The following is a 257,806-nucleotide window of genomic DNA, read 5'->3' on the forward strand; positions in this document are numbered from 1 at the left end:
TGGGAGGCTCCTTCCCATTGCATGCAGCAACACCATGCCGAGGTTGAGCACAGCCCTTGCCTGCCGCGCAAAGGAGGATGACTGACCACTATGGTCCTTTGTTTGCTTTTTTTGTGTTTGTCTGTCGCGTCTGTCAGGAATTATAAACATCAGCACTACAGTTTTTGGTGTTGCTGCCAAAAAGCAGAGGGCTCAGAAGCCGTAACTCCTCCTCTCTGATTTAAAATGCTGCATCCAAAAACTGAAAAAAAGTTTTTCTCAGTGCCACACAAACCTTGATGAAAAAAGAAAAATCATGGACTTACATGCTCTGGGTCTTGAAAGGACATCTAAACGGGCACTGGATGGGTATAAAATGTCCCCTCCCCCAGAGCTGTGGTAGGGAAGATCTCCAGTTAATTCCTCGCTAGTGCCTGCAGGCTTTTCCCTCCCTCTCTTTCTTTTTTTCTTGTTTCTTTCACCCGCCTCCATTCACGGCACTTCTTTGGACATCGGCATCCCCTTTCCCGGTCCCACGTAAAAATCCCTCCCTTAAAAAAAAAAAAGGAGCTTTTCACAAGCTGCCCTCTCTCCGAGAAACACGCAGGGCATTCACCGAAAGGGTCTGGGAAGGTCAAGTTTGTCTCTTCACCTCCAGGCTTGGGATGCCGCCGACACCCCGCACGACTGCTCGTCTTGAGACTAGTTGAAAGGGAAAATGCCAGTAGGTGGTGTCCAAGAATAGCTTCTGGATTTGGCGGTGACAGTGAAACCTGTGCTGCACTCAGGGCTTCTCTTACAGCCCTCGGCGCCTGCACGGTGGAAGGGGATGCAAGGGGGGCTGTGGTGGCACCTCCACTTGCAGCACCTTCAGATGACAGTTGCTGCCTTCCTCCGGTCTTCAGACTGTTTTTCACATATAAGCACCTTTACTGGCCTCCTAAAGCTCCTCTCGTTTGAGATTTCTCCTCTGAAGAAGGCATCCGGGTGACAAACCAGGCTACCGCCAGAACAGGCAGCCAGAGTCTCCATTTCTCTCTTTAAGCACTTGAGGCAAAAAACCAGCGCGTGTGTATCTTTAAGTGCCATCTGAGCTGAAAGCCGTGAATATAAAGTCACACTGGAGAATCTTAAATAGGAGATACATGTATGTACACACATGTACATGTGTATGTAGCATCCAAAAATGTCCATGACCACTGCAACTCAAGCTGGTTAAGACAGCAAGTTTTCAAAGGTACATTTAAACCAGGAAAAGAAGAAGCGTCCACCACACGCATTTCTGTCCTGGAGAACATGTGAGGGTGGCATAACCAGCCACAGCTCACGGCTTGTCGGCAGAACTGACTGTTGCTGCCTTTGGGACCTGGCCAGGAGCAGGAGGGGCTGGAATGGAGAACATCCATCTTGGCTTACTGCTTTGGCTGGCGAAATGGGCAGAGGGGGGTGCCTGTTCCTGCAGCAAAGGGCTACTTTCCCTCGCTGTCAACACCACCAGCACCAGCCAGTATGGCTTCCAGGGATCTTATGATCCCTCTCCATCAGTGTGCTGTGACAGGCAGCCTACACCCACTGCTGCGTGCACGTGTGCCCCCAGCCCACACCTCTCTATAGACAGCCGTCCCCGTGGTGCCTCTTCCCATGCCTGCGGCTCGGAGGGGCTGGCAGCTGCCTGCAGAAGCAGTTAGTCGAATCCAGGCAAGAGAAGCCACAGCAAAGGCCAAGCAAAGACTTTGGCTGCGTAAGCGTAGACCAATGCTGGACCCGGGCACCCGATTTTAGTTGTCAGGGTTGTCCCTGGCAGGATTCTGGCTTGTGCAAATTGACGCTCACCCGGAAGGTTTCTGGGCATGGCTTGGGATTAGCAAAAGCCAGGGAGAGCTCCCAGGAGTCCGTGTGGAGTCAGCCATCATCTTCTGACAGCAGAGAGAGTTTAATGGAATGGACACCAGCTCTTCCCTGCCAGTTGGGCTCAGCACCAGAGAAAGGCCCTGTGTGTGATTAATTTACTAGAATTAGATGTGGCCTCAGAGAACTTCCTTCGTAGCCTGGGTCTCAGCTCCAGCCCTCCTCTGACTTACTAACTACTACTAACTTCCTATAGACATCCAGTCCCCTTCTTTTCTATTATTTTGTGATTCCCTGTGCAGCAGCACTTGCGTATTCTGCCCTTGTGTTGTTGTACTCCCACCGGTCCCTTTGCCCCATCCCATGTTTCTCCTGTGGAAGCCTTTGGTGCAGGGGCTGCGTTCCTCCTGCAGGATGGTGCCTGCCTGGAGCCCCATCCTCGCTTGCCATTAAGCTTTAGTGGGAGAAAAATGACAACTACGTTGCCCTGTAGTAAGCTGAGCAGATGCTAAATAGGTCTTCTGCTTGTGGCTGGAAGCAAAAATTATGATTCCTGTTTACAGGTTTCTCTCTGCCATCAGAGCCAGCCCTTGCCATGGTTGTACGTACTTCCACTCCCAGCACAAGCCCAGGGTGTGAGCAGCAAGCTACCTGCCGGCTGTCCTAAAGGATGTCCTTTCAGCCTGGAGTAGAAATACCTTCCTGTTTTGAAAGCCTCACTGCTGCAATGTAATAAGTCATCAGTAAACGCTAGAAAAATCGCATTCTGGGCATTTTAACTTGATTTGCTTCCCGGAGTTAGATAAATGGCTGCAGACACTGTGCTGAGGGAGCCGCAGGGAGAGGAGTCTGATCTATTGCGAAAGCTCAAGGTTACATTTTGACCCAAAACATGGAAGGGATATTGCTTATGTAGTGATGAATTCTCCTCATTTGCTGAGACAACATCTATCACAACTGTAACTGTAGGAAAAAAAAAAAAAAGGTAAGTCAGATGGGCGAAGAGACCTCCAGAGAGCCTGTAGAGATGCTGCGAGCACCTTGACTTTCAGAGCTGGTGGTGCACAAGGAGGACACAGCTCAGCGTAGCTCTGTGCCCAGGTTGTGTAGGCACTGAGGAAACAGAGAGTTTGAATATACCTGGCCCAGAGTCGGCGAGAGGGGTGAGAGATCCTTCCCTCTGCTTTGGCATACTTTATTCAGAACAGGACATTTTTGTAGAATCATAGAATCACAGAATGGTTTAGGTTGGAAGGGACCTTAGAGAACATCAAGTTCCACCCCCCTGCCATGGGCAGGGACAACTCCCGCCAGACCAGGCTGCTCAAAGCCCCATCCAACCTGGCCTTGAACACCTCCAGGGATGGGGCAGCCACAGCTTCTCTGGGCAACCTGGGCCAGGGGCTCACCACCCTCACAGGAAAGAATTTCTTCCTGATATCTCATCTAAATCTCCCCTCTTTCAGTTTAAAACCTTTTCCCCTCATCCTATCGCTCCACTCCCTGGGGAGTCCCTCTCCATCTTTCCTGTAGCCCCTTTAGGGACTGGAAGGGGCTCTAAGGTCTCCCCGGAGCCTTCTCTTCTCCAGGCTGAACAGCCCCAACTCTCTCAGCCTGTCCTCACAGCAGAGGTGCTCCAGCCCTTGGCTCATCTTCATCATCATTTTAAGGCTTTTCCATTGTCAGACTTTTAGGTGAACAATTGCTAAATGCTGCCTTTGAGGAATCAGTGCATGGCTTATCTCATCTCTGCACCTCTTAGAACAGTCTCTTCTTCCAGGCTCGTGGCTCTGCTTTTGGGAACAAGGAGTCTCCCAGCACAGGTCTTGGTGGCTGCAGGTCCCAGCTGAGCTTGCATGGATGGTGAGGGGCAGGTCAGAACCAAAATGACACAGGTTGGAAAGCAAGAAGCCTCAGTGGATGGCGTAGGGCGTATATTGCTGTGACTTTAACCTAGACCACTGACTTTCCTGACCGGGATAAAACCAGGAGTCCCAGGTTAGCACAGCTGCAGTGGTGGAGAGAGACAGAGAGCAGCTGGGTGGGCGATGCCGCAGCAGGAGCTCTTTCCCGCAAGCAAACTTTAAGATTATTACAAGGACAAAGCTATGAGGAGCAAACTGGTTTCTCACACGTAGAACGTTCAGGTTCCTGGTGCTGGTCTGGGTTCACTAAATGCCAGACCACAGGCAATAGCTGTATCCCAGAGCAGCTTCAGCAGGCCACAGGGCTGTCTGGGTACTCTTTGGGCCACCCTCAGCTTTGTCCCGTTGGGACATTTTGTCATGTTTATCCTGCTGCGGTCGCTACCTGACGGAGATGGCACCAGGATCCAGTGACTAGGGCACAAATGGGAGTCAGAAAACTGGTTTCTGTTCCCATCTCTGCTACTGACTTGCTGTATATCCATGGGCAGTTAATTAAGCCTCAGCTTTCTTCACTTTAGAACTGTGATAATTACATTTATCTCTCTTTGTGAAGAGCAAGGGCTTGGAAACATTTGGATAAAAGCCCTCAAAGAGCCAAGTGTTGTTATAGTTAGTTATAATAATTTTGACCCTCCCTGAATTTATAAAAGTTGTCCTGTTCCAGTGACTCTGTTTCATAGACAAGGCAGAAAAACCAGGAGTGTAATTACGGAGCGACTCCATATTCTGCTGCAGGCTCCTTACATTGCATTTATTTGGCTAAACCCAGCTCACCTACAGCCTGCTACTTACCCTGCTCAGGTCCTAAGGGAGTGTCAGTATCGCGATGTTATGACCATCGCTGCAAAGCAACTCGGTTTTTTGTCACGCTGTGCTGGTCATTAAAATAGCTTTTAACTTCTGAAATAACAGTGCAAAGCACCAAGCTAGAGGGATTTTGGCATTGCATAAATGACCTTTTTCAGAACAAAGAGAAAAAAAATAAGATATTGCTCTTCAAAGGTGTTCAACACCCTGATTTCTCTTTAGGTGCCTACATTTCAAGTGACACTGTGAGCTCTACAAAGCAAATAGTTCAAGAATTACTGATGTTTACAGTGATGAGCCACTCCAAGTTTCATGAGAGACTTCACGTCCAGTGGGGAAATCTTACCCCTAGCGCTCTGCGTAAGCTTGTTTCACAGACTGCAAAGTCCAGGCTTCGTTTTCTGAGGCAGAACTCACTGCTTTTGCTGCTAATAGACATTAAAATGTGAACAAGCTGTAACCTCTCTATCAACAACAATATTTAGAATTAGAGAATCATAGAATCACAGAATGGTTTGAGTTGGAAGGGACCTTAAAGATCACCCAGTTCCAACCCCCTGCCCTGGGCAGGGACACCTCCCACCAGACCAGGTTGCTCAAAGCCCCATCCAGCCTGGCCTTGAACACCTCCAGGGATGGGGCAGCCACAGCTTCCCTGGGCAACCTGGGCCAGTGTCTCACCACCCTCACAGTGAAAAATTTCTTCCTAATATCTAATCTAAATCTCCCCTCTTTCAGTTTAAAACCATTAATGCTTGTCCTATTGCTCCACCCCCTGATCAAGAGTCCCTCCCCATCTTTCCTGTAGCCCTTGTAGGTACTGGAAGGTGACTCTAAGGTCTCCTTGGAGCCTTCTCTTCTTTTTATTATTCTTTAATAATATTCTTTTTTATTCTTTAATAAATTAAACAATGCCAGGGAACAATCCTGGGCCCTGGAAGCAGATCTGTTCTGTTTAATGCCTTAGAAAAATGCCTGGTTTGACCCAGGCCAGCCAGCAGTCTCCCAGATGGGGCCTGAAGAACTGGTGGAGCTACCATGGGGCACAGACCTTTCTTCAAGTGTGGTTCGCCTGTGCCTGCTCTGTGCTGGAAGCTTAGTGGGGGTTATGGTATGGACAAAAACCTATAGGATGGGTCCCACAAACCCCTGTTGTGCTTTTGGACACAAATAAAGGCGGTACAGAGCAGAAAAAAAAAAAGGTCAGATGTGTTGCTCCAGAACTTAAAATCTCCAAAAGAAGAAGAGGGAAGTGTCTGCATTTGCAAATGTGTGTGAGTCTGTGTGGGTGTGAGTGTAAACATGCACATTCAGGGGGAAAAACCTTCCAAGAAAATCACAGAATATCCACCACCAGATTACAAGGAAAAGAGATGCCAAGATCTTTGAATTAATTATTCTTGGTGAATCATTCTTACAGTTAAAAGCCATACCAGCATTTCCAGAAAAACTTTCAGTTTGGTATATGTAAACAAATGTAAAGAAAACAAACAAACAGCCAAGAAAATTTGAAGATAAAAGGTTCGAGATAATAAGATTAAAGATGTTAATCGGAGACTGCGCTTCTATAGACTTTGACATTTGTAGCTGAGTTTCTACAAAATACTCCAGTTCTGACCTGCTGGCCTCAGTCAGCGTAAGCCCAGAAATCCTCTTACCACAGCCCACCTTAGACTCAGCAAAGCACAGAGACGCACGTCTCGGTGACACGAGTTTTACGTTTGTACCCGTATTTAGCTGCTTCAGGTCTGGGTTTAATACATAATTCCAGGCAAGGATCTGCATACGCGCTTTGAACTTGGGCAGCGATCCCCAAACCACGCCTGCCTCCCCCCAGCTTACTGCTCTCTAGCTCGCTTCATTCCGCACCAAGGACACCATCGTCTTGCCTTTCCCACCCCTGCTTCCCATCAAGACCTCCTTCTCCTCCGTGTGCACGTCATACCCGCTCCTCATATGTAGCCTGTGGTTTTAAAGTCTCGAACAAGCTTTCCAAAAGAGATGAATACTCTAAAGAACGGGTGGGAAGAAACAGGGCAGAAGTTTTACAATGAGTTTATTTTACACCCTAGATTTACAGCCGATGAACTCACAGGTAGTCATCTATTGTCCTTACTCTGGTTTAATGAATAGTTTTACCTGAAAAGGGAACCAATGGATTAAAGCACTTATCCAACTGTTTTAAGTGTTATTCAGGTGGTGATAGAACATGCCTATCAGTTTTAAGCCTCTGTTTTCCAGGAAAACCCGCGGTGAGTGTGTCTACAAGAAAAGCCCTCATAGGACAGGCAATGAACACATCGGGCATGTCGGTGTCAGTCTTCCCACTAAAAACAATGGCAGGTTGCATGTGCCGTGCTATTATAAATGTATTGCTGCGCTATTGCTGTTGTAATGCTGCATCTGCAAGAGGTCGTGTCAGCCAGGATAATACACCAAGTAACATGCCCGGTCTTTCCCGTAGAAGTTTTTCCCTAACAAGCGTTTATTCAGGCCCTCTCCAAATGGTGAAAAAGATGAAAGATTGTTTGCAAAGAGAATACAATATTCTGATACATTTAATATATCAGATATCTATATTATATATATATAGGTATACAACATATATATACCCTATATATGTAATATATAAAACATATTACATATTTTACTTATATGATATATATATAATATATTCTGATAATAATGTATCAGAATATCCTCTGATATGGCCAAAACAGACAAGGAGAAAAGGAAAACCTTGTGCGATAATGGAGATGGGCTAACGTGTCGCCGCCAAAACATTTCAGCCTGAGAAGTTGCTACCGCGATCGTCGGCCGCCAGCAGGGCAACGTGCCAAATCGCTTCTGAAATGCGGCTGCGGTTGTAGAGGAGCAATAAAAAAAACGTCTTGCACGCCAGCGCCAACCTCTGCTACCCCAACAAGAAACAAAGAGGGAACGCAAATGAAAGCCTTGCGTAGTGAGACGGAAGACAAATCCTCGTTGCCTGACATGTGTGCCACCTAAGGAAGTGCGAGATAGAAGGGGACAGAAGTACGTTCATTCTCCAGCTTATAAATAGTGAAAAATCCTGAGTGTGTAGTTCTGAAAATGTTGCCCCGAAAATGAAAAAAATCTGGCGTGGTTGTGTAAAGCTCCTGCTGTGTCAGACCAGCTCTGCTTCAGAGGAAGCAGGACGCGACCGTGCCTCTGGCGGGAATGCCAGGGGTTTAATTACCACCTCGGCCACCAGCATCCCCGCCAACCTTCTGCAAGTCGTGACATCAGCTGGCGAAATCTGTTTCAAGTCTGTAAAATTAAGCCGAGTACGTGCGGTCCCCCACCCCTTCTCCCGCCTGTGTGGGTGCTACACCTCCCTGGGCAGAGCTCCTCTCCTACACCCCGTACACCGACGCTGCTAAGCACGGAGCAAGAGGGATGGGTGGAAATAAAATCCCTACTGGTCAATACTAATCGGTTGGATCTTTTTCCCTCCCTTGGTTTCATGTTTTGCCCTTGCAGGCTTTCCATCCTGCCTTAGCCTTGAAGAGCTCTTCTGTAACTGGAGCCTGCATCAGCCAGCAATGATGCTACGTCCGAAGGGGAAAGGAATCACAAACATTCCAAGGCAGAGCTTTTCTGGCATATTTTCTGCTTGCCATCTGTTTACAGGGAAATGTCCTCAGGGCAGGAGCCTTCTGTGTCGTGGATTATATTCTGCCGGTACCTATCAGATAATAAAACTGGTTTTAATTAAGACAGGCTGAGCAGGGACTGGTGTCGTATACCTGCAGTGGGCACTGTGCCCGGGTGAGTGGGAGGTGAGACTGGCAGTCTGGAGACCTACTGAGGATCTCAGGGGTCAAACACAGGATTTATCGAGCCCATACTGGATATCCACACTGTAAGCGGCAGATCTGTGCTCCTTTATAACCCAGTGGATAGAAACAGATTATTCTAGACCAGGGTTCATCTCATCCTAACATCCTTTATACAGAGAGTCTCCAGCGTCACGTTGTTGGTGCTGGCGTTGGGCAGCTGAAGGTGGTGAGATGAGTCTGACTCCAACTCAGTTGACCCCTCAGAGTTGCCCTTGGCGATATGGTGATGGTGAGGATATATTTCAATTGGGTGGCCTGTGAATGAAAAATAGCGCCAGGCTTATTTTGTTTAGAGTCATATTCAATTACAGTACCGACTTTCCCAACATATAAACAAAAAACATGTTCTTGCTAGCATAATTTATACTCATTCCCAGAACCATGCAAACACAGGCATTTTTATGCTAGAATAACCACAGGTACCTCTGCTATGCAAAGACTTTAACATTTGAACGGCATAAAACTGTCATTAAAAGTAACTCCTTCCCCAAGTAAAGCTCTTCCACAAAGAGCATTTCTAAAGGAGCTGCACCCTCGGCAAAGATGACCAGATACATATCCCTGTCAGAACACGTGGAAGAAACAAGCACCAGTATCTCCCTGACACTTTTGTGCCGTAAAGCCTGTCAGGTTTGGAAGGGGATTTACACGTAAAAAAGCTACCCAGCTATTCTCTGGCACAAATCAATGTGATAGAGCCGCTCTTATGGAATAAAAGCTTCATACAGCACTGCTGTTACTGCATACTGACCCAGAGTTTCCGCAGGGTCTGTCCATTTAACTGCTGTGCTACTAGCAAAATGGGTTTCGGTGTGTCCCCATCGTGCCGCGTTTCTGCTTTTGGAAAGACTCAATGGATTTTTTGAATTGTTTTTCCTAGGGATGCTGAAATCATTGAGGTTACTGAAACAAGAGGCAGGAAACATGGGCACCTCGGGACCAGCCGCCCTAGCAGGACACTAACGTGCTATTCAGGTCACAGGTTCTGGGAAAATTGGCTTTGAAAGGCAAATGGAAAGGTCAACTCTTCTGCAGATGGTTTGGTCAGTAAATGCCCTTGCCCTCCAGCACTGCTTGTTTAAAAGGCATAGCGCTTCTTTAGGAATAGGAGTGGCCAGTGACCTCGATATTTAACTAACAATTAAATATGAGCATTGTAATGCAAGGCAAAAACTTTTTGTCACTTTTTGACACTGATGATTTTGGGAAGAGGGTTGTACAAGTGAACATTTGGGACATTCAGGTTGCCCTTGGAAAGCCCTCTTTAGTTGGGAAGACCATACCAACCTGGGAGTTGCCCACCAGAGCAGGTGGAAGCCATAGAGAAAACACGGGGACATTAGGAAAAGGGAGTGATGTGGGGAAGCTGGAAGGTGCTGGAAGAGACTTGGAGGAGGGAACAGCTGGAAAAACTGTTTTATTTATTCAGTGGACAAACAAGGCAGCTCCTCCATTAATAACAATTATTCAACTTGGGCGCCCTGGCCCCAGGTTGACAAAGGATTTAGGTTTGGTGACAGCAACTCCCACACCTCCCTTCCAGGTGCTTAGCTCCAGCAGCGAAATGCCCAAACCCTGGCTACTCACACCTCCGATGTGAGGTACCATAATTGCCAGGTAATTGCAATTAACACCTAAAATGGCTGATAAGGAAAGCTAAGGAAATACCTCCCCTGCCTCCTTGAGGTGGATTTTGAATCCCACCAGTACGTGGGCACAACAGAGGATTGCTCCTTGCTTTACTTCTCACATTGCCATGCCAAGGTTCCATGCATCAACCAAGGGGACCAGGGCACTCACCAAAGGCAGACACAGAATTGCCATCTTCTCCTAGCAGAGATCAAGCCAGCACCTCCTTTCAAAGCACCCACGCTGGCTGGCGGGAGGGAAATATTTCTTGGTTCATCTTGACATCAGACCACTGGGCAGCAAGGAATGTTAAATTAATGAAACAGAAAAGATGGAGGACCACAACCACCTAGCCCGGTAATAAGGATATTCTCCTGGTGAGGTGTGAAGAGGAGGGATCTTCAGGTATCCCTTCTCCACCACCATTTGTGCATGTTCTCCAAATAACTCTTTTTGAACAATGATCTCTACAGCTTTGCTATATTGATAACTCACGAAAAGGCTCGGTATTAAGAGAAGAAAACTAATGAAGCACCTGGGGATGCGAAACAGTCAATATCCAACCACTAGAATAGGATCCACTGCTAATGGGTGAGGGCTTTCCCTTCCTGATAAATCATCTCGCCGCGAGTAACCAGACACACAGGGATCCCACCCGCTGCAGCTCCCAGTGGAATTGTCACCCACAGCTTGTGGAGGGAGAAAAAATTCAGTTTAGCAAACTTACTTTCACTTGCAAACTCCGCGTTGATGTCCTGTAATTTATGGTCTTCAGCACTTTTGAAAGCACAGTTTCTCAGTGCTTGGAGAGAAAGCATGTGAAAGGTAGGAGACCCAGTTTCTACACCACTGGCTCAGAGTTTTTGCTTGGAAAATGGGCTTCAGTTTTCCTATCTGGAAAACAGAAGTACTACTAGGTCTTTGAGGTCTGCCCATAAACAATGCCTCTGGGGCCTGTAACAACAAACGTATGAAGAGATGTTCTAATAACAGAGATGCTAAACAGTATTATCATAGGTTACATGATACAATGCACTATAATATTTAAAACATAAAGGACAAAGGTCTGTTCTGTTGATATATTACATCTGAGATTAGTAATCTGAGCAGCAAATGTATTCAGGTCTGCTGGCAGACACCACAGAAGAGACACACAAGGCAAAGAACCTGCAGGCTTTCTAGTAACATTAATCTGCATTTATATAGCACATTTCACTTGATGATCTAGAAGAGCTTATTATTAAAACTCTCACTACCCTCCTGTGGGCTAAGAACCACGCTGTGTCTTTTTAATTGATGGGTAACATGGACTTCATCACGAAAAAAAGAGTTGAAGGTCAAAGACGGTGAATGTCAAAGCTAGACAACTTACCCTTACTACCCGTCTTTTGTAGCTCCTGCCTGAAGAAGCAGAAAGCAGACAGGGATGCGCTGTTAATCAGAAGGTTACACTGCAAGCCATTTTGCAGTTATCATCAATAATAACTACCAGCTGTGCAACACAGCTTGCAAGAAAGGTGGACAGTCTGTTCCCTGAGCCAAGAGCTGACCTCCCCAGGACAGCATGTCCAACAGCACCCTGCACACATGCACATGCATGTGCACAACCAGAACATGGATGCTCTCCTACAGACAGAGTCAGGATCTTGGGTCCTGGCTCCCACTGATTTTGCTGCTTCCAACAATCTAAGTAGAGAGGGAGAATCCCCCAAATCGTGTCTACCTTTCAGAGGCAAATCCCTTTATGAGAAACACTCTAAGATCTTCAATTAACTTATGGCCACGTCATGCCATGAAACTCTATACACTCATGGAGTGTCTGTCTTCTGGTCCTGAGAGGGAAAGATGGTTTGTCCTGAGCCATAAGAAGTACTCCTGAAATATCAGGGGTGTTATTTAGAGCAATTGTTTTCAACTTTTGGCCAACAGACCTGTGGCATCCATGGCCTACCTTTAATGGTCCATTAAAGCTAAGAAAACTGACCTCTTATCAGTAGGCTTCAATTCACCATCAAGGAGGCTGAACAGCCCCTCCAGAGGATTTTCAGAGTTGAAGAAAGCTTGAAAAACACTACTTCAGAACTTCACACCAAAATTCTCATTCAACCTCTCCCTCTCTGAGTAAGGAGATATGACAAGACCATGACCCAAGGCAGCATGGCTGCAGGCATAAAAAAGTCTTCTCACTCAAGTTATTCATCAAATGAATAACCTGCATGAGTCTCACTTCGCAGTGAGTTTCTCCGGGCTGAAAGAAGATGCAGCTACAGAGCTGGAACTCCAATTTTGTGTCTCCCCTTGGGAGGCATTTTCCTGTAAGATGAAACAACCGTGGCTACTGAACCAACAGTGTGAACATCCTTGCTGTACCACCCTTTATCCACTTTCAGAACTCTGTTACAGAGAAAAAAAAAAGTTCAAAACCGCAGATCTACAGTATTAAAATGTTAACTGATTGCGTAGTTCCATAGGATAAGGTACCCCCTATATTGCAATGCCAAGACATACATGTCTGTGTGCACGCAAGGACACATTCTTTGTGTCTCCACTGGCTCACAGTGATCACACCTGACAGAAAGGCTGAACAATTCTTTAAGCACCCAGAAGTTCTGGGAAAACAGACAACAAAGCTGAGGAGCCAGACTCCACCAGTGCCCATGGTGAGGGAAAGGCCACAGTGGCACCCTGTGATTGCACCATCGAAGGCCAACATCAGACAATCCCCGGATTACCCTTTAGACACAAAACTGGAGGAAACCAGGCTTCGCTGACTCCATGGCTTGTGACATGATTTGCTGCTCTCCCTGCAGTGTCGCTGTGCCTTCATTGCATGTGGGACCTGGGCTGTCCTGGTTAGGTGAGGACAGGTTTCTTCTCCTCCGCTCCCTCACCTCCGCCTGCAGTACACGCTCAGGATACTCTTGCCTTGCTTTGCCACTGACCTGCTAAGCCACTTTCCCTCTCAGCACCTCTGTTTCCTCATCTTTGAAATGAGGATTATGACCTCCGCAAGACACTTTGATGTCCACAGATGAAGTGTGCTGTGGCACATATGCGCGTTCTCTCTATTTTAAATGTTAGGTAATATATCACCATGTTTCTTTTTTTCATTTTGTGTATTCACCTTTATTATTAAAAATGGAAATCAATGAACCACCCTGAAAGAAAAAAAAACAACCAAAAAACAACAGCCACTTTGGATCGACCTTCTCTTTTGAAGATAATTATGAGAGAGAAAACAATTTTGAAACAATGGATGGCAAAGTGCAATGCTTAGAAACTATAAGGAAGAACATATTTGTCCACAGCTCACTGTTGCAATATCCCTGTTCTCTTCCATTTTCTAAGTCATGTACAAAACGTGCTTCCAAAATAAATTATTCAGTTCCGAACTGCTGCAATGCACAGCAGGACGCCTGTCAGAGCAAAGTGTCCCTAATGGAGGATACCTCATATGATCCTCATATGATGAAGATGAGTTCAGACTGCAACAAGTCCTGAGTGAGAATACGGCACCTGAAACCGACGTGCACAGGCGGTGAAACCCTGCCTTGATCAACCACCCAGAGCACTTGTCATCTTTCTTTTTCTTCTCAGGAATGGCCTCCTTCCCTGCCTGGGGTGTTTTGAAGGCACCGTCAGAGGATGGAGGGCAGGTCTCAGTCTTATCCTGTACCTGCAGATGTTTGGGACTCAGTCAGATGCTGACTCTGCTCCTAATTCACCAAAACCAGCACACCACTTTGGACCAACCAGTGATGTCCAGAAAACCCACAGGGACACTGCATTGTTCACATCTGATTGAGTGCAGAATTTGCTCTGCATATGATTTTAACTGCTGAAACTGGCAATTAAAATAAAGATGTGATTCCCACGTTCCAGGTTCCATGTTCCATTTGCAGAAAGCACTGTAAAAAAAAAAAAAAAAAAGAAATATTAAAGCAGATCTTTTAACATACAGATGAAGAATATTTCCTGTGGAACTTCTCAAAATAGTAAAGAGCCCCCACCCTGTCCTGCAGACCATGCAAAGCAACAGTTATGAACTGAGCAGTGTCATGGTCTAGGTGGATCTCTCACATTTACAGGACAACGTACTCTTACAAATGCAACTGTATTTGATGAGCTCATTAGGAAAACAGACAAAAATGGCAAACAAGGGCTCAATCCCCTTTGTACAGACTAGTACAACACATGAATTCACTCACTCACCCCTCAATTAATTAGGTTTTGAACTAACAAATTCTCTAATTCATAGCTGGCAATCTGAAACATGTAACTTGTAACTTGTGCACTTAAAATAGTTCCCTGCCAAGAGTGAAAGGGCTCATCCTCCCTCCTTCATCACACTGCTGGCGTCCCCTCTGTCCCACCGGGATGCAGAGAGCCTCAGCACTCCAGCTGCTCTTGGAGCCACTTCCAAACCTTTTTGGGTGAGCTGAGGCATTTATGGCGCCCAGCGTGGAAGGGAATCTCTACCATTGCCGTGAGTTATGGGGGGCTGAGGAGGAAACTTCCCCACAACCAGTGCGCAAGGAGGATGGCTGGCTGTAGGGGACAGCAAGCCGCAGGTGACAGTGGCTGCATAAGGACCTTTAGCCCTTCCTGGCCACTGTGCCCTGCCTACGTCTTGTCCTCGCTCTGACCGCATGGCGCAGCTCCTAGGAGATACCCAAACCTCAACAGGACATGCTCCCGGGCAGCCTGCTCTAGGCGAGTTTGCTGGAGCAGATCTTCGACCAGGCAACCTCTGCAGGTCCCCCAATTTATTGTCGTTTAGACAATTATGCTATCACCCAATGACCTCTCCTCGCCTGGGAAGGGGAGTCGGGAAAAAAAAAAAAGACAACCAGACAGCTGAAATAGAAACACATTTAATAGAAGAATAATAAAATAATTAACATTAATAAGACTAAAGAACCAGTATTGATCCCAATGCCAAGATGCAATATACAAGGACTATACTCAGCCCACTCCATCAGCAGGAAGCTGTGCACTCCCAGCAGGGGACAGCAAATGTGGGACACTGTGAGCGCTACGGCTTTGGGAGGAAGGGAAGGGCTCAGGGACTGGCAATGGGGCAAGAAGTTCTCAGGATCACTGCCATCAACGGAGAGAGAAACTACGCAGCAAACTTTCTAATTTATATTGAATGTGACATTCATGGTATGAAATAATCCTGTTCAATGGTCAAATCCTGGTCAAATGCCCAGGCCTTGCCCTTCCTCATCCCTGCAGCTGGCAAGGCTTGAAAACACTGAGACCTTGAATCCCACATAGGCTATCTGGCTATAAAGTAAATATTTTCACAAATTCAGTTTTCCCCAACATTAGAAGAGAAATTAGTCCTGTGTCGCTCAACCCAAGATGGAACCCCAGGAGACCACTGGCCTTCCTGGCCACAAGGGCACATTGCTGGCTCATGGGCAACTTGCTGTCTACCAAGACCCCCAGGTCCCTCTCTGCAGAGCTGCTTTCCAGCAGGTGAACCCCTAACCTGTACCGGTGCACAGGGTTATTCCTCCCAAGGTAAAGGACCCACACTTGCCCTTCTTGAACTACATTTGGTTCCTCTGCAACCAACTCTCTAGCCTGACCAGGTCTCACTAGGTTGCTTCCTTCCAGTCTACAGGCACATCTCCCTGTTGGAGTGGCCTCACCAGTCCATCTGCCAGCTCCCTCGCCTCTTCAGGCTGCACCCCAGCAGGGCCCAGCAGGGACTTGGGCATCTCCAGTTTGCTCAAGTGTTGCCTAAGCTCATCCTCTGCCACCTGAGCCCAGCAGATCCTCTCGCACAAAAGGAACCTTTTCTTTGCTCCAGCCTTTCCCCCAGGTCTCTGGGGCCTGGGATGTCTGGAGGCTGGTCTTGCTAGAACCATCATGCCCCAGGAGGACTGGCAGAACCTAGATCAGCCTCAAGTGCTGCCAGAGCTGAGTGAAGGCCAGGAGAATTTTAAGATGGAGCAAAATAAACCCCTAAAAATTTTACTGTAAGATGAGTTCTTGTGGCCATGGGGAACTGGGCATCGCAACTATTTTCACTGCCTTCTCCTGTGCTTGACCCTGCCTTACGGTCTTCAACAGCTGTGGTATTCGCTTCACTGTCAGAAGTTTGGTGGGGAAGCAGTGGCCGGGGTTTCCAATCAGCAGCAACGCATTGTTGCCACCTGGTTAGCCAGGAGGTCCCTAAGCCACCATGTCTCTGTCACAAGTGTGTGTGGATTTCCCTGGATTTCCCATGCCCGTGCCTGGGGCATTCCTAATCAGTTCCACCCTATGTCTGCAGGTCTCCCTGGGCTACTGTGATGAGGATTACTCGTGCATCTTTTCTCTTACCAAAATGGGAAGGCCACCTGTTGTTAGGGGACAGGGAGAAAGAGGACAAACAGCAGTCACTAATAATTTAAGATGTCCATAGAAAGAAACCTTTTGACATGAGGATGATGGGTAAAAGTCCTTTAGCAGTCTTCTTCCACGTCCCCTGGTAGATGTGATGCAGGCATAATGCACTATGGTCATGAATCTTCGCCTTTAAAACCATGAGGTTGGACAGAAAATCACAAAAGTTCTAAATATATATATATATAATATATATATATAAATATAAATATATAACGTTGCTTTTTATTTGCCGCTAGATTGCAGTTGTTAGGAAAGTAGCCAAATTCTCAAATTGCTAGAAAGTGCCTCTTAAAAAAAAAAAAAAAGTTTGAATAAAATAAAATAAAAGCCAGGTATTTATGAAATGACAAAGACCTCAAAGCTGAAAATAAAAGACAAAAGAACCAACATTATGAGATTCACAATAAAATTGAGGAGATATGATAATACCAAAGAAGTCCCAAATAAGACACAGCAGAAAAGACCACCCTCCGATGCATTTGGACATCGATTCTCTGTAGAAAGGACTAGAAGAGCTGAAAGATCCTGAACGTGAACAGCCTTCAACCAGCACGTAATGCCTTATCTGACATGCCTTTATGTACATGCCCTTGGTTCCTGGTGCAGACTCCAGTAAACAACCTGCAAGACAAATATTTCCGATACGCATGTGTGCTGCACCAGACATGAGGCAGTTCTGCGCACGACCAAATGACTCTCTCACCTGGACCAACTCCTTAAATGCCAGTTTACACAATTTCTGTTACCAAGAGCCCCAGAAAACTCACTTCTCCGCTGGATTCATGCACAGCCAGAGCTCGAACCCCTTGGGGCAAGATTCAGGCCAGAATAATTCAGGAGGCAAGAAGAAGCAAGGAAGCCACATGAAATAAATGTCAAGACAGGGGTGCTGCTGCTCCTGCCCCTGGATTCCCTCCTCCATCCATGAAGATGTGCCAGCACTAGCCTGTGAAAGCGCAGAGGCGTGCTAAACACCCTCCACACACTGTCCGTACTGATAACTGTCATTTGTCTTTCCCACGGGTGTGTGTGGGAGGGCAGCCTCATGAATGTTTCCGCAGGTACACAGCATCCTGCACTTTAGACTCAGGACGCAGTGCCAGGGGAATCCATCCTCAGGACACTTTGACGCCACACGGCATGGCAAGAGGGCAAGCAGAACATCTCCCACTCTGTCCTCCAGCCCCTTGCGACACATCTTCAGCTGCTATCTCTCCCTGGGCACCCGCCCAGGGCAAATTTATACAAGGTTGGGTTTGGTCTCTCAGACCTCTGCCTAAGGATTTACAGTGATGAAGCTACAAAGGTCAAAAAACCCCAATAATTGTTTATCAGCGCCTTGATTTTACTGCAGTAATTCTGAAAAGGAGGAATTCCTCCAAATTGTTATACACTAGGCTCCAACCACCAAATCAAATTTATTCTCCGACTTTCTCCTTTATCATATTGCTCAGCTTTTTCCGAGTCTTACAAAAACCAGGACTTCAGTGCCTTACCACCCAGAAACCAAAGGAAGCTTCCACGAAACCAGCAAACACCTCCCATCTTCTCATGAACGTCATTAAAAAAGCAAAACAAACCAGAGAGGTTGTACGAGTCAGCCTATAAACCCAGGTGTGAGGAGAGCAATGTCAGTGGTAATGGGGCAAGAAAGGCAGGGTAATTATACCACACCAAAATTGCCATCATGCTGCATTCCTTTCCGGTGAAGGCCAGCTAAGAATTAGATACACCTTTTTAAATCATCAAAGGGAGTGGCTGCAAGATACAAGGTGCTGGGATTAAGATGAAGTTCTGGGTTTGCCAGTTCTCAGCAATGGCTTTGGTGGCTGGGCTGGGCATGTCATTAACTGTTCCCAAACGGTGTTCACACCATGCCACTTCTTTTTAATCCTTATACAACTCTCAGTATTTCAAGAGTCCCAGGCTCCCACTGAGCGAAGGGCTGTACAAACCCAGAAATGGAAGACAATACCTATCCACGGGGTTTTTTGTACTTGGTCAACCAGTCAAGTTCAGTAACTTGTACCTCAGCATTATTACAGTGGAACACAAATACTTATTGTGTTGCTCCAGCTACTACCACGAGGTCCGCAAGCTCAAACTCTCAAGAGCTTCCCCATGGAGAAGGCTGGTACAAATACCGAACAGGGCCCGTTTTGTGCAGATGATTTAACAAGGACTGCATGGGTGAGGGAACAGATTTGGCTCAGACCTCTCCCTTTTTCAGAAGAACAAGTATAGGAGCTTAGATGGCAGCCCTTACCCTGCAGCCCTTTGCAGAAGGGAACCTGCTGGGAAGCTGGATCTCGAGAAAGCTCTTCCGTGGGATGAGGAGGCACAGCGATGGGCAGAAACGCAACCCTGCTCCATAGACCACTGGGCAGGGCAGAGGTGGGTAGTCCTCTTCTGCTGGAGAACGCCTCCCTCGGAGAAACCACGGGAGCAGCCATCACACAGGCAGGACAGCGGCACACAGAGGCAAAGCTCCTGCTGTGGCTGCCTCACCTTGTTTGTGGTGCAAACAGGATTTTCAACGTCCTCCTGGGTTGTTATGGGGCAAGAGGAGAACGTGACACAGAAACAGAAAGGCAGAGACCACCGGTGCCTTAAAGACATGGGAATGTCCTGCCCCATCATAACTTCATACTGCAGGTTGTTCCAGTCAATCTTTCCACGGCCGACAAAACAAACGTTGCATTTGTTGCTAGTTTTCAGAAAACACACCAAAAAGACAAACACAAGGCAAAGCAGCTAGCCAAATGGCCAAGTCTTGCTACTTAATTATTTCAAAATGAAAAAGTTCAATTAAAAGCAGCTACAAAACAAAGACATAACGATGACCTCTCTCCGCCAAGAATTCATGCTTTGGCACAAACAACTGGCTGGCCTAATTTTATGTCAAATAAATTTAACCTTATCGAAAAAAGCGACTCCCTGTACAGGAGAGGAAAAGACAAGGTGTTGTGGAAAGAGCTCTTTGGGTGTAACACCATACTACTAAATAAAAATAAAAAGCTTAGGGCAAATTCTGTTCTCTCTGAGGCCAACAGGAAAAAAAAAAAGCATAACGCAGCTGGCAGCAGCATTGGTGAGGTGAGCAGCACACAGGAGCTGACAAAACCATCAAGCTAACTCCAGTTCCTCTTTGTGGTGAGCCTGTGAAGGCACCCAACTCACCACTGGGAAGCCAACTGTTTCTTACATGCGATGTTTTCATGCTACTGCCCTTTTGACGAATTCAGTCTCCTGGCAGTTATTTGAGGAAGGTGCTTTTCCAGGTGGTCACGGCTGACACCCCATGTCACCCATGTCCCCATGGCTGACACCCATAACCCAGTGGTTTTCCCATGCCAGGTCATCAGGGATGCCCACTGCCTTTGTGTCCAGCTGCGCTGGTACAACTGAAGAAGCCGTGACATCAGTAGGTGACTTCCTGCACAAACAGAAGCTTCTGTGAGCCATCTCCAACTGGGCACCTAGAGATGAAAACATCCCCAAATTAGCGGCACTCCTGAAAAAGGAACCAAGCGTCCAAACACTTACACAATGCGCGCTTACTCTCAGTAGCTCTTGATTTCTCAAATGGCATCAGCTACTGATTGCAAGCATTTCCCAATGGACACGCACTGTCATATTGAAACCCTGCATATTGCAGTGACTTCGCTTCTTCCACTACGCTTTACTCAACCTGAGTAATTAATCCTCACCGGACCTCAGAGGAAGAAGGACCCAGCCCAACGCGCAGGTTGAGAGGCACAAAAAACCAAGCGACCCCTTCGAGGTCCTGCAAGAAAGCAGTCCAGTCACCATGTCACGTTGCTAAAGAGGTGTTCACGCCACCAAATCCCAGCAGTGAGGAAGCAAGGAGAGAGCCTTCCTCAATTCCCCCCTCCTTCCCCCAGGACCCTGCACTCATCAACAGGATCATTACAGCGTGCTTGCCGGGACAAGTCACTCCTGCTGTGGTAAAGGCGAGGGATTCCTGGCATTGCAGGGCCGGTGGCCTCGGCCGAGCTGTCGGCAGAGCAAGACACCCACAGACACCGCCACGTTGCATAACTACGGACACCGCATGTAAATAGGAGCTTCCCCGCTCTCTAACGAGCCTTATGCAATTACCGCCTCTCATTAGGAGGAGGTCGGCGGGGAGGATTTCAAAGGAGCTGGTGCCCGACTTGGCCGGGAGGCTGCGGGGGATCTCCCGCTGCGACGGGCGGGAGACGTGTCCCCAAATAACAGCCGCCCCCGGACTCGACCCCATGCGGGGAGCGGGGTGACAGGCCATTTTGGGGGGGAGAGGGGGGGCGGGCAACGACACTGAGACATCTCTCCCCCCGCTGGAGAAGGGGAGTGAGCCAAGACGCCCGGCTCGGCCTCTTCGCCGAGCTTAGAAATAAAGGTGCTCCCCGAAATAAGGGGCGCGGGGATCGTGTGGCTTCTCCAAGCACCCGTCACCTGCAGGCCGCGGCTGAGGGGTCCCCGGGCCCCCCGCCCGGCCGGGCGCTGCCAGGGCCTACCCCGGGCCCACCACTACCCCCACCTCCGCCGCCCCCTCAGCGGGGCCGGGCCGCGGTCCCCCCATTCAGGGTCGGGGTCTCCCCGCTCAGGGCCGGGCCCCGCCGCGGAGGAAGCGGCGGCAGCGGCGGCAACAGCCCCCGCCCTGCCCGGCTCCCCCCCGGGCCATGGGCTGGGCTCCCCGCCGGGCGAGGCAGACCCGGCCACCTCCCCCTCTCCGTTCCTCCTCCTCCTCCTCCTCGCCTTCCTACTTCTGCACCGGCTCCGCTCCGGCTCCGCCGCTGCCCCTCTGCTGCCGGGGCTGCTACACGGCCCCCCTCCTTCCCTCCCTCCCTCTCCCCCGCCCCCGCCGGTCCCCCCTCCGCCCCGTCCCCAGCGCCGCCGCTTCCACAAGATGGCGGGGACCGTGGCCGAGCGGGACGCGCTGGTGAGTGCCGCTTTGCCACCCCTTCCCCGGGGCTCCGGGACGGGCAGGGGGATGCGGCTGGGGGGGTCCGGGCAGGGCAGGACCCCCGCGGCAGGGACCGGCGGGGCGGGAGGCGGGAGGGGCCGCGCCTACCCCTGCCTCAGCGCTCTCCTTTCTACCTGCAGAAAATAGAGGACGGGCATTTAAACAACTCCCTGGGATCCCCGGTGCAAGCTGATGTGTACTTCCCTCGCTTGGTAAATCACCTTTATTCGGATTTTTCTTTTTTTATTTATTTTATTTTATTTGGTTCGGGGTTTTTTTTTTAACACCTTTACCCCCGGCTGCACCACGGCGGCCGCTGCTGATGCCGAGTGGCCCTGGCCAACCCCCCCTCCCCTGTCCTTTCCAGATCGTCCCCTTCTGTGGGCACATCAAAGGAGGAATGAGGCCGGGAAAGAAGATCTTAGTTATGGGCATAGTGGACCTCAACCCCGAGAGGTAACACCCGGGCAGGGCTGTCTCCCGCCGGGGGGGGGCGGCGGGGAGGGGGGACGGGGACACACACGGGCACACGGACACAAACACAAGGATCCCTCCTTTCTGGAGAGGGATTATTTTTATCATTTTAAATATAGCGTGCTGATTTCTCCTTTGACCCATAGAGGGGGCATTTCTTTAAGGGATCCTGTTTCCCAGCATTTCACCTGGGAGTATAGGAGCATATATACACACACACACATATATACGCGCATACATGCACACACATATATATATGTGCTATAACCATGTTCTTGTCCCCGCTGAGCTTTCGGAGCATTGCCTGAATGAGCTGAGCTGAGCTGTCACCCCGCCATGCCTTTACCGTCAATGGCTTTAATAAGCTGAGAAATGAAATGGGCGGCATTTTGGGCCGATTTACTTGTTTCTGGGTGAACGAGAGCCGTTTCGTGTGTGTTGCAGCTTTGGCATCAGCCTGACTTGTGGGGAGTCGGAAGATCCTCCTGCGGATGTGGCTATTGAGCTGAAAGCCGTGTTTACAGACAGACAGTTTGTCAGAAACTCTTGTGTGGCCGGAGAATGGGGGGAAGAGCAATCGTCTATTCCTTATTTTCCATTTATACCGGACCAGCCTTTTAGGGTGAGTACCAGGACGACAGTGGCAGGCACCGGATCTGATAAAGTGTAATGGGATGAGAGTCGCGGCAGAACCTGACTTGCCTCTCGTGAAATCACCAGTCTAGCCCGTGCTTCTCCGGCTGAGGCACACCGGTTGCGGGAATGTTTGTTGTCCATCGGGAGCTGCACGGAGATCCCGCTGCTGCCTGCAGCTGCAGGCAGTTGCAGATGGGGCTGCGGACACCTCACCGGGGTGCTATGACAAGCGTGAGGTTGTCACGCTGCGTGATGAAGCGCACTTCCTGAGCTTAGTTTTATAGCTGTAAATTAAAAAGTACCTCTATGTTATTAGTGCATTACAGGTTATTACTGGAGAACGTAAATACGCGGTGGGACTGCTGTATGTTTTGATGGTTTTTTTAATGGACATAGTGTTTGCAGTTTAGTGCGGCTAATAAGGATCTTGTTCATCCTTTGTCTCCAGGGATGTTAGGCTGAGGTTGACCATAGCCCTTCGTGTTAGCAGATTAAACAGCTAAGCAATAGTGGTATTCTTTTCTGAAGCCTGGGATTAAATCTCCTGTTAAATTTAAGTCCATAGCCGCTTGGAAATGGTGTACGTGGAATCGCTGTGGTGCAGGGGATGGACTGGGTTGACCTAGAAGCAGATTCCCATCTGTGATGTTTATGGTTATGTGAAGATGTCTTTGCAAATCAGGACTAACAAAGTATGCAGCTGCAGAGGGCTGCTTCTCTCTCAGCGGCTTCACTACATTGAGGAAAAAAGGCTGCATGCCTTCTCCACGCGGCTGACCCAGAAAAACCCTCCTCCTCCTCCCCGCCCCTCTTATGAAACCTCGCTGTCCCCTCTGCTAAATGCCAGTGCTCTGACCAGCTGCCGAACTCTCTTAATCCATCTCGCCCCCAAGATAATCTCCCCCAACCCCAAAAGCTCACTGTCTCCCCAGACGCTTGGGCTTTGAGGGGGTCTTTACGACTGGTTTTGCTTGCGAATGGGTTGCGCTCGACTTGCTTCTACAAACTCTCCCATCAGAGCTGGCAACACCCTTTTGGTGCATGTGGGAAATGCACTTGAAAGGGCTTGGAGGCTTGGTCCTGCTGTGGCAGAGAGGGTTACACTACCTGCTGCAGTGGGTGGTGGCTGGGCCAGTCAAATTGCAAATTATGTGTTTTCTGGGTGTCGCACTGACAGTTGACATGAGAGGACAGCAATATTGCACGTTTGGCAGGAGATACTGTAGAAAGGGATAGAAAGGGAGGAGTTGTTCTTTTTCTTCTTTTTTTTTTTTTTCCCCCAAACGCACAACTGGAATTTAGGCCCCCAATTGACTTTGTACCTTTGATGGTCTCTCCCTCTCAGTGAATAAATTAGACTACTAAGTGTTCTTGACAATTACTTGTGACCCAGTCCAATTATCATTCTGGCGTGGCCCAGGGTGATCTGGAAAAAAATGGATCGTAAGCAGTGTTGAGGCTAACCATATCTTTTACATAATGTGGCCTAAGGCTGGATGCACCTGCTGTAGTGACACAGGAGCTACGTGGCAACGCGGGCACATCCCTGTGTACGTGGTGTGCTACTGGGTCCCCAGGAGCTTAAGTTCTCCTGGACTGTCTGCTGCCACTTCTCCTGCTGCAATGTGCCCTCAGTCAGTCCGGCTTCGGCGCACTGAGTTTATCACTGGCCCCGTTCCCATTTTTATACGCTGTAGTAGCAGCAGAGTCAAGTGCCTGGAAGCAGCACTCAGCTCCAGACTGCCAGCCTCTTGAAATGACCCAGGATTTACATTTGGCTTCCCTGCAGATTTTCTTCTTAGCCTGTCTGGACCTGGAGGTCTCCGAGGGCCTGTGCGAGAAGCACAAGTTCTGTGCCCTCATATCCCTGCTTCCTCCCGGGACAGCTCCAGCGAAGCTTAACTACAGGGCACCCTCTCAAGCCACCCCAAACATCAGGAATCTCCCGACTTGTCTAAGCCTGTTCAGCTCCAGGCTTTGTTGCTTTTCCAGAGCGTTTCTGCCGGGCTCCAGGAGGAGGGATGAGCTTCGTCCCTCCCTGATCCTGGTTGTGTCCTCCCTGATTGTGCGAACTGTCTAGTTGAATTCAAGCCATCCTGCACCGCGTTTCCCTCACTGTAGCCCCAGTATGGAGTCTAATCCAACATGGAGTCCTGGGCTGGCTGCAGGCACAATAGCAAAGGCTTTTTAGCTTTGCAGCAGATCTGTGCGTACGTGTGGGAGGGGAGGGCAAACCTATCCGTCCTCTGGTGTTCACTCCCTGCAAGTAAATTAAAGGAAGCTTGGAAGGCATTGCAGAGGGAACTGCCCCTTCATTCTGCAGGAAAAAAAAAATCTGTAGCAAGGAATGCAAGATTTGGGTCGGAGATACAATTTCTTCTCCCTGTAATAGCAGTTTGAATCTGTTTCTGGCATTATTCCAAGAGACAAAACCTCCCTGATGCCAGTGGGACTGGGTTCCAGAGTGCTTCCCACCAGGACAGCGTGAGATTGGATTAACATCCCTGTAAAGTAAGAGCAGATCCATCATAGTCTAACTGGTTTCATGGGGGCAAACTGGTCTGGTTGTTAGGTAGCACATAAGTAGCAACATGTGTAACAGCACCAAGACTACTTAAAGGCTAATAGAGAGCTCTTTGCATTCTATGAAATAACTTCCCAGTTACCCTGCGAACAACATGCTTCATCATTTTATTTTTACAGGTCGAGATACTTTGCGAGCATCCCCGTTTTAGAATATTTGTGGATGGACATCAGCTCTTTGATTTTTACCACCGTATTGAAACACTGTCAGCAATTGACACGATAAAGATAAATGGAGATCTTCAGCTTACGAAACTTGGCTGAGCTTGTTAGGACTGCAGATTCCAAACCGGCTCAAGTGCCATCGTCCGTTTGGAGAAGTGACAGCCGGCTCTGGACACAGCTATGGTAGGAAGGCTGCCTCGTTCCTTTTCTGCATGCAGTTCTTCACTCCTGTGCCGATGAACTGGGCTGTTGTTTATCCTAATGAAGAACACTGTTGGTTAATAGACATTGAGCCGTTTTTCTTGGATCAAAATAGCTCACCTGTGCTGGATAATCAAATTGGAATGAATTCAGAAAGACTTGCAGTCTTGTTTCAAATATCACAGAAAGGCAATTTCTGAAATGCAGCGCTAAAACCTGTTACTGAACAGCAGTGACACACACATACACACAAAAAAAAGTTTTTCTTTTGCAAATATTGTTTCTGCACTGAAGTGGAGTAGTGTAGCACAACACAGGGCCACGTGCTGACGTCCTTACCTGGGGCCTGAGCGTGGTTCTGTGGAAATCAATGGCAAAACTCCCACTCACTTTAATGGAGTACAATTAAACTGTCTAGTCCTTAGTCAAGCACAATTCCCACTGATTTCTATGGGATTTTCTGCACACGCCTGGGGGCCAGCTCTTCTGCTGGTGTAAATCAGCATTACCTCCATTGGCTTGCAATGGAATTTTGCTGATAGCTCCCAGCCGCTGATTTGGCCCAAGGACTGTGCAAAAACTGAATGGGGGTGTGAGGACACAGCCTGTATATTTTAGTCAGGGTATTTGCATAGAATGTAGATCGTTACAAGTTTTTGCACAATGTATTGTTAATACAATTTTTAAAGCTTATCTGTAGTTTATTTATTTATACTCATTGTATGTATTATTAGTAAAAATGAACAATCTTACTGATGGTTAAGGACAGCAAAGTGTAAACATTTTGAATGTACAAAATGTCTTAGATTCTTTGGGTAAACTTTACATATCATTCTTGAAAAATCATGTTTCCTATCGAACATTTAGTTACATTTTAATGGAGCCCTCTAGGCCCTGGGAAAATGCGGGCACGGTAGTTGGTGGGGGTGGGAGGAACTCTGCATATTCACTAGAAACTGTTTTTCAGGGCTTACTAACTTTGCTGCACAGGATAGGTTTGAGTTAAAGTCGATCTGTTTTAAAAACTTTAACAGCAAATTTGTAGGTTTAACTGCGCTTTTATAACTTGAGAAAAAGTTACATTTGGCAGTCTCTTAGTTCAGAAAGAGAACCAGCCTCTTTCCAAGGGAGATGGGAGATTTTTTGCACTTGTTTGAGAACATATTCGGCCTTTGATATGACAATTAAAACTTGTCTAGACAGCCAAGTTATTAATGCTTGAAAATCAGCTACTGCACATGAATAATAACTTTTCAAGTAGCTTTTTAAATAGTAGGTATAGCTGTATAAACACAGTCATTGCGCTACACTATAAATGAACACAGCCACTTTTCTTGACTTCTTTAGGACTAAATACACTTTTTTTCCTTGGCTGCTCACAATAGACTATAGCAGGTCTTTCTGAGTAGTTATAATCGTGATATAAACATATATTTAGGCAATTTTGAAAACATGTAATATAGGGACTTTCTAAGACACAGAATACAAAAACATCCTTTGTAGCACAGTATTTAAAAAAAAAGAAAAAAGAGAGAGAGAAGGATCTCACAAACAGAACTATGTTAAACCTGCAATAAAGCTGTGGTTTAAAGCAACCAGAACTGGAATGTCCAAAGTTAAGGGTAGAACGCCAGTTGTAAAGCCTCATTTTGCGCTAATTTGGCCTGCAGTTAAGAAGCCTTAGACTGCAAGCTGAAATTCCAACTGTGGCCCTAGTCCAAAGCCTGTTGAGGTCAATCAGAGTCCTCTGAGCACAGAAGCCTGATTCTTATTTCATGCAAGTGCAAATCTCTTTGTAAAGCCAGGGGGGTGGTGTTGCTGCTGCAGATGAGTTAAGAATCGGGCTACCAGCTACAAAATAGAAGTTTAAAATGGAATTTTTAGCCTTAACATTGACATTCCCTGACTTTTCCTCCTTTTTCCAAATTAAGAGAGAACCTGTTGTTTTCCAGATGATCTTTTTATCTGGTGTGTGGCTTTTAAGTTGTATATCAGATTCTATTTGTACTCCAGATTGAATCTTGATAAGAAATGTTCCTATCTTGCTCTGTTTTTACTCTTTTACATGATACATAATGACTGTGTCATTTTCCGTTGTATAAAGAATGCTGACAGTGTTTCGGTACAAAATATATTCTTAAAAATTATGATGACGATAATAAAAATCCAAGGGAAAGGTGCTTCTACATGAGGTGTTTGGATTTTTCTATAGCTTGGAAATGCTCTCTGGTTCGAAAGCAGATACGGGCAGAAGGTGAATTCTGTTTAGCACCCTCCCTGCCTAGCGCTTTCTCCAACTAGATCTGTAAAGCCAGGTTTGCTGATGCAGTGCCATTGCCTGAGGCTGTCCTGCTAGTCCAGTGGGCCATAAGTAGGAGGCTGGAGACAGCAAGTAGCACCATGACCCTGCAGTAGCACAGAACCAAAAGGGATCTCCCTGACAGCACAATGCCAGTAGAGGTTTCCCCTCCGTGCCTTTACTGTAGCCCAGAAAAAGCGATTTGGCTGACTTAAATTTTCAGCTGCTTGGGATTCCTGGTAGCAGGAGTAGCTTAGCACAGCCCTTGGACTTTTTCTATCCTGCACAGGCTCAGCACAGCACAGTGCCTAGGCCAGGGATGTTGAGATGAACTCAACACGCCATCACGATGGCCTGCCTTACCTCTGTTCCCACCTGCTGTGCTGGGCACTCCCAGTTTTTTCCTGCTCCGGTAGTTCATCTCGCGAAAATGCTTTTTTGAAACCGATTCTGGTTTTGCCTTTGCATAACTCCACCAACCACGGCGCCCACCACCTGATTCTGCCCTATTGTGGTTTCTGAGCCAGGCTTGGAGGCAGGAAGGGCTGTGAACCCACTTCTGATGGGTTGTGGTTTGGCTGAGAGCTCAGGAAAGGGCAGAAAGTCACTGTTAAGGCTTCCACATCTATTTGTCTAACACTGGTTTGGAAGCCTTTTTACTTTTCTTTTGCTCTTGGGCAGTGCCTGGCTATGGCAGGCAAAAGAAGGATGATGTCTATATAATCAAGGGCTGTTCCACGCATGCTTGGCTTGCTTTGGTTGATTGTCTTCAGAAGCTACTGTTGAACACTTCTATGTGCAGTGTAAGTCAGAGAAAACCGAGGCCTTAAACTTTTCTGTTCAGTTGGACTTTGAGCCAAATCCAAACGTTCAAGATGGGAGACTGTGCTGCAAAATTTATATCTGAATTTTTTGGTCTCCACAATTTAGAGATTATTCAGATCTTCATTTTGGATATAAGCCCTACCAGACCTGAAATAAGACTGACTCCAAATTGGGCCAGGTTTTCAAAATGTTGTTCAGTAGGGACAAGTAGTCTGTGAGCTTCTTGGAAGCTGCAATTCTTCAGGACTAAGTGAGTGTGTGAACCAACTTTTGAAATCTTATGCTAGATTTTATTAGCTGAATATTTCCGTGGTTTCCTCTGAATGAGGAAATGAATTCTGAAATGAAAGAAGCCTTGAATGGGTAAAACCCATGAGGAGCGGAACCCCTCAACTTAGCATAGCTTTATTTTTTCCAAAGAGGAAAAAGCAAAAACAAAAACAAAAAAAAAAAACAACCAAAAAACCATGACCGATTTAGTTATATTTGGAATTGGCTGTGATAAAGCTGATTTAATTACAAAAAAAAAAAAAAGATGTTATTGCCTACTCAGAAAGAGCCTTGAAATACTTAAGTATCACGTGAGGTAGTCTGTGTCTAAACATATTTCACATAAACGTTTTTTTTTCACACAGCCAAGTTGTTAAAAATGTTACAAAAGACCTTCTTTTTGTGTCACAATTAGAAATCTTTGCCCCACCTTGAAAGAACATTTTGTACTAAATATTCATATGTTGTCTATGTGAACTTGCACTAACATATATTATATTCTCCCTCCCCTCCTCGACTCGCTTGAGAAGAAATAGGCGTAATATTGCTAAACCGGTTGAATGTGACATCTGCTTGAGGCATAGCATCTTTCTCAAGGGCTGTTTTGAGTAAACAGCCTGAAAACCAAAGGGAGGGCCTGATTCACCATTCTGCTGTGCCAGCTTTCCACCCCTGTCACTCTCCTGCTGTGAGGCTGAGACTGAAGCCCTGAGATTTTAACGTAAGGGAGCAGCACTGAGATTTTTGTCTTCCGCGATTTAAAACTATTCACTGTGGAGGAAATAAAAGAGTAGCCACAGCGCTCTCAAGCTTGGTAGTAGTGTTGGGGTAGCATGACATGCTGTAGTCCTAACGGAGTGTGAGTACAGAGAGAGGGAGTAGGCATTTCAGAGCCAGCCAAGAGCACAGGCTGTGGAGCTGCATGACAGTGTCCCGGGGATGGGCATTTGCCACATTGTTAGCTGCCGCCTTCTGCAACGCCACACCAGGACACACAGCAAAAAACCAGCATTGCTCACAAATTTGGAAAGCATGAATGGGTTCATGTTCCTACCTGCCTTCTTTGAAAGAGGCTCCCAAATAAATAATAGGAATAACCATGCCACTAAGGTACTTTTTTTCCCCACAGACATTCAATTGGTGTATCTAATGTGGGGCTCATCTTGCCTCCCATCCATGACAGGTGTTCCCCGCAGAAACCCACAGCTCTGCTTTCCACACTACGGCTGGTTACAGTGACCTTTTCATGCAGAAAACTGCAGAACTGCTATTCTGCTGAGCCAGTTCAACTAACTAAGCAACCCCCCAGCACCCCTGGAATTGATGGGACAGTATGAGGAACAAGAGTCAGGCTGAGGGCAGCCCTAAATGCTCACTGAGATAAGCACAGAAATTAGGAAGAAAAGCTACACAAGGCTAGGAATGGTTAGTGACCTGATGAGATTTTTTGTAATCATGGGTATTGTTCTGATTTTCACACGTGGATCAGAAAGCATACAGGTGAAAGTCACTTCGCAGTAAATAGCGTGTGGGGTTAGAACCAAGGCCAACACAAACGGGGAGAAAAAATGAGCTGCAGACGCTTTATCTGGCTTTGATACACCCTCTCAGCTCCTCCCAGCAATCACTGCTGTTATGAACATACACAATTACTACAACAAGAAGATTTAGCAGCATGTGCAAGATCAAAATAATAAACTCATACTTTGCCACAGGTCCTCCCTAGCTTCTGTTGCTAGGCCTCTCCATCTGCCTGTCAACAAATAACCATATCCTGCTGCTTTTAAAATCCATGGCAAAAATCCTTTTGACTTTCATGGAAATAGGTCCATAAGAAAAGGGGTATTTCTAGCTCTCCCTCTCCAGTTATTTTCAGCTGGGGCATACTCAAAAACTGAGTTTATTTTTAAGTATGAATAGAGGACTATTTCTGTCTACATTACCCATTTGATAGAGTCAACAGAAAGCACAGCTTTTTTCTGCTGCAGTAACACTGGTTTTGCAGTTAGCTGACGAAATGTCTTATATTCATTACCTTCTGATTTTTAAAAGTGAAGGGTGTGCACGAAATGACCGGGCAATAATAGTAATATGTATCATTCACCACAAATCTATTTTTATGTGTTGTGCCAATTTCATAATGAACTTTTAATAACAATAAAATGTGAAATCTTCACTAGGTTTTTCTGTCTTTTATCTGAATTATTAGTGCTCAGTACACACCCTCTTGACTTCTTTAATTTCTGGCTTCTTTTATGTTCTGACTGTTTTTCAGAGGTAGCTAACTCTTTCCCTCATAAAACCGTAGTGTGAAATTTTGGCATGAGATGTGCAGCTTTGGTAACAGCTTGTGTAAAACTCCTTTACAGTTTAAACACATTATACAGAACAATCAAATAACTTCATTAGAGGAAAGAATAGCTTGCTTACTCATGCACGACTGCTGCTGACATCACTGGGCAGCGTAAGCCTCAGGAGTTAACAGGCACAACTCAGACCTCACGGCCAGGACAGGAGACACCAATGCCTGGTCACTTTTGCATAGGATAAAACAGCCCATCAGCAGCGTAACTCACACATATGCTCTAGTTTACTCTGGTGGAACCAAATTCATGGGTGAGGGTTACATGGTGAGTAAAACCACCATATTGGCTCCAAACATAAGTTATTATGAAATCCAGTGTTTCACTTGTTGTCATGATCCTAACTAAAGTTCACATTGACCTAAGTGCAAGAGAAAACTTTTAAGGTCTTGGCATCTTTCAGTTAAAGCTATTGGAAAAATTCTGCATGACCCAAACGGGAAAGGATTATGCCCCACATCCAGTTGTGGCTGTAAAAAATGAGTGAGGTTTCCGAGGGAAACCTCAAAATCCAAGCGACAGATGAGCAGGATCTGAATACAGCTAGTTCTGTGGGTTTCTTCCCAATAAAATGACTATGAATCAGATGCTCCCCACACAGTTCAGCCTAGCTCTAACCCATAAGCATGGATCTGTGGCCATCCCTGCTCAAAGCCAGCCTGAAATTGGCCCTTCGTTTACTATACATGACCCTAAAAAGGGGTATGTTAAGACATCTAGAGATTTTGAGTTCAAACACAGCATTAGGTAACCTAGATGCAAACCAGAAATGGCTGGGAACAGTATAAAGGCAGCATCTAGTCCCCACCAGACAGCAGAACAACAGCAGCCACATAAGTGCTTGGGGGGATTTTCAAAAGGGGGAATATATACATAAAATTTCACCACTTGCATTGGCTAAGTCCTGTAGAGGCCCTTGAAAAGCTCTCCTTTGACCTGTAATACTGAGTAAACTACAGACATCTGTTTTAGGGGGAAGGAAAGGAAGGGGTCGCCCACTCCACTGAGAGCACCTGGTATGGCAAGTGCCATGTGTACTTCTCTCCCATTCAGATCAGTACGACTGACGCCTCACAGCTGGCCCTTATTTTGGCGGAGTGTTTCTGAACTTGAAGTCAAGCCAATTCATGTTGAGGGATTTACTCACAGGAATACCACGAATACGAGTGCTAGCACTGCACTGGATCTTATTTTTGAATTATGACTTTCATCACTCTTCTAAGAATAGAGGCTGGCTTCAAAACATCACATCGACTCCAGCATTCTCCAAAGGTTACACATTTCTCATCCTGTTCAGGTTTTGAGGCTTCAGTTTCCACACCGGTGCCTTGCTAGACCAGGGCTGTTATGCTGGGGACAGGGGGGATCATTCAGTGAAAGACCCTGAGAAGGAGGTGTCTTTCAGCAGCTCTCTTCCCAGCAGGCAGAAGGAGACCTGCAAGCCCTCTCAGCAGCCACAAATGACAGTGAAACAGAGCTACACTGACTCCTGGTTTGCAGAACAGGTCTTCCTTGGGACACTGAAACGTAGGAACAAAAGCCTGGTTAATTAGAAAAAAACTTCGTTGAAGCTGAACAGTAAATTTTAGCAGCAGAGAAAAGCCACGGATATTAGTACTAGGCAATCTGATATTAGCAGCCAAGAGCCATGCTCTCTCGGTGCCCAGAGGCCATGGGCACGTGCTGCTTCAATCGAGTAGAGAGGCAGAGCTCCGTGATGTGGAGCAGCCCATTGCCAAGCGCTGATGGAGATGCTGGAGGTTTCCGAGAGTGCTCAGTGTCTCTGCCTTTGCCTGGCTCCAAAACCCCTTGTGATGGGAGAAAAGCCAGTGCTGACAGTATTGTAATGTATGACAAGCTGCAGTAGCAGCTCCAGCACTGCGTGCTCAAAGAGGCAGAGAGGATTCTTTCCTGGCTGCTCTCTAAGAAGTTTTCTGTTCAATGGGAAAGATAATCACTGTCTAGAAGAGATCTAGCCCCAAACCGAGGACAGACTATGGCTTTATGTAGAAGAAACATTCTTGGGAAAGCAACAGATTCACTACAATCTCCAGGGGAAAATTAAATATTTTAATTTAAAAGTACAAAGGCCACAATGAGGACAGTGGGAGTCCTTTTACACCCCATTTTTGGAAGAAAGATACAATCAGCTACAGTGGCTACAAAACAGACTCTGAGGGGCAAAGCTGGGAGCAGCTCTGGATTATTGCAGGGGTGCAGAACACAATTTTCACATCCATTCCCCTCCATTTCCACTGCCTTTTCTCAGGGGTGGCAGGTCCTCTCCACAAGAGAGAACCGTTGCTGGAAACCCCACAGCCAGAAGAATTCTCCTGTGACTTCAGAGCTTTCTATGTCCTCTATAGACACCGACCAAGGCGTACTTTATTTAGCACCACTCACTGAAGAACTTCAAAGCACTGACAAACTTTACAATTCGTGTTAATTCATGAATGCTTCTCATTTACTGCTGTTATACCATGGGCAAGAAGAGGGAAGAACAGAGATGTAACAACAGTTTCTCAGCAATCAGTGCTGTAATTTGTAATATACTGACTTCCATGCACCTAATGTCTCAACACTGTGACTTTTGGCTACAACACTGGAGTTCAGACTCCCAGGCCTCCTCCTTTGCTCCCAAGGCAGACATGTTATTTTGGACCAAAATATCCAACAGTAAGATTGAGTAATGCCACACACTGTGAGTAGCTCCTCTGGGATCAGAAGGGCTATTTGCAATGCAAAATCCTTCCAAAATATGCTTTTTTAAACAGTAAAAATTAAATGGCATTCCATCAATTTTTTGCAGCCTCCACTGACTCACAGTGCTTTCACCTTTAATTTAAATAATGCAGAAGAGAAGCTGGAACATGGAAGATCAGGTTTGTTAGCAGGGAGTTGTTTGCTGCACGTTGAATTCAAAAGATGATGCGCACACATATTTTCCTAGACAAAATACAGCAATCACATCCTGAATGATGCAAACAGGTAGATCTCTCTTGACTTTGGTGGAAGTACACTGATTGATAGCAACTGAGCACCTGCTGGAGTATGAACTGGTGGAGGGTTCCCATAATAAACCTAACCTCCTTGAGCTATTCAAAAGATGCTCTCAGGCAAAATAACGGGATTCTGTTGAGCAAAGGGAAGCACATGATTGTTTTAATGCATTGTACAGCTGACGCTGTGATAATGCAGGCTAGACGATGATGATTTTAAGTGAAAGGGAAATCAGTTGAAATTATAATTGTTCTCTTTATGTATTACCAGATGTATTGATTACCTTCATCCTGCGTGTCACTGGCAGCGAGGGAACATGATACATTATCTCATGCTAGTGTTGGAGAGCAGCAGAGATTGGTGTATTTTTAGAAACAAGATTCCCACGGTGTAACTGTAGCAATTGGATGATCGTACACATGCATATTAAAATGCCAACAGATGAATTCCTGGACAGTGCCAGCAAACATTTCACTGTTTGGGGTAGGAGGAAAGGGCAGGAATGAACAGCAGCTCAGAAGTTCAACAACTGACAAGCACAGCGCTTCTACCTCCAGGACTGTGCCCTGAGAGCTGTGTGGCTCACATTGGCCAGCCTGAAAGGGAAGCTGGTAAAAAACAGAATCCCACTTTCCAGGATGAAGAGATGATGCATTTGCAGGTTAGACCTGCCTTACCTGGTCCCGTAACACATGAAATTACATCTCTGTACCAGTAAAGGGAACTGATGGCCATCTATAGACATCCTCCAGGGGCTCAGTCCTGGGTGTCAGCTGCCAGTGGGCAGTGTTAGGGTGTCTGTATTGCACAACGGTGCATGGTGCAGAGGTCCCTGGCTCACTAAATCTTATCAAGATTGCAGAAGTGCAAGGCTTATGGCTGGTCACAAAACTGTACAGATGTGGGAGCACAGTTGGTAGGGCCAAGTTGCCTATAAGCAAAGTCAATTGGGAGGTAACCGGGAGCTGCCTGTGCAGAGCAGATGTGCAGCAGCATCTGTTGGAAACTTACATGTCTCGTAAAGCATTTATATGCCTCATAAAGCAGAAGAAGCTGTTTCAGACTCTCCGGGAATAATATCAGACAGGTTAAGGGTCCTGTCATTGGGCTGGTTTAGACAGGAGTTGTACAGGACCAGTCAAGGTCTGAACCTTTCCACCGAGTGCTAACCCAAGTGGCTCTACATAGAGCACAATTTGGGTTCACTTGTAGAAGAAATAACTAACATACACTTGAAGCATTCCGCAGCCATTCAGGTAGGTGTCAGAATGTCAAGTATCTTCCAGTAGGCTGTTGCTGTATTCAGTATAAATAAACTGATGATCACAGACCATCACAGGAGCATGGTGATTATTATACTTGATAAAACTGGCTGTCCAAATAGTTCACAGTCTTTGGCTGTACTAACTGGAACGTGTTTTGGAGGACAGCACAAGAGATGCTGTGGCAGACAGCTATAGCTACAGCATAGCCTGTCCCAGACAGATTTTTCTTTCAATTCTCTTTAAGTAGAATTGGTCTGAAACCTATTCAACGGTTTTGAATTTTATGTATTTATCACTGATGTTGCAGTGATTTCAGTTGGCGTGGAGGCTATTAAATGCCTCATCTTTTTCAAAATCCTGTTACGTTTATGCATTCTGACATTGTTCATGAATGGCAATATACTCCATGCAAAGAGAATTTTTCTCTGTCTGCCTTCAATGTACTATTCTTCTGTCTCATTATATGCCCTTTTATCCTTTAATAGGTGGATGAATAAAGAGAAGACCCTAAACTACCTTCTCAGTATCATTTAGGTTTGTATACACTTTCATCCTGTTTATTATCACTTTCTTCAAAGTACACAGTCCTTTTCAAGCTAATGACCAAATACCAGACTGGAAACTTTTCTAAAACATTTTAGCACATGGCTTCAATCCACACTATAAGAACGAACAGTCACCACAGTCAAAGTAAATTGCAGGTGGTGGTATATTGCCTAACATCCTGATGTAAATGTAAGATAAAGGCTTACTCCAGGGGGTGTAGTGCAACGTGAAATCCAAGTGTACAGGCTTTGCATATCAAGTTTTATCTTAATTTCAGAAAAACCTCTAATTATGCTGAAATGTGTGCTTTCAAGCTTTCCTACATCTGGCCTCCAGGAACCCCCCCAGTCAACTGCAGGCAATGACTCCCTCCATGTCATTCTTTCCCCACAAGGGATTTTAGACACCGAATCTATACAGCCACAGCACCAGACCAAGAGGACCTCCACCTCGTCAGCCTGTTCCCACCTGCCTCTGTCCAGCCTCCAAATAATTTTTGTGTCTTCCTTTCTGTTCAAGCGATCTTTTTTCTACCTGCAGTGCTGGAAGGGAATAGCCAAATCTAGCCTCTCAGAACATACCAATCCACAGGGAACACCTTGTTCTGGAGAGAGCATGGCAGGAAGAAACCTCCTTCATGGCATTCAGGGTGATGTGAGCCAGGTTTCAAAGAGGAGGCCACAATTTTCACTGCCAGAGAGTGCCACCCATCTCAGGCATGTAGCAGCTCCACTTGCCATCTTCTGAGCTGCTTGGTTTAGACCTCAAACAGATCCAAAGGGAAATCCTGGATACCTTCACAGGTGAACTTCCATATACGGCCATGAAGCCACAGGCTGTGAGGGTTGGCATGCAGATATATATCAGCATGCCAAAACTTCCACAGCAACATGTAACTAGTATACACAAATACAATTACACATGCATTTACTGGGAGAAGGTAGTAGAGTGACTCGAACATGTGTCAACAGTTTCCCAGGGTGAGGATTTAAAAGAGCTATTTGGTGTAATAAAGAGTGATGCTTAATGTACAATTTTTTCTGCAAAGACTGCTTTTTTGCTTAGGCTAGCTGAGTGGCTACATTAATGGGAAAACTGGAAGCCTTTTAGAGGGTGAGTAGTAGCTGGAACTGCAGGGGTATTCATACACCCTTTTGCAGCATCTAATTTCAGCTCTGGTAATTCAGTCTGGTCTCTGTGGGTTCCCTATATAGACAGCGGAAAGAGAGACACTTCTCCGGAGGATGATTTAGCAGAGACAATTTTCATGCCCTGAATGGTCTTCCAAAGGCTTTGGTTCCAGTGTTTATAAAGGGATCTTGAGGACACTTGCCTTCTACCAAACACCCAAATGTAGATGCCTGATCTCCCCTTCGCACACATACACACCCTGTGCTTAAAAAAAAAAAAAAAAAAAAAGAGCAAGCTGGAAACAACAGGCCATAGATAGATGACTCCAGATGTTTCCTTAAGCAACTGCTAATAGGAAGGAAACTATCACCCTAAGAAAGTGAAGAACAGCAAAGGCTTTCAGTGCTGAAGGCAGAGGGTTATGCATCACTCACACAACAAAGACGACACTTGCAATTCTGCTTCCACAGGGATTCACCAGTCCCGTCAGGCTTGGAAAGAGATCTGAATAAAAAGCCCTGGAAGGAACCAAGGCACTTAGGGCAGCACCTGCACAACATCCCACAGGTGATGCATGCATCTTCTATATGTAGGAGTAAGAAACACAATACTCTTTATCAACTAGAAACACTAAATGATGTGGAAAGGGCTCTATAAACATGTGACCTTTATTTATTTTTAATTACTTTCCATATGGCTGAGAGCAGTTTCCTATTGGCCAGATCCAAACTAATTATTGGTTATGGGAACTTTCAGTGGCTTTCAAATAGATCCTGCATTGCCAGAAACAGGTGGCAATAGGAAAACACTACATGCTTCCCCTTCCACCAAAAGTAAAACCACATAAAGCAGAATCGCATTTCAAGAGAGCAGATTTATCATTTCGCTTAGACTGAACAGGGTAATGTTTTATCCCTGTCCATTTTGAACTGTTCAGCACTGGCATATAAAGCAAGACACAGAACAGTGCCTTCTCAGAATCCAAACTACCAAATAGCTCTTGGCTGGTGGGTTTCTTTGCAAACAGCACTGGGAATGCTCAGTGTTTCAGTATTCAGCCTTCAGTCCTTGGTGGTCTCCTACTCTTGAATGGAAATATTTCCTCTTCTAGAGGAAACAATACTGGTACTCTACTGATGTCGAGGAGGTTACAGCAGCAAACAAATCTGACCTCATCTGTTTTGGGTTGCCAGTTCTGTGCATAGCTTACATTTTATCACTCCAAAATGGCTGAATGCCAGAGGTGGGTCAATGATCACAGGCTACACAAAGTCAGCCTGTCAGGTGTTTCGGAGTGCTTTACCAAAAGGTATAAATACCAGGTATTAATTATTAAGTGAGCACCTCTGGGAGAATGGGACAGAAACAATTTGTTGAGCTCAGTCTCAGCTAGTAGCAACTCTATGATGTACGTGAACATGCTCACCCTCCCATAAGACTGCATCCCCTACAAAGGAGGTGGAATGGGCAGAGCGCCTGAAAACAGAAAGGGAACAGGCTCGTGCCTCTGCACAGAGATAACAGCCCTCCAGCTGCTTATTTAGCCACAGTCAGAATGCATCCCATCTTGTGAATCTGCTAGCACGCAGGAAAAAAACATGGGCATGAAACCCCTTGCTCAGCAGATGCAGGGCACAGGCTTTTCATTTTCTAAGACAATATTATTTTTATATGCAGTCTTAGCTAAACTCAGGCGTCCTGATGTATTCTTACTCACTTCAAATTCCTCGTCTACTTTTTCCAACTAAAGACTGAGCAAAGATTTGGGGCTAACGGCTCTGATGGACTGCAAAATAGAGAGACAATGATACCCTCATCTATTTTGTTAAACCTGAAGACTTCGGAGATACAAGACTCTGCCTTTACAGGCATTTTTTATTGTCAATGGGGTTCACGATGGTGGGGTCTTTGGAGCTTAGACATTCAGACCCTGAATCTTTTTTTTTTTTCTTTTTTTTTTTACATACACCCCAAGGAAATGAGGGGAAAACCCTCAGATTCCTAACTGGGTCAGGAATATATTAAACCTTCCATGGGCAAAGATCTAGGCAAAGGTGGTCCTACTCTGACAGAGTGACAGCACTAAGGATGTAATTTAAAGATAACAGAAGTCAAAGAGGGAGATGTCAAAGAAGGACTGGGACAGTCTTGGGTTTTAATTGCAGTTGGCTCCTCTGGAGTATCCTCTGAAGGAATTTTACACAGGAGCAGCCCACTGGCTGTAAAACACCGTGCACAAAAGCCTCAGAGAAAACAACCATCACGCAGACAAACAATCCTAATCACCAGAAGAGCAGGTATCACTTTCTTTTCTTTTTGTCTTTTGCAAGAAAAGTGTAAATACACACAGGCAGTCACACACAGGTTTAGTTCCGACCTTCAAAACATTTTTAATTCTAATGAGTCCAAAGCCTACATATGTGTGTTAGGTAGACATCACTGCAGCTTGTTGCATTCTACAGATCGAGCAACTTACAACCTATAATCCCTTGGGAGACCCCTCTCTTCTAGCAACCCTTGCCTTGGTAAAACAGTGATTCTGTTTTTTCATAGCTGAGCAATACCTGTGCAATGGGAAATGTAAACAGCACCTTTATGCACCAAAGAAGGTCCTGTGGTGGTGATATTTGCTTCTTGGGATAGGAAATGGTTGAATTCAACATCAAGGTTTTAGATTAGCCAAAAAGAATCACAGGAATAAAACCAGTACTCAAAAGCTCACACAAACGCTATGTATTTTCCACACTCTAGCACTAGCTCCCACAACTGCAGAGATTATTTCCTGTTTTTCATGGGACTCACTCATTTGCCATCATATTTACTCTAACCAAATTATGACTCCCAAGGGAAACCTGGAAACTGCTGTGGAGCCTTACCTGGGGCCAGCATTAGGCTGGGGTCCAACACAGCTCTGTCCTACTGCTATCTGCTCCCTCATAACAGTCCCAGTGCAGATAAAGAAACGGTCCTCTTTCAGGTCAGGATGTAACAGTCCAGCCTATCCCACAGAAAGCCAGGCCTGACGCTTTTCCAGTAGGAAGCTTTCCCACGGGCAAGAATGAGCCTTGAGAAGCTGCAGAGATAAGTTTATAATGCAGTGATGACTCCTTCTACACAATCAGGAGAGAAAAACCACGGACACTTACTGCACCAGGCCCTGGGGCATGCTTGTAGCTGTGCAATACTACCAGAATACACATTAACAAACAGAGCAATAACAAGGTAATAATTGTGAAGGGGGAAGAAACCTATTTGGTCCACTCTGAAACTGAATTAAAGGCACCACAGTAACTTGCATATAACAGAATCTGACTCAAGAGAAACTGGTCCAGTTCTGTAAAAGCAAACCAGCCCCAAGGCAAACCTGAGCACACAGTGACTCTTTGTCATGCTTTGTAAAGGGTTATCACCCTGGGTTTTTTTTAGGTAGCACAGAATTGTAGCTCTGTCTGTCTGCATCTCTGTCAGATTGAGAAAGGGGGACTCTCCAGAGAAGTGGCCTAGCTAGTAACGGCATATAAATCGTCAGCCAAAACCAGAGATGTGTAAGTAACACAGGACTCTCTGAAGGCACAGCCTGTAGGATAATTTAAGCATGTCTTGATGGGGTAGAACTGTAGAGTAGAAAAATCTTCTTAGTGCAACCTGCTGTCAAACTGCATCTGAAGACATTTATACAGGGGAAAAAGATCAGAAGACTCATGGCTCCGCAGCCACTAAGTGGATACACCATCCATCCCTGACTGTCTGGCTATGAGAAGAATAGGTCAATTTGCAACAGCTTCTGCAGCAAGTTCAGTCTGTATCTTCCTCATCCCTGAAGCAATTCTGCAAAGGGCCATCTGATAGCAATCAAGTTCCATCAGCACAAGCCAGATAAAATGATCCCAGAAGGTACAAAAGGACTTGCTGGAGGTGGGGGGGCAGTCACGTGCTAAAATGCCTGTTATTTTTGCATGAAAGCTGGTTCACATACCACCATCTCTTTGAATAAGCAGAACAAGCACCTGACTGGTGAGAGATCTCCACAGTGCTCCTGAAACTCCCTCCTGCTCCATGTGATGATATGCACAGGAGTCTTTGCTCCTTGAAAAATCCAGGCTATTGCCAACAGGTTTTGTGTCAAGAATAAGTTGCTGTTCAGAGAACTGTGAATGATCTCATAAGCTGCAACATTTCCTAAGTGAGACAGGCTGCCGAGGAGAGAGAGGACTGATTTTGGGAGATAGCTGCATCCCTAGCAAGGGTCATGCATCTTGGCTCCTCCACAGAGGAGAATTTGTTGGAAACTCCATCCAGTATGGGGTAAACAGTGAGTTACTGAGGATATGCTTTCTGCCCAGGGGACTTCTTGCCGAAGGAGACAAGCCCCTTTGCAGCAAAATATGGTTAAATATGGATAAAATATGGATTGTGGCCAAATTTGGAAATAATTATATCTGCTCTGCTCGTATAACATTCCACAACTGGGCAACTGGCCCAAAGCCATTTCCATGCAAACCGACTGTAAGTCGCTATCCTCTTTCATTTAAATCCAATGAACTGCTGACTTACATCTGACCAAGCAAACAGCAAATACCCTGTGGCCCACATTATAAACAACTCCATAAATGCAGGGAAATCGAGACAGAGTTACTCCTTTGAAACATCTGGCAATCAGTTTGTCTTGGGAAGACAGGTCTTGGTGCTTTGGGTGCTGTTCGGAGCTGTGTTTCCAACTCACTAGCACTGTGTACCTCAACATCTAGATTTGATCACAGATCCCCCTCTGGCCAGATGAGAGTACAGAGCCCAAGCTGGTGCTCTGAAAATAGTCGTCTCTCAACTATGGTGGGAACTGAGGCTCCTTGCAACAAGCGCTAGAGCCTATAACTTTATAGGTCTATTGTGCTTATTAAGGTTTTTTTCAGTTCAGTGGTTAAAAACTGAAAACCATGCACCAAATTCACCACTAATGCACAACTGAATTCAATAAGGTTAGAGATGGGGTGGCTGCAGCTCACTGCTAAGATGCACATTATCTCCCTTGAAATGACACAGGCTGCATTTAGACTGTACGGAGAGATGCAGGGAATGGCAAGGGGAAGCACTTCCTGCAGAGCACATCAGCGATATCACATAAGCTTGCTGGGATCATATTTGCTTACTAGAACCAAGGAGCTGGCTCAGAGAGAGCACCTTTTCCCAGTGCTGAAACCCAGCTAGCCACGATTTAGAGAGAAGATTCCTGCTTAGAGGCTGGTGAATTTAAACAGATTTCTCAGGCACCTGGATTTACCTAATCTCATCTTTCCTAGCTCTCCTTGTGGCAGCAGAGCCAGTTCGGCTGCTCTCAGGAGATCTTGCACTGATCCTGGATGTTGAAGGCGTGGGGATTGGACCTCGTCTCATCTGCCCCGCTGTCTTTGTGATTGCCTTTGTCGTCCTGCAGTTTCCCTCCCTGACCAGCTCTCCACGCTCCCTTCTGCCTGCTCCTTCCCACATTGTGCCTTGGTACATATGTCAGGGCTTCAGTCTTGCTTATTTCTGCTTGTGAAATAACAGCAGGGGACCACATGGAGACCAACAGGTGCCTCTGTCTGAGGGTCTCATTCTGACTGCTGGTGCAGCCAAAAGATGCTGTCTGCAGGACTCCAGGGCAGCTGGGCCAGACAGTACTTCTGGTAGCATTCAAAAACATTTTGGCTATTTGGGGCATGGTATTTTCTCTCTAGATTTTGTCTTGTTGTTTATAATTTACCTATGACAACAACCCTGTCAGGTAATTTACAACCAGATATGGCCAATCTCACATATTTCTCGTATAAGAGCTTTCCAGAAAGCAATCCTATTTTTCTGAGAACTACCCTTGCTATCTGCCTACATCCCAGATGCTTTGCATCTCAATGAACATAGATCAAGAAAGCAAACTCATTGCAGGAAAATATGACAGAGGATAAAATTGACATATGTGGTACCGAAAACAGGCATCAGATATGAGTCTGAAAAACAATGAGAAGGATTTTGACAAATTTCTGCAAAAGAAACCACTTTCTTTTCATGGCAGTTGCATTTGAGACAGAAGTTATCATTAACCCAGAAAAACCTCAGCCATTTCCGTTTTAAAGCCTGGAACTTAATCCTACTTTCACTTATGTTTAATGGACATTTTGCCATTCACTGTAAAAAGGGCATGATCTTTGGAAAAAAAATAATCTCAAGTTATTTTTATTGATATGCATCACTGCCAGTCACACAACACTAGTTCATGAGGAAAACTTGTCCAAAACATCTGAACCAGTCACCTGAATTTCACTGACTGTGTTGACATATATATATATATGAAATGAACTTGTGCAATTACAACAGGATATTGCAGGTCTTCTTAAATATACATCATCTGTAGAGGTGAGTTTCAGTGTTCCTAAACCTCAAAGAAACCCACCAATCCAAACTAAAAACCAAAACAAACCACAAAACCCTCTGAAATGCCTTAGAAATGAAAAAGCCTAAAAAGAGATGCTAATAGAGATTATGGGCATATATCTTCTTACCCTGAACAGCCCAGTATGCAAGAGACTGCTGTAATAGTGCCCATACACAGGACTAGTTAGTAGTTTGTACCTCAGAATTTCCTACCAGCTGATCTACAGGGGCGTTTGGTGGCTCTTGACTCCTGTCACCACAGAGAAGAGCTGAAGCACAAGGAAGGAAGATGGCTATGGAAATCAACTCACCTTTATTCAATAAATAAATTGGATCATTAAAACAGAATAATGCATTTTTAGCACTTTTCATCTTAAATGTACAAAACTCACAAGCCAGATTTCTTAAAGGAAAGGGACTGTCTTTAAATGAATAATTTTGATTTCTTTTCTTGTCAGCTTTCTGCATTTAGAGCCTTTATTGGAAAAAAAAAAAAAAAAGCATTTAGTCACACTGGAAAGCTTTGCTAGAAATCTTGCTTTCCCACTGACAGATGAGGTACTCACACAATACCATCTTCTAGAAGAAGGAAGTATTGTCAGCCCTGGGAGGAAACAGTATGTGCTGCCTGCACATCATTTTGTCTGTCCACTGCTGAGCTGCCACACTTGCCACCTTTTTTTCCCCCCTCAGCTTGTCTGAGTAACACAGTTAAATTAGGGCTGAAATCAGATTGTTTTCAGCCTGCGCTCATCTTGAAGTTTGTTATATCTCCTTCACACCTGAACATGCCAGCACTGCCAACAGCTTGCCAGTTTTTGCCAGCTACATTGGTTTGTCTATTGGCTTTTCTGACAAGCCTTGCTGTTATTAAAATGTATGTATACTAAAATATACTTTGCACATGCTGCTGATGAGTTACATATAAAAATATGTACATGTAGTATTGCCACAGAGAAGTCATCAACTTCTGCCACTTTGAGGATGTGGTCTAGACCACGGCAGGAAAATGGGGCTGTTTTGACATTCATGAGCTGGTTAATCCACCAAGTAGCCCTCGTATGGCAAGAATGTGAGCCTGCATATTCATTAGAGGCTCCAAATCAACAGCAAACATGGTTGAGACTCAGAAAGGAGTTCCTCAGAAGAAAAGCAAGCAACCAACCAACCAACAAACCCTCTCAACAAACAGTGTTGTCAGCAAGCCTATCCTTGCCCAAATAAGTCTGAGCTAAAAATCAAAGAACCTACATGCCCTTCAGATGTAGGAGATTTCTAAGACCTTCCACTAAAATAACTGTCATTTCGTCTGTTTTCTGTAACTACATTGGGTTCTTTGTAGTTAACGCATTTAGGATTGTTTAAGGACAATTCTGGGAGTTTTAATGGCTTGTGAATAACCACAGAATGGACTGCTGATGTAGTAATGTCTTCTAGCTTTCATAATTATGACTCCAGCAAAGATAGATAGGGAGATTTGTATAAAATAATAACAAACTTGCATTTCAAACGGAAGATTTTTATGTTGCATCTAAAACATGTCTTACAATGTTTTACATTTTATGCCAGTGCAAATAGAACTAGATGGAGACAGTCCCTTCCTTGAAGAGCTGGGAACAACTAAGACACCTTTGTTGGATGCCCGAAACAAGAGAAACCAGTGCCTGGTCATTCTGCATGCCCAGAGGTCAATGCTAAAGGAAGTAGCAGCAATGCAGAAGACTTGGGCATTTGAGATGTTTAGAAGAGTACCTCAGTGCCTCTGAAAAGATTTGAGAGGTGTTACAGACCTGGGAGGAAAGAAAGACCACCACATAGGGGTTATAATGGCTAACACCTAATACGGGGAGCCCAAGCTCAGCAAGTTCCTTTCACTGCCAGCAGAGAGACATGTGAAGACCACATGGAGCAGGAATTAATTCAGACACTGTTAGAATTGCAGGGAATGGGGATCCTCAGGATCTCTGCTGCACAGCCAGCCCACAGACCCAGATAGGCTCTTCACAACGGGGTCCCCAATGCGCTTTGGGAATGCTCTGGGGCCAAGAGGCACTCCTGGCTCCCTCAACTCTAATGAAGATGAGAGCTCTGCAGTGGAAGAGACAGACAGTCTGCACCAAACCTCGATGGAGGTCAGGGCATCAAGCACGGATCAAAGAAACAAGCATCAGTTGCTCTTAGATCTGTTTCACCCCCTTTCGATGCCAAAGGACAGACCAGCAGTGGAGTTTAGTAACAGGCTGCTTTAGCAACAGTTCATTCTCTGCTCAGCTGCAACTTTGTTTAACTTAGCTAACAGTAACTGCAGAATTTTTCTTTTACTAACTGTTGCCCAGTAGTTAGAAGCCAGTAGAAAGCACGTATTATTTATTCAGCTAGCTTTGATAATGCCCACCTTATGAAACCACAGCCACAAACAATTTTCATGTAAAGCTTTTGAGGCTTATTGGTGAATTCAGACAGACAAGCTCTTTCTGCTTGATAATGCTTTAGTAGGGGTTATGTCAGCTATAATGGTCTAAGATAAAATGCAGTTTTACTGAATTAAAAACATTTCAGAGAAATGTGCCAATTCAGTTTCATGTCAGGATGGGAAAAAGTCAAAACATTCTGTGAAGATAAATTGCAATGGTTTGGTTTCCTGTTTTCAATTTGCTTGATTTTTTTATATTTCATTTCCACAGAAAAATTTAAATTAGTTAGTATTGTACTGACAATAGCAGAAATGAAGGCCTTTGGTATTAGTGAAATGAAATGATCTGGTAGGTCCAAAGACCATTTAAAATTCATTTTATGGATAATTTCAAATCTTCAAATGTCCGGTTCTTTTTTTTTTTTTTTTTTTTAATTTGCAATTGAAAGAAAAATCAAGCATGATAATTTCTCAGGAAACTGACTACCTAGTTTCTGATCAGCAGCATTGCCAGACATAGCAGAAAGGGAAACAAACCACCTGAAGTTTGAAGATTTATCTAGTCTTGGATTAGAGCAAGTTTCTTCCCCATACACTGAGTGGGGAAACCAGAAAAAGCTTGCACTGCCAGGAGCCATGTTGTACTGTACATGTTTTTTAAATAAAAAAAAAAAAAAGAAAGAAAAAAGAACAAGAACTGTACTATCCACTGCTAGCAATCCAACATCTTTCAGAAGATATTCTGCATTACACTACACGATATATGGCACAGCTTATAGTATAACTAAAAGTTACCTTCAGGAATCACATTGTAAACTCCAAAAACAGAAATAAAAAGCTAAATCGTTTCCCTATAAACACTCAATTTTCATCAGAATTATGAATGACTAAGTTTTACGAAAGACACGGATGTAGACCATAACAAGTTCTCCCTGCCATCCTCAGTTCCCAACCCAGAAGGAGCCTCTGAGCCTCCAGACCATGCGGGTTTTTGGGAGACCGCCTTTGTGAATCATCTTGACACACCACGATACCTTTTCCCATTTGAGACTTCTAGGAAGGCTGCGCCCTCTCCTGGCAGTTTAGGACTCGGCAGCAGTGACTGATAAAGCCGCTTTGCTGCCCCTAACAAATCAAGGCTGGACCTTGAAGTTACCAGTTACCTGCTTGACTTAAAACCTCTATTGCCCTACGCAGAGGGGCTTCACATTAAGACGGTTATCTCAAATGACAACGTTTTTTCACCATGCTGTAAGAAAAGAAATTGCTTGGAAGTATATGCTTTTAAACAACAAATAAAAAGCCAACCCAACCCAAACCACAAAAAAAAAAACCCAAACAAAAAAAACCCCAAACCCACCAACATATGTTTGAAAATGCATAGAATACCACCACTCTAGAAAAAATGTCCATCATGTATATAAAATGTCCAATAACATACAGTGTTTACAACACATGCAATTCTGTAAAGGAAACTTTCACATGTTGAAAATATAACCTTGAAATTAGTGTTGTAACCCATGGATTCAGTTTCACAGAACTAATACATAACATGGCTAATGCTATTATAAAGAGTCAGTCTGCCTTCGTAAGCAAACGTAATCTCCTTCAACCAGCAAAGCTTACGCAGGAGTGACTGAAGAAATCCCACACATCTTGTCAATCATTCACACTATGCCAAAGTGAAGATCACCTTCATTTTTTTTATATAGAATGCTTACGTCTCATCTGATCCTGCATTCAAGTAAAATTAATTTTACAGACTCATAACTGATTATTGATTAAAGCTTGTGGTCCCAGGAACTACTGAGTATCACCAAAGAAAGAGAAGGAAATTTCTCTCTGGTCAAACTGGCAGGGACCATTTGGAGGGATTTTCTGCCTTTCTTTGTAGCTTAGGATATGAGTCACTTCCTCAAATCAGCCGGGAATTTTACTTAACAAATTTCCTTCTATTCTAGGACCTAATTACTGACACTGTCGATCTTTCTTGCTCTCTTTCTGTTGTACGTGGTTGTGCTTGTTGCTTTGGTCTTTTACAAAGAAGGGCTTTACACTTTTTTTTTTTTTTAGCACGTTGGGCTCAGATTGCTGTCTGGGGAGTTTATGGACAGTGTGTTTATTCTGTATGCTCATTCAAATCATTGATACATCAGCTGTATAAGAGAAGATAATTATTAAATTACTTCCTCTAATTATATTATTTACAATGTTGCTGTAAGGATGATTACCACTCATGGCCAATGACCATCAACGAAACACAGCTGGAACGGGAAATGATTCTTCACGGACTAACACCACACACTGAGGTATATTTTAAGCTCCTGGAACTTAATGGCTACTGACAGATATGGGAAGAAACAATCTAGTTTGTCTGCTGCTTTACAACAAAGTATTCCACTGCTTTTATAGATTCTTCTACTGCTTTTATAGATTCTTCTCTGCACCCTTACAATTTGTAAAGCATACTGTTGTACACTGGGTGAAGGTCAAAGATCTTTGACTGCTAAATTGCCCTACCTTCCAGTTCCCTCACCGCTTCGCCTTCCGTCCTGCCAGGTCAGCACAAGCTTTACACTGCGTTTTCTGACACTAAGCTGAAAAAAAGAAAACAGCCACCAGGCGGCGCAATGTAATACTCATACAGCTCATTAACAGTCACCTCTGAGTACCTTCAGCTACTGTAACAGGATTCCTAATGTACCAGAAACATCCTATTAATGATACAATTTCCCCATACTTCACAAAGGCCTTATATTGCTTATTAAATTAGCAGATTAATTATAATTACTGTCAAACGCACTTGAATCATTTTTATTCCACAAACCTATCTCAAACATGAAAAGTTCTACAAATAGCCTTGCTATAAGCCTTCCTCAGCCAAACTACCATGTGTTCAGATATATGCTTAAGCCTCTGTGGGAACAAAGCTTTAATATTACACTTTGATCACTATTTTATTATTGTAATTTGCCAGCATGTTGTAACTGCTGTACAGTGTTCAGTTCACTATTGTCAAAGGATGAACGTCAGGCTTTGCACATTATTTAAAACCATGTTATGCATTTTTAAAGATCTAACGTGCTGGTAGTTCTGACAATATTCACCAGTACAGTGTAAACAGGTATTAGAAAAGAAAAAAATAAAAATATTTGAAAAATGGAAACATGCATGTGTTGTTATTTCTCATGACTTAATTTAGCAGTTTTGCTGTAAACATTCTTTCACCTATGAGGTCAAACCATTGTCTAGTTGTGTTCCTTGGGAAAAGGGGCAAATAAGATATATAGAGAAAATACTAAAATTATTTTTAAAAATAGCACATTTCATTGAATACCTTTTTGACAGTCTTTCTACTTTTTCAGAATTTGCACAACCAACAAGCAAACAAAATGGTAAAAAGCTAAAGCATTATTTGACTGGTGTTGCACTTGCCACTGGCCTATGGACACACCTTCCCTACGAAGCGTAGGCACATACAAATCTCTTTTTCCAGGAACAAATTTGTACCAAGCTACTCTTTGAAGGTGGTAACTCCGGCAGACAAGGTTTCAGCATGATGCAGACGGGCCCGCAGGGACTCCACCTGGACTAAGCGGGTTACAGACTCTGAAGTTGAGGGAACTTACCCCCTGGTCACAACGAGACATAAAACGTGGAATAGTGGTATGGCAGCCCATTCCACAGGCGGGTTTGGAAACAGGGTTGCGGGATCATACATATGGGATCAGACTACCCCGTACGCACACTTCAAAGGGGCAAAACTTTGCAGCAAACCATTTCCTATGCAGAAATATTAGCCTAACCCTTAAGACTTGGAAATGAAACCTGCCCACAGCACAGGCACGACGACCGCGTTGGCGGTGAAGCTCCTGCCAGCAAAGCGGAGCTCTTCGGCCTGCTCTCCTCCACACCACTTCCCCAAACCACCCGTCAGCTGCAAGAGGGGATTCGCCCCAATTCCCTTCTTCTATTTGGGATGGGGGTTTTTATGTCAGCGCCTCTTCCTACCACCTCTCTGCAGGTGAACGCCCGCACGGCCCCAGCCTCCTTCACAGGATCCCTGACAGGATCCCTAGCACCGGGAAGCAAGGGTTTCACCTAGCGCAGCTCACAAGATACCTCTGGGGAGAAAGAAAAAAATATAATATTTTTAAAAATTAAACCACCTCACATCGCCTTACGCCAGGACACGGAAAACACCGCAACCCAGCGCTGCCCTCTTCCTCCCGAGCTCAACATGGCGGCCGCGGCATCATGGCACCGCCTTACCCCCTCGCCCAAGATGGCTGCCCCGCCGCGGTAGGGGGCGGCTTGCCAGCACTTAAGATGGCGGCGGCGCGGTCCAACCACCACCTGCTTCACCCGGTGAGGGGGGGGTAGGTAGCAACGCAGCGGCGTTGGTCGCTCGCTTATTTATTTATTTACGTGTCCGCCCCGCCTGGCCGCCGCTGGAAGCGTGGCGGCTCCGGGGGCGGCGGCGCGGTGCCTGCCGGGAGGCCAAGTGGGCGGTGGCGGGGCAGGAGGCGGTGGCCGCCGGGAGGGGGCCGGGCCGGCAGCGACGCGGTTCCTGTCGCCGTGACATGGGTTCCCCCTCCATGGCGGTTGCCGCGGGAGGCCTCAGATAACCGACCGCGTCCCCTCTTCCCCTTCCCTCCCTTCCCCCTTCCCTCCCCGCCCGCCGCCATGCCCGCCCGGGCCCCGCCGCCCCTCGTGCAGCCCTCAGGTAAGAGACGGCGCCGCCGCTACCGCCGGAGCGGCTGGTTTCCACCCCTCGGGTGGAAAGGGAGGGGAAGGGAACCGGGGAAAGCGGGCGGGCACCCCTCTCCGTCCTCCGGGGGCCTGCAGCGGCCGGGGCCCTGTCAGGGCATCGCGATCTCCGTCCATCCCCAGGGGAGGGCGGCGGGGCCGGGCCGCCGAGCCGGGCGGGGTGAAGCCCCTCAGCGTTCCCCCCCTCTCGCTGAGGCGCTTCTCCCTCAGCTCGTCCCACCGGAGCGAGGGGGTAGGGTCGGAAGGCTTTGTCCTTCGGCGGGGTGGCAGCCGGCCTGAGGCGAGTGTCGTCCCCCCCCGGTTTTGCGGGGTTCAGCGGGGCCGCGGCTGGGAGAGAAGGCTCCGTGGTGGCGGACAAGAAGTTCTGCCGTGCTGCGTGTTTGGTTGTTTGTTGTTTTTTTTTTCCTCCCTGATAAGCTTTCTTTTTTTTAAGGGGTGTAAAGTGTGTCCGTTGCTAAAGATGACATGCTAAGGCAGGGTTGTAAAATGGAACAAATAGCTGAAATGCTGATTAGGTGCCGACGCTTCAGTTTGCTATTATAAGTGGCTACCTGATGAACCAAAAATATTCTTTTTTTCCTTTGAGAAGACAGTTCCTTAAACCCAGGGTTAAACCTTGGGACCCCTTCCAGGCATCAGTAAGTTGGATTCTTGATGGCGACAGCTCCTTCCTTCCAGCTTCAGCACAGAAATTGAAACCTTCAGAAGTTTGATGCTCCTTTTAACGCAAACGTCTCGTTCATAAATGAAGGGAGTGAGGAGAAGAAGCTTCGTTGACACGAGCTGTGCTTACATTGGTCGTATAAGTTTAGTTTTCACGCACAGTGTGCAGCATGATGGGCTTCATTAGAACTGATTTCTTCAGCTGTTGAGTCCATGGTATAGTGAGTTTGATGAATGCTGCTTTTTAACTGGGCTGGTCCTTGGAGGTTGAACAAAATTAAAAGTATTTCCTCCTCCTTTTATTCTCTGGGCATACGAGCTAGACTTGGAAAACCAATTAGCCTACTTTAAGCGTAAAAATGTTAGGTTGTATTGTCGGTGCACACAGAAGTTCGTATGCGTGCTCACACAGCTAATGTGTGGGTAGCGGTTCCTCATCCTGAAGTTGGAGCCGTACCTGGAGGAATATAACATTAATTGGGAGAGCCGGTGGAAGAGGTGAAGTACCTGTGGCTACCGAGGGGTTGTGGTTTGAGGGTTTTTTTTATGGTGTTTTTTTATTTTAAACATTCCTTTCCTATCGGTGAAAATAAATAGGAGAAATTTGACGATATGAGAATTTAACCTTAAAAATACCAGTTAATTGTATAGTAAAGGGACTTCAGAAAAGCTAATGTGGCTATGGTGTTTCCATTCCACGTGATGTTTGCATAAAGTACACATTGTGTGACCTTCTAAGGTCACGTGAAAGTATGACCTCTTCTTTTTACTTCCTTAATTTGTTTACAAGTAAGCAGTTGAAGGATCTCTGTGTCAATAGATCAGTTCATGCTGTCCAGTTATTTTATTATTATTTTATTTTTTGTTTTGTTTAGCAAAGGATTTAATAGTCTATAAAATTCAGTTATACATGCTGAATCACATTCGTTACATGTTTCTGTTGATGAAGACAGCGTGTGATCTTCCGTTTATATTTAAAAATTGCTTTAGTAACTTACTAAGTTAATGCATGCATTTTAGTGCCCTAATTACATAAAATAATATTCTGAAACTCTAAGGGCTTTGAAAAGACTTGTCTTTCACAGGGGAAATAATAGAGCAGCTTAGATGGACTTCTGTCAACTCTTTGCCCTTTCCTCTTGAAATATTCATAGAGCTTTCTTTGCGGCTATGTAGTGGTATCAGTTGGAAACTCAGCCGTGAAGAAACTGATGCTGGATCTGGTTGTTTTCACTATACTCAGCAGCATACTCTTCTTTTAGATGCTCGTTATCTTTTTTGACAAAATGTTCATTCCTTTTTGTGCTCTTGTACTGTTTGGCAAGTTAAACTATGTCTTTGTGAACGTTTCAGTGCAATGACATGCTAACATTTTCACGGGGATTCAAAATACTCATAACTCTTCTGGATAGCCCTCTTAAGGAAAGTGCCTTAGACCCTACTTACTGCTAGGTTTCAGAAATCTTGTCTGTTAATTTTATTTTCCCTTTGTGCAGAAAACACACTGTGTAAGCTGCTTCTCTGCACACAAAAAAATGTGCCTTGTTTGAAAACTGACAGTCTCATTTCCAGTAGACTTTATTCCATGCTAATGTCTTTAGCAATTAAAGTTTTGGATTGGTACTGCAAGAAATGTTTCTGTACTGGTACCAGTGGCAAGTTGATGTAATGAGTCTGCTTCTGTAAGGCAAATAATTTGGATTTTTCAAATCCAAGAGTCCTGTTTTGGAAGAACCCCAAGGAAGGGCAAATCTTGTCTTCGCTTTAGTAGGTTCTAAAGTAGGTTTCCAGGGGAAGGAAATGTGAAACTTCAAGTTTGTATGTTTCTTGAAAAGTGATGGAAAATAGATTTTATTCTTTGAAGTATTAGGTGTACCTCCTGTATTGTGTCTTTTAATACGAGATAATGTCTGTAGGTGGGATAAATGATGAATAATGTAAGCCTGTTCTTGCTACGTGTGTTTAACTTGTTTCAGTCAGGGTTTGTTTTTTTCTTTTCTTTTTTTCCCCCTCACCTGCTTGCTCTCTGCATGTTGAAGAAAATATTTGTTCACTTAAAAACAAGCACAAGTGTGCAGTAATGGAGGGAAGACCTATGGTTGTTCACCCTAAGTGACTCTATTTCCTCTGCCAAGCTGTGGGAGAACCATTCATATGGTGCTCTGTTAGTGCACCCCTGGGCAGTTGTAATCTGCTCTTTACTGTAGTCTGTGTGAAGTTTGAAGGGTTTATATGTTTTGGAAAACATACTGCTCTGTAAATAAATCTTTGTGAACAGTTGACCTTAAATAATCTAGTTCTAATACTTTCTAATCCAGCATCTTTTCATCTTAATTTAGAACAGGTTCCCAGCTAGCATGTTTCACGGTAACATCCAGAAACAAATTTTCTCACTGAGTTGAACATTGTTTTAAAAGGAATTTAAGAAATGGTAAGAATGAAAACATCCCAGCTATGTGTTACTTACGACATCTGTCTTTACACATTGTATGGATGTGTGCTCTACGTGGGACACACATATTGTGTTCCCACAGAGACGGATTTTAAACCTGATTGACTTTCCCAGCCAGATGTGTTTGCCTATATGAATTAAAAACATACTTGTTACAGCATTTTCCCCACCGTTTATGGATTTAGGTACAGACAGTGTCTTTATCTGCAGCTGTTAAGGCAAGTCAGTAGATTTTGAGTTGAAACGTTACAATTTTTTACTTATATTAACTTTATAAAAATAACCTTTTCCTTTGGTTTTGGGGAAGTGATGCTGTTCTTGGTTAAAAAAGAGTTTCATAAACTAACAGAACATTTAGATTTGTATATTTTCAAATGTTCTTCCGATTCTACAGCTAAGCCTAAATGAAATGGGGGAAAAACAACTAGTGGAAATAGGTTTAGTTGCTTCTTTATATAATCTAACAAGATTTAAAGACAGGCATATGTATCCCAAAACTGTTTTAATTTCACATTTGTGCCACCTAATTTAGTCTTCCTCTACTCTCAGTGATGGGAGGAAGAGGAGCACTGTCAAAGAGGTTTGAAACTTGTATGAGCTGGATTGTCTGAGGAAGAATGAGCTGCCTGAGATATGTGCCTGAATCCTGATGGCAGTCTCCTGAGTTCTGTTACTTTAATGTTCATTTTACGTACAACGCTTTCTAATAGAAGGTGTCCAGCATATTTCGTGTTTGTTGAAACCACAGTAATGTACAGTGGTATCGATTAATTCCAAATGTCGGCTAGTGAGAAATAAGGCTCAGATATATTGGCCTTATTGGAACTGGAGAACATTGTTTTCCTCAACTCGTAGATGTCCAAGTGGGGGAAAAAAAGTGCTCTGAAACTCCTGCTTTGGGTAATGGACCTTCTGGCTGTAACAGCATTAGATTCAAAATCGAAAACATTGATTTCTCAGAGGCTTTATGAAGTAAACATTTTCTTGCTGTATTTTGTTTGCTGGTAACTTATTCCAAAAGTAAAAGTAAGCTTATTAAAGCAATATAAGAACATATTGACTTCAGCCTGGGCAATGACTCTCTTTCTAGAGTGGATTTGGGTTGTAAGAGTGCTGTTCTAATAGATAAGCGCTCCTCATTTACAATGGCCCATCTAGAAATAAGTTCTCGGATGCAGAAAGACTGTAAGTCCATTTTCCATTGTTCATAAACCAGTGAAAAGGTGAAGTTATAACAGAAGAGGACAGCTTTTCCTATCAGAAGCCAACATTTTGCTGTAATGAGAAGTCTAAATCTGGTCCTTACTGCATTATTTTTGGTATCTGCTTGCGGAATTCCCTTGCAGTAGAAGAGTTAAATGTTCTTGGAAAGATCAGATGCTAGCAGCTAATGACTTGAATCCATCTCCTTGTCAATACAAGGTTTTTACTGTAGGGCATTTCAGTAACATTGTTGTTTCTGTCACAGAGATCTTGATCATGCCATTTCTGATTATTTTGTTTTCTTTATGCTTTAAGCGGTGGGTTGCTTAACTCAGCTTTGCTTTCAGAATAATCCGCAGTTGAGAGGTTATCCATTGCTTTGCTAATGTCCATCTTAAGTTAAAGGCAACATTCTGCTCTATGAGCAGTTTCTTTTAAATCTAGATGTCTCAAATATTTCTTTAGAGATATTCTTTGTTTGTGTCCTCCCTGGTTTTCTTTAGGTCTTATGTAAGAGCCAAACATGCTATTTCAAGTTTTGCCTTAGAAGATACACAGAGGAACTATTTATACCTGCTTTTGTGTATTATAATTGCATTGTTCTCTTTGCTGCCATGTCTTTGTTAGACTGTTACTATTATTCTACAAAAAGGTAATGAACAAGGGTGTGATCAGTGTATAAGGAAAGCAGACATTATTCCCTATTTAGTGCAGGCAAATAATAAGATACCTGGTCTGATAGTAAACGTTTTAGAAACCTAGTTAGTCATTTGAGATAAAAGAAGGGTATACATTTTGCCTTTCTGAATTCTTGCCCTCTAAAAACTTACATCAACTACTACTCTCGTCTTTTCCAGTATTACTGATTTCTGTTTTCTCTGTTCTTTTGAGTGTTTTAAATCAACCTGAGGTACATTCTTAAATGCTTGTGACCTTGGAAAAAAAGTTTAAAAAAGAGCTGCAGTAACAGAATTGAATCTGACCAAATTAACCAGCAATGTTTGTGGGGTTTTCTTTCTTTAAAGTAAAATGTCAATATGTACTTTTGTACATATTGGTGAATTACACTTATAACGTGACTTTATCAGTGGTCTTATATTTATGATACTGAAACTTGTTTGTGAAATTTCTTCATAATGAATATCAAAGTGTGAATATAAAGAAACACATGGAAGCAAGAAAGTTAACTAGTGTTTTCAGCTGGATATTTTTGTTTTGAAAACAGTGTGTTTGCAGGAAAAAAATAGTATCTGGAAGAGAACACAACTTTTTAGTAGTTTTTTTTCTCGAAAACGTTGGGCAACTGCGTGTCATGAGGAATTGATGGAAATCCATCATCAGTCTAATATTATAAACCATTGTGATTCAGAAAAGCTTGCTGACACTTGACAACGTAAATCTGGTTGTGGCTAAAATAATCTGGTCTAAACATGACACTTGAATGCTTAAACTCTTTCAGATTCTTCACTTCAAGGTGTAAGGTCTGCTGCCAGAAGCCTGGGTTTTTGCGTGTTCCAAGTCATGGAAACAGCTGATCTATTATGTGCAAGTAAAAACTGTTATAATTTCCCTCAAAGCAACATCCTCACTATATAGTGTGCTGAAAAATCAGTGTTTTGCATTTGTGTAAAACTTGCGTGTTTCAATGAACAGATAGGTATAAAAGTGCATGTTAACTTCATAGCTGACTCTTAAATTTGGGAGCCAATTCCCTCAAAAATATGGGGATGTTAAATAATCTGCATATCAGTCATAAATTTGTTCAAATTCTACTTAGTGAGTTAAATCACATTTTGGGTTGATCACTTGAAATACCAGCTTTACAAAATTATATAGCCTAATGTCATGACCAAGAATATGTCTGAGTTGGGTATAAAGTACTACAAAAGATGAAGCCACAGTTCCAGCTCTTAGGCCCTATTTGAGATGCCAGACAAAGCAGGGATTAACTAAATGGATTAATGAACAAAGTTGTTGTTCTGTCAGACCTGTGGGTTTTCCCCATGTTAATATTCCAGTGGACAGCAACGAATTTGGTTCAATAGTTTGTGGTTGGCAGGTGGAACACTCTTGAATGTTGAGAAGGGGGATCATAATGAAATTCTTTCTGAAGAAAACTACATTAAGGCTAAAAATTCCCATGCTGTTTTTTATATTACAAGGAGAATTGGGATTATGCCCCATTTAAAAAAAATTTTAAAAATCACTCATTAGTCAGTAAAGGGGATGGGGAATACTGATATGATTCTCTTCCTTCTGTTTCACTTTGAGTATGATGTTCTTTTGAGTTCTGTAAACAACAACTAAGTTGTATTAACAAGCTTACACTCATATATAATATAGATTCATACATTTTGGAGCTCTTTAACTTTGGCTTTTAAAATGCAGCTGTAACATAATTGGAAATAGTTGACACATTTTTAAAAAAATATATACGCAAGTCCTGCCGTTGATTATGCAGTTTGTTCTTACAGGTTAAACTGATTAAACATGTAGTAGACTATCAAACCTATGATCAGGTTTTTAAATGCACAGTTAATGTTCCTTGCAGATCCTGTTTTGGCAACCATTATTGAAACATATCTGGAGCAGAGTATTGTGCTACTGGACTGCTGCTGTGTAAATGATCCCTGTGATGTTTTAAAAGTGCTTTGAAATGAAAAATTGAAGGAAGTTTCTTCTTCTCTATGGCAGAAATTGCAGGAGAGAAAATATTAAGATGTTGGAGATCTTCCTACATGTTTGATTGGGCTTTGGCAGTCTGCTTCATCCCCTGTGCAGCCTCTTCACGTTATCTTTGTCCTGTGCTTGTCCCTACTATTCTTCTTGCTTGCCTCCCTTTTTTCATATTACCTGGAAAGAAAAAGAGTCTTGTACGTCAGTTCCCTTTGACTGTGATGCTTGCTGCTCTCATGTTATTCAGTTTGTGTTCTGCATGCTGCATCTTGGGGTTTTTTTAGATCGTCTTTGCCCCTAAGGATTTTCTCAACTCTATTATGATTTATTTTTAGCTGAGGTTAAGAGAATAATATAGTAAATGGCCAACAAAAAAGATGGGCAGAGTTGTTACGATGGATAATATATGGAAGTATGTCCAGTGCAGGTTCAGAATTCATTTTTGTCGGCATTTCTTGCATGAGATCTTTTGATGTCAAGTGACAGAGCAGTTACTGATATAGAGCTGAATGTGATATTTCAAATAACTCAAGGGAAAACCAACTTATACAAGCTTATAAATCTGAGAAGGTTTAAAAGTAAAACGTGCATGGTTTTGGTGAAAGATACAGACAAATTTTCTTTTTATTGGGGAAGTCCAGAGGTTTTTTCCAAGGCCTCTGATTCATAGTGTTAGGATATGTCTTTGAGATACAGGGTAAAAAAAAAAAAAAAAAAAAAAAGAACCAAACTTTTTTGTTAGGCTATTTTTCAGTCTGAATCATGATGACTGCAATTTTGTTATTTAGTTTAAGCAATATTGGCCTATATAATGCATAAATTAGGGGGCTCATCAGCATCCTTCTGTATCTATTTCCTCTCCATAAATGTAATCTATGGTAATCTAGGTAGGCCACTGAGGTGGTGGTGCTTTGTAGCCAAGGAGAAGAGTTGTAGGTAATCAAAGTACTTTCCAAGATTTTAGAAAACTTTAGGCTGTAGGAGTACAATGTAGATTTGTTTCATTACCAAACCAGCAAAACCATAGTTTACTGCCATTCTTTATGTATAGTGCTGTAAGTTTATGTATTTAACAGTTGGAAACAAATTGGAGGTTGCTTCTGTTTTCAGCTTTTTCCTCCCCTTCTCGTGACTTTTCATCAATAAAACAAAGTTTCTGGGTGAGGGGAAGCTGGTCTACCTAGATTTAGTCTCTTTTTTTACTTGAATATAATTGCTTGTGTGACTTGATTGTTCTATAACTGTTTCAAAAGAAGAAAAATCTGATCTGTATCCATTTGGAGTTATTTTATATATAGTATGATACTTTTGTGTTAAACTTGATCTTTATTACTCATACTGCATGGAAAGCTTCAAGGTTGGATCTTACAGACTTCAGAAATCTTGGTTTCAAAAATCAAATGCATTAACTTCCTAGCTTTAGCTTGTGTCAGCACACAAGCATTTGACTTTATAAAACATTACATGCTTTACAGACTACCTGTTTGAGAGTAATTGAAATATTTAGGGATTTTATTTGGGTTTCTGCTTCAAATTTCTATGGGTTTAGTTATATGGCTTTTTCTTTCCAATGTAAATCAACATGCTGTAGAACTGTTACTTCCTATTTTAGAAACTTTTTTTTCTAAATGGCTTTAGAGATGTGCTTTAGAGGGCTTGTACATCTCTGCCTAATAAAGAATAAAACATCTAATCATGACATAAAACTACTGTTGAGGTTGCAGTGGCTTCAATCATAGTACTTGGTCTTGCGCAAGGAGCTGCATATCCCACCCTCCAGTATTATTCCTCAGAAGCTGATCAAGGGTGGGTTTTTTTTTTTAGGATTCTTGTTTTCACCTTCCTTCTTTCCAGCCATTTCATTGTTTCTGTTTAAGCTTCTTTTTCTTCTGGGATGATAATGGCTTATATCCAGTCAGTGCTGTCCTTGAAATATTGTTGAGGGGTTTTTTGTTTGTTTCAAGGAATGGTTTCTTGCCCTTACAGTCTCTTCAACATTTGTCACATGGGGTAGGATGATAAATATAGTGTCAACTAAATTTTCCAAATAGGTTTAACAACTATTGTTAAACTTCAGGAAGTTTAATAATAAATTTATGCTACTCTCTACTGAGATTCGTTGGGAAACTTGTGAACTCAAATTTAATTACAAGATAGGATTTGTTATAACCAAATAAACCCACTCTTTTCTGGTTTTTTGGTGGGGTTTTTTGTTGTTTGTTTTTTTTTTTTTTTTTAATTTAAAAATAGAAACAAAGAAATCCTTTCCCTTTTCCAGGAATTAGAGGGGGGGCAGTGAGGCCAATCCTGATTGATGTCATTTTCTCTGTCCTTTCTCTTAAATGTCCTGTGTTCCTAAAAAGCTACTGATTCATGACCCTAGGAGTCACGAATTGCAGACACGATACCATTTGCTGTTTAACCACCTCCCCTATAGCTTTAAATAGTGCTGTCCTCCAGATAAGGTGCCTTCAGATGAGCACAGCTAATATATACCAATATCTACCTAACCGGTCTTTTTTTGCACAAAAGAACAACCAGCACTCCACCTACCAGGGTATATCGTTGTGTATAGCGTATGGATCTTCCTCTGCAGTGAAACATTCAGAAAGCAATTGTAGTCTGGATATACCGGGTGTTTAATCTTAGTGTTGATGGTTGACTGCAGTAGACCGTGGAAATCCGGATATAAAGAAGGAATGGCTGCTCTGATAGTTACAAAGAAGAAATGCTAATATTGTATTTAGTAGACTGAAAACCCTGAAGCTTGGAAAGTGAACAGGTTGGAGTAGTCTCGGTGGGAACACAAAGTTGCACTCTACAGAAATCTTGGAAAAGATCTTTTACATTCCTGTGTGGCATTAAACAGCGATTGCTAGACCTTGATGTAAAAGGGAGAGTGCGCTTGAGAGATGAGGCCTCTGAGATAAGAGTGTGAAGCTCTTCTCTCAAATACCTTCTTAAGCAGCTGGTGCTGAGTAAGCGTATGTGGGAGCTTGTTGACAACTTACTCTTTATTCTAAACAAAATTCTTTTGCAGTCTTCTTCAGTTTGCATGTGATGTTACAAATTACTTCATGTTTTCATCTGATAAGCATGATGTTCTTTTGTAACTGCAAAATAACCTTTTTACAAAAAATTGTAGCTATGTTAGTCACCTTAAAGATACCAGACCTTCCTGGCAAATACCAAGAGTTGTTTGGCTCAATCGCTGTGGCATGTCATGCTTGAGAAGAACTGCAGAGCTTGTTGTTACTATACCCTTTGTGTGCTGCTGTTTAGGTGCCTGTACAAAGTCCTTTGCTAAAGCTGTTGGAATTAAGGATCATGTTTTATCTGTGTTTCAGAACTAGTATTGTAAAGTCTGCACTTATTCTGCAGGTTAGAAATTCGAATATTTGCTAATATGTATAGGTTGTTTCAGCTCTCTGTAGATAATGCTTAGTATGTTGTTACAATTTATTCATGACAAGTGTCATTGGAAATGGAAACTTGGTTGTAGCTCTGGCTTTAAGCTATGAACTAGTGAAGTGATGTGTACAATTGTGAATCTGTAAATAGTAGTAGTTACTGCTTCATTAATCACACACGATATTGAAAAAAATCAAAATCATTCTTTAGGACAGAAAATTTTCCATCTGTACCTTGCTGTTGCTGTAATGGCTTGCAATGTTAAGACAGAGTCCTTAATCTGTTTCTATCTAGGCCATGGGACTACTTTCTTCTCTTTTCTACCCGCCCCCCCCCCGATTTAGTGATTTGCATTTAAATATTTTATGGATAATCTTGCTCCATTCTGCTTTTGAGAATAAGCTTTGTTGAAGAAGTTTGTTTTGCTCTAGGCTTTGCTGATGTTTATAATGTTTTTTTCCAACTGGCAGTTTGTAATACATGGCAGCAGCTGTGGAGACAGCGTGTTGGCTCACAGTTATGAAATCCAAACAACAGGGAGACCTAACAGAGACCCATGAATTGGTAGAGAGAAACTTAAACAGCAGGGCAGTGGATCCTAGCTAGTGGTTAACACGCAATAGGACAAGAGGAAATGGCTTCAAGTTGCCACAGGGGAGGTTTAGATTGGATATTAGGAAACATTTCTTCACCAAAAGGGTTATCAAGCATTGGAACAGGCTGCACAGGGACATGGTTGAATGACCATCCCTGGAGGTATTTAAAAGACAGGTAGATGTGGTGCTGAGGGACATGGGTTAGTGGTGGTTTTGGCAGTGCTAGGTTAATGGTTGGACTCAATGATCTCTTAGGTCCCTTCCAACCTAGGCGATTCTATGATTATAACAGCAGTTCCTTCCTCCACTCCTTCACAGTTTCAAAGGTTATGGAAACATCTTTTGAAATCTTTGACGCTACTGAAGGTGCCTTACATACATGATTGTTGTGGTATAGTCCATTAAGTGGCTTAATTACTGTCACACAGTCAATGACCTGAGTGGGGCAAAAGACGGACCAGGATCGTTGGCTATTTTATGAATTGCTGGTGATGGGAGGTAGAGAACCAAGGGGTTAAAACTGAGCTTAGTCGCATCAGCGTATTGCACAACAGCTTAAGACAGATATGTTTTGTGTTCTGGCATTTCAGCACTGAATGCTGAGAAGATGATCATGTAGTAGTTTACAAGAGACTTGAACTGTCCCCAGTAGATTCTCTGTGACTTCTAAAACAAAAGAATTGGTTAGAAAATGGGTATGGGGAATGTTTCTTTCACAGTAAAAACAAAACGTATGAGATGACAAAAGCTAGCCAAATTCTAATAAACTTCTCTTTTTTTCCCTATTACAGAAATACATTAACTTTGAAGTGGAACTAAACAATGGAACCAGATATTATTCGAATGTACTCCTCATCCCCTCCACCACTGGACAATGGAGCCGATGATGATGAAGATGATGAATTTGGAGAATTTGGAGGATTTTCTGGTGTAAGCACTGCTGGTGTAGCTTTTGCTGATTTTGATACACCGGACTATGGTCATCCAAAGGAAGAGTTTATACCCACAAATCATTTCATCCCACTTCATGATTATTCTGACAATGTAGCTAGCATTGCAACTTTCACATCTGTCAAAAATGTTAAAGATAAAGACTGCCTTGCAGAGCTTCCTACTCTTAGTAAGGAACTTTCTGATATGTCGGCTACTAGTACCAGCCAAGAAAAATCTAAGTTTAGAACTTCAGGTACTGCTTTAGAAGAAATAAACAAAAGAGGGGAACAAAGAGACAACACTGGGAAATCAGAGGGTTTTTCTTCTCGTGTGGTTAGAACTAGTATAGCAGTTGAGAGCCAGGATGAGCAAATAGATGCTTGTAATGGTGAGAAACTTCCATGTCTAGAGATTCTAACAAACGGATTTGCAGCGTCGGACCCTGTAAATCCTCAGGGAACAGAAGATCTAGACAGTATCAGTGACTCAAAGGGACTGAAAACTGTTAGCGTCCATAGTACTGAGCAAAATTTGAACTCAATGCCTAGCTCAGGTGAAGACTTTGCAGATTTTGCTACGTTCTCAAACAAAACCCCAATCCATTTAGCGGGAACAGGACCCACAACATGCAGTGTTCTTAATAAAAGAGACTCTCTGAGCATTCAGGAGAACAACAGGATAAACAGAGTAACTCTTATTGAAGAAGAGGTTCGCCTTTCAGAAATCAGTTGTGAACAGGGTCCCTCAGCACTGGAAGATAATGAATTTGCGATTTCTAGTACATCTCAGACAACTGGAAGTTCAATATGCACTACTGAAAATGGAGAACGCAGTGGGAGGAGAAGACAACATGGTGTAGAGAATGGCAAAAATTTTGCTAGGCCTGATGACTCTTCGGGAACAGAGGACATCAAGGTTGAAAAAATCCAAAGCCTAAGCTGTCTTGCAGGAGAAAAATTGGGCGATTCTGAAGATCTTAAGAATGGTGCAAGTAGTACTGAAGTTGTAGCTTGCAGTGATGCGCATGATGATTTTGGTGATTTTGGTTCAGTCAGCAGTGCATCTCCCAACTTCATTAATGCTCAAGAATCAATAAATGCCCTAGATTCAGAAGGAGCTTCTGAACATCCCGCACATATTAGCGAACCTAATGATGAATTTGGTGAATTCAGGGACACAAGTACTGTTTCTCAGCAGCCAGCAAGGTTAGATCAAGCTGAAGTAAATCAGACTGATGACACTTTAGAATGTGTTACTACCAGTAAAACTTCATGCTTAGACTTTGAGCATACTACTGAGGTAGAAAATGGTGATGATAGTGAATTTGGAGACTTTGATTCAGTGCCAAAACCTCAAGATGATAGTGTTGCTTTTCAGGACTCTGATGACTTTGCGGACTTCAGTTCAGCAGGTTGTAACCAGGCTACAGACTGGAATGCTTTTGAAGATGAACAAAAAGACAGCTGTTCTTGGGCTGCCTTTGGAGACGAGCAAGCTGGTGAATCTCATCACAGAAAAGAGACGTGGCAGTCACATAGGACAGACGTGTCTGCCAGGATTGATGGTCCAGTATTACACAAGACTGACAGTTTTGCTTTAGCATCTTTCCAAGGAACTACCAGTAAGCAATCTCAAGAGCCAGCACTTTCAGTTCAGGTAAGGATGTTCTTGATCTCATTCAGTCTTGTTCTGCTGTTGTGCATACACTTCTTCCTGGTTCCTGCTTCTGCATACAACAAATGTTTGGCTAGTCTTTGTTTGTCTTGTGGGTGAGACGGGCTGGTGTGAAATTGTATGCTGTCTTTGCATCTTGTATCTTTTGTAGTGCTATTTCCCGTAAAAAAATGAGTGGGGTATGCCGGAACTTGTATGCAAAACTTGTATGTTTTGATGATTATATGCAGTCCTTTACATAAACTGATCAAAGGAATGAGCCATCAAACATCTCAGTGTCTGTGATAATTCTTCCTTTGCTTCATAGTTTACTGCCTTTTGCGGGGGGCGGGCACTCTGATGTTGCCTTTTCATAAAATAGTGGTGTGACTGGAAGCTGAGATTACTGGTTCCCAGAACGTTTCACGATCATTCTCTCTCGTGTTTTCAAAATCTGATTTAAAGTGATGACAACTTGTAACTCGCTGCACTCATTTGCTTAGAGCAGAGAGCATGATAAAGTTCTGTCCCTGGTATTCCAACTCCTGGGAAGTTAACCATTTAAAAGTTATTTAAAAATAAGTCTCAGTTATACATTAATTGTGGGAAGCTCCACGTTATAGCAGCATCACAAAAATAGCACTGTGATTTCTTAAAGCTAATGCTAGTTCTAATCTGGAGTTTTGGGGAGGGTGAAGCAGATAGGTTTACTTTTTTACCCCCACACCCTAGTGTTTCTACTTTAGTGGCTAAGTATGTGTTAATTCTTAATCAATTCCTTCCAAAGTCTTCTCACCAGTCATCTTTGAGATATGTGCCTGTTTATACATAGATAATTTTTAATACTACTTTTAGAAGATTCAGAGCAACAAATTGATTTTTAAATTCTCTTCACTGCTGCTTTTTAATCATGTCATCCCATGTAAATAGTTCAGAATATGCTCTGTCTTTTTGAAATGTGCAACAACACCAGCAATAAAGGGTATTAGTAGTAACATGTGTCTAAAAGGTTTGGATCTTCTCTGTCAGTCTAAGGAAATGAGGTAAATTCTTTCTTCCAGGACCTTGTGTAGGCTTGGTGACAGCCCTCCCTCTTTTCATTTCCTACCAGTGACAGGTGAAATGGCTTTTCAGAAGAAAGTTGTGCCAGCTGGAGCTTTGCATGTGTCAGCAAATGGAATGGAGCTTTCGGGGCTCAGCTCTGATTTCTTGTCACATTAAAAGGTGTGAGCCTCAGCTCCTGACACATGCTTCTTACTGTTTTGTGCAGTGATTAACATGTCAAATTTCAAACTGGCTTTATGACCCAAAAAAAGACTCGGAAGTGAACCTGCAGGTGCATTTTTGTGCCTATGCAAAACCTTGCTCATCATCACCTGAATGCATGGGTCTGTTTCTCAAGCTGAAAGCACGAATCTATTGTTACCTGTTCTGTTGGTCACTCACCCATGAAATTGGAGAGTATTAAGGTCATTAGTGCAATTAATCTAAACTGTTCCTGTTGCCACTTGAAAGAATCTGACAAAGAAATGGGGTGGGGAGGTGATTCTAGTAAGTCATCCATTTTTCTAGTTAATCGTGCTGCTAATTGATAGTCTGAAGGTTTCAGACATTTATTTTTGCTTAGAATTTTCCATAATTTTATGATGGTGTTTCAATAAAAAACAATTCTGAATGTAGATGTTTATAAAAGCAGAACATTCAGAAGTTCTGTAATTATTTTTTTTCCCCTCCCATAATTCTGCCTGAACAAAACATAACAGCCAAGTTACAATGGAGTTCTTCAGTGATCTGTCATTAAGTCATACGGTAGTTTGCTTAGATCGTAAAGCAAGTTTTAAGATTTAAAACATATTTTTTTTATTCCTTGTCTTGATGCTACAGCCAGTTTTGACTGTTTGTATATAAAGTGATGTTCTGCCTCCCCTGCCAGTGAGGAAGTACAACTCAAAGAATGTTTTACACAAATAAGCTGTAGAGGAAGTTAAGCTGGATATGTTTTCTCTGTTGCAATAATTTCCTTAGCCTTGCAATGACTGTTAGTTGCTACATTATTATTTTTTTTCAGCTAACTCTTAAAACAATAGTTACGCATTTTCAAAACTCACTTCATATTCTGTAAGTGGTTTAAGTTCTGGAAGGATCTATTGAAACCTTTTTATATTTAAAAAAAAAACTTTGTTTCAATGTTAAGTAGTAATTCTGTTCTTAATCCATTGAGCCACAGTGCAGTAAATTGCAGTTAGAAACATTGAGATTAGTTGAGTCAACATGAGCCAGCAGAGAGTCCCAGTACTTTGAGAGCAGAATCTTAGTAACATTAAACTCAGATTTTTATTGGCTTCCTTACTTTCAATTAAGATGATGTCACTGAGGTCAAACCACAAAATACAGCATTTTAAAGTATTTGCTGATCTTCTGTTTACCATGTATTAAAGCTGAGTTCTGGAGCTGTTTGAGGCAAAAGCAGAAACACTTGCATGCAAAATAAAGCTAGGGAGAGGTAAGTGGACAAAGTTTTTTGTTACCCTGACCAAAAAAGGGTAAGGAGGAGTAGGCCGCTTGCATCAATGTATTGCTGGCAGATCTAAAAAACAGTCGCTGTAGCAACTTAAAGTGAGCAGGCGGTGCAAGAGAGAAATACTGTGTCTGTTAGACACTTAAGTGTGAAAACTGAGACCTCAGCATAGGCTAAAGGTGAACTGGGATCATTTACAAGATACTGTGTACACTTGATCTGTAATGTTGAGACTAGGGGAGTCACTGTAATGTGGTAATGAAATAATTTCGAATGGTGTATAAACAGAATGACCCTAATGTAATTCTTTACTCTGCAGATTTCTGCTTTTCTATACTTAGCCAGCAGCACTACTGTTTAAATGTGGCAATTACATATATGGCAATTTTCGTCCATCCAGAATGCAGCGTGAAAGTTATTTACCAGTTGCTCAAATTCCCCTGCCAATGGTCTCTGTATATTTTCCTTTCTGTTTCCTTAGTTTGTGTATTCTGGATATGGAGGCAGCAGCAAAATTTTGTGCTTTCTGAATGTGATCTTGATCATAATATAAACTGTAAACAGTCAGGCAAACTGTTTTAAAGATTGTGGATTTGGTATAATGTTTAATTAAAAATTAGACTCTTATAGAATTCAACTAATGAATCCATTTTTTTTCTTACAAAATATAGACTATGAAAGAAGAAAGAGGTAAAAGGTCACAGAAATGACCTGATACAGTGACATGTAGTGGCAAAAAGATCATTATGTCTTTTCTCCTTTGCCTTTGGTCTTAGGCTCTCTGAATCCTGCATATGATCTGAAATGTAGGATTTGTAAGATGCTGACCTCTTCTATTCAGTGGTGTTGAGTGGAGGAAGGAAGAAAAAGGACATGGTATATGATATTCAGTTACAACTACTGAAAGAATTTGTAACCCCTTAGAAAAGGTTCCAGCCTCAAAGGCTGAGGGGCACAGGTACACAAATTGTTATTTGAACCCATATTAATACTACAGTATACCTTAATTATTTAATGTCTGTTTCAGCTGAAAAATACATAGTAGTTAGTTTCAGTATAGCTGCAGGTTTGCATTAGATATAGATGTGCCTTCGTGTTCACTAAAACTGATTTAGGATGTGGTGGTGGGTGAACTCTTTGATCTGACAAGTTTTGAGTGAACCTGCACTGTGCCTTATGCATTAATCCCCTTTACGTGGTGACATAACACACAAATAAGTTATGTTTATAAGGAATATAAGGCTCGTAGCACTGCTATTCCTGTGAGATAGTGTTGAACATTAGTCAGCTGAGGGGGTTACTCTGCTGTATTGTGCATTAGGAATATACATAGGACTTAGGCAGCAAAGCACAAGAGCAGTTGTTACCAATGGTAATCACGTAGGTGGGTAATACGGCTGTGCCTAGCTGTGTTCAAGAAGTAAAGGCATCTCTAGAGGAGGAGGAGGAGATGGATAGCGGCTTGATTGTAAGGCCAAAAGTCTTACAAATTAACAAATACTGGAAAGTGAGGAAGGGAAGCCTGAACAGTCCTCAACATGGGATTTAAATTTTCTGCTTATTAGAGAGCCTGTGCATGTGGGCTCTACCTCTTCAGATTAATCATACAGTGTGGGTGATGTACAGTTACTAAGCCACAAGTATGCATCAAGACAAAGAAAACCCTGTCACTTGGAGAGTACTTTGTCTTCGGCGATGAATGAAGTCATCCTCTTGGAAAAAAGTAATTATGACCGTAAAGACTTCAGCCTCCCAGTTCACTAAGATAAATGAAGATAGTGTTGGCTAAATTAAGTTCAGACAGTTGGGTAACAACTTGCAGTGTAAATATATCTGTCTGGAAAGGTTGGGGTTTTTTAAGTCCATAGCACAGTTCTTAAGTATGTGCAGCTAAATTACAGTAAAACCCATACCATTATTAGTAGCCCATAATTGGGGTATTTCAGAAACATTGTATTTCAAAATGTTCAAAACTTCAGAAACATTGTATTTCAGAAATATTGTATTTCAGAACAGGCTGGTTAAGGGGATCTTACAAAAGAAAATAGTTTGGGAGGGGGTTGTTTTAGCATTTCTGTTTATATACCAGAGATCAAAATCGTCTTCCATCTTCTACACATAAGTTTTGTCCACTATACTAATTTTCAGAGCCTGACTGGAGAGTTAGTACACCACCTCTAAATAATAGTAACATGTCCAACCGAAATGGGAGGTAATCTTTGTGTAGTCTAGATATAAATAGCTGTTAAACTTTACTTTGCCCTCATGGAAGATGCAAGATATCGTACATTCTTCAGCTGAGGGAGAATAAGTGTGCAAGCCTTCCAGCAAGAAGGAGGGAGACAGCTTCATGTTTCTACACTGAACTTCCCTACAGTTTATAACTCTCTTATATCAAGTAGTAAAAAGAGCAGAGAAGTATTATTCTTCTTTCTCAAGCTACTAAATTTTCAGATTTCCTTTGCAGTTGAGCTCAAGGCCTTTACAGTTACTGTTTAAAAATGTTTTTGGGATATTGAGGACTATCCTTGCCTTCTTTAGTTCTTTAAATTATGTAATAAAAATCTTACTCTTCATTTTGTGTTGGTGAGGTGGTTTTTTTTAGCTCTTGTGGCATCCTCTTCCTGGCTTGTAAATCTCAGTTTAGGACCAGTGTTTCTATTATAAATTACCTGTGGTAATAAAAATTTAATAATTCTGGTTTTTACCTCTAAGAAACATATAGCTCCATCTTAAATTTATCTGCTTTTTGGGGGCGGGTGCGGAGAAAAGCCATCACATTTGAATCATGAGAAGTTAAACCAGCGTTCTTGTAGGCATTGCTTCTTTTTTTTTTTTTTTTCACTTCAGGGTTTTTCTGCCTGCAGTTCTTCTCTCATTATTTTTGAGAAGGTGTTCTCTTTGCTGAGCAGAGCCTGCACAGCAGAGAAAGAAAGACATTTTTGCTATGTGGAAGGGAAATTGATTCTTAGTTTAAGCAGTCCATAAAGAAAAAAAGCTGCTCCCATTTAACTAGGAACTTAGTGATTTGTTTGTTTACCGTTGTTTACTGCTACTATTGTTAACTGTTCAGCTGTGTTCAATGCTTGAGCCCAAAAGATGTTGAGACCCACTGAAGCTGAGGGGTGTGTTCCCCAGGGTGAGTTGCATCCATTGAAATCAGTTTCTCAGCTCCCCCTGTGTTAATATCATGTAGTTTAGCTCTTAAAAAAACCAAACCAAAAAACAAACTAGTCCCCAAAACCTAACAGAACCCAACTCCCCCCCCCCAAAAAAAAAAAAACCAAACAAACACCAAAACACAAAACCAAAACAAACCACCCAACCCCCTGCACACACACCTATGGTGACGGTACAGAAAGCATATGGTGACTTAGCTCCTCACAGGCAAATGTGTTGCTGGAAAATATGGTTTGGTTGTTAGAAAATGCAGCAAAGGGGGTTTCTCATTTAATCTCTGCTCTACTTTGTTAAATGGTCATAAAGACCTGCGCTAGGCACGCTCCAGAGCAGTGGGTTCATGATTTAAAATAAATAAATAATAATAAAAAAATCTCTAGTTAATCAGTTTCTTTTCTTGGCTTCTGGTCCCTGAGCTTTGTTCTGCTGTTTTTTTGAGAGCCTTCATTCAGCTTCTGAATTCTAACTAGAAACCAATCATGTCCATATGGACTTTATTCCTTTCCTAAATTATACATCTAGCATCTTGGATCCTTCATATGCTCATTTCTGTCTCCTTTCATATGTTTTTCTATCAGATAAGACTTGAATGTCCAAATACTCTCACTAATTTAACTATTACACTGGTTTTATTTATTCTTAGGTCTTCCAGTTTTGAGTTTGATAGATGCAAACATCCCAGAGCTTGAGTGATGCTTCCTCCATAGCCCTTTTTCCTGGCAGCAGGAAAAGGAGGGCTGAAAATGTGCTCTGCTTTCGAGTCTTTCCCCTTCTTAAAGCACCTCTGAAAGCTGCCAGAGCAGAGATGCCGTGAGCTGTAAGCATCAGTGGGGAAAATGAGGCATTGTGTTGAGAAATAGGGTTGTCCCCTCCCATGGAGAGTGGGGAGGAAGGAGGGACAAAATGCTACTCCACTCTTCAGCTTCCAGCCTGAGGAGAAGCTCACTGGGTGAGCTCTTGTGTCTGCTCCGCAGCTCATGTGTGGTGGGGACAGTGGAGAGAAGCAAGATGACTGTTGGGTTGGTTTTTTTTACACCCCCTCGTACACAGAGTTCCCTGAAACTTCACCCAAAGAAGCATTACAGCAGTGCTACAGTGAAACCTGCAATTCGTATCAACTGCTTCTGTAGTGTGGCCCAAATATGTTGTCTTTATGGCAAGTTTTAGTATCTCCTCTTTTCATAGCTCTGAAGAAAGGCAGTGACCTGTCGCTGTTGAGTTCAGGTGGAGGCAGCTGGGGAGGATTTAGTGTTCCTGGTAGCCAATGTAGATTTGCTGTCTTGAAGGAGTTCATAGGTTCTATAGTCTTGCGGTGGAGAAAAGGAGGAAAAACAAATTCTGTAAACCAAGTATTTTGGCCTTTCAGGTCTGAGGGCTGGATCTTGCCCTCTATTTAACTGCCAAGGAGATAACCACAGGATTAGAATTTATCAGTCTCACTTGAAAGTCTGTTACATCTCTCATATTTGGATTATTTCAGGTGGTGATTACCATATATCTTAAGTGTTTACCCAAAACATGCAGTCACAGAAACTATGGGGCTTTGAGTTTGTCACTGTTTGGAGAATCACTGTTAATTTTTGGAATGGCAGCTGTAGCCTTCATTCACATCTTCAGTGAGTGCCCCCAAGAATTACTCTTGTCAAATGGCAGTGGAGAACACTTGGGTATCAAATGCTTTTAGTGACATCAAAAGTGGAGAAAAGTTCTTGTTTTCTTTTTCCCTTTTTTTTTTTTTCAGGATTTTTCACCCTGAAAGATGCAGTAGTGTTACTGTTTATGACAGAAGTAATATTTTTTTTACAGTCTGTTTTGTACGAACAATAGATTGAGGTTTGTAGAAGACGGACACTTCCACTAATTTAAAAATCTTGGTAATGCCCTTTATACCTGGGAGCTGTGACCGCAGGATTTCATTACCAATTAGAAGAACAAGTTCAACTGCTTCCTTTGGGGACATTGCCACTGCCCAGGAGCTGTGTGTTTGTACGTTTGTCCCTGTGTCCGTACGTTTGTCCCTGTGTCCGTTTGTACACACTGAATTAATTGCTGTGGTTTGCTATGGAAACCGTTGTTCTCTATCGTATATAAATAAGGGCTGAGCATTTCTGGAAATTTAGAAAAGACGAAAGGAAGTGTAAAGAATGCTATAATTAAACTGTTCCTGAAATTTTGGCACAATTCTTGAGCTCAAATTTGAAATTGGGTGCTGACTGAGATGCTGCTTGGTTCCTAGAGACTTTCTGTTAATTCTTTCATTACCTAAGGAAGCATATTCTTAGTCACTAGCATGTTCTCAAATGTTGATCCTTTTCAAGAAACATGATGCCTTGCTGTTTTCATGATGCAGTGCCTTTCGTCTGCCTCTTCCTTTTCACTGGGAATATGTATTCTTGCTGTATTACAGAAATGAAGCATCACCTGTTCATGTACGATAAGGGCAAGTGATATACTGTAGGCAAAATTAAGTTTTAAAACTTAAGTACAGTGTGCTTTTGTATGCTGAAACGTCAGGCTTTAATCTGGAATGCTGTTTAGTTTTACTTCCTAAAAAGGTAAATTAGTGTCTTAGTTCTGGTCAACAAACACAAAACAGCCTACAGGTAATGTGACAAGTATTGTAATTTACTGTATGTCCAAAATGATTGGGCATTAAGAGATGATTAGAAGGAAAATTATGTACTGTAGAAAATGACTCATTATGGTCAGAGTATATCAGAGAGGTAATGAAGAGGAAAAGAAAAAAAAGTGAGAGTCAGGTATGTTGTGTAATTCAGATCCTTTGAGAGTATAACTGCTATGGCATTTTGACATTATGCTTTGCAAATAACTGAACCTGGTGCCTGTCCTTGTCAGGCATTTCTTTCACAGGTAGCAAAACTGAAGAGCTGATGTTTTAAGCAAGTTCATTTTCCTGCTTTTTGCAGTTAGTGGTTGAATGTGGAGAATAAACTGAACAGACTTTGTTCCCAGTTCCCGACTCATCATCCTGACTGATAAACGTGGTGTTTGCCTCTGTGTTACGTTTCCTGTACCGTGTTTCTGATGTACGTGGTCAGTGGTTTCCTTAACTGAGACAAGCCAAATTTTCAGATAAAAATTCAAATGAGAAATGTTGTAGATAACGATTATAATTGTGAAGCAGATACTCTGGTGCATAAAGGTTTGTCCCAGCTGTATCAGTTGGTCTAACTAAAATATGGAACTGCCACCTACCAGCCTTGCTTCTCTGAACCTTAAATCATTTCAGTTGTAACAAAAAAAAATATCTCTGTCTGAGGATTAGGTTTGTAAATTCAGTTTTGCTCCTGGAATATACTGCATCTCCACAGGAGGGCTCTGCTGGCATAGCTATGCTAGCAGACGCTGTGGCATTTTTGCCTACTCGGTTTCTTTTCTATTTCTCCAGTAGAAAAGCGGTTTTTGGAGCTGCTGGGTGCCGCCCAGCAGTGCAGCAGAGCGTTGGAGGGTGGCTGTTGTGGAACTCCCAAACTGGAGAGATAGAAGTGCTCCTTTTGTGATGGGCTGGCGTCTCCTTCCCCTATCAAGGAGAGAAATTTGGGTGCTGCTGTTAAAAACAAGTATATTGGGAAAAAAAAGGCTTTGATTTCATTTTTATGATCATACCTTGCGATTGGTACTTTTTCATTAATGTTAAGAGATTGTTGATTACCTGTTGTTAACGCATTGAACTTGGGGGGGGAAATATATTCCATGGCAGTGGTACATCTGATGTCTGAGACAGTTCACAGAGCTATAATAAAATTGAAATTCTGTGGCTATGTGTAAATATAACAGAGAGAAGAGGTAGAAATGTAAGGGAACAACTTAAAAAGAAGAAAGCATACTAAGTTTGTCCAAAAAAAAAAAAGGGGGGGGGATTTTTTTGTTCTTTTTGTGGGGGCAGGAGGTAGTTTGAGAGTTGGGTGTATTTTTTTATTTTTATTTAGTATTTTTAATACTAAATCCAGCTGCCGAGGCCCAAGCAGCAAGAATCAGAGCATTCTCCAGTGCATGCTGTGGAACCGAAATGCCTGGAAACCATTAGTACCAATATATGCTCTTTATATTGCTGAGACCTTACCCTACCCAACAGCAGTGATCATGGCACTGGAGGAGGAAAAAAAGCAGGAGACATTTGCTGCCTTATGGAACTTAAGAACCTTGTCTGCCTTCCTCAGATGCTGGAGTTTCCTTTCTCCCAAGGGACACTGAAGTGATGGCAGCATCAAGACACGGTTGCAACTCCTTTGAGAAGCAGGAAATCCTGCCTAGTCTCTCAAAACCCCGGAATATAGATCCGTAGGCCTCCCGCAAAACTTCTATTTTATTTACATACTCTTGTTGCAAGCTTGTAATGTAAGGCAGCAGAAAGAAGGTCAGACAAGAGTAACATTGATAAAGTTGTGGTTATGCAAACTGTGTTGCTATCTAGCTGGCTTCTTATGCAGCCACAATAAAACTGAGTGGGGATTTTTTTGTTATTTGGCAAGGATAGAAACATTCCCAAGGTTGGCTTTTAACCCCTGCAGGATCACAGCATTCAGCATCAACTGTCTGAATTGTGAAAGGCAGGAAAGGGAAATTGCTTGGAGGAAAGTAATTTTCTTTAAATTAAACAGACTCTAATGTATGAAAATACACATAGGTTTTAGGGCAAGAAAGTAAGGCATTAAGGTATTCATTTTCTTCTTTAGTTTTTTGGTCTGGAGAAGTACAAAACCAATCTTACAAATACTTTTTGACAAACAATACGTTTAAATGCCTTAGTCATGGCTCTTCAGCATTATACCTGACTTTCATGTGAACTGTAGCAAATGAAACTGGGGATGATCCTACGTCTGAGTCATTGATACTAACAGTTTTTAGGAAATGTGCCATCTTTGGACTATAAATAGTTTTTCCTTAGCATTTTCAGTGTTATGATCACACCGTGAGCTTGTTGCACATCAGGCTGAGTTTTGTGAGACTTTTAATTGCATACATCTTGTGAGAAGTCAAGCTGTCTCATGAATAAATGTTATGTCTGAAGTTTGGGAAGTTTGGATTGAAGTGCATTATCATTAAGTGAGATGATACTGGTCTTGGTTCATATTTCAGATAATGTTGAATACCAAGCTTGCTGAAAAAATGTGTTCAGTAAAACCCTTAGGACGTGTAGAATTGGAGACTTTAAGACATTTTTAAGTAAATGTAGCTTTATACTCATTGTGTGTCTTTTCTGCTAATTTATAACAAAGAGTGAGTCTGATAAGAACTATTCTGAACTCTTCTGTAAGACTCACCTCGCAGAGGGCAAGATCCTTCCTGTTTCTCAGTAGCTAGCAGGCTGTATTTGGTGCTTATAAAAAAAATATTGTGATCCTCTGGCAGTTATAGATTTTGTGGTAAGTGAAACTTTGTATCAACTACGTATCGTTTTCCATTTTCACTTATTTTTATAATTTCAAAGCAGTTAACAAAACTTGACATAAGAATTTTTCTCTTTGATATAGACAACATTGCTAAGTCGTCTGGAACGAATATTTGAAGTCTGTTTTCCTTCCATGCCTGTTCTTGAAATTGAAGAAGAAATAAGTTCCTTGAATCATTTGTTGGAAGCAGGTGACAAGCAGGTGACAACTGAGGAGACTTTAGCAAATACTGGGTAAGAAGCCACAATGCAACAAACTTGAAGTAGAAACGTGTCGTCTTTGGAACTTAAAACATATAGCAGTAATTCAAAATGAGTTGTTTGCTTCAAGCATTTTTAAAAACTAAGGAGTAAAAGTTAGCTATCTAGCTGAATGCTTGTTTTCAGTGACTGCATATACCAAGAGTATTTCAGCGTATAAACTTAGCAGCATATCATCTTCTTCTAAGTGATGTCTCTGAGTTAATCAGAATATGTCTTCTTAGTTAGACTTGATATAAATTGCTATATTTATTCCTGTGATGACCACGTCCTGTCTGCTGTGGACATCATTTTCCAATAATAAGTGTGAACTATAATTGTTCTGGGAACACTGTGCAGTTTTAGTTCCCCGTGTGTTGTGCTTGGGTGTAAGTTTAATTGGAACATATAATAAGTCGCTTGCATTAAAAACTAGAATAACTATTCAAGGCTGCTAAGCTGTTTTTCCCGTTGATAACTTGATTTATGATGGGTTGTATAGGGAAGTGATGGACGTGTGGACAGAGCTGCAGGATATCCATGATGCATATGGACTGAGATACCAGTGGGGTGGCTCCCACAGCAACAAAAAGCTTTTGTGCTCCTTGGGAATCGACACAAGAAATATTGTGAGTCTGTCAATAAAACTTGCTTTCTAAATAATGGAGCTGCTTTAAATGTAGAATCAGGTGGAAGTCCTTCTGTGTGAATGCTTGTCTCTTAATTGCATAGCTGCACAAAATGTGGCTTTTCATGACAGACCATCTGACAACTTAATTTTTATAAGCCCTGTTAATATTAAAAGTTGCATTAGTTTTTAACCACGGTGTTACATTTAACATAGTATTTATTCTCTGATATTATTCTCTTACAAGTTATGTAACATTGAAAAAAATATTATCATCACTGACACAGAAACTCTTAAGTAAATTTTTTTTTGTTGTTGTTTTATCAGCTCTTTACAGGCAACAAGAAACAGCCTGTTATAGTACCCATGTATGCAGCAGGACTGGTAAGCTTTTTTAGTGTTATTTTTTTGTTATAGTTCCAACAACGTTATACAATGAAATATATAAAACAAAGATAACTGCCAGGTATGCTGAAAGATATTTTTGTAGGTACTGTTGTGGTGTAGGTGTCACTTGAAATGCTAGAAAGCAATCATCAAATACGCAATTTTCATTATGTGTGCAAGCGGATACTTTATTTTAAATAAAAAAAAATCAATTTACTTATTTCATAGAGCAAGCTATTTATCTAATAAGGTGGGCTAGCTACTCCAAGCTCAGTTTGAGACATTTTCTAAAAAAGAAAAAATTATTGAAGTAATGTATTGATGTATATGCAGCAATGAGTTCTTCATGTTGAATTTTAATGATTAAATATAAGGTATAGATGTAAAAAATGACCACTAAAACTTGACACAAGAAACTAGATGGTTAAACAGTTGTCAAAAATGACAAAGGAACATCAAAACTAATCAAAACATCAGTTCACATCAGCAGTTGTGGGAAGCCTTGGCACTAAGAGATGCGTCAAAGGAAGGTTAAGAACTGCTAGATAGTCATGGTATTCCATGAAATGTGTGTAGGAAGCTTTCTCAGCTCTCTTGAGCATTACTCTGTGCAACTCTTTCTCTGACAGACTGTTTATTAATTACTTGATTGCATCTCAATATTCCTAGGTCAAGAGAGATGCCTGGTAATGCTTTGCAGTGTCGTTGGCTTATTAATAAAGCATACCCATATATATTAAGCTATTAATGCATACAAGAAGCATTGTATAGCGAGTATAGTGTTGCCCCATGCTAGATAAAAAATAACAAGCGTAATTTAGATTTCTGTACATTGAAGGAAACTCAAGTGTCCTGGTGCAGTAAGATCAACTGTTTTCACTTAAGCCGATATTCTTTAATTCCTGTTTGGCATTTCAGACTCTGTTCAGTGTCTGTGGTAGTAAAAACATTCAGAAGACAGGATATGCCATTTTTGCTAGTCTGAGCAGAACAAATATGTTCTTCTTTCTGGAAACCTACATATATAAACACACGTACACATATGCTTTTATATGATAATTCACAAACTGAATATTAAAGGATTACAGTTTTCTTTGGTATATATTAAGCCAATTTAATCTGTAGATTAATTTTGTAGAGTGACTTCTACAGTCAGTTTCTAGAGCTGTTAGTTTTGACCTTGATGCGTCAAGGTCAGCCCATGCACTTCTTTGCATGTAAGCATGGTATTCAGACACAGAGACATAAAACATCTCATAGCAATTGCTGTTTTCATCCTGTAACATATTTGTGAGCAAGACTGTGTTTGTACACAGCATGTGCAGTTACTTTTTGCAACGGATTGTTGTTGCTGATTAATTATCTCCTAAATTTTTTATACACTTGTGCACACTATAAGGTGGATAGAGATGATGGCAGGAGTAAAGTGGCTTGCGGCTTTCTGTTGCCACACTGCTTTGTGTGTTTCTCTGCTGTTCAAAAGAATTGATTTAACTGGTGGTTAAATTCTGAGCTCCCCTAACATGGTGTAGAAACATCTGTGGGACAGCTGATGTTGGTGGCTGACTTCCTAAAATTATTTTAAAATATGCTAGTTGCAAATCCAGTGGTTTTACTTGGGGATTTCTTTTCTCATACTTTATTTTTCCGAGGGGGTTTGCCATGTCTCAGTGCAAACTTTGGTCTTTCTGTAGATCTCTTTCTCTCCCTCAGTTTTATTCAGGAACACCAGGGATTTCAGACGTTTTTTCATAGTACTGTTTAGCTTTGAACTGTTTGTTTAAAATTAAAAAAGCAGTTTTAATTATTTTCTTAATGCTTTTTAATGCATCTGTTTCCCTGTCAGTAATTATTGTTCGTGGTATCATTCTGCAAACCAATAGTTTGACTTGTTTCTTCTGAATTACGTAGTTGTTGAAATGAAATGAATGTACATTCACCTTTCTGATGGGACATTTGATATTTCTGGAGTAGTCTACACACAATTGGGAGGAGAAATGTCACCTTATCAAGTAACTGTTTCCTCCAGCTTAAATTACACTATTGAAAGTTGAAAGCAAGCTCCAGCTAAGCACTTAGGTTTATGTTATTGGCTCTAAAATGTTTCTTAGGCCTAAGGAACCAGGATAATTCTCTCCCCTGCCCCATCTCCTTCTGTGTCCCCCTCACTGAAAGTGTCACAGAGATGTATGGTTACCCCCCAGCCCCTAGTTGAGGGTAGTACTACCTAGTAGTGTGTTTTCTATTTTTTTGCATCTGCAGTTCTTGGAATATATATGTGTGTGTGTCTGTGTGCATGTGATATTTTTTTTAATGTATTTCTTTATTTATTTAGGGTATGTTAGAGCCTACCAAGGAACCTTTGAAACCAATATCTGCAGCAGAAAAAATAGCTTCAATAGGACAGACACCTCCTGTATCACCAGAGATGAACACATGTACATCTGATCAGTTCCAGGTAAAAAATAGAGAAGGGAAAGGAGAGGAAAACAAAGAATGAGGGGAAACAATATGCCTCTTCCTTCATACTTAAAATATCTAGATGATGTGTTCAAAGAGACCTGTATGTAAAGGACAGGTGTTCCTTGTGTCAGATTGAAGTCCTGCTCTTGGATCTACTTTTCATGTGTGACTGGAAGGGAGTCCCTATGATAAGACTTGTAGCAGTTGGTGGCCAGCATTTAAGAGTCCTGATGATATCTGCTGTTATACAGCAATTTTCTTTAAAAGACAGTGAACAGTTACTTCCACAAATTTTAGATGTAACTTTACAGTTGTCCTTCCTCTGGCTAACACTTTTCATCTTTGCTTTTTCTGAAGCTTATTGTAGGAGTCTGAGTTCAGAGGAGTGTAGGAGTGAGCTTTTGAGTTCATGAATTCTGTTTTGTTGTTGTTGTTTTCATATTACAATATTAGAAAACCACTTTCATGCCATAGTATGTTGCAATGTGTGTGGCTGGCAACTAGCTAATGGGATATACAGAGACATTTCATTTTCATAGTCACTGCAGTGGTACTCGACACATTCAGAGTGTTAGCTGTGTCCCTCCTTAGTGCAGGTCTTGTTTAATCTGCCCAGCATCTTTAGTTACCTGCTATGTTTGTGACTCTGATTGAAGGTATTCCAAAATGAATTATCCTTGTGCCACACCTAATCTTAATGCTAGGTACTTGTGAGTGTAGAGAATTCTTGGCGCTCTTTGCTCTGCCGGAGTGCAGAGCTCTAACTGACATGCTTGTACCAGAGGAGAAATTATTTTTTTTTCATTGTGGAATAGCAGCATGTCAGTGGGCTCAGAACTGAGGTTGGTTTATATAGTAATATACATGTTTGGTGACATTTCCTAAGCTGCTTCTCACAAATACTGCAGTGGAACTGAGCAGCTCATCTGGGTATTAGAAAAGGTAGCAATAATGATTATTGTAACCAGTCTGAGCTGAAGAAATCACTTGTGTGATTTCTTTATATGAACAAAGTAGGAAAATTTCACTGGCTTTCTGCAGCGTTCGAAGTTCCCTTTTTTACAGAGGGGAAAACATAGATTAAACCATACACTAAACATAATGTAGTGAGCTGTAAGAGCCCGAAGGAGCAGCATCTCTCACACGTGCCATTTTCTCAGTTGCTTGGCAGTCATAGTGCTGAAAATAAGAACCTCCACTTATCAAAGTATCTTTTTTTTTTCTTTTTCTAATTATGAATTTGTACTTTTCAATACTTCTGCAGTAGAATTTCCCATTACTTGTCACAGTTTGATAATCCTGCCCCATAGCTTGTTCTGACAAAGCCACCTCAGTTCAATAATTGTGGTCCATAAGTACATACAAGAAGCTTCTATGCCATCTGTCTGCACTGCTGGCCTTAGGTTATTTTTTCCAAAAAGACAAATACTAAAATAAACTTTTGGGGAAGAGATGAGTTAGAGCTCTAACCATTAAGAGGCCACAGTTAAGTGATATTCAGAAAGTTTCAGGGCATGCAACGATCAGTTCTCCACCTCAGAGACCTTATTTGTTTCTTGGCCTCATCTTCTGTTAATGGTTGGTGGCTTCTGTTTGCTTTTGGGAAAATCCAGCTTCATTTCACGTTGTGCAGGCTGCCTCTTAGGAATATTCCAGGCTGTAGTGGTAATAAGATGATGTGCCCAAACTTTGGTAAACGTTTCATTAGGAACTGTGTTATAAACATTGGTAGATATGCAATGGAAATATTATAGTCAATTTTAGTGGACCCTGAAACTTCTTATTCTAAACACCGGTAGTTTAGGTGTAGCAACTTAGGTATCTTTAAGCTTAACTAAGTAATTACACATTAATTGGGTAAAACTTCTAAATGCCTCTATTTGCAGATGGCAATGATGATTGGTCATTTTTATATTCAGAAACTTCAGCATATTTGGCTTTCTTGCTGAAAAGAGAGGCTCTGGTTAATAGATTCCTATGCTTTCCTTAAGGAAAGGGGAAGAGTTCTCCTTTGTTGAAAGCCTGGCATCTAGGGGACTTGTATAACGATCAGCGTCTGTCTGTGTGCATGTATGACTTGCTGCTGAGGGAGTAAGATTTTGGAAGAAAGACTGTGATGATGCAAAAGTAGGAGTGGAAAGAGTATTCGTAAAAAGACAGAAATGCCTCCTCGGTTTTTTGGTTGTAGGCGAACGGAGGAGAGCCTGCAGAGATGTAAATTAGCATTAGAAATCAAAAGAATGAGGAAAAAAGTGGCAAATGAGCTGCAATAATTTTTCTTAGTTATTATATAAACTGTATGTTTTGGCCTCCTTCCCTGCAGAGGATCTCGCTGGGTTGGTTAGGCTGTGGAAATACAGTGGACAAAATTTCCATCTGAGCCATAAAAGGACAAGGTTTTCGAAATGATTATTTCTCCTCTCAAGCGAGTTAAGTTACTGACTGATCTATCACATTAGTTTATTGTATAAAGATGACTTTTGTAAACTCGTTCTGTTTTATATTTGAAGGCAGCGTCTAAATTCTTCTTTGATCTGTTGTTTATCTTGACAATGGGGGGAGGCTTATTTCTCTGCTCGTCTGTGCTTGTAACTGTAAGGCAGTAAACAGAATATGAAATAATCCCCTGATTACTGTTGCCTTTAAACATGGTGTCTCAAAGGCTTCACAGGTCTGAAGTAAAAGGCTCTATCAAGGCACATCAGGTGTAAGAAAGATAGGCTCAAATAGGCAACCTTTGTTTGTGAAACCTGAGATAGGCACCCTTCTCTTCTGTCTTACAGCATCTGCTATAGTGGGCTTCTACACTGTGGCCAAGTCTTCAGGCAGTGCGATTAAAATATATTCCAGCGCTTGTTACCAAGGCTGCTGTCTGGAGTTAATGTTGACTGCTTTCTCTTGGATTTGATACTGTTCTCTGGCTACTATAGTTTTAAAGTTTATTTACCTTCTTCTCTCTGGCTTTTTTTGCAAAAAGCTTTCTAAGATATTTCTGCTCTTTCGGTATTGCTTCAAAGCATCGTCTTCTCTCTATGTGGTTCTATCTGTCTTCACTACACCCTACTGGTAGCTTTGTCCCAGCATACAGAATAACTTTGGGATTTCTTACCTGCCTACTTTTGCTTAGTAAGTTTTATATTGGAAGAGAAATCTAGAGTGACCCAGACCTCTCTAGAAGAAAGATACCAGTAATTATTTTCTGTGGGTGCCTATCACAGTATGTCTGCATGCATGTAGACTACTGAATTAGAGATCAGGTTATAATAGAAATATGTATCTTACACTTGCTGGCTATTAGGGACTGAACCTTAATTAAACCCCACGGGGTGACAGTCGTTAAAAACATTTTTAATTACATAAGGGACCATCAGGACTTCAAACAATGACAGATGCAAACTACCATATTATTGGCCACCAGCCAAAGGCTCCATCATGGAACTGCTCTCCAGTTATACATATGAGAAAGATCCAAGAATATAGGTAGCTTTGTTGACAGAGTAAGAGAGAACGATTTGCAGGTAAGAGATATTGCAGAACTTGCTATTCTATCAGATGGGACAGTCGCTTAAAGGTGGTGTCTAAGAAAAATAATTTTCAGAACTGTTGTAATTTTCCAATGAATACACACAATGAAAGGTATGAATTGCTTCCATGTAAACCTTTTTTCTGAAATGTTTATGATGCTCTGTTCTATGTGGAATCTATCTAAAAATGATACCATATTTGTATTACAAGCCCTTCTATTTTTTCCCCCAGCTTTAAGACAGCAAAATACTCCCCCCCCCCTTTTTTTTTCCTTTTTCTTTGTTTAATTTTCTTTGGGTAATTATTGGCACAGAGGCAAACATTTACATTTTACTCCTTTGGATTATAAAAGCTCTTACATAATACCATTCTAAAATTACTGTGTGAAAACATCTCTCACTTTTATCAAAGTGAAATATGAAGCAGTAAAACCAGCAGGCATTTTAGTTTACTCTTTCTTACTTCCTTAACATTCAGAGTTAGTACTCTGACAGCTGAGTATACTTTTTCATTTCTGTACCGTGTCCTGTAATCTAAGATGGAGGGAGGAGTGAGAGCAGTTTGCCCCGATTCTCAATATCCTTCTAGATTGGGCACTTTTCCTTAAAGCATGTTATAAAATACTGGTTGTAAATGCAGTAGTCTAGCAACCTTGCAATCTCTGAAAGACAAAACACTATATTCCCGTTTGCAGGGCATGTTCCCATTGTCTGAGATTTCAATGCTGTGTTCAGGTGTCCCAGTATAGTTAGTTTTCTTAGAGCTGAGATCACTAGGAACAGAAAACTTTTCCTTTCTGTGTAATGGGCTTTTGCCCCTGCCCTCTCCTTTCACTCTGCTGTTGTATAGACCGGGGTTTGCCAGCATCCTGTATAGATGGGGTCTGCTTTACTTGCCACCTCCCTCTCTGCAAGCGGTTGAAGTCAGCAGAGTGACCTCATCTCACAGAGCAGACTAATATACTTAGTATACTCTTATTGATTTGGAGTCAGTTTATTTCCTCTCCCTCCCCCCACCCCTCCATTTTAGGAAGAATTCATCACTTCCTTTGTCCCCTCCTAGGCAAACTTGAGAATCAAGTAATCATTAAAGGGAAAAGCTTTGCCAGCCATTGGTACCACCTTTTCCATGCAGTTCTGTCGCACTCATCAGTCCTGACTCAGTCTTTTGACACAAAATGTAGTGGATGTTTTTATCAGTGAGAGTTGGTAGGAAGCTACTTTGTTTCAATTTGAGTTCATTTTCCTCAGGGTAGAAAGCTACTCCATTGTCATACTCGCCTCTTTTTTTTTTTTTTTTTTTTTGGTACAAACCCCTTTTAATGTTGATGTATTTTAGATGTGACAAACATTAAACAAGCTACTGATGATAGTGATGATTACTTCATCAGGCGTAGCTTCCCCACTGCTAACATTATGTTTCCATGCAAATCATTTCAATGCCAGTTATTTCATTACCAAAGTAAAAAGTGTAGCATCAGCTCCTTAAGCTCCATGGAGTCAATACTGTGCTAGTTGTGCTCAGTACTGGAAATATTTCCAAGTCGTTAGGTAGGACGGATTTTTCTAAGGCAAGACATTTGCTATAACTAAATACATAAATTTCCAGCTCCCTTCATGTTTCTTGCTGTAAACATCTATCACCTAGCAAAAACCTCTTACAGTTAGTTTAATTGTACAAAGCCAGCTCAGGTTGATAGTGTCTCGATTCGTGAATATGCATATTTTTTCAGTATTGGCTAGTTGGCAGTGTTAAAAGAAAAAATAAATAAAATAAAATTAAAGCCCCACTTCCTACAAAAGCAAAAGTGGTCTCAGCCACTGGAAGCTTGACAACTAATGATGCATTTTGAATAATGCTGCAGAGACATTCCATTGCATTTTCTTCCATAAATGTGATTGTTCTGTTAGAAGCTGAAGGCACATCTGTTCCCAGTACTTCTTGACAGTTGACTTCACTGGGGAGACAGCTGAAATGTAATGCGCAGAAGTAGAAAGATCAACGTATTTCAGACCTTTCTGATACTGTCCCATCCAGTCTGTATCCTGAGAATACAGGAGGGCAGCACTTGCAAGTTATACTGCACCTGAACAGGCTTTCCCTGTAAAGCATGGTCCCTGCTGTTTGCATGATTTACCTGGGTGTGCACCAAAGACTTAACAAGAGGCAATGAAAAGGCAAGGATGGGCTCCCAAAATGAGTCAACATTTCCATGCTCCTCTTGTTCGAGCATTGTTACCAATGGTTTGTTTATATATTGGAATGAGTTAATCGTTAAAGGATAATAAGTCACAGGATACTTTTTTTTTTTTAAAGGGGGTGGGAAGGATGTTGGTGGTTTTGTCCCTCACATGGAGGGATTATGTCCCATGAATAGCAAGAATCATGGGCTATTTGATGGTAAAGAACTGATTTTGTATATAATCAGGACAAAGCATGGATGTACAGACAGCTTTCACTAATAACCCTATTCTAAATTTGCCCTGTAATTGTGTATACCTAACTTTTTATGTAAAATATCTCGTCTTCCATGAAAGTAATAGTAGTTTAACTTTTGACTATGCCTTAAGGTTTTTGGGTTTTTTTATCCAATTCATATGTTTTAGTTGATTTGCAAATCCTCTCTGAGTTAGAAGTTACCTAATCTGTACTGTTCAGAATTTAACGAGACTTCCTGTGGTAGAACAGATCCACTTTGAATCTTTTGTGCATATTATGAAAATACACGCCTCCCAAAAGTTGGAGCTGCTCATTTAGTTGTCTTTTTAGTATTTAGACGCTAAAGAATCTGTTGTTTGAACTGCTTTGCATTGTTGTAACCTGAACTGACTGTAAAATCTGATTTCTGACTTTTCAACTCTAGGAATCTCTACCACCTGTCCAGTTTGACTGGAGTAGCAGTGGCCTTACTAACCCTTTAGATGGTACGTCTCTCCGTAGAGCCTCTAGCACCAGAGCTAGAGATAAGAAAGCTACAAAGTTCAGACAAACATCTATCTGCTGATTATTATTTTTTAAATACACACACACACATATATATAAAAATATATATAATATTTATTTCTTACTCTTAACTTTGGAAATTCAGGCTTTCTTTCTGATTAACTGTGCCCCTACATGAAGTGTTACATAGTCTGAAAAAAACTAAGTATTATTTTAGATTCCTGCCATAGGCTAGTGACACAGTGGCAATATTAACACTTCATTATATACATAACTGCAGATTATAATGAAACTCTGAACAAATGAGCATTTTAGATTGACAAGTTTTACATCTTAAAAGTATTTTTCACCAACGAACTATCTCTTTAGACATCCTTTGAATGACAAACTTGTGTAGAGTGGCTACTTCAAAGCACAATATTTTAACCACAAACTGTTTGCAAAAGATACACTTCTTGAGCTGAAAGTTTTCAGATTTACAGATAATTTTATATTTCAAAAATGTGACTTCATCTGTTATCACTTTTGCTTACTCTCAAGAACTAATTATAGCTAATATATGAAATTAAAGAGGTAGCTACAAACTTATTTGTATCTGTAAATGTATATAGTTATCATATAAAAGACCCTGCACCTATGTCTATTTTAATAGCAAAGTGAGCTGTGCCACCGCCTCCAGTCTCAGAAATGTAAGTGCATGCAAAGGAAATAAAACAAGTTTTGGAAACTTGTTTGATCGACAGACTAGAAACCTGTAAAGAAACTGATATCTTTATGAGGAGCCTGCTAACAGCAATTAATTCATGACGCATAAGTTGTTCAAAAGCAGGCTAAACTCAAGTGCATCTCTTACTGCGCTGGTGTTGCCTCACGCTGGTGTTTCAGAACATGGGGGATGTTAAGAGTTTGGAGAGCAATATCATGGTGCTGAAGGAAAGCCTGGATGGACCCTTTTGCTGTTGTCTGGTGTCTTATTACCTCAGTCAATCATCATGCTTTCTTTTTAACAAACAACTTTAAAATGTATCTTGGTTTGATTTCTGTTTTAGTGCTAAAGGGGAACAGTATAATTTAGTGGTGAGGAACTGGATATAAGAGTGGCATTTGTTACCCTGTGTTCACACTGCTTTAAGATAATGATAATTAATAGCTTAAAGCCGCTAACTAAAACTTTAAAGCTTTTTTGGTTCTTTGCTATTTGGGGATCTGCTCAGTCTTCCTGATGAAAGAATGGCTTTTGATTTCAGTGAGGGGAGAAAAAGCCTGCTATATTCTAACTATCAATTGATCTATATATTGTTTCCCTTTAACTGATCACATCTTTCTCTCTGGGTTGTGCTGGTTCTTTTTCATTTTTAGATTGAAATAAATATATCTATTTTAAAGTTACTAGTGTTGATTTCCTTGCTGCATTGTACATGAGGAAATGTGCACTGAATTAAGTTGTTAACATTTTAGAAGGTACAAACTAATACTGTAAGCATTGTTTTCATGTCAATTTTTAAATTGCGTACTGAGTACTAATTATAACTTGCATGTTCAAGTGTGTGTCTTACCCCTTTTTACACATAAACCCCTCCCTTGGCTTACCTTCTATATGGCTGCCTACCAACACGGTCACTGAATTTCAAGCTAGTGGAGGTTCCACTCTTCTGAACCTTGATTTCTTTGGGCCCGTGGATGACAGTAGCTCTAGCAGCACCACCACAATCCCAGGTCAGCAGAGTGTTAAAACCACAACTGTAATATTATAACAACTTACTAAAAGCATGGGCACATCACTTGACTTTCCTATAAACAAGGAGAAATTTTACACTGCGTTTCTCTAAAATGTGTCTCTACTGCGTTTTTCCTTTAATCTGTGTTCTGTTTTCTGATGTTTTGTATCGAGTGAGAGGTATATAAAAGGTACTGTCAGCTCTGTATTTGTCACGTGCTGAAGGAATGAATGGCTCTTATGCTCTTGCAAATAAGATGTTAAAACACTTGTTTCAAATGAGAAATTTGGAAAGTTAACTTTCCAGAGCAGTTCAGAAAAATTGAAATATGCTGTACATATGACAATTCCAAAAAAATTAGGCTTGTTCTCTCTTCTGAATGAGCACCTCCAAATTATAGGATTATAATGTTATTGAAAGTTATGTGTGAATATGAAGTTATGGGGCTTAATTTATCACAGCCCTTCTGGTCTTTGCTGGTACCAGGAGGCTGCAAATGTTTTCTTTGTGTGAGCTACTAATATTAATGATAAAGTGAAAAAAGTGTTTTAACACCATTCATAATAAAAACAAGGATAGTTGCATGTTTGTGGGGCATCAGAAATTCATGAATGTTAGTTATAAAACCAAAGCACTTCATCTGCAACTTACTCCCTTAAAAGGAGATGAAAACAGCACTCTCTCCATTGAATAACACATAAAATTAATTGAATTAATTTATCAAATGGTTTTGACATGCTCTGAGTATTTTGTGTAAGCTTGTGAAAACCTTCACTTTGAATAAAATTTCTGCAGGAATTTAAGGGAATATTTTGGGGATTTATCAGAGTGCATAGGTTAAGTAGATAAGGCAAATACTCTTTCAATACAATGCCTGAAGCCATGATAATCACTTTCTTCATAGGAAGGGATTTTTTTCCTCTTAGTGATTTTAATCTAAAAAATCAATTTTTAAGAGGTTTGTGGTTTTCCCACATTTCAAATAAGTGCTTATAGTTATTGTATTTTTTTGTTTTTTAAAGACCTGCTTTTTTAGTTTTGAAATATGATCATTGAAGGCAATTTTATGGCATCGCATTCCAAATGTGTTTTTATTCCACCCTTGAGAAATGTCATTATCAGATGAAAGGTGGCAGGTTTGTCGTGGAAGTGATAGGTAGCAAATTCAAGATGTTTGAGTCTTACAGATTCTTTTATAAGTGTGTGCAAGTCTATCGACATACAAGTTGTCAGTACCCAATACATGTACTGCTCGGGCAGTTGGGTATGGTCTTGTGTCCTGATGGTGTGCACACTTGAACTGATTACTGGAGGGATACTCTGTTAGCATTTTATTGCCTTTTTTTTTTTTATGTTGTTGTTTCATCAAGTTACAGGTATTATCACCTTCTCTGGTATGCCCAATAGCACCTATTTTTGGTGGTTTTTTGGTTTTGGCTTTTCTTTCCTCCCTCCTGACTTGTTTCTGGGAAAGTCATTTGTTTCTTGGCTTGCAGCTCGTGTGTTTGTGTGTGTGTTTAGGAGCTTTGTGTGGGGTTTGGTTGGCTAACTTTCCTTCAATATCTCATTAAGGTTTTGCAGTGCTGTCCTTAAACATTCTCTAATGATTTGAATAAAATGGAGAATATGCAACTCTTAAAAATAACTAAAATGATTGAAAGATAAATTGTTAGATCTTTTGGCTTAAAGAAGAAACTTTTATCAGTAGTAGAAGTTTGTTTTTTCTCTGAAGACCTTAATTTTACTCACTATAGCTCTATGCTGTATTCTTCTCAGCCTGATTTCATCAGCAGACAAAATAATTTCTTATTAAAATTTGCATTCTACGTCATGAACAGGGAATTACCCATTTCTAGTATGTTCCCACAGATTTAGTGTATTGTTTTATTTTTCATGTTGATAGTTTAACATAAATGTAGCCGAGTAAAAGGTTCCTAAAGAACAGTAAATTGAGCAGTGACATCACACTACAATGAAAATGAATTCAGGACCATAAATGTGAATATCTAAATGATGTAACTTATAAGGTTGCATTTAGCATTTGTTGCAGAGTTGCATGTCAAAGGCCTCCTTGTTTCAATTAGTTTTACAATTTGTACCTTAATGGGATTTCGCAGGCTTCTGCAAGTCAAAGTGTATTTCTTCAAGTCTTCCTCTCCCTGTTTGAAAGTGGGTATTTCATGGAATAGTTGGGCTTTTTCTTATTTCCAAGTTCTGTAAACATCTGACAATACTTAAAGTCTTGGTATACTGGTCTCGGGACAGTACATATTTTGATGTTTTGCATGAAACTGGATGAAATTAACTTTGAAAATGCAGACTTAAAAAATGTAGGCTGAAAGGAGAACTGATTAATTTCTAATCAACTCATATTAAATGGAGCAAATCTTCCTCCTCCCAGCTCCTGCAGTTTAACCAGATGATTTTCTCAATTTTACTTTTTGGTCAGCTTAGTTTCCTAACAATGGAAGAGTACTTAACTTGGGCGCAAATGACAAATAGTCAAGACTCTGCTTGGGGAGAGTTCATGCAAAGCAGGCGTGAGGACTATTAACCTCATCTGTTAGCACACGTAAGACTGTAATTACTGGGTGGAAAAGACAGGACAAATAAGCACAGGCATATTTGTTTTTTTAATTGTAATCTTTTGGTATTTCAGAAATACTTCTAAAAGTGTCTTGATCCAGGCAAGTACACTGGGTAAAAAAATCAGCACATTGGTTTATAAATGCTGGTTTGTGTATTAAGTAGCTACACAGTGCCATCATGTCCAAGTACTTGCAAGGTTTGTTCTGCAGTAGTATGAAATGCTTCTGTGTTGTCCAAACCAGCTGGCACTAATGTCAAACTTGTTTAGAAGGCAGGTGTCTATAAAACATGATGCTTCTGTACAAAAATTCTAGGCTGTTTTTGCAAAATATTTATATTTGTGGGTGGCGCACATGCACGTTTCATTTAAACCTATGAAGCATAAAGTAGCCGAAACTAACTAGAGGAATATCACCAACTTAAAATGCTTCTGAACAACAAAATGTGTTGTAACGGTCTTTCCTCTTGATTTGTTTTGATAATTCTGATTCCTAGAGACGTTTTTTAAAAGAAAACATACTTAATATCTGGAAATTCTACAGCTACTTCCTACTGAGATGTGATGCTTGATATTAAACAGGTAGAATTTCACCCATACGTATGTATTTTTTGGGATGCAACTTCCCATTGTTTGCATTGTTTTCAGAATGACCTCTGTTGATAAAATTTGAAATCCATCCACAACATGTGTGATGTCAAAATTCAGCATCTGACTTAAGATACCTGGAACTCAGAAATCAGGGCTGAAACATCCAGATACTCGATGCTTTATAAATACTTGAAAAGGGAGCATAGACTGAAAGTTTTGGTAGTGTTATACATATTAGTATGTAACTTTTTAAATGCCATTTCACTTGTATGTATCACAAAAGCTGCTGTTTCTCACTTAAAATGTTTTTAACACAACCTCTTGTGAAAAGCAGGATACTAAATGCACTCCAATGCATGCCAGTGTTGTGTGTAATTTCTTGTTGAAAAATTGGTCCTGGCTAACATGCAGCATTCTTTTAATACAAACAGTTGAGTTGAAGTTATTGAAACAATCCATTTTAACACAGCTGACATTTTTACAGGTGTTTCATTCTAAAAGGTAAATCAAATTCAGTTTATTTGCTCTTAGACTGAGACCTTGTATGCCAGACTTGATCCAATGTGTGTGTGGTTTGTAGTACAACTACAAAAGCTACTGAAGAAGGGTGGGGAGAGAGGATGGTGTTTTAGAAACACAGACATGTTCTGTCATGTTGTTTTCATGTATCTTGAAATTATAAATGATTCAGATGTTTACAGAAAACAGTCTCTAGCAAGTTGGTCTGTGTCTAATTATGGCTATGCTTGCCTCCAACCATCACTGATTATCATTTTATACTATAAGGTGTGGATCCTGAGTTGTATGAATTGACAACCTCAAAACTGGAAACGTCCAATGCAAGCAACAGAGTGACTGATGCGTTTGCAAGACTCATGTCCACCGTGGAGAAGGCAAGCACGTCCACAAGGTAAATAAGTACTCTTTGTTGCACTTCTTTCTTCATTTGCTAAGGGTGGCACGAAATGTGAGGAGTGAATGTGTTTGCTATTTTAGGTCAGAAGTTCTTTAATTATCAAAAGGCTTAAATTTAATAATTACATTTAAATATGAAATTCATAGTACTGTAGTTCATATTTCAAATTAATATAGCACCCTAAAAATAAGATGGGAAACAGTTCATGAGCTGAAAGAAAAAGATCACCAGGACATAAGTTGAAAAGCTAGAGCCAGAGATGGAACTGGAGGAAGCGACTTTCTGAAGAACAGAGCCGGTTCCTAAGAATGGAAGGGTAAACCGAATCACGCCGTTCAGTGACCTAGGACCCTCCTCAGTCCTCCACATAACTTATAGATACGGAATGTTGCACAAGTAAAATAATAAAGCTGAGTAGTGATTAAGACAATATTTATCCCTTACGATGTATTTCTAGCACCTGTCAAAACTTCAGTGACCAAACATCAGATTCATTTTGCTGTTGCAAGTTAAGGAATGAGCGTGTAGTTGGTTTAAGATGTCTTTTCTGCTTTGGATCTCATGTGAAGCTCTACCGTACTTTTTTTCTATAGGGAGAGGCGATTCAAAAGGCTTTAGATGTCAAATGTCTTCCTTTAAGTCTGGCCTGTTGAATAGGTACAGAATAGTCTCTCAACTTACAAGCTCGTATTCTTTGGGTTTATTTTTGGAATTGTGTATCTTAGCAGTAGGATCCTGGGCTGTCTTAACATGTAATTAATGTCTGTGCCCATTAAAGAATTGCTGAGTGATTGTTACCAAATAAAAGGTTTCTATTGTTGAGGAAATGCATGCCTCAACATGCAACAAATGTTAGTTGCTTTGCAACTAATAGATAGTAACATAGCCTCACTCATAAGTGAGCTCTACGGTTTATTCAGCACTCTCAAACTAAGTAGATGCATTTCCATCCAGCACAGCACTTACAGAGGAGGCACAGTTGAAGAGAGTTGAGGCAAACGTAGTGATTTGTGATGGTGAGACATTGGTAGCTTTCTTAAAATTACTAAAACTATAGTTTTCAGGAGCTCTTTTAAAACGTGTGCTTTCATTGAGAAAACTATCTTGCTAGTTTTCCTGCAGTGAAAATATTCAAAGTGAACACTGAATAAAAAAGATCAGCAAGGCATGAAATTTCGAGGGAGAACCAGTAGAGGGAACTCAACGCTTCAATGCTGGTTTTCGTGTGTCAGCTTTTGGATTGCCTAATTTTCTGTCCATGGAGTGCATGTGCTCTTTCTGAAGATACGCTAGTGGGAAAGTTTGACTTTCACTAATTAGAAAACATAGGTACAGTTGAAATATTTTTTTAATATATTCTAAGTGTAATTTAAAAGTAATCACAAGTTCACAGCGAGGACATACAAACTCCAAATGTATCATTATTAATTATTTTGTCTCCATTCATAGATTTGTACCTGCTTGTTTACTTTAAGATAGCTTAGCTTACTTTTTCATTACAAAGGAACAGGGAAGTCTGCTTTGCTTAAATGAATGTTGACCTTCATTTTTCTCTATTGTTGGTTTTTGATATGAGGGGTTTGGGGGTTTTCCCCAATGCTTCCACGGTGCACCTTAAATCTCTTACTCGCTCTTTTAAAGCTCTTTATCCAGATGTCAAAGTTCTTTCCTTGTTCTGGGGAGCATTGCTTACTGATAGGAAGAGGTTCGAGGTCTGTGCTGTAGGAATATATCAGGCTGTAGAGAGAGGCTGGGGACCTGAGACTTTGCGGTTACGTTCAGATGCATGCAAGGATTAGCTGTTTTAAAGCAGCTGTTTCACTGTTCAATACATTTTGTATGTTCTTGTTCACCACTCAATTTTAATTTTTTTTCTCTTTTCTAATTTCACGCTCTCTGAAAGAAAAGCAGTCTATTTTTATGTTTTTCAAGCTAGAAACCTTCAGAGATATAAGAAGGTCTTATCTCAGAAATATGCCAAATATGTCGCAGTATGTTAGCTTTTTCCAATAAAATTGTTTTTCTTCTGCATTTTTTATTCTTTTTTTTTAATGAACTAGAGACTTTAAAATAGGAGTGGCAGGGTACAGCCGGCTCAAGAAGGATGACATTCATGCACCAACTTGGAAATGGGGTCTGTTAGCCATTCATGGTAACTGATCAGGGGAGGATGTGGCCAGTGGCTTAACACCACTTTGGCAACTGAAGTTGTGCTAAGGCTATCCCATGTCTGTAACTTGTCTGAACTCAGGCTCTTTAGTGTAAAGCTTAGAGTGAAAATACCATTATTCAGCTGTGGGAAGCCATGCGAAGAGTCATCTCTGTCTGAAGTAGCCCCATCTTTTGCTTGCAAACTGATTTCTTGAAGTTGGAAAGTCAGTTTCTCGGAAGGAAAGTGTTGGGAGAGGAAGGGAAACGTCCCCCTCAGCTTGAGCCTGAAACCTTGGCGGCAGCAGTGAGTGTTGAAGGTCAGGGATCCAGTGCAGCATTCCACCGAGAGAGACTCTGCAGCCTTGCCCGGTTCCATAGAACTGGCAGAGATCAAAAGTTTATCTGCTGTCTTTTTGAAGGAAAGCAGAGCACTGATACCTTTCCAAGAAATGGCCAAAACCCTCATTTAAACTGGAAATACTCCTTGTGGGCGGTGTTGGATGGAGCAGGCTAGCTCTTAATTAGAGAGTGATTTTTAAAGTGCATTTCTCTAATCAACTCATTGTTGCTGTTAGAGCCTGGCCTTTGCTGGTGCTATGTGCAAAACCCTTTGCAAACATGAGAGATGACTGAAGTCCTGAAAGACTGAACGCTGCAGGAAGGGGCTGGAATGCAAAACAGAGCAGCGAGGTGTGAGTGACACATCAACAAAGCATTCCCTATTTCTTGCTAAGTTTTCCTCCAACAACTTTCCTGCCCGTCAGTCTGGCTAATTTCTTGCAGCTTAATGTTAACATGCCTTTGAAAAGGAAACTTCATGCCAGCAGGTAGAGGGGCTTGCAGTTATTTGCTTGGGTAAGGGCATCCCCTCTGTACTCTCTCTTGGGAGGAGCTCTAACCTAGTGTAAAGAGAAGAGATGGAGGGGGCAAAGTGCTTTGTAAAAGGTAGTTTTAATACTTAAAGAGGCAGGGACCCTGTTTCGAGCAAGCCCTTTAATGGTCTAGTAATCAAAACATCTGGTTCCAAAGCAGACAGAGGTAGTACAGCTGCTGCTGACGATCCACTTACTCAGGTGTCCATTCTGTAAGCCACAGCAATTAAAAACTAAGAGGGCATGAGCAGAAGCTCTGACAACGGCTCCCCATAGACCAAGGTTTAGCAAAAGCATCTCTTGACAGTGGGAATATCTTCAGCAAAAGTGGTGCCTGAAATTAATGCACCTGACATCGTTCTTTCTCTTGCCTCTGCCATGGTTCTTTTCTCTTACCTCTATCAAAAGACATTACCGTTGTTAGGCAGTTTGGTAAGTTTTAAGGGTAAAAACAGTCTGCAGTGATGATGCTACTTTGTCTTTTAAGTTTACAGAGTTAGTGAGTAATTCTTCAGGGTTTGCCCTGGTGATACATGCTACTGAAGGTGCTGACTTACCCAGAAAAGGGTACTTGCAGTGTCCAGTTTTATTGTCCGCTGGAGGAACCTGACACTGTCCATTGAGGAGTGGAGATTTTAGGTTTTGAGCCTCATTACCAAGTGATTGTATCTATAGCTGTAACTTGCTCATAGTTAAATAACACTTGCTTTATGTGTTAGCTTATCCTTCTCTATAGCTACTTTTTACAGAGCACATTAAGTAGGTAAATTATTGCAAAGGGCTTTCTGACAGGAGGGGAGCCATCAGTGATAGGGTGAGATTCACATCTGACTGCGATGTTGCAGAGACCAGCTAGTACAGCAAGAAGCAATAGCATCATCCTGTGATAAAGGTCCTGCGTATGACCACCAAATAAAATGCAGCACTGCCTCTGGGACCCAGCAGTGCCATTTCTTAGCATGCTGCAGTTGAGCAGAGGAGGAAGAGGCATATAAATAGCAAGGAGTGTGTGAGCTCCTTCTCAGTGCCCGATTAACAATTACAGGAACTCCTTTTAATGCAGATCTCTGAGTCAGCCCTCTTCCTTTGGCTTCCTCTGTCAAACACTCCTTTGTTAGCTGTAAGTCCGTGTTCAACAGGAGTTTGTACCTTTAAGAGGCTTGTGGTAAGTGATTACTAATAGTGGCACCAGATACTGATAACACAGTGGTGGGTGACAGCCACATTTCAACAGCTCAGAGATAGTCCTTCGAGTGCAAACAGAGCTGACTGTGAGGTTGTTAGAGGAGGCACATGCTGTCTCTCTGCTTCTTCCTTCAGTAAATCCAGCGCACAGCTTTGTTTATCCTCCAGAATTTGGTAATCTGCCTAGTCAGTGGCTCATGAAATTCCACTGCAGCAGAGAAAAGAAAATATTGCTATTCTAGTGAAGGACAGTCAGATTTAGTATCTAGGCTGCCTCATCTAGAGATCTTTCATCAAGTGGAGATTTCAAGTAGCAAACAAAAGTGATAGTTTAGTGTCAACACAATGATCAGTGATGTCAAGGATGAGTTTGACTCCGGCTCTTTTTTTCTTCTTCTCCTAGCTAAGAAATTCTGAGACTGCTTGCTGAGGCAAATACGTAGCCCTTTGCTTTCCCCTGATCTCTGATCAGTTCAGGATACAATCCTGATGGGTGCTGACAAAAGAAAATATATGTACATGCTGCTTCGTGATCAGAGTGAAGATTGCCCTCTCATGGTCTCATTTTAAAGTTTATAGCTAAGACAAGATATAGAAATGAAATTTCGGAAGTGTTCTAGGGAAAGGCAGTTTGCTTGGTTTGAGCCTTTTGTCTCAGTTTTATTTTTTGCTCCAAAGATGGGGGAGCTTATTTAGCTGGAATTTCTAATGTCATTACAGGGTGTAGCAGGTGCCTTTTTTGTAACTGGAATAATGTTTGATGGAAAACTGAGTATTTCTAGTAATAGGCAGTGTTCTTCAAAGATAAGCTAGATGTCTGTAAAGTACGGATGTTTGGGCAGGGGAGGGGGGTCTTCTGTAGCAGTCTGAGCCAAGTTTCATTTGACTTAGGAAATGTGAGGGTTTTGCATAATAGAGAGAACCAAGCGGCATGGGATTCAGACCTCTTTATTCATTTGGGCTCCGTAATTCTTGTGAATAATGCAAAAGGCAAAGTAAACACCAGTGATTCCCAAACTGCTGTATGTATCATTATGGCTACACGTACTACTGCACTTCAAAGCAAGTAGCTACAAGTTGTGAGCCACCTTTTGCTGCTGATGAGCCCTAGGGGAAAAAAGTGTTTGTGGATCACGATGTAGAACAGTTTGATGTCTAATCTGAGTATGGTCGTGTCGGAAACACAGCATAAGTACCTTATTTTTATTTTAAAAGTACTAAGAAATAAGTTAGGACCTTCTTAATGTCCTTTCAAGATTTTTCCATTTTATTTTGGAATACTGTACTGGATTTATGTAGTTTAGAAGTAATGCTCCTATTGTCGTATCCCTAGAATATGGGCATGCTTGTTTCTTCAAGTGAGTGGTCCCAGAATGGCACGCTGGAACCTGCCAAAAAAAAGAAAAATATATAAAAATTAGCATTTGAATAGGAATTTTTTCCCCCCTTATTGCAACAATGTTCAGGAACGTTTTTCTGACTTTCTATGTTAACATTTTGTTGGTAGGCAGGTAGGTATTAGAACATTAGACTACATTCAAGTAGCTTACAGAAGTGCCTGTCAATGGGAGACAAACTGCCAGAACATTGCTTCAATCAGTGGTTCTTTCAGTGATTCAAGGGATATCAGGTACTGGATTAATGTACTTTGTTCTTTTCTTCTCAACAGGAAGCCTAAAAAGGAAGAACATCTTAGTGAAGAGGCTGCCAAGGTGATTTCTAGCCTTCCTGACTTAACTTTCATGCATGCCAAGGTGTTGATGTTCCCAGCCACATTAACACCTTCAACAAGCTGCCAAGAAAAGGTAGACTAAAGTGATGTGAATTGGACATTTTCTATTGATTTTTTTTTTCTTCCCTCTGTGGGTTGTAAAAAGCAATCTTGCTTTAATTAAAAAAAAAAAATCAAGTTCAGATGATTTGTTGGTAAGCAGCACTAGAAAGGTATACATAATAATGTATATTTATTTACATACTGGAGTCCTAAATTTATATTAGAGAAAAATGTAAATAAATGGGGGTAAATCTTTTTGAAGATCTATTCTTTTTGTTGTGCTGGGGTGTATACATTTATGTCTTTGTGAAATACACTGGTGGTGTCCTTCTTACAAAACTTTTAAAAAGTTTAAAAAAAAATTAAAATCCTAGAAACACATAATGAAAATGCTAATCTTCACAATCTGTGAAGGCCCCCTTAAAAGTTTTTGGATTGCATTGAGCATCTTTTTCTTTCCTGCATATATTAAAATATGTGTTGCTGGGGAAAAAAACAAAAGGTTAAATTGTCCCTTTGCGGATTTTCAGTTGTTGTTGTTTCTTTAAAACCTGGTAATTTCTTTTCTGTTTTAACAGTTTAAGATGTGTTTTTCCTTTTCTTCTCCCCCCTCTCCTCCCCCTGGTTGATTGGTTGGCTGATCAATTTTTTATGTTCTTAAACTTCAATAGTATGGCTGTGTCACTATATAGCCTTTTGAAAGGTAATGCTGTCAGTAACTTCTTGTTCCAGTTATGGATCACTATCTAAATGCTTGATTTTTTTGGGGTCATTAGAAGGTTGTCTGCTTTTAATCAGTTTGATTTGGAAAAGAAGGACCAAAACTATATGAATGTCTTACAATGAAATTTACCTGTTAAAAATTTTTATGTTCTGTTGTACCACTATTCCTGTTTGATTTTGCACAGTGTAAAATGACATAATCATAGATTGCTATGGTTTTAGGCTGTATATACAGTAAAAACTATGGGTTGTAAATGTCTGGGGAAATTCCTATGGAAAAAAGAGAGCTATGTAGAAGAACCTCTAAAAAGGTCAATGTGCATGCCCAAGGTCTTTTGAGATTTAAGTGTGTAAATTTCCTTTTAGCTTACACAAAATAAAATAATTTAAAAGATACATATGTATATAGTCTGCTATCATTTTATACAGAATGTATACATTATTCCTGTTTCTGTTGATGGTAAAGTTGATGCACTGCATTAACAGTAGAACCTTCTAATTTGTGTTGCACAGGCCCACAAAACACACCTGTCAGGATCCTGCAGAAGGAGAATACGACTTCTCTTTAATTGTCTTGTCTCTTTGACCGTGTTGTGATGTACTCTTTTATTTCTGTTTCCAGCTTGCCTGCTGGCTTGTAGGGTGATGTGGCTCAATACATGTCGCTATTTTGGGTTAGAGACTTATTCAGTGTAATTGGTGATACTCAGCTGTAAGAAACACAAACGATGGTGAGGTGAGAAAGGACAACTGATTTTGCCCATTTATTAGCTAGAAATAGAAACGTAAACGTAGGATTTAAGTTTCCTTACGTGTTAGCTTGCACTATAGCTCTTTCAGCAACGTCTCTTCAGAGGATATCAGTGGACTGTCTGCAGGTAAGGCTTGCTCTGGGTGTTGATATTTTTTGAGACTCTCCATGTCTAACCTTTACTATGTGCACAGAAAAAGTGTGCAGTAGTCACCACCAGTTCATCAGTTAACATCTAGTTCTGAGAAATCGCCAATGCATTTTTCTTACCTCTTTATTGAATTCTTTATCGTCTGACAGCACTTGAGTCAGAAAAGTTAAAGTGTGAGCTTGATGTCATTAGCTGGTAACCTGAAATGTTTTCCTTGCAAAAGGAAGCTTTTTCCTTCTAGGGAGTCCTCTTGAAATGTCCTCGAGAGATGAGTGCTGGAGTTCCACCTTTGTGAACGCAGGAGTTTCAGTGAGTGCTGGCCACTCAGAATTGAGAGCACAGCTCCTGCAGTTGTGATAAAGTTAATTTGTAAAGGCTAAATTGGCTCCTTTGCTCTTCAATTAGTGCTGCAGCATACAACACCATGGTATCAAACTGCACCCTGTTGTAGCTGAAAAGACTTATGCAAAAGCCATCTGCTTTACTGTGTATCCCCAAAAACACTTCTGTTTGCTCCTTCTGCAGATTTTCGTTAGAGCACTGACTTCGTGCCCGTTTCATGTCAAAATTAGCTGTGTTAATCTCACAGGTTTAGTATAGTATTCTTTAGTGCATGTTTATTACATCATTCAGTTCTGGTGCTGGGCTGCTGTAGGTTAAAATCGGTCCTTTTGTTTTCATAACTGTGGCGTGTCCCTTGGAGCCAGAGGAGCGGTATAGCTGCAGTAGAGAGCTATAGCTATTGTTTCGAGGAGAATATGTTTAGGAGCTGACTCATGATCCTTGTCTGGCAGCAAGTGGACTGAAGTATTAAGGAGAGGTGGGGGTGGAAGTGCCAGCTGCAAGTTGATCTTTAGTCTCCTCACAATTGCCTCTAGAGGCAGCTGCCCATTTGTCTTCCAGTCTCCAAGTGCTGTACTGGTGGCCCGCTGTAGATGGGGGAGGGGGGAGAAATGGCAGGGGAAAAAGGAGATTTCTGTTGTGACTGATGTACCAATCTAAAACTCTGTGAAACCTGGTACTACCTAGAGTGTGTTTATGGGGTTTTTATATTCTTTCTGCCAAAAATAAAAAAAATAAATTAAAAATTGCATCCCACAAACCTTCACAGTGCTGAAAAGACATAAATCTTCCATCTAAATCCAGCCTTTGGAGGTGGATGCTCCCTGCCTTAAAACGTAGCATTGCTTTTTGTCTCCTAGCTTCAGCTCCCTTCTTTCTTGTCGACTCTGGGGTGGACGGGCAGGCTCCTCATCCTCTCTCCCCGTCTTGCACAGGCAGCTTTGTTCTTATGCAGAAAGTTTTGTGTAGCAGATCCGGCTGCTTTGGGCTTGTCCTTCCATGCTGTTCCCATTGCCACGGCATGCCTTATCTAGTTGAATCTTGCCAGTAGGTTTATGGGCATGATGGTAATTGATACTTTCTGCACATACGTGTTGCTGTGCGCTGTCATCAGACATGTCAATGTGTATCACGTTCACTTGAGAACTAGTGTCATTTAATAGTGAGGCGATTATGTGCTCATCCAACAGAAGCGGCAGAGGACACTTGGTTCAGATGCAATTTGCCTGAGTTGGAACATGGCCATGAAGCAAAGTCCAAAACTCCCACTGTGAAGCGAGCTGCGGGCCCCTGAACGACTGCGAAGAAGAGCTGGGCTCTGCTTGTATTATCCAAAAGACTGCACTCTGACGCTCAGTGGTTCAGCGCTGACTTACCAGGAGCTTTACCACCTGCTGCAGGTGTTAGCAGTGCTGTACTTCCCGCAGCACTTGAAACGTTAAGACCTTCTCTGAATATCATTAGCTTGACAGATTCATTTTGAGATGCTAGAAATAAAGCGTACAAATAATGTCTGTAGATGCCCTCAAATGCAATTAGCATGTACTGAAGTTAACCCTTCGTCATATTGGATTGTTGTACAGAATTTTACCCTGTAATGAAATTGGCATGTGGAAAGTTTTGTTGTTGGACTGCATGACCGCTGTGCTTGGGATGAATATCTAATAGGCTTCATAGGATGCGAGGGAGGCTTGGCTCGGCTCATGTGAGATGGATCAGCCTTGGCCCAACCGCTTACATCTAGGTACAACTCCTTTGTGCTGGTTCCGTACCTCTGCATAATTTTTTAAATTTCAGAGCAGTCTGAAATACAGGATAGTTGCAAAATACACTTGAATATAATTTATAATTGCATGTGGCATCTAGTAATTGCATAGCACCTGCTAGGAGTGTCTGCTACAAAAGCAGAGAAGTTTTTCATAGTCTGGCCTCTGTGCTGAAGAGCACAGCCACTAAAGGCATCAAGCAGCCTGCTCAGCTCCCTTAGGTGAACCTGGAGCATGAAAGGAGATGGGGAGAAACACCACGTTTCAAATTCAGGAGGCTAAAAACAGGGTGAGGAGGAGCTGGAAGAAAATATAAAGCAAGAGCTCAGGAGAAGCTCTGAGTAGGGGAAATAAGAAGGTTAAGCAGGACTTTCTGCGTAGGCAGCTGGGATAGCTATAGGAAGACCAGGTGGTGGAGAAAGTGGGATACAAGCATGAGGAGCAGGGGCATTTGGAGAGGAGAGAAAGCCTGGGATGGATTAGACACACACACTGTGCCCGCTGGCTGCATTTCTTCAAAATCTGGAACTGAGCCTCAGAGACCCCAGTCTCTGTGTTACTGTACTGCAGAGAAAATGTGTCAAACCTATTGGTTGAATGTAAGTTCTATGTGTTGCAACAGCCAGCTATTGCTATCAATTATTTTTGGTACAGAGCTGGACTGCAGACGTAAGGGTTTAAATGCAGCTGCTGGTGCATGTTTTAGCATTGATACAAGTCCAGATGTTAGAAGATGTTTTTTAAAAACTACTTTTAAGTATGGAGGAACATTATAAATCCGGACTGTAGGTATAAAATCAAATCCTCAAAAGCTAAGCTCTGCTGCTGTAATTTGGAACCACAGCTTCAGTCCTGTCATGCATCTGCAATGTGACAGCCGTTGCTTTCATATCGTCCTGTCTTCACCCTATCCTTGCCTCATGCCCTGCGCAGATTTCTTTTCTGAATCAGCATAGTATAGTGAAACTCTTCTCTGCAGGGCCCCTGCTTCTTAGAGCTAAAGGGAAAGGATGGCCTTGTGTGGAAACTCTGGAGAAGGCACGGTGGAGTGCAATGCTCTGCTGGCTTGAAGCGGCTGGCCAGGCCAGCTCTTTTTCAGGAGGTCACTTGTGCATTTCTGTCATTTGGTGCCCAGCGTGAGTTGCCTGATTGGGATGTGCAGAAATGCTAATTGCTCCGGGATGTAGCTTAAGCAGTTAGGAGTTTTGGCTGTTTGATATACAATCGGGGCTCTGCGACACCAGGGGTCAGGTGCATGTGCAAAGCACCCGAAACTGCTGGAGCTCTTGTTTTCATCTTGTCAGCCTGTTCTTAAACTTGTAATATATGTCGTTACCCTTGCATTACAGCAAGGTTGCGGAGATCAGCTCTGTTTGAAATGCCATGCTCATCTTCATAGTTTGTCAGCGACATCTGAGAAGGACTCAGCTTATATAGGTATTGCACACATCTCAAAGGCATAGGGGAACGCTCTCTGTCTTATGTCTGGATTCACTGTATGGTCACCAAAGAAAATTATATGCCTATTCTAGGGACTCTGAATCTTCCTCTGCAGATCCACTGACTTTGTCAGGACCTCATTCACCTAACACTAGGGCATATACCTGCAGAGGTTCCTAATAGTATACTCCATATAGGAACTGGATTGTGTGCCTCAAATAAGGCTTGGGACTACTTGTAGAATGTGGAGGGACAAAAAAAATACTTCTCATTGTACTAAAAAGAGACCATGGTCCCGTGCAAAACAAAATAATGAGACTCTGTAACTAAAGACTAATTCAAAGGAGAGTAAAATTAAGGTATCATAGACACTTTTGAATGTTTGCCTGATGATCCCTTTTTGCATTGTTTCCCATGCGCTTAATGATTGTTTTGGGCATAGTTTTGTATCTTTAGAATATGTACCCATGTGTGCAATAGACTGAACTGAGGTGTCGAAATGAAGCCGACCCTCTCAGGCTATATGCCCTAAGGTGCTCTGCTGGGCTTCCACTTGTGTCGTCACTGTTCCTGTGCCCAAGGTGGCACTTGCTGCTGACCTGCTACACCTGTGCCAACGCTGGCAGTTCAGCTGCTGTGACTGATCCTTACTCGTTAGGGCTGGACCATCAGGGGTTTATTAGTACACACGCATGTGCGGTCCCATGCTGCAAGCATTTGCATGGTTGACGCCAGGTCTAGCAAGCAAATCCCCGGAGAATACAAGTAGGTTTCCTGCCGGGATTGTTGTCATTGTATGAGCTTTGCCTCCCATATTTAAAGAAATGAAGTTATTAAATAGGGAGGGAGGGGAAACAGAGGGGCAGTTTTCAGCTCAGCAGCCTTGTCTATGGCTTTGTCTCAGCTTTTCCAATGAAATGCCTCTCGATTGTTTTTAAATCTTTAAGCGATAAAACACTTGGTGTTTGTTTCCCTCAGGCAGTGAAGAAATGCAGTAAGGGCAGCTTACTGAAGCCAGGTGCGGTTTTCAAGGCGGCCTTAATCTTTAAAATGGCAGGAAGTGTTGTCTCGCCTGAGTTGGTCTTCAGAAGGCATTACACAAGGAGAGAAAAGCAAGTTCTTTGGGTCAGACCTTAATCTGTTGGCTGGCCCCCAGCTGCTCAGGAGGATGCCTCGTAGGAAAAGTTGTCCAGCATATCCCTCAGGTAGTTGTGGCCTTGTGCTATAACACAGAGAGCATCGCAAACTTTCCTGTGGTACAAACCCTAAAGACCGCTGTGGTGTTCTGGCTCTGCAAAGAGGTGAGCCTTTTGGACTTGTATCGTGAGGAGAACAAGACTTCCCATCCCATGCCAACGACTCTTGGTGGCATTGTTACAACACCTTGTGCCAATTTGGGGAATTTATCTGTAGCAGAGTCCAACTCTAATAATAAAAGAGACAGATAAGTTGGCTTTTCCAGTGCTAGTCCCAGTGATATTTCTAATTATTAACTGCAGCCTGTTTGTATAAATATCTGAAAGAACATGCTAATCAGGATCTGCCCTATTGCTTGGGATAGCAAGAAGTCTTGGCCACAGTGACACAGGGAAAGGGAAGGCAGCCCTGCTGTTCCTGCACACAGCTTCATCCCAGCATGCTTTTCCAAAGCCGTGTGGTCAGAGGGGCAGGTTGATGTACAGTGGGATGTGCAGAAGACACGTGTGTGGTCATGGCAGAATTGGTTCTGTCTAGTGTCTCTTCTAGTGTCCCCTCGGGCCGTCACTCAAGTCTGCAGAGCTGTGATATTGACTGAATTGTAATTTTTGCTGTGGTTAGAGCTGGTTTTTCAGGTCTTTTTCAGTTAGGGAAAAGAAAGGTACGAGGAGAGTGCCTGGAAAGAGCAAGTGAATGCTGGCAGCTGTATGCAGACACTCTACGAGTTGGACTGCTGATTTTCTTACTCCTTTATGCTCACCAGTCCAAGGAGAAAACGAGGCAAAAAATTATGCTGGATCTCTTCCTAAGGCCCTTCAGCTCCTCACAGCAGCCTTGGAGAAGACTCTGGGAGTAGCTTCCACAGGAGTTCAGAGCAGAGTGGAAAGTATCTAACAGGCTTGTTCAAAAATGCAGAGCTTGGCTCAGGGTCCATAAGGCCTTTTCTGATCAAATTTTGGCTCTTAAACTACAGGGAGCCTTAGCACACATACAAAAGCGTGGCTGTTTTGGAAACAAATGGAAAGCAGACACGAAGTGTCACGCACAGACACCTTCAAACCCTCCCTTTCCTTTCCCTCCCCAGCCCCAAATCTCGTCAAACATTTTGTCCAGATCTCATCATCTTGGACTCGAAACCTCTTTGCACACGAAAAGGTTTTTGGTTTGGTTTTTTTTTTTTTTCATGGCTGTGTTATTTTACTGAGCACAGGGACTGTGTTTTCATTAGGAGCACTAAAGCCTTTTGTCACTTAGTTAATGCTGAAGCAAGTTAAGAATCAACATGCAACTGGCAGCGGGTGTTTTGCAGCTGTTTAGGAGTATTGCAGGTTACTCCACTTTCTCTTAGACTGAGCTGCCTCCCTCTGGCAATGGCAAAGTGAGCAGTTATACGGCCGCTTTGTGCACTAAAGGGTACGTTTTTCCATCCTTCTCCATTTTTTGGGGGGGGTATCCCCTCTCTTTTCCTCTCTCCTTGTCCACCCAGATGAAGTCTGTTCTGGCAACTTTCCTCCTCCTTTGGCCAGGGAGGAGGAAGCAGGGTGGAAGGGGATGAAGAAACAGCTGTCCTTTAGGTTTCAAATCAATGCAGCTCCTTAGCAGGCTGGCAGTGTGAGCTCAGTCATTAGGAAAGCTGCTCTTTCATTCAGGAGGCGGCTTGAGCCAATTCTCCCCCGAGTCCAGGACCAAAGAGGTAGGGAGTTTGGTCCTTTCCAGCCGGTTAGGACCATTGCAGCTGGCACGGCTCCTATCCGCAGTGTTTCATTCATGCAATGCACTGGAGGACCGTGCTGGCACTTTGGGAGGTTAGCCTGTCCCAGGAAACTACTGAAATGTTGTGGTGTGCATGCTTGAATTCTCTTCTCTTCGCAAAAGCCACTTTCCCCTGAGATTGGCAGTGGATTTAGGGAGGAGATCTGGATTTTCCAATTGAGCCATGCTTAGGTTAAACCTCTGAGTTGAGCAGGTTTTAAGAAAATTAGACGGATGGGGTCAGCCCCTCAGGTGCTATTAGTACCATAGTTGCCCTTGACCTGCACGAGCAGCCGGGGTTTCTGCATGTAGGGAAAGGGTTGGTGAATAAATACTTGATGACTTCTGCAGGACATGCAGACCTTACCTCTGTCCTGGTGAAAAAGATGGCATTTGCCTTCTGAAATGTGTGCTGGTCCCCTTGCGGTTTTCCTGCAAACGGCATGTGGATCGTGGCTCTGCTAAGCTGGTGTGTTGCATGTCAGGTTGTATTGTATCACTTATACACACTGGAAAATATACTGGGCCCCCAGGGAAAAATAGTCAGACCAGAGTTGTACTGGTGGACACTTAGACTAGGCACTGGTGAGGTTTGGTGCTGCCCAAGCCAGCCTGATGGCACCGCAGCGTTAGGGGAGATAGTTCAGGGCTTGCTGGTAACCTGTTTTTGAACCTTCTCATCTCTGAAGCGTGTTTTGATCTCGGAGGTGTGAGTGGGGAGGATTGCTGCTGAAATCTCATTAGCAAATAATGGGCGTTATGTGCTGAAATCTGCCTCGCTGACATCTTGATCTTATTCCGCCACTTCTGATCAGCAGGGTTGAAAATTCATTCTTGTTTTGCAAGTGTGAGCACAATGTCACTGCCCTGGTTTACAAGTGATGGCGGAAAGAGTCGTGGTATACAGCGGCAAGGGGAATTTTAGCATACTTACAGGAGGAAATTTACAGATTTCCCAGTCTTGCTGCTAGAGAAGTTCATTTTTTTAAGGGATACAGAAATGATGGGATTTGAAAGATAAATACGCCTCTGATACGGCAGCAGATCTCATTTAGCTGCGGAAAGGTTGATTCAAGTACTTCTTTCTCAGGTGCTCTGTTGTTTTCTCCATGAATTTGGGTGTCTAATACCCTTATACCACTTGGCATACTGCTGAGTGGTCCCTAAATCAGTATTGGTCCTCAAATCTGAGGGCTTGCGGGGTGATGACATCACTACTGGCAACAGATGAAAAGTGAAGTAGTGCAGTGGTATACTGTGCTGCCCCAAATTAAGTATTTCCACCTTCAAAAGAATAGCCCTACCCTCCAAATTTCAAAGAAACCTTTCAAGATGCTGTTGTGCTGCAGGCAGGGACGTATTTGCAGTGTGTTTGCACAGCATGGGGTGTGTGAGGAACTCTAGACCATACCTTAGCACACGTGTCCCCGATGCAAAGCAGGAGGGGAAGCTGCACAGCCATGGGAGTGCATCACATTATATATGGGCGTGTGATTTTTCTGGCCTTGCAAGCCTCCTGGTCCTCTATGCTTGGGTAGGTTACACTGCTGGAAGACGGATATCAATAGTGCCTTTAGCTCCAGGTAGGTTTTCCTTGAATTTGACAGGGTTGGAAGTGAAGGTAGACTCTGCAGATGCTCAGATTAGTGGGGCGGTTCTGATTGCAAGGAACTCCTGTCAGCAGTTCTCTAGCAGTTTGTTGTTTTGTTGTTGGTTGTTTTTTTTTTAAGAAAGGGGCAAAAAACACGAAGAGAAGGGGGAAAAGCCTGTTTTTTCCTCTGTAAGGGCTGAGTTGGTTCTGCAGTGGCAGCAGTGTGACAAGAGAACACAGCAGAGGTGCACTAAGGGTTTCTCTCAGCCCGCTTCCCAGCAGCCAGCCTGGCGCTGACTTCCTTGGAGCAGAAGCACTAGGGTAAAGCTAAAGCATTGGGAGGCGGGGGAAGACTTTGATTTATCTACTAGTAGGGTCTGTTCAGTCTTTGGTCTGCCTTGTTCTCTTATTTTCTGTCTGCGTTGCTTATTTTCGTCTCCCTGGGTAGTTCTCCCAAGACTTCTTAGCTCATTTGCGTTTAATCTTCCCAATTTGTCTACAGCCTGGCTTGCTCTAATCTCTGCAGGTCACTGTGCAGTTTGCATGTTTGTTACTCCTCAGCTGTTTGCTGCCATCAGCAGATTTGATCATGGTTGAATTTACATCAAAGAAACACCTGACAAAGAAGCAGGCTGATAATAGGCTCTAGTTTCTTCTCGACAACCCAAACAGGTAGAGGCGGACAAGGGAATGCTGGCGGGATCACAAGGGAGTTCATGCTCTACTTTCAACGTGGTGTGCTTTGTGCTCCTGTCTGATGGAGCACTGCAGACTCCGCTGCTGCTGTAGGTTCCCCAAAAATAGAGCTGCCACTGGAAAAGAGGAAAACAAGACAGAGGTAGGCCTTGCTCTTCTGCAAAACAAACCCACACCTGGGAAATTCTGATTAACTCTTAGACAGGGGGAGGAAAATGCTCTCCTGCAGTTGCTCTTGTGGCTGCAGAAGATGCAGCTCACAAATTATGGACGCCCTTTCCCTGCCAGGAGAGCTGGCTGAAATGGCAGGGTCAGGAGAGATGCTACAGTCGCGGTGTGATTGTTTCCTGCTTCTTCGGAGTTGGTCAAAGGAGAGGCTGATAAATTCGAGACTGGTACCTCTAGCAAAACACTTCAATTTAAATGTCTAAATAGGGGTTTTGCATCAGCTTTTGTTTGTGTAATTTATGCTGTCCAGACCATTTTCCTTGTCTAGAGTTTGCTGTTAGGAGCTGATTTTATATAATGATCATCTATATGGTTGTACACACACACAGAGTGATAGATACATGGAGGTAGATAAATGTGATATTTGCTGCAGTTGGGATTATTCTGTGAGGTCCTGGATGCTATTTAGGTTGGTGCCAGAGTCCTGTACAGAGGCGTCTCCTGGGTGCATTGCTCAGGGTTTTGCACACACGGGAGATGCTCATCTTTGGTGTTGCAATGGTGTTTGGGGTGCTTACAGCAATGGTGTTTGGGGTGTTTGCACCACCTCAGCCCTTTGTCCCCTGCTGAAAGGGAAACCAGTGGTACCACATCACATCTCCCGTAGGTTCCACCTGGTGGTGTTCAGCAGCCGGTACTCTCAAGGCCTGCGGTTCTCCAAGAAATGAGTGAGTCTCCAGGCTCTAATCGATCCTGGGGGGCTGCATGTGCTCGCTGTGGGCTGGAGGCCTCTGACAAGGACAAAGCTCAGCTTCCAAAAGGCTGCAAGGGAAGATTTTTGGAGCAGGGGAGGATGTCTTTGTGCCTCCGGCACAGCATGCAGCAGCAGCTTTAGGATAGGAGGTGTGGAACCAGGAGTAAGTTGGAGCCTATCTGGAAGGGCAGGAGTATGTGTGCCAGGAGCTCCCCCGCAGCTTGTCTCTCCTGGAACATGGCCAAGGACTACAGAGGTCCTGGTATGCAGGAACCCCAGCACTCCATACTCTTCTGCACAGAAACAACCTTTCTTATTCTGTAATTTAACTCGTGCTAGCAAGCCACTGCGTAAAACCCAGGTGTTTTGCGGGATGCTGCAAGCTGGAAGGGGGAAGGGATGAGATCCTGTTGTCTTTGGCTGAAGTGGTAGCTGGAGCTATCTGGTGCTTGAGCTCCCTGGGCTTCCACTCTGAGTGCACAGGGTTAAAAGCAACGCCACCCTTAGAGGGATTTCCAGCTCCATTCCTTCCGAGTGGGGTGGGAAACGGCTGGTTTCTCCCTGGTTCTCCCCAGGAGAGCTGAGGATGGATGAGCAGGACAGCCCTTTGCACCTCACCTGCTGGAAACACCGCTGCCTGATGGACCAGAGGTGCCGTGCTGCCCAGCTGCTTGCCCCTGGCCCCGCTGGGCCACTGAGTGCTGATAGCCAGCCGTTCGGGGATTAAAGGTGGCATTTAAAAAATAATAATAATAAATCAAACCTGCCTGCAGTGTTATGTAGGGATTCCAGTATTCAAATGAACTCATGATAAATGGAGGTATTGGCTCATTAAATATTGCTTTGGAGTTTGTCCTTGGAAGGCTACAGTTTCGTAGTGTAGTTGTGCTTTGAGATGATCCAAGTTCTGCTTTTTTTTGTTTTTTTTATTTTCGTCCACGGATTTTTCTGGGTTCAAAGCCGCTTTCAGTTGAGAGCTGTTAAAACAATTTCCAGCATACTGTCACTGCCCATCCTTGTGTGATTATGAAATAGAAAAACTGCTTTTATTTTGTTTTCTACTATTTTAAAAACAGGCCTGGGTGTGACATTTGGAATATCTGCTCTTTGCTTTCTGCCGTTTCCACTGAGGAGCGTGGTGGGATGTCTGGAAGCTGTGACCTACGAAGGCAGGCTGTGCTAAAGCCCGGCTTAATTTAAAAAAATACAGCAGCTAGAAAAATGCATGGCTTCACTCCCACTTCTTCCCCAGCACGTGAAGCAGCCGTGTTCTGGACAAAAAAGTGGATGAATCCCATCTATTTCTCTGGGCCCACAGGAAGGGCACTGCTCTGGTCCCAGCTGGCCAACCTGTGTCATAGAATCACAGAATGGTTTGGGTTGGAAGGGACCTTGAAGATCACCCAGTTCCAGCCCCCTGCCATGGGCAGGGACACCTCCCACCAGACCAGGCTGCTCAAAGCCCCATCCAGCCTGGCCTTGAACACCTCCAGGGATGGGGCACCCACAGCCTCTCTGGGCAGCCTGGGCCAGTGTCTCACCACCCCCAGAGTCAAGAGTTTCCTCCTGATATCTGATCTAAATCTCCCCTCTTTCAGTTTAAAACCGTTTCCCCTCGTCCTATCGCTCCACTCCCTGATCCAGAGTCCCTCCCCAGCTTTCCTGTAGCCCCTTTAGGGACTGGAAGGGGCTCTAAGGTCTCCCTGGAGCCTTCTCTTCTCCAGTCTGGAGAACCCCAACTCTCTCAGCCTGTCCTCACAGCAGAGGTGCTCCAGCCCTCTGAGCATCTTTGTGGCCTCCTTGACCTGCCCCAACAGGTCCACGTCCTTCTTGTGCTGATGACTCCAGAGCTGGGCACAGTACCCCAATGTCCCCATTCGAGGCATCGGAGCCCTCAAGCAATCTCTATTAAGCTCTCAGCAAAAGGCAAAACAGGAGGGAGGTGAGGCCATCCGACTCTCTGGAAGTGCGTATGGATTGGATGCCTTTTCTTCCTTTGTATCCCGAGGGTTTAACTCCTGGCTGCCCCGGGTCTTCGGTTTCCCTGCTGCGTAGGTAGGTGCAACTCCAGAGCACGCGTAAGCTTCAAATGAAACATATTGGGGAAACGAAATGAGAATCTCACTCTGGCATGGCAGCATGGCATTAAATCCTTGAATTGCATTAGTCTGAGTGGAGAGTCAGAAACCTGCATCCCGAGATTAAAAATAACACCGCCTTTATGAGAGGAGCGAGAATGCCCACTAATTGTTCATTTATGGAAGAAAAGCAGAAACACACTGGAAAAATTGGCTCACAATAGCAGTTGCTGTATCATAATCTCCTGGTTCCTTTCTTGCCTAGCTAATAAGAAGTAAGACTAATTTAATTTTTACAACGTCCCAAATCTGTGGCTATACGATTCAGAGACTTAATAAGATTCTCCTGCCGAGCCAAGAAAAGCTTAGTGGTTTTTAGCTTACTTTCTTCTTCTGGGTTTCAGTTTCGGGACATTTGTACAGTGGCTGAGACTTTTTTTTTTTTAAAGACTGTATTTCATCAGGATTACTCATGTCTCTATTCAAGTTATTATAGATGCAAATTGGTTGTGTTGGAGCTGGGTAAAACCTTGAGCAAAAAAGGCAAATTTTGGCAAAATGAAAACGTTTTATGAGTGGTTTTGATTTGCCAAACTTTTTTTTTTCTGGAGAGAAAAAAAAAAAACAAACAAAAAACCAAAAAAAACAACCAACCTCTTTTGTTTCAGCATTTTCCAAATGAAAGGCTTTGACATTTTTCTCTTTTGAAGCAACTTTTCATTTTGAATGATCTTCGGAGCTAACTTTTGTAAAGGGCTGAAGAGTCGAAGTGAAACATTTGTTTCAGTCGACCCCAAATGAATTTTTTTTTTTTTTTTTAAAACTTTTTTTTTTCAGGATTGCCAGCGAACCGAAAAATCAGTTATTCACCCAGCTTTATATGCCATATAGTGATAGAAACTTCAGAGCACCCCAGCGACTGTTCCTGTAGCGCAGCTGCCGCTAAGCCCTCCATTTATATGTTGGTAAATTATTATGCTTCTCAGGGTCGCGCGAGATAGTCAGCCATCAGTGAGCGCCTGGGCTTTCTCCCCAGGGTTAACAGGGAGGCAATGTTTTACAAAATCCCTTTCTAACTTTATTCTCGTTGCGTGGCAGGTACTAACTTTGCCAGTTGCAGGACCCGTTTTACGCAGAAAGGCGCAGGGCCGTGGCGTTGGCAGCTGTTCTAAAGCGGTGGAGTCGAGCTGGGCTTCGGGGGTAAGCCGTCCTTCAAAAAGACGAGTGCAATAATCGAGAAAAGATAAAGTCCCTAATTTCAGGGTTAACCGCAGTCAAAAACCACATTTAAAATGTGCTTTTCCTATGGTTACTCTGCGTGATGGCTTATATATAACATGAAGCTATTTATTTAAAACAGGTTGGTTTAACCCTTTTCAGCAGGGCGCGTTTTCCCTCTATGAAGGGTTGTCTGCGGACGGCGCAGGGCGTTCTGGACTGACAGGGCCAAATCGCCTGTTTTACTGAAGCTGGTGGAAAAATAGTTTAGATTTCTTCCTGCAGAACAGACACTGTAACCAGAAATTGTTGGTCCTGCTCGCCTGGTGCGGATCGCAAGTCTGCTGGAGGGAAAGGAGTCGCACTGAATAGGTCTGTTCCTGCTGTTCATCTTAAATCTTAATTTAAGTTTAAATCTTGAGGCCTCTCAGTTGAAGGCTTTTAGCACGTAGGGCAGCACGGGAAAACAGGCTGAGTGGGTGACGTGCTCCGCAGATTGCGGTTTTCCCTTTGTGCCGCTGTGCACGCTCTGAACCTGGCGAGCAGGGCCACGAAGGCACCGGCCAGGCTAGGATTAACTGGAGAGGGGTATTCTTTATTTTAAAATTATTATTCTTTTTATCCCTGCCTTTGGAGAGCACTCAGGTCAAGGCATGAAATGAAGTTAGTGGGAGCCAAGCGGATTTGCTACCCGCCGGGAGCAGCCCGCGGAAAGGTCAGTTTTTCTCCCGTCCCTTCTGAGGATGTTTCAGTTCAGCAGGTCCCGCGCCCGTGGAGCCCTTCTCCTTTCCCGGTCTCATTCCCTTCATCCCATACGCCTCCGCTCCCTGCGGGGACTTGTTTTCTAGGCTCCTGTCTGCTCTCCAGGTGCCAACTGCTGCCTGGAGGGAGCAGCCGTGCCGGGAGGAGAGGAAGGTCGCGGCAGGAGCACGGGGCGTGGGAGGGGAGGCAGGAATAAGAGTTTCTGGCAGGAGGGAGCAAGCTGGGACTCGCCGCCTTTCCAAGCTCATCCTCGAGGCCACGCCGGAGAGCCGTCCCTCCTGCCCGGCACGTTTCTCTCTCTCTCTCCCCCACTCCTTTGCCTGGGATTACACAGTCCCGGGGTTGTCTTTGCTTTCGGGTGTGGGACCGACTTCAAACTGGTTGAACCAATGCGTAGCGGATGATTCACTAGACGCGTTTCGGCCCTCACTTTGTTCCCGCAGCATCTGTCAGCAGCTTGCAATTTTTACAGACGTGTTAGCTGTCGTTCGGTATCGCCGCCGTCCCGGGAGCCCCCGCCATGCACCAAGCGCTGCCCCATCCCACAGCGGGGATGTACAAATCATCATCACACTCCTTTCTGCACGTAATTCTGGGTGTCCTGGGGATCCCTGACCTATTAAGTCGAGGCTTTTCAATAACCCAGTTTGGGTGGCAGAGGCAATTAGGTGACTGATTGATTTATTTATTAATTTATTGGTTGTATTAGGGCTGTGCATTTAGATTGCACGGCTGTAACCATCCAGAATTAGGTTTGTAGTAATAAGCAGTGAGACTGGCGAGGCCACGCAGTGTTTGGGGAGTAATCTGTGCCCCTGGAGGGATGGAGGGGGCGTTTTGAGCTCTGCTGAGAGCTGCTCTCTGTATTTTTAAGGCTCTTGCCAAGTGGTGGCGGGGAGTTGTCATCCAAACAGGGGTACCATCGCTTCTGCCAGAGCTGTCACCTGCATCTGAGACGTCAAAGAGCAAACTGCATGCTCGGCTGTTCCCCGGCTCCCCTGCCCGATTGCTTCCCGGAACTCTTTTCCTCTGCAAGGTGGGAGCAACCTGGCTGCCGGAGCAGCAAAATCCAGTTTTCCCTCCCCGGCTAAGGCGTCTGTGAGTCAGTGTGCTCGTGAGCCTCGTCAGCGGGAGGAACTGGTCTGAGGAACCGTGACCATGATGCTGTTGGAGCACGGCCAGCTCAGGGCCGTGCTGATGGTGCACCCCAGGCTTCGCTTTTGACAGCGTCGGAGGGCAGGAGACAGAGCAGCTGCTGCTTGTGGAGGCCACTAGGATCCACAGGTAACCGCCGAAGGCTTTTGAGGTGCTGTCCTGACCTCCAAGCCCCTCCTTGGATGAAAACTCCGTGGCTGGCATCAAGTCTTGCTGCTAAAGCTGGATTATCTTTGGGCTGCGCTGGCCGGCCCTCTCTGTGGTTTTTGGGTATCGCTGCTGATGCCATTTGTACATGTTTCCTCCCTGGTGTGGGGGGAATGATCTGGGTCCAGACCCTGCTTCTCGCTTCCATGCAGGGAAAGCCGAGGGCTGGCAGCTCAGCTCACCGGCCCTTCCTTAAACCTTGGTGTAGCCTAAAGCTGTGTCCTTGCAGCTGGATTCACAGAGCTGCCTGTAGCCTGGGAGAAGTAAAACGCTCTGATGCGCTCGCACCAGGTGGTCTCCTGCTTTAAAAATGGAGTTAGAGGACAGGTGTTCCCCAAATTGGGAAAAGGTGCTCCTCAGTCCCATTCAGAGCAGCAGAAGCATCTCCTTCGCGTTTGCTGGAGGCAAAAGCTGCCGCAGAACCTGTGCTTATTCCTGCAGGCCGGGCATCGGCTGGTGTCACCATTACGGGCAAGACCTCCCCGTGGCTGGCAGCCCCCTGGCAGCCACCGCAGGCCTGACTCGCTCCCCGCCCGACGGAGGGCTGCGCTTAAAAATGGCTCTCTTAAAATCGATAGCCCCTGTGTTCGTGTTCGTGTTCTGAGCCAGCTGCCTGGCCTCGCTGGAAAATGCTGCTGCGTCTGCTAAAACAGTCGGGACTCGAAGCCCCCTCCTTGTCCGCATCCCTCAGGCCCCTGGGTTTGTGGCCCTATGGCTGGAATTCCCCTCCTGGCTTTTCCCAGGGGCGTCTCCTGCTTACCTCCCTCCCCTCCCCCGGCTCCTTAATTTAAGGTCATATGAGGCAGATCTGCTTCCCCGAGCCTTCCCAGCAGCCAGGGGCAGGGGACGAGATGCACAACACTTAGAGTGACAATGCTGAAAGGAGGGGGAATGGTTTTAAACGGGAAGAGGGGAGATTTAGATGAGATATTAGGAGGAAATTCTTTCCTGTGAGGGTGGTGAGACACTGGCCCAGGTTGCCCAGAGCAGCTGTGGCTGCCCCATCCCTGGAGGTGTTCAAGGCCAGGCTGGATGGGGCTTTGAGCAACCTGGTCTGGTGGGAGGTGTCCCTGCCCAGGGCAGGGGGTTGGAACTGGGTGATCTTTAAGGTCCCTTCCAACCCAAACCATTCCGTGATTCTATGATTTAGGAGCAAACCTTTGATTGAAGTAGGGTGCCACCGTGACTCCAACAATATTAACCCCTGGCAGGCCTGAGGCAGGAGAAAGGTGGTGGTAGGTGACAACATTAGAGCAGAGGGAAGGGGGTTTCATCCCTCTGCGCCCCCCACCCCAGTGCAGACCCCCCCAGCAGGCAGCAGGAGCTGGTTGGCCACATCAGCTCTGCCGAGGGATTGCAAGCGACGCGATAAACTCCGGTTGGAGCAGCCTGAAAATCCCTTCCCCACACAAGCTGCGAGGCAGCATGCAGGGAGAATGAGAGTGAAGTTACGGTATTGTCTTCTAGAAAACTACCAGAGTTTTGTGGCTTTTTTTTCTTTTATCCCCCCTCTTTAATAAATGCAGAGCTTGGCACAAGCACAAAATCGATGTCATCGCCGCTCAAACCAAGAAAGGAGATGTAAAGGCAGCAAGTAGTGAAGGCTGTAGGCCAAACTGCGCAGGGGGAGGAAGCCTGGTGAATAGCGGGAAAAGGAGAGGAAATGGGAGAGGAAATAGCCCGGGGAGAGCAGCGTGAGGTGGGTACGGCAGGGCCAGAAGAATGAAAGGAAATCCTTGCAGAAATGGGCGATTTAAAACCTGTTTCTTCTGTGCCCATGAGGTGCCCTCCCTGGCAGGTGCTCTAGATCTGGAGATGCCTGTGGAGGAATCAGCTGGCTTTTGGGGACGCATCGATTGGAAAAGGGAGAAGGAAGGAGGACTAGAAAGAAACCTCCCTGCCTGTGACTCTGGAGCACCTGGTTGTATTTGGAGCCATCGGTCCATGAGGATGAGTTTTGGAGGTTGACAGGTGTGTCCAGCCCACTGCCATGGTCCGTAGGGATGCTGGCTCCTGAAGGTGTCACGGTTCCTTCTCCCTCCCCGACCATCTTATTATTTGGAGGAGAAGGAGGGGTGTGGGAGGAAAAAAGCCCACAATCTTTCTGGCCTGCTGCCAGTTGCTAAGGCAAGTTTCTTCCAAAGGGAGAGGAGCCATGGAGCCATGGAAGGAGGGAGCTGCCTGGAGAGGAGGCAGATGATGCATGCAGGGACCGAGTGGAGAGAGGAGCCTGCCACCACCAGCGATGGAGGCAGGTGGGACCGTGGGCTCAGCGGTGACAGAGCCCAGAGGAAAGGGACGAACTGGAAAGGGGCAGGGTGGGGGGCCAGCGAGAAACAGCTTTGCTGTGGAGCCGGCATCCCTACGGAGCTGCCTCAGCTGATGGGTTGGCTGTGGTTCAGGGTGGCTCTATGAAGCATTGCCTGTGGCTGGAGGATTCCTCCCCCCACCAATGGCTTTTCCCCTCTGTGGTTTCCCTGGTGAGTACGAGACGCGTGTGGTCCAGGGAAGCCGGCTTTGCGGCATGGGCCTGGAGCGGGGCTCGCTCCTCTTGCCACCACAGGGAGGAACGTGCGTCCCTCCAGGCCTGGGTCGGGTGGGCAGGTTAGAGGCAGGGAGCGTTATCCCTCCTGGTGAGGGCACCAGGAGTGCGGTGGGACAAGGGTGCCCCTTGCTGTCCCCTCCTTGCCTCGGCGCTGTGTTTGAGTGTGCTTTTGTCTGCGTGGCGTGTGCTTGAGCAAGGTTTGTGAAAGCTGGTGACTGCCTGGTCACAACACCCCCAGCTTCCAATTAACGGTTTTAAACTGCAAGAGGGGAGATTTAGATGAGATACCAGGAAGAAAGTGTTTACTGTGAGGGTGGTGAGACACTGGCCCAGGCTGCCCAGGGAAGCTGTGGCTGCCCCATCCCTGGAGGTGTTCAAGGCCAGGCTGGATGGGGCTTTGAGCAGCCTGGTCTGGTGGGAGGTGTCCCTGCCCAGGGCAGGGGGTTGGAACTAGATGTTCTCTAAGGTCCTTTCCAACCCGAACCATTCCGTGATTCTAATTATTTGGGCCCAGAGAGGAGCTTAGTGGTTGGTGTCAGCCGTGGCGTTGCCGTGTTAGCTTGTAGCGATACCAGGCAGCAGCAGAGTTGAATCCAGACCTGGGCCAGGTCCAGGCCGTTGCTGCTGGTGGTCTCAAGGTCTCAACACCTGCGAGGAGCTGCTGCCAGCACTGCGGTGGCCTGGAAACCCCACTCCTGGGTAACAAGGGAAGTGCCGTTCTCCACCGGTGTGGTGTCAGTGTGAGATACCTCACACCTGAACCTTGTCCGCTGCAGGCCAGTCCCTGTGCTGAACCCTAAGCCCGCTTTCTCCTGCCGGCTCACGGCAGGGGCTGGTGGGGTTGAAATGCCAGGCAGCTGCCGGGGACTCCTCCGGCCAGGGGCAGGCACCACCGGGAGGTGCAGCTCCCCGGCTCCCCCCATGGGTACCCCCTTTTAAAAGCCCAGAGCGATGGCTTTGCCCTCGCCAACCCTGCGAGCTGGAAGGTCTGGAGTGGGTGACAAGCCACTCACGTAACGAAGGGGTAATTGGGCGCTGCATTTTGAGCTGGGGGCATCTCTTACTAATGAGTCCCAGGTGAGAAAAAGAGCTCTTAAAAGGTAGGTGGCCACAAAAAATGGGAGCAGCTTTGGGAAGGTAACAGTGGCATCTCCACGTGTCCTCCATCAGGTCGCTGCACGGAGAACTACTGTAAGTGTCTGTGGGGGGCGAGCGGCGTTGTGCCCTGGAAGGGAGCGGGGACGCTGGGGAGAGCGTTCGCACTGTCCTCCCGGCTGCGTTTCACCCCTTCGAGCCCGGCGGCGCTTGCCAGGCAGACAGAAATTCTTCATTCCCCTGGGCTGGCTTGGATTCTTCCATTTCTCCTTTCTTTGCGTTCCCCCGCGTCCCCGCAGCCATTTGTCCCTGCGTGGCAGCCGGTGTGCAGGGCCCTGTGCCCCGCGCTGCCGCGCCGGTAACACGAGCCAGCTCGCCACAGCTGAGGCACATGGTGGGACAGGGGAAAACGGCTGCTTTTCCCTCTGTTTTTTTGGATCACCATCAATCCAAAATGGGAGCAGTCGTGGTTCTGTGGGTGTGCTGGCGGGGGGAGGGCGGGAGGGGGTGACTCATTCTCTGTGCACCGGGGCCAGCCCAAGGGACAATCCTGGGCCACGCTCGCTGCTTTAGTGCCGCAAAGGACTCGAGCCGAAGAACAGGGGGAAGATGTCCCTCCTGGCTGGCCCTGAAAGCAAACACCAGTCACCTGGGGGCGGGGGGAGAGGGCGCTGATAAATGAGGAGGTGGATTAAGGTATCAGAGGTTTCCTGCCGGGATTTAATGCCCCGAGGGATGCTGCATTACGTGTATTAAAACTGGCCGGATCCTGCGGTGGGCCGGGCTGGCAGCGCCTCGGTGAGCTGCACGCAGCGCGGCAGAGACGAGCATCCCCTGGGCACTCGTAGCCCCAGCATGGCCACAGAAGGACACGGCCACCGAGGGGACACTGGGGACAGGAGCCCCCGTGCCCTGCGCCAGGTGACACTTCTCTTGTTCTGTAAGGTGGAGCGGGGCGAGACCTGGCTGTCCCTCCCTTGTCCCCTGCCACCTCCCGCGGGCGAGACCCTCTCCTGCTGCCGACCCGGGCTGGGGGGGGAGGGCTGGGGGGGGTCTGTCCCCCCACCTTACCATTTCACGGAGGGAAAGAACGGAGCCAGAATTTATTTTAATTGTTTATTGTATAATATAAAACTACAAAAGTAAGACTGCTCATTTCCATGTACATTTGTCCAATTGGTTTTTGATTACAGCCCATACCTACATGTGAATACAGTAATCTGGTTTCAGATGTATATGTCTGTAATATTGCATAGAAAAGGCACAGCTCTAAGGTCTGTGGGAGGGGAAGGGGAAATACAGCCTTTTTTTCTTTTTTTTTTTTTCCTTTTTTTTTTCCTTTTTTTTTTTTTTTTGTTGACAATAACAGGCCCTGTTCAAACAACCATGCACTGAACATGTCACACTATTTACACCTTTTTCCAGAATCTTGGCCTTTACAGGCGCTAGTATGGATTACGCTCAGAACTAGAGAGGAGTCGAGGGTGGGAGTTTTAGCTGCAATTTGGGGGTTGTTAAAGAGGTTCCAGAACTTGCATTAGGCTTATTTTCAGGAAAAGAAAAAGTGCTTAAAAAACTAATTTCTTTCAAAATGTTCAGTGTCAAGAATTAATAGAAGCACTGAAAGCAACTTGCACAAAAGCAGGGTACTGAAACCTGATTGGGGAGGAGGGGGGCAAAAACCCACCCAAAACCAAAAGAAACCCTGTAAAAGACGTTCACAATATGCCGGAGTGAATCAAACTGTTTGTCAGACAGGACCCATTATGAATTTACTCAATTTAATGGTGATAAAAGTGTAAACTTTGGATTCAAAACATTGGTTTTTAAACAACCCACGGGCAACGACCACACTGCATTGAGGAAAAACCAAATTACCTTTCGCAAGGTCCCAATTTATTCTTACAGTTAATTGCTGCAGACAGTGGCTTTGCTGTCAGGCTGGAAGGTGCCAGGTTGACGTGTCAGTGGATGACGCTGCTCGATGACGTTCTCCTGAAGAGGGAAGGTCCCCATCCCTTGCATACAGAGCTGCGCCGTCCCCTCGGGCCCTGGAGGGGACCTGCGGTGGCTAAGGACGGGCTGGTGGGACGGGGGTAGTTCAACCTTGAGCAAGGAAACCCTCTGCCGCAAGTGCCGAGTGGGGTGGTGGCTTCTTGTCCAGCCTTATCTCCTGGTGGTGCCAGCTCTGTCACAGCTCCTGGGGCTGGAGGGCACATCCTGCCACCTTATTCAGCCCTCCAGCCTCACGGACTTCAGCTGGGCTTCCCGTGCGTGTTAAATAATTTAAAAAAAAAAAAATAAAAAAAAAAATCTTTTTTCAAATGTTTTTGCCAGCCCAGCCGGATGGAGGTGATTGCATTGGCTCCTGGCTCCCGTTGCAGATTCCAGCAGCGTGCCGGAGGAGGCCCGTCTTGAGAGGCTGGCAGGGTAGGAGCCTGACTTAGGACTAATTTTTGCACATCAAACTGTCCCTCATCCATACCTTTTTTTTGCATATTTCAAACAACCAGACCCATATTAGAAAAAGAGGCGGGAGGGGAGAGGGGAAGTCGTGTGAACCATGCATATCCTGACTGGAACTCAATTCATCTTCTCTGAATCTGGCTCCCATACCCTTTTTTTTTTTTTTTTCATACAGATTTACATTCCTACAAGAGAATACATTCCTACCATACATTCTGTACATGTTACAATCCAGATGTTGTTAGCTTCACAATAAAATAAATATATTTACAGAAGGAAAAAAAAAAGAATAAATAATTTATGAAAAACAAAAAAAAAAATCACTTCAAATCCAAAGCTCTCTTATTCTGCTCCCATCTTGTCACTTCATTGCACATTAATGTCGCTTCTCCATCCCTGGTGTAGGTCTCACGAGATGTTCCAGCCGTGGCTGCTGTTGGGACCATGGCAAAGGCCACCGCGCCAGAGACAGCACGTGCCCGTGCAGGGAGGAAGCCACAGCGGGAGCCCTGCCCTCCTACAGACCGGCACCAGCCTGGCTACCTTTTCCCTAGCCCCGTAAGTCAGGTACGGTTCGTGTCCTCTGGGACTGCCGTAAGGATGCGCGCGTCAGCACCAAGGATACACAGACATTGTCCTCCCAGTGGGAAAGTGGATTTAGAGCTCGTCTCCTCTGCTGCCGATACAGAAACGCCGACTAACCCCACTTAGCACAGCTCTCCAAAAATGGCACGGATGGGAACTTCTGCCTGGCATACGGGACTTGTTTAAATGCATAATAACTTCCCCCCCCCCAAAAAAGGGGCAGCTCCAGCATACTGTAAATCAGTTTTTAACCATGGTAAAGCAAGTGCTCACCGCGTTACCCTGTGAAACTGCCTACAGCGTCCTGCAGACACAACCCTCGCATGGCTAACGTTTTTCCCAGTTACTCCAGTTACAAGAGGTGCAGAATCCGGCGGGGCTGTTGGTTTCCCTGCAGGGGCCGAGGACTGCAGCTGAGCAAGGTCCCGTCGCTGCCAGGTGTGCGACGGAGCCGTGTCCCCCCCTCCTTCCCCACTCCCGATGGTCCCTAAAGCTACACTTGGTCAATGGTTTTCTGTTTGAAGCAATAACTAACGTTTTCTCCTTTTTTCTTTTTCTTTTTTTAAGCCCGCGTAAGGAAACAGCTGGGAATCCCTCAGCAGCCCCTTGCTTCACTGAGCTGAGCTTGGAAAACTAGAAGAAAGCAAAACCCACCCCCTCAGCCGGTCGTGTGTCGTTCCCCCACCCCCACCCCCCCCTCACCTCCACCCATGAATTAGGAGCCAGAAGCGCGTTTCGGAATCGTACGTGACGCATTTCATTTCGATTAGGAATTCCTTCATTGCAAAACGTATTCGCGTTTATACTGTGTCTGTGTGCATATCTATATCACGTCTATCTAGCTATACACTAATAAATAGATATGGCCTGGTTTAAAGTGCCAATTTATAAAAAGCCGCCTCCTTAAAAGGCAGACAAGACCCAATTTCATCCATGACAAGAAGGGAGCAGAATGGACTGAATATTGCCAAATGACGTAAAATATAATTTAAAATTTCTTAAATAAATATAAAAGTTATTCCTAAAGAAGCCATAGGCATGTCAACAATATAGGTTGTAACCGGCGCTCAACAGCTAAAGTACCATTGAAAAAAACCTAAAATGCCGTAGCAACTTCAGCAATAGGCATGAAACATTGCAAACGTATTTTTTTGTTGTTGTTTTAAATTAAATGTACACCACGATGAACTAAAAAAAAAAATAAAAATGCTATTGGTGCAGTAATGAGAAGACTTCTCGGGTGTTACGGGGAACGGGACCATGCATAGAAAGCTGTGTCTGTATATTCGTTGTAAAACGGGTCTATAAAGTGTAAAGCAGGTAACACAGTTGATACAAGAAACCAACCCGACAGGAGATGCCAAGTGCTGGGACGCGACTGGCTCCAGTTTCAACAGCAATGGATGTGAACACAAGTCCATCCAGTGCAGGTCGGAGATGAGCTTCGCTGCAGTAATACTGAAGTTGCCTTTTTCAGCACTTAGCACAGTGAGGCGGGGCGAGGGGAAGGAGAAATGCTCCAAGAAAGGGCGAGTGGACGCCGCGGACGCCGGTCTTCTGCCCGTCGGTCTGCAGGAAGATCGCTGCGAGAGGTTGGCTGTTGGTGGGCAACAGGCACGTTCCCCCCCGCCCCCCGCCAAAACCGTTCCCAGGAGCTTCAGGTGAGGAAATGCCGATGGGCTGCCGTCAGGCGCGATCGACGCCCCGGCCAGGGGACGCGGGCGAGCTCGGGGACACCGGTGCCAGGACGGGGAGGCTGCGGCCGTGGTGGCGCTCGGGACCTCTCGGGGTGAAGTTCCACAACTGTTTCCTGCCAACTGCTTCACATACGTGTTGGAAAAAGGACATGGCTCTGAGTTTCAGGAATCACAGTAGTGCGCAGTGGGTACAGCAGGGAGCAAACACTTGTGAAACTCCTACAAAAGCAGCTCCCAGCCCTTTCTTAAAGCACTTTTTTGTTTGTTTGTTTGTTTGTTTGTTTGCATTCAGGGAAACCGACTGCAGGCTTATTTGATCCAATTTTCTCTTTGCACCATACACATATAAAACATTACAACTCTGTATAAAAGTACAAGTGGTTCTTGTACATCTGAATTATGCAGGAACTATGTGAGCAAATCCTATCAAAATAGCTATTTTTTTTTGTGTGTATAAACAGCATTTGTTTTTAGAAAAAACAATATCATAAACTGCAGAATCTGTACAAAAATATAAAATAAATTTGGGCAGCAGTTTCTAAACAGCCATGTAAATGCAACACTTAAAGAGGAGCAGGTTAATGCCTCCAAAAGGCTGAATCGCTAAGTCAACCTATACAGGGCTAAAATGGTATTGAGATTATCTAAATAATAAAATTTTTTTACCTCTTGCAATAAAACTTATAGAAAAAATAGACAAATATGCACATGCAATTTACAGCTTTCCCCAACATAATCCTTGTGCTTAGCTTTTACAATTTTTTTTCTTCTTTTTTTTTTTTCTCCTTTTCTTTTTTTTTGTAATAACATAACATTGTCTACAATACATATTCTTTCCTATCCCAGGATATTCGGTCTTCCGTGAGGAACCACTTTTAAAAAAAATACATTAGAAGTGGTCATACATGGATGAAGGCACTCCAACTCTGCTCGAAGCAAAAACTAGTGTGATCCTTTTCTTTTCAAAAAAGGCAAGCAAGGACGCATGCACAGTGCTGTGAATCGGGGGGGGTGGGAGGGACTATGGAAATACTACCAAGTGTATATACTGGTACTTAAAATAATTAAAAAAAAAAAAAAGTTGCTATATTTCTATATTTTTAAGACCCAACAAGCACCTCCATGATGTGATCCAGTTCTGTGAGGTCCATTTTGAAAGGCTGATTTGGAGTTACTGGTTGACTGCTGTAGGGAGCCAGAGTTTTTAGGAGCTCATCCGCTGAGACGGGAGCCATTTTTGAGGCAGCCCCCGTGGCAGACGTGCAGGGGTCAAAATCATACATGGACGTATCAATGTCAGCGAAGAGAATATCATCCAGGGTCAAGTCTGTGAGGAAACCTGTGGAAGTCGTTATCTCAAAGTTGCTGGGCAGCGAGTCCATGAGTTTCGATTCGGCCGTTCTGCCCTCCGGGAGGCCCTCGGGCTTTTGAACGTTGGACTCGCTGGGGTGGTCTTTAGAGTCATGGGCTGCTGTTTCGGCTGCTGCTACTGCCTCTGCGGAGGTAGGTGCTGGACAAAGCTCCTCGATTTCGTCCAAGGCTGAGGAGAAGCTGTCCTTTACTGGTTGGAGAGCAGGAGGTGGTGGTTTTGTCGGACCGTCGTGCTGGACGGTCGGGGAAGTGCAAAAAGTGTCGTCCTCGAGCAAAGAGGCTGGGGTGAGGCAGGACTCCAGGGGCGTAGTGCTTACCAAGTCGGTGGGGAGAAGGGGCTGGGAGGCGAGATGGCTGAACGCCGGCTGAGCCTCGCGGAAGTTGTCGCCGAGCGGGTCGGTGGGCTGCGAAGCGGTCACGAACACGGGCCTCAAGCTGCCTTCTTGTTTGAGTTCTTCCTGGATTCGCCTCAGCATGTTGTTAATTAAAACTGTCTTTTGCAAGCTCGGCTCGGTTAATGGCCTGTGGTTATAAAGTTTCATAAGGGAAATGTTGAAGATAGTCTGACGCTGTAAGGTGTAAGACACCTTAGAGGGACCGTCAGTAGGAGACACCACTTTGCCTTCCAACCCATCTTCATGCTCGTCAAACTTCCGCTTTCCTCCTTTCCCCAACATATATCTGAAAGGAAAGAGAAGAGACCGATGAAGCCACCAAAGTCTGTTCTTCCCACCTGGATCACCTCCCCAGCCCACCTCCTCCCTTCCACCGGCGGAGGGGACGGATTGGCCGCTCTGTCGCCTCCTCGTGTACCCCTAACAGTCATGAGTGGAAATCTGTCCACATAAAGAACTCGCTCCTGGCCCACAGCAGCGTGATGGGGAAGCAGAAGCCGCCTTAACACAGGGCTCTGGTCCATCGTGTTTAAGCACAGCTACACTGGTAAATTCCAAGCGGGAATTCAAACAGCCCTTGCACGCTTGGCAGCAAATTTCACTCTCGCATAGGTTAAGCGTATGGTCCCCAAACATCTGTACACGGGTGCACAAGCTACAGGCACAATATTAACCGTTCCTTTAAATTTCCGGAGTGATGCAGTACTATGCCTGGGAATACAAACATAACCCAGGTTCTTACAGTGAATTTCCCTTTTTAGTCAAAAGCGTGGTCATGGGCGGAAGCAATTGCACCCTGAGAGAAACCTTCCAGGTGAAGTCGGGAGACACAACCCTTGGCACAGCAGGACATATCCACACCTGGGTGTATTTAACTGAGCACCTAAGGACTAAACTGCAGGAAAAGCAGTTATTGCACTCCGATAAAGAAGATCCATCGGGTCTTCTAGTCTAATCTCCAAGACCATTCTCTGCAGCAGCCAGGGCATTCCATCCCGACCGTGCTGGGTCCCAGTTCGACCCAGCCTCGGAAAGCTTCACAGGAGTTTGGTGTCTCCTGAAGTGCTCCAGTTCCTCCAGGAACCGGGTCCCCAGGAGCACCCTTAGTCCCACACTCTGCGTCCATCCAGGTGGGAGGCCTGTGTGCCCCTGCCCTGTGTGTGTCCCCATCTGTGCACGCAGCAGTGGCAGCTCTCAACCCCCCTGCTTTTCTGGCTATGGGAAGCATTTTCAGACAGCGGTGGTGGAAATCCTTTCCTCAGCTTCTGCCTGGCTAAGGCGTCCTCCGGTAAGACTTCCAGGAGTTTACTAGCCACAGACAGAACAGACATCCCTCCAGATGCACCATTCGCCTTCGCTTCTCCCCCAGCAAAGCGTGCTCCTCACTCAGGACTACATCCATGTCAGGTTTCGTCTGAGAACAAAAGAATGCCGTAGGGCTTTCTAAAGAACAAAAGTCAGCGTAAACGCGTGTGCTTTTCTCCTGGTCAGATGGCAGATTTTGAAGAAGGAAACAAAGGGAATTTTACCAAACTTGCCCCGCGTCATAAATCATTTCTGAGCTAAGAGTAAGTAGGGCAGTTCGCTCCCCAGTGCTGTTTCTTCCAGGATCTTTCAGAGCGCCTGGAAATGCTCGTCTACGCAGCACAGTCCCAGCCTCATTTTGTCACCATTATTTTCGTGACATGAAGATCCCCCCGCAAACGCAGAGGAATGCAGGAACTGCTGTGCTGTGACATTATGCATCTGAACAGTGGGGGCGTTAGGGTCAGCAACCACCACCCATCTCCGGTGAGTAACCGGGGTCTGGTTTATTGAAATATCCGTGATTACTTGGGTGAAACGGCAGGGTGCCTGTGACAGGCACTTCCTTCAGTGCTTGTGAGATGGCAGGTTCCCTCAGACTCTCTCCCCCACTACCCGCATGGACCCGGTTTACCAGACGAGCTGTTCTATCACATCTAAATCACAACTAGGAGGAGCAGAGGCCATTCCTACACTTCGCTTGCCTGTCCCATGGGCTGCATCGAATGAGACGAGGAAAAGTCCTGCGGAGGCAGGGGTTGGATCGCAGGTGTCGCAGAGCAGCACCCCGCACTCGGCCGGCTGCCACGTCTCAGAGCAAACGCTTGCCCTTCCTCTCTCATTTTCCCAGGCAGAGCCGTGAGGTGCTGGAGAGCCAGCCCAGTCGCTCTTTCAATAGGATCACAGAGAGACCCCTGTTCATCCCTGCATCCCTCCCTCCATTTAACAAAATGCAAATCACAGAATCACAGAATGGTTAGAGTTGGAAGGGACCTTAAAGATCACCCAGTTCCAACCCCCTGCCATGGGCAGGGACACCTCCCACCAGACCAGGCTGCTCAAAGCCCCATCCAGCCTGGCCTTGAACACCTCCAGGGATGGGGCAGCCACAGCTGCTCTGGGCAACCTGGGCCAGTGTCTCACTACCCTCACAGTAAACAATTGCTTCCTGATATCTAATCTAAATCTCCCCTCTTTCAGTTTGAAACCATTTCCCCTCGTCCTATCGCTCCACCCCCTGATCCAGAGTCCCTCCTCATCTTACTGTAGCCCCTTTAGGGACTGGAAGGGGCTCTAAGGTCTCCCCAGAGCCTTCTCGTCTCCAGTCTGGAGAACCCCAGCTCTCTCAGCCTGTCCTCACAGCAGAGGTGCTCCAGCCCTCTCAGCATCTTCGTGGCCTCCTCTGGACTCGCTCCAAGAGGCCCATGTCCTTCTGATGTTGGTGGCCCCAGAGCTGGAGGCAGTACTCCAGGTGGGGTCTCATGAGAACAGAGCGGGGGGGTAGAATCACCTCCCATGCACCCTCCATGCACCCTAAAATAGCATTAATATTTCTGCCTCGTTTTTCTTATTTTAAAAAAGTGGAAGATGCTTTCCAGCCCCAGCTAACCAGAGGGAAATTGCAACAGGGATATAGATTTTTAACCCCATACCCGAGTCCTCTCATATGAGCTTTATTATGCGGTTATCACCTACCTATCATCTAGAAGACAAAACTCGCCTTCCTCATTTGAGTACAATTCCCGGTTCCCCAGTGGGATCCGTGCCTGCAAAATGACTGCACCAGGCAGGTCTAACACCAGTTTGATCGCCATACACCGGTCCTGCAGACAGACAACGTAGCTAAAGACTGGCAAACATCCCCAAGACAAACATTTAAAAGCAAAGAGCCCTTGTGAAGCGGGAGAGGGGGCAAAAGAAGTCAAGGTTTCAATGCAAAAACAAAAGAGCTTCAGAAAGCATTTGCTGGATGTTAAATCCAAAATCAGATTGGGTGAAGTGAGCCTCTTCTGGTTAAAAATAAGTCCCAAATCCAGATCATTTTCTAGCATATTATGCAATTAAAAAAAGAAAGGCGGGGGATAGGGAGCAAGCTGAGCGGAGCTGAGGAACGGGTAGGCTGCCATCCAAGCTCCTTGGCCAGCTACCAGCAATCCCCGCGCCTGGAATCTCGGGTGAACAAAACCTCTGAAATTTAGCACTACTGCCGAAGTCTGTTTTTTCTCTGCTCCCTAGTTTCACTTCCATGGACTACTCCAGAGCTGTGCACGTGGGTTGGGGGTGTGAGGGGGAGCTTTGCCGTTCAAATGTTCATGACGGACAGGCTTCCTTCCACTTCAGACAGACAGAGCAAGAAAAGGAGGACTGGGCTTGCAAGAACCCAAACCCCTGCCCAAGCCCAGCACATTTCCAAAGCAGTGATGGGTTAGGAGGAGAGCGAGCAGCTTTCTGTCCCTTCCTACTAGCTCCTCCCCCTGAAAAAAGACAGACTCTGTCCTAAAGACATACCAATGCTTCTTCCACAATGCTCTATTTAAAGGAGAAATTTTTAAATGGCTTGGGGACTAGGAGAGTTTTGAAGTTTTTCAGGCTCAGCGAGGAATGTATAAAAATATTCACCGCATAAAGCAAACCTTTTTTCCCTGATGATAAAGAAAACAGCCCATTCAGGTGGCCACGCTCTGTCCTCTGCGCTCGATTATTAATTATTATTGTCAGGGGACGTTGGCCGGCCGGCATTTCGAATGAATCCAATTGAGCCCATTTGTATCTAAGATTGAGGGGCTGGTAGTTAAGACATTTTTTTAAGCTGGTAGGTAAGAGCGATGGGATCATCATTAGTAAACACGACAATAACTTCACTACGTCATTTTCCAGGAAGCTCAGAAATGATTCAAGGTTTCCTGTATGCATGACTGTCAAGCTTTCGCATCTCACTCCGTCTCCACACAGCTCGGTTCAGAGCTTGTCCTTTGAAAAGATAAAAACTCCCAATTTCACCTACTCGCTTTTCAGCGCAGCTTTCGGTTTCCTTTTCCCCAGAAATGCTCTCTGAAGTGAGTTTTAACTATTAAAGGGGAGAAGCAGGATGCCAGCCTAAGCAAGGGGGGTTTTATTCCCCAAAAGAGGGGTTCAAATGAGCCCCTTCTAGACTCTCAGCTTTACAAAGTTTTCTTTTATCCCCTTCTCCTCTGGCATACAAATGGGAATTGTAAAAACATTTTCCTCCAGTTACCATAAATCCCTTTATTCATTCTAAGCAAAGTAAGGAGGCGGTATCTTTTTAGACCAACTGATGGAGTTGATAAAAACAAACAGGTTTCAGGCTTGCAAGCTTTTCTCCGGATCTCCAAAAAGGAATTTTATAGTTTCTGACCACCACCGCTTAAGACAACGTTGCCTGTTTGTTCTTTACAGTTCAAACCATCTCTTCCCTCCTTCAATCCTTTCACACCTACATTAAAGAGATTGATTTTGTACGTCTTAAAATACTAAGATGCTGAACAACATTAGGAAAAAAAAAAAAAAGCAGCAAGCTGTACAAAGACAACATTTGATCTGTTTCAGTTCTGTTCATCTCAAAAAAAACTTTGCTCCTAGCCTTTCCAGCCAAAGCTCCTGCTGGGAAAATGAAAATGCCAAACTTACAGATCAGCTTGGCCAAAATCAGTACAAAATGAGATATACTCTCACCCTCCCAAGTGTCAGAAAACAGAGTTGGCCTACCAAGTCCTATGGCCATAATGGGGATGGCCAGACAATGGCAACGCCCCCCAAAACGCAAGACTGGACAGGCAGCGACAAAGGATCACGTCCATGGAGGGTCTTTCGTGTATCTATTTTGGCGGAGCCACAATCCCAGCCAGATGTATTTCTGCTGCATTTCCATCCGTCTGCCAGCAAACGTCATTTTGGGGCCAAGCGTTAAGAGTTGAGATGGGATGTCGCTTTGTTTTTGTTGTTGTTTTAATAAAGGGTGTTGCAGGGTTTTAGTATGCAAGTTAGTTTTCAATGTCACTTAGGTATGTGGAACCAGAAAGCTGAAGAAAGGCAATGGAAAAACTGCATTTATCCGGGGACTGGGGTGGGTGGGAGTTACTTGGAGATCTTCCCCGATATTATCCACCAGCTGGCTCCAGCTCTGGAAGACCCAGGCCCAAAAGCTGAACCATTGTTGCCGAGAAAGATTCAACTTGCTTTTTTGCCCATTTAGGGCGATTGCACGCGCCTCAGAGCCAGAGAAACCCTCGCATTGTTTGGGAGTTGGCTTTTCTTAATTGAAAAACAAAAGTAATATATATTTTTTTCATTTGCATGTCATTTAGCTTCCTTTTATTGGCCCTGCATGCTCTTCAGACAGAGCTGGGAAAAAAACACAGTCAGGGCTCAGTGGAAGAGATAATCAGCCTGGAGCGGGTGGTTCTCTGGAGTCAACCATCATCGATTAAATGCAGAAAAGCTTGTGCAATGCCTGACGATGTCTCCGAGCCCACTTAGTGACGAATCCTCCACTCTCCAGAGGACAGGGGTACGCGCACATCGTGAGAGAAGTACCATATTTATCGACTGTACTTAGGACGTTATACCTTGTCACTGCTGGACTATTTCTTAAGTCTTTAATAATTGGGAGTTCGGCATAGGGAAGCACTGGATATATAAAAATGGAGGGGAATAAGTGATTTGGTTATCTCACCAATAATAAAAATACCCTTTCATGTTAATTCTCAAAGGCTTTTAACAGTTTAGTTTAAAACGCCTCTCAAGACTGAGGGCTTTTCTTGGAAATCAATTCCACAACCCACTAGTCCCTCCCCGCTCATCAAGGCAGACAGGAAGGAAAAAAGAGGAACCGAACACCAAGAGAGACGGTGGAAAAGGATCTTTAAAAAGTCACCTTTCCACTCGCATATTTATGCCACCATATCAGTCAGTTTAGAGGATGATCAGCTTAATACAGTGAAATTCACTTCTAGAACTAACACCACGTTGCTCAAAAAGGTAAAAGCATCAAACCCCAGAGTCCACAGGCCCCAGAGTCCACAGGCCCCAGAGTCCCCATTCCTCCCCACACAGCTGAAAGTCGAGGGAGACACGTGAGCAGCAGGGACTCATGCAAAAAGTGGAGTTTAAGGCAGGACCTGTTACTTTCTGAAATCTTGGGTTATTAAAACCACAGGGGGAAATTAAAAAAAAAAAAAAAAAGAGAGAGAGAGAAAGAAAAAGGCAACTTGGGGGAATTAAAATAAAACACTAACTTCACACACATATGTGCACAGAAAAAAAACCAAGATGAAACAGAAAAGCCCCCCATAAAAGCCCCCAAAACCGCAAAGAGAGTACTGAATTTATATATTTCATTCCCAAAACAAAGTTTCCAAACCTCAGGTGTAAATGAACCTCACCAGGGTTTCTCCGAGACTCTATCCAGTAAATTACGCAAGCGCTTTCTGTGTCACTTCTGGCACATGAAATATTATTTTCCTCTCCTCCATCCCTCACCCCTCATCCTTGAGGGTTGCATTGGCTGTATCCTGGCCCAACGGTAGTCAATGAGTGTTTTGTTACTGACTTCAGCAGGATCAGGATTTGGCATAGATAGCTGCAGGACCAAAATAAAAAGGCCTTTTGTGCCAACTGGGTTCAACTGGCAAGAGGAGGGCTAGATCCTCTCAGCGAGCAGAGGCAGGCTGGGCTGCCGTGAGGCATTTCAGCGCTGCTGGCTCCAGCCTGAGGGACCACCTGAACTTCTAACCAGTCCCCAGGACTTCAAAGCATCTGTCCCCTGGAGCTAGGGAGGCAAACGGGTAAAACGCTCCCTCCCCATCCATGTTTCCACATCCCCAAGGCCACGGCAGGGAGAGGGAGAGCGGCCGCCTCTTGGGAAGACCCCCACGGGCTCACCCACTGCAGAACGACGCTCCTTGGCCTGCAGGACCCTGGCAAAGCAGAGCAAACCTGCCCCAGCAGCTGGGAACCGGCCTGCCCCCCGAGAACGCAGGCATCCTCCTCCCATTCAAAGTTGGAAAGGAAGGGAAAGAGTCGAGGGGAACGCCAGCATAAATCTGGCACCCTTCTCCCAGCCTCCCTAAAAACAAGGAAGCACGCTGCACAGCCCAGGTGTGGAGGTTTAACTCCAGAACTGGAGCAAATAAGCAACGTGGACTTTCAGAGGCGACAGCCACCGCGCGATGAAAACCGTCCCTCCTTCACGATTTAATCTGTTGACACCGGCATCTTTAAATCCTGGCACGGCAGCATCCCTGGGAGCTAGTACAGCGTGTACCCCGCAGTAACGCACGGCTACGTTCAATATCCTGCAGCTGGCTCACGATTTGTGCACTGACGGGTGGTGTGGGGTTGTGTAGTGTTTGGTTATTTTCTTTTGCAAGGCTGCTTCTCAGGATCTGATGCAGATTTTACTTGTTCGAGTGTGATGTGTCCCTGTTGCCTGGCTAGAGAGGATTCCTGACAACTGCGGCCTGGTAAGAACTGGGTCTCATGTCACATGTGAGAAAATAACCCCCCCCCAACCCTAGGCAAGAGGTACAAGGAATGGAGCCATGCTGGGGTTCCTGTCCTCTCCAGACCCAGTGCTCAGACATTCCCCATTTATAAGATTTGTTTTCCCTGACACTTACATTTTACATTAATTCTGGCAGGTTAGTTTTTTTTTTTTTTTTAAAATATTTTTTCTTTAAACTGAGTGAAGTTTAATAAGCACGTACAAAATTCTCCTTTAGAGCTATATCAAAAAATTGGCCTCCTGGGTAGCTCTGTGCTTCCAGAGAGTACAGGGAATTGTTTTTATGTTTGCAAGCCTTTGCTGCAAGGCTGGGGGTGCCAGCAGTAACTATAAGTGACAGGCATTTCTCACGTATATTTTACAGGGACCCAACTCTTCCCATGTCCTGTGGTGGATGGGTGAACCTCGGCTCCCCCAGAAGAAGCAGAGGCGCAAGCAGAGCTGCTCAGCACCCCATCGGGATGCACCCCACTCCTGAATATTTGGCAAGAAAGGCAGCTTCCCTCTCCCTGCAGAAACGCAGCCTTGGCCCCCCGCTATAGGCACCTACAAATGAAAATTGGAGAAGAACAATTAGCAAGCTGAGTGACAGCAGTCTTTTTCTAGTCTCAAGTTAAAATCAAAATAATACGGGAACCCATAGTGGGTGACTTTCAGAGGCTAATCTATGCAGGAATTAGCAGGGAAACCTCCCAGCAAACAGGAGACAAGACATCAGAGGAAGCTCAGACTCGCATCCGAGGAGCATCTGAAGTCACGCAGCTCTCGAGGGGCTTGGACTTCGGTACTCGGAGCCCAGAGTCCCCAAGCCCCCGAAGGAGCGTCCGTGTTAATCACAAAGTAAGGTGAAGCCTTGCCTAGCAAATAAGCAATGCAATTATAAAGCCAGTCAATAGTGTAACGCCAGCCAACGTGTTCCAGCGATATTTTGAAACTGTAATCTGATCCTACTGTTTCCATCCTCGTGCCTTGCCTGCTCTCCCTTGTTGCATACTGTACTATTTGAGGCCCAGAGGGCAAACCAAGCTCTTGCTGTTTGTTAATGATCAGAAACTGCGTTTCGAGCGAGAGCTCTACACGCGCCGCCCACACTACTTTCTTGATAGTTTCTTAAAACTTGCAGCCCATCGAAGCCCTGCTAGAAGGCTCTCTGAAAAACAAAAGCCAGCAAAACAACCAAAAACACCGCTACAAACTCCACTTCTGCCTTCAGTTTCCAGCTCCTTTTTACCACGCTTTAAAAAAAAAAAAAAAAAAAAAAAAAAAAGGCAAAGCCGCAGTCTCAGGCAATCTCCGACTCTGTAGTGTGTTAAGTCTTGCAGGAAACATATGCTTCTATTAAATTGGAAACAGTTTCTAATGCTGTCAGTTTGCTAAATGTAACATGTTCCCTTGGAAGAAGTGGAGCAGTTTTAATGTTTTTGACTAACTGCACACACCAAACAGAGTATGTCTGATAAAGCTGGAATGGGCTCCAATAAATATAGCTTAGAATAAATTACTGCCTCATTAAGTAATTGTTTGGAAAAAGGAGAGCAGGTTTTCTCGATTATAGCCGTGTTATTAAGGGTGTTTATAATATTAGGAATTCTATCAGGGTAGCAGAATGTAATGCAAGTTTAAATCAGACGAGCACTTGTTAGCTTGTTAAGCCATTAAAGACTACCTTGGCAGAATTAGAAGGTGAACAAGACGGCACAGGTTCTGTGCGTGGAAAGCTAGCGAGGTGCATTTCAAACCGGCCCAAGTCAAGAAGCAAAAGCTCCAAGCAACTCTTGACAACAACTTTTCAGCACGAAGCAAGAGGGGGTGAATGCAGCTTTGCAACATACTGAGGCTGGAAAACATTTATTCAAAAATAAGTTTTATTCACGTGCAGGAAGGCAGTTGTCCTTACTGGAAGAAAGAACGGGTTTGGATTGCCCAGCAGAAGTCATTTCTGTGTCAGAAGTATCACACAGCCAAACTGTCAATTCTCACATGTTCTGCTTCAGACAGGACTTCCCATCAGCATCCTTCCAACACCGCCCAGCAGATGCAAACAAGACCCCAGCCTGTCCTTTTTTGGTCTTGTCCTTAACTGGAAGTTTTATGAAACAAGCTTTCACGATTGCTAACGCCACCTCAGCCCTCCCCAGGCCCAGTGCAGATGTAGCCCTGCTGACCACCAACCCCAGCAGTACCTGCTTTGAGCCCAACTAGGGTGGAGGATTCCCCCCTTCCCGCTACCGGGAGCTGTTTTGTTAGGGTTAGTCACAGCAGGGAGAGAGATTTCCAGCAAGACCCTCTCCTCGGTCACCTCGGCGCAGAATCCTCTTTACATCCTTCTCCAGGATGGCTGCACGCACCGTCTCCTCACGAGAGCGCCTGTGCCACCACAGGGGAACTTCCCAAGGGCGAACGGCTTGCCTGAGACTCTGCACTTCCAAGAGCCACCCCAAAGAGCTGGGACGAGGCGATTCTGAAATTCGGGTCTCCACATGGCAGCGTTAAGGAAGCAGCCAGGCCTGCCAAGCACGAATCAAATTATACCATGCTGCGTACACATGGGCTGAGCAACTCTGCTGCCAACAGCAAAAGCTGGAGGACCAGGAGCCGCATTACACACCTGGGCATCAGTAGGAAATCAGAGCTGCAGGAAACAAAACCAGGCACAGTGCTAGGCCAAGCTCCTCAGACTTTACTACGTGATTAGCTGATTATTCAGCATCCTCTGCATGTTGTCACCCGAAAAATATGCAAGGGCTTCTACGCACGAACCTCCCCAGGATCGGCCAAGAAGCTCCCCCTGCTCCACATCATGGTTTCTTTTCCCCAAGTCCGGCACCCTGGGCCTCCCTTGCCTGGAAGCAAGAGATGCCGGTCCCAAAAGCAGGACCACAGCACGACAACAACTCCGTGCCGGTGGGCAAGGTGCCACACTGGAACCGGTGAGCACAGCTCCGCGCTGGGAGAACCGGGGCCATAATCTCTTCAAGCGGTGGAGCGGCAGCAATTAAGGTGGCTGTCGACCGCTTCAGGGCCCAATTCAGCCAAGGGCTGACTGCCTTCCATTTCTTCCCACTGCAGAGCCCCGCAGGCATCGAGCGCTGGCTAAAGAGGCACCCGACTTGTAAATGAAACTCAAAACAATCTGAAACAGCTAGTATGGCCACCAGAAAGTGACATGGGCTAGCAAACACACGCTCCCTTTTCACTGCTAAAATTACACGCCTGTAACGACAAGATACTACTGGTCAGACTCTAAGGGAGAGTGATGAAATAGCAGGACCGGCGATACACCCCTCCTCCCCTGCAATGTCGCTCGGAACAATAGATTACAGCGACATTGTGTTATATTGTACAAGACATCTCTATTGGCACCGGCGTGTCACGGTCTAGCTGATATTTTTAGCATACGTAGGGACTGAGTATTGTAGACCCATCTTCGCTGGATGTGTATAATTCCTACAAAGGTTAATGAGAATTGTGCGTGCATCCAAGAGAGACGAGACCCCTTTGTGTATAATGAGTGAGTTTTCCTCTCGTATGTATAATTACTTGGATTGAATCCTTGCTTTCAAGCGTATCGTAGCATCTTTTCCCCAAAGATACCTTGTTTTTCCCCCTTGTCGCAGACCCTTAATAAATACATGGGGGAAAAAAAAATACCCACGCTACTGTGGAAAGAACTGAATGGTTTGCCAAAAAGTAGGTTATTGCTCTGAAAACACTGTTGAATAAATTATCACAGTCAAACTGAAAAGCAGCGAATGGCAGGGGGGGAAGGAGAGGGGGGAAAAAAAAAAAACAACCAACCAAAAAACACAACTCTGAAGAAATGCGTACTGCAAAATGCAACATCCATCCCAGCAATGGCAAGTCATTTTCATTTCTGGCCTGCAGGTTTTATTTGCTAACCAGTTTCTCGCTACTGAAAGTTAAAAGGGGAGAAAAGAAAGAAGGTGTTTCCCTGGCATTTTTAAAAGCAGTTAAAAGCATGAGTCGTTTTCAACATTTTTGCTTAAATGAAATGAAAACAGGCCTGCAAACAACTACATTGTGTGAAAAAGCACCCACCCACCCACCCCCAAGTTTCTCTTAAAGAGGTGGAAAAGCTGTTGGGCATTTCTCTACCAGCAGTGAAAACAAAACACACACGCAAAAAAAAAAAAGGTAGTTTGACATGCAAGTTTGCTAAGATGGTGTTAAGTGATGTTAGACAAGATGATAACTGTTGGCCTTTCAGCCCAGTGGACTAAAGCTCTGGCGGCTGTTGAAATACAGCATGTGTTTTCACGTCCAAGGAAGGAGCCTTCTGAAAACTGATAAAGGGAACTTTGGACAGCCTTGAACTATTCTCAACCTCTAGCAGCTACAAGTTGGAGATGAAAGAGATGCCATTTTTCGTGGCACCTGCTTGATTTCACAATAAAAACTACTACACCAAAGCGATACCCTTTAAAACAGGCACCACGGGATCCACGTAACTTTTATGCGTAGTAATTTAAATCTCAAAGAAATCGTTTAAACTTACACGGGGACACCCTTTTAATAGCATATTTTAAAGGCATATGTATTAAACCAGCATTTTGAAGCAGGCTTAGTACAGGTCAATTAACATGGAACAAACAAACCTAACCACAAACTAAGTCTTTGGAAATTGGGAGTGGAAAATACAGAAGGAGAAGAGAACAGGAAACTGAAACTAAATGTCCTAAACTTCATTTCATATTCAGTCAGGCACAACCCATTCACCTCACCCAAGATAGTATTACACTGATTTTCCCCACAATTTAAGAAAAAAAAATAAACAAAAAACCAAAACAAAACCAACAACCCAACTGTCAGAGCACATACGTATCACATATGTTCCACTGCCAGCGAGGGGAAGCCGAGCAGCAACAAGGAAGCTTTACGCTGCATGTTACACACACAGAAAATATTCTCTCCTATTCATCCACAAGTTATTTGCGGAATACTCTAGTTGGGGGAGGAAAAAGGGGAAGGGTTGTATAGAAGAGCCAATTTTGCCAAACAGATGGAGTAGGAGGGTAAGGGAGACCGTGAGCTAGATGACGGGAGGGTAACCTAAGCAGGTTATTGTACCCCTGGGACAGCCAGCATGAAAGTAGCCCGGACCAAAATCCCTCCGACTGCAGCATAGACTAATAAAGTGTAAGTCACTCCTCCTACACAGGGACAGGCACAAAAACCGACCGGCAACAAATCATGCTATACAAAAAAAAATGCTTCAATAGAGTGGCTTCTCTCTCACATGGACAGAGAGTGGTAAGAAAGCAAAATGTTACCGCTGTTTAAAAAAAAAAAAAAAGAGCGCACTGTGGTTTGTGCATGAACGCCCGTCTCCTATCTTGATGAAATGTATATTTTAAAAATACGCAAATGATATGCATGCACGTGTGCGTGTATCTATTAAACGCTTCTTCCAAGGTTGAAAGACTGCCTGCAAAAACACATGAAAAGTAAAGAGTTTGTGGAGGCACCGGAAGATGATGATGATGTATTTCTGAATTAGGCTTTAAAACTTCATTTTGCAGCTACCTGAAGTCAAGACAAAGCTGCCTTTAGGCATCTCAAACTAGTCAGACCTGCTGTAGCAGTTGCACAGTCTGCTTCAAATATGCCCTCCACGCTCCTTCCAACCTCCACCCCAACATATATCCGCATAGTTTACCTCCAATCATGGGTGGTTCTTTCTATAGCGCAGTTCACTCAACCCTATTGCCTGCCTGGCATGGCAGGAGGGGTTTTTTAACGACTAATGTTACAGGCTACTATAAGAAACTGTAAGAAAACAGCTGATAATTGTCACCTTACCATTAAAGGTGAATGCGGTTTGAACAGCACAAAGGTTTCCCGGGGGATGGAAAATCTGGGATCAAGAAAACAGTTTTATTTGTTACAGATCATCCGAGCAAGATTTAGGGCGAGTTTAGATCTTTCCACCAACTTCGGAGTCCTTTGAAAAGGGAACTTCTTTCTTCTGCTACTTCCATATACCACCCAGTTTTAAAAATAACATTAAAAGAAAACAACCCACATTTGTACTTTTCGTATTCTACTACATTAAGAACATGATTTTTATTCTGACTTCACTGGAAGCAGAAGCTGTCAGATGAAATCCAATACATCTTACTGGTGTGAAAGCAAATTAAACAGGCTTTCGCTCCTAATAATTACACAGACTGAGACTCATGTCATTCAACGCCACTTAAAACTCAATTCCAGAGCGGTATTAACGAGAAATTCCTCTTTAAGCCCACTGCTCCTCAAAACACCAATCATGTTGCATAGGTTGGGAACTTCAGGCGTTGTATGGCAACACCTATGGTTTCACGTGCCGAGCAGAGCAGAGCAGAGTTCTCAACCCGGCCCCTTATTTGGAAGAATAATGGTTTGAACTCGCCTAATGCGGGACTCTGAGTATGGTTTTAATATCACTGCAGCAGCCTGAATCCACAGTCACTCTGATGTGGTAGTGGCTGCTGTCTCACTTGAGCTTGCTGAGCCTCCACCCTCAAAAGGACATGTGAAAACCAAAAAACTGGCTCTCTGGTGACCTGACAGCTTCTTTGGTCTTTTCAAACCACCTTGCTCCTTGTCACGACTTAAAGTCATTTCTGAAGATGGATGAGGCTGTACCGCCAGCTGCCCAATGCCCCTGGAGACCGGCCCCGCTCTCCTTGGAAATGCCCCCGAGATCAGCTCTTCCCCACCCAGGAATTCCCCTTTGTGCTGGAGGAATCCCCAGTTGCAGGTCCGGCCCGTCTTCACAGCTCCTCCTGGCCACTTCGCATTGACACCAAGCATCCGACAGAGTCATCAGGAGCCATCAGTGAAGCAAGTGTGGACGTGCAGTTTCTATTCTGCATGACGATAGATGGTTTAATACCCGTACAGCCGTGAGACGGAGGGCAGGGACCCTGCTGTCATCAGTGCAGGACGTACAGGCCTATTTCCTCCACAAAACCTCTGCCGACTCCCAGCCACACGTTTGCTTTGGACTCCGTTTTGCTCCACTTCAGCGCACCCAATGGCAAAGTTAGCACGGCATTTCCAGGGCTTTCTTTCCCCACTTGTGTTGAACAGTCAGCATTGTTATCTCATTTTTTGTTATAGTGTTTGCGTTGCTAATGCTGAACAAACCTGAAGCCTCCACTATAGCAAACACAAAAATTGACTTTGTTTATAAAAGAATTGAAGAACTAACACATGTTGAGGGTCTCTTGTCATTTACAGAAAACAGGCAGTTCTTCGTGACAGCACAGTTTCTCTGATTGATGGAAGTTTAGAAATAAAACAAGTGGCAGAAAACAGGCAATTATATCCCCCAGAAGAAAATGAGCTCTGTTCTCAGACTGGCAAATTCCATTTTCTACCAACTATTAATTAGCAAAAGATTCATCTACGCTAAAGATCTGTGCTGACTGCCAGCCTGCTTACATTGAAGCTGAACCTTGCTCTCTCCTTTGGAACGCTCCTGATCTTTGGACTTGGTAACTGAAAGCTGCTGTTTCTGGCACAGATCCGCGTGCGTGTTAAGGAACCCTCCGCAACTGGAGCCGTCTCCTCATGAGCTGGTTACACGTACAAAGCTGACTTAAAAGAAGGTGTCTCTCCTGCTACCCAGCCCTTCTAAAAAGTAGATCACCAGAAGACTACTTACGCTTTCAAAGTACTGCCTTCTCTTTGCTTGACAGATTACACTTTAAGATGTTACATAAAAGCAAAAATAGTCACAAGTATTTTGGATCACCTGTCTAGTGTTAGCACTGCTGGAGATGAACTGTGCCAGGAGTGTTTTACATCAGTGTGAAAAAAGTCAGAGTTTCTAAAAAAAAAAAAAAAAGAAAATTTTTCCCTATTAATTATTTATTGGGAAAATAAAAGCAGCTTGTGTAAATGATGGTAAAATCCTTCAAACTAGATATTGCATAAGATCTGCTGTACTTCACGAAAAGCTAAAAAATAAAACATTAGAATATGCAATTTGAGGTTTTCCTTGATATTAGGACATTATCTCAAACTCCATGAGGCCTCTCAGGCAGACAATTCGAGCACTTGGATTATTTATATTATTATTTCCACCAAAACACTGAGAAACTGTCATTATTTCATCTTTTCCATTCAAAGGAACAGGTGTATAAAGGAATACAATTACAATTCTTAATAAATCAGCACCTACAGACGTATTTAGTGCTCTTTAAGACTGCTTCATCTATAGACAAAACCTGAAGTACCTACGGCTAGCAAGTTTCTTTTTGTTTGTTTTTAATCAGCTTCAGAGAGAAAGAAATCAGCTTGACACAAAAATCAAAGCGGTGTTTTAATATGCACAAAGTCTAGCTTCGTTCGTTAGCAGTCCAATCCAGTTCCTGCAGAAAAGGAGTGGGTGGTTTTTGCTACCAACTTAAATGGAAGTAGGATCAGTCACGAAAGAAGGAAGATCTACAGCTGTTACGCTAGATGCTGCAATACTCGCCTGGACAATGGAAGTATTCCGTAGAACATGCTGTCAGGTACCTGTCTGGCAGCACAAACTGCTAATCCTCTTCCTATCTCTACCACCACCACTTGCTCATTAGGTTAAATCAGATTCCAGAGATACCACCTTTTTATGTAAAAATGCACACGTTTTAACTTCAAGCAGAAAGGGCTACTTTCAATTTACCCTGGTTAATCAAACTGCCTCATTTCTACAGCAATGTAAGTACCACCAGCAGCAACTTTTAAGAAAACAATTCATTTCTACAGTTCATTTTACTGTTCGCTTTACCACGTGAAAGCTTCCCCTGCACTTCGATGGAAGCTGAGGTGCCTCTGTCGATTTTGTACCCTGTGAGAAGCCCCTAAGACACAGGCACCTTCATTTGGGTCGAGTGCAGGTGAACCCCTAAAAATCAGAATCAAAAGGAAGCTGTCACTGCAACTCACACAAACAGAAACTGTTTACTGCATTTGAGAGACACAAGCGTAAAACTGATGTTAGGGGGCAGCCAAGCCCTCTACCACCATTGTTTGAGCAATAGCATATTTCCACGGTGGCCAAATCCAGCACCCACTGACAGCGGCGAGAGCCACCCTGCTGACTTCACCGGGCACCAGCCGAAAAAGGCTGGACGTTCCTTATGTCCCGAGAGCTTTGGACTTGTCTGAACACAGACTGCCACATGCAACAGCTCTGCCGTGCTGCGCTCAAGTTCGGGTAAGGGGCTGGCAGCCCCCCGCTTCCCCCAAAATGGGGATGAAATGGGCTGATTTGCTTTATTTTACACCGGCAGCTGACCCGCAGCTGTAAATCAGCCACCAAGGGTCCCAGGGGAGAAGCGCATGAACCCCTCCATGGATTTTTCAACAAAAGTGGCCCTGCGTTTTCCAGCTGTGCTTCACAAAACGCAAGAAACGACAGCAGGTAACTGCACTCCTATTTTCACACTTAAGGAGAACTTATCTTTCCAGATCCTGACAAAGCAAAGCAGCAAATGTTTTAAATTAAAGCGGCATCGCAAGAGGGGTTTGGGTTTTTTTGTTTTTTTGTTTTTTTTTTTTCAAGCGTTCCCCCCCCCGAAGGAAATCCCAACAGTTTTTTCGCCGTCGCTTCCAAAAGATGAACCACCCTGCTCACAAGAGCGCCCCCCCCCCCCGACGCCTGTGTCTCCGTGCTGGCGATGCTCCCAAGGAAGACCCAAGTGCGCTATTGCTCGGGGAAAAGACAGGCTAATCCCTAACTCCAAACCCCTGGAAAGGTCCAGCCAGCGGGGCCAGGCGAGTCCTGCCCAGCCATATGTCAGCTTTGCTCCATCGGAGTGAAAGTCTCCCCTTTTTCGCTCTCCCAGCACTAGGGCACGGACTCTCAGGGGTACCCCCAACCCCCCCCGCCCCGCTCCGGCTGGGGGACACGGCGGGAGGCTGTGCCTTCCCCCCCCCCCCCCTCGGGGCACAGGCTAACTTACCGGAGTAAAGCCGGTTTCTTCGAGCGGGATGTCGCACGGCACAACAGCCCGCACTATCAGGACCCCGATTAAAAAAAAAGAAAAGTATATTCCAACTACACGCAGGCACCTGCTTCTGCCTAGGATCTCCCTGCATCGACGGGAGGAGAGGTATTTTAAGAGCAACTCCGCCGCTCCCCCTCCTCTGCTCATCTCAGCACGATCCCCCCCTCCCCGCCCCCGGCAGGAGAGGGGGAGGACGCCCGCCCGGAGCTCCTCTGCCCGGGCGCAAATTTAAAGGTAGAGGTAAAGCCCCGATGACTCGCAAAGCCGGGGGCGGGGGTCGCCATCCCCTGTTCCCCCACCGACCCCCCGCAGCCCCCCTAGCCTCACTCACCACATGCAGCTCCACCTGAGAACTAACGCATGGAGGAGGCTGAGGGAGGAAGGTCGCAAACTCTCGCCCTAGAGCAGCTCCATATGTCGCTCCCTCGCCGCGCCGCGCCGCTCCGGGGAGGGGCCGGGTGGGATGCGGAGGAGGAGGAGGAGGAGGAGGAGGAAGAAGAGGAGGAGGCAGGCGCAGGCGGCGTGAGGATTTAAGCCTCCGCTCTGCCCCGGCGGCTGTGATCACGCAGCATTATACAATGGAGGAGGAGGAGAGGGAGGAGGAGGAGGAGGCACCAACCCCGGCTCCCAGCACTTGCCGCCAGCACTGACGACAGGGGCGGCTCCGGCGAGCTCCTCGCCCTCCGGCCGGCGTCAAAGCTCCGCCTCGGCCTTCCTCTCCCCGCTCCGTCCCCCCCCCGCCGTCCGTCCCTCCTCCTCTCCCCGCGCTGCCCACGCGTGTCTCTGCCCCAGGGCGGGGTGGGGGGGAGCGGGCGGCGCGGCTCCCGCCGCCACCGGGAGGGGGGGGGGTTCCCCGGGCCCCGCGTCGGGACAAAAGGCGGGTGCCAAGACGCCCCGACCGCAAATATGACAAGTATCCCTGCTATCCGGCCGGGGGACGGGACTCGGCTGCCCCCGGCCAGCCCTGCTCCCCCGCGGGGCTGGCCCACGGCTCGTCCCGGTGCGGTCTGTCCGTCCGAGCTCCCCCCCCGCACCGCCCCCGCCAGGCGGGTGAAGCGGCGGGGCGCTGCCGGCCGCCCCCCGGCCACGGGAGCCCACCTGGGAGGCGAGGGAGGAGGTGGCGGCCACCCCCCCTCCGTGGGATGCTGGCTGCTAATTTGGGCCGTGCAGATCCCACCGAAGCACAAAAATGAGGCCAAACGGAGATGTTCGAGCGCAGGAAGACTTGGGGGGGGAAGGAGGAGGGGGGGAGAGAGGTCGGCACCAGGCGGTATCTGGAAAGACGACGATTATTTTAAGTTCCCTCAATTACTGCATTTGGAAAGGGGCTGTAATCCCGGCCGGCGCTGTAAAATGCCGTTCAAACACCTTACGATTTTAACTGCAGCCCCGGCGGCATCTCGGACCATTCCGGCCTTTCATGTTCCACTAAACCGTTTGTACTTCGGGAAGATAAAGCTTTAAGACCGAACATAAAGGCGATTATTAGTCATTAATATCACGACTCGTTTAGGTATTATGCTCAAAATGGTCTGTAATGATTTGCGATCAATCAAGCTGATGGTCTTGTTAGAAATTAAGTTCCATTTTCAGCTAGAAAACCGAAAAGGAAAAGGAGGATACTTTTAGAGGAAAGATTTCTTTAAGCTGGGAAATTTATCTATCAAAAATCCACATAGGGAAAAAAACCCAAACAATTAAAATAGTGAATCTGTCAAAACAGAAGGAGAGTAAAGTTATGATTTTATGGGTTCTTACAATTGAAAAGACCCCACCTAATCAGAGTTTAACACCAAGAATGGTATTTCATATAATACTCTGCTGAAGCCACTAAAACAGGAGGAAAGACCTAAAAAACTGGCCAGTTCTGGAGTCCTCAGCACACCTTTCTCCCTCCATCTGCGTTGTCAGCCATTCCTTTGAGGACATCCAAACTGTCATCCTCTGCCTGTGGTACAGAGGTAGCCCTGAACCAGATCTGCAAAGCAATTCACGACTGTTTACCGAAATTTTGATGAGTGACTTGTGAATTGCTCAGGAGCTGGCAAAAATTACAACCAGAATTTCCCCCGGCTGGATCCTTTCCAGCAGCCAGGCGCTGAAATTTGGTCCTTCTACTTGGGAAAACAAGCCCCTTCTCAAAATTACAAGTGTCCTAATAAAAAAGATCATTACATAAAATGAAAAGCTTCATTTTCTTTACAGCAAAGGTGGAGTGGTACCTGTCTGGTGGGCGTCAGGCTACTCAAAAGCCAGCCAGAATGTTTGTACATTTTTCAACTGAGTTACGTGGGGGGTTTTTGCATGCCAGATCCACCAAATTTCATGGCCATGTTCTGCCCTCCTTTTACATCAGATTTGTAAAGCGGCAGGATCTGGCCTTGCGCAATTGCGCCATGGATGCACCCAGCTGAGCAGTGCCTGCCTTCTGGAGCTCAAAGTCCGCAGCAGGTTTACAGTCCCGGTGCCTGGGTGTGTGCACGCTATCGCCAGCACCATAGGCATAACCACAAACATTTGCTAAATAAGCAGCTGAGCTCCAGGCCGATATCCACAGCCCTGCTCTTGCCGCGTTATACTCGGCAGTAAAAGGCCTGAGCCTGTATTTTGAGTTTCGAACGCTTCTGACTTTGTTAGGTTGCTCCAATTTTACGCCAGCAGAAGAGAAAACTCACCGCCCCTTCTGTTTCCTACTGTAACTCCCCTGGGCCTTTCTTGGCAGGAGTTTATAGTCACGCTGTAACTCAGATTGTTCCTCCAAACACAACTAGTACAACCTGCATCCACACTCAGAAGCGCTCTCAACCGAGCATAGGTCACGATACAAATCGATACGAGTCGAGCTCCTTCCTACACTTTGCACACAGCAGAGGCTCCATCGTGGCGGGACGAGGTTAGGCTACCCAAGGCCAATAATCCTACTGCCGACTGCTCCTCACATCGCTTCCTGTCTGGATTTAACGAGACCTTTCTAGCCAAGAAACTAAGCTCTGCAGCTCCAGAGCAATCTGACCAGAAGGTGTCTGCAAGGCCCGATCACAGTTTTGCCCGAACATGTCAGTAAGCACGGAGAAACAGCCTGTGACCGAGCCACGGAACGCTGTACAAGGAAGCGTGTCGGCAGAGACTTCCAGAGCCTGCAGGAGCGAGGGAGAAAAGCCTGCGTGTCTGCAAGGAGGAGCCACCCAAAACGCATCCCATTTTGGAATGGGGCAGGGAAGGGCTTCCCGAGGAGCGGGAGCACGGATGTAATCGTGCAGTTGTAGCCTGGGCGCAGGCCCTCCAACTGCTCATACATGAAGACGACAACGCTAAAAAAAGAAGGAACCAAACTGCATTTTTTTTCTACAGTGGTACTGACCTGACGTGGGCCAGAGGCATAGTCTGAGCGCAGGCTTATCTTTGAGCAAGGATGGTCAAAGCTTGCCTGATTGAGACCAGGTCTCCTGTAGATCATTCAAAACCCTTCCCGTGTTAAAGATAAATACATGAACAAACAGAAATCAAAGACTGGAAAGATTGGGAGGGGGGAAACGGACACGAAATTCATAGGGCAATTCATTAGAAATACTACAGACTGCCAGGTAATCTCTCCCTATCAATGTGCGTGCTAATTAGGAAAGAGCAGCAATGTTTGGTGTGCTGGAACGTCAGCATCTCTCACCTTTTTCAAAAAGAGAGAGGCAGTGAACTGCTTCCTATGTTTCTAATTGCATCCTTGGCCTTTTCCTTTCTAATTGCAATACATGCTAATACTGTGAGATTTCATCATGTAATCGTACTATACCACATCTTCATTTTCTCCCTGGATTTTATTTTTTTTTTTTGCTTCAGTGCATGCAGGAGCTGACAGGCAAACACCTAATACTGCCCCTGGAAGCGGACAACTTTTTTGCAAATAAAGACCCCATCAGCACCAATAACTTGGGAGAAGCTAAGCAAAGGGCCTCCCCTCCAGCCAAGGATGCTTGTTCCAATAGAGCAGCTCCCCACCAAGCAATGTGGGGCTCGTGGATGAGAAGCAAACACGCTACAAGAAAAGGCATGATTAAACACTGCTAAGACCTCATGCCGTCTCCGTTCAGGGGTCAATGCTGACCTTCCGGAGCAGGGCTCTTCTCATGCAAGGTTCAGCCACAAATAAAAGCAAGCCCCTCAAAAAAAACCTGGGGCGCTGCATTACTGCAGTGTGCACCTCTACATCAGCAGGGAGGGAGCTGCACTGATGAGCTGGGCTGCTTTCCTCGAGATTTCTGTTGCTTTTTTTCACTTTTTTTTTTTTTCTGGTGCAATTCTTCCACTGTAACAAGGCTGCCCCACACGTCCCAAGGCACAGAAGAATCGGTTAAAATTGAAGGAAGGAATGTCATTCCCCCCTTCTCACTCCAATTTTAGGGTTTTGGTTTTTTTTTTTTTTCCTTTCCATTTTCTGCTTTAGCTCATGTTTTTCTCCTTTAATGTTTCTGTGGCAGTAGGAGAAACACCGTTCCCTAGAATGCATAATATGCTTAATTATCATTCTCCGTTAGTTCTCTAGGAAAAAAAAAAACCTACAGGAGAAATCAGTTTAATTAATGAGTATGACCAAATGCAGCCTTAGTTGTAATGCAGTATCATATATTATATGTCCAGTTGGGCAGTTGATCTTACTCGGGTAAAATGAAGAGAGATGCAAAAAACCATGGAGCTCATGAATCAATATTCTGAGTGCAACTAACCCCTTTTGTATAGTTATTCTAAGCCTTCCTACAGATTTCGATGCCAACGTCTGTTCCCAAATACTGCTTTTGGCTTCAGCAACACAGAATCGGGCCCATACAGTCTAGTAATAGAAAGATGTTGCTTGGCAGTACCAAGGGTTGTGCCACATGGTAAATTCATTAAATAATTAAAAAAAAAAAACCAACCCTGAAGTCCACGATAGCTCTCAAATAGTCATAGCCAGTAAAAATCCCTAGTGCACGCAAGGAAAGGTTTTGCCTGAACCTAAGACTTGGTGATTTAGATGCTTTTCAAAAGGGCTACTCTTCACATATTAAGTTATTAAGGAAATATTATGGAACAGGATTATCAGGAAAGAAAAAAAATGCAGTGTGCATTAGCTGGCTTAGTCAGAGGAGGTTTTGCTGCATTCCTCATGCATGGAGATGACTCCCTCCCTCTGTAATTCCCTGTGCACTCCCAGTCCTCTGGAGACGGCTGGTGTGCATCATCCTCGCTCCAGCTGAAACACTCTGTCCTCTGACAGAGATTCGGGCTGCCTACCATTGCTGTACATCACAGAATCCTATCTTCTCGCATCTTTTTGCCTGTTCATAAATATCCCTGTTCTTTCCCGAATCCCATTCAGGCTGTATCACCTGCAAGATGTGCTTCATTTTTGACCCAGGCCAGAGTGTTCACACCGACGCCGTCTGTATGGCGCACAGGCTCCTAAAGCAGTCTCCCCTTTCCAATCTTGCTTCTCAAGACACAGTGGATTGTACTTTGCATTGAGCCTAAATGATTTTAGGCTGCTTTTCTTTCCCTTTCAGTGCTCACTCTGCAGTCTCTATCAAAAGCACAAGTCATTCTTTTCTGGAACACTTGGTTACTTTTTTGAAGAGAGGCTACGCTGATGTCCTGATACTCATCTCATACCGGGGCTGGTGGATTAAGAGGGGAAAAAAAAAAAATAAATCTGCAGATAAACCCAAAGGTTCTGTTTTACAACCGAGGAGGGAACACTTTTAACGAAGAAAAAAACCACAGAAACGGTGGGGAAAAATACAGAGAGATGGCAGGTCTTCAGCCTAATCAACCACTGGTGTAAACAGACGCCGCTGCAATCAAGCCAGAAGACTTCGGCCACCCACTAGTCTTGAGCACAAACCCAACATGAGCCTGAAAATCTTAACAACACGAAGCTGTCAAACAGGCGAGCCACACACGCTTCAATACAAAGGTCATCGTCATCATCTCCCTTATGCTGATGGACTCCTGGTTCACCAGGGGAGCGCAGCTCCAACCCATGGGGCTTCTCACGTGTGCTGCACGTATTACAACCCTTTTCTGAAGGAAAGCTACTCCAACAGAGCTGAGCCAGACATTTCTGGAGCACAGATGCCCCTCGCATTCTTCTTAAGCACTCTTGAAACCTGTAAGAGGCCTGGCTGCACAGGCAAGTTTGAGTGTGTTTAGCACTGCTCAACCCTGCTGAGATGCCAAAGTCTTGATAGACCAAATGGGGCCACCAGCGGCTTGACTAGAGGCTTCTAGAAGTGGATGTTCCTGCTCAGATTTGTCACATTAAAGCATTGTACAACAGTAGCAATGTCTTTGAGGCTGGGAGGGCAAAACCAAAACGGTGTCGTGGCTGCGGTGTTGATGTAGGGTGTTATATAGCATTGCAATATGTTATATAGCTCTTAAAACCATGTCACTGGAGTTTAATGTGTTCGTGTTCAGATGCGTTACCAGGGAAAACACACTATTTCAATCCTTATTTACATGAAAACATGGGTTAATACATCGACATCCAAATGAACACACCCACTTCTATCTGTTTCTGCTGGCTGGAATACAACCTGTAGAGCACATTAACGCTCATATACCATTTGGAGGACTTGGACATTTTGCTTAAAACTAGTTTCTGTGGTGTCTTAGAGCCACTAGATTCAAGGAATGCTTACCAAGTAAGAGAGAGGCATTTTCAAGGTAATTCAAATTTGCAGTATAAATCCTTCCTCTGATGGTCCCAGGTGCAAAATTCTTTACAATGTTTATCTGTACTCCTTTCAGACAGACAGAGGGTCTAATTTTAAGTAAACAGTGAGTGACCTACACCACTTCTTTAAAAAAAAAAAAAAAACACACAAAACCACAACCAACACACCCCTATAAAACAGAAGTTGAATCTGCAGGGACAAATTTAGAAGTTGGGGGGGGGGGGGACGGGGAAGGAGCTGGCAGAAAACCTAGCACAAGAACATCAAATGTAGCATAAACTCCCACTGCCATTCTGTTCCACTACAAATAAATGAAGATCATATAGAACTGAACTCATTGAGCCAATGCAGTGAATGCACAAGTCTTTCCGTTTTAACCCTTCACAAAATGCGTGATTTCTTAGATTATATGCAAAGAAGAGATTTAAAAAAAAAAAAGAGTGAATGAGTACCATCAGATGCTTTTACTGACTATGCCTGCGGTAATGATTCATTTTGCCTCTCTACATTCCCTCGCGCTAGCACAGCTAAGAGTCAGCAAAAGCTTGTACAGTATATACAGGTAAACAGACTGTGGGTAAAGCATGTATTTCTTAACTCTACCTAAAACCGCCCCTGTAACGGTCAGAAATGAATTTTAGCTTTCTGAAGAAAAAGGGAACTGCACAAGTTAATTTAGGTTCTCCTCTAATCCTTTTTATGCTCTCTCACTTTAAAGGAAGCTGTTCATTTATAGTGACCATTAGCCAAAGGCTAAAAGAGGTTTACACCTAATTAGTATTCCCAAGCAAAGATGAAACACTAAATCACTGCGAACCCACACAGTATTTAGGATCTATCACCAGGACAAAGAAAAAAGCTGAGAATCCACTATTTATCAGCAGCGTCCATCTTCACCTTCCTTTCACACCTCTTCGGCTCTCTTTCTTCCTCCCACAGTGGCTTTGGGGTGTTAATGTCCTTGAAATGTGGCAGGGGGTCTGGAAGAGGGGAGAGGCAGCTCTCCTGCCTGGTCACCCCCATCTCTCTCGTACCACAGCATGTGTCAGATTTCGCCTGGGGGAGAAGGAGGGGAAGAGATATGTTGTGGGCAGGATGATACGGAGCTAGGGAAGGAGATGCTGCATGTGGCGTTCTGCTCCCTAAAGCCAGTAGTGGCTTTCTGAGCCATAAGCAGCTCTCTCAAATAGTCATAATTCTCCCTTTTTTTTTTTTTATTTTAGCCTTGGTGGGGGAGCAGAGCAGAGACATAATGGGAGTACAAAGGAAAAGAAGCCAAGGGAAAGGAGCAGATCCAAGAAACAAGGAGGAAGAGCTGCACCCCCATCGATGGTGCTGCTACTGAGCGTGGGGTGGTCTCTGGTTTGATCTCTGGACAAGCAGCAGGAGAAGAAAATATCACAAGGAATATCACTGAGGCTCTCCCTGCTGCTTCTCCCAACCATGGACTTTCCCAGCACAGAGGAATGGGCAGAAAGCTCCCAAACTCCCTCTCTCTATCACAGAGAGATCCACTTTCCTGCAGAGATTCAGCTTTACAAAATAGCTTCTCTCAGTTTTATTTGTAGAAGGAAAGATGTGAATGGCTGTCTTGAGCCATCACTCTTGTTCCACAACCTGCCTGCAAGAGCGGCGAGCAGCCAGGTACTTCACAGAAAGGGGCACCAGCCTATTTGCAGTAGCTGGGCAGAAACAGGCACCCTCTGCGAGGGGCTCACAGCCAGGGGTGGGCCAAGTCACGGAGGAATGACTGTCCATCTGCTATATAGCTCATGCCCCAGGGCATTTTCTAATCATCCACATCCAGGGGACATTCCTCGTGTGATTCCTGCTAAGCAAGTCGTAATGGACCCCAGTTACTTTCCTTGCTTACCTACACCTACAGTCCAGTAGTGTTAACCTTCAGGTTAATTTTATTTTTGTTTCCTATCCAATCTGGTCTTCTGCTAACTTTTCTTAACTGGACGTTCAGCCCCTGCCATAAGAGCAAAAGAAGAAGTTAAACAGATGTCGAAGTGCTGCTAATTTGACTCCACACATATACACAAATACTATTCCCATGCAGGTCAGCAGACAGAAACCTCTTTTTGCTGGCAGCGCTCTTCAAAGGAAACTCCTTCTCATCTGAGCAGCTGGGAAGGTGCAAGCGCCCACTCCTACTCTAGTTGTGGGGTTCATCGAAAGAGCTGCCCCCCGAGAATGTCGGTGTGTTACTCTTACCAGCGAGAAGGGAAGCCTGGCATTTGATAAGTTTGTTTTGGTTTTCAAACCAAAAAAAAACCTACCCTAAACCAAACCACCTCTGTTAGAGAAACATTGTCTTCCATGAGGTGTTCAGGTGAAAGACCTCAGACTCCCAATATATTTTTGCTAGCTCTCACAGCTGATGCAGGCAAAATCATAAGAAGGAAATGCATTTGTTGTTTTGTACTTCCCCCCCCACCCTTTCATTTAGCAAAGATTCCCCTTAAATAAATGGGAGTGGGGAGATCTTGAAATAAGCCTTAGCAAGTTTTAATCACACTTTTTCTTCTTGCAAGCGAGCCGTCATTCAGTAGCTAGGTGGTTCTAAATAAAGAACTCTAGTCAACAACAGGAAATAACTCCCACAGAAAAAAAGGGCAGAATACAAACTCTCAGCAACTCTCGTACATAGCTCACAACGGCCTTTTGTTCCATGCACATTAAGTCTAAAATCTTTACTTTTCAGAACATGTTCTTGCTTTAAGTAATTAAAACTTTTTTTCTTGTTGCAAGTACAGATCCCTTCCTTGCCTTTCTCCCAAAAGAGTCACGTCTGAGAGTCTGAAAATCACAAGCTATTCCATTTCATTTAATAAGTAAGGACATTCTAGGAACACTACATGATGCCCAGGATTCTCAAAAATTACTGATGGTGGTTTTTTATCTTTTCCCCCCTTCCCCCCCCCCTTTTTTTTTGTCAGGGGGAGGTGCATTGTTGTGTCCTCAGCTGCAAACAGTTTACATCCTTCTTAACGTTCAGAAACCACTTTGTGTTCAGAAAGTACAGAGCACCTGGTCTGTGGGGATGGGGATAAAGGAGAAACCACACATCTCTAGCCACCTTAAAAAAAAAAAAAGTCAGGCTAGTGTCTAGAATCATCAGCTTTTAAATTATACAAGACATCATGGGCCAATGCCTGCAAATGTTACCAGCAAAGACCACCCATCTTCTCCTGCACAGTCTTCCCAAATTCATCAGAAGATCCTGGCACCGGGATCTGATCCAGCCATAAGACAAGTGTCACACACAGGAAGCACTGGCTGCGCTTTGCGGAGGAAACATTTTCAACCACGACCACTCCAAATGATTTTTGGAGTTTTGATAGTTCAGATTGACCTGCCTGGGTTGATGGCTACTCCTGCCTTCGCTGCACAGGTTAGGCGGACAGGACAACAGCATTCCCACTGATCCTACTCCTCAATTCTCTTCCTCCTCCCAGGCTGTGGTTCATCCTCCCAGTAGGAAAACAGCGATAGTCCCTGGCTATGGGAGAGAGCGGATTAGTAAAGCTGGTTGGAGCTGAATGCATTCAGCCTCTTCAGGCAGGAGAGTACAAGAAGATGCACTTGTTCTGCTCAAGACAAGGGGCTTTGACATGCTCTAGGAGGAAATCTTAGCTAGTATGGATTCAGGCAGAAGGGTAAGTAGGATAAAAGCCTTTAGGAGATAACTGGAAAGCAGGCTGGAGACAAAAGCAGCACAAACCAACCTGGAACAGAACATAAAACTCCAATTAACAAGGAACTTAGCCGTACCAGCACTGGATGGATGAGAAACCAAGGGAATATAAATAGGAGGAGATGAGGGGAAAAAAAAATATCAACACAAAACACCACAAGAGTTTGTTCTTGTTAAACTTTAGGCTGTGAAATGGCATCTAAAGCTGCTTTCACGGAGTCTGTCTAGCCTATAGCACCCGCAATAGCTACACAAACAGTATAGTCTTGTAACAGGGCTTTCAGGAGAACCAGCATTAACAATCTGTTGGTTTTGTTGGCTTTTTGTTTTGTTTTCTTCCCTTTTTTTTTTTTTTAATTCCCTAAAGTTTTCACTTGTAGTCTGGTGCTGTCAACAATGACGTTCTTCTATTAGGTGTCATTTGGGAACATACCTTAGTCCTACCATAGCTTCTAGTTTATGCTGAGCAAAAACGATTCCAGGTTTCAAGAAAGGGGATATATTCCCCTTTTCACCCTCAAAGAATCTTAATCTGCAATCCCTCTTAGAGAGGTAAGATTGTCCCCCTCACTGGAGAGGTACAACTCCAAAACATGCATATCACAGACTCAGGCCAGATTCTCTCTTCTCTATTAGGATGCAGCAGACGCCTGAATTTATAAGAAACCGGAGGAGACTATCTCCATCCAAAAGCGGCAGTATCAGGCCAGAAGAGAGAAGAGCCTGGCAACCTGATCCATAGTCCACAAATGGGTCCCTTTGCTTTGCTGGAGAAGTAACAGGGTTAGGGCTAGTGGGGGGGAAAAAAAAAAAAAAAAAAAAGTACAGATTGCAGGACTGAGCACAACAACATACAAAAACCCACAACCAAAATCCCTGAAAGAATATACTGGCTGACTCCATCTGGCTTTGAAAAAGTGCAGTTTTGGTGTGCCAGGTGGGAATTTTAACATGGCTGCTGCTTGATAGCTGCCATGGATAAGTCTCTGCAAGAGGTGGGAGAGCTTCTTTAGGAACATTGCTATCCTTTGTGGCAATTACCTTCTGGAGTGCAGACACATATATAGGAGATTTTAGTTGATTCCAGCATCGCTCCATCAAATCACCTGATGGGCTCTGTCACATTACAGACTGTAAAACATCACTAACTGTAAAACCAATTTCCATTTTAGAATTAAGTCCTGTTTCAATTATACAGCTTCAAGAATCAAGGTTACAGATCCAGACTGGATTTTTGTAGCTGGAATATGTGAACTAGCTCAGTGTGGACGTGCACCATCAAAAGTTTACAGGAAGAGCAAATCGAAGTTGCTTCCTAATGCAAAATGAACATGCAGACTGAAGCAACTCCACATTCAAATCTAGCCCAGAATAAATCTTGGTGGTTGTATTATAGAGTCCTCGAAAGTGGGTTCAAACCTGAACTTGCAATTATAGCCTTTGCTGGTTTAGAAAACAGATGTCACTGCTGAGAGGTCCAGAATCCTCTTGAACTTTCAGAAAGGAAGAAAAATTGATGTAGCAAAATATCCTAGAGCAGCTGTCCCACCATTTCCCTGCTCTCACCCATTAGGTTAAATACTACAACAATTTCAGTGGGACCAGCTCACTTTAAAAGATGTAGTCTCTCCGTCTTTTTCTCTCTCTCACTGAATGATATTTCTGCCCACATGCACTGACACATACAGTGTCTAACAAGGCTGTGATTCATTTTCAGTTCTAGTCATGCTCACAAGTGATGTAGCACACTTGCTGTGCCTTCAGGATCTGCGTAATTTAGCTTCATTTTCTCTGCCCCCACCCTGCATTAAGTGAAGTTCCAACAAAGCCAAGTCATCTCCCACCAACTCAGCCTCCCACCTGCTTGGGGGATGTGTACAGCAGGAGTCTGAATAATAATAATAATAATAAAATTAAATTAATTTAAAAAAAAAAAAGGGAGAAGGGGATGAGAGCTTGAGAGATACTGTGAATTGTTAGAAAGCTTTCTAACATGTACCAGGAATGAATAATAATAATAATGGGATGTATACTACCAGATCACTGAAGAAGATGCATCAATCCTGAATCATCTCCCCTAACGTGTTAAAAGCAGCCATGTGTCTTGCATCGTGAATGTCATGCATGTTCATGCTGAAAAAAAAAAAAGTGATTGACACGAAACTGGAATCCCTGATTTACAGAGGCAAACACCTCCTCAGCCTCTCCGACAGTAACCTCCCAGTGACCATTCACTTGTCCTCTGTCCCACTGCAGTGACTTTGACCAAGCACAAATGCCAGTGAAAGCTGTTAGCACGTCCCAACTGCAAACCTCTCGTATCCAGTGGCTACCATCCATCATGAATTACACGCGGTGGTTTTGTGATACAAATTACAAGCTGCTTCTGAGCTAAACTCCATGTATTTGAGGCATGAGGCCAAGCTTGAACAAAGTGAAAGACGGGCTTTTTATTTGATAAATCTCATTATCTCACTGGCATTCAAAATTCATCTCAGACACAGAAATGCATCACAAAGCAGTTCTCTAGTTACTTGGAAGAGTCAAGATGTTTTAACAAGTAAGTTAAAGGTGTTTACACCCCCATCACAGTGACAATTTCTAGCTCTCCCCCACCTTCAACCTGGAACTATGTTTTGATGGAACAGAAATCTTGATTTTCAAAAGAAAAACAAATCAACTGCATTTCTTCAGTAAATGTCCCCAGACAGAAGTGAGTCACTGCAGACTCCTTCAAGCAGATCTTAGCAATCTGCATGGTTGCCTTAATCCCTAACCAATGACACCGGGAAAGAAGAATTAGAACCAAAAGCCAGAAGGTACTTCAACATTATGGATATAATGCTGAGAGGGTGGCTGTCACCACCCCAGGCTTGTCCAAGCCTAGCGGCTGGGGAAGGTGGGAGTTCCTCTCTCTGCCTTCCCACCAGTCTCCTCTTTTCTGCCAGGACAAGCCTGAGCTGATCAGGAGCTGAAGAAATACACTGAAATTTCCTCATGGTCATTTGTTCCTGATCCCTTCTCCTCCTCAGAAGCTCAACTCTGTCACAGAAATGGAGGAGCAACCACAGCCAGGGAAGGGTTGATGTACATTTCTGATGTATACCACATATGACTGGGAAGGAACTGGATCATCCCATGAGGCTGATATTATGAAGGGCTCTAGAAGCTCTGAAACATTTGGAGGAGGATAGTCCTGAGGTTGGATACTCATTGGGTGTAACGGGTCAGGCAAAGAAAGCAGCGGACTGTCATTTCAGCAGACAGGCCGCTGCCTCATTTTGCAAATTGAAGAAACGAAGCACAGGGTAACTACGGGATGGCTTACTGGGGAAATGAAGGTCAAGCCCTTGTGTTTTGATTTCCAAAGCACTCAACACAAGTCCAGCCTTCCTCATCCACGAAGTCATTGTAAACATCCTTAGGGCAGGGCCTGCACCTCACCTTTGCTTTACGTCTGCGGCGTCCAATCTTGCCTGGTTTGCAGATCCCTTCACGCTTTCCAATAGAGACGTGCATTTAAACCTGCTGACAACAGGCTTGCTTTCCCTGGCTTCCCTGCACATCTTACACGTAGCCTGTGGATCCTTGTGAGATGAAAACCACGGTCTGTTCTCCTTTGCTGCGGATTCCCCCCTGTCCCTCCCTTCCTACTGATCCCTACACACGACAGGAGTCAGCAGCAGGCATTTTCAAAGTAGCCCTAACTCAGTCTAGTTGCCCTAATTCAAGGCGAAAGCACAGAGCTTCCCTGTCATTTCAGCATTTCCCATCTCAAGGTATGGGAGCTGTTGATCTCCCACATGAAAATGCATTATGCTGTCAGCCCAGCCTAAGGGCTGTTATTTAATTTACTTGAGGAGGTAAGTGAAAGCCCCTTCATGCAAATGCTTACAATGTGATCTGGAAAACAGCAGGCGTAATTAGATAAAATGGCAGCAAAGCCCACCAGGGAAATAATGTTAATTCATGAGGATTTTCCTCTCCACCTCCCTTTCAGCAAGATTTGAAGCCAAGGAGGGGAGAAAAAAAAAATTTAAAAAAAAAAAAATCAGAATGCACCTCAGTGATCTATCTCTTGGTGAAATAGCAAAACAGGACAGCAACCGGTGGGGTCATCTAACAGATGTCTCAGCACGGCACCTCTGGCAGCCCATGCTCCTAAGCGGTGAAGCACTGAAAGCAAAAACTGCTCTGTCACTGTCATAAGTTATTCTGACTAGAGACATAACAAGCCAACATCCCTAAACCCAACTCCTGACCAAGGCCTAAGCAGGCGATAGAGAAGATATATCACATGATAACTTCACCAACTTGCAACCCCCTGCCCCCAGTAATAGTAACAAAACCAGAGCTCTTTTGCAAGTCTTGAGAGCAGATCTGGCATTTCCAACCCACTCACAAATTCCTTCCCTCAAAAACATCCAGCAAAGGGTTTTGACCAAACCGTATCATGGTCATTGGTAAAGGAGGATGCTAGGGCACCGATACGAATGGCAGCGATGCTCTGGCAACGGCCTCGGGAAGCCGTATAGCTCCGGGTTTGTTTTCTGCCGGCTTCTCCCTCCCACCTAGAAGCCAGCCAGGAAAGTCACCTCCTGATTGCTGACCTGCCACTACCAAAATGGATTCCAATTAGCCAACTCACTCATGGCTATTAGGAAAGAGAGACATTTTTTGTTGTTGAGTAATTACTCCTCATGAAATGGCTTACATCCCTAGTTGATTAGGTCACAACACACTGTGAATAAACTGATGTAACAGAGATATCTTTAACCTGCTAAATTAAGGCATACTTTCTCGATATAGAAAGCTTAATTGAAGCCATGCATGGGGTACTTACCAAAGGCATCTAGACACAGAATTGTAACATTCACAAACAAACAGCGGTTGAGAGGGAAAGACAACCATACACATCCAACTTGCATATTAATTAAAAAAAAAAAAAAGAGCTGGTTTGTTTGCTTATGGTGAGGACTGTAAATGACTCAAAGTGAACAGAGTAGTTTGACATCAGCAGTTAAATATGTAATGGCAATATCCAGGTGGCACATATGGAAGAAGAGAGACTTTTTTGTTTCCCTATATACTTTCCACCAGCTAACAGAGAGAAAACCTCTTCCTCTAGTCAGGGATTTGCTTGTTAAAGCAATCAGAAGTAGACAAAGTTATTTTTCATGCAAAGCCTAAACAACCACATGGTAAGTGCCAGCCCTGGACACCTATGACGAGGGTTCCCAAAACACACGAAGCCCTCCAGAAGAATCTTTAACCAGGGTCAGCCCAAGTTGCACTGCAAATAAATTTGATTAGATTTTCTCTCCCTTCACAAAATCCCACCCTTCAGTGTCCCTCCACAAAAAAGCCTTCAGCTGCCTGGAGCACAGCAGCTCCACCACCATTTCTATCAAGCCATCCATCGTAGTACGCTGGTTTACTTAAAACCAAACCCACTTCCCCAAGCCTGTAAATACCGATGACCTCCTGATTTTGGGACTTGCCTATCCATTCAAAAGGAAGCCATTTGCTTTAGGGATCGTGGCCCTAATCTTTCAAACAGTTAACGCCGGTGCATAGCAGGAGCACGCGAGCACTTCAGTCCAATGTAAGCATTTGTCGAAGTGAGGCCAATATTTCCTGTCGCTGTTAAAAACACATTATACAGTTAGGATGGAAAAATATGACTGCGACATAAAATCAACCCTTCTCTTCCCATTTCGGGGTAGGGGGGAGGGTCGAGGAGGCACTCACAATGTAGATAAACGTGACAAGGGCCTGCATAGAGCGAGTGCCATGAACAGCTTTATACCCCGTTGGCTTTCTAAGTCGGGAAACCGACTGGGTGTCATTTAATCTCCTAGATTAAAATCACTTAGCGAATATTGTATTGTTTCACTGTTCTCGCTGTCATTTCAGCGTTTGGGGCCTCGCCGGAGCTCTGCTGCTGCCTAACTCGCCGCTAATGAAACCTCGTGCAGGAGCAGCTGCCGGAATCTGTGTCAAACTGCATCTGGCACCCATCTATCTTCCAGCCATCTAAATTCACCTCTGAAATCATACAAAAGCAGCCGCAGAGCTCCCTGCAGCCACTCCAACACACCAGTCTTTGTCTCATCAAGCCTGTTAAGCAATTTAAAGCAATTTATTTTTTTAATTCGCCTTGTATTTTACAGCAGCAGCTTTTTTCAAAAGAACTGAAGAAGTTTAGAAAAAAAAAACAAACCAAAAACAAATGGTGGCAGGCAGAGAGGGGGAAAAAAGTGCCTTTTTTAAAAAGAAAAAAAAAAAAAAGAAAAAAAAAGCCTGTCAGGCTCTCAGTGGACTATCATTAAACCAGTTTTGGCTGAAACTGTATGTTTAGGGGTTTTCCAATGGAGACACTCTGGTGCCTGCAACAGTCAGACAGGGAGGGGAGGCTGCTATACAATTGTTGAATTGTTGTCATGGCTATTAAATATGCTGTAGCACAAATACTCAACAGGGCTGAAGGTTTGCAGTGTATTGGCTCTGGAGAGGTATCAAAAATACTAGCATTAACTAGCAGATAACTGAGTTATACAAACATCGAATAAAAGATTAAGTCAAAAGTTTTAAAAGGTTTATTAACTTCACTCCAATCCCTTCTCCCCCGTCCTCCCCCTTGCCCCCCACTTGGGGCTTAAAGTACCCTATAAATTCAAAATATTTGACATTTACTGCAGCGTTAATTTGATCAAGTCTCCTCCAACGTTTGGGGTAAAACTGCCTCTTCTCTCTTTGCATTTTCTGCAGAGGACTGGAGTTTTGCTCCACCGTCTCATTAGGCTTACAAGCCGCAGTTTGAGAGAGTGGCACAGTAAAGCCATGACTTGCTGACTAAAACAGGTTAATGAAAAACAGGCTAGTGACTGAAATTGAAACTTCTCATTTCTCTCAAGAAAAGGGTGTATTGTCAAGATAAAGCAGAGCCTCGCGTGTCTATTAAGCAACTTTCAGAGAAGTGCTGCTCAAAACAGCAGGAACCGCAGGCTCCACCATGGGAGAGGAGGGGACGCGGCCCCTGGCCCGTCCCTGTTGGGAGACACGCTGTCCTCTCCACACCAAAACCTGGCCAGCCGCCGTGAAGAAGCATTCGAGAACGTGGTGCGCAGAGGGCATGGGATGTACTGGGCTCCCCTCCCAGGGTGGAGTTGTCCATCCAGCCAAACAGGTCATGAGCCAGGTCCCAGTGACATCCAGCCATAGAGCATGGAGGACTCTAGGTGAATGTGCCAGGCCTACCGTGAGGACACTAATGGGCAAATTTCAGGAGGCGTTTCCTAGACTGAACGCTGCTAACTGCGGAAGGAGCAGGAGAAACAGGATCTGTCAACTCATCTAATTAAGGTGCGTTTTCGCCATGCAGACTCATACACGTCTCTCCAGGCTATAAGGGCCCTGGTTTCTTGCCTCAACCCAGAACAGACTGAACGCATTTTGCATTTCTATGGCAATTTGTTCTCAGCACTTCTCCGGAAGGAGAAGCACAATGTATTTGTCCTAAGAAAATGTTTGCATGCTCGCAGATACCTTCGTCTCTGCTGCTAATTGTGTTGCGTCCATCCCCTTTGCAGCTCATCTGTTGCCCTGTTACTCCGTGCTAACGCCATCTGAAAAAACCTGAAAGCGTGCTCCTCTCCTGTGAGCTTCCCAACCTAACCACGTAGGTGAGACATCGCGTTCTTGTGCAAAGGCTACAAGTCTGGCTGCTGGTGTTGCTGCTCTTCTACCCACTAAGTGAAAAGATTTGTTTATGTCCTGCATAGAGTTATGTTATAAGGATGCCTAAAATGAAATCATTAGCGGCGAGAGGCCGAGTGAATATCCTGGATGGCCTCCTCCAGCCCCCAGTTTTGCTCTGCAGTAAGACCGACAACAGCCCCAGTACCGTGGCCACTAGGAAAAGCAACGCAGATCAACTCATTTTTTACAGGCCAACGGGCCGACCTCTGGGCAGCATTGGAACGAGTCAGCATAAAGGTGACAAAGCTCTGTATACCATTATAAATCATCCAAACCAGCCGTCAGAAAACCTGTGCGCTGATGGAGTTGGCTTATACCTTTTTCTATTTTTTTTTTTTCTCCTTTGTAAACAGAGTTCTCCCCCCCGCAACCCGACATCTCCGAACGCCCACATGGCGGGTATCACAAGGGGCGTTCTCACATCCCGCTCTCCAAGAAAGCCGGTCCTGCTAACCAGGCGCTGGCACAGCGTGCTATGCGTCTCACCGGACGTCACACCAACAGATGACGCAAGCGATGCCTGTTGTCCAGGTGGCAGTGTGTGACCTATTTCTGGGCTACAGAAGTTTGGTTTGGGGGAAACGCGCAAGTCTAATGGCAGAGCGGGGAAAAGGACAGAAATCATTGTGAGAAAGTCGGGAATGAATCCTGAATCCTATGTATCAGCTCTGTGTTTTCAGAGGGAAGTAAGAGGCCAAAATGAAATCACAGTGTCACAGCCTCGGGACCTTGCCATCAATCTGGAGTGGAAGTAAGGAGGAGAAAGCATCCCCATTGTGGGAAGTAGAAACTTTTGCTGCTTGCAGAACTAATGTCCCCAAAATCTGGTTTCCTTAACAGCACGTGGCATCAAGGAGAAGAAATACTGTAAAGACAGAGAGTCAATTCCCTCCTCCCCTGCTTTCCAACAAGCCCATTCATTCAGAAACAATCTGTATCCCCATCTGACCATTAATAGACAGTACCTGCCCAGCACCACTACCTGGTGTCTCAGGCTTTATGCAGGTATAAGCCATCCTGTAACTGGGGCAAACGTATTCTCTGTTCGTTTACCAGGTGAAGTATTTTCTTCAGTCATTCCTCTCTCACATGATACATGCAACCAAACGAGCTCTGTAGCAACAGGGTAGATTTTCACAGCTAACTCTCCCTCTTGCAGGATTTTCTTTGGCATGGGCTGAAGCCTTGCTGGTTTTCGTGTCACTTGACAGTTTTGCCATATTCTGTGGCTCCTCCGACCCATGAGGAGGCCAGCGCTGTCCTACATGTACGAACAGTATTTCAAAATTTACACCATTGCCCTCAAGTTGCAATCCAGAGGGCATCCCACAGAGGTTGGTAAGAAAAGGGAAGCAAAAACTGTTGATTTGCACAAGGCATAGCGCTCCTTTAATTAAAGGAGACTGACAGTTGGTCTGCATGTACTTTCTTGAAATTTTTGGGGCCTTCCAACTCTCCCAACCTGCTGATCTCTTCAGCCATAGGGAAGTGTCTGCAGATCTCCGTAGATAAGCTGTCCTGTAACTTCAGTCTGCACACACGGTCCCTGCAGCACTGTGGCTGGTTTGCACTACGTGTCATGTGCACACTGCCTATCTAGAAAAAAAAAAAAAACAAACAAAAAACCCCCTCTCCAAAATACCCCAATTCCCTCTATTGATTATGGAAATCTCCCCAGTTCAAATTTCCAGAAACTCCTGGAAAAGTAGGCAAGCCCTTGTACCTACCATCCCTTACAGTATCATTTGAGGGAAATTATTGTTTGAATAGTAAAGGGAAGCTTTTTTGACGGGGATAACCAGAAAACTGAATAGAGCTGGTTTTGTATCAGATGCTGTGTTCATTTTGTGAGTTTTTCTACAGTGTAATAGTTTTCAAAACAGGGCAGCCAAGAATTCCCTTCTCCAGTTATCTATAAATCAGGGCTGGAAAGAGAAGAAACAGTCCCAGAGTGTGGTATGCATCAGTCTGAGCAATCGCTCTAGCGATGTCATGCAGGTAAACAGCTACACAGCCTCAATTAGCAAAAAAAAAAAAGTCATCTACAACCAGAGTACAGAAAAAAAAAAAGCTTACAACTCCACCAACTAGCGACACTTATCTGTTTAAAGAGGGGAGAAAGGCAGCTACCTCCCCCCCAGCAGACACTGCCCAAGTCAACCAGAGAGACCAGATTCCACTTTTAGGAGTTTCAATTGCAGAAAGAGCACCAGACACGGGGACAAAGCCATTTAGCAAGGCAGCCATCGTGTCCTGACCACACTCCTCCCTGAGCTGTGTGAACAAGCTGTGTAAACGCTCTGGCGGACAGGCAGAGGGGCAGTCACAAGGCCAGTACGCTTAATGGTATGTTTGAGCCATACCTCAAATTGTAGGGGTCACCAGAAGGCGGCACAGAGAAGTACGGACAGAGCAAGGGAAGGAAGCACCTGAACAGAGAGGGAAAACAAGGGCTAGAAATTGGTCAGGAGGCTTGCAGGCAAATATAAGATAAAAATAAAAATATATATGTACAGGCAGGGAAAGCTCCAAAGCAAGGAGGTGGGGAGGCAAAGGTAAAGGGAAGAGGGGGATCTGGACCTGACTGTGGCAACAGGAAACAGTTTTGGCACCATTTTCCCCCCCACACAGACGTTCATTTGGATAAAAATAATAAGGACTGAGGTGTGAGTCCAAGAGGCCAAGGATGGGAAAATTTGCAAAACTAGAAGCAAAAGATGACTCAGTTTGGACAAGACGTTTAAGCAGAGGGAAATCAAGAGGAGAGAAGGAAGTTTGGAACTTGTGTAGAGAAGATAACAGCAGGATTTAGCAGCCATAAGGAATGGGAAGGGGGATGGGTAAGGAAGAGGGGAGTTAAACACAACAGAGTTGCAAGCTATGTTTCATGGCACTAATTCAGCAAAGAAACAGCCTCAAATGGATGTAAACAATGGACTATTCATTAGGGGTTTCATTCCCTGCAACCCAGCAAACTATTGTCTACAAGTTTTAAATACTCCTTTCACAGACACATTCTAAATTACAGAAAACGCGAAACATCAGATAATCTCAACAACTTGCCTCAAAATCACTGCCCTCAAGCATGCACCGTGCTCGGCAGGCTCTTCTTCCAACCATCTGCCAACATGTGTAGGAAAATAAATGATTAGGACCCCAGCGCAGCAGTTCTGTAGGGGTCTGAAAGGAAAAACCACTCCGCAAACATCTGAACAATGCACATAATGTTTGTGAAGCTTAAAATGCAATTCTGCTCTTGCCTGCTCCCGTCCATCTCTTCCTCACATTTAAAGTAGGAGAGGGCTGTTCTGTGTGTCCCATCTGATGGCCACACCACTGCCAGCAGCCTTTGCAGGGCCAGAGCTGGTCAGGTCCCATGGCTGTGCCTTACCTGCCCTCATCCCATCTCTAGCACAGCTAATCGGTTTCCTAAGTGCCATACTTTGCTTTCACACTGCCGGAGACACTGCAGCCGACGGGGAGCAAAACCTGGCCAGCAGAGCCTGCGAGACAGGCTCAGGGCTAGGGAAAGACGCTGCTGTGCTTAGGCAGCTGATGGTTGCTTATAGCGGCTGACACTTCATAAGTAGTTAGGATCAGGGTTTTAAGCTTGTAAGCCAAGTACTGCTGGTGCAGAAATCATCAGGGGGTAGCAGAGAGGAAATCTGATGGTGCTATTTCCATTTGGTTGTTACAAGGTAAGCTTTGTGCGCCTGGGGTCAAGAGAGTGAACAACAGCAGCCAGCCTGAAATGCATGCACAGCTTTGCACGAGTAAAGGATGAGCAGTGACCAACAGCACAGGTAGATGAGCTCTCCGGAGCCTTTTTAAGCTGTCCCACCCCAAGCATCCTTTCCACCTTGCAACAGGAGCCTCCCACACTGACAGAGGGTGATGTGTGCTGGTATCTCACACTACCCATCTGACACAGCAGCTAAACCAGCAATTCAGAGTTTGGGGCTACATTTTCAGTTGCAGAAGGTATGGATGCACATTTCCTTCTGGTGCTCTACAATGGTAAGGGGCAGCTTGGATAGCTAGAAAATATGTTTGACATCTGTATTTGCTCATCTGTGCTTTGTCTGTTAGAGCTGTCTAGTAATAGCCTTTACTGAGCACCAGGGTGTGTGACAAGGCATGCGGGTACCATCCCTATATCCTCCTCTTCTTCTCAAAGGTGACTAGGCTCTTCGGGCTGCCCTAGTGCAAGCACTCACCACCTTCAATCCGCAGCTCCTTGGAGGGAAGAGTCTTGTGCTTCCTGGTAAAGGGCTAGTAACCATGGGAGGCATTTGTAGGGCAAGATGGGAGAGAAGGCAGGTTACTTAGGCTCCCTTTTTCCTCGCCTATATGAAGGCACCCACATAAAGGAGCTTCCATAGTGTGTCCTTCCTGTACTCATGGGCAAAGGCTCAAAGGACCTATCCAGTCTGCAGACCTGCAGAGCACAGGCTGTACAGCCTCACTTGGTGTCTCTCATGTCTGGCAGGATATGACCTGTCTTTCAGGAATACAGCCAGCCTGTCTGGAGGACTGCAGAGAAAAGCTCCTAGCAAGAAGCTGTCTCAAGGCATTTCTTCCCCTCGCCTGGGTCCAAAGTTATGCGAGCACACTGCTTCTGCTCAGTGTTACGTCACATCGCTCCCACCATGAATTAACACAGACATAAAAAGAATTTGGGCTCCCTTGAGGTTTTCACTCAACTTCTTCAAACTCTCTCTCCTTGCGCTGAAGGTCTGTGGAGAGGACGGAGGGAAGAGACAAGTCCTTTCTTATCCTTAGTCTTGGGCATATGGAGAACAACAAAGCACCTAATTCTGTTTTGTCTGTTATCCAGAAGTGCTGCATGTTTCATTGAGCTCTGGAAGCACGCAAGCAACACACAGCCCACACAGGAAAAAATTGTCCTGGAAAAGTGGCAGGAGGAGGGGAAGAGTCAACGGTTTTAATTCAATTTGTGTCTTTAATATTGCATGGGCACTCTTTGTTCATGTTATGCAGTGCACAAGTGGTACACACAACAAATCACTGCCCGCTACACTGGGAAAAAGACAGACAGATAAGCTGAAAATACGCAAATTCATTTACATTTCCCCTCTCATCTCAGTATGCTTTTACATATTTGGTTCACATTTAGGGTTCATGGAGTATCTCAATATAGCAATCACACACTACGGTTTAGAGACACCTTCACAACGGCCACATAAGCAGCAGGAAGCAAAAAGCTTGCGTACAACACTGAAATTCCCCTTTTCGGCTCTCTGAAAAGCCCCTAAGTTGAGTATAAGGCAGCCTTTGGGGCTCTAGGAGATGTGTCACAGACCTTCTGCAGCTCTCTACATGTTTTAATCTTAACCTAAGCTTTCAGTGTGAAAGGGAACATAATTTCTACCTCTTTTCATGGTGAAGATAGCCACCAAAATGTGAACTGAAGGTTGGGCAGAAAAACTCAGGAAGCGCAGAGAGCGGGCGTTGCAAGTCACATGTGGTCTCCAGCATATGGGTAACAGTCACACTTAAATAAGGAAATCAAATGTCAGTCCACTACTACCCTTTCCAAAATGAATCTCTCCGCTGCCTCCCAAGAATATCCAGCTTCAAAGGCTGAATGCCTGCTCGCAGGAACGGGCAGACAGTAGAAAAATACACACAGGGAAATAACTTAAGTTTTCCCTCCTCCTCTCTCCGCCAAAAGTCCTTTTCATTAAGCATTTTTCACTGAGCTATACAAGAAAGAGAAGCAGGAGAGGAAGGGGGCGGTGGGAGGAGAGAAGGGGGAAATACGGCATTTCCCATCAGTTCTACCGGAGGAAAGGCACGGTGGGGACACGATAGAGGAGATCTGGCTGCAGATCTCTTCCACCCAGACAAGTGCAACCAAGGAACGAGAAGCAGTAACACGTGGAGAACAGGGAAAAGAAAACCAGCATGCAGGGGAAAGACCAACAGAATACATAGGAAAAGAAAAGAGGGTGAGGAGGCTCTGCATTTTGGTGGGACAAACTACTGAGGAAACAGCCAAACACACACACCAGTTTAAGAATCAAGGGAAAAAGTTGAAGGTTTGAAGAAAAAGCATCCAAACACAGAGGAGAATAGGCTCTGCCTGAGTAAAAACCATGGTCTGGAAAACACTGACAAGAAAAGAAATGATAGCAAGGAGGTGGAAAAAAGGTAACAAGAAGGGGAATAAACACAAAACCAGAATACAGGGGTTTGGCTTTCTTTTACACATTGAACACTTTGCTCAAGTTCATGTCTAACTTCAAGAAGAGTCTCAAATCTCAATTTTAGCAGAAAAGATCCAAGTTTGAATCCCATAAAGGATATTTCACCACCACCTCTAACAAGCCTCCTATCACAACCAGGGACATGCCAAACATCTTAAGTAGACTTGGTTTAAAAGCTAAAACAGTACCAGTAATAGTAACAATTCCTGTCTGAGTCACATTTTCATTTTAAGCTACACACATTACCCATTCAAAGGATTTCATTTGAAAATGGTTATTGTTGAAACTTGCTGTTTGTTGATTTTTTTTTTTTTTTTGAGTAGGAACAACATTTCCTGTACTATGGATGAGATGCTTTTTTGAACATTACAGGGTTTCTCCTTCCTCCTCTTCCCAGCCCTCACACACCTCTATTGGTGGGAACTTTACTTGCAGTCACTGTCCTTCCCAAGGACAGACCTGTAGAAGAGATGATTTCCCTTCCATAGTTTTAACATTGACTTGGGGGCTGATGAAAATGGTTGCTTGGGTGTACTGTGTCAGCCGATGAAGCTGCAACCAAATGTCTTCACTCTTTCTCTTGTAATTTGATACCTGGCTTTAGCGATCCCTCCAGCTCTTGAATTAGGAATGGAAAATATGAGAGCTCTGTTTCGCAGCAAAGGTTTAGAGACAGGAGAGAAAAAAAAAAAAAGACGACGACATTTCGGGGCTACTTGCAAATGTTATTTGCTTTACGCTGGACTTTAACACCTGACAGGAACAACACATGTAGGCCGTGTGTACCCACACACGCATACCTACAGCTGTGCTACAAAGCACGGCTCAACCCTGTCAGAGCTGGTGGTTTGAAGCCTGAACCCAAATCAGGCCTGAAGCCTGATTTCTAAAGCCATTTCTTTTACTTTGTACCTCTCGGCTCCAACTGCTGTGGGTGCAAATAATGACATTTAAAAGCAAAGAGCTACTGCTAGCTGCCGAGGGAACGGGATATTAAAAATGCCAGTAGCTGCCTTCTGCATAACTGCAGTTTGTCGCAAGAGTAAAACAGGATGCCGGGCTGAAGACTTTATAAAAATATTGTCCCTAATTGTCATGCTCCTCTTCCAAGTCCTTTGAAAAAATATTTTTAAGGCATCTCTCTAGTTCTATGTCTTGTTACATGCTCTCAGCCACACAACCAGCAAATTTCAAATCCCAAAAGAGAGTACAAGAAAACTCGCCGCAAACACAGCCCTCGCGGCAGTTCGCAGCACAGCCGGCATTCCCAGACCGCCCTCCTGCACCAGGCAAGGGTACAGTCCGTTCACAAGGCAAAAACCTTCTCCCTGAGCCTTGTGGCTCAGCCATTTCAGTGACACAATTACAGCATTTGCCAAGTAGCTTGCATCATGTAACATGCTGTGAGGCTTTCCACGGCAACACGACTTGCAGGCTTCCCTTTGGGGGCCCATCCCCAAAAGCCCTGCTGTAATTCCCAAGACCCGCCGGCTTCGCCCACCTCCGCGTCAATGGTAGCAGGAATCCTGCACCTCTTCTGCTCCCTTTTGTATGAGGGTGAGCCCCACCGAGCTGGGTTTAACACTGGCTCCCAGCGTTTCAAGGGAAAGATAACTCTGCCACCTTTCCGAACATCAGAGTCATCTTCAGGACAAGAGGTAATGGGCACAAACTTGAACATAGGAAGTTCCACCTAAACATGTGGAGGAACTTCCTTACTTTGAGGGTGGCAGAGCACTGGCACAGGCTGCCCAGAGAGGTGGTGGAGTCTCCATCTCTGGAGACATTCAAAACCCACCTGGACACGTTCCCGTGCAATCTGCTCTGGGTGACCCTGCTCTGGCAGAGGGGTTGGACTAGATGATCTCCAGAAGTCCCTTCCAAGCCTATGATTCTATGGTCTTCGCGAGAGGGTTTTGATATAAATCAGGTGGGAAAGCGATGGGGAATCAGTGAAAATACTTTTGGTGCGTTCTCAGGAATATGAGTTTGTGGTACCACTCATTGTTTGATAGAGGTCAAATTTTAGTTAATGCAGGATTAAATCCTGTCCTTAGAGCCATATGATACGAGCAGGTTATGTTGAAGATCCAGGTGGGGAAAAAAGCTTAACTTTGCCTTCTTCCACTATAGCATAAGAGCACTCATTTTTACAGACTGGCTATGAGATTTCTAAAACAACGCGCTGTAGCTGCGAGATGACATACATCAATAAAGCCATAGCTTTGTCAGGATGGTGAGAAACGAGCGGTGTGCAGTGCAAACTAAACAGTACAAAAACACAGCGAATTAAGCAGTTGGTTCCTGAGCTGAGGTTTGTAGAGATCTGGTGAGCTGCAGGATATTGGCTCTCCATCTTGCTTCCAGCTGCTTCTACAGATGTCCGGGCTCCTCATTGCCAAGAAGAGCTAGGAGGCTAGTGAAAGCAGCTGGAAGAGAAGGAGGTGGAGGAGGAGCCAGGCTTGCTGCCTCTGGGGAGGGTAAGAAGAGGAGGAGAGGGAAGCAGGCACTGCCCACACATGCTCCACAACTTAGGCTGAAGGTGCTGACCACTAGGAAACTGCACAACGTCCAGGGAGAGGGGAATGAGGCACTGAACACTTAAAAGGATTTTTCCCTTTTTTCCTTCCCCCCCCCCTTTTTTTTTTTTTTTTAAGGGAGCTAGGGGAGAGAATCAGGTGCTCGAGTAGCATCTGTGCAAGATTCTGGGAGCAAGGAGAGCAGAGACTTGAGAAAGAAAAACCAAGGAGAAGGAGAGAGACAGAGAAAAAGAGAGAGAAATAAAGTGATCCAATATTAGTGGTGTATGCAAGAGCGAGAGAATCACTCAGCAGATGGGAGGAGGGAAGAAGAAATGATTAATAGAGAGTGTGAGGCCCTTCCCCCTCCCTCAAGAAGGGCTAATCACGTGGAAGACAGCTAAAATGTTACTTCCTAATATTGCTTTGCTGCAGTAGCTGCCACATGATGGAGGAGAGCGAGCCTGTCCCCAAGACAAAAATCTCCCTAAAAGATGGGAACAAACACCTCGCAACAAGGTGACCACTGTCTTTTGACAGCTGGTGCTACGGGGCTGTCTGTCAGGGCATGTCTGCCATATCCTGAGAGCTTCTATCTTGTGTGTCCCTCCCACCAAGTCCTGCAGCAGATCTAACGTGGCGTTCTCGCTTTCACCCCAGTCACCTCCCCTGCCTTCAGAGTCCTGGAGAAAAATGACTGGTCTTCTTGTGCAAGCCAAATACGAATGTTCAGCTTCCCTGCCTCAGGAGCCAGAAACCTCCTTGCCTGGTGTGAGAGCATCCCTCTGACCAAGCATTTGCAGAGATGCACCTGCATACTCCTCCGCTGCCTCCTCAGCGGGAAAGCACAGGATGAGTTTTGCCATTACACGTATTGATCGGAGGCATGGGTCAGCTCTGCAGACAACCTCCTCTCCTCAGCTTACAGGAGGGGAGATGGCTCTCCTGCAATGGGAAGCACAGGCTCCCTTTGCACCCCACGTCTCTCAGGCCGGCCACCACGACACGGGAAGAAGAAGGGACATTGCCACAGAAGCACAGACCCAGAGAGAAATGCACTTGCTAAAAAGAGAATGAGGCTCCCGTGGATTTGCGGTGACAGCCTGTCACCAGGACTGCTCTGCACAGAGCTCCCCCAAGACGCAATACACAGTCTTGTTCCCAGGGTACAGCCTAAACGGTTTATTCCTTCCTACATTTTACAGGTGCTATCATGTCCATCCATCCCCTCAGTTTTTTCTTCCCTGGCCTGAACAACCCTAATACCTTCATTTTCTCTTCATAGGTCATGTCTGCTAAATCACCCATTCATGCTAGTTTCCTCTACATTTTTTTTGACTCGCTTTTGAGTTGTTTTGCTGTTTTTGAAGGCTGTGAGCAGAAAAATGGCAAAAGACTCCAGCTGAGAGCTCACCAAGCTGAGCTGCGTGGAAGGATCCCTGCACCCTCTTGCTTATAAACCCCAGCTTGCCCTTGTCACAACTGCAGGAGCCTGGTGACTCACAGTCAGCCTGGAATCCGCCATCAACCCCAGCCCCTCTCTGCAGAGCTGCTGCTCAGCCAGCCATCTCCCATTTTGTGTCTGGGGTCTGCATCTGTTATTCTCACCTCAGTTTACAACTTTGTGCTCGTCTTTTTCTGAATCACCTCTTTTTTTTTTTTCCAGGTGATTTCTCCACTTGGTCAACATTTTGAATCCTAGCTCTGTTCTCCAGAAAGCTCAGAGCTCCTCCCACATCGCTATCACTTGCAAGCATAGTTAGCATCCACAGCAGAAAAATCCCCAGTGTGCATCACTTCTGGGGAGGACACATAGAAATTGACCACTGTGGACACGGACTGGTCCTAGTGCTTTTATGACATTACACCCCACAACAGCCAGTCCCTGGAATTTCCCCTGGAAGTAACCTGAGAGCCACAATAAAGCGTAGAAGACGAGGGTGTCAAGGGTATCATGCAAACATGCCCTGCTCACGATGGACCACTGTGGTCTGCCACAGGACATAACAGAAATAATTCAGATCAAGTGCCATGCTCCGATTCAAGCCAGTGTGAGGGAGATAAACACAGCTGATTAAAAAAAAAAAAATAGTGCAGAAGCCTCAGCAAGACAAAAATGAAAAGGAGCATTTGCCTGATCATGATGGTGGAGCATCCAGAAGAACTAACCGTGATGTACCCTGCCAAGAAACAGACCAAGTCCCTTAAAAAACTGTCACCAGCAAGCATCGCTCCTTCTGCAGTATTCATCAAAGCCAGTTAAATCCACAAAATACATCTTTCCCACCAGGCATTGTTTCTCTCCAGGGCTTTGACACTCTACTATGACAGCAGGTATCTTTAGACTGATACAAAGCAAGCAAAAATTCAACTGTGGCTAAAGGCAAGGAGGCAGAGGTAGGCAGAAGGGGTATCTATGTTTGCATCAGACAACTGATCTGGAAGAAAGGACCCAAGGGCATTTCACACACAAGTTACCCCACTCAGCCTTCCCTCTCCTCCCTGTGGAAAGAGCAGCAAACATGCCCTGGGCTGCAAGAGCTTCTGGTCACCATCCATAGCTCATGGGCAATATGGCAGAAGGGCGCTTCGATCCCAAGCAGTGTTTCAGGGCAGCAAATTGCAGGTGTCCTACAGGACACTGCTTATTAATCCTGTAACACGTAGTACTGGGCTATAAATTCCATCAATTGCCCACTGTTTAAATAAATTAGTTTTCTTAAGAACTGGAGCATGCCGGGGCCAGTTATAAACACATCTGACTCAAACCCATCTGATCCCTCTCCCAGTTACACAGCTGGAAGGACTTTGACTTCACACTGGGAAAACTGATGCTCAAAATTTGACATGTCCTTTTACTCCCAGTGTCCGTGCTTAACAGAAAAGCAAAGAACAAAACCGAGCCTGTGTCTACTTTTATAATTTGCATTAGCAGCCACGTGGGACAAGCCCAAATGCCAGGAAAGTAAGGAAATCCTGGATCTTAGGGACATCCAGCAGAAAAGTAGCTGGTCATAATGCCTGTTGGGTCTCCAACTTTTTCCTTATGAATAAAATCCCCTCTTATAACATGGTATACAGCAGTAAGATTGCCAAGAAATTATTATAATCACCATCACTGTGAACCTTTGCTTTGGGCAGTTTCAGCCCCAGAATGACCAGCTTCTACCTCTGAGGCCAGACAATGTATCCACCGGCAAACTAAATGCTGCCCACAGCGTTTCACAAGATGATGATGATGATGACAGTCTAGAAAGACACTGCGAGTGGACCACTAAAAGCAGTAAGAATGCATTTTATTTACTCCTTTATGACAGATCATTTTAAAAAAAATCACTGCAGGAGACTGCAGTAGAGACAAACTAAGTTTTTTTGTTTGTTTGTTTCTACTTAGGGTAGAGCAGCCTCACCAAAGTTTACACAGTATGGGAAGGGGGGAAAAAAAAAAAACAAAATAGAAAAAAGTTCAATATTCATAATCATTTTATTAGGATTTTTTTCCTAAACTCAACAAAGCTTTATAGTTTTTCTAGCTCCATACACTGTATGAGTCCCCCAGTCGGCAAGATTTACTGCATTCGGAAGTCCTGGGTGGAGTGCCCCAGCAGAACTGGACCACTGCTGCAGAAGGATTTAAAATAAAAGTGATGTCAGGAAATGGGTGGGGGCAGGGAAGGGGAGCAGAGCAAATGACATAGCCCACGATCAGGAAACTCACTTGGCAAGATTTGTGGAAAAGCGGAGGTATACAGGAGCAAAGCCCCATAAAGCAGTGCTCCGGCTGCTCCCACCGCTAATCTGTTCCCATTATCAGAGCTCAAAGAAAAGAGGACAGTTGCCAGCTCTGGAGAATCGGGAATGGTGCCAGCTGACGACACGCTGTGATAGGCAGCCGCTTGGGTCTGGGTGAGGCCTGCTATCATGTGATGTGCGCTCCATCGCAAGGGAGCAGGGGAGGAAAGCACCGACTACAGAGAGCACCTACTCTTTAGTTATTGAATAAAGGTAAGAAGGATGCAGCAGGAAGGGAAAAAACAAGAAAGCATCCTGCAGCTGTAAATCAGATGCAGCAGATTACTATTACAAAGGTAGTTTTCCCAGAGATGGCAGAAGCCATGAGGCTTCACAGCAGCACGCAAATTAGGCAGTGCCACCCTGAGCCAGATGCAGCTGCAGTGCTACACTGCTTTCAGAGGGAAATCTGTAGAGACAGAAGTGAAATAGAAAAGCCTTTTTACGCCTGCACACAGGACAGCAAAGCCCCTAAACCTCACCAGAAAAGGGGTGAGGGCAAAGTCACTCCGGGGGGTGAGGTCCGGTTAATGGAATGCGGGGGTCGCAGATAACCAGCACTGCATCTCCTCAGATGGCATATGTAACATGGGCCGCAGCAATTGCGGAGCCTTGGGGAAGGAGAGGACTAGATGTGGCAGGATGCTCCTGGTTATACGTGCTGCAGCAACTTGCAGAGGAGCATGGTTTCCTTGTTCCTACACTGAGGAGTTACCTAGAGACAAGCAAGCTCGGGTACAGGAGCTCCCAAGATGGGAATGCGCTTGCGGCAGCTACGGGATGGTAAGGCTGTCACTGCTGTCCTCTCCTCGAGCTGGGAGATTCACCGGGGTCCTGCTCTGCACACACATCCATGACTGGACACACAATTCTGTGCCACACACCTTAGAAGCTGAACAGATATGTCAGAGGGACGGAAAAAGGAAATATAACCATCAGGAATTAAACAGAGCAAAGGGAACAGCAAATGCAATGCAGCAAAGGGAATGTTTAAGGGCTGGGCGGTCCACTCACGTCTCCTGAGTTGCCCTCCCACCCTGCACACCCTCTGCTCTCCTCTCCTGTATTCCAGTCCACTGGAAGACACATGTTTTGGGTGGATTTTTAAAAAATTATTCTCCAAAGCACCTATGTTATCAGGTAGGTTAAGTATTAACCAAAAAGTTTTCCCCTCTAAGAAACCAGTAAACCCAAATGAAAAAACAACACAAGCCAGCTTGCAAAGCCAAAGAAGGTATTAGCATAGCATAATCATTACAAATTTGGGGCAGCAGAGAAAAGATGGAAGTACGTATAACATAGGCAAGAGTTAAAGCAAACACAGCCAAAAAGAGGATAATTCAAAGGGATGAAAGTCTCTGAAGTCATCGATATTCTCACAAGAGTTTGTAGTCATAAAACATTAGGTACCAAACAATAAAAATTGGGTGTTTCATTTAAAGGTGCCTCAGCCTGGAAAGATAATTCTGTTGGCACTAACAGGAACAAACAGGAGTGCAAGATGCACAAACAGCTCTGCACCACAGGCAGAGACTCAAAGCTACGAGTTCACAGATCTAAGAGCTCAACCAAGTTAGAAGCAAGAGGATCATGGATGGAAATTTTACCTATAGTAGGTCTGGATTTTCACCAAGGGCCATATTAAAAAGAAAAAAAAAAAAAAAAAAGAAGTCAGACACTAAGACTATGCATCCCTTGGAGCATCCTACTTAGTGTGCCAAAATGTCATATTTCACATGCACAGTACCTCCTAAAATTGAACGTTTTTCATTACTTCATTTCACTACCAAGCAGTTATTCACTGAAAACAGAGGGCTGAGCCTCCTCACGTTATTCTGCTAAACAAAATACATTTTGCTGCTTCCTTCCTCCATTCTACTCGCACAGAGAATCGGAAGCTTTACTTTCCATAGCTGTTTTTTCCTCATACACTCACACAGGCACACACATTTAAGAAGCGAGGGCCCAGTTAACACTTAGGAGCAGGTACTTGTTGATAAGCCCTAGAAATTTCCCCTTCCAAACCAGCCATCCCAGGCAGCCGTCCAGCACGCTCACAGGACACCCCAGTCCTGCACACTCATGACAGATATCACTTATGGTTTGGCACTCCGGTGGGAGGCAGGCAGATGATTTAACACCATGTATCTGACTTTCCAAGAGACAGAAAAATCCTTGGATATGCTTAGTAAAATGCAGCTAATGCTGGGATCGTGTTCTTTTTGAGACTGTTTAATTAGGCCATGAGTCACACATGATACAACAACTCGCAATGCAGTGTGGAGAGAACCAGGCTTTACTCAAAACTGCAACATAGGGGGGGGGTTGGTCCCTTGGTCTAGGGGAATCTGTTTTTCCCACTCATCAAAAGAAGTCAAAATTAGAGGCGCAAAAATCAATCAGTTGTGGCTGTCTGAGTGGTACTTGGAAAGCTATCGCTGGCACTATAACCTAACACTCCCTGTGTACACTGTCTCTGCTGTGCGAAACCAGTACAGTCACTACCTGAAACTAGAAGCACCAGTTTGGTTTAATTTAATATGTCTAGTTATTGGTAATTCTCTCTCTCTTTAGGTGTCTGTGCTCCTGCTTAATTACCTCAAGTCTCTGCCTCTGGGCAGTGGCAACTCTTACAGTCACACACCCATATCTCCAGTTACGTGAAGGAAAATATCTTCTACCCCTTTACACACCGTGTCTAAACTCTTTCAAAAAAAAGCGTCGGCAGGTGACACTGACTCCATTACAGTCAGTAGCAGCTGACTTTCCAGGGCCCAAGTTTCATACCAACTGTTCAGCTGACTTCCAAAAACATTATCATCTCCTTGGAGTAATTAGCATGTTTTAATGGCTGGTGGCTTCAAAAGCTGCACAAACTTCAGCAGCATTAGCAGTACCAGACTTTCTTTTTGCTTTGCTTTGCAATTTGAGTTGTCTTCAGAACTGAAAACAACGCTTCTCAGTTTTGCTTGCTTAGTTTTGAAATCATTCACAGATACTGAATTTTATGACATTTATGCCTAACTTCTATCATTTAAATCACTGCTGAAATTTGCCCAGTTCACCCCAGGAAATGTTAAGGTAACGGAAAACTTATGAAAAACAAAACCTGAAGTCAAACAGATCTTTGACTAGTCAGTTTCTGGAACAGAAAGAGGAAAACAGAAGAGAAAGCATTTTTGGTATATACACAACCAAACAAAACCAATGCTTTAAGAAGAGTATGCATTTCAAGTAGGAACACGTCACTAAAAATATTTCTGTGCTCATGGATACCTAAACACAAAGGACCATGTTATACCTTGAGTTATACCCCAAAAACCAGCCCTCCTAAACCCATCAACACTGATCATAACTAAGGAAAAAAAAATTGACCCACTATGCAAAATCAAATCAACTGAAAAAAAAGCTGAAATGTGAACTCACTGTCAGAGAGTGGCAGCTCAAGGGACCAGACTGAAACTACGCACCCAAGCCCAAGGTGAAATAACCAAAATCCAAAAGGCATCCTCTTCTCCTTGAAACCTACACACACAGAGCTTCCCTTTGGTGAATTCATAGGTAATCTTTGTCCCCGCAAAAGGTACATCACCTACCAAAGGTCTTGCTATCAGTATAAAAATCACCACCGACCATGGCAAGAAAAAAAATTTAGAGTCTGTGCTCCTTGCATCCCTCCAGAATGAGGTCACTTCAATTTAAGGCTGAATGATCCTGTCAGAAAACCATGAGGGTATTATGCCCACATTCATGCCCATCATGAATAAGAAGAACGCTTTGGAAATGGTTTAATTAAGGGGGTTTGCCCCCCCTTTTTTTTTTTAGCATGTAGTTTTCAAACAACTGTTAAATATGCTCTACTGATAATAGATGAAAAGAGAAATGCACGAATGTTTTGGCTTCAGCATTCATTAAGAACACATAGAGCTGCGTAAGGCTTCCTGCTCATTGATACAATCAGTGTCAGACCTTACACTTTCTTGCCTACAGCCATACCACCTTTAGCTGTGATCTAGGCAGTTCCTGCAAGGCGAGCAGGGTCAGGTTGGGTCAATACGCAAAGGAGAGGCCCCCAGGGAAAGATCCAAGCGCTGCAGATACTAGAACCGGTAGCGATGTAGCAGCAATGCTCTTCTCTCTCATGGACTGCCTCCCCCCAGGGAAGCTGCAATATAGTCACCCGGCTGTGTATCTGCAGCACGGTATCTTACAGCCTAACAGCTCTCTGCATAGATTATCGAAGGGGACATATAATGCCCTTATGCAACACAGATAACTCCACTTTCACAGCAGATATCGCATTATCCGTATAGGAAGGGGTAAGGCAGAGCACCTTGTACATCGCCTTGCGTAGCCCATGCCTTGGCTCGCTAACTAGCCTATAACCAAACCCGGAGCAAGTAAAGTTGAACCAAAGAACAAGCAGGTTTTCATACCTTTGGGGAAAAAAACCCAAAACCAAACAACAAAACAATAGCATGCACTTCGCAGAGAAATGCAACTTCTCAATCAGCCAACTGTTAAACCTACGTGTCCTGATCAGCTTCCATTTGGGGTTACCTTAAATTCTTCGTAGTTTCTACAGGACACAGTGGAGTTCTACTTCTCGTCCCAATGCCACATGTGCTGTCGTGCTGTCAAACAGCTGCTGTGTTCCAGCCCACACCAGGCTGTGTCAGCGGAGAGAGGAACAGTTCCCGTGTTCAAGTATATATCATTTGCAAAGCGTGTTAGGATCTTCCGTGAGTAAATCTATCAGAAGTATGCACTGTTGAGTTATTTTTGTTAGCATTATTAATACAGCATGGGGGAAAAAGGTATCTGGAAAGCCCAGAAACTCTTCTTCAGCATTTATTTGTGAACAAGCTCTAAAACCTTTTGGCAAAAAGTTTATGGGAACCTTTAGTAACATGATTGGGTATATATGCCTGGAGTATACATGGTAATCCCTGCCACCCCTGTCAATTTGACTTGACTGGAGAGGATATAAACTCTGTGGGACATATTTTGCAGAGAACTTTGTAATCATTGCAGGGAAAGGAAGCTGCAAGAGTCAGATGAGGAAAATCCCCAGAACTCTCAAATATCTACCCCTCGGAGTCAAGGTGATTTCATAGTCACGCAGTTTTAATAACGGGACTTCCTCAGGGACACAGTATTAAACATTTAGAGGAAGCATTTGAAGAGAAACTGCGTTATCAACTTGATTTCTAATCTTTTCCCTTTCAGCTACTTAGAGGTACTTCAGGGTTACTCCTAAATGATGCAAAGTGACTATGCTCGGCATTCTGCAGGGGGCAGGGCTTGGGGGGAGACATACTCAGCTCCTCTCTTAATAATATTTCCTACAGATAAAGTTCAGATTTTTATCAATCAACACTTTTAATTTCTCAGTCCACTGGGTTGTTTTCAATATTAAAAACAGTGCCTTCTGATAGATAGCTGTATGAAAACCAAAAGAATTAATAAAACAACCCCCAAAACACAGTTTCACTTTCCACTGATCTTGCAATAAGTAGTCCATCAGAAACTCAGCCTTCTAAAAAACATATATGAAAATGGAGGGAACAGGAAGAGAAGGCAAAAGCAAACCACGAAAGTCCTTTACTGTTGCAGCCACCTGCAGACACCAGGATCATTGCCACACACACTTGGTGTGTACTTAGAAGGAAGAAACAACTGGATTATTGTATAAGGCTGATTTGAGTGAAGTACAAGACAGTCCAACTTCAGGCTGCCTCTTGTTAGAAGATGTTGTTAGAAGAAAGTCTCCAAATAAATCATTACAAGAGTCTTTAAAACTTCTCACATCAGGAAATTGCATATAAAATAACCTCAGGAACTCCCCACCCTCCCCCAAAAAATGGATGTGAAGCACAGCATCTCATTACTGCCTATGTTTCCTCTGTATGTCACAGGCACTGTACAACCTAAGAACGAGCAGTAAGATCACTACTTGTTAGGAAATGACAAGTCTGAGATAAATGTACATCTAAGAGTAAAATTTTTTTTTCCATTGACTTCACATGTGATATGAAATTGACCAAATCTCCACGTATTCCTTGAGGTGGGGTTGTTGGTTTTCCTTAATTTGATGAAAAAATTAAAAGTAAACAATGAACCAGTCTTAGAAGGCAGCAGAGAAACCTATGTCTTACTTTAAAAACGCAAAACAATCCAAAATACTTTTTGTCCCTTCCATAGAAAGGGAAACCTAGCCAACTCTGGAGCAAACAACTACAAAATAAATAAAGCAGGCTCTGCATCTGTCTTTACAGTCTGCTCATTTTCTTGTGACTTTACAGATGTCATGACCCTGTTAAAATATATACAAATACATCTTCCCTTCTAGTTGCTCTGGAAAATACTGCCACCATCAAGGAAACCTGACAGAGCAAAGAAAAAACGAAAAACTAGTGACTCACAAAACGTTGTTGAAAAGACAGAAACAAGTTAAGAAATGGATTGTGAAAGAAGTGTGTTCTCTGTAATATCTGTCATTTATAGTAACTTTCTAAGTCAAAGCTAATAGAAAATGTTTTCAGATTCACATGCTGATCTGTTTATCCCCCTTGGCTATTTTGCTTAAAATAGCGTTCATTATTCAAAAAGAAAAAAACCCAAGGCCTGCCGCTTGTGAGAGTTAGTGCCTATGAAGCTAGCACAAGATAAGCAAAGCCCTGCCCATCGTGCTGAGCCTGTGCTGCTGCTATCGCGGACGCAGCTCTGCCCAAGCCTTTGGTTGGCAAAGCCACACTGGGTGCTTGGCACAGGGCATCCACAGCTCCAGCCTCCTCCACGCAGCCCTGCCCGACACCAGCGCTGCAGGAGGAAGCGAGCTCCGGCCAAGCAGATGTTACTAACACTTACGCCTGTCACCAGCAGAAAGGACAAGAAAATAAAAAATGGTCTTGAAGAGGTAGCAACTTGTTTTCTTTGTCAAGAATTGGGAGATGGGGCTGAGGGGAGAGAGCAGGATGGCGCCCCTTGGGACTGCTGCTCATTCAAAGCTGTCTTTGTCGGCATGCCATTGCTTGACTATTATTGCTACCAAAAAGAAAAATAAAATCAGTGTTATAATTAAAGAAGGTCTTCAGCCATTTTAATACAACACATTATTGTAGTAATGAAAAAAATTGAGCGTTTAGTGGTAGAAACAGGCATTGCAGTTGCAAGACCTTTTTTTGGGTTAGTTTTGGTTTTTTTAACCATACTGTTTTAATCAGGGTGAAGTAAAACCCACAAGGCATTTGCACAGGTAAAACCGGGGAGCTTCATCAGGGAGCAGCAGTACTATGGAGCTGAAAGTAGGGCCGTCCCCTTTACCTAACTGTCCAAATAGCACACAAATACGTTTTGCTCAGTGTAGATCCATAAAACTCTGATTCCTCCTGCTCATCATTACCCCACCCTCTAGCTCTTCGTCCCTGTTGGGCTTTCACAGCATTGTCAACAAGAAGAAATCAGTAAGTTTTGTGTGCTTGATACTACCCTTAAAAAGAAAGAGAAGCTTTCCAGCCTGAGGAAAAGGCTGTGGGGTATTTGGGGATCATTCTGGGGAGGACTGGTCTTCTGTTCAGCGAGACATGAGCAAGGGAGGGGATATGAAGGCATCACATGCTCCATAGGACCCTGCGTCCACTGGGGGGAAATAAAATAATAATTAAAGAAAAACACAAAACAAAACAAAGGGAGGAACAGGCCATGGTGGCTATCTCTAAGCTATGAAGCAGGATCACTGTGGCTCCCTTCTTTTTTGCTCTTGCCAGTTTCTGTTTCTGTTGGAAACCCAGACTTTACGACAGTAAGCTGTGAGGACCCTGCCAAGGTATGAAACCAAACCTGGGAACTGTTTTTGGGTTTTTGAGTTTAGATGGTCCTCCACCTCATTAAACTTGCTGATGTGCCTGCTGTAGCAGACACAGAACAGGTCAGGGAGCAGCTCTTGCCTTATAAAGCAGCAAAGCTCCAGTAGTAAATGCTGGTAAGAAATCTCCCTCCCTCAGTCTTGTCCAGAGCTGTTTGTGCAGTCTTCTCCCATCTCACATTGTGATCAAGTATGGGGAGAAGCCATCCTTACAATCATTCTTTACTAATCAGAAAAGCTGTAACTGTTATAGAAGCACAAAGAGGTAAAGGCAGGAACATGCAGTGTTGCCAAGTACTGACAAGTGATTAAATAACAACTTCAGCTTCACTCTTTCTTTTGGTTTTTGGCCCCTGATGTTAACATGGAAATATTTAAAAAAATCAACCTGCAAGGATCAAACAATAATCAGAGAAGTACCCAGCATCATTTCTTTAGAAGCCTTGCAACATTAGGGGCTGACCACAAGGTTTTGCTGAACCTTTGAGGAAGGATAATTCCTTTTAAGATAACATGACAAAATCATACCAAAATTGCACCTTGATAACAGACCAGCCTATTTGGGAACCTTTTTAGGACTATCTCCGTAAAACCAAAAGCAAATTCAAGATTTTTTTGCAACTGGTTAAAAATTCCATATTATCAGATCCCTGGCCACATTAAAGCTAAATTTAATGCTTTGCTCAATACAAAGTGAACCATAACCTCAACAGCCATTCAAGTAAACTTTGTTACATGAAGAAAAGAGCCAAGCAGGACTGGCTATCCAAAAGGCCATTCTGCAGGTTCCCAGCAAGAGGAAACATGCTACAACATGTCTCTGGGTTGTGGTTTAGGTCAAGGCTAGCGTGAGGAGTTCTGGCTAACTCTTACCATTGGCAGCAAATGCAAATGTTACCCACTTGGATGTAGAGGCAAAGTGCCCAGGCCTTTCCCACCAGCTCATCTCCCTACTTAGAGCAGTAGCAGGCGGGTTAGACAAGATGAGAGACAGTAAAGGAAGGCAAAAAAAAAAAAAAAAAAAAAAAAGGGGGAACATAAAGGAACTTTCCTACTGCACGTCTCCTCCCACTCATGGCATAACAGATCTTCAGCGAGGCTGCAGCTGAGAGATTAACTGCCTTTGCTAGTCACTGGTACAGTTTTGGGAAGGGGAAGTTCTGCTGGGGGCTGTGTCAAGCCCCACATAACACACAGTACTGCTGAAGTGACCTAGGATAGGATCCCTGCTCAGCTAAGTCTGCTGTAAGAGTTTCAACAGTCCTACAAGTCACAATTTCACCCTCCCCATGCACAAGCCAGACCCTGGAAAAGGAGGCAGGCTGTAGGGAAGACACTGACAGTCTAGCAGCCGTCCACCAGAACACAGAGAAGGAAAGAGATAATAAACAGACCTAAAGCTAAGGCAACCTGCTCCAAAGTTTGTATGCAGGTAACACTGCCCAGCCTGTGTCATACCTGCCTGGAAAGGACAACCGAAGAGGCCTGCCTTTCTCCTGCACGCCAGCAAGTTCACATTTGCATGGGGCCAAAGTTGTGATGCTGGAGTTGCCCCATGGGCCCTGAAGTGTAAGAAGTCTGCAGCTGGGGAAAGGTCACCTCGCCACACTGAGGCGGCTCCAGGGGCCTCACCACCCACCTCACACGTCTCCCGCGCTGCAGCAGAGCTCCCATTTTGCCCACAGCCAGTCATCAGCTCGCTTATGACCAACCTGGCTATTTAGCCTGAGAATTTGGAAAGTTTTGCTCCAGCCAATTCCTCTTGAGCAAGTTTCCTTACCTGAGCTGTCAACCCTCGTGTTACTGCAAGCTCTCAAGCATAAGCTTTCTGACGGCTTGGCTCCTGGTCTTTTCTAAAACAGTCCGGGGCTTTTCTTATAAATCAAGAACGGTCAGGCCCTGCCACATGCCAGCCCCTCTGGGGAGCAGGATGTCAAGCAGCCACACGAATCTCCAAGGACAGACTCGCAGCGAGTCAGGACTTTCCTGGTTTTGAAAGAGCTGCTGTTCACCCTTTCCTTCCCCTCTGCAAGATCAGCAATCCCAATTGTATCGTTCTCTTAACGAGATGCACACATCTATCCCACGCTTGCTTTTGATCTCGATGAATTCATTGAGAAGCATGGGCTCAGACAGATCCTCGCTTTCTTGACCAGTTTTACAGAAGTCGTGAATCTTTGAGACTTGTGCATCTCCATCAGATTTGGTCAAAATGTTCAAAAGCTACTAGCAGGACAGACACCATCCTAGGAAAAGTCCAATTTTTCTTTCCCTCTTGCATTCTTGTCCCTCCCTACTCAGGCAGATTTTATGATTAACCTAGTCTGAATATACCCTAAAAGCAGATGTAAAAATTTGTACATTAGAAAATGTTAATATTGGCAGTTATTCACATTCCCTTGCAGGATTTCACAAAACTCTGTAAATCCCTTGTGACAGGACCTAGATGGAATATGAACTTTTTGCTATCTTTGCAGCAGTACAAGAAACAAAGCAGAAGTCGATGCACTACTCTTTATATTTCTGAAATATTTCCTTGCAAGTGTCATTCATTCAAGAACAGCCCATCAAATAATTATTCTGGTAGGCTTATCAACTATTTTTTACTTTAATATTCTGATTTTCTGTCACACAACACAATGATTCTCATGTTTGTTTTGTCCTGTTACCAGAGCAAACCATTCATTTTTAACTGTTGGTTTTGGCATAACAGTACTGTAAGTTCATAATGGAAATGTGTTTTCAGTGGTAGTACTGAACAATAGAAAAGTCTCTTTCAACTGTCGGGTTATGAGGAGAACCATCTGTTATTAAATTTAAGTCACAGTGGCTCTGTTTCAGAAACGCAACAGAGGCTTCGCTAACTTTGCAGTCAAGGCGTTTGTAGCATTGCAGGAAAATTGCTCCTTTTCTAAAAGCCTGATCTGAAACCAGCACCACAAAACAGTGCCTTTATTCCAGCCTAATTCGATAATGATAAATAACCAAGTATGTTTCAAGTAAGCCTTTTCTGGGTGTTGTGGTTGCAATTTGGGGCCTCAACAACTTACGTACTTACATCCCAGTAACAGAAATCGAATATACAGAAACCAGTAAAAAGCTTAGCGTTGCCAGGCTCAGTTGTTTGAACTATATCTACACCAAATAAAGCAAACATCAGGAATTAAATTCATAATGAAAGTGCTTAATTCAACACAATAGAAAAGTCAAATTTCATCATCTGCTTGATTGACTGTTATACGGCACTTTAATTGTTCTCCGACTTCCAACACGGAACGAAAGTGAATTCTACAGAGCAGCCAGGATTTCAGAACCTGGAATAACACTGGAGAGAAAGACTGCAGCTGCCAAGGTGGGAATCAAAATACCCTTCGGTGGAAGACTTAAAAATCACCTCCTCACCCCATATGAAGTTATCAGGAATTGCTCTATTATTTCTGTCATTAACCGACCATTCCTCCCCCCACCTTTGCACCAATTCCTCTCAAGTGCAGCCAGAGATTATCAAACCCAGCGATAGCCTTTCAACAGCTTGGCCGGTTGAAAAATCTCTCAAGTTCTACTGCTATCACCGCGGCATGAGCTGACGTCAGGCTGTTGTTTACTGGAGATGGGATGGTGCCAATTTCCACTGAGCTGAAGACAGCCGTGTTCGGCCTCTTTTGGCTGTGCACAAGCAAGAACAAACTCCTTGTGTGTGTCTGCAGGCACATGTGGGAGAGAAAGAGTGCGCACGTGTGTCTATTTGTGGGCGCACACAAATGCGGGGGGGAAAACGACTTGCTCTTATTTTCCACTGCAATACCAGAAGTAAAAACAACAAGAAATGCAACGCTCCGTCTTCTCTGAGAAACTGCAAAGGAGAGAAAGGGAAACACTGATAGTTCTCCTGCAAGAGCTATCACAGCACGGATGGAAATAATCATGAAAACATAACGGAGTAAAAGAAAGCTTGGGATGTTCTTAAAATCCCTACAAAGAAGCTTACACAATTAAGTAACTGAAAAACAATGCCTGTCCATCAATAAAAGGACCAAGGTGAAAATTTGAATGCTTCACAGCATAGAAGAAATAGTGAAGTTTTACTAGGACTATTTAAGTTTTCAGAGTAACTGCATTGCCTTCCTCTTCTAAGACTAGGAAAGCCCCAGGTCAGCGTTAAGTAAAATTACTTAATTAAAATTTGCTATATGAAAATATGCTAAAACATATTAACAGTCCAAATAAAAAAAAAAGAAAAAAGAAATCCTATCAAGTCTGACTTTTTTGTAACATTTGTTCGCTTATATTATTCCCTGTAAAGGGGCAGACTTTATTTGTGAGTGAATATGTGCAGATGGGAAGGGATAGAAGATACATGACAGCATCAAGTCCCGTTTTCAAGCACAGCTTTTACACATTACAAATACAACTACCTCAATAGCTGTAAGGATCCATGTGAAGTTTTAAGTGTTATACTATCACTTCTGCCTGGAAAAACACTTTAGTGTATTTGAATTTAAGGAATACAAAATGCAATTATTTGTACCTCAAGTGAAGTTTCCAGTATTTGCCGCCAAGGATGGACTGCCACTGAAAGAAGTAACTGTGATGAAGATTTTTGGTTCCACTTAATGCTTCTTCCCCTCAGCACCTAAATGCACACTGCTCTGCCTTCTTACTTCCCACAAATGCATCACAAGGGGATCTTCATATACACACCAACTCCCTCTCCTGATGATTTTAACTCCATCTTATCCCATCTTCTCATGGAACTTCTCTTTCAAGTTTAAATAGTTTATCCAAAGTTTCTATTGAGTCAACTATCTGAGGAGGTTTTACAGACCATTAATACTGCTCTGTAGGTTAACCACAAACAACATAAATAATTGTTTTCCTCCTCATTTAGGGAACTACTGAGTTTGACATCCACTCCCCCCAACATCAGTGGCACAGTACACACTGAAAAAATGCAAAACTGGGGGAACTTAATTTGAACTACCAGAAATAGTGAACTTAACTCCTTAGGTCCAATGTTCTATATTTACGTTTATCGAGTCACCTATAAAAGAAAGCTGGGAAGCAGCACATCCATCCCAACCCCCAAGACAGCTAAAACATGAAAGACGACAAAATATTTAACCTTTAGCATAAAATGTATGAATAAAGCATGTTGGCTACAGGATGCAAGTTAGTCAAGACCTTGCAGATCACCTTCAGAAAATCACTTTTCATCACTGCTGGTATTAAATTGATACACTATAAAACAATAAAATACACACTGCCTGTGACAAATTTTGAGGGCTGGTGACAATTTTCAATATGAAAGTTTGGTAACTTTTACTCTGAAATTATACATGGCATGTCCTCATGTTATTGACTGTTTCCTTCTCTCAGTCATTTCTTTCTCCTCCATACAGGCTCAAAGATACCAGACAGGATATCACCACCTAAAACAAAACTGAGAACTGGCATTTTGAAGTCTAGACATGATTTCCTCTTTTGGAAGTCTTCTCATATCTGTACCTTCCTCATGTAACCACATAGGGGTAACGAGTCCTCAAGATGGCCTCATTTAGACCTTCAATGTACGGACAACGGTTCAAAATAGCATTTATTTCTTTAAACCAGAACCATATGCTAATAACTTGGGTCGATAACTACATTGAATCAGCAACACTTATTTTTAACACTTTCACCTTTTGCTTCGTGTCTCAGGGACAAGGGGGATGCAACATGGATCATACACACTGTTGGGGTGCAAAGACCTTCATCAGTATCTCTCACAACTTACTCCGCTCTTCCTTGAAACGCCTCTTGTATTCTTTAAAAACACTGTTCAGCGCATACATTTGTAAAACTGTGTTTGCAGAGTGTTTCCAGTCCGGCTCATGAGACTTTCTGTTACACAGCAAAGCACTACTGAATAATATCAAACTTTATACAGACATGGGGTTTGCCACACGGTCTGATCTTGTGCCCGAGCAGGTGAAGCTGAGGGGGTTTGTTTTTTTGGTTTTATAAGGCTGGCACCAATCCTTTAAGCTTGAATTTCCACTGTACCTCCAGCACCTATTTGTAAATTCACTTCCTTTGCATTTGCTTGCCAGTGCATTGTAGACCCTTAAAGGGTTGCTTTAAACAAAGTGACCCTCAAGGAACACTGTTTCTGTGGTGATCTTGGTATTATGTTCTCGAGCTACGTCTTTTTGAACTCCTGTGTGCACTCTGTGCTTGGCAATTTGTTCTGATGACAGGCTTTCAGAATGTATGATTGCATATATTATCTACAAATATACGTATTATCTATGCATGGTAATATGCCTTGGGAGGGCCACCTTCATCTTATACTACACTCTCTGTATGTATTGCAAATAGGTTTAGCCTCTGTCTGCATTCGGTCTACACGGTTTGACCTTTGGTTAGCTGTGCTCTTCAGCTCTTTTACTGCTTTTTCATTAAGGAACCATTTTCACTTGTCTACCACACGCATACTGCTCTTTGAGGGTGGGGGGACACAACCAAAAAACCAAACCAGCAGGGGGGTGTGGGAGCGTGGGGAACACAACCAAAAAACCAAACCAGCTCTATTTCTCACTGTGACTTTCAGTTTTATCTGTTATAGATGCTGGGAAGATTTTTGGTCTGAAGAAGTAGTTCAAGAGTGTGCACAGCACCACTCTGAATAAGGGAGCGGAACAGTTGTGATTACACCCTTGTGATACAGGAGACATTCCAGCTGTTAGAAGCTAGATTCTGCTGTGAGCAGCTGGGGGGACTACAGCTCCCTCTCCCTCTGCAGGTGAATCTGTCCCACTTTATGTTCAGCAAAATTCAGGAGGACCGAACTCAATCTGAATTAAAGGAACAGCCCTTAAGATTCCTATTTCTCTAAAACTAGAAAACTGTCTTCAATCACTTACTCTTTAACCTAAAGGAGTTTAGACAATCCAACATACTTGGTTTTAGGATTACCCAAAACCTTAAATTTTCATGTTAGCAAAAGAAATTTTTCATCTTTCAGTTCAAACCAACACACATTTCTGGTTCAGCCACAAAATCAAAAGCAACACAGTTAATCACGGCTCTAATGACTTCTATTACAACTCCCCAATTTGCTAACTATTCAAAAATTAAAATCCCATGACTGAGTTCTACACTACTACGTAATGCTAGAGCAAACGGTCTCAGCTGATCTCTAGTTCCTTCTAACGAAGGAGGAATACCCCTTTCCCAGGTGGTATTCCTCATGCAAGTACACACAGCATTCAAACGACCTTCTGGGAGTTTGCAGTCCTCTCCATTTCTCCCACTGGAGCCTACGGTAAATCTCGATTATCACACATGCCAGATTCAGAATCGACACAGAGGATTTCAGCCTCTCCAATTCCCTGACACAACATCACTCAGGCCAGGAAGATGTGCAATGCTGCAGCCAGCATCTCCTCTGCCAGGCTCTGTTCTGCACACTAAACAACTCCAGTGGCTTCATTTACTCAGTTTATTTTTTTTCCCTGGTCTAAGACATGGTTTACTCCCAACTCCAGTCATTGAATATCAGTCCCTTAGATGCACACATGGGAGATTGTTTCCTCCCTCTTGCCACCTGACACGGTATTCCCTCCTCTTTGTGCACACACAAGACTATAAGGCAAGCCAGCAGCTAACAAAAAACCCACCCCAGTGCAATGTGTGAACATTATAGTAGATCACAGCCAATTACTGCAAGAGTTTTGATTATAAGCTCAAGCCAATTCAGTTATAGGTTTTCAGCATATCCCTTTTTCTTTTTCCAATGAAACCAACTCATACTTCTTTCTTTCTTCCTTCCCCCTCCCCTTTCTTTTGTTCAGAAGTTGACAACCTTCAGTATAAGAAGAGAAATCCAGCCCCTGATCTCCAGAGTCTCAAGAGACATGGATCACTGCTGTGATCTTTTGTGTCAGAGCGCCTTGATGCTGCCAAAGATACAATTTCCCTACTTGGTCTTCATCAAGATTCCAAGTTTCTGAGATTCACAGGTTTCATTTTATTTTGTCTGGCATAACATACTTGAGAATGGCTTCTAGCAATATCAAGGAAGCAAAAGAAACACTTTTGGTAGGTGAGCATACCAGCTGTATCCACTGATACACAGGCAGCATACAAAAGCATTGAGTCCTTACTGATGGGTGAGAATACATCAAAATCTATAATGGTGCCCCATGCAGAGCTATATAAATATTGATAGCAGGCCTCAGGGCTTAGCTACGGACCTCTGAATTCAACCAGGAGATCCCATGGAAGGTTAGGGTATGCTTTTGATACCAAAGAAACCTCTTTCAAAAGACCCAAGGCACGAGGGAAAGACAGACCACTGCTTGCATTCTCCAGCCAGCACACAGCCTCGGCGTTGTTCCAAGTCAACAAAGCTGACTTCTTTTTGTCACAGTCAGCAACAGAAGCCAGAAAATGACTCTTACCGCCAGCTTCTCTTTCCACAGGCATCAAAACACCAAAGGGACTCTCTGTGGACTTGTTGATTGCTTAGCCAGAAGCTTGTCAGGACTTCCTGGAACAAGGAGGACATGGAGGGGGCTTTGCACCTTTGGTGCTTCTTGATTAAGTCAGAAACGCACATCATGAGCATGCTGTGGTGGAGTTACGCAATCAAATTAAATGTTGTACCGAGTACCCGGTCTCCTTCTCTCTACCACGCCCCCTCTGACAAACACACACAGAGTGCGAAAACCCACTGCAACAAGTCCTAGAGATCCCTCAGTAACCCAAGTGTTTGGTTCTCCGTTAAAAAGGAAAGGCTTTTATTCATGCTACTCCCCGGTATCTTCAAGGACAAGAAGCTCAAGGTCATCGCAGGCCTGAAGGCCTTGAGTCAGAACAACAGCGCAACTTGTCTTTCCATGGGCTGTCCTGCTTTGTGAGCTGTGGCCATGTTGGAAGGAGACGCAGGCGGAGCACGGCTGTCAGGAGCAGCGTGCTCGGCAGACGTGACACTGGCCCCACACACAGCTTCTGCTGCCTGTGCTTGTCAAGGTGCCAGGGCTGGATACAGTTAAATACCCCACGGTGAGGGGAAAGCCCCAGGGATTTTCAAGCCGCAGCTGCTACGCCATTTGTACAGTGGAGAAAAGCCTTAGTAGGTAGAGAGGCGCAGAAGGAGCTGGCAAAGGATTGCAAGTTTTCTTTTGCTGTCCCTTTTCTAGGCAGTGGCAGATGATTTTGCTGTGGAGTCTCAGGTGTCCTGAACAATAGCTGCAAAGCCTGTCCCTGTTTTGGTGGTAGAAAAGGAACTGGCTTTCTGGGGACAAAGGCAAGTCAAGCCAGTTCCAGACTGTCATTTTTCCTACTGGCTCATTCTGCTCAAATCACAAGCTGGAAAAACTGGAAAGGTAAGCAGTCCAAATTAATGGGAACATCAAGTGAACTGGTTTGTTTATGTATTGGTTTAACTGGAACAGGGAGCACAATTCCAGCTTTGGGCACTAGCTTTGCAGACATTCCCTTAGCTTACTTTCTACCTGAGAAAGCCATGTGCAGGCCCAAATTATTCCTGGTCTGTGGAATACATCCTCAAAACACATCACAGTCTCTTGAAGCTTCATGCCTGCATGGCACCCATGACCACAACTCTTATTATGGGATGGCAACATTCATATCCTACCAGCTCATTCTTCCAACTCCACATAATTAGGAAGGAAAAAAAAATAAATCAGAAACGACGCAGAACAGGAAGCTGTCTTTTTCCTCACACCGCTCCTCATGCATTATTGTTGCCACATCTTACCTGTAGCATAGCCTTTGCCCACCAAACCAATATTTTTCTTATGAAAGAAGAAAAAGCAGTTTTTAGGAGTTGTAAAATGGGTAGGAAATAATCAATTTAAGCCTAACGATTAAAAAATCCCCAGGTATATATTTATAGTTAATTTCTACCATAGAGCAGACTTCACCAGATGCTCAATTGCATTTCATCCTTAAGAGCAAACAAGGGCTCCTGCAGATTAGACCTTTCCAGCAGAGCTGTTGCAGATGGGCAGATCGCGGTGTCCTGCTAACTATCACCGAGACCACAGCGGTACAATGATTCTACTTACTAAAAGCAATAAGTTAAAGTAAGCACCACAAAGGGAAGAAAAGTGGCATGGATCTTGCACATCATTCCTCTAAAAATTCTTTATAAACTGCAGGATGGACCCACATTCTGTGGATAGGGAAATTCGAGCATAGCGGCTTTGTTACAAAACTCAGTGAAAGAGCCAGTGCCTAATACCCCTGTACACCAGGGCTGGTCGTCCCCACCTCCGGTCTGTATGATCAACAATCCCAGAAACCAGGTGCTTCTGCATGCTCATTAAAGACCTGAATGAGAACATGAACGAGTCAAACTGCCTTGCACAGTTTAAAACTACTGCATGACGGAACTGCAAGTCATTGCCATTAGAAGTTTAAAAAAAAAAAGTCCACACCTGCCAAATACAGCTCCATTGTCCACTGCTGAGTTTTAATGACAACTGCTGCATCTTGGAAAGCTGTTCAATAATAAGGTACTACATTTCCCCTCCAGGACCAGAAATCAGGTACTGTCACTTATCTATATAAAAGGCACACATAGGAAAATATCCTACAGCCATGTGGCTCACGCAGCAATCAAAATCTTGGACACCCTCTGCACACAGAAATTTGCTCTTATTACAATATATTCCAGTTGGTCAGCACGCTAAAAATCTCCACTCAAGATTTCTGGCTTTTCCAATTAAGCTTATATACAAAAAGCCTTTTTTCCTCTAACGACATTGCCATTTATTGCAAAGCTATGATGAGTTCTTATCTCATTGTGGTGCCCCATGATAACTCATTATTCACTGAACTTCACTTTTTGATGTATGAGGAACAGCAACATATACTTAAATAGCTCTATTTAAACTGGCCCTATAGTTGAAACAAATCATTCCAAGAACAGCACTGCATTACAGTTAGAACCGCTCAAAAGTTTAGGATGTGATATTCCTCAGTATTCACAGAGCTTAGTATCTTCAAACAGAAATTACTCAAGCTGATGTATCTCTCATTATTATTAAGTCAAAGTTCTTCCAAACGAGAAGGGGATGATTGATAGTCAGAGATTACCAGGGCTAACACAGTGAGAGATCACACTCTTTATGGCCACAAGCAAACCTGGGAGGGCTCAGTTCCCCCAGAGCCAAGCACCCTCAGCATCCCTTGTCTGAGAGCCCCAGCATCTCCCTCATTCAACACCAGATCTATCTGCTGCTGACAGGTAACACAGCATTGCCTAGTCCTTCTAGGCTATGGGTGCAATGCCAGCCTTCACACTTTCCAAGAGGGAAAAAGAACCCACAAAAACAGCAAAAAACTCCACGGCCAGAAAACAACACATGCACCAGCATAGCTCCAGGCCTCTCCCCCATCCCAGTTACCCTCCAGAAGGTAAATGCTGTGAGATGTCAGGACCTTTCCAGGAATAAGAAACACTGCTTGGATCAGGTTCTTTGCTCTACCTAACACTGATGGGATTAGCTTGAGAATTCAAATTGGACATAGGTTAGAGGTGGGGAGTCCAGTTCGGTATGTCTAGAAAAAACTTTGGAAAGTGAAAATATGGTCATTGGCCTGGCCTGTTCACTTCTGTCTTCCCAGATTAGACGCCTATGGCACACTGGTATCGCAGGACAGAAGGAGCCAGATTCACATGCCCTGAAATTGCACCTAAGTCCCTGTATCTTTTATTTGCTTCCAGCTGACTCCTGGCCTTCAAGCACAGAGCCTTAGGTGGGATTTAGGCCATAAGAACCTGGTCTTCAGCCTCTTGGAAAGTGGAAATACCCACAGCTGACTCAGGCTGGAAGATATTGAACACCTTACACCTGCTGAGTGTACACATACAAACACACACAGCAACCCAATTCTTCTGCCTCGGGGGTCCCCACACTTTGAACTCTGACCTGTCACACAAAGAAAAGCAGAGATGAATTCATATACATGGAGCATGTTGCCAGCAGACACTGCAGGCGAAGTGTGCAATGCGAACAACCCCCGCCTGCTGACCATGCTCTGCAGGATCCAGAAGCAAGTTTTCGAAGTAAGACACTGTACGTATCACCCCTTATCCCTATTACCGCTGCACTGCTTACCGAAGTCAAGCTACTGAAATGTTTCCAAGAGCATGGGGAGCGTTATTTCCTTTCCATAGCTGTTATGTATCAGGAAAGATCGTAACCAGATAGCATCTCAGGCACAGGTAAGAAAGATGGCAAAATGAATGTACCCAAATCTTTTTCACACGCAAGCACACACCCTGAAATAAGCCAGAAATGCTAATCGTGTTTATTACACTATAGTATAAACAGCAATCATAAAGCTAAAGAAAGTAACAAAGTATCCCTGCCTGAAGGGTCTCCTCCAGGCTATTGTCAGAGGAAAGATAAAAGCAGAAGCTTGAGACATAGTGAAAGAAAGCCTCTCCCCAGATACAAAGTCCAGCACTGAGCCCTAATATGCAGGAGGACTTCAGTCTCCAGGGCAGAGTGGCTTTCTACGATACCGTTTCATATCCCAGCTCCAGAGCATCCTCCCAAAAGCACTTTGGGAGGGAGCAGACATACCATCTCTCTCACACAGCGTTCAGCTTCAGCAGCGTGGGAGGGTTCACAGTCCCTACCTGCAGTGACAGTGCCCTGCCTCCAAAGGAAAGGGGCATAGGAACTCTGCTGCAGAAAGCCTACAGACCCCATCAGCCACCTCCATCTCCCCCAGCCCCAAAGCACACTAGGGAACAAGTTAGTACTTCACACCCCTAAGCTCAGCATGACGCTGCCTAGAGTCAGCTAATAAGGGATGTTAAGAACAGGGCTGCATCTTAAACCCACCCATCACAAAGAAGCAGAAAGGAGCTTCCTCCATCCACACACTATGACAGGAACCTGCCTTTCAAAAAATCCAAAGTTCCTCACTTCATATACGAGGCACTAGCAGCAGTGGCCACAAGTCTGTATCCTCCATGCAGCAGAGCAGGATTTAACTCCCTCGGGTGAGGCAGACTGATGATTTCCTCCCTGCCATTCTCACCCCAACCCAAGATGGCTGAGGTCTTGCAGGAGCAGTGCCATAAACCTCCGGACTACGCTGGACTACACAAGATGGAGAGATGACTCTCAGCTCCAACAGCAGAAACGAGCCTGCCTTGCACAACAGACACTGGTTAAAATGCAGAGCGGAGAGGCTTTTCCTGTTTGCACAGGCACTTCCCAGACAGAAGGAGCCACTGGTCCCAGCTCCGAGAACAACTGGTCCAAACAGCAGCACATTAAATGCACCAAAGGCCCTGGGGGCAGGCAGCATATCCTGAACTCTCCTCTACCTCATCTCCAACTGTTCTTCAGAAGAAAGAACTGCAAAGACACAAACAATCCCATGGGCATGCATTTGTGGTGAGTTTCAAGAGTGTCTCAAGGAGCATCAGCAGAAGAACATCCAGCTTCTACATTTAGGTTTGAGCTGCATATTGAGCTGGTCACTGCTGCAAGACGAGGACATTTCCAGTCATGCTCAGCAACAGAGAAAGATAACAATAGATTTGTACTGAGATTAAGGGGCTCTTCTTTCTACTGCCCATTCTGGCAACACATTAAACACCCCTCTGCAAAGTGATGGGCAATAAAATTCTTTCTTGACATCACAGGAACACTTGAGACTAAGTTAATTGAGTCAGGGCCTTGGTCTTTTTGCAAATCAAATGAAGGACAGGATATATACAAGGTAGACAGTTTACATGAACAATGTTATGACATTTTTTTAAATCAGGCTTTTTCCCTTGTGTACTCAATACTACTAAATTTTGCCTTGTCCTGTGGAAAGCACACAAGGTTAGATGCAAAACAAGGTCTTCTCCCACACTTGATGTTACACTGGCAGTGCTAGATTCCTTGCTGCTCATCTTCCCACACCTGGGGATGTTCCATGAGTACCCCACTGTTCCCCATCCACTCCATGTCACACTCTAATAAAGAAAACCAATTTGTCGCTGTTACTACCACTTCCCAGTTCTTGTGCCGCTGAGGAGGCACCACAAACAAAAGTGAACAACACGCAACTGCTCTGTTTGCGTGTCCTGAGGACTGGCTCTGTGCGCTGGTGCCTGAAGAACAAGCACATTGCAAAAGCATTATGTTTCCAGTGGCAAGATGGATGGGAAAAGCGCCAGCCACTAGCTGTAACCCTTTTGTCATGCCAATTGCTGGCTGCTATGAGGATGTACGTTAGATACCTCCTTAGAAAAGAGCTCTGCATCTCATCCTTCCAGATGGAGGAGGAATGATTCATAAGCACACAAGCAATGCTAGAATGACGGCTGAAGAGAAAACATTTGCTTTTTGTTTTCCATTTTGTGTTACAGACATGCTCGGGGCCTTAATCGCAGCAAAGATTGAACTGAAGACGATGACACTTTGTGCCCCAAGGAATGCATGTGCAAAACCCCAATGCTACTTCTCACTGGTCTTGTCAAGCCTCATGTTGCATGTGCACACCTCACGTGCCTTGTTCCCCTGCTTTCTCATTTTCACAGCATTTCTCTGCATAGAACATGACAGAATAACTCCACTTACACAGCCATCACATCGTGCAATGACAAATGCAGGGGAAAGCATCCAAGAGACCGATCAGGTGTCAGGAGCTCTAAACTGACCAAGGACTGACTTGTAATGCAGAAGCAAAGCAAAGGACCTCTTTTCTTTCCAGACACACCAGGGACCCAAATGCACACATTCACTAGGCCTAGATGGCTGATAAATGCAGAGCAGACAGAAGGCTCGGCAGTCAGAGCACTTGTCTGCACGGTGCCCGTTTCTTTCATGGAGGCCACTGCGCATATCCTCCTGCCCACTTCACGTGCACAGCACCTTTGCCACATACTGGCGCTCCTCTCAAGGGCCCTGTGTCCCATGAATCTCTTTCTGTTTCTCAGTACTAACCTGTAAACTGCCACCTATTTACTTTCCTCTGCCTCTCTCAGATTTCTGAATTCCTTGGAGCAGAGATTATCCATAAACACCTGGCATATCCTGAGTCTTACTGCAAGTAAATAAACAAACAGCAATGCATAAGTACACAATATATACATTAAGCCAGGCATACAGCAGTCATCTCTGACAACAAAAGTAAGGGCGGTAGCTTCTCCCTACAGACAGTGGTAGAAAATTTACACTTTGGAGTATATCCACTGACCAGGAAAAACATCAGATTCGCCTTCCCTGCCACCCACTTCCCTCCTTCCCCCATCACATGATCCATTTCTGAAATCCATGCCCCACTTTTTATTATAAGTTATTCTAATCAGTTTTGTGGCATGGCAAAAATCCAGCATAACCTTCAGAAATATGCATGCACACGTTGGCTATACAGCTTCTTCATTTCATAGGACCCTTTCACAACAGCCTGGTGCAGAGTCTGGGAGGATTTGGCAACCTTTCTTAGCAGCACCCCCATGGTGGTGACCCTTTCCTAAAGGGCGCTAAGATGCTACGCTACTTCCTCTCTTTGTAAAGGAAGGACTCTTCCTTAATCTCTCGTTAAAGACACGAAAAAGTGTTCAAGCGGGGATTTTTTCTCTGCTGTTTTTCAGGTTGAAGAAGTGTGACTTGGGGGTGGTAAGGGGTCTAGAAATAACATCTGCAGTCTGATGCAGAAGACCTTCTTTCCTACCCCACCCTCTTCTGAATTGAAAGATGTAAGATAAGCTGGGCAATTGCTCCAACTCCTTCAGAATCAGGTATAAAGTGGGGAAGAAAGGGTAAGGAAAAAGAAAAAAAAGAAAAATAAAAAACACAGAAAGGCCCCAGAGATGATAAAGGTTCGTAACTTTTCTTGGGTAAGGAGCACAGGCTACTTTCGTAGCTCTTGAAAGAAGCCCTACACAGTTGTTCACTCATGCTGCAACAGCTCCAGAAAAAATCTGGATCTGTGGCTTTCCCATAAAACTAATAAGGAGGTCTGAACCCCACTCTGGGGAGGGAGAATAAAAAAAAAAACAACAACAAGCAATTTAAGCACAAAGCACTACCATCTTGTTAAATAATATGTTAAGAGCTCATCTGCAAGTCTGTCTTGGCCAATGAGGGACATAAATCAGGAAGACACAGTAATACTCCCTAGCATGCAATTAGTCACTGCTGAAAGCACTTTAACTCTGGATTTCTTGGATTATAACATTTCAAACACTGTTGTTTCATAGGAGTGACATGCTAGGTGTCCAAACACCACAATCAAATTTTGCTACCAGGACATTCGGGCAATGGATTATCACAGCAAAGGAAATAGATATTTTATTCTGAACAAGGGAAGACTACCTGGTTTTGAACATGGCAGGGGACAGAATAGAAGACTATACCCAAGATTTTTTTTTCCTCCCCTCTTTTGGCCTTTCCAAGATAGGAATGCCACAAAAATCTGCCAATCTGAAAGACAGAGTGCCTTTCCCTACAATTTTCACTGTAATATCTGAAAACAGGGAATAAATTTAAAATATTCCAAATCAAAGGGCAGTTAAGACAGCCTTTTTGCATTGGCTGAGTGCTGGAAGGGTGCCCTGGGCATTTTCCCATTGCATATCTGGCTGCTAACTCTTTCACTTGATACCAGGCAACAACCATCACCAGGCCTAGAGATATCAGCTCCGTTTAGAAACTTTACTATCAGATATGTTCCCTCTCACAGGAAGGAGGGCCACTTACCTTCCAAAACCTTCAAATTAGCAGGTTCAGCAAAAGATTGGTGCGTTGCTTTAAAAAGGTTTAACAGTTTAAAGGTTCTCTTAAAAAGGCTACAGCTTTTACCCTTACATCACCACAGAAAACCTTTATACCTTAGTTCTCACATTGTATCACAAACCGATTATTAGCTTTTTTAACTTCACTAACCTTGTTTGGTCTTTGTTTTTTAAAGAGTATTTTGGTACCTTCAACACCTACATATGTACTTTTTGGTGCATGGTATTCAGGAGGCCCTGATTCTGACCTCAATTTCTTTGGCAAGAGACAAATATTCCAGCAGAGAATGAGGGAAAACACTCTAAGTCTTAATAACATCCCTGTGATGAGAGGTCACTAGTAGCCATGACATATTAAAGATGAGAAAAGACTAAAACAGAGAAGACAGCCAAATAAATAGAAGAACAAAAAAAAAAAATAGAACCGAGCTCCACAAAGCATAGAAGAAGCAAAAAACCTGCTTTGCTACAGCACAGGGCACGTGTCTGAAGCTGATGACACCTGAGTATTATTCCTGGCTGTGGTCCTGACTCCTTCTGGATGACTGCACCAAGTCATGTCACACCTCCAACAGGCTCTCCCTTCACGTTTTCCTCTTGGACTACAGGTCAGCAGTGGTGAACCTTTTCCTTGCCAAGTGCAGAGGACACTAAATATTGCTGGCATCCCGCACCTCAACATGTGCCTTAGTACTACATGACAGCAGCACAATGGCTCTCCATACCAAAAACTGAGAAGTGTGGGCCACAGAAAACAGGAGCTGGATGCCAGTCCACCCAGATTTCACATTCCCACTGTAAGCTTTTTAAGGAAGGATCAGTTGCTATTTATTTGTACCCTGTGTAGAGCAGTGTTATTCAGAGCTGTTGATGTGATTCTATAAGCAAGCAGCAACACTGGTAGTTGATTAAGACTAGAAAGAACAACAACAAATGGAGGAAAAAAAATTGGCTGGAAAGAAGTGGAGTGAATCAAAAACAACAACAGAAAAGGAATTCTGTAGGACAGAAAGAAGGAAAGCAGACAATGAAAAGATACTTAGAAGAAAGGAAACTAAAAAAAGATAACCAAAAGTAAAAAAGGCATCCACAGGAATATCTGACTTCATTTCAACAAAAAACAGGGTGTGTTTTTTTTCTTTAAATGAGAATTTTGAATTTCGATAATCAAACAAGCAGTGTCTTATTTTGCCCCACAGCAAATATATGAATATAGACTTTTACATTTTAAAGAGGAAGAATCCAAGCTCTCAATGCACTTGTCCTCAGAGCTAATGCTTTAACCACATTAGTAACAGCTTATGAAAAGACAGCAAAGTGACTACAATTCCTTCTCTATCTAGAAGCTATTTTTTCAAAGTCACCATCACTACTGTAATTTTGCAGTTATGAAAGACTTTATCCTCATTATTTCTTGGGACCTTCCTCCCTAATTCACATAATAGGAGCTAAAAAGGTTTGGTTCAGGTTCAGACGAGATCTCTTCATCCCTGGGTTTTTTTTCATTTCTGTGTTCTTAAACCGTCCTTAACTGGATACTCGTGGTGATGCCAGAGATACGAAGTACTGTGGATGACTACAACTACAGGCAAATATTTTAAAGAATCAGGAATTTACTTGCATACTACATTACTCCAACTCCCCTGCCCTTCCTGTGACTTCACCTGCTCATAATCATTAGAAAGCAGAGTGTCATTTCTAAGCTGTAGTTGAGCACTGAAAGCACCATGCTGGCCCTCACTGGCTCTATTTAATTAGAGATTAGCAGAAACAATAAAGCATAGGGAGAATATAAACATAATGTTGCCAGTTTCTCAGTAAAAAGGTTTGGGTTACCAAAGAGATAAGAGGAAGGCTGCCTATTTTATCTGCGCAGCCGGACCGGCAAGTTTACATTCACTGGAACCACGCCCCCATCAGAATTCCCTCTGAAATGTCAACACAAACCATATTATTAATTTTCCAAGTTGCTGACCTTTACTGTTGCCTGCATCATAAACCCAGCATTTTGAACTCTTTCTGTTCATACAAGAACATGCTCTGCACGCCTCACGATAGCCGAGCTCCGTACACATGCTGCTCGCATGGCACAAGACAGACGTTCGCTGCAGCGTTCCTGAAGAAGCTGCCGAGTTGGACCTTCCTAGTTCCATAAAGTCTGCCGGATCACCATTGGTTATGCTATCCACCACTACGGCAGCCCGGTTCCCCTCAAAGCTCTTAATGTATCTTTGCTTGAATAAAATGCGTCAGAGTATTTTGTGAAGGGTTGTAGCATGCAGATATTCTAAAATAAAATAATTTGATTATGAACTTAAGTTTAATTCTCAATCAGGAAGAAGGAAAAACAACAACCCATAAAGTCCTTGGATTCGAAGACAACCATTCCCATTTACTGTTCCTCCCAATTAAAATGTTTTTATATAGACCATCAGAACTGAAGGTATCATACGTGTTACACAGTGCTCAACATAAGGCTGTCGATCTGTCATTTCTCTGCAAGCACTTAATGTGATGAATGATCTGATTACTTGTCTTTCTGGTATAAAAGCAGGAGAAGCTTTGAGACAAAGAAATAAAGGCCAATGCATATTACAGATCTTACAGTGATTAATATCAGCCCTCCTGACTCACATACCTGAAAACAGTTAAGGTCACTACTTCTTTTTTATTTTTACTGTGGATTTCAGTATGTCTCATCAGCACCCTCCAAACACTTGAGATAATTTAGTTTAAAGCAGAAACAGGAATGTCAGGAACATACAGCATTTAGGTTACAATAAACAATGCCACACCAGCATGTCATAAGAAAAATAAGTGACCTTCACTCTTGTCTCTGCTGACAGACAGACACACTTGAAGCCACTTGCAGGCCAGGATGTTAGTGTGATTTCTGGAAGATAATCTAATAAATAAAGGTTTAAAAGAGTTAAAAAAAAAAAACAGACTACTTATTGTCTGAACTGAAAAACCTGCCTTTCCAAATCAACTAATGGTTTGGCAAGCGTACACGAAAGGCAGACAAACAAATAGCATCTTTTCCTTTAAACATGGAATCTGCAATAAGAAAGAAATCAGCGTTTTATTGATTTCCATAATACCATTTCTACAGCTTAACAAACTCACTCAGCTGCTAATGCTAATTCACTGATGCTATGGAGCCTTCCCATATAATTATACACCCTCCACTTCGCTGAGCCCCAGGGCGCTGTTTCTAACTTTCCAGAGGACCACTGCACTGAAAGTAGAAACAAAAAAGCCCTCTCTTTCATTACCCAAAGCAAACTGCAAACCAAATTTTCCTTATTTAAATGGGAAATTAGAGAGACTTAATTTTTAAGACAGAGAATAGTCTGCCAGTCTGCGTATATTTTCAGGCTTGATATCGTGACAACAAATTCTCATGTAAACTCTTCTCCCCACCCCATTTTTTTTTTTCTTCCTGAGAGTACGCAACAATGCAACGACGTATAAATATTGCAACAATTACAATTTCTAGGGAGAGATTATAAAGTCCTTCTCAGCTCAGAAGTGTTTCAAGGGGGTGATTCAGAATCAGACATAGAGACTTTTGTGAATGTCACTATAATTAACATTTTAAAAAAACTGTAAAATGCTATCATTGCTATAGGGAATATTTTATAACCGAATGTATATTTCAAAGATATTTTTGAGAAGTTTTTCTTTAAAAAAACCCCACCCTTGTACACCTTCTAAACCAAATTAAAGGAAGATACCTTCTCAGAGTTAAAATCCAAAATGTCCTAAATAATTAATGAAGTAAACGCTGCCATTTTTTTTTCTCAATTTCTCAAACAAATTCAGCAGTCCACAACCAAGCAGACGGCTCCAGTGTACTTCAGTGTGAGTTTTGCTCAATTAGGGACTGCAGAATTTGGCCCAATTAATCTAGTACTGTCTATCTGGAAAGAATGTGGTGTAACTCCGCAGTGTAAACACCCTCCCCGAATGGCTGTACCTAGTCCCCTTTCCTGCTCCCCAGTTTACCCTGCCTTGATATTTCAGATCCAACCGTACTGTATTCACCATCTCCATCAAGATTCAATGTGCCGTTTGAGCTAAAAGAGCTTAATTTTGCTATGGTTTCCCATGCATATATTAATTTGGAACCGGTTAATCTATTTCCTCTGAGAATGGTGAAATGTGTGGATTTTTGTTCAACAAACAAACAAGTTGACAGTATCAATACAGAGTTGGAGAGCCTCTAAAAAACAATCTAGTTTGCATAATTAATGTTAATTACAATAACATCTCAATCAGTGACACAAAAGCTTAGCAATGAACACAGTCATACAAGGAAGTGAAAACATGAAACAAACATGAAAGAATTGTGTCTTGTTCTGAAAGAGTATCAAGCAAACTTTCAAGACATTTATAAATAAGAACATAAAGGCAGAAGACAGTTCTGCTTTGTTAGACATATTTTCTTTACGGGCTGCTTAGTACGGAGCTTTCTTCTGAGATTGTAATAAGACAGTGGATCTGAGCTGTGGACACACCAGATAATATTATCTTTCTACAACATCACATCCAAGCCATTATCAACTGCTTTAAAGAAAAACAACCGAGGGCCTGATCCTGCTGCCAGTGATTTCAATAGCAAACATTTAAACAATGTGATGTGAATGTTTGGGGGTGGGGGGTGGTTCTGGAGAAGGAGGGGGAAAAAAAAAAAAACAAAACCAAAAACCACCCCAACTTGAACACCGCATGTAGGTATGGATTCCCTCAGGCACAGAGGAATTTCAGGACAAGATAATGAATTTTTCAACAATCTTTTTCCTACTTTCCATAGCAACAAGGGAAAGCTAAACACACAGAAAACTTACCTGCCTGTTTCACTGGTAGCAGAGAAGTCTTAAACAGGGCTCTTTGGGTACGGTCACTTAACAGAGCAGCTTTACATTTAATCCTCAGAAGTTTTCTTCATGACCCAAGAAAAATAGTTATCCGATATATTCTTATTTCAAGGGAAGGGGGTGGGGGGGAATAGTTACGAAAAAAATAAGCGCCGCTCTACCTCACCCAGATTGGTGCTGTAGTACACAAGTAGTCATACAAGCATCGCAGGGAGTACTTGCGCAGTAAAGTACCACTCAGCGTGAGTAAGGGTGGCGTAATCGGGGCTGATGAGAGAAGGCATCGGAGCTCCTCACGTCACTACTACAAGGGCCTTTCTGAAAACAGGGGTTTCTTGATTACTTTTCACATCAATGCAAATCCACTCCGTTAAAGTTAACGAAGTTACACTGGTGCTAAACTATTACCAGAGGAGAAGCAGGCCCACTTCATATTGATTTAAGACCTCAAGGACCCCCCCATAAAGGCAAAATAGCTGACATTAAGGAAGTTTGTGGGTTACAGTAGGCAAGATATACCTTGGGATAAGGAGTGATTTTCTACTTGGTATCAATCTCAGGGCTGATTTTTTTTTGTTTCCCTCCCTCTCTTTATAGACAGAAGCAAGACAAGATTTGCTAAAGACTTCATTTCCTCTAGAAATTCACTGATCTTAAGCATACTTGAGACTACACTTAAGTAGTCACCGACTAAAGCCATACTTTACTACTTATTTAGAAGAGTGCTTGTCTTAAGAAAAGAAACTTCTTGTGGAGGATTCTCATAATGATGCTGGCCTTTCCTCTTAGGAAAAGTTCAGTAGATTTATTTTTCAGATGTCTGAGAAAGCTGATTTTGGAGTGCTGTGAGGTTTGGTAAACCTTCAATTCAGCAATTAGTTTCCATACGATATGAATTACAAAGATCGAGCAATTAATATTAATTACTAAAGCCAGCAAAGTACTAAGGCTTCAGACACCCTGTGTATGGAAATGCTGCTGTACTTGCTGGGGTTTTCCATGTATCTGTTTTATTTTAGCTACCCTGAATGTACAGCACATGGGAACGTACACTACATTCACATTTCTAAAAATACATTATGGAGGGGGAAAAAAAAAAAATCAATAGCAATGAAATAGAGACATAACCGTTCTACATGAAGTGCCCCCAGTATCAATCCAAGCCACCAAAACACCCCACTGCGGACCACAGCTTCGCCCTATGATGGATGGATTTTCCTTCCACACCAAGTCAAGCCCAGGTAATACCGAAATACCTGGGCATGACGGGGTGGGGAGGAGGGATGGTGCACCTGGAAATCAAAAAAGCTGGGTTTCTCTGTTTTTTTTTTTCCCCAGGGGGGACTGTGGCCAGGGCCCGGTCTGGAGGGGTCTGGCCCAGCGGCTGGACCCGGGTGGTTTTTGGGAGACCCTCGTGTCCACCTTCACCCCAGCCTCAACTGCTGTCTCAACCAGGTGGGTGAAGGGGGAGAAAAAAAAATAAAACAAAAATCACAATAAAATGTGTCATCGGCAGCATGACACGCATTTGTAGTTGGTAACGACGCCGGGGTTTTATATGTTGTATTTTGTTTTTTGTTTTTGTTTTTTTTTTTCCACGTTTCCCCACCACCACCACCTTTCTTTCCCACTCTGAGGGGGAAAAGCGTCTCCCCGGCCGGTGCCAGCCTGCGCTGCGAGGCGACTAGCCCCCAACTTTCAAACACTTGCCAGCCACCGCCGCCTTCCCCGGGCAACCGGGGGCTGCCCTGCCCCTGCCCCAGCCCGACCCGCACCACCCCCCTCCTTAAACCGTCACCCCCCCAACCCAGAAAAGAGCCGGCAAGGCCGTGCCCGGCACTCACCCGCTCCGGGGGGCTCCGCCGCCTTCAGGACCGTTGAGGGAGGCGTTGAGGGGAGCGTGGGGGGTGGCGGGGGGTAATGGAGAGAGGGGGCGCGGGGACACACACACGGGTGAGGAAATTAAACCGGAGAAAGGGGGCGGGGGGGAATTAATTTAAAACGAGCGTGCGGCGGGGCGCCGGGCTGCGCGACGGAGGCCAGGCGCTGAGGCGGCTGTGCTCTATCCCATGCCGCTGGGGTGGCCCCGGGCGGCGGCAGCAGCCGAGCTGGGGGGGAAGTTGTGGCCGCGGCCGGCGGGGAGGATGTGACAGCGTGACAAGTACGGCCCGCCAGCCATGTACCGGGGGAGGAGGAGGCGGGGGAGGCGGCCGCCGGCGCGCAGGGGGCCGGGGCAGCCCAGGCAGCACCGCCCGCCCGCACACGGCATTTAACGGCGCTGACGGGCCTCGCCGTGACTCACACACGGGAGTTAGTCACAGGGCGGGACCGGGGAGAAGGGAGGGGGTGAAGGGGAGGGGAGCTTGCCCCGCCCCCTGGGCCATCAGCCAACCAACGGGACGTCGCGTCCCGGCGGATTGGCGCGTCGGCCGGCCAATGGGAGTGCGGGTCTGCCGGCAGCGCCGGAGCGCCCCCCCCCCCCTTCGGCCCAATGAGTCTTCTGAGGACACTGCCGCGAAGTGTTGGGGAGGGACAGTCCCCCTCTTCCCCACCCCGCGGGGCGGGAGCTGCGCCCTGGCCTGCCGCCGCCGGCCAATCGATGTTGAGGATTGGGTTGATGGGCGACCCGGCTCGCCCAATCACAAATGGTGTGAGGGATAGCGTAGGGGGAAAGCGCCTTCTCCCGCCCCCTCCCCGGGAGATGGTCACGCAGGGAGCGGAGGGCGGGGGAGGGAGCGTGACTGGGGCCGGCGGCGCCGCACGGCCCGGGGAGGGGCGTGGGCATCCAGCCGGCCCCGAGGGCGGTGGGGCTCAGCTGGCTCTGGTGTGAGGGCGGGGGTTACCTCAGCGGGGGCGGGCATCGTGGTGGCCAGGGCGGGGGTTACCTCAGCGAGGGGGGGCTGAGGCGGGAGTTACCTCAGCGAGGGGGAGCACCGAGGTGGCCGAGGCTGGGGTTACCTCAGCGAGGCGGGGCGGAGGGAACGGGCCCGGCGCCTGTGAGACCCCGGGGAGGGGACCCGGGGTTGGCTGCCGAGCGGGGTCGGCGGCCGGGAGATGTCCGGGGCGGAGAGGGGCTCGGCCCGGGGCAACGCGGCCCAGCCAAGGTCGTTTCCCGCGGGAGGAAGGAGACCGGAGCTGGGGCCTGCTCCAGGGGAAGCCGGGGCGGCCCCGCTGGCACCGGCCGGGGAAGGGCTGGCCGAGCGCCGGCCGGGAGGTAAAAAGCCTGAAGCGGGGTTGAGGGGAGGCCGATTGCAGCCAGCTCGGCTGTGAAAACCTCAGCTTCCATTGGGGCCCCGCGGTTTGGAAGCGGGACGTTGTGTCTTTCTTGTGTTTGACAGGTGTCACGGCTCAAGATCTGAATATTTCCACTTCCCCACCTTTTCCTCTGTTGGTTGTGTCTGTTGGTTTTGTTTTTTTATTCTGACATTTTTAGAGAACAAAGCTCATTTCGGGTTCCGGTGTGATGTCGAAGTTAGACCAAATGAATGAAAAAAATAAAAGTCATAGTGCTGACAGATGGGTTACAAAGTGCAATTCCTCTTGCGCTGCTGGGGGAAATCAACAGATAGGAGCGGTATCAGTAGTGTGAAAGAGCAACACTGTTTTCACAAGTGCTTATTATTGGAGGAATTTATTTTGGGTAGAGTGAGGAAGTAATGCCCACTAGGAGTTTCCAACAAATACTGGAGCCTTACCAAAAACTTCATCCCGGTGAAGGAAATTAGATGTTCAAATTGTATTTCACTTCTTCATCTCTACTTAGAAACTCTTAAATTAAGACTTGGGTTTTTTTGCAGTAAAAGCATAAAATAGCTGGTACACTTCTGTAAGATAATGAGATAACACTATCAGAATAAGGGACTACATTGGCATTTTCCCAGGCTGAAAAAAATACACAGTTTTGTTTGCTTTAAAAACTTGTTCCTTGGACAGAGTGCTATAAATACAGATTATTTTTTTTTCCTTATTTTGGCATCCACAGTAATTGAAGAGCTGAAAAACTGTAACCTGCAATAATTCGTTCTTGTTTTTCACTTTAGAAATAGTGGGACTAAATACAGGGAGCGAAGATTTCACAGCTCTTCATCTATAACAGTAATGTTAAATCACACACACACAAAAAACCCGTCTTTCAGCGTTGGCTCTTAGCATCTCAGGCATCATCCTGCCAGCTGTCCATAGTGTCCTGCAAGAAATCCGGGATGGACGGTACTCAAATTGCTCTAACATGAAAGGGAAAGAAAAATAAGACCAGCAAGGCTGTAATGTCGGGGGAAAAAAGGAGAGGGGAAAAAAAAAAATGGTGGCGTGCAGCTTTGGTGGGGTTTCAGTGGGATTTTTTTTCCTTCATCAAAGACAGAGCAGGAGGGGGGGTCTTAGGCCTTCTCAAGCATCTAGCACTGGCACACAGTGAATTTTAAGAAATTAGCTGTATTATTTTGTAAGGTTTTTTCCAACATGACCTTCATCACACTGGGGCTTCGGGGAGTTTTCCTTACATGCAGAATTCCTTGGGCAGTGGCGCTGCTCTGCTCATCAGCTGCATAAAGCCATAAATCTTTCAATTCTAAGATAAAATTGGGAAAATAACGATGTTTAATAACTACCCCATCTTCCCTGCTCCTTCAGCCTGCTTTGAAAGCATCTGAAGGCTTCCCCACCCCGACTGGCGCGTTCATAAAACTTTGAGGATTTGTTGACTAATATTTCCTTTCCCATTGGAATCTGCTGAGCTCTGCTATTGTAAATGCTCTTGCTTTAACTGCTCTTGGATTAGAATAAACTGAATCCACCCTATTGTTATTTTATTGCATTTTATTTTACGCGTACTGCATTTTGCTCTTCTTTGGAGTGTTTGGCTGTTTGCATAAGATTGATGAAAATGAACTTGCGTTTTGTTTGGCAGAGCCCTGTTTCCACTGAAGCCCAAAATGTAAGGATTAATTTCAGCTAATCACTGGGAATAACAAAGGATTTTAGTGAGTGATCCCCGTATATGAATTGATAGCAAAAGCAGAGAATTTAAGATCTGGGGGTCGTTTGCAGTTTTGTTTTTTTTTTTTTTTTTCCTTCTTTTCCTGCCATAGGTTAAAATACTTGGAAGATTCTGCAACCTGCAGCAATGCTCGCACACAGATTCCTGCTCAGCAACTTCTGAATGCTCTCAAAAGAGGGCTTTGCATCGGATTCGGTGCAATTTGGCAAATAACATGAAGAACAGAGTATTTACTATTCAATGATAGCGAGATAAATATATATACGCATGCACACACACACACACACACACACACCCCCTTCAAAGAACCGAAAGGGGTGGGAATTTCAGGGTAGACGGTCTTTTTTTGTGGTTGTATCTTCTTTAACAGCAATATTCTAACGGAATTGAGACAGAAATGGAGCTTGCAGATTTGGTCACGATTGCTTCTGGAGGGCGAAAGTCTACAAGCAATCATCCCGCTCCGCCGCTACAACCTACTGCGGGGGCTCCGCGTGCCCACGTGCTCCCAGAGACAGCAACCGAGCTAATATTTCATATCATCGCTGCGCTGCAGCTTTCCCAATAAACAGCAGTTTTTCTTCAGGGCCGGCGCCGGCGAGGAAGCAATTATCTGGCGATCTCGGCTTTTACTTTTAAAAGAATCTCAATTTCGCAGTGACAGAGAAAAGTTTGAAAACACGGCCCGCTGCCCAACGTGATTTCTCTTTGGGGCTGGTTTGTTTTTTTTTTGTTTTTTGCGCGTTTGGTTGGTTTGGGCCAGTTGTTTAGGAGCACGTTTGCCTCGGCTCAACCGAGACGAGCTACTCTTTAGTTAGGCTGGGTTTAGAAATTACAGCATTTACACTGAACTCCTTCAAAAACTGGTTACAATTAAACTAGAGTCGGAAGGCATGTATCGTGTTCAAGGGAACACTTGCTAAAAATACTCTTTTGAGCGTGCCTGGTGGATAGCTTCCACGCAAAGACCTCCGAGCCTGGCTTTTTTACCGCACGATAGCTGTTTACAAAATCAGGTTGTTTAGTTAGTTATTGACCTCGGGGAATACCTTTAAAAACCTGCAAATACTCACTTATATATGAATAAAAGCAGTGAATTTCCTTCAGCTGTATTTGCTTTTCGAAAACATTCCAGTCAATTAGATTAGCGGCTAGAAATGTTTATGGAAAGAATTTTAAGCCCATTTTAGAGGGTATTCATGGAAAGCAAAATTTTTATCTCAAAAACACAGTCATCTTACCGGGTGTTAATTTATGTTTGTCAAGTCAGGGAAATGCAAACCAGTATTATACGTCTGATTTGTTCAGGTCGTGTATCTCTCCTGTTTATCCAGCCCTGGTCTCTTTTTCGGCCGTTAACTGCTTCCGATTCCTCTGCTGTGCCAGGGATGGAAAATGTAACATTTTATTTGTTCGCTTCACACCTTCTGCATTTCCCTCTGAACAGAGGGCTCCTTTCTTGAGCAACAGTGAAAGCAAACCGCTATCACAAAGCAAACTTGGGGCCCCGGAATATAAAACCGCTCCCTGCAATACTTAAATTCCTTTGAAAACCATCCTCTGCCATATGTCTATAAACACTGTCCAGCTGCAACGAGCTTCTAGATTCTTGGAGACCATCTGAATTTAGCAAAGAAATAACAACGCTGCGTGCTGAGATAGAGTCAGTTGCCATTTTAAACCTTTCATGGTAGATCTTCAGATACTTTTTATTCATTCTCTCTTGGCAATTGTTCGGTAGAACTGGGAACAAAGGTGTAATATACTTACTTTTCTTAAACGAGGTTCATCTTTCTAAATGGTTATATGAAAATTATTGGGTTTATTACAGGACATACAATATAATTGTGCAGTTTAAAAGGCTGAGATTTAAGTTCAATGTCATTCCTACTGCCACATTATCAGGCTAATGTGCGTGCTCCAGCAGTTCAGCTTTGTGTTCCTGATCCCTTCGCTTAGCAAATGGCCCAGAGAGGAGATCCAGAGCTCTTCTTGCAAGAAAACAGACCTTCCTTTACCTAAAGGGGAAAAAAAAAAAAAATCTCAAACAGTTTTTATCTCAAAAGCATACTGTTTACACGCGGGTTTGTAAGCTGCCCCTACACCTTACACCATGCCACTTCTGCTGGTTAACACTTTCGGCTGTCCGAGCTCACTGTGTCTCTGCACAGCACTGTCAAACACCAACTTTTCAAGTAATTTTAGAAGTCAAATCACTTCAAACATCTTGTGAGTCCTTCTGCTCAATCAGCTTTATTGCCTGGTTTACAAACATTTCTGATCTAATAAGTGAATGTATAATGCGCCGAGTTGCTTGTATTATTCCATTACCAGAAACCATGTGGCATTTATTATATAAAAATACAATACTGAACACTTCACTCTTAAGTCTGAAGTCCGAACCACAGTTTAAACATCATCTTTCCCCCCCCCCCCATATTTATCATAAAAACTAGCAGAACTTTCACACTTTTAAATGCCTAATGGGTATTTGTTTCCAGACTTCCCCAGCCAAGTGCGCCAGAAGCATTAGGATTACCTGCAGCACCTCCGTATTGCCGGCTGCCATCTCAGCTGTTAAGGCTGTTAAAGGCAGAGGCCTTAAGGGTTTTCCTGCTTAGGAATGGAGCGGCAGAACCGGGATGCCGACAAAAATGCACGAAATAATAGCAGTGAACCAAACGCACTTCCTCTGTCGAACGCCAAGTGCTAGGTACTTGTAGCAGGGATGCTCTCGTGTGGTCCCTGAGAACAGGATTTTGTTGTAGGAAATACCCGGTGAGAAAATTTTGAACACAAAAGTTTGAGGAAACTAAGCTGCTTGTGGACAAGCGTGCTGAATTCAAGAGTAAATTACACCCTGTGAGGTGTTTGTCCAGCTCAAGTTGCAAGTCCCTCAAAATCAGGATTTTATCATAGGATAGCTACCAGACATTCATTGTGAGCCGCGACCACCGATTCCTTACACATCGCTGCTGGCAGAAAGTAGGGTATAAATGAAAGGAACAGTTTCAGTCATATGGCAATTGGGCAAAGTGCTTTTACATCTTAATTGTGCTGCAGAAAGGTCAAGGCTGTATCTGTTTCGGTGGAGGGATAATTTGCTTTTATGGTTTATGAATGTGCTTCTCCAACACTGAAGAACCAAGAACTGGAGAATAAAACAAAATTTTCCTGCGTAGGCTGACAGTTCTGATCCACTTTTAAAACAGCCCTCTGGAGGCTTCCTGAAATTTTACCGGCTTATCCCACATTTCCAGGGTGACTGTGCGGTTCTTAAGGCAGGGCTGGAGCATCTCCAGGTTGAGAAGGATGCAAAAATCATAGAATCACAGAATGGTTTGGGTTGGAAGGAGCCTTGAAGATCATCTAGTTCCAACCCCCTGCCGTGGGCAGGGACACCTCCCACTAGACCAGGCTGCTCAAAGCTGGCATCTCTGCAGGCCTCAACCCTCCCCGAGGGATGTGGCTGGACTTGGTGCTCTATATGCCTCCCCGGCAGCGGGAGACAGCCCCGGAGCCTGCCAGTCTGAATAGGAGCAGGGCACCATACAAAAATCGAGAGGTAAAGTGATTTACTTTACTTAAGGATAAGACTCCTCTCTCCCGAGAAGACACTCCTGCGCCCCTTGATTGCTTTATCTCTGCAGGTGCTGATGGAGCTGCAAGGAACTCAGTCTCTCAGGCAGGGCAATGGTTAATTCAACAAGAAAGCAGAAGGAAAATGTCTTGCTGCAGATTTAATTCCCACAGTTGTCCTCGCTTACCTCTGTTGTAAACCTGAGGGCCTGCATGCAGGCGGGAATGTCTCTGTTAGAAATGCTTCTGACAATAAATATTGTGAAAATCAGCATTGCTTTGTTAAAAAAAGAATGGATGTGCACCTCCAGTGACCTCTATTTTTCACTTCACTGGAGTGATTATAAATGGCTTTACTTCTCCATCAATGCCTTTGCCGTGGACACTGTTCATTGTTTTTACCTCGCTGCCCATACCCAGGTATGCGGAATTTTTCACTCACGTTTCCAAATGCCGCCTTTGCCCCGAGCTGGGATGGACTGTGCTCCTGCAACAGTAGTTTAAAACTTATTGCTATGGTTATCTATGCTGAAGAAGTGCCCAGGATTGACGCACAGGTACTGCACTGACCATTTCCATGCTCAGCTTGGTCCTCATCGACCAGCATGGGACCAGGGCAGGGGCTGGAGAGATGTGTGCGTGAAATAGGGTGCTGGGCCAGCACCCAGTGGATCATAGAATCATGGAATGGTTTGAGTTGGAAGCAACCTTGAAGATCATCTACTTTCAACCCCCCTGCCATGGGCAGGGACACCTCCCACCAGACCAGGTTGCTCAAAGTCCCATCCAGCCTGGCCTTGAACACCTCCAGGGATGGGGCAGCCACAGCTTCTCTGGGCAACCTGGGCCAGTGTCTCACTACCCTCACAGGAAAGAATTGCTTCCTGATATCTAATCTAAATCTCCCCTCTTTCAGTTTAAAACCATTACCCCTTGACCTATCGCTCCAGTGCCTGATCCAGAGTCCCTCCCCACCTTTCCTGTAGCCCCTTCAGGTACTGGAAGGCCGCTATAAGGTCTCCCCAGAGCCTTCTCTTTTCCAGTCTGGAGAACCCCAACTCTCTCAGCCTGTCCTCACAGCAGAGGTGCTCCAGCCCTCTGAGCATCTTCAGATCCTTCAGAGAGTGATCATCTTCAGATCGAATCCTTCAGAGAGTGAGCGTGGGAGCTGTAGGGTGGCCCTGTGGTCAGGAGAGCATCAGATGTTGTGGGCCAAAATAAGGGTCAGGGCTCAGCGTGGGTATATGGGAAGAGTCACACAGGGAAGCGCTTGGCAGGAATCAGGGGAAATTTGCAGAGCTCAATAGAGAGGTCTCCCCCTCTCTGGGCTTTATCCAGCCCTGCCAAGGAATAGCCGAGCCAATGCCAGGAACTGGAAAGTGAAACCGCACAAAGACAGAGACGGCGGGGGGGTTGGAGCAAAAAGAGAAAGAAATCCAAGCTGAAAACCTGGGACAAAAGAACACCAGAGTGAAAAGCTGATGCACTGGAAATAATTTATTCAGACTGAATCCACTGTGTGATTCCAATAGTGGAGGGGCAGGATCCTTGCCGTGCTCGGGAATGTTGCGCTTGGACCTCACCGGTTTATTTACAGCTTTTCTTTTGCTCCCCCTCCTGCACTGAGCTGAAGCCAGCGAGTGAGACGGAGGGAGGTGGGGAGAAAAAGAGAGGCAGAGAGCCTTCTGCGGTCGGCAGGGGCCTATAAATAGCTGGTGAAGTCTTCTAATACCAATAGGGTGCGTCATTATGGCCCTCCCCAGCTCTGATCAGCAGCAGCCGTGCCAGCGGGAGCTGCAGCAGCACCCAGAGCCGAGCAGCTGGGCTTGGCACGGGACTGAGATGGGAGAGGGAGGCCAGGAGGCACAAGGGGGGAAAAGGAGGGAAAAAAATGAGCCACACGTCCTTACGAGTCATCTCACACGAGAATTGCAAAGCGTATTTTGATTCTTGCTCTCTTGGCCGCCCAGTAGGCACCGGGGGAATGCCTCTTCCCTGAATAAATGGGCATCTGAGGTCTGTCTCTCTGCCTGACTTGGATGTTGGGGGGATTTCTGAAGTCCTGCCTCCCCCACTTTGCTCCTCCTCACCCTATAGTAGGGGTCAGAGGAGGAAGAAGAGGTGATGGAGTAAGCTCAGCAAGATGGGCAGACTGGATCCGTGCCACCAGCCAGTGACTCCTTCTCCACAGGTTAAGTGTTGCTCTCAGAGGTGACTACAGGCAAAAGTTTGAGGGATGCTAGAGGGGATTTCTAGCCCAAGTTTCCCCTCCTTGTCACCACCACCCCACACCGCTGGAGGTAACCCTTTTGTAAATAAGGCTGTTGCTCCTGCCTGGTCTTTTTAAACCATCACTGTCTGATCCGGATTTCAGGGCTGGGGTGTTAGAGGACCTGGTGCCTTCATTTTGTGAGCTCCTGCTCTCAGCCCCATAGCAGCAAGCTATGGTAAAGGACTTCTTGCAAAGAACTTATATCTAAGACAGTATAAAACACTTGCATAAATATGGGGAGAGTATTTTTATACTAATTAAAATGAGACACCAGTCATTTTTCCGTTTTTTTTTTTTTCCACACTGCTATATTTTTTGAGCATCCTGACCTGCTTTATTTCAATCGCTTCTCTTCTCCATCTGCTTTGTGTCCCTTCTTTGCTCCTTGGAAGGTTTTGCAAACTCGGATGCAATTTGATGTATATTTCCAGGAGTGCAGTTAATGGACATCTCTTTATCAGACACTGGTTTCAGCAACTTAAGCCACTGATAAAAGGGTGAGGATGGACTGGCCAAATCTCACAGTTTTCAACCCTCTTCCAGAAGAAATTTTTCATTACGATGTGTCGTGGTAACTGCTGATGTCAATCCAACGGAAATAAGTGGGGTAACCCACTGGCAAATTCTTCCTATCTGTGTCTACTTGCTGGAAAATTGACCTGTTAAACAAAAAGATGCCAGGCTGACAGAGGCAGGTCTCTGCCGAGCCCATGCTGTCAGATATGTTCCTTTTCACGGAAGAGGGAAAATTCTCCCAGATCGGGGGCTCTTCGTGGGGTCTACCAGCACCGCATCAATGTCCGGTGGAGGAACCACCTCTCTGTGAAATTGCACCACATCCAGCAACGGGAGACCCCTCCAGGCACCCTAATTCCCTAAATTTCCTGAAGATGTTGATGCCCCGGTGAAGTATGGTGTTGGCTAAGAGCAGCCTCTGCAAGAGGAGACGCAGCTCTCCATGGATGTTTGAAACCCGGCGGCTTTATCAGTATGAAACCCAGCAGAGAGAGGGATGAGGACAATTTTTAATCTGTTTGGGTATCAACGGAGGTCGATGGCACTTAAGGAGCAGCACATGGTGGGCTCTGCTGTGTCAGGGGAGACTGCATTGCTTTCAGCAAGGGATAAAATGCCACTGAGAGAGAGCGAGATCACTCCCATGTAGGAATAACTCGCTCCCAAGCTGTGTTTGACTCTGAGCCTCCCTGTTTTCTCAGTGTCTGAAAAGTTTCAGCTTCAAAACACCTGGGTTTTGTGAGCGTTTTGGAAGGATGCGCGCAGAAAGAACTGGCAATCCTGCCTCCCCCTCCAAAAAAACCACCCTAAAATCCAGTGAATAAAATTCTTGATGTGAAACTTCTGCCTAGGCTGACTTTTAGGAGGAGAGAGTGGATTTGGGAATAATCAGTAAATGATTATAATATAATAATATTATGTTCTAGAAAATATAATTATTATAAATTGAGCTCTGAATGCGGGAGCCAGGCTCACCCTCGGATCTGCTCTTCTGCATCCCTTTGCACCCCAGCCAAGCCCCGTGGGGGTTGCAAGAGCCTGGGACAGAGAAGGTTGGTCCTTGCCCTTTACTCTCCGCAGCAGGCAAACCCCACTTCTGAGGATGTGGTGTCTTGGGTGCCCACGTCCCACTGTCCGCTTGCATTTTTCCGTTGTGCTGGAAATGTCTTTATCACGTTGATTTGGTCCCCACCTCTGCTCTCAGCAAAATGCAACTGGAGCAAGAGCAGCCTCCCCAGGGAGAACTGTTCAGTCACGGGGAAACCTCAAACCCCGTTTCCCTGTCCTTGTTAATCCAAAGAAATTTGGGCATGTACATCTTTTCACAGGGAAAAAACCCAACATGTGACTTAAAAGAGATTCTAAACATCTTTTTTTTTTTTTTTTTCCTAACAGGGAGGTCCACACCGGCAACAGGCTTGATAAGAGCTGGGATCTACCTTTCTGAACTGAAATTGTGAGGATTACTCACATGTTTAAAAATAAACCCACGTTGAAATTCCCTTGTTGGATTAAGACCTAAGCCCTGCAATTGTCACTTTTCCCACCAGAGGAAAGTGCCAGTGGCTTAACTAAATATACTGTCTGCCATTTCCAGATTGTTTCTCTTTCCTCTTTTACTGGAACTCCTCCACGTTTCTCTAAGTTTATTTTACTTTTTGGTTTGCTTTTTTTTTCACCAATTCATCACCTTTCCTGCTACATCCCTTCCCCTCAGCTGTATGTGATCTCTCATCCTGGCCTTTCCACTTCTTCCCCAGCCTTCTTGCTTTGAACTTGGGAGAAACCACCTAAAATATAAACGGTGGAAAAAATTAAAGCCAAATTCACCCCAGAATTCTGTCTCTTCTGTGTCTAATGACATGCCAGAGCTGATAGAAGTTTTTCCCAGGGTTGGGGCAATTTGCTGGTAGGGATTCTCTGAAGTCTAACAAGAGTTGTGCTGACATGCAGCCATTTCCAGGTGGTACGCAGCCTTTGGGAGGAGTCCGATGAAAAAAGTGGACTCATGTTTTTGTCAAACGTGAAGAAGAAACTATGAGCATCAACAAGGATTTCACGCGAGTCCAGTGTTTTACTCTGTGCTTATTTTGCTTTGCAATGAAAAATGTTCATGACCAGTTTTTAAAGCGTTTTGGGTTCTGTTTGTTCACCTGGTTTTGCCTCTCTCTCCCTCCAGATTTTCCTTGCTGGAAAAGAAAAGATACTAAATAATAATAAAAAAAAGTTAAAAACTTAAAAAAAAAGAAGGTAAACAGATTACTTTTGAGAAAAGCTTCACAGAAACCCAGAATACTTCCATTAAATCAGAAGTGTAGCGTGGACCAGCACCCCTGCTTCCAGTATAGTGCTGCCCCTCGGCGCTTGCTTGGGCTCCAATCGTGCTAGAAACGCGGCAATAGAAGTGTGCAGCATCTTGCTGATCACCGAACCCACGCCACGGGAAAAAGCCCAGCTGTACCCGAGTCGCTCCCAACGCAGGCGATATCATGACTCTGTGGGACTTCCCTAAGAGACAGGACGATGTCAGCTCATTAGCTTTTCCCTCAGCGGAGCTCTTCTACCCAAAACCCTGGGGAAAAGCCTTTTCTGTGCATTCGTCATATATATTGCTAAATAAGAGAGCCAGGGAGCAGCCTCCAGCCCCAAAGCCAAATGTGTGTTCCCTGTGCAGCGCCCCAAAGCCATTTGTACTATTTTTTGTATGGGTTTGGGTTTTTTTTTCAGTATTTAAAATAGCGTCGGCTCTCTGTTGCAGCTTGCTGACAAGAGGTTTTCATGGCATGCCCGGGAAGGGGGTTTTGCATGCCCAGGGACAGGTGGCATGAGTGTATTGGGATAAGGTGGGAGGATGGGGGCCAGCAGTGCTGGAGACCAACTTGCCTCTGTCCCAAGAGACCATCCATGGCGTCTGAGCCGGGGAACCAGCTAACAGCCAGGTGGTGCTGCCAGGGGCCTCTTCTGTTTGGTGGCATAGACACAGCCTTTGGGTCCCTTCTCTGTTTGTTTTCTGCTTGGGGGGATAGGACTGAAGGGGAAAGAGGGGGATGTCAGGAGAGAGGCATACACTCAAGGATCAAGTGCCTTTCTGTAGGAAAACTTCTTGAAAAGCTCAACTGGCCAAAAGAAGTGAGAGGACACGGCTGATACCAAAGCTGGCTCACAGTGTTTCGGCTGAATTCACCACCTCATTTTACAAGGCATATCCTTAACACATTCAGCCACAGCCCCATCCCTGAAGTAACCCCTTAGCAGTACTAAAACCAACCTCTGTTTACTTACCGATACCGGCTGGATCATCCCTAGCGATGTTATGCTTCTTCCCAGCTCCCGTTAATTGCCAGCAGCAGCTCGCCCAGCCTGTCCCTCTCCACCAGCAGTATTTCAGCCCAGGATAGAGCAGGGTGCAGCCCAGGGCTTGCACACCACTCAGACACACCTAATTATCCAGGAACCAGATCCGTCCTAAACCCTGAAGGGTTGATTTTACCCATGTCAGGTCATTATGTTAATTCCAAGACACCTCCCCTCCCCTGCTGTTTATTTTTGCCAAAACCAAGAGGTCGCAGGAGTGATTCCCTGAGAACCTGCACTCTTCATCCCCCCGAAATTATCTTTCCACAAAGCGAGGAGGTCTTTGTGTTAATAACCCTCGTGTTTTGATAGCTCAATCAATATTTTGGCAGCTTTAGGCAGCACCCATAAATTTTGATAAGCATGCCAACGTGGTAGAGCCCTCTCGTTAGCTGCCGAGAGCCAGCTAATGAAACAAGGTGCCGGTTCATTCTTCTTTTCTGACTGTCTCTTTCCGTGGCCGGCTTGCAAGGGCTTCGCTTTTCCATCATCACAGCCCAATCGGCCACTGAGATGCTATAGCAGTGACCGTGATTTAATCGCTTCTCCAGCCCTGCAGTAACAGCTGCGTTAGACACCGGGAGTTTAACAGCACATGGGGTATTTACCCACATGCAAGGAGGACGTTAAATGCTCTTAAAGTGGGACTGCCTCTACAGGCACCTTGCCTGGGTGCAAATCCACCAACTATGGTCTCGGATAGGTAAAATTAAGACACAGCATAAGCTACCCCCATCTGTGTTTGCAATAAATAGCCCTCTCTTGCCAGGAGGAAATAAATTTCCCTCTCTGAGCTGCTTTTTTTTTTTTCCTCCTGGCCTTCCTAACTGCTGCATTGATCAGCGTCCCAAAGAGGTCTTAATTTCAGTTGTTTCCTAATGCACAATGTGTGCAAGATTAAGCTTTTTTCCCAAGAATTTGCTGGTACAAAAGAAACGTATTTCACAATGAGGAGGACGACAGCCATTAAAAATATCAGAGCGTGATGATACCCACTTTGTAGTTACGTTCCAAAGGACACTTTTTATTCAAATTCCCTCTTTTCAGGAGCTTCCCCTTCTGAAATTTCTCTCTGTTGCTAAGTAGCCCAAAGGGGGATTTTTTTTTGTGTATGCAAGTGCATGGCAAGTTTGGCATAATTCATTCAGGATATTGTGGTAATGGGGTTATTCTAAGCATGAAACAAGATAATTTTCACGCCTCATGGAAGCCGTTCTCCTGTTAGCCTAATTTCAAATCGTTTCCCTTCCGATGGGTTACTCCTGTAGGTTGCAGCTGATGTGTCCCGGACGCCGGGGCAGCGTGTCTGACCAGCCGGGACTGATCCTGACACAGGCACCAGGCTCTTCTCCATCACCTGGAATAAGCCCCAGTGGTGTGAGCAGGAACTGTGGATATGGCCGAGGGGACACAGCAGCCTTTGATCCCCTCGCTCGCTCCTCCCAGCCAGTCCACTCCATCGCCTGGAGGTCTGACGGTACACCCCAAAATAGAGAGGGATATCCTGCAAATTTGGGAAGGGCTGGCAGTAATCTTGCTGGGCTCACTCCCTCGCTGGGCTGGGTGAGCTGTGATTTTTAGGGAACGCACTCAGATCCTCCTCGCCTTGCCAAAAAGAGGAGGCAAACAGCCAGTGCCTGCTCTTACAAGGGACGCATCCTCCACTCCATCCCATCCCTCTCATATTATCCCGTTAACCATGGGTTATTTGCTTTGAGTGTGTTTAGGGGCCTGGAAGTGCAAACAGATGCCTAAAATCCCACTGACAGGATAGGGAGGTAGATGCTGAACTAGCTTAGGTGCTTTTGGACTTTCCCATCCCACAGCAAACTTCTGCCAAGCTCCTTGCTGTGTCTGTAGGGATGAAATAGCCTTGGGAGTCTGACCCAGGAGCACACACGTATGAGCTTTGCTGAACTGGAACCTGGGGGTGTAAACCTTCAAGATGCTTTCCCGTGGCTTGGGAAGACAGTGATTAACAGCCGATTTTTGCCATATGCCAGTCCATCTCACTGTTATCCTGAAAATATAATAGCAGTATGCATGATTCTGATGACGATGATGATTTATAATACCTACGAACACTGCTACTATTGCAGCTAAGCCCTGCATCCCCCCTTTCTCAGTACACGTGACACTGTTATTACGGGCATTTAAAACACACGTGGCAAGCGAGACTTGGCGATTTCGGGAGTCCAGACCCCCCACGCTCCAGCGTGACGGCGCTGCCCGTCGTGCCAGGCGGAGGAGGGACGAAGGCTTGCCAATGGAGGCTTTATATCATCTCGGGGCTGCCCCCGTGCTGCAGCTGGCTGGGGACCAGCGTGGCTCCTGGCACCCTTTCTCACCGTCTCAGGGCAGCTCTGATTTATGCCTGGCTCCGGTGGCCCTCCAAGGGCTGTCCCAGGCGCTTCCCTTATCTCCTGGCCATCTCCACCCCGAGCCTGGTTCTGGGCAGAGAAGCAAGGATTGCTACGCTTATGCATAGCATATCTTCAGATCCCAGCTATACAGGAGGCGATAATCGTTATGGCAGACAGAATACGCAAATTCATCAATAAACCCGCTTCTTGGTGGTGGAACTGAACATGTATTTCCCCGCTACATGAGAAAGGGGCATTCCCAGCCCCTGAATCTTACAAAATAAAATAAAATGCCACTGAAAATTTAATGCTGAACTGTGAAAGGGCAACCAGAAGAAAGGCTTTTGTTTTCCCTCTCCTTTTTTCTTGAACCGAACAGTACCTAACTGTTTAACTTGCGGCTGAGGATTATTTATGTAGGGCTCTTGTGTAGGTAAAGCACCACGTCCCTGGCCCTCTGCCCACGTAGCACAGCGCGGGATCTCTCGTTACAAATTGCAGCTGTATAACATAACAGGAAACGTGGGGCTTTAAGTTATTCCACTGGAAAGATTAATTATTTGGAAAATAGTTATGCAGCGGCTTTGTGTATTTTTGGAGCAAAGGTGACCAGCACCATCTTAAATTTAAAGAGAGAAAGTCACTGGGAAGGAGGAAAAAGAGGCGTTTTAGAGAGTGGAAGTGTGGGACAATTTTATGTTTTTTTTTTTTAAATAATGTTTGAATCGTCTGCTGTCGTGGAAGGAGCAAAGCCGGCCTCCACAAAGGGAGCAGGTGGAGGGTGGCGGAGGAACGGGAGCTGCTGGGTTCAGCTGGACCTTGACCCTTCCCACCCAAAATCCTGTCCACCTGCTTGAGGGGAAGATGCAGGAGTCCTGCCGACGGGGGAGGAAGATGAGAGGCGAGCTTGGAGGCACAGGCTCAGCGCGACGGGTCATGGTCTCCTCAAAGTATGCTGCGGACAGCCCTGGGAAGACACCAGACCCTGAGGAGCTTTTTCCCTCTGGGGAAACGCTCCTGAGAAGGCAAACACGGTAAATGGAGAGATCTTTTCCCACGGGGCAGAGGATGGGGTGACAAGTGATACGTCCCACTCATGTCAGTCCATCCAGCCTTGTCCACCTAACCGTGAGCTTCTTTATATTAGCCTAGTTCACGGGATTTTAATTTGCTCCTCTGCATGCGAGCGATCACCCCAATTAAAGGAAACCACTAAACCAGCAAACTCGCTGCTGCAGTATGTAGGCATGGGTGGTGGCCAACTTCTCCCATCGCCTCTGCGGATGCTGCCCAGTGACTTCAGAGAGGTCTGCGGCCAAAGCAAAATGTCTCACTGATTAGGATTCCTCTTAGCATCCAAATGTGCTTAAATACTGGAGCTCTCCGGAGGGATGTGGTTTGGATAAAGGAGCAGTAGTTATTTTTAGGCAGCACAATGCACCTCTTAGTAAAGTTTTTCCACTCAGACACTTAACCCGCGGCCATTTCGTGAGAGCAGCTATCCCACACCTAGCTTTGCACCAACCTGGTCTCCTGGGGCTTTTGCCTATGGCTGTGAGAGGGACCTGGTGGTCCCTCTCTGGTTGCTCAGCTAGAGCTGCAGAAACAAAAGCCCCAAGGGAGAAACCCTCCAGCGTGAGCATGTCAGTGGGTTTTGGGAGGAACCTAGTGACAACCGTGACTTCTGGCCTGGCAGTCACACTCCTGGACTCCTCTTCTCCCCTGTAGGCAGGACAAACAGCCAGGAGGTGCCCCAGGAACAACAAGATGTGGATCCCAGCAGCCCATTTCCAGCATCCCTCCTTCCATCAGGGGTAGCCTGTTTTCAAAGCAGCCTGGTTTTCCCGATCCGTACTGGAACAAGGACGATTAATAATAGATTAATAATAGCAATAGGCTACATTCAAGGTGTAAATGTCTCATAATTGATGCAGGATGGTCCATTATTTTTAATTTTTATGTTCCAGGTCCTGGCAAAGAACAACGTCAGATTAAGGAGGGGTGTAAAGAAAGTTTCCTATAAAATGAAGAATGCCTCCTGCGTAAGTAGCAAACCGAACAGAGAGAGCAGTCTCTTAACTTTCCAAGTTTTTTATTTCTGCCTCATTTGCTGCTACCTCAGACTAACCAAAACTCCATGTTTGTCTAACATAAACCAACTATTTTTGCAAAACTCTTCAAGCCACAGCAGTTTAGCTCTACCACAATAATTCACCACTCTACTATAGTAAATGCTAATATATGAAAAAAACTGCTGTGTATATTAAAAAAAAAAAAAGAAAAAAAAGAGGAGGAAATTGTTTAATTTAATGTCTGTATGTTTCAGTGCATTTGATAAAAGACAGAAGGTGTATTTTTCATCAGCCAGAAAATAACATTAGTGGAAGGCTACTGTCTTTGTCATGTTGCACCTTGTGGGGCTGTTGGCTCTCAAGCTGAGCCCCACACATACCCCCAAACTGAGCTGAATTTTATACCTCTAGTCCTTCCCCAAAGCAGATATCCACAGAGTCCTTCTGTCTGGGACCTGGGGAATCCCACCCTGCCCCATAGCCCAGCTCTTAGGGACTGTCATTTTGCAAAATTGTGTGGTGCCTGGCCCAGGTCTGGACAAAGCATCCCTGGTGTCATCACATCACTAGGCTGTCCAAGGTAGGACCGTGGTCATTCAAGACCTTCATCTAGACTCAATGGAAAGAGAAACCCTATAGAGGACAATCCTGCCTAGCTGTAATGCCTGTTGGGAGAAATATCTCCTACATCTTCTGGGCCATTGACTATAAGGACAACCCAGGATGACAAAGCTGCTTATTTATGTTTTTCAGAGAACTGCTTGAACTTTGGGTGAGATAAACGTATGGCAAATGTGAGGTATGTGGGGAAAAGGTTGGTAAATCTTGGTGTCATACATAATATAAACCTTTTAGAAAGAAAGAGGAGGACACTGTAAATAGCAGAAGGGTGGTTAGTTCTGAAGCTAGCAAAAAAGTTCATCTGAGAAACAAGGACAGCATAGATAAGCTGAGAAGCTTTCAAGAAACCAGGTCTTTTGGACAAAGCAACAGATCTTCTACATGCAAAAATCACCTGAAAACAGAAAGTGCCAGGAAGAGCAAGATTTTATTGCCAACTCATGTACAACCTCATTGTACAACTAAAGGCGATGCCAGACAGGTTGATCGGCATGATGGCCTTTTGAGTTCGCCAAAGAACCAGATGTTCCTTGCCATGGGGAAATTATCTTCCGCACCTTGGCATCTGGTTCCTGTAGCTGACAGTAAAAGAACAAGACAGGCACATTGTGTGGAGGGGCAGGTGGCACATTGCTATGGCTTTTTCAAATAATTACCAAGAAGAAGTATTACGACAATTTTTGGCTGAAGAGATACAGATAAACGCTGTGAACAAGCTCTGTGAATGCGGCTTGGGGAATCGCTGTAATTAGCATTTATCGCTTGGTATTTCAGAGTGCCAGGGTAGAGGATTTCAAGAATGAAGGATTATTTGGCAATAAACCCCTATTCCTGGTGCTATGCGCATCAACGAACAGATCCCTAAGTGAGCAGCCAGGCAGGCAGGCTATGAGTTAGTGTGTGCCCGCTCGCACCGACTTCTACTCTAAGGGGTGAACACCAAGACCTTGCTAACCTTCCTGCAGGGTTGGGTATTTCGGAAACTAATCTAGGAGCAAGCAAAGGGCTTGAGAAATAAGACAGAAACCCAGCAATTCTCTCTATACTCCATTCGAGGAATGAACAAAATGCTTTAGAGGCTTTTGCAAACCTGGCATCTCGATTAGCTGCTGGGGCCAGACTGTTGCCTTCATAAAGCTTCTGTGAGGTCCTTCCCTCAAATAGGGCATTTTCTGGTGAAAAAAGCTGTATGAGCACAGGAGCAAACCCTCTGCTCATGGGAGAGGGTTATCCATTGCAGATCCCCACAGGGCAAAAGTTACACCAGCCTCAGTGCTCCCCATCCTGGGCCGCAGGGGCTCCAGCCAGTTCCTCCTACCTTTCCTTGGCCACCAATCCACCACCATCTCACTTTGGCCCATGCCAAACTCTATGGGGCTAAAAAAAAGATAATGGGAAGGTGTTAAGAAGTCTGGAAAAATCGGGAATGCTTCATAAAACCCTGGCTTGTGTGACATCCATCTGCTCAGAGCACACATTAGCAGGTTGTTTCTTCTAAATTAAAAGCTGTGATAAACTCAGCTGCTCTCGGCTCTGTCACCATATTTATCCTTTGGAGTTAATTTGCTGAGATGAAAGGGACTATTCCCACCTCCTAGATAACTACTGGCCCGAGTTGCCTGGGCACTGGGGCAGACCTCTGCGTTCCACCGTAACAGATCATGGGTCTTTTTGATTTTTCCAGAGCCGCCAACAGAGCAGGGCCAGGGCATGAGCGGCACTCAGCATCCTTGGGATGCAGCTTGGACCATGCACGGTGGACCTGCTCAGCTCCCGAGCGCCATCGCTGTAATAACGGTGGAGCCTGGCAGACGTCTGAGCCACCGACACTAGCAATTAAGTGCAATTATCTAAGGGGGGGTGCGTGTGTTATATGGAAACACAGCCCTGCCGTGAGTGCTGGTGTTCAGAGGTAAACACGGAGCTGAGTGGAGAAATAAATGTCAACTCTCTCTGAATTTTTATTATTTCTTTTTATAGACCTGCTCACTGTTAAGGAGCTGAGCCATAGGGTGGGTTTTTTTTAACAGAGACCCTGTTCCGGTGGATGGGGGGCACCCCACTCCCCCCCAGATGCCATAGAGAGATGAGGATCCGGCCGCATCTGCTGTGCAGAACTACTCCAGCAAATCCTACCCACAGGGGGATTGGTGAGACATCACCATGAGGGAGTAAGTAATCTCATGAGCTCTGGACTTGGTTGCAATAAGATGGAGAAGGTGAGGTGGGCATCCAAAGGATGGGTGAAGACAGATCCTGCAAACTGGGAGCTCCCAGTGTTATGGTTTATATGTGGTTTTGGTTTACCTTGAGTGGGGCTGAGCTGGGAAGGTAAAACAATGACCTAGATAACATTCCTGGGCGAAACAAAGGAGAAGATGTTTATTGGGGAGTAGCTCCTGGCCGGCTCCAGCCAGGCGGTGAAGAGTTTACTCTTCTCAAGGCTAAATCTGAGATCAAAAGGGAGATCTCAAACATTAGAGGACCCCAGGACTCACCCAAGGCGTGGAGAGGAGGGGGATGGAGAGGCTACTGATCCATGCCCGCTGCCAGTATCTGAGGAGAGCAGCCACATCTTTGAAATAAGTACAACTGGCTTTACTTGGATGGGACTGGTTGCTGTAGATCAACCATCTGGCTGGGTTTGTGGGCCTCCAAACTGAAGGGACCACCGAGCACGAAACCCCAGACAGATGTGCCAAAGCCACCTGGGAGGGCTGTCCCTCTGCCTTGGGTGGGACCACTGGACTACCTCACTTTGGCTTCCACGTGTTTGACACCTCAAAAAGGTGCTAACACCTCCCCACCCTAAAAAAGGAGATCCTGGGGAAAAAAAAAAAAAAGATAAAGTATCACAAAGAAAAAACAGCTTTGCAAAAACCATCTTTCTTTGGGTTAAGGAGCTTTTGGTGGTATCAGGCAAGATTTTCAAACATGGCTTATAATTATTAAACAAGAAGCCATGGGTTTGTGGCAAAGTATCCTGAAGCTACCAGGAGGGGGATGACCTTGAAGCTGTCCCAGTGGGAATTGAAGGGGATAGTACATCATATCCCCTCAACTTTAAATTGCAAATGCCTCAGGACAGTGGGGTGTTTACATATCAAGCAGAGTACTTGGTAAGAAGCTTTGAGGTGGGAATGGCAGCCCTTTATTTTTCTGAGCATCCCAGAAATGTATCAAGGCCGTAGGGAATGATAATATATTTTATTGGACAAGCCGCTAGAGCTGGGAACAGCTTGTCAGCTGTTGGGCACACGAATGCTTCCAGAATAAAAGCAAAAAAAAACCTTAAAAGCTTTTAAAAAGTGCCCAGAAATACTTCACTCGTGTCAACAACACCTTAAATAAACCATCAAAAGTAGCCAGACAAAAACTAGAAATATCCCCAGGAACCAAAAGAAGTTCTGTGAGTGAGGATCAGTTTAGGGCAAATTATAGCTGGTTTGTTTGAAAGGTAAATTTTTTCCCTACAAAATTTTCCTAGAGAGTGTACTCAATCCTCCTTTCTTTTCTATCAAAACTTGAAAATTTGATGAAAAGGTTGATTGAAAACCAGCCAGCCTTGACACAGATGGAACACTGGCCTAAGCAGTTTTTCTTTGATTCAAAATTCTCAATTTTTTTCTAAAAATAGCGCCATAGGAAATCCCTATGGATTGGCAGGGTATTCTTATGGTTGCTGGGAGACCCTGAGCAACCCAGGCATCTTGAATGAAAGAGACCCGATGGCTGGAGAAATATCAATATTATGAATGAACCCAAACTGGACAATTCCAGCTCTGGAGCCTCATCCCATTTTGTGTTTGATCCTGTTCAGTGTCCAGGACCAGACACCTCGTAAGTATGAAGCTCTCCCAGTCACTGGAGTAGTTCAAGATTTGAATTTCTAAGAAATTCAGTTGAAAAGACAAGACAAAAGTCAAGGCAAAATAGAGTATTTCTCATGCTCTGTATTCTTTCTCGCTTCTTGCTTTCCTGCTTCCTTTGTTTTATGAGTTGTGAGGAAGATTAGACGATTTGCCGTGAACCCATGCAGCCGAACAGTTATTTAATCACTTATTACCCAGGCACTTGCTACCTGCTTTGCCTATCTAGAAGGCATTAAAAAATAATTTAAAAAAAAATTTTTGCTCAAGTAGGAGCCTGGATATTGCTTTGACATTACTTATTCGTATTCCAAATTTGTCATGTTGGGCCAAGCTGTGGAGTTTATCCCTGCACTCCCTCTAACTCTGAGCACTTCTCCATCCGAAGAAAAGGAGAATGTTACAAGCAAAGTCCACAGGGTGTGTTTCTTCTATTGCTATGCAAAAGGCACTTCAAGCGAGGTTGACATCAAAGCGCTACCGTAAGCACCAAGCATTAATAAGCGCCGAGGAAGGACTGCCACGATTCATACATCAGGAGAGAAACAGAGACTGCAGAGCAGCGTTTCCCTCTCTTCGGGCTCCTTATTGTGGTGAGGTTCTTGTCAAAGGCACAAAAAACCCAGCCCCTTGCAATATCAGACATTTGTTTAAGTCATGGTGGCTGCCAGAAGATAATAGCCGTCAGTGCAAAATTACAAATCATTCTGCATAATGCCGTGCTGATTATCATGAAAGCAATGGCAGTATTTGAATTTTACTCCCTTTTTTTTTTTTTTCCTCCTGTCTTTGTTGCCATGCTTAGCTGAAGAGCTCGATGTGGCAGCCTCACTAAGGCAGCGTTTTGTACTCGGATCAGGGAGGGGAGTCTGTCTCACTGCTCTGCTCTGGGGAGACCCCCCTGCAGTGCTGCCTCCAGCATAAGAAGGACCTGCTGGAGCGAGTCCAGAGGAGGCCATGAAGATGCTCAGGGGGCCTGGAGCACCTCTGCTGTGAGGACAGGCTGAGAGAGTTGATGTTTTCCATCCTGGAGAAGAGAAGGCTCAGGGGAGACCTTAGAGCCCCTTCCAGTCCCTAAAGGGGCTACAGGAAAGGTGGGGAGGGACTCTGGATCAGGGGGTGGAGCAATAGGATGAGGGGTGATGGTTTTAAACTGAAAGAGGGGAGATTTAGATTAGATATCAGGAAGAAATTCCTTACTGTGAGGGTGGTGACACACTGGCCCAGGTTGCCCAGAGCAGCTGTGGCTGCCCCATCCCTGGAGGTGTTCAAGGCCAGGCTGGATGGGGCTTTGAGCAACCTGGTGTGGTGGGAGGTGTCTCTGCCCATGGCAGGGTGTTGGAACTAGATGATCTTTAAGGTCCCTTCCAACCCAAACCATTCTGTGATTCTACAATTCTATGATCTGTACGGCTGGCCCGATATCGCTTGTGCATCACTCTTTTGTCGCTCAACAAAAAGATTCAGCCGGTACCCTGGGGCAGCTGGAGGATCCTACTGCACAGCATCCTTGTGGGAAAGCCTCTGTGCGTTCCTCCTCGGCTTCCCTTCAGCAGCAGCACCGTACGGCTCTTTCCTTTCAAGGCTGAAGAAGGGAAGCACAAAAGCCTGCAGTCGCTTGCCTGCGTTCACCACACAAGTGGCAAACACGGGGTCTACACCTGGATATCTGGAGTCACGAGGAATGACATGCTCAGCTGCTCGCCCAGGTGTCCTTCAGGTGCCACTAGCAGCACCGATATCATCATGCTGCCATAAAACAGAGCTCAGCTAAGATTTCCCCCACCACCTTGGGTATTTACTCTGAGTATTTCTCTGTAGTCGTGGCTGCCCTTCCTGCAAAACCTGAGCTAGATTGTTTAAGATGAGCTCAGGTTAAACCATGACATCAGTGTCACAGTCTTTTTGCAGTAGGAAGGTCCTGGAAATCTTGACCAGGGGGATAATTAATGAGGGATGCTTGGGAAGGTACTGTTTTGTGATGAGCAATTACCCAAAGGGAACCCTCTGCCGAGAGGGGAGAATGTCTTGTAGCCACGACAAAAACTGGCACTTAATTCTGCTTGATGCTTTTTCTGAAGAAAAAAAGGATCATTGTCAACGTTTCTCTGTGCTACAGGATGAGAGACTGCTTGAGTCAGGGGCGTTGCTGTGGGGAGTCAACTGGACTAAAAAAATAATTAAAGGAGATGGAGAAGTGAAAATGACAAGGGGGATAATTACGAAGTGTCCTGGTTTGAGGTAAAACAGAACCAATTTTCTGATTTGTAATTTTACTTTTTAGCTGGGCCTCTTCTAGCTGACTAAAGTCTGAAATTAACAGCATATTGTTCAGAAACTGTTCACTTTCAGAGCGATAAGACCCGATTATACCAAGGGGTAGTACACACAGAGGCTCTTGCTTATACTTATTGCTGTAACAGCCAAGGTCAGCTCACTTTGTTATTTGCCCCGTTAGAGGGTCGGAAGCGGAGAAGCGTAGAGGGGTCCCACCTGCAGGGAGGAGCAGACGGGACAGGTGACCCAAAACTGACCAACAGGGTATTCCACCCCATGTGCATCACGCTCGGTATAAAAGCTGAGGGATCAAAGGGGCAAGGCTGCTCTGGCTCGCTCTTTCTTCAATGGCCGACGTCTGAGGAGGACCCTGTCTGTTCGTCTGCCTTTGATCCCAATCCGAGCATTCCTGACTCTAGTTCTGGAAGTCAGCTCCTGTCCGTCGCTGACTCCAGTCTGGGACTTTCCCTGTGTCTGCTGGTGACGCGATCGTCATCCTGGGAGCTGGATATGGTTTTGTATATATTGTATACTTTTTTCTTTAATTTTTATTATTCTATTATTATTTACTATTTTCTTATTTATTATTATTTTCATTAAAGTAGTTTAGTTCTTTTTCTAAACTTGTAAATCTCCTGAGAGATCTCCTGAGGAGAGACGAGGGGAGGGCCATCTGTCATTCTGATTGGCCAATCCGGCCAAAACCATGATGCGAAGCAAGGAGCAGAAGGAGGGTTGATGTTTTTACCTTAGCAATCAGGAGACCCAGGCAAGACAGCTATTTGGTCACAAACGAAACGTATTTCAATACCTCTCCTTGCCTGGACAGCTGGGGCTCCTGTGATCATCCCCCCCTGCGAAGGACATCCCATGCAGGCAAAAAGCACGAGAGCAGCACATCTGGGGCACCAGGGTAATCTTTGGACAGACAGACGTGTCTGTTGCCTTCACTCTGTGCCCTGCCTTGGTCAGAAAGGGTTTGCCAAAACGTTGCGAAGCTGGAGGTGCCATGCTTGCCCGGTTTCATGCATCCGGACTCTAACCCAAATCAATTATGTATTGGCTTAATAAACATATAGGTGTCTCCTTCCTTCAGTCCTGTAGCAATTTAGCTGGTAAAACTGCAATTCACATGGCATGTCCTTGAATACCTGGCTCTGCTGCACGCAGCGCTGCTCACGCGGGGCTGTGTCTGAAGGGGGAACGTATAGATGGGGTTGAGGGTGATGCTCAGGTGCTCTCCTGATCCCCACTCCCACCGCTTCTTCTCAAAGGAGTTGGAAGGGGATTGGTGAAGAGCCTGAAGATGGGGTTTTTGGACTGTGGGAGGGTTTATGGGTCACAAAAGCATGTGGAAAACATGCCAGGCCCTCTAAAGCATGGGGTCCTGCAGAAAAAAAGAATGTGTAGTGTCCTCAAAGCAGCTGACATGTCCTCTTCCCATGCAGGAGCCTTCCCCACGTACAGCTGAATCCACCTTTAGCTCACAGTCAGGCTTTCCAAAGCCCGAGAATTCACTGTAAACGAGGCTTTCCGCCTTCTAACCCACCCCTGGAAATGCTGCTTCCCCTCTTCCTGGCATCACAAAGTTGCCAGCAGTGCTATTTCAGAGAGCAGAGAAGAGCCGTTCATCTTCTTCTTTCACACCCTCTGTTTTTGCTTAGGTCAAGACATGCTCATCTACCATTTTCTGGTGATTCACAAGCCAGAAAAAGATCCTGGCTGCTTCAGAGGAGGGATGCACAAAGCCCTCAGCCACCATGAGTCACTTCTCTGCCAAATGCTAATTTTGCATCAGAAGCATGTTTTACTTGGATTTTGAGAGGATTTTTTTTTTTTTTTCTTCTCAGTTCTGTCATTTGAGGACGCACCCTGCCTGGGAGGCGATGAGCACCCAAAAATCCTGTGAAACTTGTGGGTGCCAGAGCCTCTTATGTGGGATTTGGGACTAGAGCTTCCTGGGGTGTTAATTAGTGTAGACCTCCTGATTTTAGAGGAGCAACTTAATCAAGTTCATAATCATGGTGGTCCAATCAGGATGTTAAAAAATAATCAAAAACGCGAAGCTTCACATAGGCTCCTGTGAGGAGGAGGATTTCTTAGGGGGTCGTTGAAAGCACATGTTTTTTTTGTTTCTTTGGTCTGTTTGCTACCATTATACTTAAAAAACCTTCTTCCACAGTGGCAGCAATAAGGAAGTCTGCTAGGTTTTATGGCATTTTCAGGAATTTTCCTCTCTGGCGATCTGTATGCTTGATCTTGATCTTTAGCTGTGTTCTTCTCCCTTTCTCTTCCATAATTTTATCAAGTTAAACCGTGTGATTATTAGCTGCCATAGCAAATACACGTCGAGGGTGCTGAGTTAAGAGGAAATAGAACAGTGGGTACCGTTGCAGGCTTCCCTTCTCCTTGTAAATAAAACTTGGTAGGTCGTCTTGAGTCCACACATGTTGTCATGTTTAAAGGATTAAACATTGGCCCTTGGTGGCCAAAGCCACCTGTGAAGATGAAGCTTGCAGAGGACATCTGTCCTCAGTAATGAAGTCAGTTAAGATGCCAGAGATCTAAATTCCTGTTCCCCAGCAAACATGGTACAGGCTGTACGACAAGCAACCACATGGAAGTTTCTCTTCTTTCTTCCTTTTCCATCCAGTTGAAGGTCAGAGGTTTCCACCCAATTGAGTGTTAGAGTGGAGGCTACAGACGGATGACAGCCCACAGAGCCATACTGTGAGATGCCCTTGTTTGGCAGGGTAGCTCCGCTGGGAAGCAGAAACTGGGGCCAAGGTGGGAAGGGTGGCAGACAAGACAAAGGAGAAAGAGAGGAAGCAGAAGCCAGAAAATTCCTCTTTGACCCCCCTCCCACCACATGTGTGATCACTGTACACTAACACGAACACTAAGTGCTGGTGAAACAGCCTGAAATGCCAAACATAACACAGGCTGTAGCCCCAGGGGTGGTAAAAAGAATGAAGAGAGCCAAACCTTATCCCTTCTCCAGGAGATGTGGGACATAACCTGGCACAGGCAAACCTGCTTTGCTTCTTGCGTGAAATCTGCCCAAGCAGCTTCTTCAGCGCTTGGTCCCTGAATGAGGACTTCTAGTTACTTATTTACATCGGTGATTGTCTCCGCTTGGTGCTCACATATCTGTGTGTACTCTTGAAGCTCGCTCTCAAGGGATGGGAAAGCCCTATTAAATCATTAAGCCTCTCGCTGAAGTGCGGGCCGCGTGCTCTCAATCTGATAGAAACCGATACCACAGTTTATCTCTGTCAGAAGCGCTGGTAACACTTAGCGTCTGTCGTCTTCATCTCATTGTTTTCTTAAAATGTCACATCCTTGGGCTCTGCTGTTCTTTCAGCAGAAAAAAAGGGAAATACAAAGGGGAGATCATGCTGAACCAACCTGATGGCCTTCTGCAATGAGGTGACTGGGTGGACGCTGCAGGAGTGGTGGGTGTTTTACCTCCACTTTAGTAAGGCTTTTGACACTGTGTCCCATAACATCCTCATAGATCAGGTGACAAAGTACACATTAAATGAGTGGATGGTGGGGTGGGTTGAAAACCAGCCAAACGGTTGGGTCCAGAAGGTTGTGGTTAGTGGCACAAAGTCCACTTAGGGGCAAGTGGTGCACCCCAGGGGCTGACGCTGGGGCCAAGGCTGTTTCACATCTTCACTAATGACCTCAACGATTGAACAGGGTGCATCCACGGTGAGTTCACAGACAATACCAAACTAGGAGGAGTGTCTGATACACCAGATGGTTGTGCTGCCATCCAGAGGGACCTCAAGAGGCTGGAGAACCGAGCTGTCATGAAGTTCAACAAGTGGAAATGCAAAGTCCCACCCCTGGGGAGGAGTAACCCCAGGCACCAGTACACACTAGGGGCTCTCTGGCTGGAAGGCATCTCTGCAGAGAAAAAACTGGGGGTCCTGGTAGACACCAAGTTGCACGGGAGACAGCAGTGAGATATTAGCAAGTTCTCCCTCTGTTACATCTTGCCTGTAAGTTATATTTCAATTGGGGAAAACATTCGTACCCTGCCATCTCCTGAGCTAGCCAAACATCCACAAGCCTGTTGCTAATCTGCTTTCTCTAATGAAAGCATCAATTCCCAGCAGCGATAGTTGTCATTAAATCAATAAGACGCATAACCCATTCTTCTGCTGCCTCGCACGAACACTTGAGCAGCTTGTTAACAAGATTTGCTAACGCTGAGGTCCCACAGTCCAGAAGTTTCCCACTGATGCCACAAAACATAACAGCATTTGGCTTACGGAAGAACTTCCCCGGTTTGCTTTGCCCTCCTAAATATTTTAACCCTCTTTACCCTCTGATTTTTCAGTGTTTGAAACCTGTGGAGCAACTTTGAACAAAACACCGACAGCAAATGTCGGCACCATTCTCTGCAGGTAGTCAAACATGGCCTCAGAGACAGTCAGTTCTTGATTTGCCCAGTAATTTATTTTTTCCCCAGGGAAGCACTAAACTAACTCCTAGCCATCCCTAAGGGGTTTCCTTCCTTCCCTGGGATCTGTTCCTGATGGGTTTTTTTAATCACTTGAAAGTAAAACTGTGGCCTCTTATAGTTCTCCAACACTCTGACACTGGCCAGTAAAAGCCCCATTCCTGGAAATCTGGAAGCTGGCTACTGTTTTAGGGATGGGGAGATGACCCCAAGGTTGGCAGCTTTGCCTCCAGAATATTTCCTGATGTTAAATTGCAGCTGACACCTTTTTTTTCTCGAGCACCAAGAGCAGCCAGTGCTGACAAGGGAGTGCTCCTATGGTGTGAACCACCCTTTTTTTTACTGGTTTTACAGGTTTTTGGTGGCTGGGTCTGACCGTCTCCCAGAAACACCTTCATCCTTTCTCTGTGCACGTTTGTGTGTGCATTGACATAGTGGGATCGAGGTCTGCAAAAATAAGGATCATACTGCTGACCTGCTGTCTTGTAGACGGTAATTAGTTTATGCCTGAAAAGCACGGCAACGGTGAAATGTTTTATGTGCTCAGAGGGACAAGCAGGGAGGAAAAGAGGGTGACGATGCTAGAAGAAGAGGGGAAATATAAAAGGAGCAAGCAAGCTGGCAAAGAGAAAGTGGCCAGAGGTGCTCAAGGACGGAGACACGAGAAGTCAAGCTGATTATGGAGGAGAAGAGGCTGTGCTTCAAAACATAAAGGGGAGCAGCGCAGAGAGATGCGAAAGAGCAGTAATGACAGGGAGATGGATCGGACGGGCAAGCCGTGGATTGAAGGCAGAGGCACAAAAGGGCAAGGACAGATACGTACGGCTTTGCAATTAGTGGCTGTGATTTATGTTTGCTTCTTTGTCGCATCATCCTTCCCTGGCAGATGTCCTGCAAGCAGCGGCAGTCGGGGGGGGATATTTGGGGAGGGGAGAGAGGGGATTTTAAATAGCCAGGCTAACCCTGAGGTATGAAAGGGACTTTCTAGTTGTCTCTACAACCTACCCAGGCAATTCTCATTAGAAATGTATTCTAAATTAAGTAGTAGCTCATGTTTTTTAAGAATTTTAAGAGATCCCTTCTCCCTTTACGCCAACATTTGTGCTTCTCCCAGCAGGTGTTTGTTCCCTCGGGCAAAGCCTGAGCCCTCAAAGCTGTTTTGGGCTTCAGTTGGTGGCTGGTGAGGGGTAGGGAGGAGGGAAGCAGGAGTGAAGGTGGCATAGAGGAAAAAATTTCTTTGTTGGGACAAATCTGCTGTGCTGCTCCGTGATCCTTTCTCCTCATCCCGAACATCCCCTTCCCTCTATACGCACAGACAAAAAAATTTCTATCCCATCCACTGAGCCAAAGATTGAAGCAACATGATTGCATGGCCATCACTTGATTAGCTGGCAAGGCTGTGAGGCTAACGAAGAAGCTCGAAACTGGGGAGATATTTAACTTTGATTTATTTTCCATGAGTTTTTTCCGCCTCTGCTCACATGGCAAGATTAACACCATGAGTAGGGATCAATGGGCTAATCTTAACCCAGGGATGTCCTGGAGGGAGCTCCATCACCTCTCGCCCCTGCCACGGAGGAGGGGGCACCCGAAGGAGGAACCAGGAGGAGAAGCAGGAAGCAAACAGGGTGAATTTGGGAAAGGAGGGGTGCACCCCCCTGGGAGCAGAGGTCGGAAAGTCTCGGCTGTTCGAAGGGGGCCAGCTGCAGCCACGGCAAAGGCGAGTGGTGGGGCAGGAGGGATGTGCGGGTGACCACAAGCTCCTCGGCTGGGTGTCCCTCGGGGAGTGAGTCAGGATTGTGGGCTTGCCCTTTCCTATAATAGTTGGGGCCGAGGGTGTTTACCCTGTCTGCTCGGGCAGCCCGAGCACAGGAACCCTTTGTGGTCCTTCCACCCCTGCAGAAACCCACCCGCAGCTCCAGGCTGATGGGATTTGTGCCCGGGGCACCTCGGGACTCATGTCCCTCTCAGGAGAATCAAGAAATAAAGCTCCTGGGATTGACCGTGTTAATAATGACACTATAGACTCATATAGAAATGCAACTACATGAATATATTAACTTCACTTCGTTGTTCAATTGCTCCATGAAAGCTTATGTTTGGAGTGAGCACACCTCAGTAAACACTGAGTAAACTCCCAAACACTTAATCTGTTGGCCCAGCAGGGCTCACACCACGACAGCCTGGAAATGAGACTCTTAACTGCATTTTTTTCCCTCCCTTATTCTTCTTTTGGAATTTCTTTTGCTGTTTTTCTCTTATCCACGGGTGTTTTGGGTAAGCATCTGGTACCTGCTTGCCCAGCTTGGTGGCTTTTTCTTGGTATCTTCCTTGGAGGCTGTAGCATCTCCCCTGCCCTTCACGGAGCTCAGGAGGAGCCTTGCCAGGGAAGTGGGGATCTGCTGCCTTTTAGACCAAACAAGAGCACACACTCGTGGTAGTAAAGCATTAAATCACCTCTGGTGTTATGTGTGAGAGATGCAAACCTCTGGTTTTCTCTCTGGCCTCGGGAATGGGCATCTCTGGTTTTCCTCTAAGGGAATCTGCAAACAACAATTGAGAAACAAAAGACAGGTAAAATACAGGGGTCTCCATTGCCACTGCCAGCTTTTAAGGGAGTCCGTATACCCTAAAAAGGCTGGAAACAGCTGCGGGAGACAGTGACCCCAGCTTGCTCCTGTCCAGAGCTCATCCCTGTGCTTGGAGGTGACTTCTCCTCCCAGCTGTCTCCTACTTCCCTCTGGAGCCAAGAGCCTGCAGCAGGCTCTTGAGAAAGATGCCTTGTTAAAGGTGGCTCAGTCAAGCATCTGTACATCCCAAATTATGAAATAAAAGGAAAAAGTGGAATCCTTTAAGAAGTAAATCCATTTTTATTCAGGAAAGCATGGGTTACTGGCCCAGCTTGGTGCAGTTGGGTGCTTCAGGTTCTCTGGAGGAAAACTGGAGGGTTCCACCTTCCTTGATCAGAGCAGCTTTGACGAGTTTTGGAAGGAAAGAGGTGGTGGGAAGGGATGGGAGTGAATAAAATAAAGCTGGGGGAGAGAGGATTTCCTGATGCTGATATTCACTGCCTGGTTGCAGACAGGGAAAAAAAAATGCCCAGACGTTTGTTGCCCTTCTAAAAACACATTGAAGTGGAAGTTTATAAACTGTTTAAAAAAAACACGTGTTAAATAATATTTACCTGCCAAAACTCAAGGCGGGGGTGGGGGGAGGGGGAGGAGGAAGAAAAGAAGAAGACATCAGTTGGAGGGAGTGCAGAAAGTATTTTGATTGAAAAATGTCAACAAGCTCTCCTAGAAGCAACAACAAGCAGTGGTGATTGTGCTTGCACAAAACAAGACCTTCTTCCCTATGTAGAAGATTGGTTTTATTTTTCCAGTTTCAGTTCATCTACCTTTCCCACAAGAAAGCCAAATAAAACACCCCAAACATCCAGACTCCCCACTTTGAACTCTCCAGAAAGCTTTGGGTAACAGAGAGGGGGAAAGAAAAAAACAACAACTCAGAAATGAAAAAAACCCAGCAAGGTCTAGATCCTCAAAGACCTAAAAATAGCCCTAAAAATGGGCTCTGCATTGACAATGATGTTTCGGCGGAGAAGCTCTTCCTGCGCATCCTGGCTCCTAGCTCCAATCTGGGCATGGAGCGGGATTTTCTAGGTGTTTGGGTTGTTGCAGGTTTAGTGCTTCGCTGATGCCTTCTAGGTTTTTTTTATTCCCTAATCCTACAGGAGCATTGTAGGCTGAGAGAGACATAATCCAGGCTCCTTGAATGAATCTCGCAGAGTTTTCCTCTTAGACAGAAAATGAATTAGGTTAAGCGGGGATTAGAGGAGACACACCACATGCCCGCCTGGCCCTGTGTAATCGCAATTGTTTGTGTGTGAGCTGGGGGGGAAAAAAATCGTTTGGGAGAAAACAGTTGTAAAAATTAATGGGTTTTCAAAAGCGAACAAAAGTAATAATAAAAAGGAACCTGAGAGATTGGGGAGACTTTGTCTAAATGGCAATCCCATGGCACTGGACAGCCCCAGATGTCCGAGGGAAAATATATGTAGGATGGAGCCAGCATCCATGGAAGGATGGAGGTTTAATGTCTGTGGATGGGTGTGAGAATAACGAGACAAAGCTTTGCTGAGCAAAGAAGGGCTGATAGAGAGAGGATACCTTTAGGTATCACAAAGATTCAGGTGATGTTTTAAAAACTGCAGTCGCAGAGGGTCCCATGGGTTGTCCCTGGCATTTCTCCAGTCCTGAGAGGTCAGATCCTGCCCTGCCTGCCATGCTGGAGCTGGGATTGCCGAGCACGGAGTGCGATGCCCGCTTTCTGGATTTTCTATTTTAAGCAGCTTCCGTCAGAGGTGAGGAGTTGAAAGTTGCCATGCCGACAGGGAAATTTCAGGCCCTAAAATAGTCAAAACTTGCTCCTGCATCACGCGAGCGTGCGTATGCTTCCTGTGAGGGAGGCAAGGACCATGCTAGGAAGGTGCAGGGAGGCTGTAAGGATCCTTTCTATGCAGGAGGGAAATGACACCCTCGAGAAAACTTCTATAGGATGCTTTCAAGCTCCTTCCCTGTAGGCATCTGGGTAAATTAAGCAGCAGTGGGCAACAGACAGCAGAATCAAGGGGATCCTAATGACCGCAGCATTAAAAAAATGATTATTCCTGGTTTTACTATTATTGCCACTGCTAGAGATCTTAGCCTGATCTAGCCCTGATAAGGAACCCAATCCTCAGTGTGGGATGTGGAGAGCAGAGGAAAAGAAACTGGGTGGCTTAGAAGGGAATACGCGTTTCTCCAGGAGGTCTTGCACTATGCTGGTGGGGCAATAGTAGTCCATCACAATGTAAAAGATTCGCAGCTACATGCTGGAGATACCTGAGGGCTGCACCAAGCACCCAGCTGTGTTCTGCCGGTCATGGACCTGAAGCCTCCTGTCACGCAGGACTAAACGAGCTTGGTTTTGCATTTTCCCCTGCTGTTCAATCCAATTTGACCAAAGATCCCAAAATGTGGATTTGTTGGTTTGGGTTTTTTTTTCAAAGTTCTTTAAAACTAGGGTAGCGCCTGCAGAGGTGCCCAAACCACTCAAGCCAGTGACACAGATCTGCCAGTGGTTAGGGGATGGGTTTGCCGCTTGCACGTGCTTGGGTGAGGTTATTCTCCAGCCTCGCAGAAGCACGAATGCGAACGTTGTTTATCCATCCCTGAGCGAGGAGAAAATCAATTCACTTCACATGCTCAGAGCCAGCCACACTCCCGACCATAACAGGTGCTGGAGCATCTCTGCGACCACCAGAAACCAACCCCGTCAGAGCGCAGGAGGCTCCTCGTCGTGGTGAGACTCAACCTGCATTTCGGCAGGGGGAAATCACAGCTCCCCTTTCAATTCCCATGTTCTGCCTTTTTTTTTCCCTCTCTCCCTTCCTCCTATTGTTTTTCCCCGCTCGCCCCTCTAGCCAGTTGTCGCTCTGCAGTCCACGCTTACAAATGTAATTTCTTCTGATGTATGAATATTTCACAAGTGCTCCCTCCCTGGGGACGGTGCCTGCTGAGGAAGAGGCAGCCTCTGCGGGGATGGAAATGGTAGCAAATGACAATCTTAATGAAAGATCTCTTCTCTGAGGGCGCCTCTGCAGAAGAGTACACCATCCTGCAAGAGCTCCCAGCTCATCATAGTACTGCCTGCTCTCCAGCTGCTTGAGTTGCCTTTGGCCATGGGTGGTGGATGTATACAATCAAATACAATTTGATCTCTTCCCTTACACTGTAATCACAATACACTGTATCCTTACACTGTTTCGTAGGTTTGGAGATGTGTTGGGATGCTCTGGTCTGAGCTGGAGCACCTCTGCTGTGAGGACAGGCTGAGGGAGCTGGGGCTGTTCAGATTGGAGAAGAGAAGGCTCCGGGGAGACCTTAGAGCCCCTTCCAGTTCCTAAAGGGGGCCTACGGGGATGCTGGGGAGGGACTCTGCATCAGGGAGTGGAGCAATAGGACGAGGGGAGATGTTTTTAAACTGAAAGAGGGGAGATTTAGGTTAGATATGAGGAAGAAATTCTTTCCTGTGAGGGTGGTGAGACACTGGCCCAGGTTGCCCAGAGCAGCTGTGGCTGCCCCATCCCTGGAGGTGTTCAAGGCCAGGCTGGATGGGGCTTTGAGCAACCTGGTCTGGTGGGAGGTGTCCCTGCCCAGGGCAGGGGGTTGGAACTAAATGATCTTCAAGGTCCCTTCCAAACCATTCTGTGATTCTGTGATATCCCACTGTATGGATAGAGCTGCCTTATCAATATCCTAGCTGTCTTAGATATCTGAATGATACGTCTTAGCTGCATCTTAGTTAATTATCCAACTAGCAAGCGCAGCCCATGCTGGAGCAGCAGCTACGGTGCTGTCTGTCTCTCCAACAGTGGGTGGCACTATATAATCAAAATAGCTTTGCTTCCCCTTTATTCCACTCTTAATTTTTCAGCCTGGCGGCGTTGGAGCAGTGCGGTTTCAGAGGGGCAGGGAGCACAGGTTTCACACCCACGGCATCTCGAAGCCAGGGTTCATCAGAAGGGAACTGGTACAGCAAACTGCGGGCTGCCCGGAGGATGCTTCCCTAGGAAAAACAGAAACGGCGAAGTTTCTCTGAAGGCCGAGCCTGGTTTGAGTTGTGCAGTTCATCCCCTTTTCTTTAATTATCTATTTATTTATTTAAGGAGCAAGAAGTGTCTATTAGGAAAAAACGAGTATGGTTGCTACTTTGTTGCCCTTTTTTCTTGTAAACATAGAGAATAATTGCTGGTCCACTTTTTCAGGACGGTGTTAAGCTGTAACACTCTCTCCTACAAATAACTTTAAAATATTGGGACCCGGTGTTGTGCTCACTCTTGGTAACAGGAGATGTGGAACTTGATTGGCATCTGTTGCAACACTTTTTCTTTGCGTTTCTCTTCTGTTAAAGAGACAAGGGAGATACTCAGGTCTGGCTTTCATCTGCCCCAGGACTTTCTCATCAGCAGGCTCTCCCTAATTATCTCCCATTGCAAAACTTCTGCTAAATTGAACTGACCACAAGCGAATGACAGCGAGACGGTGTGGTCCATGTGTACGAGCATGTTTTCATACATGTGATGGTTCATCACTAGGGGAAAGGACACAGAAATGTTTGCCCAGATTGCTAGGCTTGGCAGGAGCGCAGAGCACTCGAGCCCACATGAAAACCATGTTCTGGAAGAAATTAATAAAGTTTCTGGGATATTAGCAAGCACTGAGCTGTGTGGCAAACTGTATTTAAGGCCAAATGGTATTTTTTTACCTATATACACAACCTTGTATTGTATTTTACCAATACACAACCTTGTCAGGGAAACAGAGGGATGATAAAGAAATAATGAGAAAACAACCACGTCTTCATGACAAAAACGCAGAGTCTCCTGACATCTCAAAGGATGACCCAGATTCAAGGTGGCCTTTTCACCAGAGCAAAATCCAGTGTGTTGTGTTGAGTATATTCTATGATATCCCAAACCAGAGTTTCTCAGGTGATGGCTGGTGAACCATTTCCAAGTGGCATGTTATACCAGGAGGTGTTAGTGTCTCCTGCCTCTGCTCTGTGTGCTCGTGACAGCTTTAAGGTAGGAGCTGCTCAGAGTTTGCCGTTGGGAATCCTGCTGGATCCTATTAGATGGAAAGTTGCCCCTGCTTTAAGCAGAGGCATGGGACCAGCTTTCAATAGCATCATGGTCCGTGGAGCAAAGCAGCGTTGTTTAAAGAGGCTGGTAGGGGAATTATGACTCCATTTGCCTCTTCAAATAGGACAGGGGTATATCCGCATTCGTACAAGTCCATGAAAATGACCACTAAATAGGATGCTAGCAGTAAAACACCGTGCTCACACTTTACTCAGGCAGCCCAAGTAATGTGTAGTACCCTGCTGAAGTCAGGGTGATGGAGCATTAGTAAAACAACAATACATCGTCTCCCTGGAGCGCATTTTATCCGAGGGTCCTCCACTGCCTGTCACATCTTGGCCAGTTCCACTTCCCTGAGGCAGATGAGGACCCAAGTGAAGAAACTGAAATGCAAACGTCTTCAGAGCCAAAAATGTTGTGTGACCCTGGGGGCTGCTGGATGTGCCTGCAGCGTCTCAGGCTCAATTTAGAGGACAGGCTGTGCCCTGCCGGGGGTGCTGGCTGTGTGGACATGTCCATCAGCATGAATACAAGTCATGCCTGGGAAATAAAATGCAAACAAAGCAAGTCTGCACGCTGGAAATTCTCAATGTCACATAATGGGGTGTGCACTGGTGGTGGCAACCAGGAGGGCTGGGGGTGGCCCTACACATGGTGGTGACACGGGACCAAGCTTCCCTCCACAGAGAGAGCTTCCCCAGGACCTTGGAGTTACGCAGGAGCTAATTCTTCATTCTCTTAGAAGATGTTTGGAGGAAGTTTTTGGGAGAATAACCATGTTTCTTTTGTGGGTCAGGACTAGAGAAAAGGAGACTTTCACAGCACTCAGAAACCTGGTCCCTACATGCAGGGAGAGCAGCGATGGACACCAAATCCTCCTGAAGCACAGTGAGAGGCTGGGCAAGCATACACAGGGTTCATGCAACCCTGGTCGACAGTCATTGCAGATCCCAGGAGAACGCTACACCAGCAAAGGACACGACTGCGCCAGGGAGAGCACTGCTTTTTCCTCTTCCAGAGGAGACCTCTTTGGCAATTGCAAAGCACACTCCACTTCTGCAGACCAGAGCAGGTGACTGGTGTCTCCGGGTACCACTATGTCCAGCTCAAAGGACAACAGCTCCTACGACGTCAGCCCACGTCCAGGCCCAACCACCTTGTGCTAACAGTGGGTGTCCATGGGTGTCTCCTCTCACAGCTGTGTCAAGGTCACGCCCTGCTCTTTATTTTAAAGACAATGACTCCATGGACTTTATGCCAGCACTTTATATTCTCTAGTGTCTGTATATCAGCCTGGCTTCTGCAACCACTGAGTTTATATTAACTAACGGCTGGCTCAGCCTGTTTGCTGACAGCAATGCCATATGTTTCAGTGTAGCTCCAGCAAGGTTCATCTTACTGGGACCAGATGGGACAGCAAGGGGCTCTTCCCCCAAGGGAGATGTCTGTGTGTGAGAAAACACCGGTTTCCCGGGTGCACGCTGCCTTTCTGCACCTCGGCATCTGAAACAGCAAAGACCTCAACACATCAGCCTCCCTGCGTCCTTTTGCAGAGGCCCTGGGGCTCAGGGCACGAACAACATTGGCCAGACCTTCACCATCTCCTTCACAGCATCCTCTCTGCTCGGATGGATGGTGCTCAATAGCAGGGGAGCACTGAGTGACAATGTCCACCGCTGTGGGAGCTGCTGTCGGTGTGGTGTGGGTTTTCAAACAGAAAAGCCAAACCCTGCCCTCGCAGTAAAATCTGTAATGTTTTATGGAAAAGCAGGTGAGGCAACCATGGTCCTGTCACCTATGCCAGAGCCTGGGGGTCCAGTTTCTTCTACTATCAGCCCTACCAGTCCCCCGTCTTTCTTCCTCCAACGGGAGCAGGAGCTCATTGCCCAAGGGCTGTCCCTGCCATTCCCTTCCCATACAGCGTATTGCCCCAGTTCCTCGTCCTTTGGGTGGCAAAGTTAAATTCTGCCTACGCAGCTGGAAAATGTTGAGCTTCGCCCAGACTTGTGCCTGCCCGGTGCCCACACAGGCTGCAACGCTCAGAAAGCCCCTGGCTCAGATCTGCCCACCTGGATTTGATTTCCATCACTCCTCTTCATGCCCAGTGTGGACATTATGGGTAATGTGGGGGATTCACAGCCCTGGCCCGAAGGACTTACCATCAACGAGATGCCCTTTATGAAACGATTTCTGCAAAGGTCGTTTAACAAGAAGCGTTTTGCCATGTTTTATCTTGGTCGGATGCCTCAGTAGGACTGGTGGGAGGTTTGCTCCCATGGGGCCAGAGTCTCTCCCGTGAGCCAGAGGCTCTCAGAAGTGGCTTTGGTTCTTCTCAGATTCGGCTGCTTGTGACTCACAAACTTGTGTCTTGCTTTCAGATGAGAGAGAGAGATAGAGGAAAGATGGGTAAATAGGCAACCTGCTGCAGGTTTCATCCCAGGCTCTGCAAATTGCTTTAGCTAAATCAGAGATGTTGCTAGTGGGTTTTTGACATGCAATTTCTGCCTGCTCCTCAGTTAACCCTTCCCTGGGAGTAGAAAATGATGGGGTTTGGTTTCCTTACCAGGATCAAAGCACAGTGCTAAGGAGGATGAAGTGACCCATCCTGCTTCTGTGCTGCAGGGGAATGACCATGTGATGTGTACTGGGCTCCAACAAGGCTCACCATGCGGCTGAGGGACCTCCAGGTTTGTCCAGAAACCCCTCACCAAAATCTGTAGCCTTTCCCACCAGCCTTCCCATCTGCCTGAGTTCTGGAGGAGGAAACTCTGCAGCAATAAGAAGTTTGGTAAAACTGTCCCATGTCCCCTTCGCGCTGGATACCTGCTTCACAAATTGTGGGCTATAAGCTCCCAGGAAATTATTTTTGAATATGCACAAGGCTAAAAGGGAATTGCCGTATTCCTGCTGGCTACAAGAGAACTGAGAGTACAACCGAATACCTGGTTGCCACAGTTTAATTATTAGAAACTTGAATTTCACCAAATGTATCCACAAATAAAAGCTGTATTTGCCAGTGAGGCTTCTGTTAAGATGACAAGAGAAGCTCCTAAGATATTTGTGGGTTTTTCACTTTTGGAATTGGTTTATCTGATGTTAATGAAAATCTAGGTATACATTTAGGAATTTTCCTGCTGCTAGTTGGAATGGCTTTCCATAGAGCCCACGTCCTGGGGAAGGGTTTGGTGTCCTGAATAGAATATTTCCCTGTTTCAGAGTTGGAGCTGTGTATCCTAAGCTTGTGCATGCACCCTCACATAAACTAACACATCCCTTCTTATTTATCCGGTTCTGCCTCTTGTGAAATGCTTCTACCAGATTCTGTGCTTTTTCAGCCCATTTGCTCTGAATGTAATTACCCAATCTTGCTAAAACTGTTTAAATGCTATTAGCCAATGCAATTATCCAATAATAGAGTTGGTCCAAAAATTAAAAGCAGCAGAAAGAAAAAGAGGAGAGGAAAAAAAGAAAATTGAGGCATTTGAGTCAGATTTTTTTTGGTTACTTTTCCTGTTTGACAGTATGGAGAGAACAACCCTCTGAAGCTAGCAAAAGATTGATTTCCAAGTGGAAAACAACCAATCCTGCCTTATCATCAGAATTCATTCCTTGAAAACAGTTTTCTGTCTGAAAATGTTGACCCAGGGAAGATTTTTTGCAGTTTTCCCCTCTTTAGTCCTCTTTAGTTGGCTGGAGGTGCATGAGAGATGGTGTCGCCTTGTTCCACATGAGCGGAATCAACAGTGGCCAATGTCCCGTGTAGAAAAATGCATCCAGAACCTGCTGGAGCTGGCTGGTGATGCTCTCACGTGAAAGACGCTAAGCCCTGGTGATCTCTTTGTGTTTCTGGAGGAACCATCTGGGGATGAAGTGGGAACCTTGCTTCAGGTTTGTGGGCAAGTGCTGTGTCGTGCACAGCAGCATCTCAAAGGTTTGCGTCCTTTACCCAACGTAGTCCTTCCAAGAACATCACATGATCACTGCCTCAGTCTTCGCTGAGAGGCCCTGAAGTTGAGGGCTATTGAGCAGCCCAGTCCCTTTCTTTGCAGATTTGTCACCATTTTCTTCACCATGTGAACAGGCATATTAAACCTTTAGACATGGAATCAACACAACCCTCCCAGCTCAGTAATGGAGGTTATAAGCCAGATGAACAAGTCGAGGCTTACTTCTATGCAGTCACTTTTCATTCTTCTTTTGACTAATTAAGCAAGAAACCTGGGTCATAAATTAATATGATTAAAACCAATGAAGCAGTACACCCTTAACTGTGCAGATCATAGGTCACTCCATCTGTACTTGTTTGCTTAGCCCACTCCGGACAAAGTCCTAGCAGATTTTGACCATTTAATTGTCAACTCTTCATTTTTTATGGTTCACTGCTTGCAAGCCCACAGATTGTGCAGACAACAAGAGACAAAGGGCCAGATCCTGCCCCATCCTGCCCCACTGGGAATGAACTGAATCAACAAGATGGGGGAGTGTGACACCGAGGGTGGGACATGGCTGTGTCCGTCCGCTCGCCCTGCACTTTGGATTGAGCAGAAGTAGGAGGCAGCAGTGTTTTATTGCGGAGGAATTTCCTACCTTGGAAGACCCACGGTACTGACCTCCTGTCCCCATCAGCTTCATGTTTTCAGCTCAAGCTGGACCTCGCAATTTGCCCTGGACCCTTTCTCTGGCTGTTTCATCTGGGGGCAAGGGGCGTCCAGTCTCCGGTCATGGGGTTTGTGGAGGTAGCTCATCCGTGTACGGGTCCTGGGGTACCCTGACTGCTCCCCTTTCTTACTGCTCAGCACCAGGCCATTAGGGGACCCAAGTACCACCCAGCCACCACTTGCATAAATGTGCCGCTGCACTGGAGATGTCTGCGCTCTCCCTGGCAGCACAGGCAGTCCCCTGGAGGAGAATTAATAAGAACCCAATCTTTTAAATTTGGGGAGGAAAATCAGGGAGACCAAAGTGACCTGCGCTCCTGTCTCAGCCACATGTCTCCTGGCCATGCGGGGATAAAAAATGCCACAAGGCTTTTGCAGACAGATTGCCAGCCCCTTCGTTAGCCGGGCCCAGATGAACGTCTCCTTTCCTGTCTCATTAGGAGCTGTGGCCCCTGCACAGGTAAGTCAGGATTTGGAATGGATGCAGGGAAGGGCAAACTCCAAACACCAGTGTTTTTCTGTGCCCCAAGGGTGTAGGTGAGACAGTGCATCTGCTGGCTTGAAGTGGCTATCATTACTGGAATTTGGGATTCCTTTCGGATTAAGCATCATGCAGCTCTCACAAGGCTCCACTTAACTGACATGTCTGAGCTCTGCCTGAAAATCTGATCCCCCTGTCATTACTTCTAAAGCTGCGTTTGCCTCTCCTTCTCTCTTTTTTGATTCTTTTCATCCTGGCCGGTTGTAACATGCACCTCCCTCTTATGTTCTTCTGATGTACTGCTCTGTTTTTACTTGAACTAAGTAATTCTCTGTGGTCTTTTCTCCCCCTTTCCCAGTATTGGCCCTTTCCCCAAATTCCTGGCGCAGGCAGTTTGTTTTCTATGGTTTTGCTTCAGCTGAGCTTGGTTATTGAATGTGCTTTCTTCTTCCCAGAGAGACTCCTGGTCCAGCCCCTGGGCTGTTTTTCCAGCACATTAAGTGTTTCCATGTCTTTCCTCTCTTGCACTCTGAGAAGATTTAGTTTTATCCTTTAAATAAGTAGCAGTAACCTTTTGCATCTCTACTTCTTACCCATTTTCCAAGGACGCAGGGTGTATTTAATGGTGCTATGCATGGGTATGTATATGTCTGCCTATTGATTCCCTCATGACTTGAACCCATTGGCCCAATTTAATGAAGGTGAACAGAGAGTTAGGGGGCTCAAAGACTTCAGGTTCTGAAAAGTCTCGTGAATATGTGTGAGTGAGCAGACAAAGGAGATGCTCTGTGTTCCCTAACCAAAGGGCAGTATAGATACTGTGCTTTCAGGGGAAAAGCTCAAAAATATGACTCAAGGGCTCCAGATACAAAGGCAAATGAAGAACATGCACTTATTTTTATTTTAAACCCCATAGTTTTTAAACCGTAAAGTCTTGTGATTTTGGAGGGACCAGACTCATGATTTTTAAACTGTGGGTATGAAAGCATTGATGTTGGAGTCTCCTTGTAGCCAAGAGTGGTCAATAGACCATCACAATTCCATGAGGAGTACGGCCTCGCCTCCTCCTTCGTGCTGGTTCCCTGCCAAGCCATTCCTAGAGGCAGGAAAGCAACACTCCCTGCCTGGAGCTACACTATTGCCTCCGAATATGCGGTACAGGTCCAGGGAGGGGACAGTGTGGAACAAAGCAGACCAAAGAGCTGGACGTACCGGGTAACCTTGAGCAAGTCGCTTTACCTCCCTGTGTCTCCACTTCTCTTCTCACCCTGCAGAAACCCTTGATGGTAGATAGCACTTTTCCCTGCCGTGTCTGTACAGCACCTACCACTACAGGGTTCCCATCAGGTCATGCCCTACAGGGAGGGACTGCATCAGGTCCAAAAAAGGTAATAGTTATGGGCACAGCAATCTCATTCAAGAGCCACAGGATCAGCATCACCGTGGAGAGCAAAGGGCCTGGCTTGTAGGAGGCATTTCTCGGGGGCTTTGTTCCTTGGATGGGTGCCCTTGGCTAGGGTTTGTCTCACAGGCACTCTTCCCAAACAGCTCCAAGGAGATAAAAAGCTGAAGTGGGGAAAAGGAAAGAAATGGAAGAGTAGGAGGGAAAGGAAGACAGAAATTGGGAGACAGAGAGCCAGAGACAGTTCTCTTGTCTGTCAGAACAGGTAGCTGCTGACTCAGGGCTAAATATTCCCATTTGAAGACTGAAACACCTCCTGCATGCACAGACCACGCACAGACAAGCGGCCAGCGTGGAGAAGGTTGGCATTGCTCCCTGCTGAGAAGCACGGCTGAAAACAGCCACATTTGCTTCCTTTAGGAGTTCAAGTCACTCCCCGCAAGGCCCAATAATTCAAGGAGAACTTGTCCAGGGCATGCATTTGCCATCCTTCCCAACCATACTTTGCCACGATACGGGTGTTTTACCTACAGTTCCCACACGAAGAAACCCCCCTGGCTGTAACCCAGCTTCTCCCTCCCTGCAGACAGCTATTTACAGGGTTTCAATGGGTAGGTCTGAAGTGACTCCATGTCCAGAATTGCCACTGCCAAAGGAAGGAGACGAAGGCCTTTGCAAAGAGCTTTAATAATCTTCCTGTTGCTCTGGCTGGCAGCTTTAGGCATGCGTCCCACATTCTTCAGTAGCCCTTTCCTTAGCAATGAATAGGCTTTTAGCACACTCTCAATAATGGTTTCTTTTCCTGTGGCACTCAGAAAGAGCTTTCAGCTTGCTCCAGCTGCCGCCTCTGCTGCCTTTCCTCGTCCACCAGAAAGGTGCGGTGGCTCTGCTTGTCATATCCTCTGCCACTCTTTCACCTCTGAAAAGAGGTGGTGTGTGAGCAAGGGATGGAGGATGGCTTTGCCTCTCTTTATTTTTCTTAAAGCTCCTTTGCGAGCTGGGGGTGACAAGGCAGAATGAGGACCTCTTCACCCCCATCCTCCTCGATGGAGGATCAGGGGGGCTTCAGCCTGGGGCTGCCACCCTGCTTGGTGGCTGCACCGAGCCCATCGGGGACCTTGCTCTCCCTGATGCAGGAGGTCTTGGCTTTGATTTTAGGGAGGTGGAAAGTGCAGTCTCCTCCTGCCTTGTTTTCCTTGTCTTAAATCCCAGCAGGGCTGTTACTCCAAAACCTGCAGTGACAGGACTCTTACGCAGCCACTGTGGTTTGTAACCTACTCTGCACTGGTATGTTGCTGTTTGGGTTTGGTTTTTTTTCTCCTGGATTTGATAACAATGCTACTTAATCAGGGAGCCAAAATTGCTCTAGTTCAGGCTAATAAAAGGGCTTTTGGAGCTCCCAGTAGTTATCTCAGACACCTACATTAGCAGGTACCCTAGACAGCTTTGAAAATTGTACAATAGATAATGTAAACTCAAATTCCCAAAGGTTTTGAGATCAATGAGAATTACACCTAGAAAAATACTATGTACCTATGTACTTTTCTAGGTCTGGCTAAGAAACGCTTTTGAAACTGTGGACTTCAGCAGCAAAAAGCCCATTTTCCATGATGGAACCGTGATGGGAGGGAAGGGAGAGAGTGGCAATGCAACATGCTGCTGTGACTTCTCAAGAATTTGAGGTTATTTTCATACTAACCTGCAGCCTCATTACACGAGTTTCTGCATTTCCCCTTTCTCTTACCTTTGCTTTTTACTTTGCTGCCCAGGAAAGCATTGAGTACGTGTTTACCATTTTCCTTATGTAGATGTAACTTCCCCATATTTCCACAAATTTCTATGTACCTTTCAGGATTAAAAAGAAAATCTACATCCCCCCTTTCTCCAATATTAGGACAACTACGTCGTGATTCACATGGAGAGTTGGGACAATAGTGGACACAAGATAAGTTTTAGCCTGGTTCCTAAAAAAATTGTACATTGGTACATGCACTGGGAGATGTGGCTTCATGTGGCTCCATCCGTCCGTCCTTCATTAATAGCTCTTGATTGTATGCAATTTCACCAAAATGTCACCGAAGCGTGGAGATCTCACAGGAAGTGTATTTCTGTGAAATTTCATAAAAATAGACAGGTTGGCTGAAGAGAAATCTCCACTGAGGAGCTGTCTGAGATTACCTCTGAGCAGAAATCTGAAGATTCACAGCCTCGGAGACATACAGCCTCATTGGACGGGTTGGTCTTAGGCATCTCCTGGGCCCGAATGCCAAATTGCCTTCATCCCAAAGGAGGGAACTGCACTCAGTGGCTGAACAGCAGCCTCGCAGGACAGAGGCAAAGAAGCTGTAACACTTCCCTAAATCTGTGTTTCACGGATATAGCAAACACAGCAAGTTTTCAGTGGTTTTACTTTACACAGGTGGTTAATACACCCACTTGGTGAATCCACCAAGTCAGAACACATCACTAGCTAGATGCCATCTTCTGCAGTAGGCCAGATGCAGTCCTGGTAGTTACCTGCCTCTCACTGCCCTAAAAGAGATTTTTAAGGTCCTAGGGTCTTGTCATAAATGACCGAATACTTCTTTTCTTCAACAGTCTCCACATCTTACACGAATCAGGGATAAACTATATATATGCTAGGGGCGGACATGCTGGGAAGCAGCTCTGAGGAGAAGGACCTGGGGGTCCTGGTAGACAGCAAATTATCCATGAGCCAGCAGTGTGCCCTTGTCGCCAAGAAGGCCAATGGCATCCTGGGCTGCATAGGGAAAACTGTGGCCAGTAGGTCAAGGGAGGTCATTCTCCCCCTCTACTCTGCACTGGTGAGGCCACAACTGGAGTACTGTGTCCAGTTTTGGGCTCCCCAGTTCAAGAGGGACAGGGAACTACTGGAGTGAGTCCAGCGCAGGGCAACCAAGATGATTATGGGACTGGAGCACCTCCCTTATGAGGAAAGGCTGAAAGAGCTGGGACTCTTTAGCCTGGAGAAGAGAAGGTTGAGGGGGGACCTGATTAATGTTTACAAGTATCTAAAGGGTGGGTTTAAGGAGGACGGAGCCAGGCTCTTTTCAGTGGTTCCCAGTGACAGGACAAGGGGCAATGGGCACAAGCTAGAACATAGGAAGTTCCGTTCAAATACACGGAAAAACTTCTTTACAGTGAGGGTGACAGAGCACTGGAACAGGCTGCCCAGGGAGGTTGTGGAGTCCCCTTCTCTGGAGATTTTTAAGACCCGCCTGGATGCAGCCCTGAGGGATGTGCTTTAGGCAATCCTGCTCTAGCAGGGGAGTTGGACTAGATGATCTCTAGAGGTCCCTTCCAACTCTGAAGATTCCGTGATTCCGTGATTCCGTAAACTTAATTTTTCAGGGAGGAGGGGAGGGCTCTATGCTGACCACTGATGTTATTTCAGAGGTGATGATGAAGTATAGCTGTTACTGTAAAACTGCATCTGACGATCTCAGGCAAAGCTGCGTGGTGCTAAACTTGCAGATGGAAAAATGGGAGTAGCTGCTTTCTGCTTGGCACTTTTACTCCTGTTACAGCATTACAGCAACGCACAGAGACACACGGAGCAATTGCTCTTTGCTCCAGGCTGGTTACTTTTCTGCCTAATCCATGCACAGCCATCAGGGGCCTTGTAACTACTGGCCGTGCTTGAATCTGTTGGCACAGATGTCGGCAGCAGTGCACATAGCAGTGTTACTGCTGAAGGGCAGCGTCAAGTAGGGAAACAACTCCTTGGGTTGTAATGGGCTGCCTTCGTTAGCTCCCACCTGCCGACTGCCCTGCCTTGGCTGTAGCTGGCAGGGGAGAGAGGAGTTGCCACCTACCATCAATCCGTGCCATGCTCTCGTGTTCTGCTCTTGAGGGGTCTGGATGAACTCGGAAAGGCGCAGAGGGTGACAAAAGCATGTAGCAAGATCTGCACGGGACTAGTGGCATCTCTGGAAAAGAGATGACGGGGTTCAAAAAACCAGCAGACAAAATTGCAGAAGGAAAACTCATGGAAGGCTTTTAAATCCGAAGGACTGCACCTGGAAACATCTGAGCTGCAGGCTATTGGGTACTTGGAAAGCATTCTCAGAAAATATCATGCTCTTTCTTTGCTTATTTTTATGTTCTTCCTTTCCAATATGACTGTTCTTAGGATGTGTTGCTGCTCTTTTTGCACAGCCCGGAGGATCTCTAAAACTGCAGTTACTTCTCAGAGACCTGTTTGGTCCACGTGTTTGTTCCCGCAGCCACTTGTTGTGGCCACTGTCACACTCCTGCAGCAAGCTGGGGCCATGGGAAGACATCCTCACAGGCCAGTGGGCTAAGGGTAGCTGCACGGTCCCCTACATCCCCTGGCAGAAGCTTTACCACTCCTGTTCGCTGTCATCACGGTTTACTGTCACCCATAATCAGGGATACAGCATTCATTGTAATACCATAATTAGGGATAAAGCGGGTAAGGATAGAGATTCCCCTCGCTGCTTCTAGCCACTGAATCACAACCAACATTCAGAAATTGCTCATGCTTTTTCTCTCCCTAATGTAGCTTTTTATAGCATATTCGATAGCTCTGATGTAAATCGAGGCGTGCTCTGCTTGTGTATTAATCCTTGAATGCCAGGGAAATCCTCAGCTGTCCAACTTATCTGCCTCCTGGCACCGGCGAGGGGCTTTATCCACCCACAACCACAGGAGAAATCAGCAGCCGCTTCTACCGCGAGCACTTGCAAGTTCTTCATCCAAGCATGTTTACCATAGTTGCAACCCTCCCATTGTTTCCCTTTGCTTCTTCAGTAGCAAAGCTTCGCCATGAGAGGAGATCACACAGCTTTGTTTTCAGATCAGCTCAGCTTGTTTTGAAAAGCCTGACCCAGCATTTCCCCTGCCAGCTAGAGGCAATGTCCCCTGCTAGGACAGGATGTCACACATCCAAGATCTTGAACGTCTGTGCTCATTCTTGTCCTTTTTTCCTACTTTTCCTCACTTTACCCTCAAAGAAAAATCTCAGGGAGACCCTACAAAGGAGAAAGTGACATTATTCTTATGAGGCGAGTTGGGGCCCTTCTGTTCCAGCATGTACTGGTTTGGTTTTCTTCATGTTTGTACATTATTATGGTTTTGAAAAAGGGGACAAGACACTCAGTTTTAAATTTGCTCATCTCTCAATTAAACTTTGTTTCCAGAGCCATTCAAAGGAGCTTAGAGTAAACAAGGTATGTGGGAGGGTATTATTCTATATTTTTCATCTTCTTCCTAGTAAACCTGTATGTGCCTTTGGAGGATGAAGTTAAATATTTACCCTAGGTCAACCATGCCTGTCTGCAGAGTTTATATTTTGTTGGAGTTTGGGCACGCAAGTGGTATTTGCAAAATTCCTTGCCTGCCTCCGCTATTAGTAAATGCACTCACAAAGGCCTTTTTTTTCATCCTCAGAATATTTTCAATCAGGCGTGAGAACTTCCTTCACCTGGAGAGACCATGAATCCACGTGTGAAACTGTGGTAGGATTATGTTTGGGATGGGGTTATTTCAGTTGCTAGCCAGGAACGTACATGTAGCAGGACCTCAGGAATATTCTTGGGATCTGGCATCACTGTGGGCCAGGAGGAGGTTCTTTCCGTGGTTTCGGAGGTCTAGTGGGAGGTATCCCTGCCTATGGCAGGGGAGTTGGAACTAGATGATCTTTAAGGTCCCTTCCAACCTAAACCCTTCTATGATTCTATGAAATCAGGCCCATTATCCTAAGTCCAGGTGGCTGTGTGTGGGTGGCTGGTCCTGCATTCAGCTTGCAATGGGGCGAGCAGGTTGGTGGCACTGAGAAGAGCTGAGGAGCAGACTTCATGCTCCTCCCAGAGGCAGGCAGAGAGCCTTGCTGTGATGGGGCTGGATTCTGTCCAAATTGCTTGGCATCCCAGGCCCCAACAAAGTCTCCCTGCCAAGCTAAAGTCTGCATACCAAGGAAGTGCTGTAGGCCTTCCTGCCACAGCCAGCGTGCTGTGGCTCTTCTGAGGACTTTGTTTTGCCCGGTGGAAAACAAGCTCTCTCCCACATGCTTTTCATGCATTCTCCTCAGAAAAAGGCCACTCTGTAACACAGCCCTGTGGGACACTGCAGGCTGTCCAGAACATCTCCGTTGGGATGTTCAGGAGCACATTTATTCAAGCTTCTCTTGAAAAAACACAAATATAAACCCCAAGCCCTTCCTGCCTTCCTCCTTTTCATCTTGCTCCCTCCACCCCCCACCATGACTTTTAGGCGTCAGTCTCCAAACTACTTCAAATCAAAGCAGTCACGGGAGACAGGGCTGATGATTGATGATATCTTTCACAGACGACAGAGGTTTCTGTTAGGTCTCCCAGGAAGAGAAGGTAAACAGCAGCCAGACTTGAGGAAGCTCCTGAAAGCTGCAGATGACCTTGCAGGTCTTAGGAAGAGGGAGATAGTGGCAGGAAGATAGAGGGAAGCGGAGGTGGCAGGATGAGTGTTCACTGCACTCCTGCTGCAAGCAGCTGGTATGTGGTTTTGTAGGAAACGTGGCCCAAGGGCTACTCTAACCTGTGCCAAAAGGGCACGTGCCAGGTGTGAGACCCAAGGAGATGCTCTTTGAAAGCCTTCCTCTCCTTCTCTATCAAAGAAACTCAAGTCTGATTTCTTTCAGACTGTGTTGACCTTCCTCAGGTGTGGAAAACCTTCTCTGTTTCTTATCGGCTTTTCCACCCTCTGAAACCAATGTCAGTGGAGCACTTTTGGGCCAGCAACCTAATATGTGTTGATGTGACCCTATGAGTGAAGGAGAAAACGCTCAACAGATGGGTTTATTATATCAAAAGCTAAGGGTGTAGTCACTGCTACTTTATTTCATGTGCTTTGCTCTTTCAGAAGCATTTGTTAAGTATAGTCTATTACGCTTGTGCTTCATGATAGTACATAGTAATACCCAACACATGCATTAGGACAGATAGATACTCTGTAGTAATGCAGAGAGGATTCCACTTTTTTCCTTCCCCAAAACCAAAAATCACAAGGCAGAAGCTTTCTCTAGTACCTTCATTTCTGGTTGAGATGAGCAGCGCTGTGCAGTTAACTGTCAAATCTGACTTTCTCCAGAGATCACAACTGTTTCTATGCAGAGGTTTGATTTTATTACAGAGGCCACCAAGAAGTTCAGAGCTAGCTCCAGATGTGGATGTCCTCAGGGCCAAGGTACATTTATATTTTGGAGGTCAGGGCAGAAAAAAAGTAGGATGCAGTTCAGATGCCAGGTTAAATCACCTCTGAGGAACAAAAAATCACATTGAGTTTCTAATGTTGGGTGAGCATAGTATATACAGAAGTCACAGAGGGAGGAAAATAATGATTTTCTATTATATTGTTGCACAGTCTGGTTTTGGTGATACCTGCATTGTAAGTCGGGGGCGGAGGGGGTCACAAAACAGAAATTACCCGAAACCTGGGTATCCTAAACCGATTTGCCAGGTCTTCTCCATACTCAGTGGAGCATGGCAGATACCCCCATGGGAATTTCGTCTCATCTGCCTCAGACACATCTTTTAAAAGGGGGTAACCTTCCCTATATCTCTATTGACTATGGAAAAAGCAAGAATTAGACATTAAGTTTCTGGGTGGCAACATCTAGATTACATAGATCCCATCCTAAGTGTCCATCTCACTGATCTGCAGCAAGATTGTGCCAAAGGTTAACAGTGGGAATGGATGAGCTGTAGGAAAAAGGCACTGTAAGCCTTTCCTCAGAGAGGTCTCGATACCAACTTCCCTCAACAAAGCAGGACTTTTTCTGAGGGAACAGCTCAAAGTAAGTCCTGTAATCTGCTTGCTTGGTGCTGAAACAGAGAGAGGAAGGACCTGATGCCCTTACAGCTGTCGAGATTTTTTTATTCCCGTCACTGAGGCTCAAATTTCAACACCCACCATCAAAAAATGATATCAAGCAGAATTTGACTGGAAATCAGCAGGACTTCTTCCTTTCTGAGAAGTGATGAAAACTATGTTGGCTGTCTCCTCATCCAAAGCAAAAGGAATTCCTTTATTTTATTATAAAGGAACTGGATTTTTGTTCTGGTTTGGTTTTTTTTTTGTTTATTTGTTTTTGTTTATCTGTTGTTGCCTGTTTATGATCCCTCTGCTGATTTCTGGAGGAAGCACTCTAGCCCCGTGCAGGTGAAAGCCATGTAAGACACAAAAATTTTTCAAGTTGCAAGAAGGAAAGTCAAAAACCCTGATTTAGAAGCACCAGCAGGGTGGACATTGGAAACATGCAGACTCACTCATTGGAAAGCTCCCAAGATCTACAAGCACTGAAATGAAAACATGACACAATGGATCAGTCAACGGTTACTACTGAATAAGTCAGCGGGCTTCAGAGTTAATCACTGCAGCCATCCATGAACTCTCACAGGGTGCAGAAAAACAGTTAGCTTTGCCTAGAATGTCTTTGGGATGATGTCCATTCATATAGTGGGAGGTTCACATGCTCTGTTGTCTTCTTGATGAAAGCACTGTCATCTGAAGATATGTTAAGAGAATCACAGAATCGTAGAACCATAGAATGGTTTGAGTTGGAAGGGACCTTAAAGATCACCCAGTTCCACCCCACTGCCATGGGCAGGGACACCTCCCACCACACCAAGTTGCTCAAAGCCCCATCCAGCCTGTCCTTGAACACCTCCAGGGATGGGGCAGCCACAGCTGCTCTGGGCAACCTGGGCCAGTGTCTCACCACCCTCACAGTAAGGAATTTCTTCCTAATGTCTCATCTAAATCTCCCCACTTTCAGTTTAAAAACATCACCCCTCGTCCTATCGTTCCACTCCCTGATGCAGAGTCCCTCCCCAGCATCCCCGTAGGCCCCCTTTAGGTACGGGAAGGGGCTCTAAGGTCTCCCTGGAGCCTTCTCTTCTCCATTCTGGAGAACCCCAACTCTCTCAGCCTGTCCTCACAGCAGAGGTGCTCCAGCCCCCTGAGCATCTTCAAGGACTCCTCTGGACCCACTCCAACAGGTCCATGTCCTTCTGCTGTTGGTGGCCCCAGAGCTGGAGGCAGCCCTGCAGGGGGGTCTCCCCAGAGCAGAGCAGAGGGGCAGAATCCCTTCCCTCGTCCTGCTGGCCACACTGCTGGGGATGCAGCCCAGGGTGGGGTTGGCTTTCAGGGCTGTGAGTGCATATTGCTGGCTCATGTTGAGCTTCTCATCCATCCACACTCCCAAGTCCTTCTCCTCAGGGCTGCTCTCAATCTATTCTCCACCCAGCCTGTAATTGTGCTTGAAAAGCACAAATAGACTTCACTTCTTGAAGGATAACTGTTTGGATCAGTGTTTAAATCAGAAAATCAAGAGGGGAAAAAAAGGGAGGGGAAACTGGGAATCCGAATTCTTATGGTGTCATTGACCAGGAAGCTTGACACAGGCATCCCTACGCCAAGGTGTTCTTCACGAAGGGTTGGCCATCACCAACCAGCCTTAGCATGGGTTAAAAAACACACAGTGGGATCTACAATTTTGGAGGTGTGTGTTCCTGCAGGTCATCTGGCTGTTCTCGTGGCACTGCTCTGATCAAAGTCAACCCTGTGAAGACAGGGGGAGATCCTCCAGGAGAGAAGGAGCCTACTATCAATTCATTTGGGGGAAAAGGTTCTATTTTAACTCTCCCGCTGATCTGGTACATGTGCTGCTACAGATGAGTTTTCCAATTTCATATGTTCTTGTTCACACTTCCCTGAATTTCTCCCCTTGCTTTTCAGTTTGCATATCGGAACAGCATTTCTGCTCATTGTTTCGTTTTAGAATCTTTACTCAACTGAAACAGAAAATAAAGACTTCTATATTTTTTTATTCATTTCATCATTTTCTGTTGTCCTTTCTTTGCTCCCTTTCTCTTCCCCTTTTCATGGCTAAATGGAAAAGAAAGAAAGGGTGAGACCGGGAGATAACGGCAAGGAAAAATGCAAGGAAAAAACAAGGCATGATGTTTATGTGGGGAGTACTCTCAAAATATTAATTAAAAATCCATTTTAGAAATGCTTCTGATGGGGAAAGAAACAATTCTTTTGGAGACCTAATTGTTTATTATTTACAAATCTATTCACAAAAAAATTCAAACCTGATTTCAAAAGACCCACGTAGCTTTTTGTTCCTTTTGAGATTGGTGGAATTGAATGTCTTTGAAAGTGTTTGCAGATACTTGCTTTCCTCTTAAGTTTAGTCTCTGTTTCCTCTCTCTGCTTATCCTAATTTGGTGGAACTTTCATTCGCAGACTTCCACAAACCAAGCATTCCTCAAAGGGCAAGTTGTCAGGAAAAAGCTATAAAATCAGTAAAAATATGCCTGGTATCTTGATTCAAACTTCAGTGCAAGAGCAAGCTGCGAGTCAAGACTTGGCATCGAGCTCTGAGGTGGGTGGTGGTGGACGGAGTTGCTCGTCGGTGAGGACGGAGACTATTCCCAGAAGCTCCAGCCATGGCGTAGGGATCTTTGGGTCTATCCATGAGGCTGGAAAGCAGAAAAGAGTCTTATTACATTGGGATTACTGCCCCATCATGCCCTGTCAGTCTCTTTAATTATCCGGGTCTACTTGAAAAGCAAATGTGTGTCTGGTTGTTTTCACAGCATGTTTTCTGCTAGGCTGTGCTTTGCTGATGTCAAGGGAATGAACTGAAACGAAGCCCCTTCTAAAATCCAAACATGAGCTGCAACTTGTGCAACTGGCTCCGTGGGCAAACATGACAGTCCTGAACCTCCGAGGCCCTTGCAGATTTGAGAGACCTAGGT

General features: G+C 44.9%; 3 protein-coding genes and 3 long non-coding RNA genes across 14 annotated transcripts; 3 read left to right on the forward strand and 3 right to left on the reverse strand.

Annotated features, from left to right (window-relative positions):
* Positions 1-13,168: 13,168 nt before the first annotated feature.
* Positions 13,169-21,302, reverse strand: LOC141740459 (uncharacterized). Its single transcript, XR_012586044.1, has 4 exons — positions 21,226-21,302; positions 18,723-19,935; positions 16,886-17,077; positions 13,169-13,962 (listed from the first exon to the last, which is right to left on the reverse strand). It is a non-coding gene; the product is annotated as an uncharacterized LOC141740459 (long non-coding RNA).
* On the forward strand, positions 21,089-27,670 carry LGALSL (galectin like). The gene is made up of 5 exons (XM_074579247.1): positions 21,089-21,401; positions 21,566-21,637; positions 21,793-21,881; positions 22,344-22,521; positions 25,239-27,670. Exons 1-5 carry the CDS (start codon positions 21,369-21,371, stop codon positions 25,380-25,382), a joined length of 516 nt encoding a protein of 171 aa, XP_074435348.1. The 5' UTR covers positions 21,089-21,368; the 3' UTR covers positions 25,383-27,670.
* Positions 23,812-50,305, reverse strand: LOC141740458 (uncharacterized). The gene is made up of 3 exons (XR_012586043.1): positions 50,171-50,305; positions 48,522-48,598; positions 23,812-25,541 (listed from the first exon to the last, which is right to left on the reverse strand). It is a non-coding gene; the product is annotated as an uncharacterized LOC141740458 (long non-coding RNA).
* Positions 50,306-50,507: 202 nt separating this feature from the next.
* AFTPH (aftiphilin) lies at positions 50,508-98,568 on the forward strand. 4 transcript variants are annotated; one of them, XM_074579246.1, is made up of 11 exons: positions 50,551-50,727; positions 62,564-62,702; positions 64,083-64,361; positions 75,552-75,703; positions 76,212-76,338; positions 76,665-76,721; positions 79,060-79,182; positions 85,576-85,636; positions 87,288-87,371; positions 91,338-91,461; positions 97,345-98,568. In XM_074579246.1, exons 2-11 carry the CDS (start codon positions 62,595-62,597, stop codon positions 97,487-97,489), a joined length of 1,260 nt encoding a protein of 419 aa, XP_074435347.1. In that variant the 5' UTR covers positions 50,551-50,727; positions 62,564-62,594; the 3' UTR covers positions 97,490-98,568. The 4 variants fall into 4 exon arrangements, 3 of the variants coding, with proteins under 3 accessions (XP_074435345.1, XP_074435346.1, XP_074435347.1); XM_074579244.1 differs by having other exon boundaries at positions 50,508-50,727; positions 62,564-64,361; XM_074579245.1 differs by lacking the exon at positions 87,288-87,371 and having other exon boundaries at positions 50,508-50,727; positions 62,564-64,361.
* A 21,598-nt stretch (positions 98,569-120,166) lies between these two features.
* Positions 120,167-121,598, forward strand: LOC141740461 (uncharacterized). Its single transcript, XR_012586045.1, has 3 exons — positions 120,167-120,270; positions 120,712-121,329; positions 121,459-121,598. It is a non-coding gene; the product is annotated as an uncharacterized LOC141740461 (long non-coding RNA).
* A 430-nt stretch (positions 121,599-122,028) lies between these two features.
* SERTAD2 (SERTA domain containing 2) lies at positions 122,029-204,713 on the reverse strand. 6 transcript variants are annotated; one of them, XM_074579252.1, is made up of 4 exons: positions 204,249-204,624; positions 202,566-202,722; positions 202,375-202,469; positions 122,029-124,640 (listed from the first exon to the last, which is right to left on the reverse strand). In XM_074579252.1, exon 4 carries the CDS (start codon positions 124,634-124,636, stop codon positions 123,689-123,691), a length of 948 nt encoding a protein of 315 aa, XP_074435353.1. In that variant the 5' UTR covers positions 124,637-124,640; positions 202,375-202,469; positions 202,566-202,722; positions 204,249-204,624; the 3' UTR covers positions 122,029-123,688. The 6 variants fall into 6 exon arrangements, with proteins under 6 accessions (XP_074435353.1, XP_074435352.1, XP_074435355.1 ...); XM_074579251.1 differs by having other exon boundaries at positions 202,375-202,722; positions 204,249-204,713; XM_074579254.1 differs by lacking the exons at positions 202,375-202,469; positions 202,566-202,722 and having other exon boundaries at positions 204,249-204,704.
* Positions 204,714-257,806: the final 53,093 nt, after the last annotated feature.

This window comes from Larus michahellis, chromosome 3 (assembly GCF_964199755.1).
Source record: "Larus michahellis chromosome 3, bLarMic1.1, whole genome shotgun sequence".
Classification (NCBI taxonomy): domain Eukaryota; kingdom Metazoa; phylum Chordata; class Aves; order Charadriiformes; family Laridae; genus Larus; species Larus michahellis.

Excerpts from the sequence above, each read along its gene's own strand:
- LGALSL (XM_074579247.1), top strand. The coding sequence starts at position 21,369 with ATGGCGGGGACCGTGGCCGAGCGGGACGCGCTG. Across the intron at positions 21,402-21,565 it reads TGGCCGAGCGGGACGCGCTG|AAAATAGAGGACGGGCATTT; the intron begins GTGAGTGCCGCT and ends TTCTACCTGCAG. Across the intron at positions 21,638-21,792 it reads ATGTGTACTTCCCTCGCTTG|ATCGTCCCCTTCTGTGGGCA; the intron begins GTAAATCACCTT and ends TGTCCTTTCCAG.
- AFTPH (XM_074579244.1), top strand. The coding sequence starts at position 62,595 with ATGGAACCAGATATTATTCGAATGTACTCCTCATCCCCTCCACCACTG. Across the intron at positions 75,704-76,211 it reads GAGACTTTAGCAAATACTGG|GGAAGTGATGGACGTGTGGA; the intron begins GTAAGAAGCCAC and ends TGGGTTGTATAG. Across the intron at positions 85,637-87,287 it reads CCTTACTAACCCTTTAGATG|CTAGTGGAGGTTCCACTCTT; the intron begins GTACGTCTCTCC and ends CTGAATTTCAAG.
- SERTAD2 (XM_074579249.1), bottom strand. The coding sequence starts at position 127,710 with ATGCTAGAAAATGATCTGGATTTGGGACTTATTTTTAACCAGAAGAGG. Across the intron at positions 124,641-127,354 it reads TTTTGTCTTCTAGATGATAG|ATATATGTTGGGGAAAGGAG; the intron begins GTAGGTGATAAC and ends CTTTCCTTTCAG.